General features: G+C 42.2%; 10 protein-coding genes and 1 long non-coding RNA gene across 58 annotated transcripts in view; 4 read left to right on the forward strand and 7 right to left on the reverse strand.

Annotated features, from left to right (window-relative positions):
• Window positions 1-8,902: 8,902 nt before the first annotated feature.
• Window positions 8,903-35,620, forward strand: LOC307028039 (uncharacterized protein). Its single transcript, XM_079662761.1, has 5 exons — window positions 8,903-9,077; window positions 33,238-33,306; window positions 33,482-33,649; window positions 33,819-33,914; window positions 34,833-35,620. Exons 2-5 carry the CDS (start codon window positions 33,295-33,297, stop codon window positions 35,091-35,093), a joined length of 537 nt encoding a protein of 178 aa, XP_079518887.1. The 5' UTR covers window positions 8,903-9,077; window positions 33,238-33,294; the 3' UTR covers window positions 35,094-35,620.
• Window positions 35,621-45,203: 9,583 nt separating this feature from the next.
• On the reverse strand, window positions 45,204-99,617 carry ftcdnl1 (formiminotransferase cyclodeaminase N-terminal like 1). Of its 5 annotated transcripts, none has more exons than XM_079662757.1 (6): window positions 99,481-99,617; window positions 97,897-98,018; window positions 95,811-95,906; window positions 95,234-95,389; window positions 92,494-92,682; window positions 45,204-45,662 (listed from the first exon to the last, which is right to left on the reverse strand). In XM_079662757.1, the coding sequence occupies exons 2-6, from the start codon at window positions 98,009-98,011 to the stop codon at window positions 45,226-45,228; spliced, it is 993 nt and encodes a 330-aa protein (XP_079518883.1). In that variant the 5' UTR covers window positions 98,012-98,018; window positions 99,481-99,617; the 3' UTR covers window positions 45,204-45,225. The 5 variants fall into 5 exon arrangements, with proteins under 5 accessions (XP_079518883.1, XP_079518882.1, XP_079518881.1 ...); XM_079662756.1 differs by lacking the exon at window positions 99,481-99,617 and adding an exon at window positions 98,724-98,855; XM_079662755.1 differs by lacking the exon at window positions 99,481-99,617 and adding an exon at window positions 98,626-98,749.
• Window positions 59,004-62,722, reverse strand: LOC307028035 (E3 SUMO-protein ligase ZBED1-like). The gene is made up of 2 exons (XM_079662753.1): window positions 59,847-62,722; window positions 59,004-59,738 (listed from the first exon to the last, which is right to left on the reverse strand). The coding sequence occupies exons 1-2, from the start codon at window positions 60,586-60,588 to the stop codon at window positions 59,371-59,373; spliced, it is 1,110 nt and encodes a 369-aa protein (XP_079518879.1). The 5' UTR covers window positions 60,589-62,722; the 3' UTR covers window positions 59,004-59,370.
• On the forward strand, window positions 99,611-104,150 carry cUnh2orf69 (chromosome Un C2orf69 homolog; the record flags this gene model as incomplete). Its single annotated transcript, XM_079662760.1, has 3 exons — window positions 99,611-99,853; window positions 101,986-102,224; window positions 102,409-104,150. 3 exons carry the CDS (start codon window positions 99,611-99,613, stop codon window positions 102,884-102,886), a joined length of 960 nt encoding a protein of 319 aa, XP_079518886.1. The 3' UTR covers window positions 102,887-104,150.
• Window positions 103,972-114,717, reverse strand: stk17b (serine/threonine kinase 17b (apoptosis-inducing)). The gene is made up of 7 exons (XM_079662754.1): window positions 114,143-114,717; window positions 111,340-111,552; window positions 109,131-109,269; window positions 107,634-107,760; window positions 107,322-107,370; window positions 106,867-107,046; window positions 103,972-106,387 (listed from the first exon to the last, which is right to left on the reverse strand). The coding sequence occupies exons 1-7, from the start codon at window positions 114,265-114,267 to the stop codon at window positions 106,156-106,158; spliced, it is 1,065 nt and encodes a 354-aa protein (XP_079518880.1). The 5' UTR covers window positions 114,268-114,717; the 3' UTR covers window positions 103,972-106,155.
• A 799-nt stretch (window positions 114,718-115,516) lies between these two features.
• On the reverse strand, window positions 115,517-201,509 carry hecw2a (HECT, C2 and WW domain containing E3 ubiquitin protein ligase 2a). Of its 4 annotated transcripts, none has more exons than XM_079663709.1 (30): window positions 200,957-201,508; window positions 175,218-175,916; window positions 169,997-170,104; window positions 169,579-169,673; window positions 169,004-169,058; window positions 168,335-168,504; window positions 167,032-167,171; window positions 164,668-164,768; window positions 163,730-164,577; window positions 156,198-156,483; window positions 155,958-156,050; window positions 153,117-153,267; window positions 152,541-152,647; window positions 152,091-152,215; window positions 151,378-151,563; window positions 150,389-150,523; window positions 139,542-139,617; window positions 139,314-139,410; window positions 138,883-138,966; window positions 138,247-138,329; window positions 136,963-137,083; window positions 131,759-131,872; window positions 126,307-126,459; window positions 124,562-124,660; window positions 123,050-123,179; window positions 122,533-122,679; window positions 121,700-121,814; window positions 120,531-120,616; window positions 119,685-119,797; window positions 115,517-119,094 (listed from the first exon to the last, which is right to left on the reverse strand). In XM_079663709.1, the coding sequence occupies exons 2-30, from the start codon at window positions 175,594-175,596 to the stop codon at window positions 118,983-118,985; spliced, it is 4,509 nt and encodes a 1,502-aa protein (XP_079519835.1). In that variant the 5' UTR covers window positions 175,597-175,916; window positions 200,957-201,508; the 3' UTR covers window positions 115,517-118,982. The 4 variants fall into 4 exon arrangements, with proteins under 4 accessions (XP_079519835.1, XP_079519834.1, XP_079519837.1 ...); XM_079663708.1 differs by having other exon boundaries at window positions 139,515-139,617; XM_079663711.1 differs by lacking the exon at window positions 150,389-150,523 and having other exon boundaries at window positions 200,957-201,509.
• Window positions 146,958-224,289, forward strand: LOC307028569 (uncharacterized protein). 2 transcript variants are annotated; one of them, XM_079663712.1, is made up of 4 exons: window positions 146,995-147,058; window positions 152,526-152,671; window positions 168,348-168,451; window positions 216,725-224,289. In XM_079663712.1, the coding sequence occupies exon 4, from the start codon at window positions 216,826-216,828 to the stop codon at window positions 217,951-217,953; it is 1,128 nt and encodes a 375-aa protein (XP_079519838.1). In that variant the 5' UTR covers window positions 146,995-147,058; window positions 152,526-152,671; window positions 168,348-168,451; window positions 216,725-216,825; the 3' UTR covers window positions 217,954-224,289. The 2 variants fall into 2 exon arrangements, 1 of the variants encoding a protein (XP_079519838.1); XR_013805037.1 differs by lacking the exon at window positions 152,526-152,671 and having other exon boundaries at window positions 146,958-147,058.
• Window positions 224,290-235,397: 11,108 nt separating this feature from the next.
• On the forward strand, window positions 235,398-236,831 carry LOC307025832. The gene is made up of 2 exons (XR_013804289.1): window positions 235,398-236,018; window positions 236,321-236,831. It is a non-coding gene; the product is annotated as an uncharacterized lncRNA (long non-coding RNA).
• A 2,588-nt stretch (window positions 236,832-239,419) lies between these two features.
• Window positions 239,420-257,655, reverse strand: pgap1 (post-GPI attachment to proteins inositol deacylase 1). Of its 2 annotated transcripts, XM_079663444.1 has the most exons (27): window positions 257,346-257,485; window positions 256,580-256,660; window positions 255,934-256,087; window positions 252,280-252,455; window positions 251,639-251,810; window positions 251,027-251,187; window positions 249,532-249,584; window positions 249,365-249,431; window positions 248,871-248,976; window positions 248,595-248,653; window positions 248,409-248,492; window positions 247,935-247,978; window positions 247,713-247,764; window positions 247,560-247,637; window positions 247,352-247,427; window positions 246,992-247,065; window positions 246,858-246,909; window positions 246,710-246,776; window positions 246,521-246,626; window positions 246,365-246,403; window positions 246,077-246,261; window positions 244,611-244,841; window positions 243,899-244,034; window positions 243,739-243,789; window positions 243,400-243,611; window positions 242,567-242,671; window positions 239,420-242,444 (listed from the first exon to the last, which is right to left on the reverse strand). In XM_079663444.1, the coding sequence occupies exons 4-27, from the start codon at window positions 252,412-252,414 to the stop codon at window positions 242,306-242,308; spliced, it is 2,484 nt and encodes an 827-aa protein (XP_079519570.1). In that variant the 5' UTR covers window positions 252,415-252,455; window positions 255,934-256,087; window positions 256,580-256,660; window positions 257,346-257,485; the 3' UTR covers window positions 239,420-242,305. The 2 variants fall into 2 exon arrangements, with proteins under 2 accessions (XP_079519570.1, XP_079519569.1); XM_079663443.1 differs by lacking the exon at window positions 256,580-256,660 and having other exon boundaries at window positions 257,346-257,655.
• A 582-nt stretch (window positions 257,656-258,237) lies between these two features.
• On the reverse strand, window positions 258,238-267,797 carry maip1 (matrix AAA peptidase interacting protein 1). The gene is made up of 5 exons (XM_079663447.1): window positions 267,076-267,797; window positions 264,699-264,770; window positions 263,837-263,963; window positions 258,929-259,079; window positions 258,238-258,839 (listed from the first exon to the last, which is right to left on the reverse strand). Exons 1-5 carry the CDS (start codon window positions 267,370-267,372, stop codon window positions 258,761-258,763), a joined length of 726 nt encoding a protein of 241 aa, XP_079519573.1. The 5' UTR covers window positions 267,373-267,797; the 3' UTR covers window positions 258,238-258,760.
• Window positions 267,798-269,597: 1,800 nt separating this feature from the next.
• The window catches only part of lrrfip1a (leucine rich repeat (in FLII) interacting protein 1a), an 84,458-nt gene continuing 65,697 nt past the window's right edge, over window positions 269,598-288,358 (reverse strand). For 10 of the 39 annotated variants that reach the window (XM_079664475.1, XM_079664497.1, XM_079664464.1 and 7 more), the window contains 13 exons: window positions 288,080-288,139; window positions 287,169-287,252; window positions 285,961-286,038; window positions 285,401-285,538; window positions 284,957-284,983; window positions 284,536-284,661; window positions 283,731-283,802; window positions 282,121-282,291; window positions 281,162-281,254; window positions 280,849-280,941; window positions 280,567-280,659; window positions 280,199-280,343; window positions 275,432-278,863 (listed from right to left, as the gene is read on the reverse strand). In XM_079664475.1, coding sequence (XP_079520601.1) covers window positions 276,072-278,863; window positions 280,199-280,343; window positions 280,567-280,659; window positions 280,849-280,941; window positions 281,162-281,254; window positions 282,121-282,291; window positions 283,731-283,802; window positions 284,536-284,661; window positions 284,957-284,983; window positions 285,401-285,538; window positions 285,961-286,038; window positions 287,169-287,252; window positions 288,080-288,139 — 3,972 coding nt within the window. In that variant the 3' untranslated portion in view covers window positions 275,432-276,071. Of the gene's footprint in view, window positions 270,490-271,005; window positions 271,111-271,190; window positions 271,271-271,353; window positions 271,475-274,926; window positions 274,977-275,431; window positions 278,864-280,198; window positions 280,344-280,566; window positions 280,660-280,848; window positions 280,942-281,161; window positions 281,255-282,120; window positions 282,292-283,730; window positions 283,803-284,535; window positions 284,662-284,956; window positions 284,984-285,400; window positions 285,539-285,960; window positions 286,039-287,168; window positions 287,253-288,079; window positions 288,140-288,358 lie in introns of those variants that run through there. The other 29 variants (XM_079664476.1, XM_079664480.1, XM_079664483.1 and 26 more) reach the window with 13 other exon arrangements.

The following is a 288,358-nucleotide window of genomic DNA, read 5'->3' on the forward strand; positions in this document are numbered from 1 at the left end:
AGAAGGTCAGGATGCTCTCTATGGTGCACCTGTAGAAGGTCAGGATCCTCTCTATGGTGCACCTGTAGAAGGTCAGGGCCCTCTCTATGGTGCACCTGTAGAAGGTCAGGATGCTCTCTATGGTGCACCTGTAGAGGGTCAGTATGCTCTCTATGGTGCACCTGTAGAAGGTCAGGGCCCTCTCTATGGTGCACCTGTAGAAGGTCAGGATGCTCTCTATGGTGCACCTGTAGAAGGTCAGGATCCTCTCTATGGTGCACCTGTAGAAGTTGCAGAGTATCCTGGAGTCCATGTTGAACCTACTCAGCCTGCGGCGGAAGAAGAGCCGCTGTCAAGCTTTTTTGGTGATGGTTTTTGTGTCAGGTCCTCAGTGATGAGTCCATTTCAGGTCCTCAGTGAAGAGTCCATGTCCGGTCCTCAGTGATGAGTCCATGTCAGGTCCTCAGTGATGTGGAAACCAAGGAACCTGAAGCTGCTGACTCTCTCCACCGTAGTCCCATTGATGGCGACGGGGGGGGGTGTCCCTCTCTCTGCTGCTTCCTGTAATCCACAATCAGCTCCTTTGTTTTGCTGACGTTGAGATGGAGGTTGTTCTCCTGGCACCAAGATGTCAGTTTCCCGACCCCCTCTCTGTACGCCGTACACTGACCGTGTCTTCCAACACTCCAGCAGAGGCACAGGGACTCGAGCTGAGGTATTGGTGTGTGCACCCCCCCCCCCCTGCTGCCAGTCTTTATGCTAAAGTGTTACTGTTTTATTTATTTGCATCGTAGCTGTGCATTGAGATCTCTCATTTAGAAATTCTGAATTATTGAGTCATAAAGAGAGGGAGATATGCAAACAAATACAGATTAAACTAGAAGGGCCCTCAGACAGAGGACGCATACCTCGCCAAGGACAACCGCCATATCCACAAATGATAACCAAAGTGAAAAAGCATGTGCGTATTTGCCGAGGAATTTGGATACACTCCAACAAATATTAGGATCTTCTTTGTACCATTCAATACACTGACACCTAGTCTCTGCTGCTTCCTGTAATCCACAATCAGCTCAACATAGAAACATGCCGGACTTGCATATGTTGGGCAATTTGCACAATTAGCATGAGTTGCGTTCATTAGCATTAATGGAACGATAGCCTATGCAGATCATTTTGGAGTGGTTTTAGGGGTTATTGAGGATGCTGATTCCATTTATGACAGTTTAGGGATAACATATTGCAATTTGAACCAGAAAGCAACCATATTTGTACTCTTGGTTGGCTGATTTTGACTAGAATGAGCATTGTTGCGACCATTGGATATATAGAGGACAAGATGAACATTATTACTACTACTGAGGACAATTATTTTAAGCCATTTCTTTCATTATTGTCCTCATATGCTATAATGCTGATTGAGACAACTTATGCTAATTGTGCAAATTGTCGAACATATGCAAGTTAGCATCCAGCACTTTCTATTTGCTGTACAGAGCCGGCCCGACCCATTAAGCGACATAAGCGGCCGCTTAGGGCCCCGCAGCCACTAAGGGGCCCCCTAGCAAAAAAAAGAAAAAAAAATTTAATTTAAAAAATAAATAAATCTCAGTACACCGTCGCCGTGATAAGTATGTTTAATTCATTGTGTTAATATGCCTAGATTGCCTACTCTCAAAGTAATGTATTATATTATTGAGTCAATAATATAATACATTAACCGTGCTTTACCTGAACCTCATCATGACACAAGAGAGGACGGCAGGATTGTAATTTCCCGTGTTCAGTGAATGCAACAGAGGCAAGACACCAGACCAGCCAGAGAGTTGAATGGAAATAAACATCTGTCTTATTGGCTGACAGGTACCTATCATGTGAGCTGTGACAATGTTTAAAATAAACTGTCAGTCGGACTCAAGAGATTTTGAAGATGGACATAAGAAAACATTTTCTTAAAAAATACGACAATTTTAAAGTGGTGGCTCACACAACAACCCCAGAGCAATCACTTGAGCCAGGTAAACAAGGTATGTAAATGTCAGTAAACTTCCAAGTAATGCGAACATGTAAGCAAAGCATAAATTACAGCTACGTTGACGTTACTTTGAATCGCGGGGGTAAGCTAAACCGTTAGCAAGCAGCTATAGCTAGCCAGATATATTAAATAAACACTTTGTCATATAATCTAAATGTAATGTTTTTTAGCGTTATCTGGTGATTTCAAAGAAAGCTCTCTGGGAAATGTTGACTTACTGTTCGACATGAAGCTAGAAGCTACCTTACAGTACACATTTGATCCGGAGTCCTGTCAGTTAAAGTGTTTCACAGTTAGCTTAGCTAAGCATCAACCTAGCACTGAAATATATGGATGTTATGTGACAGTATTTCTGAGAAAAAGTCAGCTGAAATGGTGGCATAGTTGCCACTGCTTTACATGTCAACAGCATTTTTGAATGTATTTGCAGCAGTAAATGTGGCTGTTTGGCCACTGACGTTGCCATAACAACACTGGAATTTAAATGTGCAACCTCTTTTTGTGACAGATTTTTGCAAGAAATTATAATTCTTCTGAATGATATTCCTATTGACAGCTAGTTTCTATGTGAACATTATATGATGGACAGCCAGAGAGAATAAATGAAAAAGAGTTATGAAATACTATATGACAAGTGATAGTGATTTGTAAGATATCCATAAAGAAAAATCTGTTTACAGTTCTGTTTCATATGGGTGTTGAGATATGTATCCATAGATCTCTTAATGTTTCTCTCAAAGTGCACCAGATTGATGCTTTTAAATTCAATATTTAAAAAAAATCTTCCCGGGGGAGCATGCCCCCCGACCCCCCTAGAGGAGGTGAGGACCCCCTTAGACGATGTTAGGTCCACGGTGTTTACATGCTTATTTATACAATATGTGAGCTTATGCTAACATCATAAGACAAAAGTTGGTTCCGTGTTGTGTGTAGTGAGAACGCGCTAGAGTGAGGGGGCCCCCAAGCCAAAGCTTGCTTAGGGCCCCCAAAAGTCTAGGGCCGGCCCTGTTGCTGTACTATACATTTCTAACATAACACTTTGTATACTCAACATTTCTGGGTTCACAATAGGACTCTGAGCTGGCAACTAGACTAACATAAGAGCACATTATCGATAAAAGCCTCTATCAGAGCATTTACTTAGTAATGTCCTCAGAGCGCTGTTAATATTCTCTACATCAGTGTTACAGTCAAACAGTTTGACATGTGCTGCACTTCTCAATCACAGTGACTTCAGCGCAGAGGAAAACAAAGCTGGAGTGTGTGTCCGTTTCAGAGAGGAAAGCTCTCCAGTGTAAATAGTGTAATTACACGTCTTCCTTTTGGGTGGTGAGGGGGGGGGGGGGGGGGGGGGGGGTAAATTGGTATAATCAAAGCAGCAGTTCAGCCCCTGGCATTGGCGTTGGAATGAATTAGGACAGGACCTCACTGAGATTGTGCCCCCTGGGTATTTAATGAATACATACTTCTGCCCCAAATCACTTCCTGCTGATATACAGGCGAGCCGGTATGTATCGCCCGCACTGGGGAAAGATTCCTGCAGGAAATGTGGCTTTAACAGGGCTGCTGGTACACGCTCTGAACATCAGGCTGCTAGCACAGGCAACACACTGAGAACAGGAGAACAAACAACTCTGAGCAACAAACTACTTTAGTTTTGAGTAGTTTTTAACTTAGCATAACTTGCCATCAGTGCAGTTAAAGAGCCATGACATTTTTTTTCTTGAATGCATTGCTTCATCTCATATCGCAAACGCACTTTTAAAATGTACTTTGTACTCGGTAAAATGATTTGATCATGGATTGTTTTTAGTCTAATGTTGGTAGTAATTTCAAGGTATGATAACTTCAGAGAGTTGTTAGGTAATTTTTAGGTCAAACTATTAAATATAGCTCTTAAAAGCTGACAAAATTGCTTCTGCATTCAAAATCTTTGTTAGAAAAAGAAGAAGTCTGTTTCAATGACATCCATGTAAATTCTAGCTTTTTCTATGGGCTCAGAACAGTCTCATAATACACAAACACACAGGGGCGGACTGGCCATTGGGAATACCGGGAGTTTCCCCGGTGGGCCGGTGCTGTGTGTGGGCCGGAGGGCCAAAAAAAAAAGTATTAAAACATTGTTTTTTAAAAAACAAAGATTTAAAAATAATATTTTTTTTTTTTTGCCTAAATCCTACCGGCCCACATTTGTAAGTGTTCCGGCCACTCCCTTTTTTTTTGTTGCTTACCTAAATCCTACCGGCCCACATTTGTAGGTGTTCCGGCCCATTGTTTTGGGTGCAGTCACTTTTTGCCTCCACTTGCTGTTCAAATAAATGTTGAAAGAAAAAGTAAATCTCTTTACAGTTCTGTTTCATATGGGTGTTGAAGAAGAATTTGGAGGGATGAAACCCTCTTTAATGGTCACACATGCAGAGCACACAGCACACACAGTGAAATGTGTTCTCTGCTTTTAACCCATCCTAGTACCAGGAGTCTAGAGAAGTGGGCAGCTATTGTACAGCGCCCGGGGAGCAATGGGAGCGAGGGGGGAAGGGGGATGTCCGGTGCCTTTCTCAAGGGCACCACGGCAGGGCAGGAGGTGAACTGGGACCTCTCCAAGTAGAAGTCCACACTCCAAATGGAGTCTGGTCGGGGACTTGAGCCGGCGACCCTACGGCTCACAGTCCAAGCCCCTACTGACTGCCATAGATTTAGTCCCTAATTTTGCTCTCAAAGTGCACCAGATTGATGAATTTAACTTCAACATTTAAAAAAAAATCTTCCCGGGGGAGCTTGGCCCCGGACCCCCCTAGAGGTGGTGAGGTCCACCACCTGCCCATACCCCCTGTTAAATTGTCTCACCCACATTGAGGATGCTTCCTAGGCCCATGTTTTATTCCATGTGTCAAGTCAGGCAAATTGGGTCAAAATGTTATGTGTATCAATGATCTGTTAACATTAAAATCACAAAATATATGCTGTAACTATTTTTGCTCTAGGCAACTCAAGGGCTCAGGTAATGTGATTACTATATGAATAATTCTCCAAAATAACATAAAATGTATAGGGTTTTTTGTTAAGTACCATACTTTCTTCGCCGGCCGGCCGATACATGCCGCGCATTAAGTGGGCCTGTCTATCAATTAATCCCCGGGCCACTTTTTCCCCCCAGTCCGCCCCTGCACACACATCCACACTTGTGTTTTTCAATGCACACACAAATGTGTTCCGTTTCACATGTAAATAAAATCAAAATACAGAAAAAAGTTTATGTATTTTTGATCCTCACATATTTGTTTTCCGTTTAAAACCGCTGCACCTGCAAACACAAACCGCTTTCTGTACATGGATCGCTGTGCATTCGTGTGTGGGTTTTTTGAGACTCCCCTGACGGTCAGCCGATTCGTACATGTAATTTCTCTCATCTATAGCCAATCAGATGTCTCCTCCAGTCTAAGCCAATCACATGAGCACGCCCCCAGGAGGGTATGATTTCTTGCGTTCATGACGTAGCACTTCTTGTACGCATTTTGCGCAGTCCGGAGCTGACAGGTCCATGGAGCCTGACTGCAGGCGCTAATCTCAGGACCAGAGGACCGTAGTATAGTCGTCTTTATTTTTACGTTATTATTATTCAAAGATAAATAAGGTGTGTGTGATATGAGATGGCAGAGAGGTTTCAGCTCCGATTATTAAATCAAAGAGGCTTAATGTTTTCGATTATATTATTTCACTATAGCTATATGGACGGTGTCAAGGTCCAATGTTGACTAAATTAATCGATAGCGTGAGTAACTAAATACAAGATGTCTTATAATAATAATAATAATAATAATAATAATAATAATAGTTATATAAAATATTGTATTTGCGTGCATTTCTTGTTCGGAAAGTGGCGCTGTACTGAGAGTGGCGATTTTTATTTAGTAATTATATAATAAAGGGGTAGGGAACCTTTTTCCTCTCTTTTATTTTGTAATTATATAATAAAGGGGTAGGGAACCTTTTTCCTCTCTTTTATTTTGTAATTATATAATAAAGGGGTAGGGAACCTTTTTCCTCTCAAGGGCCATTTCAATTTTTTCAACATCCTCAGAGGGCCGTACAAATTATTGACCTCTGCTTAAAAATACTAAAATCACAGCCCATTCATTTGGCCTTTCTTTCATGCTGTGCAAAGAAAAAGTAACCTCTTAATCCAGATATCTTACCATGACTCACGCATGCATTCACGTGGACGGTTGTGGCATGACCACCGAAACAGAAAGATATGGACACAAGATGTGTGCAACTGCATTTAGTTTCCTATCCATGTGAAAATGATTTAAGTGTGATTAAAAGTTGAAGTTAAAAGCATCAACCTGCTGCACTTTGAGGACAACATTAAGAGACCTACAGTATAGATACATCTCTCAAGACCCATATGAAACAGAATTGTAAGCAGATTTATTCTTCTTTATGGATATTTTAAAAATCACTCCCCTTTGAAACTCTATTCTTGTTTATTAATAACAACTTTTTTTTACTGTCATATAGTATTTTATACCTGTTTACTTTATTCTCTTATTTTTTTTATAACTAATGATCATATACAGATGTACCTTTACCTCACTAGTTGGAGACAAAACTTCTTATATTCGTTAGCATAGCTAGCTAACCAGATGCTAATAACAACAAAGTTATTGACTGTATGATCAGTATGACAGATGAACAGATCGCCACTGGGCTTTCAACTAAAGACACAGCCACGCAAAAACTGCGGCATGTGAACGGCTCCTTTTGGGTAGGCCTACTGCAATTTGTGGAGTGCTGGAGCCGCGTTCCGGTGCTCTCCGTCAGCACCACACCCGTGTCAGACGAGGCATATACCACGTGAGGACCAACACACTCTCACTCCATAATCGTCCAGGAGCGACGTTTGGTCAGGGTCCCGTGGCGTGCAGTTGTGACGCTCCTAGGCTCCTTCAGCTTCATAAAGGGACGCAAATAGCTTTCAACTGATTGCAATGTATTCCCATCTGCGGCGGGATTTGACGCTCATGGAAGCACGGTATTCGTTTGTATCGGCTGCCCTTAAAGGCAATATGAGCGTCCATTCCCATTGGCGAACGGAGAATTGTACACCCGGAAGTAAGTATTCCCCTTACTGTCGATTGATTTTACAGTGATATCTGCACTACTCATCGACTAAAAAACACCAGATTATCCTTGTTAATTACACAACATTGATTGGTTTAAATTTTGTACAATGCTTTTGTATTTTTCCCCTTAGATTCGGAGAAACAAAAAATTTTTCGGCGTAAAGGATGGCTTTTGCCCACCCCCCCCCCATCGCCCCAAACATAAGCGCACGCTGATGCGCTCAAACACGCACGGACATACACAACCACTCAGAAGTGCCACATGTATAGGCTATCAACAACAGCCTGCCCTGGCCTCAGACCACCACAGCCTGACAACGGCACAGCGACCTAAGAAGAGGATTAAACCTGTTTCCTTGATGTTTGTCTCTGGGGGATGGGCCGGTAGGCCTACATAGACCAGTTGCTATAATATAGCGTTTGATCTTGGCGTTGGGGGTCTCAATAGCGCCATAGAGTCCCCTATTGGTTGGGGCCCTTGGGGGAACTGTTGGACCACCGCCGGGCACAGCCAAATCCAGCCTCTCCTCCTGGCTGGCTGGAGAAGAAGGTTGCACAGCCACGGCCACGGATAGAGCTTCACTTGTGGAGCTAGATGGCAATGATGGTGGTGAGGCAGGTGAGCTATCGTTAGCCTTTGGCTCCGGCTGCCGCTGCAGGTCAACATTGCTAACGTTAGCGCTCGATTTTGAGGAAGATGTATGACAAAAAAAAAACTGTCTGTTTAGCTGATACATCTCCTTGTTCTCTAATTTTTCTGATTCTGTTAATTTGAGAAAATGTATGAAGCACGGTTTGGTGCCTCGGATTAGCTTCTGATTTGACACCCCAACACACACAATGCGCCAGTCAGGTCAGCAGAGCAGCTCGCCTTTATCCTCCATTTTTTACAAACAGGCTTGGGCTACCAAGCTTTGTCAGCAAATGACAAACTTGGACGGGTGGTCAGAGAACTCAGCCAAGCTGAGGGAGGAGGACGGGGCTGTCTCCAGAGAAGATAAGTGGACGCACCATACTGTCTCTACCATGCCATGAGTTAATCCTGAGGATATGCACAACCAGTGCTCCATTCTGAGAATGCTCACATTTAGGGTTTTGGTCTTACAAATGTTCACCTGAAAGTAATGGGGTTACAGTAGGCTTCATCCTCTAGGAACGACAAACGTCTCTATAGCCGCGTTCAGACCGCAGTACTTTTCCCACTTTAGTTCCGATATAGTTCCGAAAGGTCACGTTCACACCAAAAAGAGCCGGAACTAAAATGTGTTCATCAGAACCTTTTTACCCCCTTTTCCGTCCCTGGTATGAGCAGGGACTTCCCTGGGAGAAAAAGGTTCCTATGTCTGATGGGCTGGGCGGAATGCAAACCACCCCCCGTAAAACTCCCAAAAAGTTTTGTGAAGCCGCCATTTTATTATCCTTGCATTAGCATTATTAGCATTAGCATTAGCCCAGCACACAAACGCAGAGACTAACTTATGGCAACACAAAAGAAAACATGGGAGCAGTGGAGATGAGGAGGTGTCGGCATTCTGGCGATTTACTTGGAAGGCTTCAGTAGAAGCTGCTGGGAGTCCCAGCAGCTTCTACTGAAGCCAGTCCCCAACTCCGGGGACTTCCGGCCGGGAACTCCGGGTGGCAGTATACGCCGTGAAGTTGTTTGCGGCCTGCCAGTAAACCCAAAGCAGAAGAAGAAGAAGTGACGACAGCAGCTTCATTTGCCTAATCCTCCCTCAGGGACTTATTCCGGTGTGAACGCGATCTGTGAAATAAAGAGTTATCATGAACTAAGTTCTCATGAATCTTTGTGGGAAAAGTACTGCGGTGTGAACGTGCCTTATGACATTTCTTGGCAACCCTCCAATGGTGAATATTTCAGTCCGACTAAAGAAGGGGACTGCTGCCTGGCCGAAAGGACAGGTTCAATACCAGTACAGGTATGTGCAGCATAATACAAAACACACATCTGCAATAACATCTGTCACTATCTAAAAACCAAAATGACTAATAATTCATAAAATAATGTAATAACTTGGAGTGTGCAGATAAGCTAAATAATAAATGATACAATAATCATATACTGTAGCTGAAATAACCCTAAGCAAGCAGTTAACAAAAACCTTACAACCTGTAGCATCCAGGTAGCTGATTAAAACAATATCCAATGTGTAAAACAAAAAAATAACAATATAACTAATTAAGTGTGTAAATAACATAACCGTCTCAGAGGTTTATATGACTATTGTACACACAGACATTTTATGCACCTTTCTCTTCTTTCATTCCATAAATTGTCTGTGGATGAGATATTTTTAGCAGAAGGCTATTTTGTTATGCGTCCTTGATACTGGAAAGGTTTTAACTCCCAGTAATGCTGTTACCATTCTGTCGTTCCCTCTGATCTGCTTCTGTAGCAACAACAGTTGAGTTTGAGCTTTCATTTATTCAGGGAATGATTCAGCTCTTTCTCCACCTGCAGAACGTTCTTATCAGGAATAAACCATAGAGGAGGTCGATATTAATGTTGATAGTTCAAGAGTAGATTTATCAATACATAAAAATGTGTGTTCTAAAGGGTATTTTTCAATTCCACAGAATATCAACATTATTTGTTACGCAAACATGTTTTATCATTACATTTGGAACTCACAATAAACCAGTGTGATGATGACCATCAACTGACCAATCATTTTGAATGACGAATCTCTACAAGTGAATAACTCCAATATGCAAAGAAAATTGAAGGTTGCCATGATCGAAAACATTTATACAATCAGTCAAAAGGACAGCGTTATGAAAAAAGGCTCCACTAAAGTTTTCCTTCACAGCCCAAAGATATCCTGAATTCTTCAGTGTTGAATATCCACAACAAACAGGCAGCCATGTAGCACACAAATCCTACAGAATAAGGCCGGTAAACACTACTTCCCCAGAAATTCCAAGAATATTTTACTTACGCAAGCCAACTCTAAATAAATTCAAATGTTCTCAACGTTTGTTGGATTTCCAAAAATGTTAGTGATAACAATGCACATTAGGCTATTGTCTTTAACCTTGTTGTGTAAATGTGTATTTGCTTAAGTTGACAAAAAGATACAGCAGACAGTTGTATAATTTACAATACATTTACAATAAAGAATAATATACGTACTCGCCTTTATCTGACATGGCGGCGCGACCAGTCGCAGCGGCTTTAGGACTCAAGTCTAGTGCCTTTTTAATGTTATTTCATGTTTATTTGTATATCTTTTTTTCACAAGCCTTCCGTGCAATACAAGGGGAATCGTGCAATTTAATTTATTATTTATTTATGTACATATTACCTATCATGTCTATTTAAGTCCCATTGTGAGACTGACCGTTGAGCGGCCCGACCAAGCAAGGAGGCAGAGGCAGAACGTCCAAAAATATAACCCGACGTGGGCATTTATTAAAACAATGTGCACAAAGTTCACACAGCCTCAATTCTGCTGCTGTTCACGCGAGCCCAGCCTGCAGCCACCAGGATCTCTCACCCACTCCCCAGCCCCCTAACAGACAGAGAAACAGAGCCTAAATACACACACAACCTAATCAACCAATTAGACACAGGTGGGGGGGGAGCAATTAGACACAGGTGAGGGAGGAGGAGACAACAACGGGCACCAGGTGCACACAATCAGCAACAACATATATGGGGAACAGGGAAGTTGTCGTCAAACACAGTACAATGACTAAATAAACACGTTAACGAGAGCTCCAGTAACGGCGTCTCGTTACACCCATGTATTGTTTTTATGGTGTCTTGCTGTTTTTATATTGTCTTGTTGTTTTTATATTGTCTTGTTGTTGCGTGTTGGCACCTTGAGTTCATTGCAATTTCGTTGTACTTGTACAATGACAAAATTAAAGATCTATCTATCTATTTATCTATCTAATTTATATTTGTTTTTTCACATTGTTGTAAATAAAGCACAGGTGTTACTAATCAAATTAACAAAACAAAAAAAACACTAGCATCACCGACAATTCCTAGAGACTACAAGTGACCCATTTTATATTATATACTCATTTCAAAACTATTGATTTCTGCAAATCTATTGACTTCTGTACAATGTCTTCTGAAAAAGCCCATTAGCCACTACTTACCCATGTTTTCCTGACCAGTATGGACAATTAGCCCTCCCTGTCCAAGCCTTTCTTTAACCTTTAGGCTACAGCTGACCCCTTTTATGCGGCTGCACAATGCCATCATCCAGCCTCCCAATCGAAAGCATTAGATAATCTGCTTCAATGCACCAAACACTGAAGAGATGCACCCACAGAAAATGGTTATCCCCTTGCCCTAAGCTACTATTCATCCACTCCCAACCAAGTCTCACGATATTTTGTGTTATAGTCACGACATTTAATCTATTGATTCGTCTTCACCAACATAATTTCCCCTTTTTTTCATGTCACACAGAACGATTTTAAAAGCAATGTATTTCTATTAGTAGTATGTTTCGTGCCTGCCCTGCACCACGTCTTTTTGTCCGGTCTGGTCTTGGAAGACCAGAAGCTGTGTGGTTCATAAAAACATGTTCTTACTCAATATCAAGCCACGATTATTGTTTTTATTTTAAATCGTATAATGTTTGACTTTTTTTGCCGTCCGCGACGAAAATAAATGGGGCTCAGAGCCTCAGAATACTGAAATCTTTTCTTCCTTCTAATTTGTTATTCTTTTCTAAATAACACACTGCTATTTACTCAACAATAACACCCAATTATCTTTGTTTTTATTTATTTGTTTGATTCTATAATCTCTGGCTTTTTTGCCGTTCCTCAGGAACTGAATTTCAAAATAAAGTTACCGGAAACAGACGTAGGCCTATAAGGGACATTTCGAGCATCATTGCGATACACACCATGGATGTGAGTAGCACTTGAAATGTTTTAGCTCTATGAAATCTGATGTACTTATATGATTCTGTTTTCTTCAAGTCTGTATTTTGTCGGTCGAACGCACTTATTGTAAGTCGCTTTGGATAAAAGCGTCAGCTCAATGCAATAGTAGTTATGTTCATCCCGCTTCCATCACATTAGTATGCATAAAAAGTGAGGTCACACCTCTCCCTACTTATGCTAATGAGCTAAGTCCCGCCTCCCCTTTGATCGAGGTGTGAGATCTCAAGTAGGTGTGATATCCCAAGTAGGTGTGAGATCCGTCGATAGGAGGGGGGTGATGTGTATTCACCGGTGTGAAAAGCCCCCACTGTTGCGCCTTATGGTGTAAAATAAAAAAAAATTCAATCACATTAGTATGCATAAAAAGTGACAGGTGGGCCCGCCCCAAGTGTGTGTGTGTGTGTGTGTGTTTGTGTGTGTGTGGGTGTGGGGACCTTCACTGATGTCCTCCCAAGGAGGTGTGTGTGTGTGTGTGTGTGTGTGTGTGTGTGTGTGTGTGTGTGTGTGTGTGTGTGTGTGTGTGTGTGTGGGGACCTTCACTCCTGAGCTATAGGTGCCTCTCTTAACACCCCATGGCCCTGCAGTCGGCCAGAGGCTGTAAAAGTCCTGGAAAGCAGGCAGGCACCTCGTTTGAGAGATGACTGTGTGTGTATTAGAGAGCCTGAGGAGACACATTTTTACCGCCCATGCTTGACTGTTTATCTGTGCACTTTCAACTGTATACAATACAACACAAAAATGCCCAGTGCTGCTAAGAAATAAGTTCAGAAAGCTCTGAAAGCTCTAACAAAAGTAACTCTCCAGGATTTCAGAGTATGCGGATTCGGTCCGATCAGAACAAAGAAAGCACCTTTTGCCTTCCTACTGTCACACTTTCCTCTTACTATGGCCAGTGTCTGTAAAGGTGTGGGGGGGGGGGAACTGTCTCCCCCTTCCTGCCATCTCTCTCTGTTTCTGCTGATGTGTAAAATATACAAAATAACGTTTTATATACTTACTCTCTTGTTAAAAAGGCGATGAAGTTTGCAGCGTAAGCCAGCCATCAGTGTTCTAGTTTTAAGGCTTTGCATACCTCAAAGTGTGTCTAAAAGTATCTTGGCAAGAGAAAAAAAAAAGCCAAAATTCGCCTAGGCCATTAAAAAGAAACCGAATTGCTGCTAAGAAATAAGTTCAGAAAGCTATGACTCCAGTGGAACACTGTTAGAGTCCAAAGTAACTCTCAATGTATTCAGACAGAGTATGCAGATTGGGGCTGATCAGAACAAAGAAAGCACCTTTTGCCTTCCTAGTCAAAAAGTTTTGATTAAGTTAGTTGACACACACTCCCTTACTGTCACACTTTCCTCTTACTATGGCTTTCAGGCCTTTTGGTGTGTGTGTGTGTGTGTGTGTGTGTGTGTGTGTGTGTGTGTGTGTGTGTGTGTGTGTGTGTGTGTGTGTGTGTGTGTGAGCCTGGCCCTGCCCCCCTCCTAAAAGTATCTTGGCAAGAGAAAAAAGCCAAAATCCACCTAGGCCATTAAAAAGAAACCGAATTCCACGTTTTACAAATGAACAGACAAGAATGCAGACTTGACTACTTGGCAGTTGATTAAAGCAGATTTGTCCGTTTTCATCTCTCAAAGATTTGGGTCCTGTTCAACACTGGGTACAGAAATATATTCAATATACAGTCATTTGTACGTAAAGATTTTTTAAGTTGTAAGCACTTAGAAATATGCATTTGATTGCATTTAAAGTGGCTGCACAAATTTGTAATGGATGTAGAATAAAGACGACATTAGCATTTAAATTGGCTCCCTATAAGACGCGCTTTCTCTATGAAATTATGTCTGGTTCTGAGTAGTGTTCTCCCTTTCACAATAAAAGCCCAAACACAATACTTTCTGAATCACTGCAGGAAGTAATGTGCTAAAATGCAAATACAAATAGCTTACAGTAGCTCCCAATTAGTTGAACAATTGGAAAACCGCAAGGACTGTGGAAACACCTACTGGCAAAGGATTGTGGATGCAAATTATGCAAAGAGGAAGAAAAAACATTCTATCTAAAGCTATATAACACAATCTAGGTATTGACAGTATGAGTACAACAAAAACAGTATGCATGTTGATGCAAACGACGATGTTCAGTAAATGATCAATCAAAATCGAAGGATCCAATGTATTTTTAAATGGAGCAGGAATAGAACTAGTCTCCCAGTTGAAGTATCTTGAACAGGGAGTGTCATATTGGAATCGCACTTGACTTTTTAAGAAACATATCCAGAAAGTATCCAATACCATTAAATTCAACTTGCAACATTTTAAACAAATTAGACCTTTTCTTAACTGTCAATGTTTTCAGTGTTTTCGGTGTTTCTGTGTGTCAGTGTTTCAGTGTTTTTGTGTTTTTGTGTTTCTGTGTTTCTGTGTTTTCTGTGTTTTTGTGTTTCTGTGTTTTCTGTGTTTCTGTGCTTCTGTGGTTCTGTGTTTCTGTGTTTTCTGTGTTTCTGTGTTTTTGTGTTTCTGTGTTTCTGTGTTTTTGTGTTTCTGTGTTTTCTGTGTTTTTGTGTTTTTGTGTTTCTGTGTTTCTGTGTTTTCTGTGTTTCTGTGTTTTCTGTGTTTCTGTGTTTTTGTGTTTCTGTGTTACTATGTTTCTGTGTTTTTGTGTTTCTGTGTTTCTGTGGTTCTGTGTCTCGGTGTGTCGGTGTTTCAGTGTTTTTGTGTTTTTTCTGTTTTTGTGTTTCTGTGTTTCTGTATTTTCTGTATTTCTGTGTTTTTGTGTTTCTGTGTTTCTGTGTTTCTGTGTCTCTGTGGTTCTGTGTCTCGGTGTTTCGGTGTTTCTGTGTTTCTGTGGTTCTGTGTCTCTGTGTTTCGGTGTTTGTCTGTGTTGGTGTTTCAGTGTTTCTGTGTTTTTTCAGTGTTTCAGTGGTTTCAGTGTTTTCTGTGTTTCTGTGTTTCTGTGTTTCCATGTTTCTGTGTTTCTGTGGGGGTATAATACGCACGTTTCAATACACATGTATCATACATCTTCACTGTTACCCTCCCCTTGTTGTAATGAAGACAACAGTGCATGTGAAGGACTGTAATACACATGTATCAGACACGCTCCCCTTGCTATAATGAAGACAACAGTTTTTAAAATGTAAAAAACACTTTTTTTTTCTTTTTTTTTAAATGTCCTATTTACATTTAAATTGTTCACACACAAAATCAATAGTTATACTGATTGTAACATCCCCAGGACCGTCTCCAGCATAGAATCCCCCAGATTACTGGAAATATCATGATGGAGTTTTTTCACTTCAGTCAAAATATTCATGTGTATGCTGTTTTTGACACAAAAATGCATTACATCTACAAACAGAGCATACAATGAGAGCACATGATACACTTTTGATGTTTGTTTCATTTCTTCGGTAATGTTACAGAATATTTCGGAAAATGAAGATTCCAGGACCACTTTAAATGTTTTGTTTACAATCGTTTCCCAATGACCAGGAATAGTACTGCCAGAACGAACGATATCCAAAATGTCTTCTAGTTTACAAACTTCAGCCATTCTGTTTACACGGGGATCACTATTCACTCTGTTTTCAATCGTCCTCATCACCACACTTATTAAAAGGGTATTGACTACATTCTGATCAATATATACCGAGCATTTTGCATAGTAGTTCCCCATTTTTATTTTACTTTAAAGAAAAAGTCAATGTATCGAAAAAGAAAAAATCCCTGGCTTCAACCAACCGCAGGTTATTAGTCTTCTTCTTCTCCATCCAACTCGGCATGGATCTTTTCAAGTCTCTCCTTGAGGCGTCTACAATTTTTGAGATTGCGCAGAAAAGCCTCCGAAGCGCCTTGGATCCTCCAATTATCCGTGAAAATTTCTTTATCAATAAGAGTCTGGTCGATCTCAGTAATGAAGTCGGTGAGCCTTTTCATTAACGCGTTGTAATTGTTTCTGAAGAAAAAATCGGGCATGTCATTCAGACAATCGTGTTGCCTCTGGCCGGGGTGACTGACTCGGCATCCGTTGCATATTTCTTCTCTGTACCGATGTATCACCCCCTCCACAATATCAACCAACACTGATTTTACTGTGTCCATAAACAGAGACGTCTTGGCCCAAGGAGCAAAATAAGCAGCAGTAGTATTGCAAGATTCGGGTGTCCAGAATGGTGGTGATGATGGTAGTCCAGGAGTTTCTTCCTGGCTGCAACTCGCGGGGGGAGACTTGTTTTTTCTCAGATCCATAGCTAGTTTTCAAACTGTCGTCTTAGTGGGGTCCTTAGTTTTAGATGCTTTGCTGAGTGGAGGAAGGGACTTATTGCGTTGAGTGGGGGGAGTCATCTGTAGAATTGAGAGTTTTTTCACCAGTATAATGTCCCTCGCTGTTTGAGTCTTTTTTTTAAAAGTTATTTTTCATCTATCATTTTCAACCAAACAGCAAGAGGTCAAATTTAAGAATAAGTAATAGTTTGTCACGATTTTACGGGGAATAGTCAGAGCGCAATGTCACACCTTAAAGACAGCTTGAACTGGATAAATGGTTAGTCTTCAAACATACCGTACGTTCTGCATGTTAGTATATATGGCCAATTGGTTTAGACCCTACTGCCCTAGACGCATGCTCTCAATAGGGAAGTCACGCTTTGGGAAGAGGTGTTTCATTTCACAGATCCACCTTGATTCTTGTTGTGCTGGCTGAAGGAAGAGGGACGGGGGAGGAAAATTCAGAGGATGAAGAAGCAGAAAAATAACTTGTTTTGTAAAACGGGCAGCACGTCAGTTTCAAGGAAAAGATGACACCGTGTTTATGCATGACATGCAAAATATCTTGAAGCCCTACAACCACAAAAAAAAAAAAAAAAGGTACAAGTATATTGTGTTAAAAATATGGCAAAAAGTCGTAATATTGTATAATGTATTGTTTAATCGAAACAGTGTTAAAATCCCAAACTTGCCTTTTAGAGTCGCAGTCTTTTCCAAAAATTCTGTTTTGTTAAGAGCTACCAAAAACATAGTACACATCGCAATTATTCCCAAAACAAACTGGGAATGGGGACATCGATAACATATTTTAATGTTTAATTTTCTTCAGGGCTACCGTAGTGCACATTGATGAACACTTTAAAAAAAAAAATAATGCCTACAAGTGTAAATGAGCCGGATTTTAGCTTTGAGCTAATTTCCATCTATAGTCCCGTCACATACAGCATATAAGAACATGACATTTATATATACAGCAAAAATAAAATACATGACATGATATGCAGAAAGAGCATGAGCAGCATACAAGCATTTACCACATGGCAGTAAAATGTAGCAGCTATGATATATAAAGTGCAAGATAAGATAAAAAGTGCTACATAAAAGTGCAAGAGGAGATACCCCTGTGTTAAAGTGAATTTATTTAGCGGTGATTACACGTCTGTTTGTTGCTCAACCATTCTTTAAGTTGACCTTTAAAACTATTGAGAGTGGGACAATCCCGTATCTCAGTTGGGGGGCTATTCCACAATGAGCTGCCTTTAATGGAGAGGACATTTTGTCCAAAGGTGGTCCGTCTGTGGTGGACTTCACAGTCTCCTCTGGTTTCTGACCTAGTGCTGCGTCCAGTGTGTTTTCTGTGGATGAATTCCCCCAAGGGGAGGGGGGCCAGCCCATGTAAATATATATTTTTTTAAAACACATACTTTTAAAAGACATAAAATTGTCAAAAACTCAAGAAATTGTGATTTTCAAGGATGGTACAGTGGTGGTATGACTGTGGCTTTCTGTCAAACACCTGGATAGCTCTCTTGAACAGCTGTTCTATGGGTTTCAGGTGTGTGTGGCACAAGCAAACGACCAGTTTGTAAAACAGTATTCAATGTGGGATAGAATCATACAGTGGAGGTATGACTTTGCAGCATTGACAGTTAAGAAAAGGTCTAATTTGTTTAAAATGTTGCAAGTTGAATTTAATGGTATTGGATACTTTCTGGATATGTTTCTTAAAAAGTCAAGTGCGATTCCAATTTGACACTCCCTGTTCAATATACTTCAATTGGGAGACTAGTTCTATTTCTGCTCCATTTAAAAATACATTGGATCCTTCGATTTTGATTGATCGTTTACTGAACATCGTCGTTTGCATCAACATGCATACTGTTTTTGTTGTACTCATACTGTCAATATGTAGATTGTGTTATATAGCTTTAGATAGAATGTTTTTTCTTCCTCTTTGCATAATTTGCATCCACAATCCTTTGCCAGTAGGTGTTTCCACAGTCCTTGCGGTTTTCCAATTGTTCAACTAATTGGGAGCTACTGTAAGCTATTTGTATTTGCATTTTAGCACATTACTTCCTGCAGTGATTCAGAAAGTATTGTGTTTGGGCTTTTTATTGTGAAAGGGAGAACACTACTCAGAACCAGACATAATTTCATAGAGAAAGCAAGTCTTATAGGGAGCCAATTAAAATGCTAATGTCTTCTTTATTCTACATCCATTACAAATTTGTGCAGCCACTTTAAATGCAATCAAATGTATATTTCTAAGTGCTTACAACTTAAAAAATCTTTACGTACAAATTACTGTATATTGAATATATTTCTGTACCCAGTGTTGAACAGGACCCAAACCTTTGAGAGATGAAAAAGGACAAATCTGCTTTAATCAACTGCCAAGTAGTCAAGTCTGCATTTGTGTCTGTTCATTTGTAAAACGTGGAATTCGGTTTCTTTTTAATGTCCTAGGTGGATTTTGGCTTTTTTCTCTTGCCAAGATACTTTTAGACACACTTTGAGGTATGCAAAACCTTAAAACTAGAACACTGATGGCTGGCTTACGCTGCAAACTTCATCACCTTTTAACAAGAGAGTAAGTATATAAAACGTTATTTTGTATATTTTACACATCAGCAGAAACAGAGAGAGATGGCAGGAAGGGGGGGGAGACAGTCTCCCCCACCTTTACAGACACTGTGTTTTAGAGAGAACCCCTCCCCCCTCTGTCTAGTGATAAGATGGCAGGAAGGGGGGAGGAGGGGGCAGGGCCAGGCTCACACACACACACACACACACACACACACACACACACACACACACACACACACACACACACACACACACACACACACACACACACACACACAAACACACACACACACACACACACACACACACACACACACACACACACACAAACTTCATCACCTTTTAACAAGAGAGTAAGTATATAAAACGTTAGTTTGTGTATTTTACACATCAGCAGAAACAGAGAGAGATGGCATTGAAAATATGTACATACACATTACAAACATGTAGATAGTAGACAAAAACTAAAAAGAATTTCCCAGCCTTTCTGTGTTCTGATCAGCTCTGAATCCGCATATTTTGGTCTGGATATATTCACACCCCAGAGTCTCCTCTCAACCCCCTCCTACCTGCTTTTTCTATACTTTTACAGCCTCAGCCGACTGCAGGACCTTGGGTGTTAAGAGACAGGAGTCTTCATCGCCATGTGAAGACATCCGTGACTGATTCACACACACACACACACACACACACACACACACACACACACACACACACACACACACACACACACACACACACACACACACACACACACACACACACACACACACACACACACACACACACACACACACACACACACACACACACACACACACACACACACACACACATACACCTCCTTGGGATGACATCAGTGAAGGTCCCCACACCCACACACACACAAACAAACAAACACACACACACACTTGGGGGCGGGCCCACCTGTCACTTTTTATGCATACTAATGTGATTGAAACATTTTTTATTATACACCATAAGGCGCAACAGTGGGGGCTTTTCACACCTGTGAATACACATCAGCCCCCTCCTATCGACGGATCTCACACCTACTTGGGATATCACACCTACTTGAGATCTCACACCTCGATCAAAGGGGAGACGGGACTTAGCTAATTTGTATAAGTAGGGAGAGGTGTGACCTGTCACAGCACCTGTCACTTTTTATGCATACTAATTAGACGAAAGCGGGATGAATATTACTACTCCTAGCGCCGCCACTGCTCCAGATTAACAGCAGCATGAGAATAACCTGCCGAAAGTGCCGATGCTCCATGGCGGAGGCTCCGGTAGAAATTGCCGGGATTTGCGTTTTTACCCCCTTAATGTCTGACCAATGGTTGAACAGCATTTCCATGCAAATGACTTGTGTTTAAAGTTTATAGTCGTTTGAGGTTTGCCTTGTGAACGCAAACCGAACCATCTGAAAAATGAAACAATGTAACAAACTGTGGTCTGGTGCGCACCAGAGAAGCGGACTGTGAATGTATAAACTTGTTTCGGCAAATTCAGATTATAAAAATACAACGTTGAAGCTTGTAACGTAATAATTAGAAGTGGAGAACGCAGTAACTTGACGTCATAGCAGGCATAACAACTGCCGGTGTTTCTCGTGAGTGTTTTCCCCGGGAAACAAACACAATACACACAGAGGCAAAAATACACAAACACACACACACACGTACACACACACACACACACACACTCGCGAGCTCCCCCCAGACCAGTAATCCAAACAAAAATATTTTTCCCTCCGTTACTACTTTGATAATTTGCTCCGATAATAATCAATCAGATCGATGGATATCCACCAAATCCAAATTTGGAGATGACAGCTTTGTAAATACCGGAGTTAATAACTGGAACTTTTCACAGAGAGTGTGTTAAAAAAAAGTGTGCTTACTTCAGTCAAACACCAGACAACATTCAGCTTGTCAAACAAGAGCGTATTGAGCAGGAAAAAAGGAGAGATGGAATGATGGAGCAACTGCGCTGTCATATGTGTGGGCTGGACCTTTATAGTTTAATTTACAGGAAATGAGTGAGCAGAGGGTAGAGTTGTCCATTCTTGTTCTGTTTTCTGTCACTATCTTCCTCCCCATGCTGACCCTCTCAGACTTTCAGTTGCGCGCTACTAAAGAGACGCGTTACCATGGAAACCAAACAATGGAGTAGCTGTATTGAAGTCCGAGTGGAAACAGTAACATTTGGAGCGTTATGTTAGAATGAAACAGGTCGTGACTCGCAAATCCGATTTAGTCAGAAATCTGGAGAAATACGACCCCGGGAGGAAATCGGGAGTCTCCCGCGAAAATCAGGAGGGTTGGCCAGTATGTCGCATACACACGCACTTTTTGCCCCCCCACTTCTGAAATGAATCCGGCACTGCTGCCTGCAATGCCTTGGTAACTGCATGCAAATTAGCGCATTTTAATTAAGCCTAGTTAACGCCTCATTTGCATATCAATGTGGCGATTGTGATGACGTTATTAGATACACATTTTACTGTATTCGCTTTAAGTGTGTCCCCTTAAGTACAGTACATTAGCCTGTATGTCCATGATAAAGTGGCTTAGCTAAACCTTGAGCTAACTTATCCATTAGCTAGTACCAGGGCTCTCAAGTTTTGAACAGAGTTCAGCGTGAGATTTTGGCAGCGGTGTTTGGTACTCCAACTTCTGGCTCCCCTCAAAGTTCCCATGAAGCCCTCTGTATCGCGAATGTCAACGGGGGGGGGGAGGGGGTGCTAGTGGAGTGCACGCGTCTCAAACAAGCCTAGTTTGTTTATAAAATTGCGGCGCAACTTGGTGGGCGGTACCCTGGGAAGAAATCTCTGGGTGAGAAAATCTCTGCGTGAGAAATACAAGGTGTGGAGTGTGAGCAAAAGTGCACACACTCAATTTACACATTTAAGCCCTTGGCTTAGTAGAAAGTCCATCATTGTATGACAAACATATGTTCAAGCTCTCCGTTTGTTTTTGTTTTTTACAGTCCCTGAATGTATGTTGTGTGTGTGAGTGCTCTACTTCTTGCTGCATATGTGGCCAGAAGAAACGGTCTCGAATATGCATTATTTCAGGCTAAACATGTTTAGTACATTTACCTATAAAGTGCAATGTTACAGTCTGGAACTCTTTTCATACATTTGTTTTTGACCTCCTTTGTCACACATAGTTTCAACATAGTCCGTTGCTACCTTGTTAACAGTTCTGCCTGTGCAGCATGTCCAAGTGAACTACACTCCTTTAAAACAGGTGAGTGAGATATGATTGACTGTAACAGTGTCATGTAATGATATATTGTGTGAAAACACAGCCCATAAATGTATCTCATGTCAACAATCACTTTGAATGTGACCTCTGCCGTCCATTTTCCTTTTTATGTGTTCTTTGAGTGTAATGTATGTGCATTTACTCAGTTCAATTGTGTGCAATGTCACTACCCTCATATCCATAGTACTGCTGAAAGTGGTATGGCGGTACAGTGTGTGTCCATGGCACCTTTAAGTTTGTATGCAGAGGTGGTGCTTTTATGTTGTAGCAGGCTGGTGAGCCAAGCCTATCATATGTGAAGACCTTTGGTCGTCTGCATTGTCGTCGATGCCCTTGAAGCTCCTTACTACTGGGGTCACTTTGAGCAGGTGATGGGACAGCATTCTCCACAGGTAGATCCTCAACGTAGCTGTCATTCTCCACAGGTAGATCCTCAACGCAGCTGTTTTCAACGTAGCTGTCATTCTCCACAGGTAGATCCTCAACATAGCTGTCCTCAACGTAGCTGTCCTCCCCCTCCGGCAAGTACCCAACTTCGTGTGCCATTTCTTGTTCTTTCTCTGGCTCAGCTGACAGGTTTTCCTCAGAGTGTATGCATTCAAGCTCCACAGGTGTACTAGTGCACGCAGGATTCACTGTCTCAGGTGGGCATGGATTTGATTGCTGCTTAAGTGGTGCTAGATAATACTCATCATCCTCTTCCTCCTCCCCTGTTTGCTCCGCTTCCTAATTTCTCTCCACACTCTTTCTCTTTGCACGTGGCTGTACTTGAGTTTCCAGCGGCAGGTTGTCACATGGGAGGAGAAGATTACGATGTAAAACCCTTGATCTCCCTGTCCCTCTCTCAGGTCTGAGTTCATAAACAGGGATATCTTGACTCACTTGACGCACAACTGTGTGAATAGCATCTTCCCAGTGATTTCTCAGTTTGCCAGGACCACCGTGAGGTGTCATGTTCCTGATTAATACACGATCACCAGGCTGTAATACTGAGCTTCTCACCTTACTGCCATAATGTGTCTTGCTTCTCATAGCAGCTTTGTGAGCATTTTCTCTTGTGATATCGTATGCCTCCTCCATGCCCTGCCTCCATTTTTCCATGTAACGATGATGATTACTGTCCCCTTGCTCCACGGTCAAGTCGAACAGCATATCAACTGGCAACCGTGGAGAGCGTCCGTACAACAGGTTGAAGGGTGAGAAACCTGTTACATCACTACGAGTACAGTTGTAGGAGTAAATCAGTTTATTTAGTGAGTCTTTCCAGTTAGTCTTTTGTCTCTCTGTGAGGGTCTTTAACATCTGGAGTAATGTTCGGTTAAACCGCTCGACCTGTCCGTTTCCTTGTGGGTGGTAGGGAGTGGTTCTCGACCCAGCAACTCCACAGTACTTTTTCAATTGTGTGAACAATTGGTTTTCAAATTCACCACCCTGATCATGGTGTATTCTTGTCGGAAAGCCGAATCTCAGCACATAGTCGTTAAAGATTTTTTCTGCAACTGTTTTTCCTGATTTGGAAGTCGTGGCGTAGGCCTGGGCAAAACGTGTAAAGTGGTCAACAATTACAAGAATATATTCATAACCACCCTTACATTTGTCAAGGTGCAAGAAATCAATTGAGACAAGCTCAAACGGTTGAGTGGTGACAATGTTCGTCAGTGGCGCTCTTGTCTGACGGCTTGGTTTCTTGTGCTTGAGGCACACACATCTCCTCATGACATAATCTTCGATTTCTCGTTGCATGTAGGGCCAGTAAAACCGGTCCCGTACCAAAGATGTAGTCCTGTCTGCACCTTGATGGCCCATTTCATCATGGAGCTCCTTTAATACTGTACTTTTGTGCTTTTCTGGAAGCACAAGCTGTGTTCTGTTTGAAGTTTTCCTGTACAACACTCCACTCTCATTCATCTCCAACTTGTCCCACTCTCTTAGCAGACATAAGATTTGTGAACTGAGTTGTTTGAGTTCTGAGCCTGATGGCTTCTTTTCTGCCAGCTTGTACTGAATCACTGCTCCAACATTGGGATCATTTATTTGGTCATGTTTGATCTGTCCTATTGTCAATGGAATGATGGATGCGTCAAGAGTTAATGCTGCACAACTTAATGAGACACCCATGGACCATGACACACTGGATTCATCCTGGTTCTCCACTGCTTGTGTAGCTGCTCCAATCACATCATATGACATTTCCTCTGTACACTCATCCATGAATACTTCCACGTCCAAAGGCATTCTGGACAGACTGTCAGCATCAATGTTTTCCTTACCAGGACGGTATTTAATTATGAAATGGAAGTCTGCCAGTTCTGCTACCCATCGACAACCTGTTGCATTCAGTTTGGCAGTGGACAGTACATATGTAAGTGGGTTATTGTCACTGTAGACGGTGAAGAATGGTGCATAGTATAGGTAATCACGGAATTTTTCTGTGATTGCCCATTTGAGGGCAAGAAACTCTAATTTGCCTGAGTGTAGATTGTAATTTTTCTCTGCTGTTGTTAAAGTACGTGAACCATAAGCAATCACACAAAGCTTTCCATTTTGCTTTTGGTACAATACTGCCCCCAATCCCTGGTTGGAAGCATCGGTATGGAGGACAAATGGCTGTGAAAACTCTGAGAAACCTAGAACAGGAGGCTGCGAGAGACAGTCTATCAACTGTTCCAATATTAACTGATGCATGTCAGTCCATTTGATGGGTGTGTTGGATGAAACTCCTCTACTGTTTCTTTTTGTTTTCGTTTTTTTCAGCATTTCAGTTTCTGTAGGTGCTTTAAGCAGGTCATACAAGGGACAGGCAATACGTGAAAAATCTTTGATATACTGCCTGTAATAACTTAATAGTCCCATTATTGCTCTTAACTCACCGATAGTTCCTGGGTGTTTGTTTTTCAGGGCCGTTACTGCAGCAGTATCGGCAGGGTCCACTCTATTTCCCTCAGCAGACACAATTCTTCCAAGGTAACGTACTTGTGTTTTAAACAGGTCACACTTTCTGGGCTTTAGTTTTATCCCATGCTCCCTCAGCCGTTGCAGCACCCTTCTGACAGCATTGATATGATCCTCAAATGTCCTGCTAAACACAAGAACATCATCAAGATATGGCACACATATTTCATCCCTTAAGCCCTCCAAGCACTCTTCCATGCAGCGCTGGAATGCTGCAGGGGCATTCATAAGTCCAAACGGGATTCGTACCCACTCATAAAGGCCCCAGGGGGTCACAAAGGCTGTTAGGTGTCTACTGTCTTTGGCCATGAAACCCTGGTGGTATGCCTTACCCTGGTCCAGCAGTGAAAAGAGTGTGTTTCCTCCCAGGTTATCCATAATGTCCTGTACTCTGGGGATGGGATGGCGATCTGAGTGGGTTTTCCTGTTGAGCTCCCTGTAGTCAATACATAAACGTAGAGTTCCGTCCTTTTTTCTTACGCAGACGATTGGAGAGGAGTAGGAAGACATGGACTTTTCAACCCACCCTTGTGCTATCAAGTCTAGTAAGTAATCTTTCATCTCCTTGTATAAGGGTTTTGGAACAGAGCGGTAGGCTCTTGACACTGGCTCAGCATCTTGTAGTGAAATCTTCATTTGCAAGTTTTCCACACAGCCTATGTCGTCATCAGACTTGGAAAATGAGTCTGATTCTTCTCTTAGCATCTGACTGACTATTTGTCTCTGGTGTTCATCAAGGTGAGTCAAATCCACAGGAGGATCCCACTGCTCATGCACAGGGGGGCTTTCACTGGAGATCTGGGCGTTGACATGGTGGATTGATGCAGCAGGTTTTTGGTCTGTTTTAAATATGTTTGCAGGATATACTGATCTGACTGACTGTACAGTTCCAATAATAGTTCTTGCTGCCATCGTAATGTCATGATTTGTTGTGTTTTGCACACTAACAATAATTCTTGGGACTGTATCTGCCTTCATGGACACAAGAGTATCACAAAACTCTAATCCTTCAGGCCATTGTGGGTTCTCATTTGGCTCAAAAACCAGAGTTTTATCCTCTTTGAAAAATGGAGCCTGTACTCGACACTCGAGTTGAATGGAGTTACGTTTAGGCACACTAACTCTCTCATTTGCTGTTCTTACGTTATAGTCACATGTCTGTCCTACACTCACAGCATTAATAAAGGCTTTTGCTTTGTTTTTTCGAAGATAAGGAAAGGCAATTTTTACTGCCTGTACAAGCTTCTCTTTATCCCCATGTCTTTTCTGGCCTGGCTGACTGGCTATCACAAGGTGCTCAATGACATTAAAGCCAATAATGGGACACTGCTGTTGGTTACCTTTTAGCACTAGCATGGGTATTAGCAACTCGGTATCACTTGCAGTAGGTTTAAAGGACACTTCAAGCCAACCAACATATGGCATTTCTGTACCATTGGCCGCTTCAATTTGTAAAGAGTCTATAGGGTCAATTAGCTCTGCTACATCTCTTAGCGGTACATCAGTTAGATGGCTTTCTTTCCATACCTCATCTATAGCACAAATTTGTGAGCCTGTATCCCAGAGGGCCTGAGTTTTCTGTTCGTGTAGGAAACACCTGATGAGGCACTTTTTCCCTACTAACTCTCTCACAGTAGCTGTTTTTTCTTTTGCAATATTTTGTTTGTGCTTGGATTTGTCATGTGACTGTGTCGCTTTCTTAATACTTGAACATGTGTATGTCTTACAATGCCTTTTGTGTGCAGGCCAATGGTTCTCCTGACATTCTTTAGAACAATACAGTGTAATTTTGCAAGTTGAACAGTATTGTAGTTCCCTACTCTTTTTCTCTTCATTGCAATTTGCACAAGATTGGGACTTATCTGTGTGGCCGGTTGCTGCATGTCCCATGGGAGCAACCCCTCTTAGTTTAAAGGGCTCCGCCTAGTGGGTCCCTCTACCCTCTGTGCCTTACAACCTGCTCTGAAATGTTCACTGCTTCCACACCTAAAGCAATGCTGACAGTACTCTTCGCCTGCATGAGTACAGGAAACACACCTAGGTCGGGGGCGTGGTGCTGGGTAGTATCGCTGCGGTGCATACCCTTGTTGAAACTGAGCCGTTTCTCTTACTCGTGCCGGGTGGAATGCCGGTCGGTACTCCTGCACTGCTGCTGGTGGCTGCTGGTGGTACACGCTGTTGGCATTGAATTCAGCCCTATAGGGAGAGGGTTGTTGGGGTGAAAACACAGGATAAGGGGCGGAAATATTAGCTGGTTCTCTGCTTGGTGAGGGATGCTGTGGGGGTGCAGATGTGGCCGTTTGGATCGTTTCTCTGATTTGGGAGACCTCAGCTCTCAGGGCTTGCAACAGCACCATGTCAGAGCGCATTCCTTTGATTTCTGACAGCAGATCAGTGGGCAGAGTAACTGTGTTTTGCTGGCTGGTGCTTTTCATTTCCACCGGAACTTCAGTGGACTTGACTGTATTCACATTTGTTACTCGTGATGGGGCAGCAAGTTTCTTTTTATCCTGTCTCTCTTTTTCATTGGTGTACGCAATGTTCACTTTCTCCAGCAGCAGCTCATCCGAAGTACTTATACTTATCTGTCATTCTGTAGACCAGTCAGGACAGTATGCATGAAGAGACTCTGGACTAGTGCTGGGTCATATTTTAGGTTTGACTCGGCTTCTTGAGAAGCAAACAGGATTTTCTGTCTCATGTCCATAGTTCTAATCAGGAAGTTTTGAGGCGTTTCTTTACTACTCTGAACCTCAGAGGTGAGTTGTTTGTATAACTCTGTGGCACCTTTCTCCTGGTAATGAGACCTGAGAATTCGGCGAAGGGCAGGCAGTGTAAGGTTTTCCTTCCCTTCAAGGTAACTCCGTAACTGCAGGCCTGGTGTGATGGCACGGATTACAGCATCAATGATCTCTGACTCTGGGTAGCCCTTACTAAAGCCATTTTCAATTTGTCTGGCCAGACTAGAAAATGTGAGCCTATCTTTTTGTCCTGGCTCGCCTATTTGACCTGCGATCTTAAGATCTTTGCGCCACATAGAACTACTGGGGAGTACTTGGGCCAGATTTCTTTTTGGGGGGCTGAACCCGGCAGGGTGGTTCATGCTTGTGTTCATTAGGTCATGCATTGCATTTTCTTTTTCTTGTAATGACAACCTTAGTGCCTCTACCTCCTTCTGGAGATCTTCCCTTTTGACACTGTCATGTACATTTGTTGTAATTTTGGCTTTGTCTATGATATCCTGCACATTAAGAAGTTCGGACATGCCTTCATCCTCTAGCTCGGCCATTTCTTCACATTCATTATGCTCTGTGACATGAGAAATTAATTGACTGCGAGATTTACCAGTCACATGCACATTATCCGGTCCTGAAATCTCCAGTTCATTGCACACTTTAATCAGTTGTTCTACAGTCAGTGTATACAATGCACCTGTAATGTCCAGCTGCAGCTTCTCCAATTCAGCCTCCATTGTATCAGAGAAGTGGGCAGAAATAGCAAATGAGGGTTTATCTTACTTAATTAGGTTTTTTTGCTGCTCCCTAGTGGTGACTTTTCACACTTCAGGATGCAGGTTACCAACGTTGTCTGAAAACGACCTCGACTGCCTTTCCAAGCTCCTTTCTCCGATGACTGGGTTGTTTAAGGGGATGATTGATCAGAGGATTCCACTAACAACTCAGGGATGGTCCTCAAATCAAATCTCCCAGCAGCGCCTCCAAATGTTATGCCCCTAATATGGGGAAAATATAAGACAAAGGAAACAGAGACGATGTTAGCTTGCTTCAAGTCTTATGTATTATGCACCCGCGGCAAGCAACACGCGCCCTCTGCTGGACAGACCCGGAAGGTCATCAACCATGACTTATATCTATTACACGGCCACTGTCGTGGACATAGCCGTGGGAACATGTTTCAAATGGGGGGTGCTGTGGGAATGACACCAGGGCTGGTTCTGACCAATTTGCTGCCCTAGGCAAGATTTTAGCTGGCAATGAAAAACCTCTACAAAAGACCAATACACTACAAAAAGAGAAAGTTATTGACATGGTGGCTTATATACATTTATATTGTATATTGTATGTGTATGAACATGTTTTAATTGGCGGGTGGACGTCACATCCTCTAGGGGGGTCCGGGGGTATGTCCCCCCGGGAAGATTTGTTTAAACATTTTAAAGTAAAATGCTTCAATCTGGTGCACTTTGAGCACACAATTACAGAGAACTGATCTAGGGGTACAACTGTTTAGTTGTACCCCTAGTTGTACCCATCTGAAAAATATCGGTTTACATTTTATTAATCAAATGAATATGTGAACATAACCAATAACTTACCATAGCCAATAACAAATACATGTAACTTATTTTTTTTTGTGGTTCATTCATATCTTATTTTACCAGTTAACATTTATTTATTTAATTTATTTATGCATTTTTTAAAATCTTTCCAGTTTTAAACGATTTTTTTTGGTTTACTGTCCTATAGTATGCATTGAAATGATTTCAAACCTGTTTATATTTATCCCAATAATCATAAAGGAGTGCGTTGGAAATATTTGTTTACATAAATTGTGATCGAACCGTTTGAGACCCACTGAGATAACTTCTTAGACTAAAGTGAACTATCTAAACACTCAGAGTCCTTTACCTCACTGAGCCTCTCAGTCTGACAAGAGAGCTCTCCCTCCACATTATTGTAGAAACAGCTTCTTTTATCCGTTAGCGCAGCAGAAGCTAACAACAATCCCCACCCTGTCTCTCTCTCTCTCTCTGTAATCTGCGGGCGCCTGATAAGCCAACATCCCCCACTTTCATCGCTTACATCGCCCATCGTACAGGCAGTGTTGGGCAAGTTACTTTTAAAAAGTAACTAGTAATAGTTACAGCTCTCAAAAAAGTTACTTTATTAGTTACTAAATTATAAAAGTAACTAGTAACGAGTTACTTTACTTTAAAAATAATAACAATAAAAATACAAGTTTTTGTGTTGTTCTGTGGCACAGTAAGAGAAAATACAACTCCCCATCATTGTAGCAATTATCATTATGAGTGGAACAATAAAACACAAAAGAGATGTGCTGTGCAGCGCTGCCGCTGCTCTCGCTGATACTTGCATCTGCCATTGTGTGTGTGTGTGTGTGTGTGTGTGTGTGTGTGTGTGTGTGTGTGTGTGTGTGTGTGTGTGTGTGTGTGTGTGTGTGTGTGTGTGTGTGTGTGTGTGTGTGTGTTGGTGGTGGGCGTTGCCGTGTATGTGTGTGTGTTAGCAAGTGTTTGTGCGTCTGTGTATTATCCCCATAAGGCAAGACCCGCCCAACTCTGTCTCTGATTGGTTACCCTGAAATGTTACCCCGCGTTAACCAATCATCACTCCTCTCTGGTGACTTTCGTTTTTCCATGGTACTGTGAGAGGACATCACTGTATTGGCCTGTAAGTTACATCCGCAGGGAGATTCGGTTCAGATGGATCACATAATGTAACGCAGTAACGCACCCATTTCAATCACAGTAACTATAACGACGTTACTGAATGGGAATAGGTAACTAGTAACGTTAATAGTTACCGCAAAAGGTAGTTGAGTTACAGTAACGCGTTAGTTTGTAACGCGTTATTCCCAACACTGGAAGGGACTGGGAAGGCATGAATCAAGCAAAGCACATAGATCCATAGATCTCTTAATGTTGCTCTCAAAGTGCACCAGATTGATGCTTTTAACTTCAATATTTAAAAAAAAATCTTCCCAGGGGAGCATGCCCCGGACCCCCTTAGAGGAAGTGAGGACCCTCCTAGAAGAGGTGAGGATCCCCCTTGAGGGTGTTAGGTCCACTCCCCACTTATAAAAATAGCACTTTACCACTGCACCCTCTCTAATCTCAGATGCACCCTGAGTCATTTTGTTCTGGAACCGGGCCTGTGTATGTAGATAGTATAAGAAATGTGCAGAATATGACAGTTTAATGGTGGAGGTATACACACATATTGATAGATGTCTTGTAATGCACTGTTGAGGAACCAGCGATCCAAGTTTTTAATTCATTGCATAACACAGTAGTTACAGTATGTATATGATATGTCAATAAACCTTGAAAAGGGATGTAGAATTACAAAGAAACAATGAGCTGGGTATATATTAAAGCTGCCCATTATGGACACAAGCGATTTTCACCCATTTATTAATTAAATGTTTTAAAAGTGATAACACCAATGTGTTTCCTATCCCTTAAACCTCCAGGGATGTAATACTGGCAACTTCTAATTGTGGGAAAAACGTCTTTTAAAACTACAATTCCCAGTAGAGACGTGCCAGTAGAGCCTCGCAGCAGCGCAACAGTGGCATTCTAGGATTACTAACTAACACTAACTCTAACCCCTAGATTCTACCGGGTCCGTCTGCGGCGCGTTACGGCAGCGCCACGGTTTTGGTCCGGCCTCCTCCGGCGTCATACCCATACCGGGCGTGTTTCAGAAGCATTTCAGAAGCAGAGCCTCTTGCCTGCCGGCTTGCAGTTTTTGTGGATTTGGGCATATTTTCTGGACAGGCTACTTTGTGCAGACAAAGTTAATAATAATTGTAATATCCCAGTTATAAACGACATGAATCAAAGATGTGTTGCTGTATTTTAGTGGTAAAAAAATGCATTCATCAGCATAATTATTCTATATATAATTTACACAGTGCCAATCAGGAGAACGCTAGCATTTCTCATCATACTTGAAAGACTACGGAGGGATAGGGTCTGCAAAATTAATTTGTGTGTGTGTATATGCTATATGCTCTGACCGTTCCACTTCCTGCCTGCCCGACCTTACGTTACGGCTGCGCCACGTCAAAAATAGGATTCATCCTAATTTTAGAGGAGCCCTGCGCCAAGGAGCTTCTGGGACGCTTCTGAGCCCTAACGCGCCGTCGCCGCGTGTGGTGGAATAGCACCCATTGACTAGAGTGGCCGCAATCGCCGTGAGCACCGCGCCGCAGACGGACCCGGTGGAATCTAGGGGTAACGGCCCCTACACACGGCGGCGTGCGTTGCCGCTTCAATGCTTCTGCCCATTCACTTTGAATGGGGTGGTGTCACGATTCGCCGAACTGCATTGTAGGAGAATTGCACAGGGGAAAATAACGTATCTATGCCACAATTTTAGATGCGGATTTTGTTAATACGTTTTAATACGTTTGCGCTGTGGACCAACACTATACATTGACGGGGAAGGGGGTAGCAATAAAGATAACACCATTGAACAGTTACAGAACATAACAGAAATAATATCGATAGCAGCGTCCCTAGCAACCACCTTGGTAACAATGAAAACGTTGTATGGACACAATTTCCTGAAGTAATCTTCTTAATAACTAGCAAACAAAAAATCATGTACATCCACTGCACACATAATCTGAAATAACAACTCATATTTCTCGCATAAAATGACATCAAAACGCATTTTAATGGCCAAACTAACTTTAAAATAGGCATTTTCCACCGAGAATAAAACGAAGTTCGGCCATGTTTTTTTTTTCTGCAGGGAGAAATTTGAAGTTCACGTGACATACGCCAGCCATTGGAATGAATGGTGAAAAAAAAACGTAGGGATCCTACAATTTCAGAGGCATTTTTGTAGAAATACTACGTCCTACGTTGTGGACCAACGTAGTTATTACACGTTTTTTTGTGAGACTGGGTTGGAATATCCTGCCCCGGACACACAAGCACGCGGTTTGATTGGCTAGAGCTTGGACTGGCATATGATTCGATTGGCTGACGCCTCCGTCGAGGCGTCAAAAGTAGAACATTGCTCTATTTTTGCAGCAAGCACCGCGAGAGAAGCTACGCTTTGCTCCCACAATGCAGTTCGGCAAATCGTGACGTCACCCCATTCAAAGTGTATGGGCAGAAGCGTTGAAGCTTCAACGCACACCGTTACGGCCCCTACACACGGCGGCGTGCGTTGACGCATCTGCCCATTCACTTTGAATGGGGTGACTTCACGCTTAGCCGAACTGCTGTCTTTGATACAAGGGCAGAGTTACTTAAACATTATAACATTATTATTCCCTTGATTTAAAAGTTAATGCATACTACCTTTGCCCTGTGGCGCAATGAGATCATCAATGATGAGCTACCTGTTGGAGAGATCCTGGAACGCTGGCCTGCCTTGAAAATGGAGTCACAGGTGAAAATATTTTATTTATTACAACTATATAATTATTTTTTTGTGTGCCTTTGTCACTTATAACTTTGAAATGTTTACTCAAGATTTAGCATGTTATGTTTCTGTTTATCTCTGCTGCCTTCAGTCCACATATACATTGTACTGTGAATTAAATAGTCATTTTATATTTTGGCAGATTTGTGCAGAGTTTCACAGGATAACAAACCTCAACCTGAAGAACCACTTCTATGCGGAGTTGGATAGACATGTCCCCCGTCTTCGGAGCCTGTTCAGGAAGAAGGTGGCAAGCAAAGGGAAGGTAGCTGAAGTTCTGGATCAGCTATTCGCCTCGTATGACCTCCAGGTGAGTCGGTTATGCCTCTTGGTGTTTTATTCTCATACTAGAGTGGATTATCTTTGTCAAAATGTTAATCTCTTCAGTCATGGAAGAGCCCTTTCTTGTGATATCAATTGTTGTGTGGCTATACTGTTTAGCATCCAAAGTAAAACAAAGAGATGTTCTCACACTCAAGGAGCAAGGTGACGTCCATGTCCGACATGCTGCTGTCCTCCATGCTCTGCCTGCATATCTGCATGAAGATGACTCCACGTTTCTGAGGCTGTGGCATGTAAGTCAGCATAATAACTGTTTGGAATGTATGTGACAGATCATCAAAAAATATAGTTTATCTTGTTACATTGTGTCAGGAGCTCTATCACAGGAAGACAATTATTTGAATTTTTATAGTGAAAAAATTATAATAAATGATAGATTTAATAATAATAATTTCAATTTCTATAGCGCCTTTCACGAAACCAAGGACGCTTAACATTTAGTTCTGGTGTCATCAAAGCTTGATTCTGTCACTGAGGTGTTGTTAATCAAACATTATCTCTTGTGTTGCTCACATCCCATTCAGGTTCTAGTTCCAAGATTTGAATATTGCCATAAGAATTGTAATTATTGTAAGGTACAAAATGGACATGTTGAATATAATCTCCCTTTACTTCAACACTTCAGAAGTGTTGAATATGATTTCTACTTTAGGATTTATTTGAAATCAAGCTCTAGGTTTCAGTGTAAAAAATGGGGTCACGAGATTTAATAAAATACACAATCAAGAGAGGGCTTTCTTTCCTGCAGCATCAGTGTTCAATACAAAATAATCTAGTGTTCCCCATCTTTTTTTGTATGTGTAGTAGGGAGAGATTATACTGTAAATATATATTCAGTTGCCAGTTTATTAGGTACAACTAGCTAATAGTAACAGTCAAATACAGTGATAAAATAAATCCTACCCTTATGAAGGTTATCAATGTTTTTTTGTTGAAAGCATTTATGTCAACTGATTGGTTATTTCGGAGGCTGACGTTTCTGGTGCTGTAACATTATATTGTGCAATGCTAATAGACGTTTCCTTAAACCCACATTATGCACAAAACATTAGGTTATTTGATGTGATTATGTCACTGATGTATTTTTCAGAAAACACATCTCTGAGATACCCAAGGCAATTTGGGTAACGTTTATCTGTTCTCGTCATCAGGTGGAGCAGTCTGATGATCCAGGCACAGAGGACATCGCGGTCGGACTTCTCATGATCAGTGCCAGGTCAACAGATACCACGCTCTTGTGCCCAGAGAGGATCGCTGTTGTCATTGAGGGTAACGGAGTTATCGAATTCCCCACACTGGCTGACTCATTCATCCTGCTTTTTGCACTGACCTTTGCCCTGCATCTGAGCTACCCAAAAGACTTGGCCAACACTTTCGACTTCACCCAGAAAGTGTTGATGGGCCTGGATTAGGGGACCTTGAAGACCTTGAAGCCCAGGGTATTGAGCCTGAAAAAGCTTTTGGTAGTTTAATCCTACCAACAAAGTTGCACTTTAATAATCGCGCACACACACACACACACACACACACACACACACACACACACACACACACACACACACACACACACACACACACACACACACACACACACACACACACACACACACACACACACACACACACACACACACACACACACACACACACACACACACACACACACACACACAGTTCTCCTCTGTTTACACCCTGCTGCTTTACATCTGAGTTCTGTTGTGTTCATTGACAGATGTGTTACTGTTCAGCTTCAAGTTGAAGGACTGTTTGTAGATGTTGTTTTATACTTTTATATGTATTGGGTCTTTATGGTCCATGTGTTAAATTAATACGCAGAACTGTTCCTGAACATTTTGTTCACTCATAAGTGATGGTTAAAATACACACAGATATTTCTCAAGGTCCTAGCACTGTTTTTAAGGTGTTTTTTTATTATTTAAAAGAGTTAATATAAATATATATATATAAATATAAAACCCTATATATCTTAATAAAACAGTGATTTGCATTTAAATTGTCAGTGTTAAAGTGCTTTTTAATGTTTACTCAAAATGTTAACTTAGGGATTTTGAGTTATTGTTATCTGAAAATATTTATATGTAATCGGTTTCAAAAAATGTTTTAAGTACTCTACATTCAATTCATTGAATTTGTATTGTGCTAAAATGCATTGTTCTTTTAGTGGAAATGGAATGTTGGCGATTTGCCAAAGCTGTTCAAACTATCAATAAATGCATTTTTTCTTTATATATATATGGTGTGTTTGGAGATAATTCATTACACTATTATAAAACGGACAAGTCAAATCAAGCAATCTGATTGGTTCTTAGCCGTGATATACTGAGCGTATACCACGGGTAGAATTCTAAGTTACTTTTCACAACAAGTCAGTATCCCTCCGCGTCTGAGAAAAACAGTATACCGTTGGGCTGGAAAGCAAGGCAGTTTGCTTTTCATACTGGAACAAGAAAGCAGCGGAGAAGTAACGGGGCAGAAGCCCTCCTTTTTGACGCAGCGGTCCAGACATAGACATCAAACGGCAAAACATATTCAGTGTGCAGTTCCTTTGGCATTAGGGCAGGGATATCTAGATACTTTTGAAGGTTTAACATAATCAATTGTGCTACTTTTAAAGCAAGCAACGATGTTTTCAAATCTGTAATCAAAGAGGTCCGCAAAAACGCTATCGACCAATCAGATTGCTTGATTTGACTTGTCAGTTTTATAAATATATTAAAATGTCTTCCGTTACGAAACAAACTTACAAAGCATAAAATGGAAACATTTAAGATTAACTTCGACCTCCGGGGGGGTCTTACTATAGTATGGAGGAGTGGATTGAGCAGTGCCTATCTCCAGAAAAAAAAGCACCTAAACTACTACATGCAGAGCTACGTCAAGAGCAGGTAGACCAACTGGAAAAGTACCACCATTCAAAAGCTTTCTGATGCGGGTCTTGAAACAAAGCAGAGAAATTATGAGCGTTAGTGGCCACAGGTGCGAAAGCTCTCTCCAGAGCTACTGGAAGCCCAATCTCAGGGACCGGAGAAAGTGGAGCAATATTCTCGCCACGCCAAGCAACAGCCTCGAACAACCTCAACCTATACAAGTGACCACGTAAGCCATGCTACTGGGTTATGGCTAGAAAGGATCCGTCTAGTGTAAATATGACGTCACGTTCTCGTTGTAACTCTCGTTGTAATCGGAGCGGCTCGGAAACACATCTACAGCAGTAACATGATGCAACATACACATTAATGCAGCAGCAATATTAATAGAGAAACATCAGACATAATAGTAAAACACTGCAAGGGAACATTTTATTGCACCAGGAGCTATCTTGGGACTCTTACTGCGACAACGTTGACTTGCCTGTGAATACAAAATAAACCATGGTGTTGGTGATCTACAGTGTTGTCATTCTTCTTTGAACACCAACAAGACCGCTAACACCCTATTTCAACAATCACACTCCCTGTCATTGACATATTTAATAGATAGTTTAGCTTCTCACCATCATTTGCTGTGGCCAACTGATGTTAACGATCGTAACTGAAAGGCTGCCTGCCAAACGTAAACATTCAGCCACGTGACATTCAGCCAAACTCTCGCGAGAGTTTTACACAAGACGGATCCTTTCTAGCCATAACCATGCTACTGATGCTGGAAAGTTTTTCAGTGGATGCACAATAAACGGCAACATACACATTAATGTAAATAAACAGCCAAATAATGGATCAACGCTCTCTGTCTAATATGTTCGCTTGTTGTTAGTGTTGTTGCATAGCAACCACCTTGCACTATGTTTTGTGCAGAAGGCAATGGAGGGACTATTTTATTTTGAACATCATTATTTACTTATGAAAACTATTTAAATTAGAGTGTGTATTTTTCTTTCATATTGCCACACTTGGTAACCATTTTATAAAAGCAATAGCTCACTTCAGGCCGTGATATATGCTCATTATATCACAGCTAAGGGGGTTGTTGACCCTCCGCTTCGCGTCGGGCCGAACCACGCCCCTTAGCTGTGATATAATGAGCATATACCACGGCCTGTCATGAGCTATTGCTTAATTATACATTATTATTATATTCTATTTAGCCCAACAATATAGTTAATTTCAATCAATAGCTTGAGTCAAATAAACAACCCAGTGTATGGTTTATATTTAACCCAGTGATATAGTTCATTTCAATCACTTGCTTGGGTCAAATAAACAACCCAGTGTACGGTTTATATTTAACCCAGTGATATAGTTAATTTCAATCACTAGCTTGGGTCAAATAAACAACCCAGCACATGGGTTAAAATGATCCAGCCCAGCACATGGGTTAAGACAACCCAGCGCGTGTTCTGTCCTATAGTGACTCAGCAGCTGGTTTATGATTGGGTTATTTTTTAACCCAGTAGTTTTAAGAGTGTAAAGTCTACGTGTGGGAAACCCTGCTATCTTACCAGTTCTTATGCAACTCGCAAATATCTCTCTCTTCTCTCTTTTCTATCGCTCTCTTCTCTCTATTCTCTCTCTCTTCTCTCTTCTCTCTTTTCTCTCTCTCTCTCTCTCTCTCTCGCTCTCTCTCTCTCTCTCTCTCTCTCTCTCTCTCTCTCTCAATGTTGGTGCGCAAATGCGCCTTTTTTTAAATGATCCGTTGCTCTTTTTTGGCGGGGGGTGCGCATGCGCACCTGCGCACCAGTTATGTGCAGCCCTGCTTATAGGCCTAAGTCTGTTTCCAGTGACTTTATTTTGAAATTCAGTTTCTGAGGAATGGCAAAAAAGCCAGAGATTATAGAATCAAATAAATAAATAAAAACAAGGATAATTGTGTGTTATTGTTGAGTAAATAACAGTGTGTTATATTTAGAAAAGAATAACAAATTAGAATGAAAAAAAGAATTAAAAAAAGACGGATTTCAGTATTCTGAGGCTCTGAGCACCATTTATTTTCCTCGCGGACAGCAAAAAAAACGTCAGACATTATACGGTTTAAAATAAAAACAATAATCGTGGCTTGATATTGAGTAAGAAAATGTTTTTATGAACCACACAGCTTCCGGTCTTCCAAGACCCGAACGGACAAAAAGACGTGCTGCAGGCACGAAACATACTACCAATAAAAATACATTGCTTTTAAAATCGTTCTGTGTGACACGAAAAAAAAGGGGGAAATCGTGTTGGTGAACACGAATCAATAGATTAAATGTAGCGAATATAACACGAAATGCCGTGAGACTGGGTTGGGAGTGGATGTATAGTAGCTTAGGGCAAGGGGGTTGCCACTCCTGTTTAAAGGCCTTTTCTACATTGAGGTCAGATACTTGTGAGACGTCCTCTTGAATGTATCTTCATTATGTTGAGGTCATGAATGAGGTTATAGCTTTCATAGTGATAACAGAGACAAGATAAAGAGATTTAACAAACCCTAATTGTTCAAAGTAATTGTCATTGCAGTGTAGCAAGTACAATAATGTGACAGGTCAGATTCTGTTTTCAAATATTTAACCATCAGGGAAAGGGACTTTTTCTTTGTTCATTGTAATTCACAGCCGTCACGTTATCTTATCTCTACATTTAGCCACTTCTCCTGTTAGCTCTTCCTGTTTGAGCTAAGCTGCAGCACCAGGAGCTTTCTGATCTGAAGTCTTTTGAAATGGTAAATCAACCTCCATGGAATTTATCAAGTACATTTAGGAAGATTGGTTAGATGATTCAGAGACTACTTCTTAAGATGCTGTGTGACATTATGCTGTGGAACAATGTTTAAAAGAACATGAAAGGAAGAGGATTATTTAAACCCACAACATTAACAAATCAACGCCACACAGGAATTGAAGTTGCTGCTGTCATTAAAAGGGCTTTGATGAGACATACAGAGGATTAGCAGTATTATCATTAGTATGATATGATCAGATTATCGATGGTGTAGTTTGGCCTTGACAGTTATTCAAACACTCGAGCAATAGTATTCAGTAAGTAAGTGTTAAAACATGCTTTAATTTCTCGGAGAAGAACATCGAACATAGATCAGTGGCTGGAGCTGGCGGCCCATATGGAGTCACCGCTGCCAAGAACCTCGGTTTAGCTCCCGAGCCAGAGGAAAATGTCAGGCCGTGAGTTACTACACATACCCTCTATCCCCCTCTTCCCACACTGTATCTCTGATGAAGGCACTCTTTTGCCCAAAGATTTCTTTAAATAAATATATACTGTATACATCAACATAAGTCTCTGTGTCTGTCTTTACGTTTTCTTAACATTCGGTTATCCAATCTTCGTCACACTTGATGGTTGTATTGTGTGAGTTCTTGAGATCTACAGGACATATTTATCAAGATTGTGTTATGTACACATTGTGAAGTGTATTAAGGGGTCTCAAATTTGAAACCTACTGCATGCTGGGTAACGTTTGCTTTCCGTTACTCACTACAACATATCAACCGTTACACAGGCAAAAAAGCATGCTAGGTTTGCTCTCTATCGATGTTCATGCCAAAATTATTATCATAAATGTTTGTTGAATCCTTGAACAGCTGCAGTATCCTTTCTGACAGGGATGAGTCCAGGCATTTCTGTAACTTTCTGAAACCAACATTCACACACACTTCCCAGGGGGGTTGGCCAGTAGTGCCAATTTGAGGAGGGTAGCTACTTTTAGTGGCTCTCTTTTTTCAGTTTTCGCACAACTATTTCCGGCATTTCTCAAAAGACCAACACTAGAGTGAAACAGTAATAATACCCCTCTGAAAATGTGTGGCATGTCCCTTATATTTAAACGGTGTTGCGTCTAACTGACGCAACACCGTTTGTAAGGAATAAACACTTCTGACGTTGAACAAACTTTGAACAAACTAGTTATTTTCCAGTGTAACCCGGCCAACAGTTTGAACATGACACTGACAATACATTGAGCAATATAATTAATAGGGAAAGAATGTCTGTCTGTATACTGTATATGTATGTTCGAGTTTCTCCACAACCTTTCATCTGATAGACTTCTTACTTTACTTGGTATTGCTCAGGACCAATGGGTCTTCTTTGCAAGCAGATTATTACAACCCATATGTTTCAAGGCTGCAACCTGGTCTTAGTAATAATGACGGGAGAGAAGGAGTTGTGTGTAATATTTAAAAGTGCAACAAATGTATTTGTTTGTATGAGACCAATGGATGGGTCCAACAAAAATAAAACTTCCACCAAGGGGACTAAGGTTGATGACCAGTATGAAAACAAATGTCAACATGGTATTTTTTAGGTACAAAGCTATTGTTACTTTATTAATACCTAACATCATGTAAGGTAGTTACGACGTCCCAAACTTTTGTAAACTCAAACCACGCTATTTCCCTAAATCTAACCAAGTATTGCCTAATATTACCCAGTGGGCCTTTGTATATATTCTTAACTGTATTCAGCTGAAAATGATATGTTAAAATATATTCAGGTAACCTTCCAGTAGATTTCAGTTTTAGAGAAAAGACAACTAAAGGGACTGAATGTTAGCATTCCACGCTCCACATCATAAGACACGTGTGTAATTACCTAATTAAATGAGACAGTTTGGCTCTTTGGTGAAACATTGACCTCAGTCTGACCTCTGGTCGCAATGTCTGAACCCTGGTCTAATGACACAGCTTTGTCTTGTGGTAGAAGACATGCTGATCTGTTCTGTGTCTTATTGACTTCTGACGCTTGATCAAATTACAATGAACTGACCTGATCTGACCAGACTGAAAGAAAGCTACTGGGGTGAATTTGTCTTTAGTAGCCTGGATCCGATGGAATTCAGCTGAATACAAGTACTTTATTTCCCCCAGTGTAAAGGATCAAATCCTCTCTCATGTCCATTTTTCCCTCCAAGCAATATGAAGCCAAAAGCTTTCAGAAACCAAAAGGACTTTATAAATGTTTTATTCAGGTCTTGTCAGCCTGTGCCATCTTAGCCTACTTTCCTCAGTACTTTGGGGGAAGCGCAGTTACTTGTTGCCAGTCCTTGATATCTCCTAGTCATACATTATACATGGAGCTATACTGCATAGTGCATGAATACAATATGGCATCAGTTCATCAGCACAATTTGGAACCTTTTGAAGCATCTGAAAGAAAACAATCTCAATGTATGTGTTCAAGAGGGAGCATATGAGCAATAGAAATCAGGTCTACGTGGTCGTAGTGATTTGTAATGGGTTCAATCAACGGCTAACACACAGGCACGTGCACACACAAAACCATCAGCCGGATATTTAAGCGTGCATATCAGAGCAGTGCGTCCTTACCCTGTCGGAGGCTGTGAGTATCCACAGAGACAGATGGAGAGATCACCGGAGGAGCAGAGCACAGTGGAGAGCTACACAATCTGGGTCAGTGTTGCTGGAAGCATCCTTATGATGAAGAAGGTAGCCACAGAGGTGCAGACGTCACAGGCCCACATGGATGCTAGCATCCAGCCACGGTCGCATCCTCTGTCTGTCGTTTTGATCCTGGTGCAATGAATTCTACTGAGACTGGAGCAAATCCACAATGTTCTCACATCCACACACCAGAGCTCCCTGCTAGCAGAAATAAGCTGGTCTGCATGAAGCATCAGCGCCACAGAGAAAGAATCTCCTCCTCCGCTCACTGCCTCTGCCTACTTCACTGCTTTATCGCTCTATTTCTGTCTTCCTCTGATGCTCACCCATATTTCCACTTCACTGCTCTCTCTCCCTCTTCCACTCTCTCTCTCCCTAATTCTCAACTGTCTCCAAGTGCTCGCTCAGCCTTTGCCCAGAGGATGTTGAACATGTGTTCAGGGTGGGGGTTTGGGACTGCTGCCTTCATAGGTGGCACGCTTACTTCCCACACTGCCAGGTTAGGTAGGATGGCACTGTGAGCTTACATTTTAGGCACCTAACTAGCAGTCAGTTAGATCCAGTGTGGTCTCTATTTCTGGTAAACAGGCTATTTCTGAATCAAAGATCTGAGGAGTGGAAGACGGGATTAATGGCTGTGATTAACTGTCATGCTTGATTGGTGTAAATCTGCTGGACAGCAAAGTAAGGAAGGGATGAAGTAGTGGATGTCTGTATGTGACATGATAAAATCACTGTCAGATTACTAAAGAGCCCTGCAGGAATGTCGGAGGGGGGAAACAAACCTCACAGGCTCAGAAAGGATCTGCAGCACGAGTGTTTTTGTTGCTGCTGAACACCGCTCCCTCTTTCCAGACAGGCGAGACACATTTCTTCACATTATACGACAGAGGCAGAGGGAGAAGAGGAGATGTGGGAGGCAGAGTGTGTAGGAGAAAAATTGACAAACGTAGAGAGGGGAGAATGGGGGGTGGGGCTGAGAAAGCTGCAGAAAGGAAAAGAAAAGGAGGGAGAGGGAGAAAAGAGAGCTTTGAAATATTTATAGAGCTGAAGACTGATGTAAAGAAATAAGCTCCTCTATTTCTGTGCTGTGACACACGGTCGCATCTTGTATGGGAGGCTGTCAAGCTGAGTCATATCACAGGGATCCTGCTTCTGCAGCGAGGACGCACAAACTGCAGCACAGGCAGGAACAGTCATGTGTTTATCGAAGCGGATTGCACACAAAGAAATACATTCAGGCTCCAGTGGGAAAGTGTTCCTTAAACGGATATCAACTGAGTGAGCTGCTGAGAGAAAGTGCTCTTCATCAGGAAAATGATGACCTTGTGACAATCATAAAAGCCATTAGACTGACCAACGAGTTTGTTAGGGAGGAAGGAGATGAAGACGGGGAGGGGATATTTGGGAGATATGAATTTCGCTGGTTTTATTTATAGTCCCCTTTTTCCTGGGAAGTGAGGCGTTTCCAAATCAAACGCTTTTCACTGAAAGCTAATGGAAGTCAAATAGTCTTTGTACCCAAGATTTAATTTTGCTTGCAAATTTAAAAACATGCGTGCATGTGAGAGTATATGTGTGTGTGTGTTTGTGGAGACCGGGATACCTTTGGGTTTATGCTGTGACCTACATTAGGCCTTGATGCTCCCAAGCCTGGCAGGCCGAGTGTGTGTGTGTGTGTGTGTGTGTGTGTGTGTGTGTGTGTGTGTGTGTGTGTGTGTGTGTGTGTGTGTGTGTGTGTGTGTGTAGGTATGTATGTATATATCAGATATGAAGCTGCATTGTGTGGCTTGCGTTGCTTGTGTGACTGAGCCTCAACTGGATGACATAAAGAGAGGTGAATGTTCACAGTAAGAGAGATTATCCAAAGAACACAAATATTGGTGAAGACTGCATGGCTCGTGCCTCAAAGGGCGAGTTTTCATGTTACTTCAAATACAAAAAGATGTAACATCACAACATATTGAAATGATAGTAGATTCAGACATTGAAGCTAAAGCAGGATATCTTTACTGGAAGATGTTATGACTCATACTACCTCGGTTTGTGCGTAAAGCTTAACTGATTAGCACCCACACTCTGCATATAGATTAGGCAGTTATTGGCTCAAGAATCACTAATATCCTGTGCATATATGGCTTAAATTAAACATCATCTTTAAGTGTTTTTTTTCCCTTTAAAAACGTACTCCGACCCTGCTTTTGTATCACATCCGTATAGCTCATTATTATTGCCTAATGATTCAAATCCATACCTCCTTACTGCATGATGTGCTGCTATTCAATGCATTGTGCTGGCCTTATGTAAGAAATTAGTGGATTCATCTCGCTCCAGTTCATTCCTGACCTGTCCTCTGGCGTAATTCGCCTTCACGATATTAATGGTTCATCACATGCATCACACACTGCATATATATATATATATATATATATATATATATATATATATATATATATATATATATATATATATTGACAAGCTGCTTTATTTAAACTATAATAATATACAATACAAAATTAAACAGTTCCAAACGCTGGATGCCTCTTGAAGATTCAGTTCATGACTTGTGATAAAAATAGCTGTTTTATGCACAGATGGTGACTTCCATAGATTCATGCATTGTAAGGTTGATGGTGAACATCATGGTAAGAGTCATCAGCAGAGACTCATCAGTAAACACAAGTGTCCTATTTGCTCCAAACAGGAAATGCCAAACACATTCAAATTCCACTCTGGAGGATGACATGCTGGGATGTATGGCTTTTGGTCTTGGTTTGGTAGAAACTAAACAAAAACCCAAATCTCCTCAACTGCAAGAGTCAGATTAGAATGGCACTGATCAGTAGGTGTGTTTAGAGGATGACACAATATTCTCCATAGTGGCAATAAGACACTCCGAGGAATGTCTGATAAGCCTTCTGAAGACACAGTGTTAGCTGACAGATGATAAAATCAGCTATGAACAATTGGCTAGAAACAGATATTTAGCTTTTTCTGTGTGAGATCAAAGATTGATTAAACAATAACTAAGAATTTGAGAGGTAAATCTGCCACCATTACATTAAACTGCAAACATGCATCAACGGGAAGCTTGACAGGGTTAGCAATGGTAACATAGGGGGCGGGGCTTAACAAATTAATATGACATAAAACAAAGAAGCATGAGGATTCCTGTTTTTGGCAATTATTTATTTTCACATTCTGATCCTGTGCTGCTCTTTCCAGAACTCAGCAATCCCTTGTGACAGAGCTAACTCTGCCAGGCCCCTGCACTCGTGGGGGGTAAACCCCACCAGCGCTGTGTTCTTTGTTCCAATCCCCTGCCTCCCTGCCAGCTCTGCCACTCTTGCAGTGATCAGAGAAGCTGGAGCATGGCAGTAGGGCTGGCCCTGGATGCTGAAACTCGGCCATGGTTCCCCTGCAGTCATGTTGCTTGGGTAACGCCCTTTCACGCTTTCCACATTACATGCGATTTCCACAGCGCCATCATGTGGCAGCGCCAGCACCTGCACCCCCGGCAGCCCCCCGGTGGTCGACTCCCTCATGGCTGTGGCGATGCTGCGTCCTAAGGCTAAGTCCTGGGTGTCAATAGTGACGTTGCAGTTAATAACATATGGGCTGGCTCCAACACCTGCAGGATCACAGAAACAAGATAACATTTTCATACTGAATATTGTTCCAAGTTAACCTTTTGCCTCATTTCCACAGCATGGTGTTGGATCGACTCGCATACGTTTGGTACCAGGTTATTTAACCCAGTCTCACAAAAAAACGTGAAATAGCTACGTTGGTCCACAGGGCAAGACGTAATATCTTCACAAATAATCGTCTCAAACCGTGACACTGATAAAAAAAAAAAAAGTCCCATTAATTTCTAATGACCAGTGTCCATGTCACGTGATCGCAAACTTTCCCAGCATGAGAAAAAAAAACATGGCGGTGACCCGACTTATTTTTTGTGGAAAATCCTAAATCATAGGATAGTTTGGTCATTAAAATGCTTTTTGATTCGATTTCTAGCGAGAATGTATTACTATGTGTACTTTTAAAATCTACGTCAAGGGGATGTGTAGGATCTATTGTTTGATAGATATTATGAAGATTATTTGAGGTCTCGCCAGGAGAACGTGAATATACTACGTATTTTAACGATAGGGCGGTGGTGGCGAAGTCAATAGGGACTTGGCTTGGGAACCGAAAGGTCCCCGAAAGACCAAGTGCTGCCGAGGTGTCCCTGACCAAGGCACCATTTCCTACACTGCTGCCCGGGCACCGTACATAATGGCAGCCCACTCCTCCGAACACTATAAAACCCCAGTGTCAGTAGCCTCTGAATTTCTATCCACCAGGGCCTGCAATGAATTTGCCTCCTAACGAAAATCAGATAAGCATTCAGTGCCTCTGTGTCAGGTACAGCAAATGTGTTGTCCCTTTGTCCACTTAAAATCAATTCAAACATCATGACATTCCATTTGATAAATGATAAAGACCTGGAGGACATTATTCAACATCTGAAATCCTCCTCCTGCTGCCTTGATATTATACCTACAGGCTTTTTTCAAAACTGTTTTTCATTGCTTGGCCTCAGATCTACTTCACATACTAAACAAGTTTCTCCACTCGGGTGTTTTTCCACAGGCCCTGAAAACTGCAGTCATTAAACCGCTCTTAAAAAAGCATAATCTAGATCAGGGGTGCCCACACTTTTTCAGCAAGGGAGCTACTTTTAAAATGACCAAGCCCAAATGATCAACGACCTAAGTTATCCTATCTATGTAGATGACACCCAAATTTATATAAAAATGTCACCAGGAGACTATTCTCCAATTATAACACTGAGTAAGTGCATTGAGCACATCAATGACTGGATGAGTAGGAACTTTCTACAATTGAACATAAAGAAAACTGAGATTATTGTTTTTGGAGCAAAGGAGGAACAAATAAAAGTAATCGCAGAGCTTCAGTCGGCAGACTTCAAAACAACAAATAAAGCACGAAATCTAGGTGTAATCATGGACTCTGACCTGAATTTTCACAGTCACATTACAACAATTATTAAGTCTGCATACTATCACCCTAAGAACATATCTAGGATTAAAAGACTAATGTCACAGCAGGATTTGGAAAAACTTGTCCATGCTTTTATCTTCAGTAGACTCGACTACTGTAATGGTGTCTTCACAGGTCTCACTAAAAAATCTATTGGAAAGCTGCAGCTGATTCAGAACGCCGCTGCTTGAGTCCTCACTAAGACTAAGAAAGTGGATCACATCACTCCTGTTCTGAAGTCTTTACACTGGCTTCCTGTCTGTCAAATAATTGATTTTAAAGTACTGCTGCTGGCTTGTAAAGCGCTGAATAGTTTAGGACCAGATTATATTAACGATCTCCTGCAAAACTATGAAGCATCCAGGAGTCTCAGGTCCTCTGGGACGGGTCTGTTCTCTGTTCCAATTTATTCATGTATTCTATACCTGTTTATTTTATTATCTTTGCCTGTTTTTAAATGCCATTTTATAATCTGTTTCTGCTGTATTTGTTCTTAAATGTCTTTTATTTTATTTTGTAAAGCACTTGAATTGCCACCGTTCTATCTCACACAGGCTCCGCCTCTACTGGACTCTATGGGTACAGTGGGTGGAGCCCCGATGGATAAACGCCCTGTCGTCCTACAACATCGACCCACCACACTGCCCCTGACCGGCCTTTAGTTAACAGCCACCGCACCCCAACTTCCTATCATCCGGTTGTGACCGTGGAGAAGTCGGGGCCGCAGCTTACTTGGCTGGGTAGAGCCTAATTGGTCTGAATAAGCCCAGAGCTTCACCCTGCAGGTGCCAGTGCAAGTGACTATACACCAGAGGTGGGACCAAGTCATTGTTTTGCAAGTCTGAGTCAAGTCTCAAGTCTTTGCGCTCAAGTCCAAGTCAAGTCTCAAGTCAGGATGGGTAAGTTCAAGTCAAGTCCAAGTCCTAAACTTTGACAAAACGAGTCTTAAACAAGTCATTATGTGCTTTTCAACAAATGTAATGACATCCATCAACAGAATAATACTTAATAATCAAACTGCTCTTTATTAGTCACATTAATCATTTAATAATCCATTTTCTCTCTGCTGGTAAAGTAACGTATTTTTTTCAATTTTAAGAGGGATCAGTAAGGTAAGGCTACTGTGATGGTTTGATTCAGAAGGAGTTTAATGTATAAGATCCCTGATGTTGAGGTGACCAGAATGTTTATTTCCACTGTGTACAACATGCAGGCCCGGTTTCAGAACAAAATGACTCAGGGTGCATCCGAGATTAGAGAGGGTGCAGTGGTAAAGTGCTATTTTTATAAGTGGGGAGTGGACCTAACACCCTCTAGGGGGGTCCTCACCTCCTCTAGGAGGCTCCTCACCTCCTCTATGGAGGGTCTGGGGGCATGCTCCCCTGGGAAGATTTATTTTTAAATATTGAAGTTAAAAGCATCAATCTGGTGCACTTTGAGAGCAAAATGAAGAGATCTATGGATCTATGTGCTCTTTGCTTGATTCATGCCTTCCCAGTCCCTTATCACGTACAAGAGCATGGCGCCAGTTGTTGTAGCCAGTTGTGGTGAAGGCATATGACTTACTTGAACCAAAATGTCTACATGCATAGCAGAAGATGACATCTTTTTTACATAAATATTCCAGCCAATCTATGTTTTGAAACCATGAGCTGCAAAATGAGCGCCTTACCCCACTGTACAGGCGAGTTGAGTACTTTTTTAAATATACCTGGGCAGGCTCTGTTTTTCCGAGGTCCTCTGGCACTTGCGGGTCGCTGAGGGGTGGCGGTGTTTGGGGCAACGAAGACCGCTGCGGCTGCTTCGCCTCCATGGGCGAGGCAAAGCCGGCGAGTCGGGCGTTAGTGTCCACGACAGTGGCCGCGGGTAACGTAATGTCCCCATGATCTGAACTGTTTTTACCTGCAGTAGATGCAGTGTTACTGCTGGCGATAAGGGCTGGTTGTTTTAACCATTTTCTGATGTCCATCATTGACTGCTGTGTAAGCACCTTGCAGATGATGAACGCGCAGCGGCACAGGTCACGCACACCTGACATAATAACTTACCGTTTAAATTGACCAAATAAATGAAGCAGACAATTTTATGTAACCACAATTACAATTTATTTCAACTAAATTCTTCTTCTTATTATTATTATTATATATTTAATATTTTTGACTTTTCATTTTTTTCACTTTTCATTTTTCAAATGAGGGTGCATAACGACTCAACTGAGGGTGCAATGCACCCTTATGCACCCCCGTAGAACCGGGCCTGACAACATGTTATAAGGGACCCACAATCTATGGGATTATGGGATAACGTGCAGCGAGGCGGTCTCTATGGGGAAAAGAACACCTTTGAATATAGGACTTTTTATTGTAACCGAGTATTCCTACACTCTGGTCCTTTTACTCAAGTACAAGATCTGAACTTCTCCCACCTCTGACAATAAATCCTGAGTGGTTACCAAAAAAAAACCTGCACTGAAGATTATTTTCATTTTACAAATCCTGCACTCAGCTTTGCTTTCTCCAATATCATTGAAATGCAGCCAGATGCTGCTTATTTTTTTCGGTTTTCGCAAATTTCTTGACTTTTTCCGACGCGCTTGCATTTAAATCCGTCTCCCCGTCACTCTGTGCAGCTGGCCTGTACCACTACACCTGCTGTGCCCCCCACCCTTCTTTCACATAATGGTATGATCCTAGTGTGTCCTCTCATATGATATTCCGCATGGTGGCCCAGCTAAATAAAGACCCGCCCCTGCCTGCATGGTTTCTCAGCAAGAGTAGGAGCGGCTGGAGATTCTGCTCTCCCCGACGGGAGTTTGCTCTTCTAGCGGCATCTCGTGATCGGCGTGTTGGAGACCCCTGAATTAAATTATCAAGTCACCTCAAGTCAGAAGGCTCAAGTCCAAGTCAAGTCCTGAGTCATTGGTGTTCAAGTACAAGTGCATTATGTCCATGGGGGTCAGATACAGCTTACTGACCCACATTCTCCCTCCTTTCACCAGTCCTGTGTTGCCCCAGCAAGCACAGACGATGAAAAGGAGCCAGACATGTCCAAGAGACAAAACCTTATGAAGGGGCCTGGCGTAGACCAATACGCCGCCGTGCATATGTCCCCCACACTCACGCCGTTGAACAAGGCTGTTGACACAGCCATACCACGTGTAGAGTGTGCATGGACCCTAGTGGGGAAGGCTAAGGGTCTTCCAGCTCTGTATGGGGCTTACTGCGCACCATGTTTCCCGGGTCCCTAAGGAGCATGGGAAAACACGAGTGCATTATGTCCAGGGGGGTCAGATACAGCTTACTGACCCACATCCTCCCTCCCTTCACCAGTCCTGTGTTGCCCCGGAAAGCACAGACGATGAAAAGGAGCCAGACATGTCCAAGAGATCACTTCCGGGCTATCCTGTGTGCTTCCTGTGTGCTTGTTCTGCTGCTGATAGCTTATATTATCTTAAATTAAATCGATCGTTTTTACAATTCTTGATCACGGCAGCTACCTGACGTTATAATCACACGTTACTACAGCTTAAGCACTCACAACTATCCTTCTCTTAGCGACTGTAACTCCACAGTTGCTTACACTTCTTTCGGTTTTGCTAACGGTAGCTACTTTAGCTTGATAGCTAACCATGGCTACTTCCCCTCCCTCCCTTCCTCCTTTACTGGTACCGGTAGGCCTGCATGTGTTACATTTAGTACAGTTGCTAGGTTGGAGGTGGGAATCATAGCCATAGAAGCCCGGCTCCGCATTTTAGAAAGTAACTCAGCTACATTAAAACCCATGGCAAGAGGTAGCTCCTATTAGCCGTCCCCCGGCAACTCCCGAGCAGCTAGGGGACTGGGTGACTGTTCAGAAGGGGCATAACGTGAAACCCGCAGGTCCCCAAAAACCCGTTCACTTATCTAACAGATTTTCTCAACTCAGCGAGACACCCGCTGAGAAGCCAACTCTGGTTATTGGTAGCTCTATTATGAGACACGTGAATTTAGAGACGGAAGCCTCTACAGTCACATGCATTCCGGGGGCCAGAGCGGGCGACGTTAAGGCGCATCTTAAACTGCTGGCTAAAAATAAACGTAAATACAGTAAGATTGTTATTCACGTCGGTGGTAATGATGTTCGTTTACGCCAATCAGAATGCACCAAAGTTAATGTGGCGTCGGTGTGTAGTTAAAACAATGTCGGACACCTTAATTTTCTCTGGTCCCCTCCCCAATCTGATCAATGACGACATGTATAGCCGCATGTCATCATTTCAGCGCTGGTTGTCTGGGTGGTGCCCAGCAAACAATGTGGGCTTCGTAAATAATTGGACAGCCTTCTGGGGAAAACCTGGTCTGATTAAGAGAGACGTCATTCATCCTACTTTGGAAGGTGCAGATCTCATTTCAGCAAACATTTCAGAGCTTTGTGGACTTAATCCATGACAAACTGGAGTTGAGACCAGGAGGCGGAGTCGCAGTCTTACACGCTTCTCTGCGCTCTCTCCAATAAAATACCCAATATTAACGGTGTTTGTGTCTGCCCAAGGACAATTTCAGGTAAAACCTAATAGAGGTGTCCCACATAATAACTTAATAAAAGTAAATGTAACAACTACTACAGTGCAACAAAACAGGAAGATTAAATGTGGACTCTTAAATATAAGATCTCTAGCATCTAAAGCAATATTGGTAAATTATTTAATATCAGATTATAATATTGATATATGCTGTCTCCCTGAAACTTGGTTGAGACATGGAGAATATGTCAGCATAAATGAAGCCACTCCAACCAGCCATATCAATACTCATATTGCCCGAGGCACAGGCCGAGGAGGTGGAGTTGCAGCCATCTTTGACTCAAGTTTACTTATCAATACTAAACCAAAATTATATGATACCTCCTTTGAAAGTCTTGTTATGAGTCTTACGCATCCGACCTGGAAAACTTTGCAGCCAATCTTATTTGTTACAGTGTACCGTGCACCAGGTCCTTATTCAGAATTCTTATCAGAATTCTCTGAGTTTTTATCAGCTTTGGTAATTAAAACAGATTAAGTAATTATCGTAGGTGACTTTAATATTCATGTTGACGACGATAAAAATAGCCTTACTGTTGCATTTAACTCTATATTAGATTCTGTTGGTTTCTGTCAGAGTGTAAATAAACCAACCCACTGCTATAATCACACTCTCGACCTTGTTCTGACTTATGGTATTGAAATTGAGCAACTATTAGTCGAACCGCATAATCCTGCTTTATCCGACCACCTTTTGGTAACTTTTGAAGTACTGTTACTAGACTACAAAGCATTAGTCAAAAGCTCCTGCAGCAGAAACCTATCTGTTAGTGCTATAGCCAAATTTAAGGAAGAGATTCCACCAATACTTAACTCGATAGCATGTCTGCATGTAAGGGAGGAAACTTATACAAAATGTACACCACCCCAAATTGATCATGTTGTTGATAGTGCTACAGATGCGCTGCGAATAAAATTGGACTCTGTTGCTCCTTTGAAAAAGAAGAAAATAAAATAACATAGATTAGCTCCATGGCATAATGCCAAAACCCGCAAAATAAAGCAAAAGTCGAGACAACTTGAAAGGATATGGCGTTCCACTAAACTTGAAGAATCTCGTTTAATTTGGCATATTCCTCTCAATGAATATAAGAAAGCACTGCGTAAAGCGAGAGCAGCCTACTACTCTTCATAAGAATAAGAATAATGCAAGATTTTTTTTCAGCACTGTAGCCAGGCTGACAGAGAGCCACAGCTTGATTGAGCCTTCTATTCCCATAGCACTCAGTAGCAAAGATTTTATGTGCTTTTTTAATGATAAAATTGTTACTCTTAGAAACAAAATCAATGACCTCTTGCCTTTGACCAGTATAGTGTTATCAACAGCTCCCGGAAAAGTAAGTTCTAACATTACACTAGATAGTAAACTAGAATGCTTTTCAGCCATAAACCTTGAACAATTAAATTCAATGATTCTTTCTTCTAAACCAACTACATTTGTCCAAGGCCCAAAATGTATCCAATAGACACTATCGCGGGCCAGCGACTTTTATATAGCCCAGAAGGGGGGGGGGGGGGTGCTAGTGGAGCACGCTCAGGTACTGCGGACCACATAAAGCTTAGCAGACTCTTCACGCTAACAAAGGATCACTTATAGGCAGGGTTGGGAGGGTTACTTTGTAAATGTAATCAGTTACTGAATACAGAATACATGCTCTGAAAGTAATCAGAATACAGTTACGTGTCTTAAAAAAGCGTAAAAAAACGTATTCAGATTACTTTTAGACTACTTTTGGAATACTTTCTTTTTCCATAACAGATGGGTATGTTTTGGTGAACAGGAACCACTTGTTTTACTGTTTTAATGGCTTATCAAGAACTCAAACACAACATCTTGGTGTCATTATGGACAGCTCCCTCTCATGAAAACCCACATGAAAAACATCACTGCATTCTTTGTACTGCCTTAAAACCTTTCCTTGGAATATGTTATGAATTGTAAGGTGTCCTTGGGTGCTTTGAAAGGCGCCCCTAAATAGAATGAATTATCATTATTATTTATTATCTGAAACGATGTAATAACTTTTAAAACTTTTTCCAGTCACTTGCCCCATGCATTCAGCAGCAGCAGGCCATTCACTTTGATTTGATCCCGTTATGAAATGTCATCATTTCGACAATAAATAAATGCTACATAAACGTTATCTTGCACATTTTATCTAACCATCTCCGTTTCTAACTTTCAAAATATTTTAAAAGAGAGCTCTCTCTCATCTGCGTGCGGGGGCGGGGCCTCACAGACACGCTGCATCTCTCTCTCGCTCACAGACATGCTGCAGCGCTGTGCAGTGTGCACACAGTTCTGCCGGTATGAATATTACATTTTGTGAGGAAACTTTTCCACCAATAATTCCAATAAGTATTCCAAAATGTATTCACTTCAGGTTTAAGAAAGTAACTGTAATCAGATTACTCGTTTTTCAAATGTAAGCTGAATATAGTTAGCCTACTACTTGATTTTTGTATTCTGATTACGTAACGCCGTTACATGTATTCCGTTACAACCCAACCCTGCTTCTAGGCTACTGTCCCACAGCTCCTGCCTCTCTTACCTCATTCACACCAACCCAACTCCGGTTCAAGCTCCGTGCTAGAGCTTTTCAGGTTCAGAACCGGTTCTTCAGTTTAGCTCCGGCTCTTTTCACACTGCCCAGAGTCCGACTGGTGCTGCGTCATTGCGTCATCGTTTGCGTCATGACGTAACCGTTTGTGTGCCTGCTTCATAAAGCCAAACCGTGGAAACCCCTCACAGCTGACACCAACAACAACAACAACAATGGCCGATTGCGCTCCAGCTTCCTCTGTACCTCTTCAGAAGACCAGATTCCCAGTAGGTAGCTGGTCTCTTCAGTGGACCACTGCTGCTTGTTAAGTTTCTCAATCGTTGTGTACAAACTGGATAAAACGCCGGCTTTTTGTTGTTGTTCAGGAGTTGATCCCACCCCTGCCCCTGCCCCCGCCTCGACGTAAGCGCGACGTATGTGGTGCTTTTGCTCTGGCCGGGCAATTTTTGTGGTGCTCGAAATGAACCGGATTCCGGAGCTAAGAGGCTGCTCCGCTGCGGTGTGAAGAGGAAAACCCGGTGCTTTTCAAGCTCCAGCTCCGAACCGGCCCTGAAACACCGTTGGTGTGGATGGGGTATCTGTTGGACTCTGTCGCAGCGGGGCTACTGCTGTGGTGCGGAGCGCACAAAGCAGACTCTTCACAACAAAGGATCACTTCTTCTTCAAGGCAGGGAAGGTTTCGCAGTACACAGTCTACTGTCCCGCAGCTGCTGCCTCTCTGTTGGACTCCTGTACTGTACCTTACTCACGAGGCGTTGTAAAAGAAAAAATGGGTGGGGGGCGAACTCCGCCAACGCCACAGTCACCCCCGTCGTGCGGGCCGGATGAGAATGTCTGGCGGGCCGGATGTGGCCCGCGGGCCGCCAGTTGGTGGTCACTGTTCTAAACCATCAACGTGTATATTAGACCCAATTCCAACTAAGCTGTTAAAGAAAGTTTTTCGATTAATTAGCACTTATTTATTAAATATTATGAATATGTCTTTATTATCAGGCTATGTTACACAATAATTTAAAGTAGCAGTAAGAAAACCTCTTCTTAAAAAGCACAACCTCGATCCAGAGGTTTTAGCCAACTATAGACCTATTTCTAATCTTCCGTTCCTCTCAAAAATTCTTGAAAAAAGCAGTCACAAAACAGTTGTGTGATTACTTAAAAAACAATGATTTATTTGAAGATTTTCAGTCTGGCTTTAGAACACATCATAGCACAGAGACAGCTCTGGTTGAAGTCACAAATGACCTTCTAACAGTCTCAGACAAGGGACTTGTCTCTATTCTTGTTTTGCAAGATCTCAGTGCTGCATTTGATACTATCGACCATGTTGCAAAGACTAGAGCACTTAGTTGGCATAAAGGGAACTGCTTTAGGCTGGTTTAGGTCCTATTAGTCTGAACGCTCTCAGTTTGTAAGTGTCAACGATGAATCTTCCATGCAAACCAAAGTTAGCCATGGAGTGCCACAGGGCTCAGTGCTTGGACCTATTTTGTTCACACTATATATGCTTCCGCTAGGCAATATTATAAGGAATCATTCTGTAAATTTCCACTGTTATGCGGATGATACTCAACTATATTTATCATTCAAGCCTGATGAAATTAATCACCTAAATAAAATTCAATACTGCCTCAAGGACTTAAAAACGTGGATGACCTTAAACTTTTTGATGTTAAACACAGCTAAAACTGAAGTTATTGTACTTGGCCTGAAGAATCTACGAAACAAACTATCTAAAGATATACTACACTGAACAAAAATATAAACGCAACACTTTTGTTTTTGCTCCCATTTTTCATGAGATGAACTCAAAGATCTAAAACATTTTCTACATACACAAAATAACCATTTCTCAAATATTGTTCACAAATCTGAAAAAATCTGTGATAGTAAGCACTTCTCCTTTGCCGAGATAATCCATCCCACCTCACAGGTGCGGCATATCAAGATGCTGATTAGACAGCATGATCATTGCACAGGTGTGCCTTAGGCTGGCCACAATAAAAGGCCACTCTGAAACGTGCATTTTTGCTTTATTGGGGGGGTCTGGGGGGGTCCGAAAACTAGTCAGTATCTGGTGTGAGGGTTAGGATTAGGGTTAGGGTTAGGGTAATGTTGTGAATCGAGTTTATTATCAGGGTGTACCAAGAAGTCAGTTAATTCGCTTCAGCTGATTCAAAATGCTGCAGCTCGTGTACTAACCAGAGTTAGGAAAAGGGATCACATTACTCCTGTTCTGGCTGCCTTACACTGGCTTCCTATAGAACACAGGATAGAATTTAAAGTTCTTCTTCTCGCCTACAAAGCCCTTAATGGGCAGGTGCCATCTTACCTTAAAGAACTCATTATACCCTACTGTCCTACTAGGGCACTGCGTTCCAAGAATGCAGGGTTGTTGGTTGTTCCTAGAGTCTCTAAAAGTACAATGGGAGCCAGAGCCTTTTCTCATCAAGCTCCACATTTGTGGAATCAGCTTCCAGTTTGTGTTCGGGCGGTAGACACCCTATCCGTTTTTAAGAGTACGCTTAAGACCTTCCTTTTTGATAAAGCTTATAGTGATATAATAAAATAATCGAATAAGAGTGCATTGACGTAGATACGTTATGACTCTTCACCCATACATTTTAGTTCTTATTCTTTCACTTAAATCCTAAAAACTTAGATCTTATATTTAAAACTTTATCCAAACCTTTCCCCTCTCTGACCTCTCGAGGTTCTATTAGAGGGTAACAGGTTGCAGAGAGGCCTTTTCCGGCCGAGGAGTGTGGAACATATATAGTCACAGAGCTACTCCTTACCTCTCACCAATTCCAATTCAGGTTCCAGTGGGGACCTTTCTCCCTGCGTGTGCCTCTCCACCTCCGTTTCTTACTTCTTACTTGCTACCCTTTTCCCTCAACCTATCCTAAGGGAGTGGATGTACGTAGACACGTTAGTCTAGCTACCCCACCTCACTGGAGGGCAACCCCCAGTATCGAGGGTTGCCCTCCAGTGAAGGGGGGGATGGTCACCAGACACCTGCCCTCTTTCTCGATGGGGGCGTACACCTCTCCTTCGATGGGGGCGTACACCTCGCTCTCAATGGGGGCGTACACTGAACGTACGTGGAGACAGGGAGTAGCCAAACGGTAGTCTGTTGTACTCATAGGCTATCCCCTGGAAGGCAAAACGCAAATACTTTCTGTGCTTTGGAGCAATTTTGAGATGAAAGTAAGCATCCTTCAGGTCGATGGTTTGTGAACCAATCGCCCGGCTGCACCAGTTACAGTAATTGTTTTATGGTTAACATATGGAACTTTTTGCAGGCAATGTACTGATTCAGGATGCGAAGATCCAGAATGGATCTGAATTATCCTGTCTTCTTGGAAACCAGAAAGTACATGGAGTAGAGCCCCTTTTCTCTGTCCTGAGAGTGCACGACAGACACAGCCACTTAAAATAAAAAAAACAATAAGACATACGTGCTACTCTTGGCCCACAGAGGGCCATGTCTTTCCAGCTCATCTCTATCTGTCTCTCTGTCTGCATCTGTGCGCTCATGGAGCCTCCTGCATCTCCCCCCTTCTTATTGACCCTATTCTATCCCAGGTGTGAAATCCTCATCTCTCTCATCATCTGAGAGCTCCAAATCTGAATCTCCCTTAACTATCTTCTTCAGTTAGTTTCAGTTCCGTCTCCTGCAACGATATTGAGTCATTAAGTCCATGAAGATGGTCCTGACGTCCACTAGAATGGACATTTATAAAAGAGCTGTTAATTCAAAACACCATATCCCGGCGTGCATTGTGGCTAAAACATCCTATTACCGAGCTTCAACGATAGCTGAGCATTATGGGTAGTTAAATGTTTTCGGCTATCCACATCTCTGAAAAATAAATGTGTCTCTCCGAATCGAAAGGGAAAAACACAAAACCATTCTAGACAATTTAAACCAACTAATGTCGTGTAAGTAACACGTTTTAGTTTTAGAGTAATGCAGATATACCAGTCAAATAATTTGCCAATAATCTGTCTTTTTTTTTGAGGGGGGGGGGGGGGGTAATAATGTAACCAGATGAGTTGTTACAGCGCCCAGTATCATTTTACACACATTTGTATCATACAGATGCAGGACTTGCGCATGCCTGTATAACCTACAAGTACGCACGCATTAATTTATGCAGCCAACTCCCCAACCAAATGCATAACCAGCCGCTTAATGCACAGTGCAGATTCGGTACTGAATAAAAAATAAGCATTAATTCACAAACTAAATCAGGAGACTTTTAAAGTTTTACGTTTACATCAAAGTATTAGTATTAGTGTATGAAACACATGACTTCAAAAACAGTTATGTGCAGAAACATTGTATGCGATAGTCCACATTCTCTTCCCTTCCCTCTCACACACGGCAAGTGCAGCAGCAGTCCTCGTCTCTGTAATTAGCTCAGTCTTTAGTCCAAAAGTAACAAAGTAGTGTTTGACTAAATACTCTAAATCTCCACCTTCCATAACTGCACTTGCTAATGTTGCTAATTGCAAACGGCGGTGATGACAGTACGAAGTTGATGCGATTTGATTGGAGTGAAGCCAGAGGGCGGGTGGCTTCCCTTGGCATGGCCCTGACTAATCACAGGCTGTGGCAGGGGCATGACGGTAGCCTCATCTGAGTGGTCAATCCATCCATTTTTTTTCACCAAGGGAAGCCAATTTCGGCTGGCCTCCTCTCGCAACAGTGAGTGCAATATACTGTTTCACCATAACATCTAGAGGGGCGCTGTTTCCCTCTTTGTAAAGTAATCAATGAGAATGGGGGAGAGATGGCAGCAACACACTAGGAGTTTCGCAACTACCAATATTTACTAGTCGACATATTTTTAAAAATAGCAGTCGACTAGTCGACTAGTCGTTACGTCATAATAAAGACTAACAAAGAGAGGTGTAAAACTGTATTTTATATTGGAACTCATACAGTTAAATTAAACACTGCATTTTAATTTGTGTTACATGGCTGAGTAAATAACAAACAGTAACTGGACTCACCAAAATCTACAGCAAAATACTCTGTTTACATAAATGCCAAGTAAATCCAGTGCACAACAGCGCATTGCGCAACATTTTACTCGCTGTCCTCCACGATAACGTCCACCTTTCCAGATTTTTGGTTTGCGTTGAGGAACACCAACGCATCAACATGTGAGGGAAGGAGGCTTGACCGCTGTCGGGTGACAGTGTTGCCTGCCAGGGAAAAAAACCCTCTCACTCGGGGTGCTTGTGGCTGGAATAGCCAGGTAGCTCCTCGAAAGCTTGGCTAAACGGGGGAATCGGTGTGCGTTTTCTGCCCACCACTCCAGTGGGTTATCCATTGTGGGGATATGCGGTGTCCGCTGGCAGTAATCCCGTAGCTCATCATCAGCATCACTGTTGACCCGTTTTTTCTTGCTGCTGCTCTCGAAATTAGCTTCAAACAGCTGTTCAAAGTCACTCTCCAGTCTCGCCTTTTTGCAACTTGCTTCCGCCAGCTCAACTCCAATGTTGTCTGCGATCTCCTCTTCACCTACAACAAAAATGAACCACATTAAGGATAAACACATTGTTTTACAATTTGGCCGGTTTAAGTAGGACTTTTTTGTGAAACAATTATCGCTAGTTCAACTCTATTTACCTGTAGCTCCCGGCTGTTCCACCTCTCCGTCTTCACGCACTAATTGAGTCAGGCGCGCCTGGGCTTCCTCTCTGACATCGTCTGGAAGGAACTTCAGATGCTTAAATCGTGGATCTAGCATGCATGAAGTGATCGGGATGGATTCTGCCAGCAGGCGAGACAACAGCTTGAAGCGGGTGATGAGCTCTTTCCTCACGGTATTCTTGAAGGAACAAATAGCTGCCAGATCGGACTCATTTGCACTTAGCGTGTTGTTTGCCATGTTCAGTAGGACGGGGTAGATGAAGGACAGCCCGACGTGATTTTCTCCGCACATGATAGTTGTCGCCTTTGCTAGAGGCCTGAGCACCGGGATCAGCTGTTCCACCAGTTCCCACTGGCACTTTCTCATGGCGAGGGATCTTCGGATGCCAACTTTTGTCACTGTCTCATCCGCAAGGACGGCCTGCACCGGGAGTCTCTGCTCATACAGTCGCTCGAGCATGGTGAACGTTGAATTCCAGCGGGTCGCACAGTCGTTTTGGAGTTTGTGTACTTTTACTCCAAGCTGTTCTTGACGTTTCTTCAAAGCACAAACTGCTACTGAGGAGTGACGAAAATGACTGACAACACGCCTGGCAGCATCTGTGGTCTTGGCGATTTCTGGTAAGTGCAACCCTGCTTTTATTGCTAGTCGAATGGTGTGTCCGGCGCATGCAAGGTGGTGGGGAAACTGCTCGCAGAGCTCCATTGCCAGGTTCATGCTGCTTGCATTGTCATGAATAGTGCAAAACACAACTAAGTCCCACTACTCAATTGTTTCTTTGAGCCTCTGGGCTATATTCACAGCGGTGTGTCTCTCTGGCATGATAGTGGTTCGCAGCACTCTGGATTTTAACTCCCAGGTGTCTGTGATGTAGTGGGCAGTTATGGTGATGTATGGATCCATGGTGCAAGATGTCCACAGATCAGTGGTTAGTGAGACACTTTTATCTTTCATCTCATTGACAATCCTCGCTTTCACAGTGTTGTACTGATGCATGATGTTGCTCCAAAGTGTAGCTTGTGACGGGATCTTATAGCCTGGTTCGAAAAACTTCATAATGTCCCTGAAGCCTTCTCCGGAAAGGGCAGAAAGTGGTCGAACATCCTTGACGACAAAGTTGATAAGCAAGTCTGTTATCTGCTGTCTTCTTTTGTCCGTAACGGGGTGCTTGGAAAAATCAATAATGCTCGTCTGTCTCTGTCCAGTGCTGACGGCGGTCCGTTGCTCACTGGTGCTAGCATTACTGCTAGTGTTAGCTGTCGGCAGCGGGTGTTTCATTTTAAGATGGTTGCGCATAGCAGATGTATTTTTGTTGTACTTCAGTACAGCTGTACACAACTGACACTTCACTGTGGAGTTGGTTACATCTTCGTTGAAGTACTGCCATACATATGAATGTCGGACGTTTTTTGGAGCATTTTGCAGCACCTCGTTTACCTCCATTTTGTTCACGACTAGTTGACTAGGGCCTACAGCGCCGACTAGTGGTAAAGGTAGTCGACTAGTCGATTAGTTGGTGAAACCCCTACAACACACAGCACAGAAGAATTACCGAAACTAAACTAAGTGTTTTTTTTATTTATTAAAATTATAACTAAAGTCCGAAAAAACAGGGGAAGCCTGGCTTCCCTTGGCCTCCAGGAGAAAACGCCACTGATGGACGCAGGTCAATAGAAATGAATAGGGGGAAAGACGTATTACATTACGTTACATGTAATTTGTTCGACGCTTTTATCCAAAGCGACTTACATACATTCAGTACTGTGGACAATCCCCACCGGAGCAATTTGGGGTGAAGTGTCTTGCCCAGGGACACAACGACATGCTGACTGCAGTGTGACCCAAACTTGCTATCCCCTGATTCGAAGTCCAGCACACTAACCACTGAGCCACCGTCTCCACGTATCTCACAATTTCAGGAATCTGCACAGAGCAACTTCACGTTCTCCTGGTGAGACCTCAAATAATCTTCGTAATATCTATCAAACTATAGATCCTACACATCCACTGGACGTAGATTCTAAAAGTACACTATACACTTCTCGCTACAAATCTAATCAAAAAGCACTTTAATGGCAAAACTATCCTACAATTTAGGATTTTCCACAAAAAATGTATCGGGTGTCCACCATATTATTTTTCTTCTCACGCTGGTAGGGTTTACGATCACGTGACATGGACACCGGTCATTAGAAATAAATAGGAACAAATATTGTATCCATTTCACGTCTTGAGAGGGTTATTTGTGAACATAGTACGTCTTGTCCTGTGGCCCAACGTAGCTATTTCACGTTTTTTTGTGAGACTGGGTTGGATTCTTAGCCCTTCTTCCACCTTGTGACTTTGGAAGGGATTCTAACCTGACTGAGGTGTGTATCACCTTCAAAGCATCATTAGATGAATCCTTTTAAAAGCAACCAAACCATGGAGTACCTGCACTAAATTGTACAGCATACTTGTGCAGACATTTAAAAAAAATCTGCAATAAAAGAATATTACAGATTTTGGCGTTATATGGTGGATTAAATAATACCGGGTGCGTGACAATTCCCTCCGACCCCCGGTGGTCTCTTGTGTTTACACATGCCACAGCTCTCAGGTATGCTGGACCCAGACCTTAGTCCTGTGCTACTTTACTGCTCAGGTTTTTGGTTTGCACAGTGGTTTCGAGTAGCTGATTAACTCATATTTTTGTGTTTGGATGGATTTCATGAACACCAAGTACTATGCATAATTTTTGACTAAAACATTTAAATTCATTTTAAAAAGTGGATTTGAGTAGGGCCAAGCGTAGCAAGTAGAGTTGAGCAGAGTCGTACATGCAGTAGAAATCCATCTCTACTTTCCCTTCAGTAAGTGTCCTGAAAATCAGCATGAAATCAGCATTTAACCTATACTTTTGCAAAAAAACAACAACAGATGAATTAGGAAATAATTATAAAAGGAAGAGATTAAGTCCTTATCCAGTGATGATCAACCTTGACTTAAAATAATTTACTTTATACTGCTCTGTTGCATTAGAAGTCTATTGAGGCAGCAGTTCGTGGAGAATTTGGGATTTATGTAAGTCATATAAAGGAGTTCTCTCTCTTACCCGTAAACTAGTTGAAGCTCTGCTTCCCCCTAAGGGACTGTCACAGTTCATGTCTGAAGAAGATACACAACTGTCTTTTAAACACCTTTGAAGTTACATTTTAATATCTTAATAATGACACCAACAGCTGTTTATAAAGGATAAGTGAGTCTTGGAAAACTCAGATGCCATATTAAGTGTCGGCGCCAGGGGGGCGCTAAGGGGTGCTGAAGCACCCCCCAGGATAGCCATAGCACCCCCTAAGCACCCCGTAGTAATCAGCAGCGAACCGCTTCGACACGTGTATTTCGGTGTATTCACGCCATTAATTTTGGTTATTCTACAGTATTGTTGTTTTATAGTTATTTAGTGGGAATGCTGTTAACAGCATTACAACTAACTATTCTTCTACGCAAGAAAAGTTTATTATTATTATTCCGCCGCCTTGTTTTGGCCCTCTTCTCCTCCCGTATTGAACATCGCAGAAACTCTGTTCAAACATCAAAATGTTCAGCTCGGTCGGGAATCGATTGCTATTACTTCTCTCATTCATAACTTTCATAATTCCAGAGATACATCCCATAATACATCACATTTTTAACCATTGAAGTCAATGGAGAAATTCTTCAACTTCAACAAATCTTCATGCGACTTCAACTGCTAACTGTTCATTCATACTTTCACTCAGAAACCTCATTCCAACTTTAAAATGTTACACATCTTTCTCACATTATTCGTGTAAAACAACTTTTAAATCTGATTCTTACTTTTAGAGATATTAAACATTGTTCAGACCTTGTTTTAGAGGTTTCATTAACTAGAGTGTGTGATGTCACAGCTAGAGGGTAAGAAATCTTGAAATGTGCCTTGATAATTTTTCATGATAAACGTAGGAAAACATCTCGTAGCTTGAAAAATGACAAATAATTTAGCAAAAATAATTAAACAAAGTGCCTCTTGAGGGCATGAAGTGACAAAAACGTTCAACATGTCTCCATTAAAGCCCATTGTAATTTCAGGCAGATATTTCCTCACAGCAGCAACCACACACCTTTAGTTAAACTGCCAAAAAGGCCACATTATTAACCCTTAAAGTACACAAAAATTAGACTTCAGATACTCAACTTCCTTGACATGCTTCACGTTTTGAAATTTCACAGATATCTGTTATTGTTCTTCCACAAAACGTTCACATGTAAGAGGTTCATCTCTCATTCAGAACAATGAAGCCTTTGAAGTCTAGGCACCTCGTCAGCTCAACTATAAACACCTGTGCAATGTAACACGATGATGTCATCACTCCAACTGACATGCTCAGAGCAGCAGACTTCAGATAAAGGTTAATGGTCCTGCCCTCAACAGCTCTACGTCAATTATGAGCTGTGTCCCAATCTCATTGCTGGGTCCTCCTGAGGACCCAGCCTCCTGAGGACCCAGCCTCGAAGTCCGCGGAGGACCCAGCTTGGGTCCTCCGCGGACTGCGAAATGAGACGGTCTACGGAGCATGTCCTTGTACGTCACCACTCGCCATAAAACATGATGTCGCTATAACTCCTATGAAAATGTTAAAAAAGAGCTCAAACTTCAAATGTGTGCTAACAGTCCAGCCGTGAAGACATCTACGAGACAGTTTTCAGATTTTTTCAAATGCCGTTGCCATGGCAACACAATGCTCGCCATGAAACACGGTTTTCTCATAACTTCAATGAAAATACTCCAAACAGCCTAGAACTTCACAGGTTTGGTAACGATGCAGCCATCAACGCATCTAAGAGTAGTATGGGGTGTCATCAAATGCCGTTGCCATGGCGACGGACCACTCGCCATGAAACATGATGTCGCTATAAGTCCAATGGACACGGTCCAATCGTCCCCCAATCTTCACTTGTATATCACCGGTCCATGCCTCAACAGCTCTACGCCAAATCTGAGATCTCACCATATGCCGTTTCCATGGAAACGCATCCCTCGCCATAAAACATGATGTCGCTATAACTCCTATGCAAATGTTCAAAAAGTGCTCAAACTTCAAAAGTGTGCTAACAGTACAGCTGTGAAGACATCTACGGGACAGTTTTGAGATTTCTTCAAATGCCGTTGCCATGGCAACACAATGCTCGCCTTGAAACACGGTTTTCTCATAACTTCAGTGAAAATACTCCAAACAGCCCAAAACTTCACAGGTTTGGTAACAATGCAGCCATCAACGCATCTAAGCGTATTATGGGGTGTCATCAAATGCCGTTGCCATGGCGACATATCATTCGCCATCAAGTTAGAAGTTTGCGGTTCAAATATTCTGCTGCTATTCCAAGCCTTTTCACTTTCTTTTCTTTTCTCATCACACATTCAAGCCCCCAGTGTTCATGTATAATTTCAATCTAAATTATTCACTTTTTTTCTAACACATTACATTTCAACATAGCAGTTTAGCGTCAGATTTTCAGCATAAAGCATTCCCACTTGCAATTTCTTCAGGAATTGCATTCTCTAGTTTGTTAATGTAACCCAATTTGTGTTCTTTGAAATTGAAAAGGATATCGCATTGTGTTTGTTACTTTCGTTGCAGTTCTATTATGTCTTAAGTGTAATTTGGCTTGGCTTCCTATTTATGGACATGCTTTTATTTTGAAGGAGAGGTAGCGCTGTTGACAGGAAGTTTTTGTTGCTTTGGAAACAACGTGACGGAGATTAACAGAGAAAAGTAATATCTACACATATAAAGACGGAGAAAGTAAACGATAACGTTTATGGTTAAGTGTTAGCACCCCCCGAAGAGGCACAAGCTCTTACGTTGATATTGGAGATTTCAATCAATTCAATTTGAAAACAAAAAAACGAATATCCGAATAACGAAATTGAAACCCGAATAGTACTCCAACGAACAAATATTTGGATATTCGGGTACAGCCCTAGCGCGCACCGGTGGCTAGCCAATCTAACGGATATAAGGAGCTTTTTCAACAACAAGAGGCACGTTCACACAGCAATACTTTTCCCACTTTAGTTCCGATATAGTTCCGAAATGTCGCGTTCACACCAAAAAGAGCTTGAACTAAAATGAGTTCATCAGAACCTTTTTTACCCCCTTTTCCGTCCCTGCTAGAGAGCAGGTACTTTCGTGGGAGAAAAAGGTTCCTATGTCTGATTGACTGGGCGGATTGCAAGCCACGCCCCGTAAAACTCCAAAAATGCTTTGTGAAGCCGCCATTTTATTATCCTCGCATTAGCATTATTAGCATTAACCCAGTGCACCGACGCAGAGAGACTAACTTATGGCAACACAAAAGAAAACATGAGCGGTGGGGTGGAGTGATGAGGAGGTGTCAGCGTTCTGGAGATTTACTCGGAAGGCTTCCAGCAGCTTCTACTGAAGCCAGTCCCAATCTCCTGGGACTTCCGGCCGGGGACTTCGGGTGGCAGTATATGCCGTGAAGTTGTTTGCGGCCTGCCAGTAAACCAAAAGCAGAAGAAGAAGAAGAAGTGACATCAGCAGCTTCATTTGCCTAATCCTCCCTCAGGGACTTATGTGTGAACGTATGTGTGAATGTAGTTCATGAGAACTAAAGAGTTCTCATGAACTAAGTTCTCATGAACCTTTGTGGGAAAAGTACTGCAGTGTGAATGCGCCTAATGTGGAGGGAGAACTCTCTCCTGTCAGACTGAGAGTCTCCAACCCAGTCTCACAAAAAAACGTGTAATAACTACGTTGGTCCAAAACTTGGGACGTAGTAATTCTACAAAAACGCCTCTGAAATTGTAGGATCCCTACGTTTTTTTTCACCATTCATTCCAATGGCTGGCGTCTATGTCACGTGATCTTCAAATTTCTCCCTGCAGAAAACAAAAACATGGCCGACCTTCGTTTTATTCTCGGTGGAAAATGCCTATTTTAAGGTTAGTTTGGCCATTAAAATGTGTTTTGATGTCGTTTGATGCGAGAAATATGAGTTGTTATTTCAGATTATGTGTGCAGTGGATGTACATGATCTTTAGTTTGCTAGTTATTACGAAGATTACTTCAGGAAATTGTGTCCATTCAACGTTTTCATTGTTACCAAGGTGGTTGCTCGGGACGCTGCTATCGATATTATTTCTGTTATGTTGTGCAACTGTTTAATGGTGTTATCTTTATTGCTACCCCCTTCCCCGTCAATTTATAGTGTTGGTCCACAGCGCAAACGTATTAGTTTAACTAAATCTGCATCTAAAATTGTGGCATAGATACGTTATTTTACCCTGGGCAATTCTCCATTTACTCAACAATAACACTTAATTATCCTTGTGTTTATTTATTTGTTTGATTAATAAACACAAGTCGGAGTCCGTCAGGACCGAGGGTCGGAGCAGCTCATTTGCTTTAGAGAATATTACACCCGGAAGTAAGTATTCTCTCCGCTTTGCTTGACAAACCCTGTGATAGTCCTCAAGCTCTATGATTTGGATGTTTGAGTGTGCTCCGAGGCTTACGCCGAGCGTCGAACAGCACTTGAAATGGGATGGAACCACGGCAGACTGTCCAAAACTGGATTTGAACGGGTCCACCCCGTCCCCGTCCCCAGAACTACACATGCTGGCTATTGTGTTTCGCAACATGTTCTCTATGGCACATCTCTGCTGGGAATTGTAGTTTTAAAAAGACGTTTTCGTATTTCCCATAATAAGAAGTTGCCAATGTTAAACTGTGTTTATTTGTAAATCATTTAGTATAATAACACAAATTCTGTGTTTTATATTTAATAATTCTGTGTTCTTTATTTATTGAATGTTCAATACCTGACAAAGTCGGAGATTAAAAACCTGGGTCGCAGGTTCCTCAACAGTGCATTACAAGACACCTATCAATATGTGTGTATACCTCCACCATTAAACTGTCATATTCTGCACATTTCTTATAGTATCTAGATACATCTTATAAGAGTATAATAAATATGTATAATATCAGTTAAAATAAGTGCTTCAACATAGTTAACATTGCTGGAGGTATACACACATATTGATAGATGTCTTGTAATGCACTGTTGAGGAACCTGCGACCCAAGTTTTTCATTCATTGCATACAGATGTAGCACTGAATTTCGGACTCCAGCTTACAGCTTCCTGCCTACTACCTGCCAAAGACCAGTATAGAGGAATGTTAAGCCCTCCCACTATTTTCCAAGAGGGCGTTGCCAGATTTTCAATTTCAGGTTTTAACCAGGAGATGGCGCTTCATTCACAAATAAAGAAAGACAAGTTTCATGGACTTTCAGTTGTGTTTTGAAGAGCATTTGAACACATCAATATTTATAATCAACTAAAGTATATATAATCTTGTAATTCAATAATATATAGTCTTTATATATTAAATAATCATAATGTAAATGTTTACATTACACTTCTTTATTTGTTATGCTCATACTTTAACCTTTACAATCGTTTGCTTTAATATGCAGTATATTTTTGTGTTTGCTTCCTCCTGCTCCCTTTCGGACACATACTGTATGATTTATTATTATTATTAATATGAAGATATTATTAAGATAAGATAAGATGTTACTTTATTGATTGAACATTTTAGTTTAGAATGTGCTGTCCCACGGTAATTCAGAAGGCTCACAGGTCACATTCCGACCATTATTTAAAACAATAGGTGCTTTCACACCTTCTACAGTTTGATTTGTATAGAGGGAGCTCTGTCAGTTTTCGAATTACCCATTTGCTTTCGGGGAGCCCTATTTTTCAGAGCACATCCTGCTACTAAATATGTCACACGCGCGCTCTGTTGACTGGCGCAGCAGCGCGGATGCGATCAATTGCTATAAAAACACTCTTCTACTAATACAGACGGTGTCACTATGCCGGCGAGGTGGCCGTTGTTGAAGCCTCTTCAGGCTCCGCATCGGCAGGCCTCTCCCTCGGTGTGGAGCTGTCAAGCTCGACCCTAACGCCGCTTACAGCCGGCCAACTAAAAGTTGTTTTCCGTTCACGTTGTCATTTTTAGACTCCTTCGCTTCTTTGCTTGTGAATCCAAAAGCTGTGACGCTTGGCTGTTTTCGTTTTGCCATATTTTTTTATTACACAGCCAGAGTTAAAAAAATATCAATATGAACATTTCAAATACCGCGCCGGCATCACCACCATAACCATAGCAACGTAAGTAAGAATGCAGCGCCGCCACGTACAGATGGCAACACCCAGACATATTCACAAATATAAAACAAATATTCAGAAACTGTAATGAACAATAACTTATTTATTTCAAGAACTGTTATTTACAGAAACTCAACATTTCTAATCTGTGTGACACAAATATGCACGATTGATTTGGGCTCCCCCAAGCCAAGCTCCCCCTAGCTCCCCCCCATTTCGAACAGTGTCTGTGGCTGAATGGCCAGCGATTAGGTGCGGCGCATTTATCATAGGTGATCAGAGCTAACTGCCTGCCGTCAGATTTCATTTAAAAAACAGATCTGATTTTAAGACTATTTCTGCGCTCATCAAGAATGATAAGAATAAGAATAATGCATATTGAACTGGTTTCATTAATTAGTGAGTTTATTTAACACTAGAACCGCCAATCGGGTCAATTTGTGTGATGTGTGATGTGTGTGTGCAATGTCACTTTTTTTCAATAAAATATTAAAGTCTCCCAGTCCGTGACTTTTCCTGAAAGTGTGTTATGTAGCACCCTATGTTGTTAAAAATTGCATTCTAATAGCGGGATTTGACGGGTTTAGGTAGGCCTATACAAAAACCTCTGGCGGTTCTAGTGTTAAGGTAATTAGGTACAGTAGAAGCCCTTTTTTATCAGTAACGAATTTAGCAGTTGAACATAAAAGTCAACTAACTAAGGGTCACTTGCAATTATAGTGTTGTGTCTAACTGTAAGCTTGTCACTCAGAGTAACCTACCGTTAATTTAGCTGCTGGAGAAGAAAGATCAAGGGGGGAGGGGGGAGAGAGCTGTGGTTGATGGGCCATTAGTTGTGTAAATACACAGCTGAGAGCTGCCGTTTCATTCAGACTGTTTAAAAAACTGTAACAACGGACTATTTCTCTTAGCGGATGCATGTCAATTTAAATCAATACATACAACTATTTTTTAAATCAATACATACAACAATTTTTTAAATCAATAAAAACATTTTCTAAATCCATAAAAGCATTTCAATTAATATTGGGAGTCATGTCGTTACCTTGTTGAGAATGTGGCCGTTTAATAAGCGGGATAATTTGCAGCGACTTGTTCCTTATGGGGAAAATAACACCCGTCATGTGTGTGTAGAGGTGTGTGTGGTTAAAACACTTTCATGAAGTGAAGGAATTTCCTTCTATAAAACAGCTGTGGGCAGCAGTGAGTGTCACGGACATGAATTCATAGATCAAGGCAGACTGGTGCACACACTCTCCTGTCAATCAATCAATCAATCAATGTTTATTTATATAGCCCAATATCACAAATGTTACATTTGTCTCAGTGGACTTCACAGTTTGTACAGAATATCAGTATGACAATACGACACCCTCTGTCCTTAGACCCTCACATCGTACAAGGAAAAACTTCCAGAGAAAACCCACAATTTAAAGGGAAAAATGGGAGAAACCTCAGGGAGAGCAACAGAGGAGGGATCCCTCTGTTGCAATAGATGCCGTGTGTAAATTGAAAAGATAATACATTTGCAACATAGGTCCTGCCAGGCGACACGCCCGTTCTAAGCCGTGTCCAACACTCCTCACATCCCAAGCATCCCCGAAAAGTGTATTATGTTGTTACATCTCAGATGTTATGTTTCAGTTGTGCTCCGTCTATGTTCAGTGATGCAAACTTGTCACCTTTCGGCGAAATTCGCCGTTTTGAATCCAAAATAAGTCGTTTGTGTGATTCATGTAGATCTGCAATACAAATATTTTTGGGGTATGGGGGGGGCTGGGACCCGGAGTAATCTGCGGCCGTGAGCTGTTATGTGCCATCATGACACGCATGGTGTTCTTTTTTTATATATTATAATGAAGTACGAGCTGTGTGCTCGAGTCTTCCTGACTGTCGGCTCTGCTCATGGATGTATAATAAGGCTCTGCTGCTCCGAGATGATGGTCTAGCTTCAGCAGCTACATTACCTACGGGTGCGTTCGTTAATATTAACTGTGCGTCTGGAGTCACTGTGGCACAGACTGGACCGCTGGTGAACAGCTGTTAGAACGGGCCGTTCAGGTGTTCAGAGCAGAGCTCCCTGTCGGAGCGGCAGAGCGTGATGTGAACTGAAAAGTTTTTCTGTGGCAATATTATTTAAGGAATCGTTGAGCTAGCTAGCTAGCATACATTGTCACTATCTGCTAACGTTAGCTTTAGCCTTCTATTTCTAATAGTTTTTTTCATAGGCTATAAACAGAGGTGGTATAAGTATATATATATTGTACTTGAGTAAAAGTAGAAGTACTCAGATCTTGTACTTGAGTAAAAGTAGAAGTACTCAGGCCTTGTACTTGAATAAAAGTAGAAGTACTCAGATCTTGTACTTGAGTAAAAGTAGAAGCACACAGATCTTGTACTTGAGTAAAAGTAGAAGCACACAGATCTTGTACAAGAGTAAAAGTAGAAGTACTCAGGTCTTGTACTTGAGTAAAAGTAGAAGTACTCAGATCTTGTACTTGAGTAAAAGTAATAGTCCCAGAGTGTAGGAATACTCTGTTACAGTAAAAGTCCTGCATTCAAAATGTTCCTCAAGTAAAAGTAGAAAAGTATTATCATCAAAATATAGTGAAAGTAGCAACAGTAAAAGTAGTCATTGTGCAGATTGGTCCATTTCAGAATAATAGATATGATATGTTTTATAATGATTGATCATGAAAGTGTTCTCAAAGCTGCTAAAGGTGCAGCTAGTTTGAATGACTTTGTATACTGCAGGGTAGCTTGTGGATTTACTCCAAGTGGAACTAAAGTCTGATTTAACACTTGATTATATTTCACTTAATTAATCCAGATCTGTGAAGTAACTAAAGGTATTAAATACATGTAGTGGAGTCAAAGTACACCATGTACCTCTGTAGTGGAGTAGAACAACAAAGTAGCAAAACATTGAAATACTTAAATAAAGTACAAGTATCTCAAAATTGTGCCCAAGTATAGTACTTGTTGAGTTTATGAACTTAGTTACTTTACACCATGTGGCTATAAAGATAGAAAGACTAAGCCTTGCACAGAGGCACGAAAATACATTTTCAAAATGCTCAAAAATGCTGCCAAAATTATAAACTGACTGCTACACAATTTAAAATAAATGCTTTTTATATATTTCTATTAGATGTGACTCTTTGGCGTTTCTGTTATTATTAACACTGCTGCTTTAGTTGTTCTGACTGCTAAAATCCTCTGTCATTCCGTGGGGTGGGGGAGCCCGGGGCTCGGATCCTTGTCACCTTTTTCATACCTGATGAGTTTGCATCCCTGTATGTTAAAAAGCCTCAGTCACCTTAATTCATGTAATAAAAACATCTGAGGTCAGTAACATTCAAAGCTAAATGTGCAATACCAAGTTCAGCTATGTTACTATTTATAATGTTATTGTTGTTACATCAGAAGATGTATATATTCAAATGATTTCTTAACTTACAGTAGGCTATTTTTTACAATGTGTGTTGGAAGGATTTATTAAATTACAATGAATATTGTCATTGTTGAAGGCCTTTAGAGAAGGGTGAACTATAAGCCTGAATTACATAACATTTTATACCTAAAAACATAAAAGCCACAATAAATAAATCACAATTATTGTAGTTATTTTTACCTCCCGTATTGCTTTCAACCCACCAGCTTTTATGGTGTTGTTACGTCACTAACTGTAAGCTTGTCACATACAGTCTACGGTCACTCAGAGTAACCTTCTGTTAATTTAGCTGCTGGAGAAGAAAGATCAGGGGGGGAGGGGGGCCGAGAGCTGTGGTTGATGGGCCATTAGTTGTGTAAATACACAGCTGAGAGCTGCCGTTTCATTCAGACTGTTTAAAAAACTGTAATAACAGACTATTTTTCTTAGCGGATGCATGTCAATTTAAATCAATACATACAACTATTTTTTAAATCAATAAAAACATTTTCTAAATCCATAAAAGCATTTCAATTAATATTGGGAGTCATGTCGTTACTTGGTTGAGAATGTGGCCATGTAATAAGCGGGATAATTTGCAGCGACTTGTTCCTTATGGGGAAAATAACACCCTTCATCCAGATGAGGATCCCTCCGCTACACTTTGGGATCCTGATCGACCGACGAAGCTCCATTAAAATATACATATTTTTGGTGAATTACTGAGATTAGGCACGTTAATAACGTTTTAATGAAGTTGAATACAGTATATTCATATGTGTCAGTGATTTCATGTCAATTCGGCGAACATAAACATAAATGATCGTGGTGAAGATGATGATTAAATTAGGATTACAAATCGAGAGCCGGGCTGCATTTCCTCCCGTTCGTTTTTTTCGAATAACAAAATTATTTTGTTAAATAACAACATGGTGATGTTTTGTAAATGATTACATGTCTCTTATTTAGCACAGTAGTATGATATCCGTGACCTATGGATCTTAACAAAGTACCGCTGTACATCCAGCATACTGTATCTCACTTTATTTCACATGAGCTCCAGTGTGGAACCCCACTGCACACCCTGGTGGATCAATGATCCATTGCAGCTGGCTTCATCATAATTACATTTATCTATCACGGGGGCGGTCTCAAGTCAAGCTGGAGGTTTTCCCTTGAGCGAGGGCAGATCACATACCAATCACGGCCCTCGCGTTTCAAACTGTCTGAAATGAATCGCTACATCTGTAACTACACCGTTTGTGTATATGATATGTCAATAAACCTTAGGAAATCTTGAAATCTTGAAAGGGATGTGCAAAATAGTCATTATATACAGTCTTTAATTAACTATTAGTAGAGAATAACGAGTAATGAATGTACTTTATAGGGATCTTATTAATATCTAATAATAAAAATAATGAAATTCAATAACATGCTTTATATCAGCTGTGCACCGTTTTGGTGTAAATATAGCCTATCTACCAATTGGATCAAATATAAAAGTCAGCCGAATTAGTGTTGATACTGCAAAGAGATGTATTGTGTGAAAAGAAATGTAAGATGTTGTTTAATTGCTGATATATTTATGATCCACGTCACGTTTTCAGTTTTGGCGGCAGTTCCTCATGTTTGTCTAGAAGTCTTCTCATCAGGGCTCTATAAATAGAGAACTACGGCAGATATGTAATATTTAATGCAGCCGAACCATGTATTACAATGCTGTTATGTGATGACTTTCAAAGAGAAAAGCAAGCACACTCTGAATAAAGTATTTTTTTTTTTTTTTTAAATGTTTTCGGTCTGTTTCCGGTATTTGTTAATGACGATGTGATGTGAGATGTGAGACTGGAATTGCACAGGGGGAAATAACGTATCTATGCCACAATTTTAGATGTGGATTTTGTTAAACTAATACGTTTGCGCTGTGGACCAACACTATACATTGACGGGGAAGGGGGTAGCAATAAAGATAACACAATTAAACAGTTACACAACATAACAGAAATAATATCGATAGCAGCGTCCCTAGCAACCACCTTGGTAACAATGAAAACGTTGTATGAACACAATTTCCTGAAGTAATATTCATAATAACTAGCAAACTAAAGATAATTTACATCCACTACACACATAATCTGAAATAACAACTCATATTTCTCGCATCAAATGAAATCAAAACGCATTTTAATGGCCAAACTAACTTTAAAATAGGCATTTCCACCGACAATAAAACGAAGGTCGGTGTACAGTAGGAGCCATATGTTAAAATGTATAGTCTGATATTTTTTAATATTATTATCCTTTGTTGTTAGTACTATTATATCATTTATTGGAACCAGCCGTGGGAAATTAACGGCATAGACGACTGCAGCTGTTCGTGATTACGAGACGTTATAGCCGACGGCAGCTGCTGGTGATTGGGGTCTGAGAAGGAGAAAGAAGCACCGAGCAACATAGTTTTTTGACCTGAGAGAATATGTGTTTTTATTTGATACCTCTTTGTGGAAGTAAAAAAACAAACTATCCTGAGACGTATTTTGTCCGAGTCAAGCTTATTTGCTATCTGTGAGCCGAATTTTGGATTACTGGAACTACAGTCGGCCATGTTTTTTTTTTCTGCAGGGAGAAATTTGAAGATCACGTGACATAGACGCCAGTCATTGGAAATGAATGGTGAAAAAAAACGTAGGGATCCTACAATTTCAGAGGCGTTTTTGTAGAAATACTACGTCCCAAGTTGTGGACCAACGTAGTTATTACATGTTTAGATGTGAGACTCGTTTGGGATCTCAGTTAACCTCAGCTCAGGTGAAGTAAAGGACTCCCTCAGTGTTTAGATAGTTAACTTTAGTTTAACTTTAGACAAAGCCGTCTAAAGCTTTGTTGTTTATTGATATCAGACAATGATACTACAGATTATTCAATTATTAATTAAATGTTTCGTCTTGTTATTGCATTCATTTGTATAGTACTGTATCATGTCTGTATCACCTTTTGTTTCATTTGTATTTTCTTTAGTTTTACACGCTCGAAAAAAATAAATAAAACTAAAAGTCTAGACATCTCAGTGGGTCTCAAACGGTTTGGTCACGATTTATGTAAATAAGTATTTCCGAGGCACACGTTTATATGATCAGTTATGAAATTCTATATGACAGTAAAACAAGAATACAGTTTAAAAGGAGAGTGATTTGTAAAATATCCATGAAGAAAAAGAAAATCTGTTTACAGTTCTGTTTCATATGGGTGTTGAGAGATGTATCCATAGATCTCTTAATGTTGCTCTCAAAGTGCACCAGATCAACCCTGTCTCCTAAAAAAGACATTCCCACAGAACTAAACTGCATTCTCAATTACGTTTAGCTAGAAACGTATTTTCTCCCACGTTACGTTAGTTATGAACGTATCTCAAATACGTTTATTTTCTACATATCTTCTAGAAACATATTTTCTCCCACGTTACGTTAGTTATTAACGTATCTTAAATACGTTTATTTTCTACATATCTTTGCCATTTATTTTCTTGCTTATAATAATGATAATAGTCATTTATAAATATCATTTTAGAGCAAACATTTGAAATCTACGGAGCCCCTAAAGGGACAGGGGAAAAAAGAAAAGAAAAAACAGAGAGAGAAAAAAAAAAAGTCAGGATAACGGGTTTGTATCTCGTGCGCACGTGAATGTTTCGCGTGCGCACGAGATAGTATCTTAAAAAAAGTCAGGAAAACGGTTTAAGGGACATAAAAAAAATATATGAGAGAAAAAATAAAGTCAGGAAAACAGGTTCCTTTCTCGTGCGCACGCGAAACTAATCCGTTATCCTGACTTTATTTTTGAATCCACTTCCTATTAACCAGTGCGCCAAGGAGGAAGTGGAGCACACAGTAGACCAACATTTCAATTGAAATAACAGTGGAAAGGTATATTTTAATCTCTGACTTCCTTATAAGGAGATTACGGTCCTGCTTGCACGTCGTCACCGTTACATTCTCTCAGAACGGCATATTCCGGTCGTATTTTCAGGTAGCTCATCCAAGTCCAACCCATAAACAATGGCAGGGGAGGTGGACATATTCACGTTCCTGAAAAGGCGAAATATACCCGATAATATTGTCAATCAACTGAAAGATGACAAGGTAAGTTATTCTGCAGTTTACATGTTGCATGCACTTACAGCTAAATGTACCATTACAATGTTTTTAGCCTATAGGCCAATTCGTTCCTCATTTAGCTAACTTGCTAGTATGATAACGTTGTTTACATTTCTTCTGCTTTCTCCAGATCGACATTAACGTCATAAATGTCATAACTGATGAGGAGTTGGGGAAATATATTGAGAGATATGGTGACCGACTTGCACTCCGAGCCTTTTGTCGGCAAATAACGGGGACAAACGAAACAACTGTTAAGTCGGGAGAACGAACAACAGTTAAGTCATCTCTCATGGAGAAAATAAGAGTCAGACTACAGGGAAAAGGGGAAAAGGCAGACCCTGATGTCGGCCCTGGTGTTGGAAATAAACATGCTTCCAAAGACTCGCAGAGGGTGGAAATAGGATGACTCAACTTTCAAAAAGGGAAATATTACCAGGTCCGTACAAGACAGGGAGGTGGGACGCGGCACATGTCAGTCCAGAAAACAATGACCATGGAGGAGCTACTGGATATTGGCAAAGCCTTGTTTTTTCCAAATGGGAAGTCTGCCAAAGGACCGCTGAAAGACTTCAAGTTTGACGTTCGTGATTTTAGTCACTGCCCAGTACCCCTTGAAAACACAGTGCAACAGCTTTACGATCAAACCAAACTACGAATGCTGCGCATCTACACCTGCTCCAAGGAAAAGGATAAAGAAGTTTCTCCTAAGGATGCCACAATAATGCTCTCTGACTCCGACACATCTTCGGACTTCGAGCCCACAGACCATAGGCCAATCAAGATGTGCTATTTTTGTCTTTTTCCACTTTTGTATCCAGTCAAAAACGTATTGTTGTGGAAGTCTTTAGACATAATTGTACTAAACGGGTGAAAACGTTTGTTTGGAATGTGAAACTTCAATTAAAGACATACAAGTAATATATAGCATATGTGTAGGTGCACTGTTTAACTCTAAACTACGGAGCCCCTAAAGCAGGGGTCTCAGACTCAATTTACCTGGGGGCCGCTGGACGTAGAGTCTGGGCAAGTCTGGGCCGCTTCAAGTATTCCGCAAAACATTTATTAAAAAATATAACATTAACAGTTCTTCAACATCTTCTTAACATGAACTGTTCTTCGCAACATAACTATGTACAGTTGCTCTTTCTTGCCTACTCCTTGCTGGTAGAGAGCTGGCAGCGCTTCCTCTCACACAGCTGAGCCACATTTGGTTTGAGGGAGGAAGCAGTTGAAACCCTCAGTATGGCTTGAAGATGTGCATCAGTAAGTCTGGACCTGTACTTTGACTTATTGAAGTTCATGGTGGAGAAGAGCTGTTCACACATATATGTGCTCCCAAAAAGGCACATGGTCCGCTTGAACATCCTGGAAATCTCAGGAAAGGAGGGGGGCAATTCTCTCATGAACTGTCCAAGCTTGTCTGCTTTCCCATTCACTTCCCTGAACTTGGCTTTGAGCTCAGAATTGCACTGCAGGTCGATGAGCTCCATTTGAAGCACACCAGGGGCATTTTCCACATCAAAGGAGAAGGGGTCTGCAAACATTTGGAAAGTGGCTCTGTGTGTCTTGAAGTCTGCAAACCACTGATCGAATTCCTCCTGTAGCTTCACAATGGCATCAATATACTTCTCACCACTGAATGCTGTGCCCCTGTCCATGAGAGCCTTGCATGCTGGGAAATGGCAGAGGTTTTTCTGAGGGAGCTGGGCTTTCCATAACATCAGTTTTGTAGAGAATGCTCTGACATTGTCATATGCTGCACTAACAAGCTGGCCCTGGCCCTGCAACTTCTTATTCAGAGCATTCAGCTCCTGCGTGATGTCAACAAGAAAAGCTAAGTCTATGAGCCATTTGGGATCACTCAGCTCGGGAACAGCCATCCCACCCTTCTCCAGCATGAATACTTTCAGTTCTGTTCTCAACTCAAGAAACCTCTTCAGGACGTTTCCCCTGCTGAGCCAACGTACCTCTGTGAAGTAGAGCACATCCTCATATTCTGACTCAATTTCCTCCAAAAAAGCACGGAACTGGCAGTGCTTTAAGCCCCTGGATCTGATATGGTTGATGCATTTCACAACGACAGACATCACATTGTCAAACTTCAAGCATTTGCTGCAAAGGGCCTGCTGATGGATAATGCAGTGCAGAGCAATAGCGTCCTCCACACCCTCCTCCTCCAGTTTTCTTTGAACAAGTGCCACCAGCCCGTTTTTTCTCCCTGTCATTGATGGCGCTCCGTCCGTCGTAATTCCAACAAACCTCTTCCATGGAGGACCGATATCCGCAATGGCATCACACAGTTGCTGAAATATCTCCTGAGCGGTGGTCTGGCCATGCATTGGTTTCACTGTAAGCAACTCCTCTGTCACTTCAAAATTGTCATCAACACCACGGACATACATTGCGAGCTGAGCGGTGTCAGTGATGTCTGTGCTCTCATCAAGAGCCACAGAGTATGCACGGAAAAGTTTGGCTTTGTGGCACAGCTGATCATATTTGTCACTTGATAAGTCAGAAATGCGCTCTGCCACTGTGTTAGCTGACAGGCTGATGTTGTTGAACTGACCCTTCTTTTCCAGACAGACTATACTTGCAGCCTGCAACATGCATTTTTTTACAAACTCGCCTTCCGTAAACGGCTTTCCCGCTCTAGCAATCATCTCACTCACCACCTAGCTAGCTTCGACTGCTAAATCGGCCTCATTGCTTCCTTTCTTGAAGAGATTTTGTTGCTTCCATAGAATTTTTTTTGGCTCTGACTTTTTTCTCTCTCTCATCTCCCAGGTATTTATCATACTCTGCATGTTTAGTTGAGTAGTGACGTTTGACGTTATACTCCTTGTATACAGCGATTTTCTCTGTGCATATAAGGCACGTTGCGTTTCCCCTGTACTCAACAAAAAAATATTCAGTCTCCCACTTCTCCTGAAATGTTCTGTGGTCATCATCGATTTTTCTTTTCCCTGAAAGTTTTGATGAAGACATGGCGATATCTTTTGCTTCCACTCTGTGTCACTTTTGGATCACTCTGGATTGATTCCGCTGCGCGCATTTGATTGACGTGTGGCGGAGTTCCCTCGGAGGGGGGAGGGGCGAGGGAACTCCGCGCAGCAGTTCCCTGCCAGCAGCAGCAGCAGCGGGATAAATAAAATTGAAATATAAAGCGCAAACGTAAACGCGCGGGCCAGATTAACACTATTACAATATATCAACGAAGGGGCCATGACGTGGCCCGCGGGCCTGGAGTCTGAGACACCTGCCCTAAAGGGACATGAAAAAAAAAAAAAAAAACAGAGAGAGAAAAAAAAAAGTCAGGATAACGGGTTAGTATCTCGTGCGCACGAGAGTGACCACAGGCCGTTTTAACCACACACACCTCTACACACACACCGAACTGCCCGATTACTCCCCCTTTTATTAGTTTTATGGAGGAGATCGCCGGTCATCAGGACGCATGATGGGCGGACTGGGACTAAAAATCAGCCCGGGAATCTCACCCTGCCCAGCCAACGTAAACTGTCAACGAGGGGGTGGGGGGGGGGCCGTCCGCCACTGGCTCTGTGTGTGTGTTCTGAGTGTTTGTTTCCCTATAAAAAAGCTGCGGGGGAAGCAGGTACTCTGCGAGTCACGGACATTAATTCATAGATTAAAGCAGACTGGTTTACAAACTCTCCTGTTTTGAAAAAATAAAGTCAGGAAAACGGATTTGTTTCTCGTGCGCACGAGAAACAAATCCGTTTTCCTGACTTTATTTTTTTGGAGAAAGTTACCGATGCACCAAGGAGGAAGTAGAACACACATTAGACAACCATTTCATTGCAGACTGTTATGTTTACGTGGGGAAATGACAGAGCATACATTATTTGAGATAGACTATATTTTGAAGTCAGACTTAATTTTATGGACATTTCGGCCAGGGGTGTAGAGCTATTGGTTTAAGCACCGGATTGGCAAAACAGGAGAGTTTGTAAACCAGTCTGCTTTGATCTATGAATTAATGTCCGTGACTCGCAGAGTACCTGCTTCCCCCGCAGCTTTTTTATAGGGAAACAAACACTCAGAACACACACACAGAGCCAGTGGCGGACTGCCCCCCCCCCAACCCCCCGTTGACAGTTTACGTCGGCTGGGCAGGGTGGGATTCCCGGGCTGATTTTTAGTCCCAGTCCGCCGATCATGCGTCCTGATGACCGGCGATCTCCTCCATAAAACTAATAAAAGGGGGAGTAATCGGGCAGTTCGGTGTGTGTGTAGAGGTGTGTGTGGTTAAAACGGCCTGTGGTCACTCTTTATAGCTGTTCAATGAAGGTAAACACAGAAGGCGGTGCGTAAAAGCTCTTTGAGCGCTGGTGCTGCTCTTCTCTGAGTTACACGTCCCGCTGCCTCCTGGAGTGACCACACACCCCTGGCCGAAATGTCCTTAAAGTGAAGTCTGAGTACGAAATATATCTCAAATAATGCACTGTCATTTCCCCACGTAAACATAACAGTCTCGCAATGAAATGGTTGTGTCCTGTGCGCTTCACTTCCTCCTTGGCGCACCGGTAACTTTCTCCCCCAAAAAAAGTCAGGATAACGGGTTAGTATCTCGTGCGCACAAGATACTAACTCGTGCGCACGAGAAAGTATCTCGTGCGCACGAAATACTAACCCGTTATCCTAACTTTTTTTTTTCTCTCTCTGTTTTTTTTTTTTTTTTTCATGTCCCTTTAGGGGCTAAGTAAGGGGCTCCGTAGAAATCGACAATCGGGCTCGATACATCATTAAATTAAAATCAGTAGGCGAGGCTGTAATTTCGCCAGCTGTTACTCTCATGAGCGAGGCAGAAAATAATAGTTTTAACATGCCAAAAAGCTGCTGTGTCGTTTATTGCACCTCAAACATTAAAACAAATCCAGAGTTACGTCTTTCTCTACTTCCTCTAAGAAGAAAGGAAAGTAAAAGAAGATCTCTGTGGCTTCAGGCTTGATTGCCGTTCAAATGACAGCGTTGGTTTCCCCAAAAGTGGGCGGGGCTGTGAAGTGACGTAGATTTTACTCTCATCTATTATTCACAACCATTCTATTTATTAATAATAATAACGTAAATTACATGCCAGTGTTTTATCTTTTTATTTATTTGTTTTTATCTTAAATCGTATAATGTCTGACTTTGTTTGCCGTCTGTGAGGAAACGAAATAGGGCTCAGAGCCTCAGAATACTGAAATCTGTATTTTTTTATATCTTTTTTACCTTCTAATTTGTTATTCTTTTCTAAATAACACACTGTTATTTACTCAACAATAACACACAATTATCCTTGTTTTTATTTATTAGTTTGATACTATAATCTTGAGCTTTTTAGCATGCTTTTTAGCATGCTTTTTAGCCGTAAATAAAGTCACCGGAAACAGACGGGACATTTCGAGCGATACACACCACAAACCCCAAATGTTTTAGCCGCAATGCACGCTGGGATGTGGTGTTAATGCGATATGATATCCGGGAAAAAAAATCAGAGTTTAGGATGGCCGAAGACACTACACTACCCATAATCCCCAGCTATCGTTTGGGACTACAGTCCCGTTGACAAACCCCGTGATTAATCTTCAAGCTCTGGGATTGGATATTGGAGTGGCAGTGCGCCAAGGTTATGCCGAGCGTCAAGCTCTTTGAAATGGAACGAAACCACGGAAGACTATCCAAAACTGGACTCGAACGCCCCCCCAGATCTACACATGCTGGCTATTGTGTTTCGCAAAATGTTCTCTATGGCACGTTTCTACTGGGAATTGTAGTTTTAAAAGACGTTTTTGTTTTTCCCAAATTTAGAAGTTGACAGTATTAAACTGTGTACAGCCCTGGAGGTTTAGGCGATAGGAAACAAATTGGTGTGTAAACATGTAATTACTAAATGGGTGAAAATCGCTTGTATCCATAATGGGCAGCATTAATATATACCCCACATGACAGCTCATTATGACTTTGTAATTCTACTCCACTACAATTCAGAGGTTAACCTGGTATTTTTACTCCACTACATTTATTTTAGTTACTTTGCAGAGTCTGATTAATGATGTGAAATATAAACAACCCTTAAATCAGACTTTAGTTACACCTGAGTAAAATTCAGGGAAGGTGATTGTCAAGTGCCAACAATCAGGAGAGATATTTGACAGTTGGTGCTTGAGAAGACTAAACATTTATCTGCAGATCTCTATAAAGTGTATTAATTACTCGTTATTCTCTACTAATAGTTAATTAAAAACTGTATATTATTGCTATTTTGCACATCCCTTTCAAGATTTCAAGATGTTCTAAGGTTTATTGACATATCATATACACAACTACGGTGTAGTTATGCAATGAATGAAAAACTTGGGTCACAGGTTCCTCAACAGTGCATTACAAGACATCTATCAATATGTGTGTGTACCTCCACCATTAATCTTTCAAATTCTGCACATTTCTTATACTATCTACATACATAAGAGTATAATTAATGTGTATAATATCAGTCAAAATAAGTGCTTCAACATAGTTAACATTGCCGGAAAGCAATATATTAGACGTTAAGTACTTTGTCAGGCTTAATATTTATCTTTAGCTTTTTTCTTATTTAAAAGAAGACCTTAACCTAAAGTATTCTTTAATGTGTTAATAAAGGTTAATTAGTTTGTCTGTTTTGCACATCCTCATATTAATATCTTTGTACATCCAGCACTAAACTGTTTTATTGTAGAGATCACTTGCAGTATCTTCTTGATGTTTTATATTCTATATTTCTATCATTGACCTTCTACTTTCCCCCTATGAAAGTATGTACTCTTAATATTTTTTTAATCAAATAACATTATTCAACAAAAATAACATTATTCAACACAAATAATTCAATATTGTGCTTTAACCACTAGGAGGCGCACACAAGGTACACACAGCATACTAATAATAACTTTGTATTATTAGTGTAGGACACTTATGTATGTATAACATCTTAAGATGTGTAGTTTTATTCATGTATTTACATAATTTTACAAGATATTGCTATACTATTTCTCATGTTTTACTTCTACACATTAATATCTGATTTGTAAAACATCACAGACAGAAAGGTATATCCTTAATTTAATGGTAAGCTATTGAAATTGTGATTCCATAGATTTGTCTCCCATCACCTGACTATTCTCTCAACTCAGTATTTGTATTCTTATATTCAAAGAAAATCTTCCTAAGCTAAATGGACTATTCGGCTGCAGTCGAATAGTCCGTTTAGCTTAGGAAGATTTTCGGAGTGAAATTACCCGGAAGTCCCTCAGTGGCAGCTACCATAAGTGCCGTTCGAATTCTCTAGATGATAGGAAAGGAGGTTTCAAACTTCCTTTATAACCGCCATTTTTAGCTTAGGAACCACTGGACCTCCCTAACCAAAATGAGAGGAGAAAATGCTGCCCCACAATGCATTGCAGCCGTGTGGGGTATGTTTGTTTGCGGAAGCGAAATGCTTGATGGGAAACGACTCGCTTGTATCTCGAGCTGAGCGCTCATTGGTGGTTTTTACCCCGTGCTGCTCATGAAACTCTCCAATTTGCGCCGCAAAAGTTTGTTGTTGTTTTTTGTCAGTTTTACGTCGCCACTTCCATTCCCATTTTTCATCATTGTTCCACAATGTTTATCATCATGAAATTAATATCTATAGGCCTATATTTTTATACTAATCTTGCAATGCTTACCATTTTCATAATTTATATATCTTAGCATATTCATACACACTGTTCATACTGTTCACAGGCTGCTGTGTATATCTAGTGTATTCATAACCCTCACTGTTTATTCATCATTCACTTCATTCTATATTGTATTCTGTAGATTGTGTACATTACTTTTCACTTTACTGCTTGTTGCACTCCTGGTTGGAAGCTAAACTGCATTTCGTTCTCTCAGTACCTCTAATATGTGCAATAACAATAAAGTTGAATCTAATCTTGAGCAGGAACAAATGTATTTACTTAGTACATATCTGACATTAACGATTACGACACATTTGTGCATTCTTTATAAATGCAAACTGAGTCAAGCGGAATCCGGAGGTGGCGGTATGCACCTTAAAGTTGTTTGCAATCCGCCAAAAAAACGAGAGAAGAAGAAGAAGAAGAAGAAGAAGCCGACTCCGAGCTGTCCGACTTCAGGCGAGCTTTTTGAGAGCTCCCCCGGCTGCGATCGGCTATTCTCGTCTACTTTCGAGGAGAGCCGCAGCTCGTCTCAACCAAGCCTATCAGCTAAGACCACAGACCCAGACTCATCCGACGCCACTCCACCTCCACCTAAGCAACAGCGGCTGGATTTTAACCGAGGGACTGCTCGCAAGGGAAAAGTTGATAAAGCCATTGCACGGTATGTTGTAGAACACATGCAGGCTATTTCTGCTATTTCTATTGCTATTTCTTGATCAACAGATTGTATTATTCTCCAATGCAATAACAGCACTGAAATGAAGGCTATAAGGGCATTCATGGGAGCCCTTTTTTTATGTAACTAATGCGTCAGTAAAGTAACTGAGTGACTTTTGAAATGAAGTAACTAGTAATGGTAACTAGTTACTGGTTTTCAGCAACTAGCAACACTGCTCGCGAGTAACAGCTGGCGAAATTACAGCCTCGCCTACTGATTTTAATTTAACCATATATCGAGCCCGATTGTCGATTTCAAATGTGTGCTCTAAAATGATATTTATAAATGACTATTATCATTATTATAAGCAAGACAATAAATGGCAAAGATATGTAGAAAATAAACGTATTTAAAGGACACCTATCATGCTATATTTAAATGATATATTGTAGGGCCATACCTATCTACATTGAGCAACACTTTTGTTTTTGCTCCCATTTTTCATGAGATGAACTCAAAGATCTAAAACATTTTCTATATACACAAAATAACCATTTCTCTCAAATATTGTTCACAAATCTGAAAAGATCTGTGACAGTGAGCACTTTTCCTTTGCCGAGATAATCCATCCCACCTCACAGGTGTGGCATATCAAGATGCTGATTAGACAGCATGATTATTGCACAGGTGTGCCTTAGGCTGGCCACAATAAAAGGCCACTCTGAAACGTGCAGTTTTGCTTTATTGCGGGGGTCTGGGGGGGTCCGAAAACCCTAGGGTTAAACCCTAACCCTAACCCTAACATGTCACCCATTGAGCATGTTTGGGATGCTCTGCAGCTTAGACAGCATTCCCTCTCGCCTTCTCAGAGATGTTTTTAATTCAGTTGGAGCAAGTATTTTATTACTAATAAATAACTTTCTTGGCTCAGGATGTGTCCCACCTGCCTTCAAACATGCCGTGGTAAAGCCACTACTTAAAAAGAAAAATCTCGACCCTTCCATTCTCGCAAATTTTAGGCCCATCTCCCAGCTACCTTTTTTATCCAAAGTTCTGGAGCGAGTAGTCTATGCCCAGCTGCAGTCTTTTTTAACCACGCATGGAATCCATGAAAAGTTTCAGTCTGGCTTTAAACCCATGCACAGCACTGAAACAGCCCTTTTAAGAGTTTTTAATGATCTGCTCCTAGACGCCGACTCAGGTAGCCCAGCTGTCCTGGTGCTGTTAGACCTGACAGCTGCCTTTGACACTGTAAATAAAACCTGATTTGATGCTCTGGATCGACGTATACGACAGCGTGTTTCAGTTCCTGCCAATATCCAGCAACTTCGCACAGCCATTGAAGAGGAGTGGACCAACATTCCACAGGCCACAATCAACAACCTGATCAACTCTATGCGAAGGAGATGTGTTGCACTGCTTGAGGCAAATGGTGGTCACACCAGATACTGACTGGTTTTCGGACCCCCCCAGACCCTGAGGCTGTGCGAAGTTGCTAGATATTGGCAGGAACTGGAACACGCTGTCGTATACGTCAATCCAGAGCATCCCAAACATGCTCAATGGGTGACATGTTAGGGTTAGGGTTAGGGTTTAACCCTAGGGTTTTCGGACCCCCCCAGACCCCCCAAATAAAGCAAAACTGCACGTTTCAGAGTGGCCTTTTATTGTGGCCAGTCTAAGGCACACCTGTGCAATAATCATGCTGTCTAATCAGCATCTTGATATGCCACACCTGTGAGGTGGGATGGATTATATCGGCAAAGGAGAAGTGCTCACTATTACAGATTTTTTCAGATTTGTGAACAATATTTGAGAGAAATGGTTATTTTGTGTATATAGAAAATGTTTTAGATCTTTGAGTTCATCTCATGAAAAATGGGAGCAAAAACAAAAGTGTTGCATTTATATTTTTGTTCAGTGTACTGTGTATATAAGGTATATTTATACGTTTCTGTTTTCAAAATACCAAACAGATCATGCATTTTAGCCATGCCTCAATTCGCTCTATTTGCTGTTCTCCAGCCCTGTTTTTGCAGGGGGCTGATTCTGTGAGCTGCAGCGGACCACGCCCCCCTGCAGGAGAGGGGAGCTTGCTCAGGTCATTTCCTCATATTCCAAAAAATTGAGGGAAAATTCATTATAGCGGTAGTGAATCACCCGGTGCTGTATGATCAGTCTCTGTTCATCTACCAGGATACAAACCGGAGAAGCCAGGCATGGAGGGAGGTGGCAGAAACAGTGGGTGAAACTGGTAGGTTTTTGCCTGTTTGGGGATTTTATATCCAGTGTACTTCGTTTTAACATTGCTATTGCTTTGTATGTCGGGGGAGGGAGATTCATGTGATTGGTTGTTGGTCGCGTTGCTCGCAAAAAATCCCCAATCTTCAGATACGCCCACCACCAAGCGTCAACGCACGCTGCTGAGTGGACGCTCCGTTACAGCAGCAGGAGCAAACGCTTGCCTCGGGGAGGGAGAAAAAGAGCCACAGCGGAGAATAAACAGAAGGGCAACCATGGTAACCATGCGTGGGAAGTCTTCTTCGCTGCTTTTGTGGCAGACTACAGCGCCACTTACGGCCCGTCCACACAGCGGCGCGCGCTGACGCTTGGCGTATCTGAAGCTTGGGGATTTTTTGCGAGCAACGCGACCAACAACCAATCACATGAATCTCCCGCCCCCGACATACAAAGCAATAGCAATGTTAAAGCGAAGTAAACTGGATATAAAATCCCCAAACAGGCGAGATGAACAGAGACATACACCGGGTGATTCACTACCGCTATAATGCATTTTTCCTCCATTTTTTGGAATATGAGGAAATGACCTGCGTAGTCTCTCCCAACATACACGGGGTTTGATTGGCTAGCGCTTGTACTTGTATGCAGATTTGCATAAACGGGATTTCATTGGCTGACGCTTCTGCTGAGGCGCCAAAAGTTGAACATTGCTCAACTTTTGAAGCGAGCAACGCCATCAACGCGTCGCGTCGCTTCCCAAAATGCAGTTCGGCAAAAAGTGACGACACCCCATTCAAAGTGAATGGTGAAGCGTCAACGCACGCCGCTGTGTGGACGGGCCGTTACAGGCCTGGCATATGTACTACAGCCTTTCCAGCGCTTTCGAGCGGCAATGGCCGGCCGTGGCCCAACACCCCATTCCCCTGATAGGTGGAGAGTTGGCCCAATAGCCGTAGCGCCACCGTCCTGACGTCATGACAGTGTTCAAATCTGGATCAGTTTTTATCAGATCTGTTGCAGCCCCTTTTTTAGAGATTTGGGTATGGAGGAAAATAGAGAGGGTTGTGTTTTCTGACACTTGGTGAGTTCCCTGGATGTGTATTATCTCGATGCCCAAGACAAATTTCTCCTAAAGGAGACAATAAAGCTCTATCTTATCTTATCTTAACACCGAGGACACATATTCATGTCAAAAATACTTACAAAAGTGCATTTTGCATGATAGGTCCACTTTGAGATACGTTCATAACTAACGTAACGTGGGAGAAAATACGTTTCTAGCTAAACGTAATTGAGAATGCAGTTTAGTTCTGTGGGAATGTAATTTTTAGTAGACAGGGTTGACCAGATTGATGCTTTTAACTTCAATATTTCAAAAAAAAGATCTTCCCGAGGGAGCATGCCCCCGGACCCCCCTATAGGAGGTTAGGTCCACTCCCCACTTGTAAAAATAGCACTTTACCCCTGCTTACACCTATATGCCGTGAGCCGATTATCGAGCCTCCATTGTAAGAGTCGCGGGTACACTGTGTATGTGCGAGTGTTGCAGTAGAAAATTCAACTGTAGCGCTGGTTCATTAATGGGAAACCCTAAATGTTTGAGCACTATGAAACGTCAAGCTACCCCACAGCACCCCACAGAGAAAATCTCTGGCGCCGTCACTAGCCATATTGTACGTTGAAAGAGATGGCCTGCTGTATTGATTCCTCAATTGTATAATGGCCGTAAAGCGACCCCTCCTTAGTGTGCAACTGTGACTACACGGTTTGAATTTGGAGAACAAAATCAGCAGTCCTCTCTCTGTGCAAAGATACATGATAAAGTTCAGCTGGAGCTAATGTGGAGCAGAACGTATACCTCAACTAAAGCTCAGCAAAGAACAGGCTGCAGAGACACAAAGAGTTTGAGACTTCCAAGAGTTCCCTTTGGATCTGGCTAACTCAGACTTCTAAAACCTGTTAGCCTCAACTGAACTTTAGAATGCCTTTTTACCAGACATGGCCCCTATAAGTTTGCAATGAAAAGCTTGTCCTTTTTCATTTTAACGCTGATTTACTTGACCATTAGATTTACAGTTGAAACGCTGTAAAAAAATAAATGAAGATGTAGCCTGTTGTCACACGCTGTGGTCACAGTGCGTCCTGCTGAAGAGCTCCGGGCTGGGGAACACCTTCACTGGGTAGATCACCTTCACCAGGACCCAGGGTGGAAAAAGTTGGGCTTTCTTATAAATAAATAACATTAAGAAATCATTTTATTATACATTCCTAAACAAAATCTTAAAGGTCACCTATCATGCATTTTTTAGGCCATAGCATAAGTCTCAGATATATAAAAAGATACAAAAAACATGTCTATGAAGTGTTTTGCTCAAAATACCAAAGAGATCACACATTACTAAAGTGCTGATTCGGGATATAAAGCTTTTAAAAAAAGGAAAAAGAGGGGCCGGAGCTTATGCCTGCTCATGCGGGACCCGGCAGATACTGTCTAAAATAAATGCTGCAGTGATGAAACGCCAAAACCACATCAAGGATTATTTCTGAAACAGTATGGAGCTCAAAGGCTTTCTCTCTTGTAGATTATACCACAAGGTGACTTTTTATTTCCTGCTTCTTTACATCCAGTAAAGGTTAGCTCTGAGTGTTAGCGATGCTAGCTAATTTAAACACAAATTTAAACACAAATTAGGATGGCAAATCTGGATCAGCTCGTTGTAGCCCCGTTTTGAGAGATTTGCGCACAGAGGAAAAGAGAGAGGGTTTTATTCGCTGACGCTGCGTGAGTTCCCTGACACACATAGTTATGTATAAAAGACATCAAAAAGTGCATTTTGCATGATAGGTCCCCTTTAAGACCGGGGGAAAAATTACATTAATTTGCATTTCGCACTGGTGGATTGAAACAAGGTTGTTAGTAAAGGTTCTAGGCAATTTATTGATAACTGCATTTAAACTCAAACAGGCTGTTCATCAGCTGATCAAAAGTTTAAGACCATAGCCTTAAAAAGTCAAAATCTGCGCAAAAATCTGGCTTTCACGTCATTTTCATTCAGGCATTCACACTGTCATGACCTCCTATACTTACGACCTGGTTACGATCCACCATTGCAAAATGGGAATTCTTGAAATGTTTCCCCCGGTCTTAAGATTTTGTTCAGGACTGTATTGCGATTTGTTTCGTTTTATTACGCTTTTAGTTTATTGATAAGCTGGCTTACTTAACATATATGTAATACATGGTATAATGCCCATGCCACAGAAACCAACCAATTAACCATACAACCTTAGGTTGGCTTGGAAAATAAAATGACAAACTAAATGTAATCATCATTCATTTCCGCTAAAGTTCTTTAAGAACGATTTTAGCATTTCTTGCTTACATTATCAAACTTATTGGGTTAATACAATTTGTTGAGTTGTATTGTTTACATATGTTTTATTGGTGGAGGTTGTATGGCTTATTAGAAGTGTCGAACACCTTATAGCAGAGGTGCCCAGTACGTCGACCGCGGTCGACCGGTCGACCGCGGGGGCAATGCTGGTAGATCGCGAGTCATTCATAAATAAAAAAAAATCCAGCTCCGTTAAAATAGACAAAACAGGTTTTGATCCCTCCTCCCTTGGCCTCCCTGCCACTTAATTCAGGAGTTGACTTGATTGACAGAAAAAGCGACCTCTTGCTTTCCAGTCTGTTAACCCAGAATGCAAAGCGATACAAAATCAGTCAAGTGCCGGGAGAGACAAACAACAAAATGAGTGCGGGAACGAGCAAAAAGCTAAAGACATACCACTTCCACACAGAATGAGAGGGAGAATCTTTTTTTGTGATGTCACATTCAAAGGTTATTTGCCTTATTTGTAAAGCAAGCATCGCTCTGCCAAAGAAAGGTAACGTGGAGAGGCATTATCGGAGTGTTCACAAGGCATATGACAGCGACTTCCCTCCGAGTAGCGAGTTGAGAAAGAGAAAGGTCATGTATTATTGCTACACAAACATTATCTCTTAGTCTTAGTGTCGCCAACTCGTTTCTAAAATGCAAAAAGACAAACAAATGCGTCTATGGTCGGTGTATTTTCTATCTTTCCAATCCAGAAGAGATCTCTCTCCCCCGTCTGTTTGCAAGGGGGCGGGGCAGTTTACACACACGCATCTGCTACATGCAGCAACACACGGAGGAGATGGTGGAGAGAAGCGCTCCAAGGTGTGGTTACATGTTACCCGTCTTGAGGTGGACAATGCTCGTCACCAAAAGTGTTTAGCATGTAAGGGCGGTAACACGAGCAATTTGTCTAAACATTTAGCAAAAGTGCACCACATTCAGACGGAGGAATGCACCGGGTTCGACTGTCTTTCTAGTAGCTCTGTAGCCCCATCCACGAGTCACGTTTCCACGTCAGGTGTTATGTATGCTAGCAGCAACACACAGAGTTAACTCAATTATACAAACATGGGTTAATGATTAGAGGTAACTGAGTTATTTATTTTGTTAAAGTTTCAGCTATTCTGTTTACAGTTCTGTCATCAGATTATTTAATAAGATTTGTTAAAACATTGTTGTTTCTTTTGATGTGAAATATTATTTATTTAATTAAAATAAAAAGCAATGTTAATTTTGTTCACAATTTGTTAAGTTAATTTAATAATATATGTATTTTTGAATCAAGTATTGATCTTTATTGTCTTCATTGTTAGTTTCCACATGCCTAAAACAACCTCAAACTAAATCTAAAAGTTGATGGCTAAATAAGAGCGTTTGAGAAATTGTGCAAGGCACACAGTAATAGTCCGAATAGTCGATTAATCGTTTCATTAATCTATAGATTAATCGATAATCAAATGAGTCGTTTGTTGCAGCCCTATTGTAGTTAACCCATGTAAAAATAAAACGTGTTATTCAGCAACCCTTGCAATTTGGGATTTTATTTTTGGTTGGTAGACCTCGGTTAGCTGGTCATTTCAAAAGTAGCTCACCAGCCAAAAAAGTGTGGGCACCCCTGCCTTATAGTATCCCGATGATCTTCTCTGGTATTCACCATCTAAGATGTCCCTCCTTTCACAACGCTTGGCGCTTGCAGCTAGATATTTCTCTGGGTTTGGGCTGAACCAACGCTTTTTTACGACAGAGAAAGTTATCCTTACTTTCTTTACAGGCTCAAACACTCACCAACAGTTCTCGCCCGTTAAGCTAACCCGTTCTTCAGCTCAGACTCACCTGTGAGTCCGAAGCGTCCCTGTGGCTGCGGCCCTATGTCGGGCCACACTGTCTGCATGTCTGGCTTCTTCTTGAACCAGCCCATCTCCTTCCTCCTCTGTGCCAGCCCCCGCTGAAGGGGGGAGTCTGCCCAGCCAAACAGGAAAGCACTGGTGCCCTGGACCCTCTCTGTGAGACCCTGAGCCACAGCTGAGCCCCGCAACAGAACAAACAAGTGAGTTAAACAGCAAATGAAGCACACGGCATGACATGCCAACCATTTCCGAAAAACATGCGAGAGAAGACCGAGTGACAGACAAAAGACACCTGAGGGCTGAGATGCAGCCAGAGGGAAATATGTGGACACATGGACTTCTCATAACGTGCAGGCATAAATAGACTGCATGTTAGTCAGATTCCAATTATTATTCTGTCACCACACCACACAGAGTGCACACGTTAGCATGCCGGCACACATGCTGGTTTACAGCTTATTATCAGTAAGACACATGGCTGCTAAGTTAGCTGGTAAACCGTGAAAGTAGTGAACAACACGGGAAGATGTCACACCATCAGCCACTACACACATCACTGTACACACTATGGATGAGCTCATTACAGTATACAGAACATAGTTTATGATAGTACAAGATAAGGTAGATACAGTCCCCTCCAAAGCTATTAGAACAGCAAGGCTTGCTTTATTTTAGCTGTACACTGAAAACAATTGGGTTTGACATCAAAAGATGAATATGAGACAAAGGTCATTATTTCAGCTTTTAATTCCAGGTATTTACATCTAGATCTGTTAAACAACTGAGAAGATAGCACCTTTTCTTTAAACCCACCCATTTTTAAAGTGAGCAAAAGTATAGGAACAGAGACTTAAAATAAATGTAGTTGCAAATACTTTGCTTGCAATAACTGCATCAAGCCTGCATCGCCAAACTTTTGCATTCTCCTTTTGTGATGCTCTTCCAGGCTTTCCCCGCAGCCTCTTTCAGTTGCTGTTTGTTTCGGGGGGTTTCTCCCTTCAGTCTCCTCTTCAGCAGGTAAAATGCACGCTCAACAGGGTTTCAGTCTGGAGATTGACTTGGCCAGACCTTCCACTTCTTTTCCCTTATAAACTCCTTGGTTGTTTTTGCAGTGTGTTTTTGGTCGTTGTCTTGCTGCATGATGAAGGATCTCCTGATCAGTTTGGTTGCATCTCTCTTTAAATTGGCAGACAAAATGTTTCTGTAGACTTCTGAGTTCATTTAGCTGCTGCCATCATGTGTTACATCATCAATGAAGATCAATGAGCCCGTCCAGAAGAAGCAATGCAAGCTTCTAGCGTTGGCCTTTCCATCACTTTGGTAAAGGTTCATCTTTGTCTCATCAGACCATAACACGTTGTCCCAGAACTGTTGAGCCTCGTCTCTGAGCTTCTTGGCAAATTCAAATCTGGCCTTGCTATTCTTATTGCTAATGAGTGCTTTGCATCTTCTGGTGTAGCCTCTGTACTTTTGTTCCCAAAGTCTTCTGATTGTGATATCTTCGCTCCTGCTCTCTGGAGGTTGTTGGTGATGTTTCTTTACAGTTCTCACAATGTTTCTGTCATCAGCTGCTGATGTTTTCCTTTGTCGACCAGTTTGAAGTCTGATGCTAAGTACACCAGTGGTTTCTTTCTACTTGATGACATTCTAAATGGTTGTACTGGCTATGGCCAATGTTTGTGCAACGGCCCTGATGGATTTTCCATCTTCCCTCAGTTTCAAAATTGCTTGCTTTTCTCCCGTAGGCAGCTCTCTAGTCTTCATGTTACACCGTTGTAACTGAAAATGCAGTCTGCACAGGCAAACCCCAAAGCTCAAACAGAGTAGACATGCAGGGCTATTTATTGTTTGAATAATCAATGTAGCAGGACACACCTGGGCAATAAAAACTTGGTGGGTTTAAACAAAAGGTGCTATCTTCTCAGTTGTTTAATAGATCTAAATGTACATACCTGGGATTAAAAGCTGAAGTAATGACCTTTTGTCTCATTCATCTTTTGAGGTCAAACCTAATTGTTTTCAGTGTACAGCAAAAATAAAGCAATTGGCCTCACTGTTCCAATAGTTTTGGAGGGGACTGTATTTTGTTAATTTAATGGTTTAATGGTCACACATGCAGAGCACACAGCACACACAGTGACATTTGTTCTCTGCATTTAACCCACTCTGCATGTGTGACCATTAAAGAGCGTTTCATCCCTCCGATTCTATTCTATATTCTATTCTATCCTAGTACTAGCAGCTATTGTACAGCGCCCGGGGAGCAATGGGAGTGGGGGGTGGGGGGATGTCCGGTGCCTTGTTCAAGAGCACAACGGCAGGACAGGAGGTGAACTGGGACCTCTCCAAGTAGCAGTCCACACTCCATATTTAGGTCTGTTTGGGGACTTGAACCGGCGACCATACGGCTCACAGTCCAAGCCCCTACTGACTGAGCCACTGCCGCACTCATGGCACTTTCCAGTGGAGTGTTTTATGTCTTGAAACAAAAGGTGAAAATAACTTAAACTTGTGATAACCACAGATTTTATTTCAGGCATTTAACCAAAAACACATTATAACAACCATTGACTTGGACACGAGGAAACCGGACGTTGGAAAATGCTAACTCATTCGGACTCATTCCTGCACCACTCTAGAAAGGATAAACTGAACTCACAGGAACAAATATCCTGGTGCACTCACACACATTGGTACACATGCACAATGACATAATGGACTCTCACCCCAGGCCTCTTCAGCGCAGTGCTCCACTCCTACCTCCTCCCCCAGGGGGTACATGGGTATCAGGTCGACGGCACCCATACACGGGTGCCCCCCCGAGTGATCACGCATGTCTATGAGCCCACAGGCCTTCTCACATGCAGCGAGCACCGCCTCTCCTTCAGAAAAAAACATTACATGACATCAAACCATGTCCATTTTTAATTGTGTCCTTCAGCAGAACAATCTGAAAAAAACTGAATTCAATGAGATAGAAATTAAATGTTTAATTGAAATAATTTGTCTTTAGGACTTAACCCCTGAGAGCTTTGTTTGCATTGTCAGAAATGCATGTTAGGAATAAGCATTCAATGAGATAAACCTTTCACTGTGATTTTTGACAGAACATTTTCATCCTCACTTTTTTGTGTTTAAATCCCTGACAAAGCTTATTAAAGGATTGCAGAGCAGGGGACGGGGACTGATCCCAGCTGAAGAAGCACTGCTGCAGCAAGTAGTTGCCTCTACTCTACCCTGAAAAGAATCCGATGAGTGTGAAAACATGACGTATCACCACAACTGTAAAGGTTTAATACTTACTGATAGAGTCGATGCTGGCCACAATGGTGATGACAGAACGGTTGTAGTCATGGTCATTAAAGATATTCAGCACCGTGGTCCCCTCTCGTCTAACACCTGATGTGTAAATGTAAAAACGCAAAAAAGTTAAATGATGTTTGGTAAGGTTGAATACTACAGAGAGAATAGTAAAGAAGATGAATCTCCAAACTTAGGGTAGCTGGTTTATAACTGCTTTAAGCCTATACTTTGGATTACCACGTGGCTTGAGAATAAAGTTTGGAGTAATTACTTTATTCGCAGCATATGACCAAATTGCTGGTACTAATTATCCTCAGAGTTATTTATAATAATATTAACAAAAGACGAGGTTTGGTGACATTATGAAGTTGCAACACAATGGGATCATGGGATTTGTTGTTGTCAACAACAACATCATTATTAGGCTTGTTTTCACCGGAGTACTTTTCGCCATACTTTCTTCCCGTTTAGTTCCGCTATTACCCCTTATTTTGCGTTCACACCAAAAAGAGTACTTAATGCCGGGAACTTTTACCCCCATTTTTAGTGCCTGCTAGAGAGGTGGTACTATCCTGGGGGGAAAAAAGTAACAATTTCTATTGGCTGGACGAATTGCAAACAACGCCCCGTAAAACTCTGAAAAGTTTTGTGAAGCCGCCATTGTATTTGCTGGAATTAGCATTATTAGCATTAGCCCCGCGCACCAACGGAGAGAGACTAACCTATGGCAACACAAAAAAAACATGGGAGCGGTGGAGATGAGGAGGTGTCGGCGTTCTGGCGATTTACTCGGAAGGCTTCAGTAGAAGGGACGCTTAAACGGGGCTACCCCGCTGCAGTGGAAATGTGCCATTAGTGCCGGGGCACTAAGTGCCGGCACTAAGTACGGCAAAGTACTTGGTGTGAAAGCGGCTATTGCTGTTATAAAGCTTTCTCCTTATAAAGGATTCCTTCAGTGATCATTATTTAGGAGATTGATACCAGAAAACTAATCCTCAGATATCTCATGATCACCAAAATAAGTGTTTCTCTGATGCAGCATGGCCAAAAAAAGATGTACAAGAGAGGTTGCAAACAGAGTGTGACTAATGTCTTCTCATCTTACGTCTCTGATAACAAAAAAATCCAGATATTCAGGAAGATTTTACTGGGGGCCGTATTGTCTGTATAACTCTCCTCATCTCCAAAACATACAGAGAAGGTGATTTAAACAGTTAAAAAGCAGTTTCCCAGCAGTTTAAAAAAGGTGGTTTCTCGGAAGCTGTTTAGCCAGCTCCAGCTAACATTGCTCTGCTTGGTTCTCTGAGAACTTAATATCCAGATGTCTGATGACTAAATCCTCCACTCAGTTAAAATATAAAGTGTATCATAACAATATGACTGTAAACTGACAAATACCAGTCCCTTGTGCGAGAGATGCCAGGAGAATGAAGGGCTCCTCATCCTCCTGGATCGGCAGCCTTCCAAAGGGTCGACCATCACTTCCTCCTTCAGCGCATCACTATACCACAGGACTCTCTGACTCCCCCCTGAGCTATCTATTCCATTCTATTGGGAGGTTCAAGGTCCCAGACACACCCTGTCACCTGTGGTGTCATCATCCTTAAACATTTGCCTTGAGGAAATAGAGGTTTGGATGAAAGAAAACTTCCTGCAGCTCAATAGCTCCAAAACAGAGGCTATTTTAATTTTGACCAACCACTCATCCCCAATAACCCATATTGTCTTTTCTGGCAAAAACATACTCTTTTCCTCATCAGTTACCATCCTGGGTGTATGGCCATCTGACCTTTGACACCCACATCAAACATCTGTGCAAAACCTCCTTCTACCACCCCAGGAACATTGCAAAACTCCCCGAAGTGAGGCTCTGACGCTAACAGTTCACGAGCGTGCTCTACCAACCCCCCCAATGTTTATGTATGAGTGTTATGCCCTGCTGTAGCACTTTGGGATTGCTTTTAGCTATGAAATGTGCTTTAAAAATAAAATGTATTATTATTATTATGAAAAAGTCCATTTCTGACCGCCTCACATTATACCTTTAAATGTAAGGCAGGCGGGGTACAAATAGAATTGTCCTTACCTTCAGTGTTGAATAAGGCTGCCTTGGCCACAGTCTCCACCAGGTCTTTGCTGCGAGCCTCAGACACGTTGAGGAGACACGCCACCAGTCTGTTGCCCAGAGAACAGGCCGCCATGCTGCAGCTGCTCAGAGGGGATGGGGAAAAGAAGGGCAAGGACCAGACTCAAGTTAACACAGGCTGAAGAACAGCCGCCCATTCAATATTTCACTTACACCCGAACAAAGCAAAGATAATATCGAATGTTAAAGTCGACTTCTTGAAAATTAGTCTTTGCTTCTACAGCATTACTTGTTCTGGTATCATGATCTAATGGTAGCTTTTGCTATCAAACTTTGCACAGACTCTACTGTGTATCTACAGTTACTGTCACTTTGATAACTGCTCTCAATTTGGCATAATTTAGCATTCAAGCAATATTCCATAATTGTCTTTTGTGGCCATTGTGGCCAAATTAAAACAAATGTATGGACTTACCAGCACCTTTAAATTTGTCACCATAAGTCAATAACGTTTGTATTTGGTCTACTGTATCTGTTCAGTTTTGGCAATAAAGTCATTTACCAAATGTTTGTCAACCATAAACTGCTGAATTGAACACTCAGTTCTTGAAATCTCCAGAAAATTGCCTCAGTGCTGAAAGTTTGTTTCCTACAGTTACAACACATGTTCAAAGTCCATGCTGAAATAAGCTAACTCACTACATCTGCAATTTAAAAATATAAATGTACCAAAATAATCCTTCCATGGAGTTTGTGATACCTGCGTTACATTGAATAGTCTTTCATCATTTACATGGTCAGTGCATTAAAACAAACAGAGAACTAACTTTAGTGCAGCTGCTGCCAGAGTCGATGCACGACTATTTTGAACATGCAGACTTCAGTGCAAGATGATTCACTACTGTTTCCAACCTAATGGGTTGGACAATGCAATTTTGCACCATGATGTCACTGTCAATAAACCCTAATGGTTTTTTCTTTGTTCGATTGTGTGAATTATTGTGTATTGTTTGATATATGCATACGTTTATGTTTATACCGTTAAGAATATTGTTCATATGGATGTCTTTCTAATTTTATTAGAGGAATGTTATGCTTGCATTGTCTTACTTTCTTTTTTTTTATAAATGGATCCCGAAAGACATTAATAAATGATGATAGAGTATGTTGTTTCCTGCTGTTGCTTGAAATGTTTTATGTAATATTTATGTTTATATTTGTTTCTATGTATTCAATGATAGCCTTCGACTGACTGAATGGTCTGGTGTTGTTGACTGAATAGTCAAAACGGAAGTCGATAGGAGTATATGATCTCGACACACTAAGCTATCTTTGAAATCAGGAAAAAAAAAAAGACATGCGCAGAAGTGCTAGCGGTTTGCTGGCAGTTAGCTCCGTTCTTATTATACATCCATGGTTAGCTCTGGCTTTGCTGGCTGTCTGATAAACAGCGCCTCTGCGTGGACAAAACTACCCATTACTGTCAGAATTAAGTATAGTATAGGGAGATTCTGGAACTGCAAAGGACTGCCAGCGGATATAGAATAGCGTGAAATTATAAGCATTTCGGCTACAGCTACTTACAGGCATCTTGTTTTGACGTTAGCAGCAGATAACGAGATGCTAACAGTGACAGTTATCTGTTAGCTAGCTGACAGCCGCACCATGGAATGACTGCAGAGAGGACAACAAATCCGATTCTTATTTAGAGTCCATGCTAGCGTTGACAGTTAGGTTCACTCTATTATCTGTGGCAAAAACGATGTCCTCTGTATCAACCATGACATCCTCTGAACCCCCGGGGAGCCCGGAGCAGAGGCTCCAGAAGCTATTGGCGGTACCCGGAGCCGAGCCGAGCCGAGTGAACGATCTGCTCCTGCTCCGGCCCGAAGCTGCCACTGAGCCGGGGGAGGGGAGAGGCAACAGCCATGTGGTGTTTTTTCACGGGGATATCCAAGTGAGTGGAATGGAGGTTAGACACATATTATAAGCAGTGTGATGCCAGAACGGTGATGGTTGGCCGAAATGAGTGATTTTAGTCACTTATTTTTTATTTAGCGATATAGGAGTTACATACACGTACAGTGTCACATATACACAGAAGACAATAAGGAGCATTTACAAGTATCCAAGACAAATAACAAAATATACATGGAGGTGTGTGTGTGTTTGATGAAGACTGCATGGCTCCTGCCTCAAAGGACGAGTTTTCATGTTACTTCAAATGCAAAAAAATGTAAGAAACATATTGAAATGATAGTAGATTCAGACATTGAAGCCAAAGCAGGATATCTTTACTGGAAGATGTTATGACTCATACTACCTCGGTTTGTGCGTAAAAATTGAACAGATTAGCACCCACACTCTGCATATAGATTAGGCAGTTATTGGCTCAAGAATCACTAATATCCTGTGCATATATGGCTTAAATTAAACATAATCTTCAAGTTTTTATTTTCCTGTTTGCGTGTGAGAGTAATAAATGACACAATTATAATTAAAATGAAATGAGTAACAATATAATAGTCATATATCCTAGGAGGGGGGGCATTTAAATAGTAGCATGACCTTAAAGAAGTAGAAAGGGGTGGTGGCTGAAATCGGATTGAGGATTATGATTTAAATGTATCAATGAATGGGTTCCCGATTGCATCAAAATCAGTGGTTTGTTTTTTCCAATGAATCCATAAGCAGGTTTTTCCAAATTGTGATATTGCTTTTGTGTCGTGATTTACAATTCATGAGGATAGTTTGTTTTGCAATGATTGGGGCTATGGACAGAATTCTACTTGATGTAATGTTGAAGTTCACATTTGAAATGTCTCCTAGTAAACAAAGGGATGGGAAAAGGCGGATGTGGCAGTCCAGCAAAAGAGAGAGGTTGTCAGTGATGTTATGCCAGAATTGCTTAACTGGTGTGCATTCCCATGTGGCATGCATGCAGGTGTCTGTGGTGTTGAGTTCATAATATTTCTTATCACTAAATCAACAACAAACAGAGAAGTTGCAGGCAATGTTTTCAGAATTGTGAAAATGCATTTGCCAACCCGATCAAACAGCTCCAGCTTTTCAAATAGTATATTTTATTATAACGGTTTTCAACACAACACAATCAGTCAAAATGGTCAACGTTGGGGACACTCGGTTTTGACTGGAAAGTATGAATATGTGGAATGTGTGAACTAGTAAAACTGTAGTAGTATGATACTGTGCAAAATGGTGATACCCAATCAAGTAAAAGCAAAGTACTTTGAATGTGTACTTTAGTGCAGTGTTGAGTACATACATGTAGTTACATTCCAGCACTCCACCCACTAACGTTTGAATCCTGGACTTGAGTTTATGAAGCCACACAATAACAATGGGCTGATTTACTCAGAAATATGTATTTGATTTGATTTAGTTATTATTATAGTATATTATTTAAGATACAATTGATGTCCTGGTGTATTTCTTTCATGTGCTGCTATATGGCTCACTGATGCTGAAATATGTGTTTCTAGGTAATGGCATGCATTTTTCTGATGTGAAAACCTTGCACACATCATGTGACTCCTTATCGGTGTCATGAAAGCTTATCATCAGATTGAGTCCTGTGTTTACCTACAATTGTTGGTTATTCACACAACTAACATGACATGTTCATCTGAAATGCAGGTGTTATGTCCTCTTCTTGACTCCATGGGTTCATTGTGTTGTACTTATTTGGATTCATTTATTTATTATTCACCAGCTGACTGACTTATTCAAGAAATTGCCTTTTACTTTCAACAGAAGGTCAATTACCCGCTCTTACTGTAATACCAAGTGAAACAGCAACAGGGCTAACTTGACAGTCTCCTTCCATGTGGAGGCTGGCCTCCTCCATTTCCAAACTCAACTCATAGAAACTTGCTTTGGAGATTCCTGCTGTTTAGGTAATGGCACTATTTAGTTCTTGCAGAGCTGTGGACTCTGAGCTCATGTGAGGCTGCCAGTGTGACGAAGGCAGTGGTCCCTTTCGTGTCAGACACAGTGCAGAGCATGATGCTGTATCAGACATGTGATGTGTTTCAGTGTGTAGAGCCTCTCTCTGTGTGTTGTGTGCAGAACTTCCAGGAGGAGATGTCCCTGCAGCCTGACGGGGCCCCGTGGCTCTCCTGGAGTCTGGAGCAGGTAGCCCTCACTCTGGGCCGCCGCTTCCCCGACCGACACGTCTGGGTGGTGCGGGCCTCACGCATGCACCTCCACAAGTTCAGCTGCTATGTGAACTTCGTGGACAGCAACATGTTCGGGGCCCCCGAGCACGGGCCCTACTCTGCTGACTGTGGATCCTTCCGTCACCTCAGGTCTGTTTGTCTTCATAATCTTCTGTTCTCCCATCAGATCCGGCCCTGGGTCCAAATGTCACTGTATGCATGTATTTGTGACCATTAAAGAGGCTTTCATCCTGTCTCTCTGACATGCTCCACACTACAGGTTACTGCAGGCTGAGAGTGTTGTGCTGAGTCAGCTCTGTTTGTGATGTTGCAGGGCCCTGCTGAGTCACGGCATGCAGCGAGCCAACCTGCCAGACCCGCTGCAGCCACAGGGGGGGGCTGACGGCGTCCCCTCAGGGTTCTCCCTCACACTGGTGGGATTCAGCAAAGGATGCGTGGTGCTCAACCAGGTTGCGTACGAGCTGGCGGGGGCCCGTGCTGACCCCGATATGTCCCACTTTGTGAAGAGCGTCTCTGACATGTACTGGCTGGACGGGGGGCACCCGGGGGGCAGTGAGACCTGGGTGACCAACAAGCGGGTGCTGAAGGAGCTGGCTTCCAGCAGGGTGTCCCTTCACGCCCACGTCACCCCCTACGAGGTGTGTGACCCCATGCGGGACTGGGTGGGCCGCGAGCACGCACTCTTCATCAAAACCCTGGAAGAGTTTGGGGCCTGTCCCAGCAAGAAGCTGCACTTTGAGGGCGAGCCCCCCTCCATCCAGAGCCACTTCAGGGTCATCCAGGAGTTCTGAGTTTGCTTTAGCTTGTGAGAGTCGTATTAGCTGCTCCTGGCACCTGCTGCTGTTTGTCCTTTCTTCTGTTGAACCCCCCAACCAAGAATTCACATCTGATTTGGAGTAGAGTTTGGTTCCAACATGAATGATTGTTGTTGTTTATGAGGAATGTTATCTTCTCAGGTGTACAGGAAGTGTCATTTTGACACTTTTATTGTAGAGATTCTTGACTTCCGTTTAAATGCTGGGCCTTACTTGGTCAACTAGTTTGAGAAAGTTATGTTGTCTGTCCTGTAGTTTGATGCATACGATGTATTCTTCACCAATAATCATATTTTTGTTTAAAAATGACATTCCAGTTACTTTCTGTTCTGGAGCTTTCCCTCACCTCTCATGATCATTCAGCAAGCTTTAAAGTCCATCTGCTGATGACCGTGTGCATGTAGACAAGGAATGTTGTCAACTGTTGTCTTTGACAAGGAGCTCCATGAAGCAGTATTCTTAGAGTCTTGTCTTTCACAAGCCGGCTCTTTAATGAAAAACTTTTGAATTGTACGTGTTTTATTTGAATTATAAACAGAGCAGGTTCACATGCTGTCTATTTGATGGATCTTATCCTCACAAAATACCAAACTATCTTATCAATGATGATGTTTTTCATGGCTAAACAAACTGTTATATCATAGCCATAAGCTTTGTATTTAAATCAAATAGGTTTGAATGTATATGTACAATGTTTTCCAGTGGATATGACCTCTGTAAGCTTCTTTGCACTACGCTGACTACTCATTCAGCTGAATGTCACTTCAGATCATTCCATTGTGTTCACTACTTACAATGTGGATACAATGCATGCAAGAAGATACCATTATCTTTGAAGTTATTGACCAACCAAAGTAACTTCTTATTAATCCTCTGCTTGCTAATTGGTATTCACTGACACCATGATATTGTGTCCTGGTTGCTAATATATATATATATAAGATGTTAGTCACTATTGAACACCACAGATGGTGTAGCTTCATACAGGGCAGTTCCAGCAGGGGGCAGCAGTGAGGTGGAAGTATGGTTGACTCGAGGCAAGAAACAGAGAGACAGTCAGATATGTTCTACAACCTTTAATGAGCGATTCAGTTTGCTTTGTGATGCCTACATATTAGCCTGCAGTTGATCAGAATAGAAAACAATAAGGATTATGTCTTTTTTTTGTCATTTCAGATGCAATCAGAATGCTCATACATAAAAGAACAAATATAAAATGCTAATAAACATCTGGAACATGTCTTTGTGGCTGGTTTTGAGTGTAACCCAGTGTCATTCAGCACACACACACACTTCCTGTTTCAAATCACTTTTTTCCAACTTGAGGTATTAGAAAAGTTTATATTTCAGATGAATTCAGATTCAAGCGTGTTTCCTGTTACAGTATCAGAAGAGCTCTGAATCTTGTATAAACTATCAGACGGAATGATTTCCCAGCTGTCTGGAATCTTCCACCTCTGTGAGGATCAAATACCCGTCCAGAGGAACATCTTTAACAGTGTGGTGTGTTCCAGTGTTTGAAGAATGACAGCATACAGATGACAGCATGGCTGTGGCTGGAGACACCCTCCCACACACACAGGCCATGGTACCAGCTGGTGACGACAACAAACAACAACAATGAGCTCTCATTGGCTTTGGCACCTCGGAACAGAGGAGGAATGTTTGAGTGGAGGAGCAGCTGCACCTTAGATCTCACATCTCTTTCTAAAACCCAAATCATCCCTACATACATCTTTACACTTAACATCACAACTTCATTAGGAATACCCCAAAACTATACACATATTTCCAGTCTTCCTCTTCCTCCTGACCTCTCGCTTTACTTCCTGGTTACCACCCTAACAATCTGTCCTTCACTTCCATCTTCCCAACTCACTGCAGTCAAACTATGTATTCTTTCATCACACTGGAAACAGCTCGTTTTAAATAACACCTTCATCATCCTCTCACACTTCCTAATAAGACACGTGAGCACATTATTTACATAAAAATATGAGTCCAGCACATAAATAATAATAGGCCTATAAGTATAACATTAAGAAAACAAAGTGAGCAGAAAGAGCAGCATGCCCTGAGATGAGTGCACAGGAACACATTGAGCGCTGGCTTCATGAAGGAAAGTGAATGGCTTGGAGGGGCTGAAGAACACAGCTTTAATAACGGCTGGCCTTTGGGCTCATCACTTGAATACGTGTGCTAATGAGGTAAGTGCTGAAGTGGCGTGTCTCCGGCTAACAGAGAGGAACTTGGCAGCTGAGGAAGTGATGTGAGTATGTGCGGGCGTGGTGTGTGAACGGCTGCATGACTCACTGCTCTCTCAGCCGCTACAGTTTGAACTTTCTATGTCAGGATAAACAGGAATGCTGAGTCATTATTGCTCATGATCAGCCCTTCTTTGAAGCAGTAAAAAAGTGTATTTCAAGTGGAAGCCGTTCAGGTCTTTGGGAGGGACCGATGCTATTGTTGGACTTAATAATAATAATGAGTTTGATCTACAAACCTGAGCTTCATTTCAACCCAAACATATGGAATGTAATGCATGCGTGTTATCCAGCCCCTCTGCTGGTTCTGTTTAAAGTCCAAGCAGCTTCAAAACAGTGTGTAGTCATCGACAGCAGCGTGTTTTAGGGACTTGAATCACATGTAACCAAAGTCAAAGGGCTTCCTATAATGCAGCGGTACATAAAGATAAGGTCAGCCTTCCCCTTTACGCTGGTGCTTATCTGAATATCACCTTTCTGCTGAAGCTGCAGTGACTAAGAACACTTTTCACTTCTCACTTTAAGGCAGAGCGCTATTAAATGCTTTCTGGAGAAAATAGATTTGAAAATGCACGACATAAGAGTTGCATAGATTTCCCTAGAAACAGTCCCCACTAGCCCCCATCAGCACAGGAGCAGCCAGACACTGACACAGAGGGGGCTGACAACAGCTAAATGATTATTAGGAAAGGTTTGAAATACTTAAGGTTAAACAAACAGCATTCATTGAAACCTTCTGTACAATTGTCACACTTTTTATCAGTGATGGATTAGTGATGGATCAGTGATGGATCTCAAGATGTAGCTGGTTATCTTTGGTCTGAAAGGTCCATCATGGAATTGAGCTATTAGTGAAATATAAACACAATTTAAGTACTTAGAATGGTGACAGACAGCTGGTTTTCTGGAGGTTTAAAATGATTTAAAAGCTCACAGGAAGAGGCCCCCGCCTGCATTCCTCCTTTTTCCACCTTTTACTTTTCAAAAGTCACCGTCTCCAGCGGCGGGCCTTTCCTCGTCGAAGCGAAACTTTTTAGCGTGCGAGTGGGGCGACTCCAGGAAGTTCTCCTTGTCCTCGGGGTCTTCGGCTGGGGCCCCCCACTTGGTGCCGCAGCTTCTCTCCCGAACAGAGCGGGTGGATGCAGGCTCGGGGCTCAGACACAGCTGCCACAGCCAGGGGTGGCTCATACACTCTGCAGCGGTGGGCCTGTCCCTGGGGGGGGACGACGACAAACAGTCACCTTCAGTACAGGGTTAGTTATTCAGTTAGTTATAGAAAACATTAAATGCCACTAAAGACATGACCAAGAGAAAGTAAAGAGAAATATTTTATGTTGTTTATGTTTGTATGTTTTCTCCACAACATGTAGCAGATCCATAGGAACAGAAAGACTTAGATGTGCTTTATTTACTTTCATTTGGTAGTGTTCATTTGTCAAAGCAAAGTCAATAAATCGGTTGTTAAAGGAGACGATGAGGAGAAAGCACCATGTAACACCAACACCTGCAGTATGTTCAAAGTGACACCAAGGGGCCGAAGGACCTGGAGAACCACGTTCAAGGTAGAGGGTATCTTTTTGCATTATTGGGCAAGAATCCCTTCATACCCTCTCAGTTTAACTTGGATGTTACCCTTGGGTATTTTTCCATCTTGTGGAAAATGCCCTCATCTTTGTGTCTGAGCTCACTCACTCGGGCGTTTTGACCAGCAGCTTGCGGATGAAGTCCACAGCGAGCTCGGACACTCTGGAGAAGGCCTCCATGCTGTAGTCCACGTTCACCTGTGACACGTTCAGGTACGTCTCTTGCTTGTCGTCACCGACAAACGGAGACTCGCCCGTCACCAGCATGTAGGTGATCACCCCCACACTCCTGAGGAACACATGGAGAAGAGTCAGAGCATGTGGAGGAGCTGTGGCTCATTCACTCTATAAAAAGTCCTATTTTTTCATAACTTTGGCCACCGTGAGAACAAAGGTGACTATTAAAATAATGATCCAACGTGTAAACAGCTATTAGCTTTAGCAGAGCTACTTAGAGGTGTGTGGTTTTATACTGTAATGGATAACCTTCATTTTAGTTTGAAGACATTTGGTTGAAAGATAAAACGATGGCATTTCATTAGTCACAAAGTGTCAGCCACTCACCACAGGTCGGTGGCTGTTGTGATGGGCTCATAGTTCAGGATCTCTGGAGCTGAATAAAGACATGAAGCAAAAAGTCTGACGTCATTCAATATTACAAGAATGTCTCCTGTTTGTAATATCTCGTTTCATTTCATAGCCGCTGTTGTTTTTGTCACCACTACTGACGTCTTATATTTCTGTTGTGTCTTTGTTGTTATTCAAAACAACAATTAAAGTCACAAAGGGCTGAATGAGTGAAATCTACATGGGAAAAAAAATAGTCCTCTGGAGGGCGCTCTTCCGGTCTAAGCGTGTTCACCATCATCAGCTTACCCACATACTCCGGCGTTCCCAGGATCTCTCTGAGCTCTCCGACCGCTCCCAGCCTGCGGGCCAGGCCGAAGTCTACGATCTTTATGTCGCCCGGAGGAGAGAGGCAGGTCAGCAAGATGTTCTGCGGCTGAGGGAGAACGAGGTGCAGAGGTGAACAGCATGCAGAGCAGCAGCCGGAGATAACACCGTCTTTACATAACAGAGTATAACTCTTTGAACCTGTACTCAGTAAAGTGTGTTTACCGTTCTGAACATTATTTATAGAAGTGCTGAGAACACACTGATCATATGACGCTGTGTCAACACTGAACATCAAGGAAAGCTAATTCCACATTCAGTATGAGCTTTATGAGTGGACAATATGACTGGAGAGATTTGTGATTGCTGCGATGTAGCCGCACTGCGATCGACCTATTGGGCGCCCCTGCTCTACAACCATTACTCCTGAAGACATTATCACTTCATTCGGTCACAACACTTTGAGTTGACAGATCTTTGACTTGTAGTGACAGTCATTTCATACGTCAAGAGTCTCCATGTACTTCCTAGAGTTTCATATTTGTATGGGTAGATTTGAAAACAAATGCATTAACCCTTATGACAAACGCAGAAACTTATGGTGCATCGTTATATTTTATATAATTTATTCCAGTAGCGCCTGATTAAAGTAAGCTGATGTTTTTTTATTTTGTTTATTAATCATGCTTAGATTCCTTATTTTTTTAAGTATGTAATTCAGCCTAATGGGTAAGAGTGTGAAGGACCAGCTGATATCTTCAAATTGTTTAATATCGAGTCAGAAAAAATAAAGAAACAGAAATGCAGGCTCCACACATGAAGCATGTGAAGCCCTGGGCAGCTGCTGCGTGTTCAGGTGAGCTGCCATGTAAAGCCTCAGTACAGATCACAGGGTGCAGTGACGTTGCCTTCTTTACAGAATCACTTATCTCTTTTTAATCCTATTTCTATATCCTTTCTTTTTTGTGATGTCTTTTAATTGCTTTTTTTTCATTATTTTCTTGAAATCTGATTTCCTTTTTTTTTAATCTTTCATCATAGTTTGTCTTGTCTCTACCATGTGTCTCCGTGTCTAACCTTTGTTTTGTGTCGCTGTTGTAAGCTTCACTGTTTGAATTTCTCTTGTTATTTGGCCTTTATTCCATCTTGTGCTTTGCTTTGTCAGTCAACGCACTTTGTAAACTGAAGCTGCTTCACAAAGACCATCACAATGCCTTAATAATGTCAAAATGATGTTACAGTGTGCGGTTGGGCTTTGCCCTGCGCAAGGCTTCTTGTTCACTTCTAATCCCAGCTCTGGGCACAGAAACAGGAAGATGGGCTTTAGAGTCCACAGCTTCTCTAAAAAACAATACACAGCCGAGCACTTAAGAGGGAAGTCTGTGGTGAAGCGTGTGAAAATAGTTTCCCTACGCTCCAGCTACAGTGCGCGCGTGTGCGTGCGTGCGTGAGTGAGTGAGTGAGTGAGTGTGTGCAGACCTTCAGGTCCAGGTGCACCAGGCTGCTCTGGTGCAGGTGATGGACCCCCTCCAGAGTCTGTCTGATGAGTCTGGTGATCTGGGCCTCTGGCAGCAGCTCCTCAGACATACAGTGGTCAAATATCTCTCCACCGGCCGCACTTCAACACACAGGTACACACATCACACACTCTAGCATCATGTCCGAGGAGCGTAAACACCAGGCAGGTTTGTTACATTCAATGTTGTTTGTAACATGCCTCAGTTGAATACCCAATTCTTATCTACGGTATGTAACTAAAGGAAACATACCTTTCACTCCATCAGAAAACACAATGCAATAGTTTTTGAATATTCATTTTTAAATGTGGATTTGTTACGGCAGAACTGTCTCTAGTAAGGAACGAAAAAGACACCCGAAGAAGAAAACAAGAAAGGAAAGAGGTTAAAAGACTCAGAGCTTGGCGACAGATAAATCAGCCGAAGACAGACAGGAAGTAAACACTAAGGGGAACAGCAGAAGACAGACAGGATGTAAACACTAAAGGGAACAGCAGAAGAAGACAGACAGGAAGTAAACACTAAGGGGAACAGCAGAAGAAGACAGACAGGAAGTAAACACTAAAGGGCACAGCAGAAGAAGACAGACAGGAAGTAAACACTAAGGGGAACAGAAGAAGAAGACAGACAGGAAGTAAACACTAAAGGGAACAGAAGAAGAAGACAGACAGGAAGTAAACACTAAGGGGAACAGATGAAGAAGACAGACAGGAAGTAAACACTAAAGGGAACAGCAGAAGAAGACAGACAGGAAGTAAACACTAAGGAGAACAGAAGAAGAAGACAGACCGGAAGTAAACACTAAAGGGAACAGCAGAAGAAGACAGACAGGAAGTAAACACTAAGGGGAACAGAAGAAGACAGACAGGAAGTAAACACTAAGGGGAACAGAAGAAGAAGGCAGACAGGAAGTAAAGGGAACACGGTAGCAAGTCGGCATGTAATAAGCGGGATAAAGTGCAGTGAGCCGGTCAACAATGACAAAAGAACCCCTTCAGGGTGATTCGGGAGCCTGAAAGGGTTCTTTCTGCTACAGTGACCGGCTCACTGCACTTTATGCTTACTAGTATGTGATGCACTTTACACAGGAGAAACAGGAATATACAGTTTTCATGGGGTGCAGGGAGGCCTGGTTTCAGAGTTTTATTGAGTCAAAAGGCCACCTCCTTCCTGCTGACTCGCTGTAGGTAAGAGAGCTGAAGTTGACAGTAAGCCCTACAATGTTACACCGAGTACAAGGTCCACCTGATTTGATTACATTTCCGGTTATTCAACTTTCTAATTTGGTATTTTCTTAGCCCTCATTGAGCTGCCCAGGCGTCTAGAACAAACAAAGTGAATGGTTGGAGCCGCCTCTGCTCAGGAAGGGATTACAGTGTCTCCAACAACAAGTATTAAGGTGTGGTTAGAAAATCTGAGCAATTCACTTATAAAACAACCTTTTTGCATTCTCATTTACAATTTGCAACTCTCTTCTAGTTTCCTTTTGATGGTACAATGAAAACCGGATATATGACATGCCATAAGAAGCCCTGGAGTTCTGCTGCTCCAGTTCTATGTCTACGATTCTTTCTGTGTGATCTGAAAAGGTGAAAAACATTGTTCTGCAAGGATAGTTGGATACGCTTACTTCCTTCATTACTTTTCATCTTTTAAAACAACAGTTTGGTGAATTATTTCCCAAAAAGAGTATAACAATAACAAACACTAAGAAATGATCCTGAAAGCAAAAGGAACTACCTTCCAAAACCCCCAACTCGTTTCACAGATTAAATCTTTTGATTTTGAGAGGAACAAGAAAACCCTGTGTTCATCTGGTTTGAGGTCATAGACAAAGGAGAGGAAAAATAATAAAGCTTTGGTGAAGGTCAAGAGGTCAGGCCCTGATGCCTATGAGGATGTTTATTCAGGTCTACCAGAGCTGGAGTTTCAGCTCAAACTGAACAGTCATTTGAGCTAACATGGCTTTCGTCTCAAAACAAATAAGTCCTGATGAACCTGTTAGTGACTATGAGCATTACATAAACAATATGAGTGAGCGTGGCAGCTCCTTAGGACTGAGCACGATCATGCTGTTTGCTTGTTGTTGGTAGGAAGATGTATCCAGGGTCAGACTGATCTGATGTACCATACATTTCGTTTAAGTATCACTGGTTGTGTAGTGAACTCACTATTCCAGCATGAGGACGATGTCGTGGTCTGTCTCGTGCGCCGCGTGCAGGTTGACCACGCGGGCGTTGTTGCGGGCGGTCTCCAGAACCGCCATCTCGTGGATGACCTCGGCCCGGCAGTCACGACCTCGCCTCCTCTTCCGGAGGAACTTGGCAGCAAACACTTTCCCTGTGGCCTTCTCCACACATCGCTTCACCACCGCAAACTTTCCCCTGGGAAGCAGAAAGTGGACGTATGTTAAGTTATCAAAGTTATTATATTTTTATTTTGTAATGGTTTATGGCAGCATAGCGGTTTAATCCTGCACAAAACTATTTTTAGAAATTTCAAGCTGGGTTAGGCCCACAAACTGATGGTGTTCAGGGTTAATGACATACAGCCTTTTGTATCTAACACACATCATCAGTGAAGATGTGCTACATGCTAGGGACAGATTTCAAAATAAGAACAAAAAGAGGGGCAAATCTAAAGAGCTGAGTGGAAAATATTCAGACTTAAGGTTTCTATGAGTTAAGCCCCATTATGCAACCGAGTCATATTCCGTTAGACTCTCCCTTACCAGTAAATGCCACACCTGTCAAACGTCATGCCTTCTGTCATTAACTTATAACCACTGATGTTCTCACAAGTATTTCCTCTTGCCAATAAACAACTGTTTATAGATTTTTTTTAAATACTCCTCATGAAAGGTACCTTTTTTGAAATTGGGGAAGATGGCCCCCAGGAAACATCTGCTTATCATGTGGTTATGGCTTATATTCCAATGGACTGCATTTATATAGCCCTTTATCCAGTCTTTACGTCCACTTAAACCACTCACAGTTGTTAAGCTGTGTTTCTGGCCCACTGATGCATGCCCTGTGTTCAGCCCCTGCATCAAACACTCTTAACCTACCAGATGCTATGCTAACCAGCTGGTGGGCTGCAGACTTTGACGTTTGGCACTGCTTCAATAACAGAGCCTTTTTTTTCAATCAGGGCTCTTTCTAAAAGGAGCGTACTAATGTTAAGGAGGGCATCTGAGAACCCCCCCCATAGTAGTAAACAATCAGCAAGAGTGATTTCATTCTGTTTCTGTCTTTCAAGCACTACAGCTGACTCTTCTCACATAAAATAATCATTTCAGACAATGTTCATAAAGAAAATACTAATGATGCAAGTTAAAAAAACTCCATAAATACATATCAACAGATGTATCTTAAAGGTTGCAGCCTAACAAAGAAATATACAAACATGTTTTGTGACATTTTTCACTGATAAAGATCAGTGTTTATTACATTACATTACATGTCACTTGTTAGACGCTTTTATCCAAAGCGACTTCCATACTCAATACTGTGGGCAATCCCCACAGGAGCACTTTGGGGTGAAGTGTCTCAGGGACACAACGACATGCTGACTGCAGTGGGGTTTGAACCTGTGCTCCCCTGATCCCAACACCAATGCACTACCCACTGCACCACATGCCTCCGCTTATTAAAGCCAATGTTGTTCACTTTCCTTCAAAAAGGTCAAAGCAGAAATAGAACAGCCCTCATAATGTTCTTAAAAGTATTGTACATCAGAACTTCCTGTTTTGTCGAATTACAAACACATACATGTAAGTGGCTGTACCATTTCTTCTTTCTAAAGTTTAGTTTCCACATGTGCTCGTTTTCTTCCCCCTGTGTTGTAATAAGAATGATCAAGTATGCTGCATGACACATTACTTTAAACACACCACAGAGATCTTAGGATATGATCATCCACCGTCAGCTGTTGCCATGGCAAACACAAAGTGCATAACACACAATGAATAACACACAGTGCCGTACACACAGTGCCGTACCCATGACAAAGGTATACTGTAGCACGATGAAGTCAGGTCCCCTGGCACGGCAAGGCGCGTATGTACAGTGGTTAAGCTTACAGTCCAGAGTCCAACATCAGCTGAAGTCTGTGCATTGAATGACTTGATCTGTGCAAGCCATGCATGCACATACAGACATTATATTATTATAAGTGGTTAGAGAAAGGACAGGTTATTCTCTACCAAAACAGTATTTTGTTCAGGATTCTGTTAAAGGTTTCTGTTGTTCATGTGAAATGTAGCAGTTGTAGCTTTGTTACTCTCATGTTGGATGCTGTGTTAATCTGTAGTGACAATGTAACCTAGTTTGGTGACCCAGTTTAGTCTGAACACTCAGTTGCAATAATACAGAAAAGGAGTGTCATTTGAAACGATGTCACAACACATTGTATCGTGTGATAGTGGCAGAAGGGTCGATACATGATTCACTTTGGAATACTTTCAGAATCAGAATCTAAATACTTTTTCTATCCAGAGGGAAATTGGATTGTGTGACAATTGCTCAAATTAAGTATTAAATAAAGAAAATGAAATAAAGATATTTATAAAAAAAAAATAAGAAGTTAAAGAAAAATGAATTACCAGTGAGATCAACCATTGTAAATGTATGACAGTGTCCAACTGTTGTTAATGTTGCATTACAGAGGCTTTCCTCAGCACGGTCCTTATACATGTTATTGTAATGCGGTCTGGACTGTGGTTATGAGCTAACAGTCCATTTGTAATGAAAACTGTCCTGTTAACGATATGTTTACAGTGAGACACACGTTTAAAACACCATACCACATTTAAAATCCCAAATATTCCCATTCATAGATCCCGTCCGTAAGAAATCTTAGTAATAGTGCCTAACGTAACCACTTTTCCCGTCCTGCAGTCAGCGTTCTACCCAGAGGAGAGCCTCTGAGCCCCCCCAGAGACCCTCACAGTCCCGGGACAGCAGTCACACTCACCTTCCGAGCTCTCCGGTGAATTCATACACACTCTCCATGGGCTCCGTGCTGATGGGGGTCTGACACTCGCAGAGCAGCCCCGCCGCCGCCGGCCCGCTGCGACTGTCCAGCCGCCTCCGAGACATCTCTGCTGCTCAGGGATCAGCCCCGCTGCCTGCCAGCTGCCCGGCTGCTGGGACCACGGTGAACGCTTACAGAATGAGACTAACTAACCTGAGAGGCTATCTAACGTTTACACTGCCAGCTCTACATCAGTCACATGTTAATGTTAACTAAACCGGTTACTATGCTAGTTTAGTTTAGCTACTTTACCGATCCGGCTAGCTCAACTGTCGCTAACTAAGTTAGCTCGACGGTCAATGTCGCGGCTTCTAAAGTAAGTTAAACCAATTTCCCCAAGCTCAACTAAAGAGGAACGGCTAGTCTCTAAAAGCTTTAGCTACGACTGTATCCGGTGGTTAAATTATCCGAAGTGCCGCTGCAGGCTACAGAGGAAAGGGTTAGTTCGTATATCTGGAGAGTTTTCGATCATTTTCACATCCTTCTGTTTGACACTGTGTGGACACGTCACTGCCTGGCGCATGCGCATTATTGTTGTGTTTGAAAAGGGGGTCGAGTTTATTTGAAACGTGAATTCAAAAGCTGTAACCTGTAAACATTGACTCCATAATTATGGTCATACGTTTGACTTTCTGAGTCACACATTTTTCAAAGTAATCAAAAGTTCAACTTCTACTAGGGTTTGGGTTATTTTATTATAACTTTAAAATTCAATAAAAGTCATCATTTTTAGCGGCTCTACATTATTCTTTTAATTGTTTTTTTAGCCTAGCCTACAAAGTCATACTTAGTAGTTTACGTTTTTAACTCACCAGTGTTTTTATTTGTTTTAATGTTTAACATGTTCTTAACATTGAACAAGTGGTGGTTTTAGTCAGAAATGAACTTCCATGCGTATGGAGCCCCTGTCACTGAGAGTAGGCCTACACTCAACTCAATACAGAGCCCATAAAGAGACCAACGTTCTTATGCATTATGCAATTACAAATGTATCAAGTATGTATATAGGGATAGTTTTACATTTTGATTATATTTATTTCTCCCCAAATAGTGTTTTTTATTTTGTTGAATGTATTCAACTTTTCTATTTCTCTTGTTTTCACATAAATCAGAAGAAAAGGTTAAAACTTTAGGTTAAGGAGAGTATTATTTCATCAAGGAGGGGTAGTATAGTGGCAACACAATAATGAAGGGTTTCCTTTTGTGAAAGAGTTTTAGAATGTACTATAAAGATAATATACAGTATGTAGTTATGTTACTAATTCAGATGATGCAAAACTCTTGTAAAGATAAATAAGGCTCATACATAATTAATCAAAATGTTCCATTTGTTCTCTTTTTATTACAATCATTGGGGTGAAATGGAGACACACATACAGGAGCTTTGCATAGAGTGGAATTCTGAAACCGGAGCCATGTCCTCTCAGAAATGTAGTATTAGAGACAAGAGAGGTGCAACTTCATTTGGATGTGAAGCGATCCATTTGACCAGTGTTCTGCAGCAGAAAAGCCTCCTTATGGAAAACTGACCGAGTGAATGTATAATCCTAACGTGAAGCGGTGTTGGCATGCCACACTGCACCTCCAACATGAGACGATGCTCTGTAAGGACTGTGGGACGTGATGGGTAGACAGAATTAGAGAGCAGGTTCTAATGGTTGACTTTGCAAGCCCCAAACCTTTGGTACATTCGGTGCAAAATATATATTTATACAGACAACAGGACAGACATACATATACATTTATATACAAGGAGACAAACAGGACCGCACACATGGTACACGAACATGTGCTCTCACATTTCACAAAATCAAAACAGCCCTATTGATTCATCACCAAGCAATGAACCATAACGTCAACCTATTACTAAGATAGGCAGACACACACATGTGAAAGTTACTTTCTGAAACATGCTGCCAAGATACTCGCCAATACACTGTCATAGAGAAAACAAACTATCCCATTTGCACATTGTCCATTCCCAGAGCTAAATCTAAGTGATTAAAGCATTTCCCACCCCTTGTTCCCATGAGCTCCACACTCAAGCTATGACAGTGCCAGGTGAGCATAAGGCCGCATGCCTCAAATGAGCGCCACAACCAGAGCAACGCCCCTCAACCTACTCCCTCACCCCTTTTTCTGAACGGACAGCAATATCCTCATGCAAAAAAAGCTAGTAAGGATAGTGTGTTGCACTATTTCAGCATGCAATATCGAGCTATAACACAACGCCACCTAGGGGTTTCTGCCCCAGCGTAGCTCACAGAGCTCACTGGGAAGATCCCGCATGCAGTATTGGACTGGGAGGGGGGGGCTGGGATTCTAAAGTCTGCCTCCACATCTCCATTGAACGTGGGGCTCTCTAGCACTATTCCAGCCCCTGTGGTGTAGCTCCAACAGGACTCTGTACAGTAGATGTATCTTGCATGCACCCCATAGAAAACGAGTGTGTGTGTGTGTGTGTGTGTGTGTGTGTGTGTGTGTGTGTGTGTGTGTGTGTGTGTGTGTGTGTGTGTGTGTGTGTGTGTGTGTGTGTGTGTGTGTGTGTGTGTGTGTGAGTGAGTGAGTGAGTGAGTGCATGTAAGAAAGTGCGTTAGAGTAAAATGACCGTGCACTTCAGAGTTAGAGAAATGTTTTATCGCATGCTTTTCAACTATTGCCTGGCATGGATTTATGTATCAAAAGTTTAATATTCATGTTGCTGATGACATCACCATCACAGGTCAGGTGATTCAGAGTGGAGGGAAACACTGGGTCTTCAGTGTAAAGATGCTTTAGTAATCACAGCACACCTGCTGCCCCCTTGTGTTTGTTTTAGGAATTTAAACCGCAGCTTCTCAGAGGGACAGTTCACCCTAAATAAAAAGTGCATGTCTCTTTTCTGCAGTGCTATATATACATCAATATTGTTTTGTTGTGAGTTATTAAGTGTTTGAAATATGTCTGAGTTCTATCCAATATAATAAAACTAGATAGCATTGTCTGGTGGTGCTCAAGGTAGAAGGTGCCAAACAAGTGGCTCTACTCTTACCTCTGTGTGTAGATTGAGTTGGTGGATGTAGTTTAGTGTAAAGGATATAGTTCCCACCTCAAACTGCTCACAACAAGGTGTGTGTATTATCATGACTTACAGGATTGTGAGTTCGTACATTAGTGTTGAGATTTTTGGATGTGTTTTTTGGTGCATTGAGCACCACAAGCTGAATACTTTCTGGTTATATAGTTCTTGCACCACAACAATCCAGATTCCAAAATAGTACAACAGGTAAGAGGAAAAAAACATGTGGTTTTGATTTTGGGATGAACCTTTAAGTTACATTTGATTTAGTCATGAACTGTCCCTTTAGGTTTGACCATCTTTGATTTGTGAGACACATGGATCTGGTAACATTTTTACAAGGAAATCAAATATCTTCCCTTATGAAATTTCACTTAATGGTCAGGAAAACCCAAGAGGCACTAAAAAGATCCCACACTGCACCTTGACCGGAACCTGGGTGATGCCAGGCTCCTGTCTTTCAGCTGACAAGGCGTAATCCGGTGCCAACATCGAGTGAATCGCGTTCTCTTCCCCCATACTTCCAACTTTCCACTTTCTGTGAGGCCGAATCCTCTTCAGGGGCTGAACAGAGTTGCTTGAGGTTCAATACATTCAGTCTTATTTGGTACATTCATCACTTTCACAGAGGAGGCAGAAGGATTTCATCAGTGAGGAGGACTCTGTGTGTCACACATATGAGCAGACGTCCCCTGTCCTTGTGTGAAAGTGGATCTATTGCTCATGATAAATGTGTGAAAGACAGGAAGGTAATGTTTATGTGTAGTGGAGTGAGTGCCCTCTGTTACACTATAAGAACTTGCACCCACAGCATCAGAGCTAATGCATGAGTGTGTGATACTGGAGGCCTTGTTTAGAATATGCAGAAATAGAGCCTCAGATATACGTCTTCACATCTCGTTTCAGAGCTCTGATGTCGCAGTGTTGAAGGTAACCGTCATCCTCACAGCAGCTCAATGACTCAGAAGAGCTGGTGACTCTAGTCCAACTTATAACAAGTTGATTTTCAGTCTCAGGACAATTGCTCTATGCACGTTGTCTAGGTTTTTGTGTGTGTGTGTGTGTGTGTGTGTGTGTGTATGTGTGTGTGTGTGTGTGTGTGTGTGTGTGTGTGTGTACACTAGTGTGTCCCCTGCTCTCAGACGGGCATGGAGGACCAGCCAACATCCAGCTCAAGGTCTAAAATGTCACATCTTTCCATGCTGATAAAAAAAAATCCTGGGGGAGACACTCGTATGCACAATCAATTAAAAAATATAATGTTGGTGTGTGATCGTTGTGCAAAGGTGATTAGTGTGTGTGTGTATTATTGTTCATAACGCTGCAGCCTCAGTGCAGAGAGGACACAGTTTAGAGGTCCGGAGAGGGGGGGGGGGCTCAGGCTCAGGGGGTTTCAGCAGCTGTCTCTGAGGTGCAGGTTAGAAGAGGAGGAGGAGGTGCTAGAAATCCAGTAAACAAGGCCATCAACTGAAGAGATAAAGCACACGTGATCAAAGGTGAGCATGAAAACAAGAAGCCGTACAGAGCAGCTCTGCAGTCCTCTCTCCACTAACTCTGGGGGAGAGAAAGGGGGAGGATCGCAAGAAGACTGAGTGCTGAGTGAGACAGGACCATAACAGCAGAGTTGTCCACGGGGGGTGGGGGTGGGGGGGTTAGTTGCCATTTGAGGATTAGTTTTATTTGTCTCTCGTCTGGAGGAAGGTAGATTTCCAGATGGTTCTCTCACTCCAGCCCGAAGGTGCTGGTCTCCTCCACCGCAGTGACCAGCTTCTCATAGAGCATGGAGAAGGACGGGTAAGGGGGGAGGTCCAGACGATTAAAGCAAGTGTGAGCCCTGTGGAGACACACACAAATTGCTATTAAATAGTTGTATTATGCTGTATTTAAATATATAAAACTCATTGTTAACAGTCTTTTATGAATGTTTATTAATGTAACTTTATTTGCATTTCAGAAAACATAGGTCCATTTTTTCAAAGCTCCATCAGGTGCTAAGCCAAGTAGAAGATGATTAATCTAAATCTTTAACAAAATGTATACGTCAATAATACATTGTATAATAAAGATTAGTAAATGCACTACTACTTCTGCTTATTCTACTAGTAAGAATGGCTTATTAAGGTGATACGTTTTCTTTTCTTTAGAAACTAGTCCATCATTTTACAGTTCACAGTATTCAGTATAACAGGTCATTCCATCACAAGCTCATCTGTGTCCAAGACACACTCAAATTGAAGAGTTAAACTGTGCATTTCTACCCTTCACACTATGCTGGCACTGGGGTGCTGTGACATAACTCAAAACTTAAAATGTATATTTAATTTGCTAAGGCAAAAAATAAAAAACATACAGAAGCCTCCACCTCTTGTAAAGTGTATCCTTTCCATGCAGTCCCTAAAGGCTACATCCCATCAGACATCGTACCTGGGTAAGGAGGTGATCTTCCCCCACTTCTCCACACAGAACCTGCGGGGGCCATTACTGCCACGCAGAGAGGCGAAGCCCTCGTAGGGAATACTGGAGGTGCCTGTCACAAACTGGAAGAAAGCCATCAAACTCACACAGAGTATGAAAGGAGCGTCCTAAACATTGTTATTATTTATGAATGAAAATGGATATGACTTTGTTTATTAGTTCTATATATTATGAGTTCAGACACGCAGTCCTACCTAAACGCACAATATGTCATGTGTTACCACTAGGGGTCTCTCAATCAACAATAACACAGACAGTTTAGTGTGTGAGGATGTGAGGTCATCTTCATTCAGGAGGCTGCCCTGGACAATGTGATTAAAACTGGTACAGAGACTAGTCAAGCAGTTTTACATGAACAATGTGTGTTTCTCTAACGCTGTTACACCCTAATGTTTGCTGTTCACAGACAACAGACCGCCACCGCACTGACACAGGCTGAAGGGGATCGGACACCACTGCAGGAGATTCAATGAAACACACTGCTACCCTGATTACATTACAGATGACTTTAGCTCTGAAACCTGTTGCGGACATTTAACAAAATATATGATATAGGGTTAATTGTTTTAATGCATCTTAATGCAGAGAAGTTGCATATATCACATTTAAACTGAGAATGTTCAATTTTCAATGAAAAGATTGCATGCCTCAGTTCTAGTGAAATATAATCCAGATTCAAGTCTCACTAACAGCTTTGTGCAGCCTCAAGTTAAACCTGGTCACATTCTGAAGTACAGAGCTGTCCGAGCAGCCTGCAGGCCACTCCAGCTTCCACATGGGACCCCCCCATGGTACCTGCAGCAGCCTCAGCCTCTGCTCATTGTTGAACCTCTCCACAGCTGCCCAGAACCAGCGAATCACAATGTGGTTGTCATGGTAACCTGTGGGGAGACAGATGATGATGGTGCATGAGTCAGATGAATTAATAAGGCCTCTATCCCCTGTTCCTCTCACTGTCCCTGCTTTGTGATTTGTCAATGGGCTCTGCTGTTTAATGTTTAATGTGCGTCTCAGTCGATGGCTCTATTAAAAGACTCTCACTCTGAGTTCCCCCCCCCCCGTCTCCTGCTGCAGGCCAGAACCTGAGGAAGCCTTTAATGTGATCTCTGCTAAATGCTTGGGACTGGCACTGGCATGCTTGTGCTGTACACAATAAAATAACAATAAATAAAAAGCAATTACAGTCAAGCCTGGTACAGCTGTTAAATATATAATGAAAGGTTTTCTCATTTCATTCTCCATAATCACTTTTTATTGTATAGTTAAAATAAACGATATTGAGGTCTAGCTTATATCTTCTGATTAAGGGCAACTGCCGCCCCATGTACGGGGGCTTCAACCTGTGCTGACTCAGGTTTGAACCCTAGACCAGGCATCCCACATGGGACACATCAAATCTGTGCTAAGGAGGGCTGTCCACTAAGATGAGAAGATTTTGCGACTATTGGTAGTTTTAATCGACAGATCTGTGTAACTGAGTCTCAAAGCATCCTGCTAAAGTATATTGTGTGTTTACTAGAATTGCAGCTCACTTCTATTTTGAACCCTAACCCCTGTATCATGATGGGAATTCATGCCAATGCCCTATTTATCACAGTCCCAAACATCCATCCTCATGTTAGTGCAATCTATGATAAAGGTTTTAACACTTTTCCATATCAGTTTATATATCCATATCCGTTATTTATATTTAAACAGTATATAGTATATGCATGTATACTTTTCTTCTTCTTTTTTTTTACGCAAATTAAATATAATTTAAAGGACTGAATTTGAGGATCAGGATGCAGTATAACATATTAATCAGTACTACATCAATACTTACATACTACTGAATGGGTCTTCCATTCTATAATCAATTGTGATGTTTTTTCAGGATGATTTTTGAGTTTCATGACTTTGTAAGTGTTCTCATATTGCTGTCAGTGTGCCATGAAAGTCTTGCCCTCTGCCCCCCCACATACCTCCTCTGTACTCCGTGTTGTTCCTCCAGTCTGCCAGGTCAATCTCTGCAGTGCCGGCTATCACCAGCTCCAGCTCCCTAGCATCGAACACGGACACCAGACGCACATCCACCACCTGCCCAGCAGATCAGCACAGGGTTAACTTAAGGAGCACTCACTTCATTCATCTGAGCTTTAGCAGCTGACACAGATGGCAGTAGGATCATTAGGGAAGAGAGTTCACCACACAGCACATTTGCGAAACAAATGTGTTAGGATGTAGAATTGCGTTGTGATTCTCCTTTGAAACAGCAGAGGGTGCTTTAACCGATTGGTATTGATCAACAATCCTGCCATTCAGTCTATTGTAGTTAGTTTGTATGGAAGCTGAGAGGCAGGTGAGACATTTCTTGTGGTCTGATCTTTAAGTCTGGAAGCTGGAAAATCCTGACCCGGTTCTTTATCAACCCCAACCGGGAATCTAAATTAAGTGAGTCTCACAAATCCCAATGGAGGGAGTGTGGATCTGTGATTTGTGTTTGCCTTGCCCACAGGTAAAGCCTTTTCGGAGAGATGTTTTACATATATATACTGTGGAAATATCTCTAAAGGTCTCAATAAAGGCAGTAGCTTTTGAGGATTATTATTTCCGCAAGTAAAACAAAATATATGAATAGGTCGGGGAAAATAAGTTTGCCCAATGAAAAAAAAAAAGAACAGCTAACCCAAATGTCTTCTCGTACTTCCTTCTCATGGGTCTGTAATAATGTGCTAGAGGAACATCGTACTAACTGCCCCCTTTATTCGGGATCATAGCCTCACTTCACCTGAAACAGCGAGATGCAGAGCTGTACCTCATAGAAGCCTCGGACCAGGCTCTCCGTCTGCTGGGCCACTCCTCGCTCGATACGCCACTTCACCATCCGCTCGATGTACTCCTTCTTGTTCTTCTCCGACACGGGGATCCCCGCCCCGCCCGGCTTCAGCTCTCTCTCTGTGATCTGCACAATCACATGCTCACTTCAGTCTCAAATGCAGATGTGTTTTCAGCAGGCAGCTGTCACACATTGAACAAGTCTCATCTAAAAAAAATACTTGAAAATGCTGGAGAGAATGTGGTGAAGAGAAGGCAAACCCTAATCATATATTTGATCATAGAAAGGTACTGTAGCTTCCGGGAAACACACACACTCACACACACACACACACACACACACACACACACACACACACACACACACACACACACACACACACACACACACACACACACACACACACACACACACACACACACACACACACACACACACACACACACACACACACACACACACACACACACACACACACACACACACACACACACACCTGTCCAAAGACCTCCTCATTAACAGTGAAGGTGAGGTCCAGCATGTCTTCGATGTCGTTATCCTTCATCCACTGCAGGCTCTGGTGGAACTCCTCATCCAGGAACTCCAGGTCACTGAGTTCACAGGGGCTGAAGGAGGAAGGAGCAGAGGTCACACAGAGGTCACACAGGGGCAGCATAAACTATGTCTGATTTGAAGCAGGGAGGTCAAATGTTAATATAGGATGTGTCAGGATACAGCCCTCAGGGTGTTCTGTGTCAGATATAAAGGATGTGAGGTGTCTAACAAGACACACAGATAATAAATAACAGAAGAAGGCAAAAACAGCTTAGAGGATTTACATCATGTCTCTCTGTTTCTCCACTGCTGAACCAGCTCCTTTATTACTGGTCCTTTTTCAGACTGATTTATTATAACATTATTGGCTGCTGACTCCTCTCCTCTCTTCACCTGCTTGTGATGTAACAGGCCAAAAACAAGCCTTAAAGCCTTAGCTAGCAGCACATTCTGCCTTTCCTCAAGGCTCTCAAGCTGACATCCATGGAAAAGTGTGTCTCATTTTAATCAAGCATCTACAGATTCATTCCATACTCGATATGTTATGATCCACGGAAATAGTGAGATGAGATGGATACATCGCTGGTTTGTTTTCTTTGCTGCTATCATGACTGGAGGGACAATAGAGTTAGTTGAATTTTTCATTTGTATTAGGTGCAGGGGACACACACACTTGGACCAAATCTACACTTTACTGAGTGATATTTAAACACTTGACATTTACATTTCCAAATTCTTACAGCATATCAGAAATGCAATCACACAGCATGCTGTCAGTAATGCTCGTGTTTCAGGACGTGTTTTGGGGGAATTAAAGGCTGGAAATGATATGAACTTGGGAAGAGTGTCAGTGCTCTGGAGATATAATAGATGTATTGACAGGACATTCTGAGGCTTAATAACATCACTATGTTTGTTCAAGGTAAACAAGTTGACACTTTTCCCATCATGCATTGAGGTGATGTAGACAGTTTGTTTGGTATTGCTGTTGAGACACCAATTAGCTATTTACAGCAGTTTTCTCATCTCATATTTCATTACATACCTGTACAGTATGTAACACAAAACATGATTTTTACATTGCAACAAATAAAAGAGAATCCAGACATCTCATGCACCGCTCTCTGCACACTTCTTTGTAAAGCAGCATGCAATATTGGATGCATTATAATTTACTGTATGCTGGTATCAGAATTGTAAATACAAATTTGTTTGCTGAATGCTTGTCTGTATAGTATAGGTTAAGCAGCCTTATTGTTACAGAAGCATCTGTCCTGAGTGCATGCGCTTGGCAGGGTCTGAGCTTATTTGGACAAAGCTATTAAGAAAGATGCTGCTGCCAGCTGGCTCAAACTGGGGGGGGGGGGGGGGGGGGGGGGGGGGTCTGATTGGAAGTGCTGCTGTAGGCTGCTCTGAGGGAGTGGGTTATGGGGAAGTAGGTTGAGGGACTTACATGCGGAGAAGCCCCTTATAGAAGGGTCGTGTGAAGAAGGCATCCAGCAAGTACTGATGGACCAGCGCCAGGCCCAGGATCCGCCCACTGAAGCGGAACCTACACACACACACACACACACACACACACACACACACACACACACACACACACACACACACACACGCAGGTGAACACACACACACACACACACACACACACACACACACACACACACACACACACACACACGAAACAGGTGACACATGACGTGAGCGTCAGGGCTGCATTAACTAATCGCTCCGAGCTGCACCCTCTGTCATAGTATTACACCAGAAAACATACTTTAGGTCTGTCTATATCTTTTATGACTTCACCACTCGAAAACAAACACAATTGTCAAGTTTAATCAACTGATTGTCGATATTAACCTTTTTTTATTATTATCAGTGGGTGCCTCCCTTTGTGTGTGGCTAGTGGAGGAACACATGATTTTGTGAAAGTGAAATATAGTTTTTCTTCAAGGCTGAGAAATCAATAAATATGGATTGAAGCAGAATATTATGTTAGTTAAAACATGTTGTGAATTTTGGAAATGTTCACATCTATCATTTTTCAATAAATGTTGAGATTTGGACTTCATAAGGCTCTGTTTTTTTTCACAATGTCAAATACAGACACCACTGGAATCGTATTGTACTTACAGTATAAAATAACAGAATTAGAATTAGTTACCTTTATCTGAGACTGTGTTTAAATACCAGCCTTAAACAATACAAATAAATGTAATAAAAATAAGGAGCAGAGCAGTATTTGATGTTGATGTAGCATTTGAATTGAAGTGTTTTGAACTAAGCCTCACAGTGTTGGGTCTCAGTAAAATGATTTCAGACGTGTGTTCTGTAGGCGTGCTCTGAGCAGATGGAGGGGTTTACTCCATGTAACGCAGCAGATTGGTTTTAAATCTTCTTTCTGCGGATATATAAATGCTATGGAAGTCATTTTGCTTGTGTGTTTCATGTAGTATTTAACCGGCTTTAGTGAAATTTGAAGTTCAATCTCCAACTGAGGATGCATAAGATGGTGTGCATTGTTTCAATAAATACCCCCCCCCCCCCCGAACAATGAATACAGTACAGAGATCAGCAGGGATGGTGCTTCTCCTTTCTTTCTCTAACCTTAGACAAGCTATCTCCCAGAAAACATGAGTAATGAGCTAATTCATGGAATGAGTGCCACTAGGTGTGACCACTGTGACAAAGAACTGCTGCAGACTTTATGTTGCTACATCTGCTCTCTTCTTCATCCAGCGATCACATTAGGGTGTTCCTGTCTGCACATTAATCTCTCCATCCAATCACTGTCACTGAGGATTCATTGACTGGTAAGCCACACATTTCTGATCCACATTTCCCCACACCAGTCCAACAAAAGACTGCTATTTTTGGACTTGCAGGAGATACGATGGACCCTTTACATTTGGCACAGCAGCAATCTAACATCCGGACACATACATTATAATAATAATAATATAATAGATTTAATTTGTTAGCGCTTTTACAGGTGCTCAAAGACGCTTTACAGATAATAGTGAAGAAAAAAAAAGAAAAGAGAAGAAAGGAACAACAAATAAATATATAGTTAAAGTTAAAGTCAAATAATACAAAAACAATCACACCAGATTGAAGAGGTGAGTTTTTGTGAGTTAAAAAACATTACATTAGGCAGACTTGTAATCTAGAAACATAAACATGTAGAAGGCTCACCACTCATGGTGGTTGTCTACAAAGGCCGACATGGGGCTGATCTGGACGGTGTACGTGTCGTTGGCCGAGTATTCAAACAGGCCGTAGTACGGGTTGAACAGTTCTCTGGACACCAGGAAGAAGAACTCTCTGGAAGGTCCGCTGTAGTCCAGCCTGCAGTCAGCATACATGAAATACACAAACAGAACATGTTAGTAGGAAAAGACAAGAGTCAGCTTCCGTCAACATTCCATCACAAGGGGTGGTTTAGGCGCAGTGTTGATCCTCAGATCAAGGGGCGCTGGTAGTGACGAATCTCCCCTCTCCATTAACCCGAGTCCTTTGAGTCTTACACCTGGTGACGTACAAATGAAATCTATAACTTGCTTCACTCGCTACTCTCCTTATAACATGTCAAATCACATTACAATGTACCCCAGTCCGTCTGCCTAGCCTTTAGCAAGTAGGATAGCTGCCAGAAGTTATCCTTTGGCTCAGGGGACGCAGATCAGTGAAACTTCCTTCAGACTAGTGCGGACTCAGAGCCGTAACCATAGCAGATCCAGAGATCCAGAGATCCAGACTCATCATGCACGAGTCAACAGCAGACTCAGATTCGGAGAGCGGACTGGATGAGTAGAATACTCCACACAGCGCGAAACAGCAAACAGTTTCGGACTCCTCATGGTTTTCAGACTCAGTGAGTGTCAGCTCTGTTTATGATAACGTAGATGCATACTGTGCACAGATAATTTGACGACTTCACCCAGTCAAGTGTAAGAAGCCAAATACTGCAATAAACAAGCATTAAGACACAAACGTTGTTAGATCATGTTTATGTAGCGGAGGTTAATCGTGAAATGCAAATCTCAAGTGGCAAATTCAAAATGACAAATACACAAACAGTGGACTGCCGCCCTCACCAGAGTTGGGTGTAACGCGTTACTTTTATAATTCAGTAATCATACTACAGTTACTACTCAGCCACTACAATCTTAGACAATCTCAGTTTCCGGTTGCTTGAAGTGCGTGAAGTGCGCTGCTCCGCTGCGCACCGCGTCACAGCTGCTCCGTCCGTCTTGTGTTTTGTTTTTGTTTGTGGGCTAATTATTGTCTAAACGTTATTTGTCTGTATGACACATCATTTTTGAGCGACCATGCTTTTGATCCTGTGGATTACTTTTGCCTTCTGCGGACCATGTCTGGCCATACAACTTTTCAAAACACACCTGAGCCACAACACGAACAGGTACGGCGAGGAGCTCCTTCGCTGACTGTGTTCACGAGCTGCAACTCAGCCACCCCGATGCACCGGCAATAGTGCTCGGGGACATGAACCAATGTCTCCTAGAGACTGTGTTACCTGGGTTCCAACAGTATGTTAAGGATCACACCAGAAAAGACAATATCCTGGACAAATGCTTCGTAAATGTTAAAGGAGCCTACAGTATGTGACTAAATGTAGACCACCAATACTGAACTCTGATCATAATGTTGTGAATATGATACCAGTGTATAAGACCAAACTGAAGAGAAGTAAACCGGAAAAGAAAGTAATAAGGACATGGACAAATGAAAGTAGGGAACAGTTGAAAGCCTGTTTTGATTGGACAGATGGGACATTTTTCAGGAAGGTTCACTATAACTACTGTTACCAATGACTATATTATCTTCTGTGTAGAACTAGTTGTTCCCACTAAAGAAATACAAATATATCCAAATAATAAATCTTATGTGACTTTACCCGTTTTGAGTCACTGGATAATTCTGCAAAGTGCACTGAAATGCTCGAAACCATAATACCTGCTTCCTCTGACAAAATTACCATCAGTGTCGAAGAGGTCAGAAGAACATTTCAGTGCACCAACACCAAGAAAGCGGCTGGGCCAGATGGGTGCAGCGGTTTTCTGCTGAAGAACTTTGCTACTGAGCTGGCTCCAGTGTGGCAACCCATCTTTCAGGCTTCTATTGACACGCACACCATCCCTCTGTCATGGAAAACTTCACACATCAAACCGCTTCCCAAAATTCCATGCCCAAAAGAACATAAGGACTACAGACCAATAGCGCTCACCTCAGTGATTATGAAATCACTGGAAAGAATTCTGCTCCGATTTCTTATCAGTACAACACAAGACAAACTGGATCCATACCAATTTGCCTATAAACAAGGGTGCGGCACGGAAGATGCTGTGGCCACTCTGGTTCACATCATCACTAAACATTTAGATAAATGCAACATCTATGCAAGAGCCCTCTTCCTAGACTTCTCATAAGCATTCAACACAATACAAGCAGACATCTTGGTGTCAAAAATGGCCAAAATGTAAGTAAATCCATACCTTATTTACTGGTATGCTGCTTTCCTCACTAGTAGAGAGCAACTTGTGAAGGTTAATAAAACCCTGTCATCTGCCATCACAACCAATGTAGGGGCCCCCTAGAGCTGTGTGAGTTCAGCTGTGCTCTTTACTCTCTCTGATGATTGTCGTACCAACACACCAAATCAAGTCATCATTAAGTACTCTGATGATACTGCAATAATATCTCTGCTCAGTAACACAGACGACCCTGAGCTGCACCAACAGGCTGTAAATCAGGTGGTTGAGTGGACTGATAACAATGCTCTTGAGATCAACACCAAGAAAACTGAGGAAATCATTTTTGGCTCACCATCTGACTCCCATAAAGTCCCCATTGTCATCCATACAGAGGAAATCAAGCAGGGAGTTTCATACAAATACTTGGGTGTAATGATTGACTATCTGCTGTCATGGAAGGATCACATTGAATATCTGGGCAAAAGGACAAAACAAAGAATTTATTTTCTCCGCCGTCTTAGGTCTTTTGGGGCGAGCAGAGAAATTCTTCTGTTGTTCTTTACATCTGTGATCATGTCTATTCTGCAGTACTGCAATACTACCTGGTACAAATGTTTGTCAGCAGCTTTAAAATCAAAACTGCTCCACCTGTTAAAAATCTTCTCAAAGATTGTTGATCAACCCTGTCAGAGACTCTATGACTCAGCCTATCATAACAACCTAGTGAAGCTGTCCAACAACATCATCTCTGACCCAAACCATGTTCTGAACAGTGAATATGAACTGCTACCATCTCGCTTTCTTTTCTTGATTGCCCTCTCACGGGTGAACAGTTCAATGTCCCGCTTCATTGTAGGGTTTCTGCCATGTCTCTACCACTTTAGTTTGACCATCTCTATTACTAAGTTATGGAAAACTAAATAAATAAGTAATTAGATACCTTACCGTTACTGCGCTCATAAAGAATGATAAGAATAAGAATAATGCGTCTTGAACTGGTTTCATTAATTATTGTCTTTACGTTTCACAGACTGTTAGCTTGTTGTGGTAGGCTGGTAGCCTACTTTATTAAAGAGCATATAAAAAGAAAAACTTGTGTCAGGCTATGTCTTCCTTAATGCAATAGTAATTGGGGGTGCAAGTGGATTCTCGCAGAGGCAAAACTGTGGCGCGCACACGGTGCGTCGCAGTCTGCGTGATCTGCCTGTAGGGAGGGGCGGGCCGGCCCTGCGAGTAAAGTAACGAGTAAAGTAACGAGTTACTTTATGTCGAGAGTAACAAAGTAGTGTAATATATTAAGTAATATGTAATATATTACTTTTTTTTAGTAACAACCCCATCTCTGGCCCTCACTAGTAGCTCTAAAATTTGAATTGATTTGAAGTTGGAGACTATGTGCTCCTGTTTCACCGGTAAGATTTATACGCTCTTGGTGACTCATGACTCAAAGGACTCGTATGATCCGGATTTCTTCAATGTCAGACTCAGAATACCTTGAATCCGTAAAAGGATCCGGATCTCTAACTGTTACATACTGTCTGATATATGTAATATGTAATGTAAAGCACTTTGAGCACTCGGAAAAACGCTCTAATAAATGTAATGAATTATTATTATTTTGTCAGACATTTTACAGTTTTCTGTAAAATGTTCTGTTTTATGGAGAAGAGCAGTAGGTGGTGTCAATTCTCTGGTGGGAACTCTATTGCACCATTGCAGAAGAAGAGGATTCAACAACATAACACAAGCTGAAGAGATTTTAAAGTATTATTCTACGACATGAACTAGGTCAGTAATTACCACACAGTATGTCTGAAGTTTTTATGCTTCATTTATGTGTCATAAAAGCTGTGATTACTAAAAGGGACCAATCATCATCCCGTCGAACATTAGCTACCTTTAGCTAAGCATTGGTGAAGCACACCACCGTGATGTAGTGAGTTTGCAGCCTAACATCAGCAATTTACTTGAAGCAATTGCATTTATGCTTTAATTATTTTTAAAACTGGTGTTGACATGTGGAGATGTATTTGCTTAACAAAATGTTTATATATTATGGGTTTGCCACAGATCTGTTTTTCTGCAATATAACAAAATGTAAGAGAAACATGTGATTGCTTTTGTCCAGGGGCTCCTTGCTATGCTAACTTGCAGGTCTGGGTATTTATGAAGCTACTTGTTTTACTAGACGGGTATTGAATAATCCGGTTGTTTCTTGTGTTTGTGTGTATTGTTAAGGATGCCATATGTGGCCTGTGTGTAAAGTGTTGTTAATATATTATGTGGAAAAGTAGCGACTGTTGTTGAAGCAGCTAATGAGAATCTTAACTAAACCTATACACACACACACACACACACACACACACACACACACACACACACACACACACACACACACACACACATACACACACACACACACACACACACACACACACACACACACACACACACACACACACACACACACACACACACACACACACACGTCCCTGAAAACCTTCAAAGACCATATACATTTTAAGAAATACGTCATCATTGCACCGCTCTTTTGAAAGAGCACTCATCAGACCATAAACGGTCCACAACAATGTAGAACACTGGATCGACCTTTGTGTTAGTTACAGCAGATCTGCGGCACATTGAAGTTGCATGATCATCAACGTCATCATTAGTTTGCTGAATCTGTTTCAATCACACTTTGCTGCATTTTCCTTTTATCCATACACAAAGTTTTCCACTTTGAATCAAAACAGATACAGCAGGGTATTTTTCTCCTGCAATGATACTGTACACAACAGTTAGAGTGAAATCTAGAGAACTGGGGGTTGTTTCAGCAAAGATACACCCCCACAATCATCAGCACATGCTATTGCATCAAGAAAAGGATACTAGGTTATACAATAAACTGATACACAGGATATATTATCAGTCATTTGAAACACGATGATGCTGCCAATCATCTCTGCCATGAGCATGTTTTCTTTAGTTTTCAGTAAATTTATGTTTAAACATTTGCTCCAGTTAGGACTGTTACTTATCTGGGCTGAGCTAAGTTGAAATATAGCTGGATCAATTTCTGTTACAAATAGTCACCCACACTGTCTGACAAATGAAAATGAAAATAATTTTGAAGAAGTCATCTCTCTCACCCGTCCTCGCCCACAAAGCTGACGTAGAGTTTGCTCCGCTGCAGGTCTTTGCGGGAATAACACATTATCTGGTTAAAGGCATCCTCCAGAAGGTGGTCCCGCCGTATTATGAGCCTGAGAGCACACACACACACACACGCACGCACGCACGCACGCACGCACGCACGCACGCACGCAAGCACGCACGCACGCACGCACGCACACACACACACACACACACACACACACACACACACACACACACACACACACACACACACACACACACACACATCAATATTAGACTGTACACTCTAAAAACGAATTCAGGCGACCTTTCAACTCCACTTAATTAAATGCGTGATTGCAAGATAAAAATGTGAGTTAATTGATTTAGATAAACATTTTAAGTTGCAAACATTAATTTATAAGTTGTGTTGACGTAATAATGTTGGTTATTACATCAACTTAATATTGTGTGTAATTTGAACTCTGATTTCTGCGTTAATTGACTTAAAACAAAATTCAAGTTGTAGCAAGTAATGCAATTGGCTTGATAACTTAATTGTTCTACACCGTGAGTTAAGGATGTCAAGTCCACTCCCACTTTACATGCCTGGACAAGTTCCGACAGTTAAGACAAAATAAAAAATACTAATGTATACAAAGGACATTTTAATGTGAGTGTCATCTTTTGTCGTTCAAATACAGTAGATAGCCTTGTAGTTGCACTGTATAGGCAAATTGCTGTTTGACCAAAATTAGCAGCCTTTGAACTGTGAAAAGTTATGTGAGAGGATACAAAGTAGTAGAGGCTACTGTGAGAGTAAAAATACTTTGGTTACTATTGTGATATCGCTTTTTATTAAAAATGAATCTCGGTGAAGCAGGTCAAGGACATACTTCTTGAGGTAGGATTGTTATTTAGAGTTGTCATTGAAATGCAAGTTGTTGGCAGTCACCCATTCAGAACATATTAATTTAGGTCATTTCTCTTTTTTTCCTTTTTCAAAAATAGCACAATACAATTGAAGTACGCAGAGAACTATAGCCATCCGCTGCCTTGTCGTGTACCTTGGAGAAAAGGAAGAGGACCTTTTCAAGGAGTTTAGCGACGTAATTAAACATCTTGAAATAAAATAAAATCCACGGGCACATTGTAACACTGTAAACACAGGACAAAAGCACTGCCAGTGCCTGTCTCTGTCAGTTACATTTTGAAGCATATTGCACTTTTGGCCACACCCCAATCAATAATATCTTCGCAACGTTCAGCATGGATAGGTGTTGACAGCAATGGCATGGGAAAAGGATTGTGTACAATTTGAAAAGTCGCTTCCGCTCTTCACTTAACCAGTTCAAATATTGTATGGAACCTGCAAAAAATATGAGAAGATACACTAAAACTTGCACGGTTGTGATTGATAAAATCTGTCCACATGCATTTAAGCACTGGGCAAAGTTCTCAAAAGCACCTCTGTGTGTCTTCAGGACCACATTGCCATGATGACACACACATGCAGACTCAATAGGTGAAAACAATACCAGCGTTACTTCAGCAGCTGGTAATAATGGCTCTGAATTAGCTAAGAGTGACAGTTTAGAAAGTATGCAGTTACCTAATTCATTATCTCTTATGCGCTAACCTATTATTCAATGTGCTTCAAAAGGACATGAATATCGCCATCATCAGTGACCGGTCCACCCCAGGATCTGACCATACGATGGCAACCATCGTGGCGGAGGGAAACAAATGAATGATCAAGCATTCTGCGTTAAATGTGTTCATAGTGTTTCAAATAATGACTGTCGGCAGTGTAAACATCTTTGTTACATCTTTTGTAAAATTAATGTGTGTGATCTGCAGATTGGTGGCCATTGAGAGTTTATTACTGTAGTTTTACAAAAACTTTAATGATTTTACATATTTGACACTGGTTTTAAATATGCAAAGGCCTCTAACTTCGTTGTGATGGCAGCATTTATTTGCTGTGTCCCCATTTCCGATGGTAATATGGCTAATGTGTTTATTTATTATTTGTGGGGCAATTTAAATTTGTGTAATTTATCTTTTTTTCAAGATTTAAATGAAGCTCAGCGCAAGTTCTTTCAGGAAGACTGGGTGGTGTATATACATCCACAGCTGCTTATAATCAGCTCATCACAGGCGTTCTCTTTAACCTATTACATTCACCTCATTCTCCAGCTGCCAATCAACTTGCTGCAGTCAAACTATAAAATGGTTCTCCTCTCTCCTGCAGTCAGCTGTGATTTTAGGTGTTCATGCACCTTATCATATGGCATGTGTCAATAAATGTTAAAACAAAATGAATTCTCTCCTGATTGAAACATCATGTGTTGAAATAAACAACTGCAGTTGAAAATAAAAAGTGAATCGCCTAATATTTTTGTTGTGGAATTAATTTCTTTCTTTAAAAGGCAAAAACATGAAAAAGCTAAGAAAAAAAATATTGAATACAATATATTTGGAGCAACTTAATTTATAAATGGTTGTCAACTTAAAAAAACGTGTGTTCACAATGATGGTAATTAAGTACATACAACTTAAAATTCCTTTTAAATATACGGTAAAACAAGTTGGAACAACTTAATTTGTGGAGTAATCAACTTAAAAACTTGTATCCCGAATGAGGGTAATTAAGTACATACAACGGTAACACTTTATTTTGATAGTCCATAGTTAACAGTCTATAAGTCATCAGTTGACATTTAGTAGCATGTCAACAGTGCATCAGTTGACATGTGTCAGTTGACATTCAACAGCACCGTTCAAACCGACAAGTAACTAAGCATTAGTTGATGATCAACAGATAAGCAACTAAAGTTCAGTTGACTATTACATTAAGCATTAGTTGATGATCAACAGATAAGCGACTAAGGTTCAGTTGACTATTAGATTAAGCATTAGTTGATGATCAACAGATAAGCAACTAAGGTTCAGTTGACTATTACATTAAGCATTAGTTGATGATCAACAGATAAGCAACTTTAGAGTTTAGTTGACTTGATCGTCAACTAATCTAGAGTTGACTATTAGTATACTTTTAGTAGGTTCTCCACTAAGCGTTTGTAGGCATGTGTTAGGACTATCCAATTGAAGTGAAAAACAGTTGAGAACAGTAGAAAGTCTATAACCTATCAACAGAACACATACTTTCATCCACTAATGATATGCAACAGACAAAAGCTAAATGTTTTGCACAACTGATCACGAACACTGGATAACTGAAGTCAATACCAGGCTATAAATCACAGTAGAACAAACACTATACACAGCATATCAGAGAAAGAAAGCTTTTTTATTTTAATAATATACGACAAGTAAAAACTGAACAGTTGTGAACCACATTCAATCCTACTAAAGGACATCTAAACATAATTATTAACAGGTCGCCAAAAAACTTCCCCAAAGTAGCTTTCCAAAATGAAAAAACTCCCCCCCTACAACAACAACAACAACAACAACAACAACAACAACAACAACAACAACAACAACGCTCAACCCACATTCAGAATTACCTGGCAGAAAAGGGGATGAGCTGTTGCTTTGTATAGTGTTTGTTCTACTGTGCTTTATAGCCTGGTATTGACTTCAGTTATCCAGTGTTCGTGATCAGTTGTGCAAAACATTTCGCTTTATTCCCATGTCTGTTGCATATAATTAGTGGATGAATGTATGTGTTCTGTTGATAGGTTATAGACTTTCTACTGTTCTCAACTGTTTTTCACTTTAATTGGATAGTCCTAACACATGCCTACAAATGCTTAGTGGAGAACCTACTAAAAGTATACTAATAGTCAACTCTAGATTAGTTGACGATCAACAGATAGTCAACTAAACTCTAAAGTTGCTTATCTGTTGATCATCAACTAATGCTTAATGTAATAGTCAACTAAACTTTAAAGTAGCATATATGTTGATCATCAACTAATGCTTAATGTAATAGTCAACTAAACTCTAAAGTTGCTTATCTGTTGATCATCAACTAATGCTTACTGTAATAGACTGAACTTTAGTTGCTTATCTGTTGATCATCAACCAATGGTTAATGTATATTCTACTGGCAGTTAGTTGAATGCATGTTACTTGTCTGTTGAAACAGTGTTGTTGAATGTCAACTGATGACTTATAGAGTGTTAACTATGGACTATCAAAATAAAGTGTTACCCATACAACTTAAAATTCCTTTTAAATCATGTGGTAAAAGTAGTCGGAACAACTTAATCTTTTGAGTAATCAACTTCAAAACGTGTGTTTATGCTACCAAATATGAAGTAAGTGGTAATTAAAAACACCTTTGATTGTAGAGGAAAAGCCTTCTCCCCTAACTCAAATAACTTAGTTGCTTTAAGACAATTTCATTAGAAGTTGTCTTAACTCAATAAACATCGATGCAAACTGTTGCGTTGATTTTCTTTGTTGAGCCAAGGCATTTGTTTTTAGAGTGTATGTGAATAATGTCTTGTTGTGTAGAAGTTCAAAACCCAGAGATATCCACTTTAATATCATAAAGAAAAAGAGAAAGGCAGGACATCTACAAACTGTATTTGAGAGGCTGAAAACTACATTATTTTAACATTTTGGCTTGGAATATTACTTCAACAGATATTTTTTTGTCAGTTTGGATTTTAAATGCAATTGTTTTAGCACTAAAATGTACTAAAGTAAATGACTTTAGTACTTAAGTAATGCAGCGGATTACTACACATCTGGTTCTCTGGTGAGTCTTTGTGTCAGCAGGAAGATGTATGTGTGACAATAAATAAAGTGTGTGTTCATGTCACCCAGTGCCACACAGTAGCAAGCTGATGTAATATTAAAATGGTTGGTCTCACGATGGAGCTCTATGGCACAGAGGATGAAGATATATCAGAATATAGACAGCATTAAAAATGTGTGATATTTCCAGACTCATCCTCTAACGCTGAAGAGCCCTAATTAGATGTCATCCATCTTTATTTTTAAGATATTTATAGACTGGTTGATGGACCTCGATTATTTTTTAGCAGAAAGACAGATTGTTTTTCTTTTCAGAGAAAGAAATCCCTACTTAATACTTTATTACAACATGTTTCAGTATAGATTCAACTGCAGACAGAGAAATACGCACTTATCTTTCTCCTGCCTGTTATCCTGTATTCTATATAAATCAGTGCTAAATCAGACAATCCATACTTGACTACCTTTGGAGTTTGAAACCTACTTGACTTTTCCCGGTCCCTGTCCATAACCCTTGGTCTCCAGCTTTCGATAGAAGTTCCTCAGTTTAGCCTCAAAATCTCGCTTGTAGGGAGCGGGAGCACGGGCATTGGCTCGTTGGGTGCCTGAGATATAAGAGGGGTTGGGGAGGCAGGAAAAAAAGAAAAAGGCAGAGAAATGGACAATGTTAATGTGGTTGACAGACAAAAAAAAAAAGGGGGGGGTGGGGGGGGGAGGGAATTGGAAAACCGATAAAAAGAGATTGAGATAAATTGACCCAAAGCAGAAATTGGCTTAAGCCTGAATGAGAGAGGAGAAATCTGGAGTTGAATTCAGAATCTGAACATGACAGCACATTACCCAGGTTGATCCTGGTTATTGTTATTTTGTATCAGCCTGTTGTCCTCAACACAACAACACACAGAGGCACATCTCTCCATGAGTCTGCTCATAGGTAGGCTCAGTGTGGGAAGACAGTCACAGATAAACAATGACAGGAATTGTGTTTTTGGGTGTGTATGTCCACTACTACTATTTCACCCAAATAACTATAAATATATAAAATACATGGCTACTTGGTATGCACAAATGTGAAATAAGCTGACGTGTATTGTAGAAATTCAACCAAAAATCACTGAACAGAAAAAATGAAAAATATATAGGCATTTGATTAGCGAATTATAATTCTTTAGTTTTTGCTTTTCTTGGAAATTATAACGACAGCTTCTTAAAATGTATATGGTCTTTGAAGATATTCAGGGACGTGTGTGTGTGTGTGTGTGTGTGTGTGTGTGTGTGTGTGTGTGTGTGTGTATAGGTTTATATTAGTTAAGATTCTCATTAGCTGCTTCAACAACAGTCGCTACTTTTCCACATAATATATTAACAGCACTTTACACACAGGCCACAGAGGATATGGCATCCTTAACAATACACACAAAAACAAGAAACAACCGGATTATTCAATACCCGTCTAGTAAAACAAGTAGCTTCATTTTAAATTAAAAAAATAAACTTAGATATAGTTCTGTACATCATTCAAGATTTACTCTACTGCATATTGAATCATTGAAAAAAGGACATGTGCGTTTATGTTTAAAGTAGTCTTTTGTATGTTATGTTTTATATCAACCTGTATTATATATGAAATTGCATCTTCTATTTGAAAAGCCAAGGTAAACCGAACCTCATGGTGGAAGGTGTAACATTTAATAAAAAGAGAGAATTTAATAAAGGCCAGACAGGGAGCATCATGCCAATAAACCTGAGCGGACAGAGTGAAACTCACCGGGGGAGCTCTGAGGAGACGAGAGGCAGTAACTCTGGTGAAGCAGCGGAGGAATGTATGACATCACCTCCTCCTCAAATAAGCTGAAAGAGAGAGAGACACACCCAGAACACAGTCAGACTTCTGAGAACTACACGGCATTAACACAGGTGGATCAAATGAGACTGTACGGCTAGGTTTAAAAATATATAAATGGTATGTTTTAAATTGATCTTCAATCAAATGAATGATGATATTTGGATTTATAAACCCCCTGATCAATCTTTTAATATACGCCTTCTCTCGTGGGTGGTTGATGCTTTTTAGTCTTGCATGGTATCAAGATCCACATGAGGCACAAGTAATCTGCTGACAAAAAATAAGCCAAGATCAGCTCCTAAAGGCAGATGTCTGGTTGCATTTTGGATTAAGGAACAGCTGTACTATATGTATACGTATATAAAGCTATACTGTATGTAAGATGTGCATATGGTTTTTCATGTTTGGGGTATAATTACCAGAAAGGAATGGATATTGAATCATATTGTTTCTGGGAATCAGTGGCGATACCCAACCCCTGTTGTTCTGGGAGTGAGCTGCTTGTGACCAATAGTAAGTCCCCTAGAGCCACACACTGACACACAGGTACAGCCTCACCTGAGCAGCATGACCAGGTCAGCATCGCTGGAGAGACGAGCCAGCCCTGTCACCCCCTCACTGCGAATAAACTGCACCTTCTCCCTGCACACACACACACACACAGACACACAGACACAGACACACACACACACACACACACACACACACACACACACACACACACACACACACACACACACACACACACACACACACACACACACACACACACACACACACACACACACACACACACACACACACACACACACACACACACACACATACATATCAGGGGGTAAACTGACACAGTCCATTAGGATGAAAGGTTACCTGCGTGTTCAGTTTGACTGATGATGATAATGGAGGTGTTGGGTGTAAGCGAAAGAGAGAGAGAGAGAGAGAAAGGAAGGAATGAGAAAGAAGGAGAGGAAGAGTGAGCGTCCTACTTGAGCGAGTTATTCCTGGCCAGCTCGGGTTGCCTTTCCTGCAGAATCTCAACAATGTTGGGTTGCCGTAGAAACCCCACAATCTTGTCGTTGTAGGCTGGAGGAACAGGAAGAATGTGCATTTATCTCTGACTCTAGCGTGTGTTTGGAACTTTATGCTTTGCTTATATTGCATGCATCATGTGATCCTGCCTGACCTACCCACAGGCACCACATCGTGGTACTGACTTCGACTGGAGCCACTGAAGGTGCTGGACGGCCGCGGCATGACGGGGGGGTTGGTTTGACGGGAGTCGTCCACCACCTTTGACAAAAGGAAGCACATTAGTTCAGCTCGCATCCTAGTTCTATAAACCAGCGGATATCTGAACATTCTCTGTTAACTCATTAACTATATATGTCTTATGTTATTGCAAACCATTTTCTGTAGTATTCGACATGCATAAATGTACATGTCATCAAGCTGCCATTGCGTTCATTTCAGTAATGTATAAAAAAAACAGCTGTAAATATATTTAATCACAGTATTAAATATAGGATGTCTGCTGTGTAAACACTAGAAAGACAAACGTAGAAGAAAAAGTAGGTGTTCCTTAATTTGTTAAAGGTACCATATCCTCCTGGGACCCAGCCCATTGAAAATGTCCACTGTAGTGGACATTTTGTTAACATACATCTACTTTCACTCTTTGGAGCTACTCTATTAATCCCTGATGTACTGTACAGAGGACATCCTGGTCTTTCCAGTGATATGTCATTGGTTAAAATTGCATGCTGGGAAGTTCCTCTTTCTTTTCATCCAAAATGGCTGGCATACCAAAAACAAAATGTTATAGAAGCAGGAGGAGAAGTCAAATATTGTTGAATAATTGTAATTTTTACCATGAAAATCATACATGTTCTTGTTTATTAACATGAGAGGAACTATATAATTAGTTCTGAAAGAAATTAAATAATTCAAGTTTTCAAATAACAGCCCTTTTATAAATGTCCATTCAAGTGGACGTCAGGACCATCTTCATGGACTTCATGACTCACACTTATATGATATACATCATATGACTCAATATTGTTGCAGGAGAAGGAACTGAAGCAGACATTTTCTGTACCAGATAGTTCAGGCAGATTAAGATTTTGAGCTCTCATATGATGAGAGAGATGAGGATTTCACACCTGGGATAGAAGAGGGTCAAGAAGAAGGGGGGGAAAGATGCAGGAGGCTCCATGAGCACACAGATGCAGACAGAGAGACAGATAGGGACGAGCTGGAAAGACATGGCCCTCTGTGGGCCAAGAGTAGCACGTATGTCTTATTGTTGTTTTCATTTTAAGTGGAGCCATGAAAAATGAGAATTGCCTCAGGAAGGCCAGCTTTGTTTCTATGAGCATGGTCAAATGGAGACCACGTCCATACAACTAGTCAAGATGATCCCACAGCCCGTGCCGAATGGAGTCAATGAGGTACTTTTCCCACTACATTGACTACAAAGTCTTTTAAGATCTGGATAGATTCACCAAAAACCAAACTAGTTTTTTAGTGACCAAATAAACAGCAATGTTCAGATCAATTACTTATTCATGTTTTAAATAAAGGTGAATGTATTATTGTATTAATATCACTCTATAACCATAATACGTTACATAGTCTATCTCAGAGGTGCCCAGTACGTCGACCGCGGTCGACCGGTCGACCGCGGGGGCAATGCTGGTAGATCGCGAGTCATTCATAAATAAAAAAAAATCCAGCTCCGTTAAAATAGACAAAACAGGTTTTGATCCCTCCTCCCTTGGCCTCCCTGCCACTTAATTCAGGAGTTGACTTGATTGACAGAAAAAGCGACCTCTTGCTTTCCAGTCTGTTAACCCAGAATGCAAAGCGATACAAAATCAGTCAAGTGCCGGGAGAGACAAACAACAAAATGAGTGCGGGAACGAGCAAAAAGCTAAAGACATACCACTTCCACACAGAATGAGAGGGAGAATCTTTTTTTGTGATGTCACATTCAAAGGTTATTTGCCTTATTTGTAAAGCAAGCGTCGCTCTGCCAAAGAAAGGTAACGTGGAGAGGCATTATCGGAGTGTTCACAAGGCATATGACAGCGACTTCCCTCCGAGTAGCGAGTTGAGAAAGAGAAAGGTCATGTATTATTGCTACACAAACATTATCTCTTAGTCTTAGTGTCGCCAACTCGTTTCTAAAATGCAAAAAGACAAACAAATGCGTCTATGGTCGGTGTATTTTCTATCTTTCCAATCCAGAAGAGATCTCTCTCCCCCGTCTGTTTGCAAGGGGGCGGGGCAGTTTACACACACGCATCTGCTACATGCAGCAACACACGGAGGAGATGGTGGAGAGAAGCGCTCCAAGGTGTGGTTACATGTTACCCGTCTTGAGGTGGACAATGCTCGTCACCAAAAGTGTTTAGCATGTAAGGGCGGTAACACGAGCAATTTGTCTAAACATTTAGCAAAAGTGCACCACATTCAGACGGAGGAATGCACCGGGTTCGACTGTCTTTCTAGTAGCTCTGTAGCCCCATCCACGAGTCACGTTTCCACGTCAGGTGTTATGTATGCTAGCAGCAACACACAGAGTTAACTCAATTATACAAACATGGGTTAATGATTAGAGGTAACTGAGTTATTTATTTTGTTAAAGTTTCAGCTATTCTGTTTACAGTTCTGTCATCAGATTATTTAATAAGATTTGTTAAAACATTGTTGTTTCTTTTGATGTGAAATATTATTTATTTAATTAAAATAAAAAGCAATGTTAATTTTGTTCACAATTTGTTAAGTTAATTTAATAATATATGTATTTTTGAATCAAGTATTGATCTTTATTGTCTTCATTGTTAGTTTCCACATGCCTAAAACAACCTCAAACTAAATCTAAAAGTTGATGGCTAAATAAGAGCGTTTGAGAAATTGTGCAAGGCACACAGTAATAGTCCGAATAGTCGATTAATCGTTTCATTAATCTATAGATTAATCGATAATCAAATGAGTCGTTTGTTGCAGCCCTATTGTAGTTATCCCATGTAAAAATAAAACGTGTTATTCAGCAACCCTTGCAATTTGGGATTTTATTTTTGGTTGGTAGACCTCGGTTAGCTGGTCATTTCAAAAGTAGCTCACCAGCCAAAAAAGTGTGGGCACCCCTGGTCTATCTGTTCATTTTGGCTGTCTTTTCAAACTAATATGGTCCCGACGTCCTCTACAGTGGACATACTGTAACATTTTAAAATAAAATAAAATAAAAAAAGTCTAAATTGCAAGATGTTTTTTTTACCCTAAATAGGTAGGAAATCACAAAAAAAAGGATATTGGAAGACACTTTTTTCCTCGGGTCCCAGGAGGATATTATGTAACAATTGATACGCTCCCCGACATTCTCAGTTGTCTATAACAATGGGGACTGATTTGTATGTGAAAGTGTTGGGATGTTTTGCCGCTAAAATCAAGAGGATTTAGCGTTTATTTGCACTCTTGAGTCTTTTGCGTCTGTTCAGCTCCACTGCATAACGGCGTGTAGCACACGTAGCAAAATGCTGTCTTGAGTGGATGATCTTCTCCTGGCCTGATTTCACTGTTCAATAAGCTAGCTTGCGTGCTGAGTTGAAGCTAGTTGGCTAACTTTAGCTTACTGGCTCGCTAACATCTAACTCCTATGGCGCATTTTCACTTCAGCGCGGAGCGCGGTTTAAGTGTGCCGTTTTTGGTTGCGTTTTCGTGTCGTCTGTGAGGAAAAGAAATGGGGCTCAGAGCCTCAGAATACTGAAATCTGTATTTTTTAAATCTTTTTTTCCTTCTAATTTGTTATTCTTTTCTAAATAACACACTGTTATTTACTCACCAATAACACACAATTATCCTTGTTTTTATTTATTTGTTTAATTCTATAATCTCGGGCTTTTTTGGCGTCCCTCAGGAACTGAATTTCAAAATAAAAATAACCGGAAACAGACGTAGGCCTATAAGGGACATTTCGAGCATCATTGCGATACATAGCCACTGAAAGGATTACCCAAGATCCTCAGCTATGGTTTAAGCTCGCTGATTGGATGTTTTAGCCGCAATGCATGTAGGGATATGGTGTTAATGCAATATAAAATCCGAAAAACATTTCTGAGTTTAGGATGGCCGAAGACACTACACTACCGATAATCCCCAGCTATCGTTTAGGATTACTGTCCCTGTGATTATTCTTCAAGCTCCGGGATTGGATGTTGGAGTGGCAGTGCGCAAAGGTTACGCCGAGCGTCAAACAGCTGTTTGAAATGGAACGAAACCACGCCAGATTATCCAAAACTGGAATCGAACGCCCTCCCAGAACTACACATGCTGGCTATTGTGTTTCGCAAAATGTTCTATGTGACGTCTCTACGTTTTCCCCACAATTAGAAGTTGCCAGTATTAAACACATTGGTGTTATCAAATGTAAAACATATAATTAATAAATGGGTGAAAATTGCTTGTGTCCATAATGCGCAGCATTAATATATACCCACATGACAGCTCATTGTTACTTTGTAATTCTACTCCACTACAATTCAGAGGTTAACCTGGCATTTTTACTCCACTACATTTATTTGAGTTACTTTGTAGATTCTGATTAATGATGTGAAATATAAACGACCCTTAAATCCGACTTTAGTTACACCTGAGTAAAATTCAGGAAAAGGTGATTGTCAAGTGCCAACAATCAGGAGAGACATTTGATAGTTGGTGATTGAGAAGACTAAACATTTATCTGCAATTGACATGAATGGAAACGAGTAATAAAGTATATTCGTTACTCGTTATTCTCTACTAATAGTTAATTAAAAACTGTATAATGGCTATTTTGCACATCCCTTTCAAGATTTCAAGATTTTCTAAGGTTTATTGACATACCATATACACAACTACAGCGCAGTTATGCAATGAATGAAAAACTTGGGTCAAAGGTTCCTCAACAGTGCATTACAAGACATCTATCAATGTGTGTATACGTCCACCATTAAACTGTCATATTCTGCAAATTTCTTATTCTATCTACAAACATAAGAGTATAATTAATGTGTATAATATCAGTTAAAGTAAGTGTTTCAACATAGTTAACATTGCAGGAAAGCAATATATTAGACGTTAAGTACTTTGTCAGGCTTAATATTTATCTTTAGCTTTTTTCTTATTTGAAAGAAGACCTTAACCTAAAGTATTCTTTAATGTGTTAAAGGTTAATTAGCTTTTCTGTTTTGCACATCCTCATATTAAAATCTTTGTACATCCAGCACTAAACTGTTTTATTGTAGAGATCACTTACAGTATCTCCTTGATTTTTTATATTCTATATTTCTATCATTGACCTTCTACTTTCCCCCTAAGAAAGTATGTACTCTTAATATTTTTTTCATCAAATATAACACCCAAAAAATAAATAATTCAATAACGTGCTTTAATCACTAGGCGGTGCACACAAGGTACACACAGCCATAATAACTTTGTATTATTAGTGTAGGACACTTATGTATGTTCAACATCTGAAGATGTGTAGTTTTATTCATGTTTTCCCATAATTTTACAGCATATTGCTATACTATTTCAGACTCAGTATTTACATTCTTATATTAAAAGAAAATCGGTAATATCTTTAAAAACTACAAGTCCTTTTATAATAATAGTATTTCTATAGCGCTTTTCTTGAACCTAAAGACGCTTTACATTTGGGAGGGAGGGTAGACAAACAAAACAAAAACAAAACCAAAAAGAAACAAAGAAACAAAACAAAACAGAAAAGCAGTCAGGAGGAAGTTGGTTGAGAGGGGAGGGGGGGCTTATGGATACAGAGTTGAAGAGGTGGGTTTTGAGGCGGGACTGGAACAGGGTGAGGAACTCAGACTCACGGAGGTCTTGGGGGAGGGAGTTCCAGAGCTTCGGGGCTGCCACAGAGAAGGCTCTATCCCCGAAGCTCCGGAGTTTGGCCTTGGGGATGGGAAGCAAACCGGCTGAGATGGATCTGAGGGACCGGGGTGGTTGGTAGAGGATGAGGAGGTCAGTGAGTAGGGGGGGGGGGGGGCAGATGGTGGAGGGCTTTGTAAGTTTTATATCAGCCGTGCACCGTTTTGGTGTAAATATAACCTATCTACGAATTGGATCAAATGTAAAAGTCAGCCAAATGAGTGTTGATACTGCAAAGAGACGTTTTGTTTTAAGAGAAATTGAAGATGTTGTTTAATGTTGATATATTTATGATCCACATCAAGTATTCAGTTTCGGCGGCATTTCTTCCAGTTTTTCCAAAGGTCTTCTCATCAGGGCTCTATAAATAGAGAACTACGGCAGATCTGTAATATGTAATGCAGCCGAACCGTGTATTACAATGCCGTTATGTGATGACTTCCAAAGAGAAAAGCAAAAACACTCGGAATAAAGTATTATTTTATGTTTAAAGAATAGTTTTTCGGATTTCATATTGCATTAACACCATATCTATGGAGCTATTTCAGGGTCATAAGTTTTGATCATTCAAAAAAATACAATTTATTTGAAAGTCCAAGTTTTCATCCTGAACTTTGAAAAATACAATGTTGTATTCAAAACAAAAAAAAGTATTTGAAATAATTTTCAGGTTGAATATTATTTTGATTTAGTTCAGCAATTATGTTTTAATAAAATATTTATTTTCATATTTCACTTTTATACATATTTTGATATTTGAATACTTGTTCTTTTCAGTTTCAGATTTTACGTTTTCAGATTCAAAACAATTTTTTTTTCAGTTTCAAATCTTTTTTTTTCAGGTTTCAATCTTTTTTTCGCCTTCAGATTGTTTTTCACTTTCAGATCTTTTTTTCTCGCTTTCAGATCTTTTTTTTTCGCTTTCAGACTTTTGACCCTGATATTGCTTCGGAGGGCGGGGCTTACCAAAGAGTAGTTTGGCACCCTGAGTGACAGCCCTCCCTCTGTCATGATGCCTTCATGGATGTTAGGTAGCGCAAGAAATACAACTACACACTTTCTATACACAATACTCCCGTGATTGGTGGTAAACAAAACTGATACCAGCATCAACATTCCGTTAAGCGAGCTGTTGAGCATCGTAGTTGGCAACAATCAAGGTATAAGAGCAATAAACTATGCTAGAATCTGAAATCACGTATCCGCAATCAAGCGTTTTCCTTCCCCACTTCCACGTAGCTCCATGAACGCAGCATAGTATTGGCTTGGTTTTTGCGATCAGAATCAGAATACCTTTATCAGTCCCACACAGTGGCGTTTTCTCCTGGAGGCCAAGGGAAGCCAGACTTCCCCTGTTTTTTCGGATTGTAATTATAATTTTAATAAATAAATAAAAACACTTCGTTTAGTTTCGGAAATTCTTTGTTGTGTGTTGCTGCCGGCCCGTCTCTCCCCCATTCTCATTGAGTATTTTACAAAGAGTGAAATAGCGCCCCTCTAGATGTTATGGTGAAACAGTAGATTGCACTCTCTGTTGCGAGAGGAGGCCAGCCGAAATTTGCTTCCCTGGAAAAAATGGAGGGATTGACCAATCAGATGAGGCTCACGTCATGCCCCTGCCAACCTGTGATTGGTCAGGGCCATGCGGCTGGCTTCCCTTGCCTCACAATCCAATCAAATCGCATCAACTTAGTGGTGCAGTGACGCGTCCCAAAAAGCGGAAGTAAACTGCGCCCGGTTTCCCTCGACAAGATAGCAATGGGATTTCTCCATAGGATTTTGGAAAATAGCTCGAAAAAAGGTCAGTGGAAAACGAACCTGTTAGGTAAATGCACGTTTTTTTCAGTCGGATAATATCCACATGTCTACCCTACTTTTATCATTTTCGAATCATAAATCTAATATAGAAAAAATAGCGTCACTGCACCACTCTCACCGCCGTTAGAAAGTAGCAAGCAACTGCAAGTGCAATTATGGAGGGTGGAGATTCGGAGTATTTAATCAAAAATAATTGAACTAAACTTCCGCTGCAGCAGCAACAACAAATACAATCTGATGACAGGCCAATGCCCAAACTGGAGCTGTGTACAGCGAGGAACAAAGGAGCGAACCGGACGTAAAACGTTAAAGGTCTCCTGATTTAGTTTGTGAATGAATGCTTATTAGAGTTTCGGCTGGAGAGTGCGTGCGGACCTGTCGGTCAGATAACAGGCGTGTGTAAGTCCTGCATCTGTATGATACAAATGTGTGTAAAATGATACCGGGCGCAGTAATCACTCATCTGGTTACGTTATTACATTGATTGTTGCCAACTACGATGCTCAACAGCTCACTTAACGGAACTTTGACGCTGGTCTCAGTTTTCTAACATCCATGAAGGCAACATGACGGAGGGAGGCCTGTAACTCAGGATGCCAAACTACTCTTTGGTAAGCCCCGCCCCCCGAAGCAATATCAGGGTCAAAAGTCTGAAAGCGAAAAAAAAAGATCTGAAAGCGAAAAAAAAAGATCTGAAAGTGAAAAATGATCTGAAGGTGAAAAGCAATGTGAAACCTGAAAAAACAAAATTTGAAACTGAAAAATAATTGTTTTGAATATGAAAACGAAAAATCTGTGCTGAAAAAAATAAGGATTCAAATATCAAAATATGTATAAAAGTGAAATCTGAAAATAAATACATTATTCAAAAAAATTGCTGAACTGAATCAAGTAATATTCAACCTGAAAAATTATTTCAAATACTTTTTTTTATTTTGAATACATCATTGTATTTTTCAAAGTTCAGGATAAAAACTTGAACTTTCAAATAAATTGTATTTTTTTGAATGATCAAAACTTATGACCCTGAAATAGCTCCATACATATCCCTATGGACTGTTCCAGTCCCACCATTGCGGCTAAAACATCCAATCAGCGAGCTTAAACCATAGCTGAGGATCTTGGGTAATCAGTTCAGTGGCTGTGTATCGCAATGATGCTACGTCTGTTTCCTGTTATTTTTATTTTGAAATTCAGTTCCTGACGGATGCCAAAAAAGCCAGATATTATAGAATTAAACAAATAAATAAAAACAAGAATAATTGTGTGTTATTGGTGAGTAAATAACAGTGTGTTATTTAGAAAAGAATTGAAAAAAAATATTTAAAAAAATACATATTTCAGTATTCTGAGGCTCTGAGCCCCATTTCTTTTCCTCACAGACGACAAAAAAAGTCCGACATTATATGATTTAAAATAAAAACAATAATTGTGGCTTGATATTGAGTAAGAACATGTTTTTATGAACCACACAGCTTCCGGTTTTCCAAGACCTGAACGGATAAAAAAGACGTGGTGCAGGCACGAAACATACTACCAATAGAAATACATTGCTTTTAAAATCATTCTGTGTGACACGAAAAAAAGGGGAAATCGTGTTGGTGAACAAGAATCAATAGATTAAATGTTGTGACTATAACACGAAATGCCGTGAGACTGGGTTGGAGTATGCTAAACTAGAGAGAGAGAATCGCTGGCAAGGGGGCTACAACTACAACAAAATGAACATAATTGACCGTGATTTAATTGTAATACACATACCGGTTAGTAAAAACCATGAATTCATGCTTTGACAAGTCTGCAGACAGACGGTAGGCGAAAAACCTTTTAAAATGCGTGTTTTCTGAATGGAGATCGGCTAAGCTAACGCAGTATATGCTCTGAACGTCCACACTCACAACAGCGACCTACAGACATAAATAAACCAGCGACTGTATTCGCCATGACACAGACAGTCTGTGGTTTGTACTTGTTTAACTTTTGCCTAGTTTCTGAACAGATACAGTATGAGGAGCTGTGAGCTCTGAGTGCTAACAGCTAATGGCTGATGTTGTTTTCCAGTGGTTCGCATTGAAGATGGCGTCACGGCTCCGCCTACACTGCGTTACTATAGCTACTCCCCCAGCTACTAAACTGTAATGGAAACGCAGCATAAAGTGAGCCTGGCCTACCAAGGCCTAACTATACCGTACTAAGCTGAGTGAGGCCCTGCAATGGAAATGCACCATAAGAGGTTAAGTTAGCAGGCTAGCTTGCCAAATTACTTCCCCAGCTAAATTGAATTATAAACAGTCCATTACATGTCAGTTGTTAGACGCTTTTATCCAAAGGGAATAACATACATTCAGTACTGTGGCTAATCCCCACAGGAGCAATCTGGGGTGAAGTGTCTTTCCCAGGGACACAACGACATGCTGACTGCAGGGGGGGTGGAACTGGTGCTCCCCTGATCAGAAGATCAACGCACTAGCCCACTGAGCCACAGTCTCTCTTTACAATGTTAAGGTGTATAGTTAATGAATGCTTTTTACTAGCAAAGACCGATGCAACACAGGGACGGCTAACTAGCTGTAAGCCAAGCTAAGGTCAAGGTTAAGGTTGCAAACTGCAAGCTAGTTAGTATCTCGGAGCCAATGGACGAAATACATTATTGGAACATTACAGAAAGTAACGTTATTCCATTTATAATATCATGAAAAGGGTTTTATGAAAGTTACATTTAGTACCTTTAAACAGTTACATTTGTATTTTCCCGTAGTAAAAAGGTTATTGAGAGTCACCTTTTTCAAATATTCCCTACTGTGTAAGTATGCACTGATTTTTTACAGGACACCTATCCAAAATCCAAAAGTCTTTAAGAGGAAAACTGAACCTAGTAACGTGAAGTTTCTAAACATTTAAGAGACAAGAATGATATTGTCAATGGCCCCCAGTCTACACAATCATACTAAGCGAATCACAGTGATGCTGTTTGTAGAGCTTTAGAAGATGAGCGGAGCAACCTTTAATTCTGGGATTACAGTATTAAATCTTTAAGGACTATGTTGCAGGAATCACGATTTAAGAGTTTGACTATAATAAACAGCTGTTTCAAATTAATGCCATTCGTTTCTATTTTCTATCTGACTTTAATTGAAATCCGCCCTGCTGTCCTTGCTTCACGGTTCCCCCTCAGGGAATGGCAGGATAACTTCCCTGCCAACAAAAGTAGGAACTCACAAAATACTTTCTCCTTCAAAGTGGCCTCTACAAACATTGCAGTGTCTCCCCAGCATTAAGTTGACTCCAGGTGACTGGTGGTGCAGTCTCTCACCTCCCCAGCACTGTGGCTGCGCTGGCGGCTCAGGTGCTGGCGGTGGGCCAACAGCCCAGTGGAGCGAGAACTCTGGAGGGGGAGCCGGGGGTCAATGAAGGTCGTAGAGCGACAGTTGTGGTCCACAAAGAAGGCCTGAGGATTGAGATGTCATGCATGGATAGACTTAACACATCTTTATATGCAGAATCAATAACAACAACAAATCAGCAGTAACTATATTGGACAATGAGTGGACACACATGTAGGGTGTGGTGTAGTAATACATGGAATTAAGATACGTAATTATGAAAATGTTGGGAGGCGTGTGGCGCAGTGGGTTATTGCGTTTGTGTTCGGATCAGGGTTGAAACGCCACTGCAGTCAGCATGTCGTTGTGTCCCTGAGACACTTCACCCCAAATGACTCCTGTGGGGATTGCCCACAGTATTGAGTATGTAAGTCGCTTTGGATAAAAGCGTCTAACAAGTGACATGTCATGTAATGAAACAAAAAAAGCTTTTCTCTCACAGATCCAGATTGTTGATACATTTAATACAAATGGGGATATGTACAATTATAATTTCAAATACATTTTAAAATAAACTATAATACACTATCATGCTCATGTGCACATTTAACAAAACTTCACAAAAGAAGTCTCACACTGGGCCTTTATTAGGTGGAAATGTGGCCATTATTTTGGAGATAAAGCAGAATAAAGGGGCAGTATCACATTACAGAGTAAGTTATTGCAAAAAAATATCAACGTGAAAACAGTTGATAGGCAATGAGCACATTAGGTAACGATTCAAAGTAGCGGAAATAATTTAAATTAGGTGACTTTAATATTGTGTTACTTGGATTAGGTTACTGAATTTAAATGTTTTTTTTCTTTTTTTAAAGATAATTAATAAATGAGCTTCATGGTTGAGTTATCTCAGGTCAAAAAGCCAAGGTGTGGGGTCACAACCCCCCCCCCCACAAACATACGACACACACTCACACACCTTCCCAGTTTGGTCGTGCTTCATCTCCCAGCCCCGGGGGAGCTCCAGCTGCTTGTTGGAGAACATGTTGAGGAAGGTGACAAGGTCACGGTTGTGCTGGTAGCGTTCAAAGTAGTGAGCGTCCCGGCGCACCTTGCTGATCATGTGCTTCAGGCAGGTGTTGCTCGTAAACATGCGGTAGGCACTCTGAGCAGAGAGGGCAGAGGGGGGGCATCAGAGACAAGAGGACAGATTTGAGGTCTTTTCACTTCAATCACTCAAAATGCAAGACAATGTGGATAATATTATTTTAACACTAGTTGTTGTTTTTTTTTGGACGAAATGTCCTGAAACCAGTGAATTGAAAATCATTCAAAGTAAACGCTTGACATAACAGTCTTATATATAATGTGTTGGATCAGTGCTGCATACAGCATGATGTTAACAATATGCAAATGAAATCATTAAGATGTGAAATAGTGAAAAATTGAAACGGTATTATAGCAAATTATTCATTAAATGATGGATTAATTAGTTTTTTTTTGTTTTTTAAACTACATTATGAATCCCATTGTCTATACATGGTCTATGCCCCATAAAACGTGAACCCAATCTATCTGCAGGGCTAGGTACAATGTGAAAACAGGGAAAATTACGAGTTAGGGTGACTTCAGTGTGTGTGCTTGTATATTGGGTCTGTGTGAGGGGTGGGGGGTCACAGATGTGGAACTGACAGGGTTAGAATGCAGCACGGTGAAGAAATCGGGGCTGCACAGGAACTTGGCACTGGGGGACTGGAGCAGCAGGGAGAGCCGCGAGCGGCCGCTGGAGTGAGCCACTGCACTTTCTCGCCGGTATTCTGCAAAACAAATCAACACACACTGGTCAAACTTGTAAACCGGAGCAATCTTTTTATGAATATCACAGATTTGCTCATTTTTTGTCCAGCATTCTTTGTCAGGGATGTTAAAGAAACACACCCACAGACTAATGCTACTCTGAGACATTTGTTTACATATGTATATCATATAAAACCAATTCTGTGCATGGCTTACCGTAGTATTTCAAGAGATGAATCAATTACAAGAGGTGAGTCATTTAATTGGGCCATAATGAGTGTAGCGTTCTTGTGTAAATAACCTCTGATGTTTCTGTTTGTGTGTTTAAAGTCTAATGAAACCCACCCGTAATGGAGTGAGGCATCAATTCACTCTCTGGTTCAGGAGGCAGGTCCACCGGGCTCTCCTCTGGCCGGTCGCTGTTGGTGATGGTCCTCCTGATGCTCTGGTACCTGTGGTGCACAGCAAACATAAAGGTACTGCTGGGAAAAGACAGTTTTCCCCTATTCTAGCATAAAAAGCCAAAGGAGGTAACACAATTGTGATTTAGCATATGGCGCATTGATAAAAGCCCTTGCCTCTGCAGTATTACAAATCGGGGTCCAACAGGGTCACAAGCCATGAGAGCAAAAAGCACACCTATAAGTACCGCTTATAGCCAAAGGTGACGCCAAAGAGAACTAAATGCAGTTTATTTTTCAGTCAAATCGAAGTGTGAGACACAGGCTTTTTTAAAGAAGAGAGATGAATCCAAAAGTTGCTGGTGTTTCCCTAGTGGAAGAGGTTATATATGCCTTTTTAGTTACATTAGTTAGATAATAATGAACCCCCTGGTTAAGTGAGATATTGAACATCTGAAAATAGGGTTTACATTTACAAACACAATGGTTATGGCACCAAAGTGCTCTTCACAAAGCCAACCTGCGGTTGAGTTGCTCCATCTGCTGGATAGAGTTGGAGCGGGTGAGGCCCTGTGGCGCCGGGGGTCCGGTCGGACGCTGCCATGTAGTGGTTCTGTTTACGTGATCCACAAAGAAGATCCTACCATGGCTGTCAATCCGAGCCTCCCAGTCTGGGAGGATAATCATAATAATAAGCTTTTTTTTAAAAAAATGTTCATACTAGCCAACAACTAAAGACAACATCAACAGGTGAATTTAATGCATATACTACCTCAGGCTGTTATGAGCCCTGTTATCTTAAAATCATCTGTGGTCAGAGAACTTTTATAATTCACATATTTATTGACATACTACAGCAGGGCTTCTCAAACTCCGGAGCAAGGTCCGGATCCGGACCGAACTGCAAATCAATCCGGACCGAACCCTGTGTCCCATTATAAAAAATAAATATCATACCAATTAAAAAAATAAAAACTTTTGGATTCTGATGTAAATTAATGTATATGTTCTTGTGTCTGATGCGTTGTGAGAATGAACGTGCATAAATATTTACTTGTGTGCGCGAGCGTGACACGCATTGCAGACCGCAACGGTCAACTGCAAGTTGACCTAGACTTTCTAATGCTTCTAATGCCTTTTGCCGAGGTTCAAGGTATTGGCTACAGACAAACAGTGACATGTCTCCTACTAGTCCAAGCCACCATACTGTATGTATGAATTGAATTGAGTGTGTGTGTGTGTGTGTGTGTGTGTGTGTGTGTGTGTGTGTGTGTGTGTGTGTGTGTGTGTGTGTGTGTGTGTGTGTGTGTGTGTGTGTGTGTGTGTGTGTGTGTGTGTGTGTGTGTGTGTGTGTGTGTGTGTGTGTGTGTGTGTGTGTGTGTGTGTGTGTGTGTGTGTGTGTGTGTGTGTGTGTGTGTGTGTGTGTATATATACAGGGGCGCCGTTTGCCGACAGGCAAGGCAGGCAAGTCCTTGGACCAGAAGGGGGCCCCCAAAGAACGTAGATTAAGAAGGTCCACAGCAACGACAACATGAAACACACTTTAATTTACTGCAACGACATATCGGGAAACCCCAAGGCCCCATGCATAGCGCGCCGTAAGAAACTGCTTCTCGCAGCGTCCACACGGCGGTGTGCGTTGCAGCTTGCCAGCGGGCGTGTCTTGAGGGGGGGGGAGACTTTACTGGCATTGATCCGGACCAGTGACCTTGTATAAAATTCACAAGTGGACCTTTAATAAAAAAGTTTGAGTACCCCTGTACTACAGTATGTGCATTCTGGTTAGCATTGAAAACGCTAAGAGATATGCTAATGGCTCAGACAAATGCTAACATAAGAATGCTAACATCTTCAAAATTACAATGCTAATATGCTGTTTAGCAATTTTTATTTTTGTCCTGTAGTACCATGTCATATGAACACAATTTTTGGGGAGCTGGGGGAATGAAGACTTTTAACAGTAACAAAGCGATATAAAATAATAAAGCTTCTTTGAGATTAAAGTCACACATTTAAGAAAACAATTGTTGAACACAAAACGGACTATTTGATTTTCTTGAGTTGTACTACTTTAATCCAAAAAAAAAAAAAGGTTCTTGTTAATTCACAAATGTTAGAGTTTTTTTACGGAAAATACCACTCATTCTATAACACATAGGTTTGAGCAAGCTCTCTGATTGGTCAATAGGCGTGTTTGATTCCACGATCAAACAACGATCAAATAGAGCGTGCCTAATCACAAAGTATCCAGTGGCCTACACACGACACTAGCCTACCGAAACTACTTCCATGAGCCTACATCGTGTGGTTTCCATAGCGACGTTTACCTACGCTACGCGTTACACAAACCATTGCGTCAGAAGCACCTGCATACAGCGGCTGGCGGAGGCTGGGTTGGAGGCCAGAGAAATCATGTCCGTTAGCGGACATAAAAACAAGTCATCGCTTCGCAGCTCCTGGGCTCCATCTCTAGACAACAGAAAGATGTGGAGCAACGCGCTTTTTGCCGGTCCGGGACACGCCATGAAACGGCCACTGGAGGAAAGCTCTTCCTATAACGTAGTCCTACCCGTGAACACCACAGCACCACCTGCAAAAAAGTCTGGCATGGAGTTCATGGAGAGCTGTTTCAGGAATGCACTTTTAATGGCAGCATGAACATCCACCTTCATTCCGAACCCAAAATGTTTCAGCACCATGGACAGCCTGATTTGATTTGTTCCGCTAATCCCACACAGTGATTACTCATATATTTAAATAGCCTAATTCAAGAATTGTTTTCAATAAATTGTTTTCAATAAATTGGTTAATAATATATTATTTACTATAATTATATCAATAACTGTAAGCGGGGTAGCAGGAGTGTTTGATCGGCTATCGTTACCATGGGAACTACTTTCTAGGAACTACTTTCTGACGGAGATTAAATCAAGCAGAAAGCGTGTGTTTGGGAGCAAATTAGCCCACATTATGAAATTATTTTACGATATTGTTGATTACAATGATAGTTTGTGTAATAGAATCGCAATCATACACTTGAGGCCGTTCTTGAACGTCATTATTGGTACTCCAGTACAGGTGTACGGACCTCGGCGCTTGCCGCAGTACTGTCGTACCAATAATGACGTTCAAGAACGGCCTCTCGTGTATGATTGCTTAATTAACACATTTGCTATGAGACTGTAATACTTATTTTGGTAATTTTGGATTCATTTACGGTAGTTTTAGTTAGAATCATTAGCAGGACATGGACTCAACCAAAAATAAAAACACAGACGCATTATCACAAAGACACACCGCCACACACAGGCTGTTACATGTACATTTACAATAGACAGCGCATGCAGACACACACACTCACTGGGAGGCAGAGGCTCGTCCACACGTTGGTATCGGTGGATGTCATGACGCACAGAAGGAAGTGAACGTACAGGATGGCCATTAACGTGAGAGCCTGAACACAGAAAACACACAAAAGACAAAATACTTTTATTTTTAATATAAGGAAAAGAAGCATGAAACACCTTTTGAGCTGTTAAATCCAGCCATGACCCGAATAAATGACCCTTCTCTTAAGATGAAGTCATCTATAGTTGATTACCTTCCTCTCCATCTGTTTCTGTGGAGTCAGCAGAGCCCGCCTCCTTGCAAGGTTTAGTCTCCTCCCCTTCCTGTGTTTCGGCCACGCCCCCTGCAGCCTGAAGGCTCAGCCTCCTCACACTGAGCTCCTCCCCCACCTGCTCGCTGACTGGGGGGGGCTCTCCTGCAGCCTCAGATGGAGCGACCTGCCCACCCCCTTCATCATCCACAGCTTGATTTGTAGGAGGGGTTCCCGAAACCACGTCTCCCCCCGGATCTATGGCCGTCTCCGCTCCTTCCTCCGCTTCCTACAAACATACAATGTTAAAATGTGTAAAAACAAAACACAACAAAACCCTCAAAGAGGAGAGTTTATAAAAAAGTCTCGTCACCCAGGACTGGGTTTCATATTGGTCAGTCTCATACACATTAATATGCAAAGCATTCAGAGCCACTACTACAAAGTATCTGTGAATTACAGAGAGTCAGTCAACCCAACAGCAGCTCACAACATGAGGCAGCATCTGCTCCATCACCAAGGCAAATAAAAGGAAGTGAAAAACGACAAATGTAAATGTACATGTGTTGGTGTGAGTGCTTAAAGCTCACCTATTGTGCTATATTTGAACAATATATTATAGGGCTATATCTATACAAAACATGTCTCTGAAGTGTTTTGCTCAAAATACCAAACAGATTTTAGCATGCCTCATATGCCTCTATTTCAGCCCTGTTACTAAAGTGCTGATTCTGGGTCTGGCCCTTTAACCTGTTAAGCCCCAAGCCTGTTTTTCAGGTGTCGGGCTCGAAAATGACATGCCCAGAACAAATGATTCTAACTGTCAGGGTTGGGGAAAAATAGGACCCAAATGCAGATTGAGGAGGAAGCAGGTTTCAAAAGGAAACAAAAGGCGAGCTTTATTTAACAAAAGCTGAACAAAAACAAGAATCCAAGAACAGGTACGAGGTAGCATCCAAACAAAGGTGACTGTGACCAACATAAAAGGGGACATGAACGACAAACAATGAACCAACACTGAACACAGGAAGATACAAGACTAAATACAGGGAGGGGTAATCACGAGACGAGAAACAGACGGGCAGGGGAGGAGAAACACAAGGGCAACAGGTGAACACAATCAGACAATTAGACACACCAGGGACACTAACGACAGGGAGGACAGAACAGCAAAAATAACCCCAAAACTAGACACACACAAACTCAAACCCTGACAATAACTTCACTTCTAAAAGGGTTAAATTAATAATCTTTTTTCTCAAAGCAATGATAAACCTGTGAGTTGGATGGAGAAAAGTCAGAATCAATATAGATGTTTTTATTTATTTTAAAGTAAATTCAGATTGAACATAGTAAAACATTTTTAATTATAGTGTCCGTCCAAAAAATAAACCATTCCTTATAGTGAAAACCATCCTTGAATGATGGGTTAGTAGACTAAAAGCTATAGGAATCCAAACTATAACATATAATAAGTACCCTGTATCAAGATTGATACAAAACAAGTTAAATTTGACCTTTTTAGAGAGGTTTAGAAAAAAACCCCACTTCTGAGGTCATTTGGGTGTATTTGCCATATCTCTGGAACCCATCGGTCGATTTTGGTGATTGACACCACTTTTGAACCGTTAGAGCCAATAGAATCGAGGGGAGGTTCATAAATCCATCTAAACACTACCATTGGTGAATGATGTGCAGCCAGCATGCCCAAAACCGGAAGCTCTCATACACTCTCGTAGCTCTCATAGCAGCTATACTGTATTTGAAAACTCTGTTTTTGACATAAATGTTATGATGGATTATCAGTAATCATTTCAACATGACACAGACACATTGGATTAACCTTCAGCAGCGATTTTATGCGTTTTAATGCCCTTGAACACAGCTTTTGATCAGAAAACAGCAACTGTAAAATGTGTTTGCCGTTTTGGCCAAGTTGTGTGTTGTCTGGTTTCGCCTTCGCTGCCGCGAGTTTTGGTCGCACAGTGATGATACCTATACCATTGGAATATGTGGAATCTCAGCTTTCATGTGATATATTGTATGTGCAGAATCAATGAAGTATAACATATTTCTACCGTGAGTTATGTGCTAAGTCTGTTAGCACTCTTTCGCTTAGTGCTAATTCAGAGGCTTGGCGTTAGAGTTGTGTTTTGTTTCGGTAAAAATTGTTCCTATCGTCAGTTATTTGAGTTTATTACCGTTAAGTGGGTATGACACATTCATAGTTTGTTAAATGTTAAGAAGCCCTCAGATGCTGGTTCTTGCAAGATGTTGCGTTTAGCCCCTGGTACCGGGGCATGGGGCTTAACAGGTAAATAGGCGCTTTCACACCGGAGTATTTAGTTCATGAGAACTTTTCCCCCCGAGCAGGTACTTCCCTGGGGAGAAAAAAGTTCAAATTTCTGATTGGCTGGGCGAATTGCAAACCGCGCCCCGTAAAACTCTGAAAAGTTTTGTGAAGCCGCCATTGTATTGGCATTAGCATTATTAGCATTAGCATTAGCCCAGCGCACCAACGGAGAGAGACTAACTTATGGCAACACAAAAAAAAACACGGGAGCGGTGGAGACGAGGAGGTATTGGAGTTCTGGCGATTTACTCGGAAGGCTTCAGCTTCTACCAGTGTTTCCACCAGACCAGGGCTGAGAGGGCGTCCACCCCGAGAGCGGGGGGGGGGTATCTGAATTTTGACTTGAGCCGTCCCTTATAGATACTGTCTTTTTACGTTAGTGAGCCGGATCATTTGGCTCACCACGGAGCCTCAGTTTCGCCGCTGCGAGGCTCTGGTGCTCGCAGCTCACGCGCGTGCCCCACTAGCACCGCTCATCGCTTCCAAATCACGCACGTTCCATGTTGTCCTGTAGCAGGCACCGCCGATGTCGGGGGAAACGATCTTCAATACTCCGAAAAGACACCAGACTCCTTTGCCCCTCGATAAAAACTCTTGATCTTCTCTCCAATTATTAATATTTTTGGATAAGGGCGTCAAATGACGGCAAGACGCCCCCCTGGCGGAAACGCTGGCTTCTACTGAAGCCAGTCCCCAACTCCGGGGACCTCCGGCCGGGGACTTCGGGTGGCAGTATACGCCGTGAAGTTGTTTGCGGCCTGACAGTAAACCCAAAGCAGAAGAAGAAGAAGTGACGTCAGCGGCTTCATTTGCGTAATCTTCCCTCAGGGACTTATTCCGGTGTGAACACGATCTGCTCTTAGTTCCATGGGGGAACTAAGTGCTGGGAACTAAGTGCTGGGAACTAAGTACGACAAAGTACTTGGTGTGAAAGCGGCTAATGTAACCGAGCTGCTGTGGCCATGCCCCTTTGGAGCTGCTGCTGGCCACGCCCCTTTGGAGCGTCCCCATGCAAGCAGTGAGCTCTGTGAAGAGAAGGCTGTCTACCCTTCAGAAACTCAGCTAAACTCTGCTGTGATTAACCCTCTGGAGTCTAACGCAGCGTCCAATTGGGCTGGTTTGGGTTGCATTGGGCTGGTAAAATTGGGCTTGGGCTGGTGGACAGAATTTGGGCTGGTTTCCATGAGTTGGGCTGGTTCAGAAAAACACAACTGGCATTACGTGTCTGTGTTGCAGTCTACCAAATTTGGTCAAACCTATTATTTTTGGTATTCGAGCGGTCCATTTCTTTAATCTTATGTTCAGTGCTGCCAACTCAATTGGCCTTGAGGGGGGGGGGGGTTGGCAGGGAAACGGGGTTTAGGGGGAGTGGCTGTACCCGTAGGATAGAAAAGGGGGAAGTGACGATTTTTGTATTTTGGTATCGTTCGTCTTCCTTTTAGTCAATCTTGGGCAGATTGTCACAGTATCATTTTATTCCATGTGTCAAGCCAGGCAAATTGGGTCCAAATGTTATTGCATCAATGATCTGTTAACATTAAAATCACTAAATATATGATGTAATTATTTTTGCTGTAGGCAGCTCAAGGGCTCAGGTAATGTGATTATTATATGAATAATGGTCCAAAATAACATTAAATGCATAGGGTTTTTTGTTAAGTAACATACTTTCGTCGCCGGCCGGCCGATACATGCCGCGCATTAAGTGAGCCTGTCTGTCAATGAATCCCTGGGCCACTTTTTCCCCCCAGTCCGCTCCTGGGCGGGACGTTTCCAGGAGTTCAACGTAAAGCCAGCCCACATTTGAGTAATGTTGTCATGACCTCAGCAAATCTGGATCAGCTCTGTTGGTGCTCCGCTTTTAGAGATGTGGGTAAGGAGGAAAAGAGAAAGCGTTTTATTTTCTGACACTTTTTGAGTCTCCTTACACACTAAATACATATATTTATTAATGCTGTCAAAATTATCGCATTAACGGCGGTAATACATTTTTTGAATGAATTGCGTTCAAATATTTAACGCATTTAACGCATGTGCAGAATGGCCCGCCCCATTACACCCATACCAAGAAAAGGCTTAGCCCCACCATGAAAAATGATGTTAAAGTAAGTAAAATAAAGTCCGCCAACTCGCGCCGAGAATTGCACAGACAGCAGTTAGTAAGATTGATTTCAGTAGCCACTTGTCTGGAAATACCGATGACTAGAAACGGTTTTGAAAACTTTTGTCACGTAGTGATCGTCTTCTGAATAGAACATCTTTGATAATATCTTCTGGCAAATCAGATTCAAGATAACGTCGACTTTCCTGAAGTACTCCCCCGTTGATAGAAATCAACATGTAATGAATTAAGACCCCACGGTTTGATGATTGATAGGGCTGTCTTTCATTTTGACACACAGATTTTTTTAATAATAAACATACATACTGTATGTGAAATGGATATATCCGCCTTCTTTCATTTATCTTTCCATTCCCACAACAATATACATAAAGAAATGGCATATTTTGGACATAGTTTGAATGGTGATTAATCATGATTAATTAATTTTTAAGCTGTGATTAATCTGATTAAAAATTGTAATCGTTTGACAGCCCTAATATTTATGTATAAAAGACATCAAAAAGTGCATTTTGCATAATAGGTGACCTTTACAGGAAACAATCGCTGGGAATTTCTCAAAAAATCCCATGAAAAATGAATGCAGATTGCTGTTTCCCACTCATGCTTTCTTTATATAAACTCTGCTGATAGAAGCCAAGCCGGTCAGAATTCACTCCAAATGACTTACTGCTTGAGAATATTTATTTAATTGCACAATATTTCCTTTTCAGCCACTAGGGGTCTTTAAATGAAAACAATCACAAAAGACCGGAGTTTGACAAAGTCGTAAAGTAATGTGGGTTCATGGGAGTTTATCAATGGAGTGAGATTCTCCTGCTTGGCAATTCGTTATTATTCATTGTTCAGGAGGATTCCACCAGGGGAAGGATTATACACTAAGCATTCCTCCATACACACGCCCCACTGATAAAGACGGTTAAATATTTAGGATTACAATAATCATGATCTATTGCATGCTGCACATTAACAATGTGTTTGTCTGATGTAGCGCAGCTGAAATAGGAGGTAGAAATAGCTATATAACATTGCAAGCAGACCAGGGATGCCAATAATGTTGGATCTGCATGGTGTCTCTGATAACATCAAGACATTCAGGAAGGTTCTACTGGGAGACCAATTATTTGCCAAAGTCTCCTCCTCTCCAAACCGATGAAAACCATGAATAAAGCAGTTCCAAGTGAACAATTAATCTTTCTCTAATTCAATTTGGGCTGACCCTAACATTAGCTGAGCTTCTTTTTTTCTGATGATTGAGGGTCTCAATGTTGTTTATAGGCATTTTAATCGGAAAATGTTACATGTACTGTAAACCCCCTGTGTTGAAGACGGAGTGATGGTGCTACAGCAGAGTGTTATGGTGCATTGTACACATACACAGGGCTAGGACCCTGGAGAGAGTCAGCACAGAGTGGGGGGGAAGCAGGGGTCTGTGGCTACACATAACTGAGCTATACCATGAAATCTGACGATTGAACGGAGAGTCGACTGTTGACTTGATAAGAGAAGATAAGATAAGATTTACTTTATTGATCCAAATTTGTGAAATGTTTTCGTCACAGCAGCATGTTAAAACAAGGCATTGCACATTATGCGAAAATGAAAAAAGAGTAAAAAAAAAAATCATAAAATATAAACATCTCAAAATAGCAAATAAAACTGAACCGAAAAATTAAATCTAAACATAATGAAAGTGAAAAATACAACTTTATAGACTATTTGTCAGCTAAACATTATAGAGCAGGGGTCGGCAACAGGCGGATCCGGACCCAGACGCCGACCTATACGGACCCGGACCTATAATCAATACATTAATAGGGGATTTCAATTTTAACGGTGCGATTCTATTTTAACCGCTGCCGACAGGGGGCGAAAGAGACGAGTGAGCGATACAGGGAGAGAAACACAGAAGAAGAGATGAGAGCGCGGCAGAGAGAAGCGGAGAGGAGAGTGAGTGAAGAGAATAATTAGCGATACAGGGAGAGAAGACGGAGAGGAAGGTGAACAGGCGTGTTAGCGGCAGACAGGGAGAGACAAATAATTACGCATGGCGCTCTCCAAGAAGAGGAAAGTGGACAGTGAGAACAGAGCTTTTAACCCTGAGTGGACGGACTCATTCATGTTCATCCTGCCCACTGGGAGCACAGAGCCAGTGTGTCTCATTTGTTCAGAGACCGTGGTGCTCATTAAAAGTGCCAAAACGTCACTATGAGACAAAACACAAAGTGTTTGACCAAACATTCCCTCTCAAGTCAGAACTGAGGTCACAAAAAATAAGCAGTCTCAGAGCCCAATATGATCAGTCGACCAGGATCTAAATTAAAACTAAATATGGTTCCAGGGCAGGCTAACCGAGGCTAACCAATGAGCACCTGCATGTGTATATGAGAATGGCCCTGACACCATTTCAGCCCAGATTCAAACTCCTGGCAGGACAAGCTCGAGCTCAATTCTCGCACTGAATTAAAAAAAAGTGAGTGAGGGTCTGCAATATAAGAGGGAAAGAAAGAGAAACTTTAAAACTGTTCAATTGTTATGATGTTTAAAGACTGATATTGTTCTATAATCGTCTGAAACTGTTAAGTCATGATGTGAAATGGTTAACAAAGAAAAAGGGAAACTCAAGCTGCTGCTACACTTTATTGTATTTATCTAAAATCAAGCACTTTTAAGATGCACATATTTTCAAAAGCTATTTTATTTATTTTCTCTATTTTATTTTTTAAATGAGAGGAACATTACACATATCCAAAGTATTTACTGTATATCTGTATAGTTCAATGTTCATTTACAATAAATATTGTTGTTTATGAACTGTACTTTCTTTATTTGATTGGCAGTCAGTTGTTGATTACACGCAGACGTTGATAAAGCTACAGGCTACTTCAATATATATCACACTAATTCATAAAGCAACTTAGACATTTTGATGTTCCGGACCTTTGCATGGGGAGATTTTCTCTAACTGGACCTCGTTGAATTTTAGTTGAATACCCCTGCTATAGAGGGTCAAATTACAGCTAACCAAATGTAAAAGTAGGATAAGGACTATGAACTCACCACGGCAGTTTTGGCTGTGATTGGACAGCTCTCTGATGATGACAAGGCTGTCTGCGGGGCTGTTGCCATGGAGCAGGTGTCCATATCTGAGGAGGGGTCCTCGCCAGGGCCCCTCCCCTCCTCGTGCCCTTCACCCTCTAGCACAGCATTGTGGGACACGGCCTCTGTAAAAGGGGCCTCGTCCACTTCGGAGAAGACGTCAGGCTCCAACACATCCTCCAAGTCCAGCCCCATCTCCAGGGCCCCCTCTGCCTCAGGGGGCAGGGCTTCTGCTCCACCCGCCCCCCCAGGCTCCTCCACCAGCGCTGCAGGCTCCAGCTGATGCTGCTCCTGCTGGAACTCAGGAAAAGGGTCATCTTCATCGGGGCCGCTGACATCTGGAGGATCTCCATTCATCAGCAGCGGGGACAGCGGCATGGGAAAGATGTCGTTGGCCCCGGACCGATCATCGTCCTCGTCTGAGTCGATGTGCAACATGGCGCTGAGTCTTGTGTGAGTGGGGAAGCTAGAGCGAAGTTTAGGTGAGGCTGCACCCAGGGGTCTTTCACCGGGGCCTTTGGGGGCCTCGATGGCAGCCAGGCCCTCACTGAGAGACCTCTGGAGCATTTCATGGCACGACAGGCTTTCATGCTCCACAAATCTGCTCTCAGCTCCCACAAGAGGCAGTTCCTTTTCTGGGTAGGCGGTGGCCCCACCTTCCCACATGATTTGGGAGCCCTGGGAGCCGGTAGGAGAAGGGACCGAAGATAAGATTCCTTGAAGATGATGGGGCAGGTCTTCATCATCGGATGGAGTCCCTGGAGCTCCATTCAAGGATGAAATGTCGATGATAGACTCGGGGGAGGCCCCTGCATTAGGCACAAGAAATTCTATTTATCATGTTTCAATTTCAGAAAAATATACTCAGAAGAACAAATACAATTTAAAGACAGATTTACCATCAGGACCAGTCGATGTAGGTTCCACTTTGAACTGCAAATTGCCGCTTACGTGTTCAGTAGGCAGGCGGCGACACAGAGGGAAACTCACAGGCTGGACCCTGGACCGCAGGGAGACGGAAACACATCAGAATCAGGTTTAATGCCAAGTAGGTTTAGACATACAGTAGAAGGAATCTGCCTTGGTGTATATGATGCATATATGATGCATACATAAACACAGTTATGTTAAGATAAATTCTATGAAAAATATTCCAACACCATGCAACACGTTCTCACTCCCAACCCGTCACATATTGACGGACGGTCAGGGCCCCTCCCCATCACTCTATTACGTACAGGGTACCCCTTGGATGTCAGTTTTCAACGTGCAGGGCGTCCCATTGACCTTCATAGGTCTCCCATAGCGTTGATAATATACGCCATGAGAACTGCCGCCGAAACTGAATATGTGACGTGGATCATAAATATATCAGCAATTAAACAAAATATTGAATTTTTCTTCACAATATACGTCTCCTTGCAGTATCAACACTAATTCGGCTGACTTTTATATTTGATCCAATCGGTATATTGGTATATGTACAGTACACCATAACGGTGCACAGCTGATAGAAAGGGACATCTGGTGGTTAAAGCATGTTATTGAAATGTATTATTTTTATTTTTAGATATAAATAGGAGACACAGACAGACAAACTAATAAGGCTTTATTTAAACATTAAAGAATCTTTTAGGTTAAAGTCTTATTTCGAATAAGAAAAAAGCTTTCGGGGTATTCATATTAAGCCTGACAAAGTACTAATACATATGTATTATACTCTTATAAGATGTATGTAGATAGTATAAGAAATGTGCAGAATATGACAGTTTAATGGTGGAGGTATAGACACATATTGATAGATGTCTTGTAATGCACTGTTGAGGAACCTGCGACCCAAGTTGTTCATCTCCGACCTTGTCAGGTATTGAATATTCAATAAATAAAGAACACAGAATTATTAAATATAAAACACAGAATTTGTGTGATTATACTAAATGATTTACAAATAAACACCACTGCATATTTACAACTGTTACATATGCTGATGTAATGCAAATGTTCCCAACTTGGGATCAATAAAGTATATCTTATCTCTTTCGACTCCACTTCGAGCGATAGAATTACTAACAAAGCACTTAATAAAGGACTGGCTTATCTAAAGCCAGTTGAGTAGCACTTGAAATGTTTTAGCTCTATGAAACCTGATGTACTTATATGATTCTGTTTTCTTCAAGTTTGTATCTTGTTGGTCAAACGCAATTATTGTAAGTCGCTTTGGATAAAAGCGTCAACTAAATGCAATGTAATGTAAGATGATCGATGGCTATGCCATATTTGTCTCTGAACCTTGACAAGTGCATGTTTCAGGCTTATCAATTAACAACAGGAGGAGTCACAGACATAAGACCAGCTGTTAAATAAAGCTATTCTGACCTTAGCTGTCATGTGGGTATATATTAATTGCTGGGCAAAAGCAATTTTCACCCATTTATTAATTATATCTTTTAAGTTTGAGTGTTTCCTATGCAAGTCAATGGGACGCTCTGCCCGTTGAAAACTGACTTTCAAGGGGTGCCCTGTCCGTAATAGAGTGACGGGGAGGGGCCCTGACCGTCCGTCAATATGTGACGGGTTGGGAGTGAGAACGTGTTGCACCATGATATCTGTGACGTTTAAATTTACTACAAGGATTTTCCAACTACTTATAAACAGTCTCAATGTAATACTGATGCACCTTTTCGACCTACTGAAGAAAAAGGGACCCTCAAAGATACTTGATAACTTGGGCAAGATACTTTATACCGTATGATATGAATTTTTTATGTTTTGCAATACCGTTGAAAATGTGTTGAAGGGCGCTCGAGCGGTGCGCACCGCGGAAATGCATGCTGTGAAGTAAGGATGTGATTTTTTTACATTTTCAAACAGTTATGTTGTTGTTATGTTGTTATGTGGTGCGCAAAGTTTTCACAATAATATGGTTCACTTTTTGCAGTTGTGTCATGCATTCTGATTCCTTCACCACATAAGACTCATGAGGGCCCCCACTGATCAGGTGTTTTTTTTGTGGGGTAAAAATATATAAATGTAAATACATTTCTAATCATTGAAAAATAAATAAACACTGTGATACCGTTATAATTTGGAAAAATACCGTGATAGGAGTTTTTTGTCATACCGCCCAGCCCTAGTTTGAATAAAACCCTCAGAATAATATCGGGAATAATAATATAGATACCTTTCACAGGGGGCCAATTCCAAGATTAGAAAGGATTCTTAAATATCCTGTGTGAACTTTTTTCTGTATGTTTTTCACCTACCCGGGAATTTTTTCGATGAGCCTCTGCACAGGGATGGTGAGCTGACCGAGGAAGCGTTTGATGATCGGTCGACTTTTTGCAAACTTATCCTTCACCTCGATGTACAGGATGTCAGTCATTAGTGCGACAAACGTGTACTTCTGCAGAGGCACACACATACAGTCTGTCATGAGGGTTCCACACATTTTTACCAATGGATTTTTTAAACTTAATAAAGTCCCTAATATCCCACTACATTTTCATCACTTGATGTCAGTACTTAAAAATAAGTAAGCATAAATAGCAATCAAAAGGAGAAATAATGAGGCTCCCATCCTAGTGTGCTATGCACTGAGACAGGTATCATATGAAAAAATGTAGCATAGAATAACACATACACCAACAGTGGACACAAATTCACAAATGTCAAAGAATGCACATGCATAGTGGAATTTGCAGAGCTTGCTAGGATACGAAAGGTCATTGTTATTACCGTGAGCGGTGTTGGGGCTACAAAGAAACGTGTTACAGATAACAGATTACATTTGTCTGTAATGCGTTACTATTGATCCAGCAGTAATTACATTACAGTTACTAAACGCACAATTATTTCGTTACTTGCGTTAATTTAAGGTCTTCAAATATATGCATAACGGGAGGACAGAATAATAAATCAAATGTCTCTTTTTGCTTGCGCTACACTCAGAGTTCATTGATGAGGAGACGGAGCAGGAATGTCTCATAGCAGAGAAACAGGCCTGTAGCAGCTACAGTGGAGGAAATGTTGACCACGGTGGAATCGGCATCTTTCAGAAACATTGAGCAATATATAATAATGGGGGGACGGCCGTCATTAGAGAGGAAAACTTTTGCAAGCTACCTGGACCAGTTATATGATGGAAACTGAGCTAAAGGAAACATGATGTTCAAACACAGAGCAGAAACAGAGGTCTGTGTTCAGGACTGTCCTTATCAGATAAGGATTGGTGCTGATCTGGGATCAATTAGGTTTAATTTTATATTGTTATCAATCTTTTGATTTATGGTGCATCTGAAGTGATGTTACAGAGTAATTCAAAACTAATGTAACTGGTAGTGTAACTAGTTACTTTCAGCAGGGAGTACCTAAGTAAAGTAAAAAAAAGTAACGCATTACACATTGCAATTTACTTTCAAAAAAAGTAATGCATTACTTTTTTTAGTAACTACCCAACACTGACCATGAGTGACGACTTTGCATAGCTCATTTTCTGTAAATCAGGAAATATGCTAGCTAGCCAACAACAGGGGAATGATGAAATGTTGTGCAGTGTAACAGCGTCACCTCTCCGTGCCAGGTGGGGTTGGTGGTGTTAGCGATGATGGCTGATCGTCGCTCCTGTCCGTGGTGGCTGAAGATAGGGAAGACGCTCCTCTTCCCTGGGTGGATGGACATCTTCAGGTAAGGGTCCGGATTGAAAAACATTCCTTTCTTCAGGCCATTGGCACGAAGATCTAAAACAAAGCATTAGTGACAGAAGGGTTCAAAACTATCAAATCTGATAGTTATAATGTTTGTGGCATATTTTTCATGTTGTATTACATTAACATTACAATTAATTTAACGGATGCTTTTATCCAACAACGATTAACCTTCTGAGCCACAAACCCCCTGATGCAGTCCCCCCTCCCTCAGTCTCTTGTCTGAGAACATAAACACCATAAACACAGAGTTGATTCTCTGTCTTTCTCTCTTCTTGGAAAGCCCCTCTTTAAATTCCCAGACCCCTGTTTCCTGAACACAGCTTTTAAAGTTAACTTTAGCTTTCCCTGAAAGGACAATAAGACACACATGAGGAGGAGATGACATGGCTCAGCTGAAACCAAAAGTCTTCCTGTTGTTTCTGAGGGTTCCTTTTGATCTGTTATTGAGAATGATTACATAACAAAACGTAACTCTGCATGTTATAAAATCAGTACAAATGGCTTCCAACATGTGAACCTTTCAACTCACCTGTCAAAGTAAAGCTAATCAGTTTCCGTGGATGTTCGATGCCCACCTGCTCCGCCTGAGAGAGAACAAACAGTGTCACACTCTATACACAAGGAAAAGAAACACACAGAGACAATCCACATGTGTTTTCTTCTACATGCAAATGACTCTAAACCCTACTACAGGACAAAGCTTGCCAGAGAGAATTAAATACAGAAGTGCTCATTGAAACACATATGGTTATACAAAGTATGAAAACAATGACTTGCATGTCTTCCTGTCTTCCATTATCTACAGATTAGGATTACTTGACAAAACAGCTGACCATTTATAACAATAATACTATAGAATACTTTACAGATCTTAAAATAATCCTAATTTAGTTCAGTTAAGGGATTTAATAGTCCACTAGCGTAATTTAACCCTGATAGAGCAAAGACAAAGACACACACACACACACACACACACACACACACACACACACACACACACACACACACACACACACACACACACACACACACACACACACACACACACACACACACACACACACACACACACACACACACACACACACACACACACACACACACCAGGACTGCAGGGTTCTTCACAGTTATGCAGGGGGTGGTGGCTCTCAGGGCTCCGCTCACACCGTGGTAGTATTTGAAACAGATCTTAGTCTCAGCTGCAGAGGAAGCAGCAAAGTGTTATAGGGAGATGTGGAATTTGAACTATATTTATTAAGTAAGATAATGCAACTTGACAATAAGTGATTATAAAATGCTATATACAAAAAAATATATAAAATACTATAAAAGCAGATTGTAACGCATTATGAGTATCTTTATTATGCATTATAGACATAGGTGATATAGAAGTGATACTATTTACCTTTTTTCAGAAAAACATTAACATTATGATTATTAAATATCTTAAGAGTAAAGAAAAATATATTCACAAGGAATAGAATGAAACTGTTCTCCAGTATGAGAGCCTACTGTAACTTACGCTCCATAAAGTAAGGCCCGGGCTCCAGCCTCCAGACGATCTGGCCCTTCTGGGTGCCGTTGACCCCTCGGTTCTTACAGTCCCACACGTTGGATGGACTGGTTTCATCTGGAGAGCAGGAGAGTTGTTTGTCATACGTCTTAATGCTGGGGTTAGTCTAATCATGCTGTGTTGACATCCCCCTGATTCCAAACCCAAACCATGTTAATCACAACAAACAACAGATAATCTGGACCCTACTCTTGTGAAGAAAAACTGCAGCAAAGTATGTTAATCTGCAGACTCTGTCTTCCAAAACACACATTTGCCTTTAATCAGTGAAATCCATTCCAAATATAGCCTCCCTACAACCTCTACGCAGAAGGACAAACACAAACTTCCTCTGACTTAAAAACAAGGAGGGGGAATTCCGCTGTACGTAGCACTTTCACACACAGATTAATGAAGCTCGCAACTCAGCTGACTGCTGGAGAGGAGTGTGTGCATGAGCGAAGTGGAGTGGAGGAAGGGAGGGCAAGTTGCTTATCATTGAATGTCTGCTTAGTAAAGGAAAGTGGTAGCCCCTCTGGGTATAAGACTCTGGAGCAGGTAATGAAGTCCTGGCGGCCCTCTGATCGATGCAGGTGACCTGACTCCCTGCCATGCATCTTCTCTCTACACTTTCTCCCATACTGCATTCTTACCTAAAGGGAAGCTTGTAGACAATATTATTAACGTGCGACATGTAAATCGTCAAAAATGGTGTATTCGCTGTTAGCTTACGACCTCCACGAGTGAGTTATCAAAAATGTTCTTCTCAATTTAGCATCATATTGGATAGGGGCTGAACTTGTCCTGGATTGGAATTTTTCCAATCATTCCCCTAGGAGGAGTTCGCAAAAATGTGCTTAAAATGCATGAAAAAAGCAGATTCTTCAAAATGGCCAACTTCCTGGGGGGCGGGGCTAATGGAATGTATATACAAATATGTCCGCAATTCCATGAGGAATGTCTGTGCCAAAATTAATGAAGTTCTGAGAAACTATATGTGACTACCACACAATAGGGGGCGCTAGTGAGCAGTTTTTTTTTAAAATTACGTTTTTTTTTTACATTCTCGAAAAGGGCGTGGGCTCTGATGTGTGTCCCAAGTTTTGCGTCCGAAGCTTATTTTATGCTATCGCAATTTTAAAAAAATGTATAGGCCACGCCCACATTCTGAATTTATTACGACACTTTAAATCTGAGTTCATAGTCACCCCGAGAGTATGTGTTAAAAAAAAAAAGAAAAGATTAGTCCATCCGCTCTTGAGTTATAAATTGGTGGTGTTTTTGGCGCTCCCTATAGTCCAACATGAAAATGCTTTTGTGTGCCTATTCCCCAAGACAGTCTAAACCTATCTACCAAAATCTGTGATGTTTGGATACATTGTTGATGAGTTATGAGCATTTATTTCTAAGCCCCGCCTTTTTGCGAGAACGTTTTGATTGACGGCGGCAATATTTATCGTCCTAACATGCTCATTTTCTACGGTAATGTGTCTGACCCTCCACCGATGCTGTATACGAAGTTTGGTGTTGAAAAAACTGAAAATTGAAGTGGATATTTAACTGTTTTAACATTATGCTAATTTAGAAGAAAAAAAATGTGGGCGGAGCTTAGGGTTCCAAGAGGATTATTTGTAGAGCAGGTCCACCCGGATATGTGTGCGAAATTTCAGGTCATTCGGAGTTACGGTGTGACTATGTAAACTTATTCCGAAATGGGATTTTCATAGGTGGCGCAAGCAAGCAGGTTCAATCATTTGAACCCTTTGACTCCAGAATGTTGCAATTTTTACGGGTCCTGGCGTCCGTGCAATTTTATACAACTTTTTAAGCGTCCTAAAGGCCTCAAAAACAGGAAACGCCAGCACTATAATAAAAATTAAAACTGCGGTCGCACTTGTGCGCGCAGTGATGAGCGGGCCCTCGCGTCCGTGCGCCTGTCGGGGAGGTTAGCTGGTCGTCCCGGCGTCAAGCAGACGCGCGCGAGTCCTCGGAAATGAGCCGTTTGTCATTTCTCTAATTTTCGCGTCCCAGGTCCTCCGGCATCGACCCGGAAACGGATGTTGGCGCGCCGTCTCGAAGAAAAACACATTTCTCTAAAGGCTCGTCGAGGATCGATATTCGAGGAGGCTGTCTGGAGGTGCCGTAAGCGAGGATACACTGATTTAGAGGAGAGAGGAGTCTCTCTGGAGGAGCTATAACCGAGGGTGCAATGAGGTAGAGGAGAGAGGAGAGAGGAGTCTCTCTGGAGGAGCTATAACCGAGGGTGCAATGATGTAGAGGAGAGAGGAGAGAGGAGTCTCTCTGGAGGAGCTATAACCGAGGGATGTATCCTCCGGAGTCGATTTCAGCCAACAGTGATGTTTAAAAGAGGCGCGACGCATGGCTGGACTTATGTCAACGAAGCACAGCTCTGCAAGCTGTTCCCATTGTGATTATAAGTTATTTGAGATGATAAAATGTGCATCAGACTTTCTGCCCTTTACCGTTTGTTTACTCACTAATTACGTCTCCCCTGGATGTTAGGCTATTTCTTTTTTTAATACAATTGCTTTCATAACGTTGTTATGTGAGGTCTTCAGAAAAGTAACACATGTTTTGGCGAACTATCATGAACTGCATTACTTTAAATCAGTATCACATGATCCTGTGTGTTGTACTGTAGGTTTGTCTGACCTCTGGGAAGTCAAAGACAGCCAATGCATTCAGAAATCCATTATCCTTTACGAACACAATACATCATGCTGAGCAGCTCACAGTCGGTATTATAGCAGTAATGATCTGGTGTACAGACAGTAGAGCTTTTACTTTATCCTATCATTTATCTTTTAAAGGTCCCATGTCATGGCCATTTCTACCGATCATAATTCCATTGTTGAGGTCTACTAGAATAGATTTACATTGTTCAATGTTCCAAACTCACATTGGTTTCTCATACAGCATCTCTGTATAGCATGTGTATTCACTCTCTGTCCTAAACGGTTTGTTGGAGCTCCTGCCCCCCCTCCCTCCCTGTGAGCCCAGTGGCCGTCTGCGAGACAGCGAGACCCAGCGAAACCCAGCCCTAACACACAAACACCCGCAGCCTGGCTGGGAGTTTGTGTGTGTGCTCACACACCGACTCACAGCCTCGCCGCGTCCCGCCATCTCAGGGAGGAGAAATCAGCAGAGCTGCAGCTGAGAAAAGATTGAGTGTGTGTGTGTGGCTCCACGGACGTAACATAACGGCTCCACGGATTGGTCCATTTGGACCAATGGGTCCATATGGGTATGGGCACGTCACTGTACCCAGGAAGAAAACAAGAAATCCCCAACGAGGCATTCTGGGGCAGCATAGACAGGTCTTTTCTGTGTTAGAGTTTTACTCGCTACAGGGTGTACTTTGAGGGTTTGTGACTCTGCAGACCGTTTATTATGCAGAAAAACCTTCATAACACACAAGGGGACGGGTAATAACCGGAAAAGCATGACATGGGACCTTTAAGATATGTATCTATTGTGACAGAGAAAAGGAACACTTATTTGAGTGCAATAATGAAAGGGATCAGTTCGTCGGCTGCTTCTGCATACTCAATCATTGTAAGAAAAAATAAATGTCTTCAAATGAATACTTGTATTTGTGAGGGCAGCAGCAGCGGCTGTCTGCAGGAGGGTCAGGAGGCTGGATTCCAGTGTAGTCAGGATTATCAGCTGATAGCGATGCCACGTGAAACTCCTATGACATCATCTTCAATTAAACACTTTTTAGTAGTTTTACGTTGACACAAAGATTGCAGGGACTATTGTTGTTAGCTTAACGATTAAAATTGTCAGGCTGTGTACAACACTGAAAAAATTGAAATGTTGACTTTAATGAAATTATTATCAAAAGATTAAACATAATTGTTTTAAATTAGTTGAAAGCAAATATAATGTTAAAATAATTTTAGGTTCAACTTTATATTATTGAACTAATCTTACACAATTATGTTTAATCTGTTTGCATAATACATTTAATTAAAGTCAATCAGTGGTCTGCAGTGTTTTGACTCCACCTTCTAGTATCGGCTCAGAACCCGGTACTACAAAAAGTACCAGGTACTGAGTGGGGTTCAGAAGAGCATGCAGTGGAAATGTGGCATTAGAGTATGGAGAGTACACCAAAGATAGGAAAGGAATACTGAATGCTAGACTAAGTTACAAAAGCTGGTGGAACACAGAAGTAAAAGATTCTTAATAACAAATATGCTGATCGTACGCTGTTGTACTCTGTATTACTTTTCACCACGATGCACTGATCCGCATGACAGTTAGAGACTGATAGCCTCCATCAGCACACAGGTCAATGTATTTCCCCCTGTCAAATTCCTGTCTCTAAGCAGGGTAAGCATACATTATTGGAGACCACCCATTCCCCTCACAGAAGTGCAGGCGTTGTGATGGTGTGTATGCTATGTATACCAAGGCAGAGCGCTTACATGTTGACTCAGCCTCCAGTCGAAAGTGTGGAGTCTCAGCAGCTCCTGTTGCAGTATTGACTTGGAGTTGGAAGCTCTACACAAGACTAACCCCGGCCATTCTAAGCTCAACAATATACCATCATCAGATGAACAGCTCTGAGGACAGGCAGGGTACTTCCTATATATTAAATAATAACAGAACAGTTCTCATGACAACTGAGTTAACTGACTCTGACTCAAGACTTTGCGTGATTTCCAACGTCGGGATAGTTTGACAAATAACTGGTTTCTGCTAGAATTTTCTAAATCCTTCAATTCCTAAGGGAATAATTGCAGGATTTGATATGCCCAACATTTATATTTTACAAAGGGTCTCTAAGATCTTTATTATGGACCATCTCACACTGTGCACAGATCAGCGTAAGACTAGAAACATTAACTTCTCAAGATTACCAACCAATTTAAAACCAATTAAAGTCCCAGAATATAAAGACCAAATTATATGCATAACTGCATACTTTGCATACTTATTATTATGACTTTATATGAATACGCATAGATTTCATTTATCATATTTTTAGTACATATTTGCATTATATGCTATTTGCTATTGGAAGCCTGTGACTCGACCCAAACCTGTCCTCAGGAGTTGAGGCTGCTCGTATTTGTCTTGAAAAACTTGAGGTTTGTCCTGGAGTTTCCCCAGGACTGTTAACTGTAGCTCTACTGAAACTAGAGACAGATAATTGTCTCACCAATGTGATACAGCCCGATCCAGTCGGTAGCATCCACTTCCTCCTTGATGTCCCAAGAGATGACCAGATTCTGGCCCCGGTTCAGCGTGTGCTCCACAGTGGAGGCTGTGAGGGAGGACCGGCTGTGGGACGTCACCAGGTCCGTGTCACTGTTGGCCCGCGGAAGCCCGATAGGATTGCTGATGACAGAGACGTTATCTCCGCCAGCCCCCCCTCTCTCCGCCAGAGTCCTCAGGTTGTCCGGGCTGAGCGTGTGCCTCAGGTGGGGGCTGCGCCTCCGTGGAGCTGACAAGTGTTCACGGCCCCCAACTGCTAGGTTGGGTGGGTTATGGGAGCGGGTCCTGGGGGGCAGGACCGCAGTGGCAAGGGAAGGACGCATGTTTTGCGAGTGGGAAGAAGACAACTACAAGAAGACAAGAAACTGTTGATGAGACGCCCGACCAGAGGCTGAGATCAGTCGGAGCTTCTTATTGATCAGGCTGGTAGTCAAGGTGATAATGCATCTTACTGATTCGTCCCTGTTGACTTTAGTTAATCTCTCATGTCTAAACAGGGTGAGTCGGTTTGAAGAGGCGTCCATGTCCTGGACACATAAGCTGCTGGTAGCATTCCTCCTGGTCCTTGCATCATAACAACAATGTTGAAGATATCCAGCACACAGTCACAATCTTATTTCATCTTATCCAATGGCAATGGAACCTAAAGAAGGACAAGAGACAGAAAACTGTTAGCTACTAAGTTGCTCTTGCACAACAAAGCAATGATTGCAGGCAGTTGCATAAAAAAATGAATGAACAAGCATTATTTACCTGGGGTATGTTGACTATCAAAAAACCTGTCACCAACACATATAACCCAAAATAACCATTTCCCTCTATCCTTTATTGTATGACAGGCCTTTTAATGGAGGAAGACGTGGATTGAACTGTTCCCCCCCCCTTTTTTTATTAATCTCTATGACTTCATTTAATGTATATTGCTTACTAGTCACAGAATGTTAAGGATTAAACACTATGCACTACTTACTTCTTTGAAAGATTTATGAAATACTTAATAAGACAAACAGAACTCCCCACGTGAAGAAGAGTAGACTGACATAATTTAATTTGAAATCCATTATCTCTGGAAAAAAGACATCTTAAAATCATCCTATTCACACTCACACACACACACGCACACGCGCACGCGCACGCGCACACGCACACGCACACGCACACGCACACGCACACGCACACGCACACGCACACGCACACACACACACACACACACACACACACACACACACCATGTATACATTACTTCAGGGGACATTACATTGACTTATCCTAACCTTAACCTGTTAAGCCCCAAGCCTGTCTTTCAGGTCTCAGGCTCGAAAATGACATTCCCAGAACAAATCACAATAACTTCTCTTCTAAAAGGGGTACATTAATAATCTTTTTTCTCAAAGCAATGATAAACCTGTGAGTTGGATGTAGAAAAGTCAGAATCAATATAGATGTTTTTTTATTTTAAAGTAAATTCAGATTGAACATAGTAAAAAACTGTAAATGATAGTGTCCGTCCAGAAATAAACCATTACTTATTGTGAAAACCACCATTGAATGATGGGATAGTAGACTAAAAGCTTTAGGAATCCAAACTATAACATATAATAAGTACCCTGTATCAAGATTGATGCAAAACAAGTGACATTTTACCTTTTTAGAGAGGTTTAGCAAAAAAAGAAAACACCTCTGGGGTCATTTGGGTGGAAATGGGTGTATTTGCCGTTTCTCTGGAACCCATTGGACAATTTTGATGATTGACATCTTTTTTAAACCGTTAGAGCTAAAAGCATCGAAGGGGAATTTCCACATACACACACACGTTACCATTGAGAAGTGAGAGCTATGCGCACGCAGTTTGCCTAAAGCGAAACCTGTCTCACGCTCTGAAATCTGAAAACTGAAAAATAGGTTTATTGCTGATGGATTATCAGAAATCATTTCAAAGTGACACAGACACATTGGATTAACCCAGTGGTTCTCAAACTTTTTCTCTCCGGTCCCACCTTTGGAGAAAAAAAAAGTCTGGCCCCCCCAACACAAATAGTCACGTAATGGGCCAGGTTAACATTTATTAAAATACATCAATATGAACGTTAGCATTACTTTCAAACATAAAAATGGCTAAACTTGGCTAGAACAGTGATAATAAAACAATGCTCCATAAGTCTGTGTGGTCAACAAAAAAAAAACATAATAGAATTGTGCAATCCCTTTGCTAGAACAATAAATTATATTATATAAATTATAATTCTTTTCGGGAAAAATGAAAAGAAAGAAAATGCTGATATTTGGCAAAAAAGTGTGTCTTATCACAGCATTAGTGGCTGCAATGAGCCTGTGTTGCACAGCACATTTCTTCAAAACAAGGTACCAGGCTCAGTGGTGGCGCCAGAGATTTCTTTTGGGGGTGCTGTGGGGTAGCTTGACGTTTCATAGAGCGTGCTCAAACATTTAGGGTTTCGCCGGTCGCTACAGTGGAATTTTCTACTGCAACAATCCCCACGCAAATACACAGTGTACCCACGACTGTGACAATGAAGGCTCGATAATCAGCTCACGGCATATAAGCAGGGGTAAAGTGCTATTTTTATAGGTGGTGTGTGGACCTCACCTCCTCTAGCGGGGTACGGGGGCATGCTCCCCCGGGAAGATTTGTTTTTTAAATATTGAAGTTGAAAGCATCAATCTGGTCCACTTTGAGAGCAACATGAAGAGATCTATTGATAGATCTCTCAACACCCATATGAAACATAACTGTAAACAGATTTACTTTTTCTTTATAGATATTTTATAAATCACTCCCCTTTTAAACTTTATTCTTTTGTTACTGTCATATAGTATTTCATACCTGTTTTTCATTTATTCTCTTATTTTTTTATAACTATAATGATCATATAAACGTGTGCCTCGGAAATAATTGTTTACATTAATCGTGATCAAACCGACCCACTGAGATAACTTAGACTAAAGTTAACTATCTAAACACTCAGTGAGTCCTTTAGCTCACCTGAGCCTCTCATTCTGACAGGAGAGGATTCTCTTCCACCTTGTTGTGGAAAAGCTCCTTATATCCATTAGCGTAGCTCGCTAGCACCAGAAGCTAATAACAACGATTTTTTTTTCATAACCATTTTTCCTCCTGGTCTCTCGCGCCCCCCACTTTTAGAAACACTGGATTAACCTATGGATTAACCTTCAATAGCGTTTTAATCGTTGTAATGCCATTGAAGACAACTTTTGATCAGAAAACAACAAAGGTAAGACATATTGCAGTGTTTGCTACCTAATGCTACGTGGTGTGATGTATGTGTTAGCTTCTCATGTCGCGAGTTCGAATCGGTCAGTAATGATACTAATACCTGTAGAATCTGTGGAATCTCAGCTTGCTAATCGATAACTTGTTTGTGCAGATACGATAAGTAATAAGGTTATTATAACGTGAGTTATGTGCTAAGTGTGTTAGCATTTTTTCCCTCAGGGCTAATTCAGAGCCTTTGTTATTACCCTAATGTTTCGTATTGATAACATTTTTTAATATTGTCTGATAGCTGAGTTTCTTCCCGTTAAGTGGGTATGACACATTAATAGGTTTTTAAATGTTAAGAAGCCGTCAGACGCTGTTTCTTTCAGATGTTGCGATTTCCCCCCCCGCCCGCGGGGGAATGGGGCTTAACAGGTTAACCATAACCAACACATACCTAACCCTAACCCCTTACCCTAACCCTAACCCTAACCATAACCCTGACCAAGTCTCCACCCTAAAATGAATGATTCCCCTAGGTAGGCGAGTCCCCAGATATGACTGTGTAAACAGATGTAGGTCCCCACAAGGATAGTAATGCTAAGCCACACACACATACACACAATATCACACACACACTACAGCTCGGTTTCTTAGGTTTCTGTCAGAATAAGCTTAGTAAAAACTGAGAAAGGAGACAGGCAGCTGTATCTGCCTCCCAGGAAGCTCTTCAATCAGAAAGCGTCACTTTAGGAACTGTCTGTGGAATCTCAAACAGAGCCATTTTGTGTTTATGGGAAGGTTGGCATGTGACATCGGAATCTAGCCAAAATCAGCTGGTATTAAGGCCCGGACACACCAGGCTGATTTTGGCCGTTGATAGATGTCTGGCCGTCGATGAGCGTCCTGTCGCCCTACTCCGATTGGTGTGTCCCACACGTCATGTCTTCTCGGCCGTGGCAACGCCCTCCACCGCCGAATCGGTAGGCTGTCGGTAAAAGTCCGTTGGCAAAAGAAATCACTCTGATTGGCTGTTCAGCTTAGCGAATCAGTGCATGAGAAGCGAAACGGAAGTGAGGGACCCAAACAAACTATTAAGAAGGCAAATCTGAGATTTCATTTAACTCCAGCTCTCGACACAGGTTCGGGAAAGCCCCATGAGCTTCTCGCTGTAGAGTGAAAATGGAACGCACACGCTATTTGTTGTTTGTTTATATCATTTATATGTTCTCTCGGTGTATCACACAGTATGTCTTCCGGTTGTTGCCTCTTTTGAATGACGAACACACACTACCGCTGCCTGCTGTTAAGGAGAGTTATTGCCACTCACGCATACGCAGTTCGTACGTGCTACTTGGCCGTCGGCTGAAGTCTTTGCGGTGTGTTGTGTTCCAGTGTGACTGTTGGCCAAGACGCAGGAGACGTGAGGTGATACAACAGTCGGGTCAGTCGGGAAGTGTTCTTTGGTGTCGGTTTGGTGTGTCAGGGCCTTTAGACGGTCTGATGAGAAGAGTTTATTCCCGGCGCAGAATAGGTTTGGTTATATTCATCTAATGTGTCTGGTGCAGTCACTTGAAGACCATAGAGTATTTGCTGTAGTCTGAGTTTAGCCCTGATATATTTGGCCTTTTAAATTCCTATACGTCCCAAAAGCTGAGCCGTTCAGTTTTCCTTCCTCTGCCTGAGTATGAGTATGTATCACATTATTTAATAAAGACTTTTGGATTGTGACGTTATGATATAAACAAAACCGAAAACCCAAGCTAGCTGTCACTTCAGTTCAAACGACTGAACAGAACTGTCACTGACAGTTTATGCCCCCTTTCTTGCCCCACTAAATCAATACATGGAGTATAAAGTTACCCCCCAAAAGCCAGTTAGCTTAGCTTAGCATAATGAGTGGAAATGTGGGATAACTGTTCGTCTGGCCCTGCCCAAAGGTCAATAAAACGAATCAGACATCTGTGAAGCTCACACTTTTCTGTACCTCCTTAATATAATCTGAAACAAATCAAAATGTTTAAACAAATGTATCTTGGTGCAGGGACTTTCTACAGCATATACTTTTAACATTTTTATATTCTGTTATTTTACAACAGAATGTATCTGTTGATCCAATTTAAAATCCTGATCAATCAGTACATTTGTTACAGTGGGTTTCATATATGTGACCAGAGAATCAAGCACAAGTGGGCCTTGGGTCCACCACTGGGTCCACCACTGGGTCCGCCACTGGGTCCGCCACTGGGTCCACCACTGGGTCCGTCACTGGGGCCACCACTGGGTCCAAACATTATCACTTCTGTCTTATTTCATAAAAAACAAAAAAAGGCCATCCATTCTCTGATGTCCTGCAGGCAATCAGACAGGCATACAATGTATGTGTTGAGGTTTACTTTTGTTCTTACTCCAAGTGTTTATTGTACAGCTGAAGATTAACGGGTAAAGATTATTATATGATTTTCTTCTTAAAATCTGTCCTTATGTACGTGGGCTCCCATGTTTTAAAAATCGTATTTGATTTATATTTTCTATGTGCACCATTGTGCTTCCCTCCATTGCACTCTCTAACATCTTTGCCTGCATCATCATCGAAAATGTTGGTAAAACTGCTATTGTGGATGTTCCCTCTGGTCAGTTTTGTGTGTGAGTGTGAGCATGACTGGAAATTATTCCTCAGGAAAAGGTTGGAGATAATTTAACCTGTTAAGCACTGAGCCTGTTTTTCAGGTCTCAGGCTCGAAAATGACATTTCCAGAACAAATGACCATAACTACACTTCTAAAAGGGGAACATTAATAAAAACAATTCTCAAAGTAATGATAAACCTGTGAGTTGGATGTAGGAAAGTCAGAATCAATATAGATGTTTTTTATTTTAAAGAAAATTCAGATTGAACATAGTAAAAAACTGTAAATTATAGTGTCCGTCCAGAAATTCTTTTTTGCTTATAGTGAAAACTACCCTTGGATGATGGTAAGGTAGACTAAAAGCTTTAGGAATCCAGAGTACAACATATAATAAGTACCCTGTATCAAGACTGATGCAAAACAAGTGACATTCGACCTTTTTAGAGAGGTTTAGCAAAAAAATCTCCACCTCTGAGGTGATTTGGGTGGAAATGGCCGTATTTACCGTTTCTCTGGAACCCATTGGTCGATTTTGGTGATTGACATCTCTTTTTGACCGTTAGAGCCAATAGAATCAAAGGGGAATTTCCACATACACACACACCTTACCATTGAGAAATAAGAGCTATGCACACGCAATTTTGCATGAGAATGAACCTATCTCTCTCTCTGACATCTGGAAACGGAAAAGCAGGTTTATTGCTTATGGATTATCAGAAATTATTTCAAAGTGACACAGACACATTGGATTAACCTATGGATTAACCTTCAGCAGCGTTTTTATCGTTTTAATGCCATTGAAGACCACTTTTGACCAGATAACGACACAGGTAAGCCATTTTGCAATTTTTAGCTACTTAGCGCCACATGTTTTGACGTCTGTTCTTGTTAATATCTTTGCGAGTTTGTATCATGCAGTGATAATGTAGGTACCGATCGATTCTGTGTCTTCTCACAATGCTAATCGATGGGTTGGACGTGCAGCTATGATAAGTAATAAGGGTGTTATGAGCAGTCTTAGGGGTAACGCGTTGCAAAAGTAATGGAGTTACAGTAATATATTACTTTTTGCTGTAACGAAGTAATGGAACGCATTACTAATGGCATTTGGGTAATATATTAACGCAGTTACAACACATTTTAACCCAAAATTAAATGGTGTTTTGTTTTTTAACCTGTTAAGCCCGAGAGACCCCGGTACCGGGGCCCTCCTGCAACATCTTGCAGGAAACAGTGTCTGAGGGCATGTTCATTTAATAAACTATGAATGTTTTATATCCATGTAACGGGAAGAAACTCATCTAACTGATACATTTTAATTTTCTTTTCAAAAAATAACCCACAATGCTAACGCTGAGCCTCTGAATTAGCAACGAGCGAAAAATGCTAACAGATGACTGCACCAAAATTCACTCACAAAACCTTATTATTTATCTTTGCTGCACATTCAACCCATCGTTTCACATCGTGAGGGGACACAGAATCGAGGGGTAGCCTTCATTATCACTCAATTATACGAACTCTCGGAGACAATAACAAGAACAGACATCAAAACATGTGGGTCTAGGTAGCTAAAAACGCTAACATGGCTCACCTGTGTCGTAGTATGGTCAAAAGTGGTCTTCAATGGCATTAAAACGATAAAAAACGCTGCTGAAGTTAATCCATAGGTTAATCCAATGTGTCTGTGTCCCCTTGAAATGATTTCTGATAATCCATGAGCAATAAACCTACTTTTCGGTTTTGAGATGTCAGACCTAGAGACAGCTTCACTCTCATGCAAAACTGTGTGCACGAAACCCCTACCTTTTTGTTTTACCATGTGTGCGAGTGGGGAGATTCCCCTTCGATTCTATTGGCTCTAACGGTCAGAAAGAGATGTCAATCACCAAAATCGACCAATGGATTCCAGAGAAACGGTAAAACCCCCATTTCCACCCAAATCACCTCAGAGGTGGAGTTTTTTTTGCTAAACTTCTCTAAAAAGGTCAAATGTCCCTTTTTTTGCATCAATCTTGATACAGGGTACTTATTATGTGTTGTACTTTGGATTCCTAAAGCTTTTAGTCTACCTTACCATCATCCAAGGGTAGTTTTCATTATAAGTAAAAAAGAATATTTGGACGGACACTATAATTTGAAGTTTTTTTACTATGTTCAATCTGAATCTATATCTATCTATCTATCTATATTGATTCTGACTCTTCTACATCCAACTCACAGGTTTATCATTACTTTGAGAAAAAAGATTATAAATGTACCCCTTTTAGAAGTGAAGTTATTGTCATTTGTTCTGGGAATGTCATTTTCGAGCCTGAGACCTGAAAAACAGGCTCAGGGCTAAACTGGTTAAGAACGTAATAACATAGCGAGACATTCCGACACCAGAGAAAAATTGTGCGGGTAGATTAGTAAACCTGGTGTTTACCCTTCAGGCTTCACGTCGGGATCTTCGGGGGTGCATAGGCATGCATTGCACCCCCAGTTCAATGTTATGCACCCTCTATTCAAAAAAGGGAACGGAGCGAAAAATACAAACAACAAATGTTGTCAGGTGCGCGTGACCTGCTCCGCTGCGCGTGCATCATTTCCAAAGTGCTTCCACAGCAGTGACACACATCTGTGGATAATCATTTATACGAAAATGGTTAAAGCAACCATCACTAAACGCCAGCAACACTGCATCTACTGCAGACAGTAGCAACAGGTCAGATGGGGACATCACGTTACCCTCCGTTGTGGACACTAGCTTACTCCCGCCTGACTCGCCTGACTCGCCGCCCTCGCCCCCGGAGCAGCAGTCTTCATCGCCCCAAACTACGCCGCCCCTCTGCGGCCCGCAGGTGCCAGGATACCACGGCAAAACAGAGCCTGCCCAGGTATATCTAAACAAGTACCCGCCTGTACAGTGGGGTAAGGCGGTCATTGTGCAGCTTGTGGTATAAAAATAGACAATGGCTAGAATATTCATGTGGAAATAGTGCCATATTCTGCCATGCCTGTAGAAATGTTGGGTCAAAAATAATGCATACAATAGCACAGATGCCTTCACCACGAATGGCTACAAAAAGATCTCATATCCCAAGCTTATCAACAAGCTAATGTTGCAGCTGAAATGTTCTCCAGGTCACAAAGTCAACCTCACATGATGATGTGATACCAGTTTTCAAGAACAGTAAATATTCTCTTCCCAGAGTATATGATGGGACCAGTGGCGGCCGGCCCATAGGGGCGCTAGGGGCGCCGCCCCACCTCTTCCCACATACAAAAAAATAATAATAAAAATATATATATTTCAAAAATATATATATTTTATATATTTGTTTTTTAATGAACAAGGTAAATATCATACAATTGGTATCAGTAAAATGTATAATCTACAATAAAATCTTGTTTAGAATTGTGTGACGATGTCTAAAGTTACTGATAAGTCATATGTTTCCTGCCTGGCCTTGCCCTTGGCATTAGTTTATCATTACGGGGCGCTGACCCCGAGCCAAACAGCAGCAACCAGCACTTTGCAAAAGTCTCAATAGTAAACTGTGCCGCCGAAACATAATTTCAGCCAATCAGCGCCCTCAAATATTTTGGTCACGAGAGCGCTCACGTTGGCGCCCACGTTGCTTACGTGCGTTGACGTGAGTTGTTTTTTAGACTCGTGAGGAACTGGGGTAGTATCTATAGTAACGCAGTGTAGGCGGAGCCGTGACGTCATCTTCGATGAGCTCCCCAGAAAAACAACACAGCCATTAGCTCTTAGCACTCAGAGCTCACAGCTCTTCATATCTGTTCAGAAACTAGACAAAAGTTAAACAAGTACAAACCACATACTGTCTGTGTCATGGCGAATACAGTCGCTGGTTTATTTATGTCTGTATAGGCCGTTGTTGTGAGTGTGGACGGTCGGAGCATTTACAACGTTAGCTTAGCCAAATCTCCATTAGAAAACACGCATTTTAAAAGGTTTTTCGCCTGCCGTCTGTCTGCAGACTTGTCAAAGCCTTAATTCATGGTTTTTACTATCCGGTATCAGTATGTTGTTACTTCGGCATCATTTTGAAACATGTATTACAATTAAATCACGGTCAAATATATTCATCTTGTTGTAGTTGTAGCCCCCTTGACAGCGATTCTCTCTCTAGTTTAGACTGCGGTCAAGCCAGCCTCCACTCGGAAAAACCTAGTCAAGCCAGCCCTCACGTGATATTGCGGTGCGCGAATATCCTATGCATTACGGTAGAGTCAAAAAAAATCCTCCCTCTGTGTTTAGATGAGAATAAAACAAAAACTGTCCAGTATCAAAGACTCATTTCACTTCAGGGTGATAGCAGGACATCCCATCTAGTCACTCAGAAAATATCAGGACATTCTGATGTAGAGTTTCAAAATGAAAGACCTTTGAAATCTCTATTGTATGAGTTATCATCCATGTTTTAGATGAGAATAAAACAAAAACTGTCCAGTATCATAGATCCATCTCACTCCAGGGTGATAGCAGGACACCCCATGTCGTCACTCAGAAAAAATCAGGACATTCTGATGTACAGTTTCAAAATAAAAGACCTTTGGGGACAGGGATGATGGCTCATATATGAGACTTCAAAGGTCTTTTATTTTGAAACTCTACATCAGAATGTCCTGATTTTTTCTGAGTTACTAGATGGGATGTCCTGCTATCACCCTGAAGTGAAATGAGTCTTTGATACTGGACAGTTTTTGTTTTATTCTCATCTAAACACAGAGGGATGATTTTTTTTTTTTACTCTACCGTAATGCATAGGATATTCGCGCACCGCAATATCACGTGAGGGCTGGCTTGGCTAGGTTTTCCCGAGTGGAGGCTGGCTTGACCGCAGTTAGTTTAGCATACTCAGCCCGACTCAGCCTGGTTGTTCCTGGCCCTAGAACCACGATTTTATGGGGCCATTACATCACCAGAAGTCCCAATTTAAGGGGTAATTTCTCCCAAAACAATGTTTTTTACTCACAATATCAACAGCCCCACCAAAAATATTTTCCACCAGCCGCCACTGGATGGGACCAAGGTGATGATGTAGTACATGGTTTTAATAATACTTTTGCTTTTCAATATTTGCCATTTCAAACCATGAGCTGGTTCAAATCATATTTGCCTTGATTTACAATATGTTCTCATTTGTTTTATCAGTACAGTTTTTAAGCTTTTGTGCTTTTCCTTGCCATAATCCACTTTGGACTATATGAAATATTTCAGGATTGCACTTTTAACTCACTTGAAATGCTCTCACTTGCTTGGTTTACAAGGCCATAATCTGTTCATTGGGGACCATAACATCGATGCTATTTTTCATTGCTGTTGCCGACAACTATTGCTCCAGCAACCTTCATTATGGTCCTTGACACTGGTCTGTACTGTATTAACAACGTGTCACATGTTAAGAATTTACAATCAGAATCGAGTATTCAACTAAGCCGTGTAATAAAAGTTGTTAGTAGCCTTAAGGGCCTACACAGTTGTTATGCTATACCACATTACCCTTCACTGGATATATAATGAGCTGCACTAAACTACATTTTAGCATTTAAAATACCTAGCCATTCTTTTGCGGTTATTTTAGTGAAAGTAACTCAAAAGTCATATAAAAGTACTGTAACTCATTACATTTCAGAGACAGTAATATTGTAATGTAACTTATTACTTTAAAAAGACAGTAATAAGTAATATGTAATATATTACATTTTGGAAGTAACTTGCCCAACACTGCTTATGAGTGAGTTTCTGTGCAGTAATGCGTTAGCATTTTTTCGCTCGTGGCTAATTCAGAGGCAGAGCGTTAGCTTTGTGGAGGTTTTTTTGATAAAAAAATATTATCAGTTAGCTGAGTTTCTTCCCGTTACATGGATATAAAACATTCATAGTTTATTGAATATTAAGATGCCCTCAGACGCTGGTTCCTGAAGATGACGCGTTTTTCCCCCTGGTATCGGGGGGGGCGGTGTAGAAGAGGTTAAAAAGCGATTCATATGCAGTAACTTGATGACAAATGGTTTGATATACAGTATATATTGCTCCTCAGCTTCTGAATCAATTCAATTTGCATTTTGAACTGACTGATCAGAAATGATGATGAGGTCTCTCTCTGTGCTGATGTGTGTGGGTCGGCTGTGTTCTCCGGATAACGCAGGCCTTTTTATTGAAATAAGATCTGCTGCATTTCACATGGGGGAAAGCATGGACCCTGACTCGACAAGATTACCAGAGTGTGGCTCAATCGCACGCACGCACGCACGCACGCACGCACGCACGCACGCACGCACGCACGCACGCACGCACGCACACACACACACACACACACACACACACACACACACACACACACACACACACACACACCACACACACACACCACACACACAGCATGGGGGATTTATGACAGAATAAAACCTGCAGGAATATGTCAATCCTGCTCACGTGTGCTCGTGGCCTCACACACAGTCAGCAGCAGCAGCAGCAGGGGCAGGTTCCATCAACAGGCAGGAGCTTAGCAGCTGAAGGAGAAACTAAAATAAGTGTAACTGTTGAATTATGTAAGTGTTCCAGTGGTCCCATGTTTGCCAGGCATTGTCTCATTCTGTGGAATGAGAGCATCCCACTCCAAGCAGAGGACGATGACTCTGTCTGCCAGCTCCACGCTGCACACACCAAAACAGAACCTCAGGGGGGGGGACTCGACCCGCTCCACTGCTTTTTCTTCTAAAAGACTGCCATTTCACATTATAATCCCAATTCCAATGCTCTGCACATCTTTGACTTGATGACGGATTAGTGATTGATTCTCAGGAAATGGAAGTAGATAAACAAGGTGTAACTTATACTGTTTGAGTAACCAGAAATCAAACTGTGATATGATGCAAAGAGTCATGTGATCACCGTTCTGCAAATAATAAAAATAGCCCTAAAATAGAGCTGCAACTAAAACATTTTTATTTTAGATTAATATTACATTTCTTTTTTGTACTAGTTTAAGTGATAATTTGGTCTATAACATTTTCAAAAACAGTTCAGAATGTCGTTCCCAGTTGCAATCCAAACCCAAAGATATTCACTTAATTATTATAAAAATAAACAAGAAGAGCAGGAAATCTTAGACCGAGTCCAGGGCTGGCTCTAAAATAGGTTAAAAATATATACAGTATATATATATCTAAATCAGGGTTAGCCAACACGGTGCGCGCGGGCACTTAGTCGCCCGCAGGGGCAACGTGAGTCGCCCGCCGGGCATGTTCTAGAAATAGCTCGCCAAGCAAATCCAAAATGTGTAAAATACACAAAACAAAAAAGGAAATGTAATTAAAAGAATCTACCCTATGCATAAACGAAACCTCAATCATAGCGAACTCTATCTACTTACTACAACTCTATCTAGCTAACCACTTCATAAGGAGTTTGACCTGGATTTTCCTTCTTGCAGAATCTACACAACACATCAGCCCCATTGAACAGCCTAGTCGTGCCAGCCTATACAGCAAATGAGGGGCATAGTTTTACTCTGTGTGTGTTGCAACTTGCATATTTATTTAATGCACTTGACCTACACACACACACATGGCGTAATTTCCACTGGGGACAGGGGGGACATGTCCCCCCCACTTTGCGACCCTCTACCACACAAAACAACACATGTAAATAAACCAATTTGTGTTCTTTGAAATTGAAAAGGATATTGCATTGTGTTTGTTACTTTCGTTGCAGTTGTATATCTTAAGTGTAATTTGGCATGTTTTTATTTTGAAGGCGAGTTTACGATGTTGACAGGAAGTTGTTGTTGCTATGGAAACAAGAAAAGTTTCACAGCGGGCGGACTTGTCATAGAGTCCGCGATAATAAAACCCACCCATTTAGAGGGAAGATATGATTGGTCAACTGAATTGTCATTTGACATTACTCTCTCGTTCAGTTACTAGCTGGACCTCTATAAATTCAGCTGGACGTCCAACAGCTCCTGTCTTCACCTCGCAGAGACGACCTTCTTTCATTTAACCCTTCACATTCTAACAGAAACTGATTAGGCAGATTCGAAGGATTTATTTCTATGGAAATGTTATTTTAAATACAATTAAATCAAGTTATTTTGGTAAAACTAATGAAAAATATTTTTAAAAAAAATATTTTTAAAAAAAATATTACTTTATAAATATAATATAAAACTTTATATTAATGCCTAAGAATTTGGAATGGGATTTCATAAAAGCTCCTGTAGGTGTAATGTGTAGGTGGCCCAATACTTTTGTCTATATAGTGTAGCTTAGACAATGCTAAAATTAGAGAACTTTTTGAATGATTGGTTGATTATTTACAAAGTTAGCGATTTCATTCCTTTGATTCCTAAACTTTGGTACATGTTCCCCTGTAGCTACGCAAGAACCATGCTAAAATCCTTACAATATCAATTTAGATTTCAGAATTCATTTCATTTCTGAAAATCTAAATGAAAAACAAATAGTCTTCATTTCATTGCACGTCACAGTTATTGATTTAGAGAAGATTTAGTAACTCAGCAAATGAGCGGATTTTTTAAATGGCTTCAAGCTCCAGACTTAAAAGTTAGTTTGGTTTGGTATAAAGTAGTTTATGGTTGAAAAGTGTTTGAGCCTCTGCACCGTCTGCATGTCGTAATTTTGCTGCAGATCTAGTCACTTTGTGTCACATCACTGTTCTGAGAATAATAACACATCTGCAGTAGAGCATCTGATGGAGCCTGGAAGAATGTTCTGGAATGTTGTGGTCTTATATCTTGTCAAAAACTTTTCTTCAGAGAAAGATCTTTCAGCAAGGGGCCTTTTAGATGTCTAGGTATCTGGGAGTATGGCATTATGTGTGACAGCTCTTTGCTTATGAATGCACAGAGGGTGACACATATCTGTCTTGTTTAGCGTCCCATGTGTGACAGACAGGCACCATCGTAGAAATACAGCTGCACCCCCCCTATACCTCGGGCCAACAAGAGAAGACACACACACACACACACACACACACACACACACACACACACACACACACACACACACACACACACACACACACCAGGATGACGTGCTTAGACAGACACCTAAAAAATATTATTATTAGTTAATAATATCAAAGAGAATAATCAAAATTCCTTTTGACCCGTGTTTTGGCCAAACGCTTACGTGTCGAGAGCTGTAGGTGAAGTGATGTCAGTTAAGGTATTCCTCCTTCTAGTGTGTGTGTGTGTGTGTGTGTGTGTGTGTGTGTGTGTGTGTGTGTGTGTGTGTGTGTGTGTGTGTGTGTGTGTGTGTGCGTGCGTGCGTGCGTGCGTGCGTGCGTGCGTGCGTGCGTGCGTGCGTGCGTGCGTGCGTGCGTGTGTGTGTGTGTGTGTGTGTGCGTGTGTGTGTGTGTGTGTCAGCACAGGGGCCTCTCGGTGCCCCTGTGGAGGTGACTGCTGCACTTTACATCCTGACAGAACGGGCACCTTGGGAGCTGGCACACACTGAGGTCTTATTGTGCCTCACCGACACAGACACATAATGTGAGGAACACAACACAGAACCAAAAAGAAGCATACTAAATGAAACTCACACACACACACACACACACACACACACACACACACACACACACACACACGCTCCTCCATGCTTATACAAACTGTGTCTCTGACTCAGAAGATGAAAATACATTTCCTTCACAAACTACCTCCCCACTGAGCTCCAACCTAAAGATGGGTGAAGATGGGGGGCCTTCTGAGGGAACACAGGCAACATGTCAGCAGAGCAGCCCTGTCCCCCTCTAAACACACCGCCTGACAGCACACATCTTGATGAGTCACTCCTCCTGAGGTATCCCTCAATGACAGGCCTCGTCCAGTCCAAAATTCCATTTACGCCTGAAGACTGATTGATATCGCCCTCTCCAGGGTTTGGAACTCTGGGATTTCTATAAATAGAAAAGTGGGTTGGGTATGCATTTATGAAAGGCATAAAACTGTATGTAAAAAACTAGAAGGATCTGCTATATGCTGGAGGTATTCTTCTTAAACCCATATAGAAGCGGTCTTAATTAGAGCAATGGCTGTGTCATCACATTTTAATAAAAAAAATATGAAGAATATTTCCATTTGAATACTTAGGTCGTTGCAATGCAACATTGCGTCTGCGTCTCCACGGCCATGTTTGCTGATTAAGGCAAAGAAACCCCCCAGAAATGTCCATTAATTAATGTCCATAAAGAACATGAGCTGAGCTAAGATACGGGAAAAGATAATATATGCTCAACTGTCAGACAGAAGTTAGAAGACTGGATGTTAAAGGGTTAATGATGGGTTGATTACCACGACATTTCAAAAAATGCATCGTTAGGCCTCTAGGGGAAACGACAAATTGGGGTTCAGCTCATAAAAAGCTTTTTGGGGTGTTCCCTCTCCTGTAGTGTTATAGAGTGGCGAAGTCCCTCCCCTTCCGTAGCATGGTCAACAGTGTGTGAGTATGTGTGAATGTGAGTATCCCTGAGCAGGTGGCACTTTGTATGGCAGCCTATGTATGGATGTGTGTGAATTAGAGATGTTAAAATTCACCGATTCGCATCGGTGCACCGGCATAAACGTTCAAGATGCGAGTGCACCGGTTGAAAGAGTGCACATCGGCTACAGTTTGGGTTGAACTCGCGATGCATCGATTGCGTAGCATCTTTGCATCGGTAAAAAAAGGATTCATTCATATAATATCCCCTCATCCTGTCAGCACTCAGCAGAGACAATCTTTGATCTTTGCTTCGCACTACGGAGGCCGAGAGTCTCAGTAATCAACACACACGGAAGTCGAAGAGAAAGAGAAACACAGCGCACCGAAAAATATCTACAAATCAAACGTTTGGCAACACTTCGGATTGTTCAAGAAAGATGGGCAACTTGAAAAATCGCTCGCAAATTGTAAACGATGCCGTGCCGCTTTAAAGTACACAAGTAGTACGAGGAACTTAGCGAGGCACATAAAGAGGCGACATGGGGGCTGCGTCTGAAAAGAGAAACCTGAAAGTTAGACATATGAGTTCAATCACTCAGTGAGGTGTTCTGTCAGAGAGAGGTGTTTAGTTTACAGCAGCCTGTGACTGCCAATAATAGTTGAAATGTCTTCCTTACTGTAAGCAGTTATGAAATACCTGTTTGTGAAAGGTTATTTGTATTCTTTATTGTTCATATATACTGCTTTCTGCTCACTGGTGAGTTAGCCTATGAATGAGTGCTAAGCACATCAGACTGGCAGTTGTATGGGCATTGCACTATGGTAGTTGTTATTTGCACATTGTTAATCCTGGGCAATGCATCCTTAAATTGTTTAACTGTGAGGTGTAATAAAATTGTACTGTACTCTGGAGAGTTTTTTAAGGTAAAAAAGGTAAAAAAACAAACAGCATGATGGGATGCGCAGTACTAGTTGAGAGAACCAAATATGTAAAGCACTTTTTTGTTAATTTATGATTTGCTGCATATAAGGAATACAACAAAATCCTCTGTTGTACCATATTGAATTGTATAATTATTTTTGCATCGTGTTGAATCACATCATATCGCCCCGTATCGCATAATGTTGAATCAAATCGTATTGAACTGTATCGCAACAGGGGTGAATCGTATGTATCGCATGGCCTGGTGTTTCAAATGTATCGTTAATGTATCGTATCGTGGCAACATATCGAGATGCGCATCACATCGGCCTCAGTGATGGAGATGCACATCCCTATTGTGAATGATGACTTGTTTATTTATAAGAAATGTGACTAGTCACAAAGACTGGAAATGCACTATAAATGCACTCCATTTAAATCAAATGTCCATTTACCATGCTGGCTCAAACGAGATTTGTCAATACTACTCGGACAATAACTGGAAAGCAGATCGCTTCCCATACCAAAATCGTGTCACCTGCCTTCAGATTCTGCATTCATGTGCGGTTAACTTTCCACAAAGATTATTAAAGACCTGCACAAGAAGCCAACAGTGACATCACTGCGGGTTGACACAGCCCCCCCTCCCATATTAACTCCTGACCCATCGCTAAATATATCTAAGCCTGAAGTCCGTGCAGCCACCTGACTCAAAGAGAACCCGTCTTTTTATTCAATTATTGTTTTAATCTTTTTTCTAACCGCATCCCAACACAGTTAAAATCCACAAAGCTCAAGCAGTACCAAATCCCTCGCTAAAACAGAATGGATGATATAGTATTAAAGTGGCATTTGTATCCTTGAGATGTTTTGATACAATGCCTTGTTATACTTATTCCCCATATCTTATTTTGACAGTTTTAGGTGACTTTTTAGCTAAGTATTGTATTACTTACAAAGATAAGCCAAAAAAACAAACAGCCACATTTTCAGCAGAACATTCTAAAACATGATTGACATGCCTTTTCCCTCAGGAAACTTTGACACCTCGAAGCAGGGAAATCATAGGTGTAAAATGATGGCTGATATCCATTGATCTGTTTCAGTTTTAGTGTCCTGGTATTGTTCATGCTGGCACAAGACAGGTTATATGTGTTTGATTCCTGCAAAGAAAAGCTCAAATGCATTTAGGGAAACAGGACTGCTTCATAAGGTAGAATATGCACATTTCCTCATTAACATTTCTAAACCACTGCAGCTGTGTCACATATTTGTTGAGTTGTGTATTATTATGATTCCAACCATTTTTGGACCTAAAGAAATCTATAATTTTAATAATGGTAACAGTCAAAGTAACGGTTTGTTTATTCTCTGGTAATTTCTGCCAGAAGCCTCCTCTTTTGCTCTCCCTGAGGTTTCTCCCATTTTCCCCTTTAAACTGTGGGGGTTTTTTCTCCGGAAGTTTTTCCTTGTACGATGTGAGGGTCTAAGGACAGAGGGTGTCGTTTTCTCATACTGATATTCTGCAAAAACTGTGCTGCTGTATTTGCTGTAAAGTGTCTTTACTGTAGGGTATTTTCATTATATGTACAGCACTGTGGCTCGACCAAAAATTGTTTAAAAATGTGCTATATAAATAAAACTTGATTTGAACAGATTTGAGTCATGCGGATCTGAAGTTACAAGAGAAACAAGCCGAGCAAGCGTTAGTGATAGCAGTGTAGTGCCAGAGAAACTGTTCTTCAAAAATCAGAGCCATCGAAGCTGCTTGGCTATTTTATCTGATAACAGAAGATCAAGGACTTTTTTGGTCTTAATTATCTTCAGAGGTCTCCCCCTCTCCAAAAATGGACCAGCTGATCAAAACCGGTATTAAAGGTGGGGTAGGTAATTTTGGAGAAACCCGCTTGAGTGCGCTAAAATGTGAAAATACACAGCCGGAAGAAATATGCCACTTCCTTACAGAGCCCCCCCTCCAACACACACGAACGCGCACATGACCAATGAGGGCACGAGATAAGTTTGTGCACAGATGGAAGGCTGACAGACAGGTAGGCCATCCAGTTATTTTAGCCGGGCCGGCTAAAATGATTGGTCGTGCTTTTTACACTACTACGGCTTCCACAGATGACATTTTTGTATGAATTTTTTGTCAAAGCACTTAAGATATTCATTGCTATCGGGATGCTAAGAGCATTCCATGGAATATAACAAAAAGCGTATCTCGAGCCGAACACACTCCCAGATCGGCCTATGTTGACGTTATGTCAAGTCCCCTGTGTCGGCTTTTTCCAACGCAAGAGGGGGGCGGCCGATTTGCTACCGTCATTTCTCGTTTGGAATATGAGGAAATGAACTGCAGTCTGGCTCTCCCAGCTTGCACGCGGTTTGATTGGCTAGTGCTTGTACCATCAGATTTGAATAAACGGGATTTGATCGGCTGACGCTTCAAAAGTTGAACATTGCTCAACTTTTGAATCCTGAAAATCCTGAAAATCCTGGAAATCTTCGCTTTGCTTCCCTACAATGCAGTTCGGCGAAAAGCGAGGCAAAGTGACGTCAGCCCCATTCAAAGTCAATGGGCAGAGAAGCGTTGGAAGATTTTTTTAAAGCTGCTGTGTGGACGTAACGTTAGCGTACATTTTCAACTTTCCGGGATGTCCATAGGCTTCTATATGGCTCCCTAAACGTATGTTGTAGACGACTTGAGATCACGAGTGAATGCTCTCCGCAGATCAATTCTCACAGCATTTATCAAACCTTTTCTTACTCGATATCAAGCCACACTTATTGTTTTTAATTCTTTATTTTAATTGAATAATGTAAGACTTTTGTTGCCGTCAGTTATGGGGAGAGAAGGGGCTCAGAATACTGACATCTGTATTGTTTCATCGTTTTTTCCTTCTAATTTTGTATTCTTTTCTAAACCACACACTGTTATTTACTCAGCAATAACACATAATTATCCTTGTTTTTATTTATTTGTTTGATTAATAAACACAAGTTGGAGTCCGTCCGGACCGAGGGTCGGAGCAGCTCATAGTAGTTGCTTTAGAGAATTTTACAACCTGAAGTAAGTATTCTCTCCGCTTCGCTTGACAAACCCTGTGATAGTCCTCAAGCCCTGTGATTGGATGTTTGAGTGTGCGCCGAGGGTTGCGCAGTGGCGGAGCCAAGACATTTTCAGTGGGGCGGCCAGGATGGAACCAGTGATCATTTTGGGGTGGCATTGAAATCACTATTATATGAACATAAAAATACATCTCACTTTAAAATAAGGGGTTATTTAAGGCACCTACAACACACCTCTACATTATTTGGGATTAAGCTAGTGGTGGAATAGATCAAATAATATTCAGTATATCTAACTATTTTTTTCGTATTCCCGCAGGCAAAGTATCAACGAAGCTTACATTATACAAATGTAATGCAATATACAGACTGTTTAGCTTATGGTGATCAGCAGCCCTATGAGCTCATTTTCTCAGTGTATCATCAGGAATACAAAGACACACACACATCATTTAAATAAGAGTTTTTTAATTAAATGATAGCTTAAAAATAAACATCTTAAAGTAAATAACAATAAACAATAGCCCTTAACCCTGTAAGGCCTCCGGTTGTAATTTTACAACATTACTTGAAGCTATCCTAAAAAAGTCAGTAAATGTTTTTTTTTTTTAAAAGACTACATTTACATAGTCAAAAGGTCCTTTTGTTCAGCCTCACAATGCTATTGGGTAGTACATGTGTTATAGGTCCTGCCCTCTGGCCATACACGCTAGGAATTTTGGGCCCCATGGAAATATATCACATTGGGCCCCACCACCAGGCCCAGGCCACGCCAACCGAGCACAATTGCTGTAACCACACCTTCAGAACCGAACCCACTCATTTATGCTTTAAATAACTCTACCTGTGCAGTCTTGCATCTATCTTGTAGTCCAATACTAACTCCACAATATTTACTGACACTGAGCTGTGAAAATATAACACTTATGGCGGGACAGGGCTGCTAAGTCTAGAGATTGATCTGTTGGTCCTGGCACCAGGGGTAGGGACAACTGATTTAGTATGAATAGCTGCTAAAAATGTACCTGCATTTACTAAATGTCAGCTAAAAGAGCAGTGAAATGAAAAACCTGTATAGATATTAACAGTACTTAATGTCAGCTTGGTAAAACAAAACATAACAATTATTATTTATAATGGACTACGCGTAGCTAACAGACACATTTCCACCACTCATAGACCACACCCATCTTTTCTTTGAAAAACTGGGTGACATACTGTCGCCCTTTAGTCCCTCTCTCTTGTATTTCTCTCCTTTCTTTTCTCTTTTGAAAGCCTGACTTTGTGAGTCGTTGAGACATCGTACACACGTAAGTACTAGCAAAGTGCCGGCGGTGCTGCACCGCGTTTTGGAGGCAGGACCAAACAATTACATGTAAATAGAGGGGGTGTACAGAGGCTTTGGATAATTAACTTTTGGAAGAAAAGAAGTTAAATGAATCGTAAGTTTACTGAGTACATTATCAATATAACAGTATATTAATGTTAATTATTGGTGAATGATGAAAGGTTACTAAACATTTTTTTCTTAATGTTCTAAAATAGTTTGGGCCCCCGTGGTGAGGGTGTTTGGGGTGGCCAATAGGGTGGCCAGGATTCACCTGGGGTTACTCCGAGCGTCGAACAGCACTTTGAAATGGGATGGAACCACGGCAGACTGTCCAAAACTGGATTTGAATGGGTCCAGCCCGTCCCCCCCTCCCCCCCGTCCCCTGAACTACACATGCTGGCTATTGTGTGTTTCACAACATGTTTAACTTCTAGGGCACGTCTCTGGGAATTGTAGTTTTAAAAGACGTTTTCATATTTCCCATAGTAAGAAGTTGCCAGTATTAAACTGTGTACATCCCTGGAGGTTTAGGGGATAGGAAACACTCCCATTTAAAACATATAATTAATAAATGGGTGAAAATTGCTTGTGCCCATAATGGGCAGCACTAATATATATCCACATGACACCCAAGGTCAGTAGAGCTTTATTTAACAGCTGGTCTTATGTCTGTGACCCCTCCTGTTGTTAATTGATAAGCCTGAAACATGCACTTGTCAAGGTTCAGAGGCACATTTTGCAAATATGGCAGTACCCATCGATCATCTTAAGATAAGATACTTTATTGATCCCAAGTTGGAAACATTTGCGTTACTTCAGCATGTGTAACAGTTGTAAATATGCAGTGGTGTTTATTTGTAAATCATTTAGTATAATCACACAAATTCTGTGTTTTATATTTAATAATTCTTTGTTCTTTATTTATTGAATGTTCAATACCTGACAAGGTCGGAGATGAAAAACTTGGGTCGCAGGTTCCTCAACAGTGCATTACAAGACATCTATCAATATGTGTGTATAACTCCACCATTAAACTGTCATATTCTGCAAATGTCTTATACTATCTACATACATCTTATAAGAGTATAATACATATGTATAAACATACAGTAGTTAACATTGCAGGAAAGCAATATATTACTACTTTGTCAGGCTTAATATTTATACCCCCAAAGCTTTTTTCATCTTCAAAATAAGACCTTAACCTAAAGTATTCTTTGATGTTTGAATAAAGCCTTATTAGTTTGTCTGTCTGTGTCTCCTATTAATATCTAATAATAAAAATAATACATTTCAATAACGTGCTTTAACCACCATGTGTCCCTTTCTATCAGCTGTGCACCGTTATGGTGTGAATATACCAATATACTGATTGGATCAAATATAAAAGTCAGACGAATTAGTAGTGATACTGCAAGGAGACGTATTTTGTGAAGAGAAATTGAAGATTTTGTTTAATTGCTGATATATTTATGATCCACGTCACATATTCAGTTTCAGCAGCAGTTGTTCCTGTTTGTCTAAAAGTCTTCTCATCGGGGCTCTATAAATAGCGAACTACAGCAGATATGTAATATTTAATGCAGCTGAACCGTGTATTACAATGCCGTTATGTGATGACCTCCAAAGAAAAAAGCAAGCAAACTCGGAATAAAGTATTATTTTATTTTTAAAAATACGTTTACATTTAGGGAGCTATATAGAAGCCTATGGACATCCCGGAAAGTTGAAAATGTACGCTAAGGGACGCCCCCCTTGCGTTGGAAAAAGCCGACACCGCCGCCCCCCCTCTTGCGTTGGAAAAAGCTGACACAGGGGACTTGGCATAACGTCAACATAGGCCGACCTGGGAGTGAGGATGTGTTGGTTTCTCAAACTTACCTACCCCACCTTTAACTCTTAATAAATCAGTGTCACGTTTAATGCAAAACTGCATAATCAGTGTTTCTGTTTTTTAAGGTGAAGAGACATGTGGAAAATGTAGCTCCCAATAAAGACTTCCTTATTAATGACCAATGAGGGACTCCTGACCGGGAAAATCTAATGCAAGATCCCACAGTATACTTCACAATAAATCTCCATCATTTGTTGTTCCTGTGTTGTACAGACGCCTAGTGGCAGAAATGTACATATTGTGAAATTGAAGGCCTGACAGGTGTTTTCTGAACTCTACTCATGGGAAAAGTTGGCTGGAGATTTAAAATGCTAAATCTTGCCAAACTCTATGTACTCGTGCTCTAACAGTTGTAACAAGATTAGCAAGGAGATGTCATTAAAGATCAGTTTGTAAACATGGCCTCCCCAAAGGACTATAAAAGGACATCCTCATTTAATTTTCCTCAGCAGTCCAACACATCAACCGTCTCCTCATCTGAAGTCAACCTCAGGTCAACTAAAGGACATCTGCTCTTCATATTAAGAGAGCTTATGATGGATTCTCAAATTGACCCTTAACTCTGCTTTAATCTGCTGCTCTGATCACCATCGTGTGGAACGAAGTACAGCTGCTACTCAGTTCTTTATTGATTTAAATGCGCAATAGTTTATGCATTAATAGATTCATCTTTTGGTCTATAAAATGTGGGAAAACAGTGAGAAATGCCCCTCCCAAATTCTCAAAGTCCATTTAAACTTTTAATGGACTTTGAAGGAGGCCGGAGGTTCCCCACCCCTGATTTAAAGTAGCCTAATGTCTATACATTTCTTGTTTTGTCAGTCAAAACCCCAGATCCATTCACTATGTATAATATAAAACAGAGAAAAGCAGGAAACATGTAAGAGGCGGTAAAACAGCATCTACAAAAGATGTTAAGAAAAAATGACTATATGAATGAATTTGTTTACAATAGTATAGGCGTTTTTTATTAGGTATTATTGGATTAGAAGATGAATTGATGCTCCTCTAGTTCTGAGTTTTGATGAGTGGTGGCACTGGGGAGAGACCTGTCATTGGTCACCCGCTTCAAAACATGCTGCACATGAGCAGACATGCTTGTTCTATGGAACGTCTGTTCATGTGTACAGCCATACTTCTAAAACACATATTAAATGGTGTCAAAACAGGATTTCTTCATCCTCTAACCATTACGTTTAATATGTAGGTGTAGCATACCTTTTGTACCTTGAGGGCATTTTGGATGTTCTTACTTATTCTCACCCTCGGCTCTGTCAGTAACATCTACCACTGAGAAGCTTCGCTGATACTCCTCAGCTACATCCCCTTACATCATGCTACATCTGGACAGGTTGTCCCCTTGTAAAATTCTGTCAAGTGAGGATTTTTTTTGATGATCTGCATTCTAACAATCCAACACAACTCTATTTCTGCTTGCTCCAGTTGGTCTCAGATTACAGGTTTGCCTAATGTATCACAGTTTGAGAAAGATGTGCCGTTTTGCAGATTTCAGTCCAATCCTTCAAGATACACAAAGTAGAATTATGCAGACACTGTAGGCCATATGAAGGAAGACAGAGTAGCACAAAAATAATGTCATTATTTATACATGACAGTGTGTTAGCCTACATGTGTGCCCTAATGTAAACACAGCACTCTGCACCGTCGGCATCTCCACACCTCAGAGTTAGAGAGACGTGAAGGTAACCCCCTCTTACAGCAACATCACGTCAGCAAAATCGCGTTACATAACCAATAGTCTCCAACTTTAATCATTCCGAATCACTGTGGCTGCGAGGCCGCCACTCTGCGCACATGCAGGCCGTGCGGGACAGCACCAATATGGAGGTGTCACCGCTCACTATTGGATTACTGTGGGAATTCCCTACGTCATTTTCTTTTTATGCATCTCCTTCGCAAGACGCATGCATGACACATACAAATTCGCTCAATTGTCCCCATCAGTGCAAAACCACAACAACAGCAGCAGAACAGGATACGCACGAGACGACGCTGCAGCGGTTTAATGACAGATTAGACTCCTTTGAGCAACATCCCCATCATGGTTATCACCATCGCTGCTGAAAGACACCTACACGCTGCCTCCATTCCTGACGGCGCACTGCTGGCGGAGCTTACCTTTGGCGCAGAGGTGCGGGATGGAGGAGAGGACAGCCGTGCCACCGACACCTGCTCGCTGCTTTCTGCGCGGGGATATCTGAGCACAGTTTAGGTCGTTATCCCTGCAGTCCAAATGAGGCGGGACGGGCGGGGTGCCGCGTTAGGTCCCCCCTCCCTCTCAGATCCCGAGCCAGGGCAGCGTTGGGCTCCGAGTCACCTATGGAGACGGTTTCCCTGTAAAACGCTGCGGCGCTGCGGAGATCCTCGGCCCTGCACGGTGGCAGCTTCCAGAGGTGTGCGCAGGTCCTGCAGACAGTAGCCTCCCCCTCCTGCAGACAGCAGCTTCCTGCACTCTGCGTGCTTCAGCCGTGTCGCTCACGCGCACCTCTCCCTCAGACTCTCCATCCCTGCATCGCAATGCAGCTGCATTCCCGGCCGCCTCCTCCCAGCAGACGGTCTGGATGTGATGGGCTGAGCATGTACCGCTGTCAGTCCCTGCCGGAGGATGGCGTCGTGTGAGGATGTTTGCGGCGGAGCGCTCTTATTCGCTGGGGGGCGCGGAGGGATTTATTCACACGAATGTCGTGGCTGAGTAACTGAGATGTAGTTTTTCAGCGCATTTCATATACTAAAACACACACAGTGCATATCAATGTGGACTGGGAGGTGACAGGAGACCAGAGAGAGAGAGAGGGGGGGGGGGGGGGGGAGAAAGAGAGAGACCTGAATAACTCCACTGGTTCATAATTTAATTTACAGCAGTGTTAAGCCACCGAGCTATACAGGACTGTCTCAGAAAATTAGAATATTGTGATAAAGTTCTTTATTTTCTGTAATGCAATTAAAAAAACAAAAATGTCATACATTCTGGATTCATTACAAATCAACTGAAATATTGCAAGCCTTTTATTATTTTAATATTGCTGATTATGGCATACAGCTTAAGAAAACTCAAAAATCCTATCTCAAAAAATTAGAATAGTTCCTCAGACCAAGTAAAAAAAAAAGATTTATAACAGCAAAACACAATCAAACATTTGAAAATGTCCATTAATGCACTCAGTACTTGGTTGGGAATCCTTTTGCACGGATTACTGCATCAATGCGGCGTTGCATGGAGGCAATCAGCCTGTGGCATTGCTGAGGTGTTATGGATGCCCAGGATGCTTCAATAGCGGCCTTTAGCTCATTAGCATTGTTGGGTCTGGTGTCTTTCAGCTTCTTCTTCACAATACCCCACATATTCTCTATGGGGTTCAGGTCAGGGGAATTTGCAGGCCAATCGAGGACAGTAATGCCATGGTCAGTACACCAGTTACTGGTGGTTTTGGCACTGTGGGCAGGTGCCAGATCATGCTGGAAAATGAATTCCTCATCTCCATAGAGCTTTTCAGCAGACGGAAGCATGTAGTGCTCTAAAATCTCTTGGTACACAGCTGCATTTACTCTGGGCTTGATGAAACACAGTGGAGCAACACCAGCAGCTGACATAGCTCCCCCAAACCATCGCTGACTGTGGGAACTTCACACTGGATTTCAAGCAACTTGGATTTTGCTCCTCTCCAGCCTTTCTCCAGACTCTGGCGCCTTGACTTCCAAATGAAATACAAAACTTGCTTTCGTCTGAAAAGAGGACTTTGGACCACTGTGCAACTGTCCAGTGCTTCTTTTCCTTAGCCCAAGTCAGACGCCTCTTCCGTTGTCTTGAGTTCAGAAGTGGCTTGACCATGGGAATACGGCTATTGTAGCCCATTTCCCGGACACGTCTGTGAACAGTGACTTTTGATACCTGGACTCCAGCTTCAGTCCACTGTCTTTGAAGCTCCCCCAAATTCTGGAAGCGACTCTTCTTCACAATGCTGTTAAGGCTGCGGTCATCTCTCTTGGTTGTGCAGCGTTTCCTGCCACATTTCCCCCTTCCAACAGACTTTTTGTGGATGTGCTTTGAAACTGCACTCTGTGAACAGCTTGCTCTTTGAGAAATTTCTTTTTGTGTCTTACCCTCCTGATGGAGGGTGTCAATGACGGTCCTCTGGACAGCAGTCAGATCAGCAGTCTTCCCCATACTTGTGATTTAGTTTACTGAACCAAGCTGAGTGTTTTTCAAGGCTCAGGAAACCCTTGCAGGTGTTTCGAGTTAATTAGACGATTCAAGTGATTCGTTGAACACCCTACTAGTATACTTTTTCATGATATTATAATATTTAGAGATAGGATATTTGAGTTTTCTTAAGCTGTATGCCATAATCAGCAATATTAAAATAATAAAAGGCTTGCAATATTTCAGTTGATTTGTAATGAATCCAGAATGTATGACATTTTTGTTTTTTTAATTGCATTACAGAAAATAAAGAACTTTATCACAATATTCTAATTTTCTGAGACAGTCCTGTATATGTCAGTGGTTTCAGAGCTAGTTGTAGATGAGCATATGTTTACAAAACACATCATTAATGTGTGAAGGGGGGGGGGGGCTCTGCAATTCAACACATCTGAATACTCCTCCACCTCTCCATCTGTCCTCAGTGGTCATGCGCAGGTAGGGGGATTAAAGGTGGTACATCTACTGTGTCATGTATGTATACTAGGGATCGATTGATATGGCTTTTTCAAGGCTGATGTGATACCGATACAGATTATTAGTAATCAAGGAGACCGATAACCGATATTTGGAACCGATACATTTGCAGTAAATTCAGAAAATCTTGGTGTCAAAATGTAGAATAACACAAACTCCAAACGTTGTTGAAATGCCTTTAAGCATATGTTTAATTAACTTTTCAACCTCTTAAAATAAGAAGTGCAAGGAGCTTTCATTGAAGCTAGTTTCTCTCATGAACTGATAGAACTCATTTTGATTTGTGAGACATGTGTATATGTTTTTGTAACATGTTTATATTGTTTAGATTTAAGTTGCTGGCTTCGCTGGCTATGCATCAATCTAACAAAGTGCATTATTCGGGCATTTTCAGTGTAACTGGGAAACTGATATAATTGGATCAGAAAATCGTGGTGTTTTTGCAACTTCAGCATAGAGCATTGGGAAGTTTATTGAACTTCGGCTTTCAACTAACTTACCTTCGAAACAGATGTATGGCTCTGCCACTCACCGCTGCTGCTTCTGCCTGTGGCTCCATCTCACTTTGGTTCAATTAAATCCTTGCGTCCCTCACTTGCGTCGTTTCCCTGCGTTTAGTCCCCCCCACCAGGGAAGCATGGAGAGACGCAAGGAAACCATGAGAAGCAGGGGAATGAGTTTTAAGAGCAATGGGACGTCCTTTCCTCCGGAGCGTCACGTGAAGCAACGTCCGTTTGTGATGACAGCTGTTCGTCTGACAGCAGCTCTGTCCCCGTTATTTTCACAAACACCCCCGCCACACATTTACCTATATCACAAACATTTGTATCATCTGTTGTAGACCCCAATAAATAAAATAAAATAAGAACTCATTCTCAAAAAAGATAAACGCCATTCTTAAAATGTATAGACAAACAATAGTTTGATTAATATTGATTAGATTGCACAATATAAATAAAATAATTGAGAGAAGACAAAGAGATAGGCCTACAGTATGTTAACTATCAAAACCCAGTTAGATTAACATTCATTGGTGTAATAGTCCTTTGTGCTATATGACCGCAGGTCATGGAGAGTAATAAGGTATCCGTAGACCTTTGTATGAAGTATCTTTATTACTTAACAGGTCTACAGCCATGATACATAGATGCGAGCTTGCATACACACAGTATCACTCCGCAGCCGCACCCCATCAGTAACGTCCTGATGGTATATGCGCGGCACTATATACTACATCCTCCTTGCTTACAATGAAAGTTGCATATAACATTTGCTGTAGTAAACATTCTATAACGGTCTCAATATTAACATTGTTCACTTGTTAACATACGAATATATGAAATTATATTTTGTATGAACATTAACATGTCAACTTAGAATCAGTGTATATCAACACTCCAACATCCTCATATAAACATGAATGCTGTATATAAACAACACACCTTACTTTTTTTTTTTTTTAGCAAATAGACTAAGGATTTTAACGTATAAACTCTGTCTTAGCACAACCTTTAGCCTGAGCTAATTACAGTAGGAACTCTTTGTATATCTCAGGTGTTCGAATAAGTCGGCCACATCTGGTTCTTCTTGTGCTCTGCGGTGATGACATTTCACATTCAACAGTCTCTGATGTGTATGCATCTGGCGTGCATAGTTGATTGTCTTCAGGTAAGTCAAGTTCTGTGTCCATTTGGGCGTTGTGTGGTGTTTTCCTCAGATGTCTCCTGTTGTGCCTGTAGTGCTGACCTGAAGATGTGACAACATCATAAGAACGTGGCTCACCTCTCTGTGCAGTGACCAAAGCTGGACGTCAACCCTGTTCAGTTTCCATGTGAACAGTACTTCCTGGTTGCAGCTCAGGAAGCGGCCTCGTTCCTCTGTCATAACACTGCTGCTGCCTCCTCTGTAGATTCTCGAGAGTCGATTGAGCATCCTTAGGCATAGCAGGCTGAAGCACCACGGTGGAGCTCGGTAAGGTGCTCCTTAGCACTCTCCCCATGAGCATTTGTGCGGGTGAGTATTGCATGCCTGTTACAGGTGTGTTTCTCAGGATGAGCAGGGCAAGATGAGAGTCTGTATTCGTTAGTTGTGCTTTTTTAAGAACATGCTTAACAGTTTGTACGGTCCTTTCAGCCAGACCATTGGACTGTGCATAGCCTGGGCTGGAATGAGTGAGTTTTATGCCCCATGATTCTGCAAAGTTCCTCATTTCTTGACTCGCGAATGGGACATGGTCACACACTATCTCTTTTGGTATTCCTATCCTGGAGAAGACTGATTTCATTTTCTTATTGACAGTATGTAATGTCTTGTCATTAATGTTAAGCACCTCAGGATATTTTGACAGGTAGTCGACCATCAATAGGAATGATTGCCCTTTTATTTCAAAGATGTCAGCCCCTATTTTGAGCCAAGGAAGCTCAGGAATGTTGTGTGAGATCAGAGGCTCCCTCTGGTTTCTGGCCTGCTGACATGTCCCACACCTCTCGACCATTTGTTCTATCTCTCTTGACATACCTGGCCAGTACCAGTGCCTTCTGGCAAGTGCTTTTGTCCGCTGCCTTCCTTGATGAGCCACATGTAATGTTTTCAGCATGTCACTTCTCATTGAGCTCGGGAGGATTATCCTGTCACCTGCAAACATGATTTCATCTATTACTGACAGAGTATGTCTGATAGGCCAGTATTGAACCAGTTTAGTGTGTACTTATTTTCTGTGTCGTGGCCAGCCCTGTCTGTGTGTTTCCTGCAGCAGCTGTAGTATTTCATCATTAGCTGTTCCACTTTTGAGCTTTTGCAGTATCTCAGTGCTCAAAGCATCTGTTGGCTCCAGAGCATAGACAACTTTCTCATCTGTGATGTCATCAACCGTTGAATGTTCATCATGTGTGACAGCTCGTGAGAGTGTGTCTGCAATCAGTAGGTCTTTACCTGGTGTGTAGATGACATTCAAGTCATATCGCTGCAGCTGGAGGAGCATCCGTTGGAGTCTGGAAGGAGCTGCTCCAAGCGGCTTTCTCAGAATGCTTTCCAGAGGTTTGTGGTCTGACTGCACATCCACTTTCAATCCGTACACGTACTGATGGAACCTCTTAACAGAGAAGACCATTGCTAACAGTTCCTTTTCTATTTGAGCATAGTTATTTTCTGTTGGTGTTAGTGCTCTTGATGCATAGGCAATTGGGTGGCCCTCGTGCATTAGACATGCTCCCAAACCATCTTTGGATGCATCTGCCTGTATGATGAGCTGTTTCTTTGGGTCAAAATAACTGAGTAGAGGAGCTGTAATGAGAGCATCTTTCAGTTTTTTGACTGCTTCATCATGTTCGTGCTGCCACAGCCACACACTGTCTTTTCTCAACAACTATCTCAGTGGTGCTGATATGGTGGCCTCACCTGGGATGTACTGAGCTAGGTATTTCACCATGCCCAGCAATCGATGTAGTCCTGTTTTGTCAGTTGGTGTTGGCATGCCTGTGATAGCCTTGATCTTAGCGTTGTCTGCTTTAACACCCTCTGAAATGACAGTATGGCCCATGTAGTTGACACTGCTCACCTTGTACTGTATCTTGTCTTTGTTGAACTTCACATTAGCCTCCTTAGCTCTGGCTATCACTTTCTCTAATATCTCATCGTGTTCTTTCTCTGACGATGCAGCAATTATCATGTCGTCTGCAATGATGTGGATCCCTTGGATATCCCCAAAAATGTTGTTGTTGCGTTGCTGGAAAACCTCACTTGCTGACTTGATCCCAAATGGAAGACGTTTAAAGCGGTATCTCCCCCATGGTGTGTTAAATGTGCACAGTAGGGATGACTCTTTATCTAGCTTTATTTGCCAATATCCATCTTTTTCATACAACACTGTGAAAAGTTTCTTACCAGCTAGTTTGCACAGAACTTTATCGGTCGTTGGAATGGAGTAGTGCTGCCTGAGTATAGCTTTGTTTAAGTCACTGGGATCCAAGCAAACCCGTAACTTTTTTCTGTCTTTCTTTTCTGTGATCACCAGGCTATCAACCCATGGTGTAGGCTCAGTTACCTGTACAATAACATCAGCTTGTAACAAGTCATCGAGAGTGTCTCTCAGTCTGTCCATTACTGCCAGTGGTATTTTCCTACAGCCATGTATGACAGGTGTGGCCTTGGGGTCAGTGTGGATGTGATATTCTCCAGCAAACTCACCTAAACCCTAAAAGACAGTTGGGTGCTGAGCTATAAGCTCCTCTTTTGTTGTGGGATGTTTCACTTCTATTGAGTCAATGTCCACTCTTTTCACCAGGCGCAGTTCTTCACATGCCTCGTTTCCTAATATGGGAATGGATGAGCGCCTGGAAACATAAAATGTCAGACTTGCCTGTGTTTTGGGAGTTGAGCATTTGAGTGTCATCACCCCTTCCGGTTTCAATATCTTCCCTCCATATGCCACCAGCACTGTCTTTGTAGACTGTAGTTTGAGGTGTGTTCTTCTTTCACGTCTGGCTTTTCGGGTCATCGCTGTGAATACTTTCAGCGGCAGGACGTTGGCCTCTGCTTCTGTGTCCAACTTAAACTTCACACACATGCAGTCAACATTTACATTAGAATGCCACGACTTGTCAGCTTTAGACTTTAGCTGATCAGTGTTCACTGTCCCAATATATACTGTAGGGTGTCTATTTCCGGAGAAACATCATGTAGCCTTGTGATGTTGGGCTTTAGCTGACCTACACATTTTTGCATAGTGATTCTGTTTTCCACAATTATGGCAGGATACTCCGTATGCTGGACACCCACTTGGCTGGTGTGATTTACCACATTGTTTGCATGTTTCATGTCTTTGTCCCATGTCTTGTGTACGTTGTATAGGCGGTGTGCGTGTCTTTTGTCCTTGTCGACTATTCTTGTGCACTGCAAGTACAGACATCTCCTGGGCTGCTGCATTCATAGCTAGCATTTTAACTTTGGCCGTCTCAGCAGCTCTGCATTGTCTATGGCCCTTTTTAATGTGAGATTAGGTTCTCTTAAAAGTCTCTCTTTTAGTCTCTGGTCATTCATACTAAACACAATCTTGCCTCTGATCATGTCATTTTGTGTGGTATAACATTCACAATCCTTGCTCTTTTGCTTGAGCTCTGTCACATATTTCTCAATCGTGGTGTTACCTGACATAGGATGTGCCCAAAACTGATGTCTCTCAAACACTGTGTTCTTCTTAGGCAGACAATAGGCTCTGAATGCTGCTAGAATATCATTAACAGTCTGTTCATCTTCTTCTTCACCTTCATCTTCACCATGTACAATGTCTAGCATGTTGTAAACTTCAAGAGCCTCCTCTCCTAGTGCATGCAGCAGTATGGCCACTTTAATCTTCCTGTCCTTACCGTCTGCACCACTCGCGGTCATGTAGATTTGGAAGCGTTGTTCCCATCGTCGCCAGTTTTCTCCCAAGTTGCCAGTGAGTACCAGTGGAGATGGTAATTCGAATCGATCCATCTCTCTTTTTTCTTTCTTCCAAAAAAATTGCGACTCCTGCTCTCTTGGGACCGCACCTGTTAGCTAGGCTTTAGGCTAACAAAACTTTCATCTGTTTACCTCCGGCAAAGTGACGAACTGGACCGACTTCTGACACCATGTAATAGTCCTTTATGCTATATACTGTAGTTGTCCGCAGGTCATGGAGAGTAATAAGGTATCCGTAGACCTTTGTATGAGGTATCTTTATTACTTAACAGGTCTACAGCCATGATACATAGATGCGTCCTAGATGCGGGCTTGCATACACACAGTATCACTCCGCAGCCGCAACCCATCAGTAACGTCCTGATGGTATATGTGCGCGGCACTATACTACAATTGGATTGCACACTTTGTTTGTTTGTGTGGATATGTAGCAAATTAACATTTTAAATCAACCCACTCTCTTCAGTCTGCGTACAAATGACACGACTTTACACATTGGAAATGCGTGCAATAGATACGCAGAAGTCCGATTTTGGTGCATATGATACGCTAACCCTGGGGTCGGCAACCTGCAGCCCAAGGGCCGCATGCGGCCCTTTAAGCCCTCTGCTCTGGCTCCCTTGAGCTTAGACAAAAATAAGAAGTAAATAAAATAAAAGTATTTGTAGGACTATTTATATTTTCTTGCATGGTTGAAAATGTTTCGTATCTTGCATTTTGAGGTGATACTGTGACACATAAATAAAAAACAAAACGGTTTTAATTAGGTGAACTAAAATATGCGTCACATCCTGCCACGGTCCCGCGCTAGCGCCTTTTCTTGCAGGCGAATAACCTCACCCCCTGCTCCAAAAGTACCGGAGGAACACAGGATTTAATTCTGCGTGGACAGAGTTATATGCTCTGCTGCGATGCTGGTTTACCGGTATGTTTGATATATGTAGAGAGAAGTTGTCAAAGGTGCTGCAGCCTTTACGTATCGAGGAACAACACGGGAGAGGAAGACAGCTGACGATCTTCAGTCATAATTCAATGGGGTATGTAATTTATTTCAGAAAACACTTTTTGTTATATTCCATGGAGTGCTCTTAACGCCCCGATAGCAATGAATATATTAAATGCTTTGACAATAAATACATAAACAAATTAATCTGTGGAAGCCGTAGCACTGTAAAAAGCACGACCAATATTTTTAGCCGGCCCCGGCTAAAATAACTGGATGGCCTACCTGCCTATCAGCCTTCCATCTGTGCACAAACTTATCTCGTGCCCTCATTGGTCATCTAGGAAGAGGCAGATTTTTTTTCCGGTTGTGTATTTTCAAATTCTGGTGCACTCAAGCTGGTTTCTCCATTCTTACCTACCCTACCTTTAACTCTTTTTAGGGTGCAGCTATATGTTTTATTTATTTCAAAGTGGGCCCATTTTAATTATATTTGTTTTCCTTCAAATGTGCAGAGGACTCCCCAAGTGCTGTGTTTAATTTATTTTAAAGTAGGCCTGTGTATTATTTTTAATTCTCCTTATAGGAGTTCTTTGTTTCTTATTAGAGGTTAACAGTTTTATATAATGTAATAAATAGCCTAATAAATGGAAAAAAACTGTAGTTTTTATAAGCTATCAAGCTATGAAATATGTTTTGCGGCTCCAGACAAAAAAAATTGGGGAAAAATGAGCAAAATGGCTCTTTTGGTCAAAAAGGTTGCAACCATGTGCAACCATTCACATTGAGATCTAATGCAGAGTTTTGCGTGCATATGATACGCCACGTTTTGTCCGTCGGGTCTTGGAAGGCCGAAAGCTGTGTGGTTCATAAAAACATGTTCTTACTCAATACAAAGCCACGATTATTGTTTTTATTTTAAATCGTATAATGTCGTACTTCTTTTGCCTTCTGTGAGGAAAAGAAATAGGGCTCAGAGCTTCAGAATAATGAAATCTGTATTTTTTTTAATCTTTTTTTCCTTCTAATTTGTTATTCTTTTTGAAATAACACACTGTTATTTACTCAACAATAACACACAATTATCCTTGTTTTATTTATTCGTTTAATTCTATAATCTTGGGCTTTTTAGCATGCTTTTTAGCCGTAAATAAAGTCACCGCAAACAGACGTAGACGGTAAACTGATTACCCAAGATCCTCAGATTGAAGCTCGGGATGTTTTAGCCGCAATGCACGTTGGGATATGGTGTTAATACGATATGATATCCGAAAAAAGAATCAGAGTTTAGGATGGCCGAAGACACTACACTACCCATAATCCCCAGTTATCGTTTGGGACTACAGTCCCGTTGACAAACCCCGTGATTAATCGTCAAGCTCTGGGATTTATAAAACATCACAGAGCAGTGCGCCAAGGTTATGCCGAGCGTCAAACTCTTTGAAATGGAACGAAACCACGGCAGACTATTCAAAACTGGACTCGAACGCCCCCCCAGAACTACACATGCTGGCTATTGTGTTTCGCAACATGTTCTCTATGGCACGTCTCGACTGGGAATTGTAGTTTTAAAAGACGTTTTCGTTGTTCCCAAAATTAGAAGTTGACAGTATTAAACTGTGTACAGCCCTGCGGTTTAGGCGATAGGAAACACATTGGTGTGTACACATTTAAAACATGTAATTACTAAATGGGTGAAAATCATTTTTATCCATAATGGGCAGCATTAATATATACCCACATGACAGCTCATTGTTACTTTGTAGTTCTACTACACTACAATTCAGAGTTTAACCTGGTATTTTTACTCCACTACATTTATTTTAGTTACTTTGCAGATTCTGATTAATGATGTGAAATATAAACAACCCTTAAAGCAGACTTTAGTTACACCTGAGTAAAATTCAGGGAAGGTGATTGTCAAGTGCCAACAATCAGGAGAGACATTTGATAGTTGGTGCTTGAGAAGACTAAACATTTATCTGCAGATCTCTATAAAGTATATTCATTACTCGTTATTCTCTACTAATAGTTAATTAAAGACTGCAATGAATGAAAAACTTAGGTCAAAGGTTCCTCAACAGTGCATTACAAGACATCTATCAATATGTGTGTATACCTCCACCATTAAACTGTCAAATTCTGCACATTTCTTATACTATCTACATACATAAGAGTATAATTAATGTGTCTAATATCAGTTAAAATAAGTGCTTCAACATAGTTAACATTGCAGGAAAGCAAAATATTAGACGTTAAGTACTTTGTCAGGCTTAATATTTATCTGTAGATAGATACCTCCAAAGCTTTTTTCTTATTTGAAAGAAGACCTTAACCTAAAGTATTCTTTAATGTGTTAATAAAGGTTAATACATTTTTCTGTTTTGCACATCCTCATATTAATATCTTTGTACATCCAGCACTAAACTGTTTTATTGTAGAGATCACTCACAGTATCTTCTCGATTTTTTATATTCTATATTTCTATCATTGACCTTCTACTTTCCCCTTATGAAAGTATGTACTCTTAATATTTTTTTCATCAAATAACATTATTCAACACAAATAATTCAATAGCGTGCTTTAACCACTAGGCGGTTCACAAAGGGTACACACAGCATACTAATAATAACTTTGTATTATTAGTGTAGGACACTTATGTATAGATAACATCTTAAGATTTGTAGTTTTATTCATGTTTTTACATAATTTTACTGGATATTGCTATAGGCCTACTATCTCTCATGTTTTACTTTTAACATTAATATCTGATTTATAAAACATCACAGACAGAAAGGTATATCCGTCATTTAATGGTAAGCTATTGCAATTGTGATTCCATAGATGTGTCTCCCATCACCCAAATCCCCTGACTATTCTTTCAACTCAGTATTTACATTCTTATATTCAAAGAAAATCAGTAATATCCTTAAAAACTACAAGTCCTTTTCTATCAGCTGTGCACCGTTATGGTCTAAATATAACCTATCTACCAATTGGATCAAATATAAAAGTCAGCCGAATTAGTATTGATATTGCAAGGAGACGTATTGTTTGAAAAGAAATGGAAGATGTTGTTTAATTGCTGATATATTTATGATCCATGTCACGTTTTCAGTTTTGTCGGCAGTTCTTCCTGTTTGTCTAGTCTTCTAATCAGGGCTCTATAAATAAAGAACTACGGCAGATATGTAATATTTAATGCAGCCGAACCGTGTATTACAATGCCGTTATGTAATGACTTCCAAAGAGAAAAGCAAGCACACTCGGAATAAAGTATTATTTTATTTTTTAAAATGTTTTTCGGATTTCATATCGCATTAACACCATATACTAACATGCATTGCGGCTAAACAATCCAATCACCGAGCTTCTAGCTGAGGATCTTGGTTAATCAGTTCAGTGGGTTTGTGTTGTGTATCGCGATGATGCTCGAAATGTCCCTTATAGGCCTACATCTGTTTCCGGTGACTTTATTTTGAAATTCAGTTCCTGAGAAACGGCTAAAAAGCCCGAGATTATAGAATTAAATGAATAAATAAAAACAAGGATAATTGTGTGTTATTGTTGAGTAAATAACAGTGTGTTATTCAGAAAAGAATAACAAATTAGAAGAAAAAAAATATTTTTAAAAAATCCAGATTTCATTATTCTGAGGCTCCGAGCCCCATTTCTTTTACTCACAGACGGCAAAAAAAGTCAGACATTATACAATTTAAAATAAAAACAATAATTGTGCCTTGATATTGAGTAAGAACATGTTGTTATGAACCGCACAGCTTCCGGTCTACCAAGACCCGAAGGACAAAACGTGGCGTATCATATGCACGCAAAACTCGGCATTAGATCTCAATTGGAATGGTTAGCGTATCATATGCACGCAAAATCGGACTTCTGCGTATCTATTGCACGCATTTCCAATGTGTAAAGTCATGTCATTTGTACGCAGACTGAAGAGAGTGGGTTGTTTTAAATATACTTAATGACTGACTGAATGGAAATGACAATAAATGAAAACGGAAACAAAAAAAGCGATCATGAAAATGTTTGCAATAAATGAATAAAATAATTTTTTACCACTTTGTTGTTCAGATATATCACATATTTGTAACTAAATGATACATTAGTGGAAACAAAACACAGTATAAACTGAGGAGTGACTCCCGTGAGGTTCATGTGTTTTCTTCACTCCGCTGGTAAACTGCTCTCATGTCAAGAACATAGAGGTCAAGAAGCATCAGATCAGTGCATGGGCTGCATCGTCCAATCAGTGAGCGATACACAGTAAGGGGGTGGGGCGAGTGGCTGAGGATTTCACCGGAGGATGGTCTGCTAGTTCCTCGATTATCGCTCCTCCGTTATCGATCCTCGATCCTCGATCCTCTGGCACAAATAAGGCCACTGGGACGCTACTCAAGATGGCGCAGACAAATCAACTTCCGGTGATACCGAGACACATGCAGGAGCGAGGACATGAAAAATAAGAGAAGTGAAACGCAGCCTGCGTCTCACTTCGTTTATTTTTTTTTTCTTCGCTCCTGCATGTGTTGATGCCCCTTCCCTTTTGGCCAGTTTTAGCTTTTTGTTGCAGGGTATTTATGTAGGCTGAAGTTAGCTGTAGGCCTATAGGCTGCTGCCTACATTGTCTTTGTGGTGATATCAGCAGAAAGCGAGTTGTAATCTCCTTCACCTATTTCATGCCCCTTGAAAGCCTTAATGAAATAACAAAACATACCTCATAAATGAATTAATTCACAAGCAAAAACAAACTGTTTTGCAATATTACATTCGAGTTTGAAGACTGCATGACTTAAATCCCCTTCTGGAGTCTTCTGCATGTCAAATGAATGGGCCTAATGTGAAGTCAAATGTTAGTCATGAGGGTCAGAACATACCAGGCCTCCTGTCATAGAATGAAATAATCCTTTCATACATTCACTTGTCCGTTAACATTATTATTGCCTCGGTCAGGTCAAATATATTTTAACCGGCGTTGGTGATTAATAGTTTGACAAAGAACACCACAACTCTTCTTCTTTATTCTTTCTAGAGGTTTATTGGCAATAGGCACAGTATTGGGGCATTACTGTCACCAACTGGTAAAGAGTTTGGATTAGATGGCCGAGCCTTTACAATATAAAAAAAATAGTATATTTAACATATCTGTATCTGCCATAGACTGTATATATAGGTATCTGCCCTTTCATTCTCTTTTAATCATTTGAATTCTGTATTATGTATGTTCTATAAAAATGCCTGGTCTATTTCTCTCAATGGCCTTCTCTATCCACTGCATTCATCACTAATCATTTTTACTATTTTGAGATTAAACTAAATGCTACTCATATGTTTAAGCTGAGTGTTGAAAGCTAAAACTGTTGAAAGCATGTGTAGGTACATATGCCTGTAAGCGTTCACAATACACTTCCTTTCCTTCCTCATTCTTCTTTTGTAATGTGTGGGACAAAAGTCTGCAGCAGCATATAGCCAAGAATAGGCTATTCAAAATGACACTTAACTAAATGGTCTTTAGTCGTTATTATAGGAAGACAGATTGTAGTGGCAATTTCTTGTGTTACTTTATATGGTAAAGCCAAATGATTATATTATGCTTAGAAATTGTATTGGAGCAACTCGACCTGTTGAACCACAAGGGAGCATCCCGCCAAGGTCGTACCTGAAGAATGCGGCCCTCCCTAAGGGAGGATTGTAAGACAATAGTTTTCTGTAGTTGTCTTATCTTTTACTTCCTGCACAGCAATCAGTCCTCTATAAAACACACACACACATTATACCCTGTGTGCACTCCTGCAGACTAATATATACTCTGAGACATGTACCTTCGAGGCTTCGAATAAAGATCTTAAAAGACAACGCTGCCTGCTTTCACCAGTTTATTATTGATTACTCTCATTGTACATCTTTACAGTATTGACGAGTTTAAAATATCCACGACAAATTGGTGTCAGAAGAGTGGGATCTCTGAAAGCTCCATCGGGGACACCTACAGACGCTGGTGGTTGGCCGCCGGGATCCTCGGATTCTCCTCTACCTCGACAGAAAACGTACGGGACGAGAGGACCAGCGCCGGGGTGAAACCGATTGACTTCACAAGATCCAATGAACTCAAAAGGCCTTCAATGTTCGGCGAGATGTACAATTTCTAATTGTTTAAAAGTAAAACGTAATTAACCTCCACGACATTTATTAAGCGGGTTGCTCAAAAGTAGGATATTTGGTATATCCGTAGGATATTTGGTATATCCGTCGTAAAAGGTTTTACGATCAGTTTTTGTGTGATTTGTACTGAGGAACAAATATCACATCACCGACGGGTGAAAAATAGTGTTTTGGTAACACGGGGTGTTTTGGTAACACTTAAAGACTTTCTCCATGGGGACAAAGCAAAGTAAGGGGGCAGAGCCTCCTGAGGGCCCAATTGTAGATGTCATGCGAGCAAAATATGGTGAAAGCAGTCTGTCTAAATTAAATATATGGACGGAAATGTTCGGATTTCCAAAGGGAGGATCTTTGAGTAAATAAAAAATCAAAGACCTAAAGGACAAATTACAAGAGTGTGAAGATGGAATGAGAAAGAAGAGTATAATTAAAGTAAAAGAGTTGGAAAAGATAGAAAGTCACAGAAAGTGGTTAAAATACTGGGAGGGTGAAGCAGAATGCCGTGAAAGGAGGCAGTTGGCCTCGGCAATAAAGAAAATAAAGGTGGATGATGAAAGTGAAGGAAAAAGGGAAAATAAATGTTGTCCGAAATCACAACAGCCATTCCACCAGACATCCACTTCTCTGTATCCGTCTCTTACAGGTACGAGGGACCCTCTCCTCGACCACGGATTTCCGTTCCACCCTCAGGCCCATCCACCTCCCCCGTCGTATCGAGACCCAAACCATCTGGACGCCGGTGCCATGGGTGGGGATCCAGCAGAGGCAGTTCCACCTGTTTGGGCATCTCCATCTAAACCACCCAAAACGGGGACACAACTCAGCCCGAACACCTTAAAAAAAATCATAGAGAAAGAAGAAAAACGCCAAGACGCCGCAAGAAGGAGAGTTGCTAGAGAAAAAGCTAACAACTCTAAAATATACAAACAGCACCTCCGGGACTATGACCAAACCAACAATGACGACAGCGAGGAAGACGTTTCGACAGCGGAGGAGAAAGAGAAGGGGATTATGCAGCATTCTTTCCCTATGGTCCAGGTAGCGGGACACGATGGACCGTCTGTCGTGTATCGCCCTTGGACCATCAGAGACATGAAGGACATGATGAATGACCACCTTCCTGACATTCAACAAGACGGAGAAAGATTCTCCACAGCCCTTCTCCTTTTCTGCCAACAGTTCTCTCCCACCATGCCTGAGATAAAGACATTGCTGGCATTAAAAATAGGCCCAACTCATGCCAGCCATTTCACTGGTCTGATGAACGGTCACCAACACCAGATGAATACAGAATGGCTCCACCGAAATAATGAGGGATACCGCAACGCAATTGCCATCCTCTGCGCAGCAATTAAAGCAAAATTCCCCGCAAAGGTTGATATGGAAAAAATCACCGCCTGCAAACAAAATCCTGATGAATCGGTAAATGACTATTACCACCGCCTGCACCTTGTTTTTAATGCAAACAGCGGCATCCAAGAACCTGATGGCTACCCAGTTGGGGTTGTAGGAGTTTGGGAAACCCATCTCAGCAACGCTTTTCTCAACGGCCTGTCCTCTGCTATCTCTACATATGTGCGAGCCTCCTGCATTGGCGTTATGGACGGTGCCCGTCTGGAAGAAATCCGCCGACATGCCATACATGCCGAGAAGCGCCTCTCAGAAGAAAAAGCTAATGACGACAAGAAACGCCGCAACCGAAAAGACAAGGCCCAACTGACCATGGTCCAAGCCGTTACAACCGCCTGGTCACACCAACCCCAAGGAGACGGCCGTGGCAGGGGGGGGCCAAAGAGGCAGGGCAGGTGTCCGGGGCCGTGGAGGTTTCAGAGGAAAAGGCAGAGGACGAGGAGGCAACTACACTGGCAATAATGGTGCTTGTTTCCACTGCGGTGAAATGGGTCACTTTGTCGCTGAATGTCCGAAGAACACCCAAAAGAAAGACACTCAATCTGCTCAAAACAATGACAATTCTTCAAACTGACATCATCTGCGGGAGGAGGTGGAGGAAGAGGAGGGAATTCGGTCGAGTGAGACGGGACCTCTGCCTGCAGCATCAAAACAGGGAAGTGCCACACACACACACATCGTGCAAGCTATTGATACATTAGAAAAATTAGAAAACATGCCTGTGGTTAAAGAGGGTACATATTTGAAATATGACACTGAAACAGCATTTAAGAAATTTCCCACACTAACTCTGGCTATCATGGGTGTTGATGTTACATTTTTGGTTGATTCTGGGGCTACACATTCTGTGGTAAAACTGGCAGATTTGCCAAATTGTAAATTTAGTGGTAGATTTATCCACTCAATAGGAGCTGCTGGTGTGACAGTAAAGGAGAAGTTTTCTGTACCAATTCAGTGTAGAGATAACGGTGATGCCAGCCATCCATTTCCCACATCAGTAAAACACAGTTTTCTTCTGTCATCTGTCTGCCCTATAAATTTATTGGGCAGAGATCTGATCCTCCGGTTTGGCCTTGATCTCATTTCTACAAATGAGGGTCTAAAGGTCAGACGACCATCTCCTATGATGGTCCAAAAACTCGCATTTGACGAAGAATTGTTGTATGTGTATCAGTGGCTGGCAACATTTACTGATTCTCAGAAACTGTTGCGTTTGGGCCTCCTCACTGGCTGTGTTTATGGAAGCTCCTCATTTGCATTGCACTGCTAGTGTTTCTGATGATAAATGCAAATACTATGATGAACAGTTTCTGTTGGAATGTGTGAATGATGAAATCATGCTTAAAACGATGTATTGGAGCTCGCTGCGCAGCGCTATTTCTGTCACACTCACACCCGCACAACACCAGCTGTATCAAATCCCAGGGGCGGTCCCACACATTTCACTAGCAAGGGGCCCCCCTGATAAATGGAGGGATTTGGGTCCATTCGTTAAAGATTGGGAATCTATTACTGATTGGACAGCCACACACACACCTCAGATCATGTACTCTATGTCACATGATGTGTTTAAGTACGATTTCAACTGTAATGTACACGCGCTGCGTACTCTGGCTCTGATTGGGGATGATTCTGTTAACCCTGTGCCAGGCCCAGGGGAGCCTGTGTTTTCAGGTTATTCTCATATTTCTGAGCTTCCTGCCGCGCTAAAAGATGTGCCTCCGACACTCTGGGCAGCTCACAAATATGATGTTGGTCTAATCCGTTCTGCCGAACCTATTGTTATCACCCCAAAGTCTACCTACCGCCCAAACCAACCCCAGTACCCATTAAAGCGTGAAGCTGTTGATGGCATCCGGACAGTTTTTACCTCTCTGCTTAAACAAGTGGTCATTGTTCCATGTAATGATTCTCCGGTACGCACTCCAGTGTTTCCTGTTAAAAAGATCTGGGACAAACCTCCTGACGAATGGAGATTTGTGCAGGATTTACGAGCTGTAAATGAAGCCGTACATGCACGTGCGCCGCTCGTTCCAAATCCTTATCTCATTCTCTCTCAGGTTCCAGCCTCTGCAGCTTTTTTCACTGTTGTAGACCTCTCAAATGCATTTTTCAGTGTCCCTGTACACAAAGACAGTCAATTTTGGTTCGCATTTGAATATGAGGGTAAGCCATACACATTCACACGTTTGTGTCAAGGCTACTGCGAATCTCCCACTGTGTACAACCAAGCATTATGTACAAGTTTGGCCTCTCTACAAGTTTCCAAAGGCACCGCTCCCATACAATATGTTGATGACCTCATGATTTGCGCACCCACAGCAGAACAGTGTGAAGCTGATACCATCTCCTTGTTACAACACCTCGCAGCTGAGGGCCACAAGGCCAGTTTGTCTAAACTTCAGTATGTGCAAAAGACAGTTACATTTCTGGGTCACATCATTTCAGGAGAGGGAAAAACACTTTCAGATAAGCGTATTGCATCATTGGCTGCTCTGTCAAAACCTGTCACTAAGCGACAGATGATGTCATTTTTGGGTATGTGTTCATACTGCAGGTCATTCATTCCTAACTATTCTCCGCTCGAACAGCCACTCCGTACAATCACGCATGTCACCAGTTTGAAACCTGCGGATCGCCTTATATGGACGCCGGAAGCCGACGAAGCCTTCATTAACATGAAGCTGGCTCTCCAATCCCCGCCGACGCTAGGTCTGCCTGATCCTACCAAGCCTTTTACACAGGCAGTAGATGAACGCGATGGGTGTATGACCTCAGTTCTCCTTCAAGATCATGGGGGAAAACAGAGGCCTGTTGCCTATTTTTCCTCCAAGCTGGACACTGTAGCTGCTGGCCTGCCTAAATGTCTCCGTGCAGTTGCTGCAGCTGAAAAAGCTCTCAACTCTTCATGTGACATTGTAGGTTATGCACCTTTAACACTGTTGGTTCCACATGCTGTTTCTCTCATCCTCTGTGAACAGAGAACATCACACCTCTCTGCTGCACGTTATCTTAGGTATCACACATGCCTGTTAGACATGCCTAATGTTGAAGTCAAACGCTGTACCACTCTGAATCCAGCATCTCTTATGCCTCTCCAAAAAGACGGTGACGAACACGACTGTGTTGCCGAGCTTCTTATTGTATGTACTCCCATACCTGACTTAAAAGATGTACCCCTGACCAACCCTGACCTTGTTTTGTATGTTGATGGGTCCGCCTCTCGCGACCCTGTGGGCACTAATCGGGTGGGTTTCTCTGTTGTTTCAGATTCTGCTGTCCTCTGTTCCGGACCGCTCCCATGCCACCTCTCAGCACAAGCTGCAGAGCTCATGGCACTGACTGAGGCCTGCACTTTGGCAAAAGGCAAATCTGTAAATCTGACTCACGTTATGCCTTCGGGGTAGTACACGATTTTGGGGCTATCTGGAAGTGTAGACAATTCCTGAAATCTGACGGTAAGCCAGTGCTTAACCATGTCCTAGTTGCAGGCTTATTGGACGCCATTCTGCTCCCGTCTGAGGTCGCAGTATGTAAATGTACTGCACACACCAGCAACACCGACCCCGTTTCATTAGGAAATGCTGCTGCTGACTCAGCTGCAAAGGCAGCCGCCCTGATTCCTCTCGCACCACACGCACACTCGTTTGTTAACATCCCTGTTTCCTCCATCACTGACAATATGTCGTCACTAACTGCCATGCAGCAGTTAGCTCCACCAACAGAAAAAGCACAGTGGAAAACTGCTGGTGCTACCTTTGACCCCACCTCCAGCATCTGGGTTGGTCCAAATTCCAATCCATGTCTCCCGAGGCATTTTTTCTCACATTTTGCTAAATTGACACATGGGTTGGATCATGTGTCAAAAGGGGGGATGTTAGAGGCTATCAATCAACATTGGTTCACAAGGGGATTCACAGTAACAGCTCAAAAGCATTGTGAAGCATGCTTAATTTGCATTACGCAAAATTCTGGTAGACCGGTAAAGGTTACAGGAACAGGTGCACACCCACCCCCAACTAGACCATTTGAGCACCTAATGCTGGATTTCATCGAACTTAGTCCATCCGAGGGTAAGAAACACTGTCTTGTAATGGTTGACATGTGGTCCAAATGGGTTGAAGCATTTCCGGTAAACGCACAGACAGCAAATGCTGTGGCTAAAGCTTTACTAAGAGAAATTATTCCTAGATGGGGGATACCAAGCAAGATCTCTAGCGACAATGGTTCACATTTTGCTAATGAGGTCATTGCACAGATAGGAGAATACCTTGGCATGGACATCAGAAAGCATTGTGCTTACCATCCACAGAGTGGTGGTGCGGTGGAAAGAGAGAACGGTACAATCAAAAACAAGCTAGCAAAATGCTGTGCAGACACAGGTTTATCCTGGACACAAGCCCTGCCCATTGTGCTGATGTACATGAGGATGCGGAAACGAACACGGAGTCAACTCAGCCCGTTTGAGATCCTTTTTGCAGCTCCTCCACAGATTGGGATCAAGGCGCCAGGATGTCCTCTCCCCTCCACAACTTTGTGTGAGGATGCTATGTTGTCATATTGTGTTAACCTGTCATCCAATTTAGCAGATATCAGACGCCAGGTAGCGGCAGCTCTACCTACCCCTGCTACTGGTCCACTCCACCGTATCCAACCAGGCGACTTCGTGCTGGTCAAGGACTTCCGGAGAAAGAGCTGGAGATCCAGCCGTTGGCAAGGTCCCTACCAGGTGCTTCTCGTCACCCAGACAGCGGTCAAGGTCGCCGAGAGAGCCACATGGGTCCACGCCAGCCACTGCAAAGCTGTCATCGCCGCCCCAGTCTAGCCGGTCCAGTAGAAACAGACGACAACAAGTGACGTGCCAAGTCACCACCAGCACCACACACGCAGCACATACACCCTAGTACCACACACAAGACTCATGGGCGACGGCCAGCTGTGCTTTTTCATATGCCTCTGGTTCCTCGTCTGTGCCGTCATGGTGTGGGGTTTAATTGACATGGTCATGAAGGCACAGGCTCAGTCAGACTAGACACATCCACGAAGCAGACGACGACACCAACATAAACTGTTTGCCTGATCGCTGGCGAGTGATTGAAGATGGAACCCCTCGGACAAGAATTGGCTAACGCCCACCTGGAAAGACGACAACGCAACCGTGAGCAATGCAGAAACTGTTGGAGGGTCTGGACTCTAGTAGAGTGGATCCTTTGCATATTCCTTATGGGTTTTGTGTTTGCCATAATCCTATACTTCATGTATCCATGGTTAGTACACAACCCTCTAATCAAAGTCAAAGTAGCAAAAAGGTATGTTGGGGAATCCGGGAGAACCGTATGGTCAAAGGGGCTTATCAAAGCAGGGATTGGTAACATTACTCTGGGAGAAGAGGAAAATAGCACATTGCAGTTAGACCCGTGTAACTACTTCCCTTGCCCCAACCCTAGGAAGCTGGGGCGGGCAGACGGCTACATCTGCTATGTAATAGATGGCAGTTACACTAGCACCATGTGAGCACATGGCGAACGCCACACTGCGCGCAATAAACTCCACCGAGATGATGACTAACTCCTTCGAATTGTACGACCCGGTGGCACGCGTTCACCCCAGCCGTCTAGAAAACCTTACCCATAGTCTCTGCATTAGTAGAAGGAAAAACCGCATAGGCTTACACCTTGGCACAACCACGGGTTGTACTCGTATCATAAAAAACACATGCGCCGCTGAAAAATTCAATCTCAAAGACTGTCTAGTAAAAGGATTTCCCGATAGAATCAATTCGTCCCAGGCATTCCCTAATGTCACGCATACCTCTCTTCTCCTAGCATGGCCTACCGATGCTGGGGCAGGGGCTCCGAAAGACTATGTGTGGCTGTGCGGAAACAAGTTGTATCAAGTCTTAGCACCCTTTTGGACGGGCACGTGCACCTTAGTGGATTTGACTCCAGCAATCACCGTTCTCGACTCATTGATGCATACCACACACCACTATCCAGAATTCAGACATCCCGACCACCATAGGGCTAAGAGGGCTTCAATGACATCTCACGGCGAGAAGGGTTTCAGCGGGGCGTTCCCCTGGTGGGGCTCCGTGAATAACGCTCATAATATAGACAAAATACACACACGATTGGAAAACCTCACTTTCGAAGTTACTCAAGGTTTTCAGGCACTGAATCCGTTTATGGTAGCAACTAGAAATATGCTAATGCAACATCAATTTGCTCTAGATATCCTGTTTGCCTCAAGGGGGGGGCCTATGTCACGTTATTGGAGACTCTTGTTGCACATACATTCCAGACATATCAGAGAACATGACACCATACAACACCTTAACGCACTTTTGGCAGACATGAAGGCTGACGATGTGGACTACGACCCTATAGGCTGGGACTGGTGGTCCTGGCTCACATCGGGAGGGTGGGAAGGTTGGCTGGCCAGAATAGTCACGCCACTCCTCACCATCATAGCTTTGCTCCTCTGTTGTACATGCTGTGTAGTTCCCCTCATGAAGAAATGTTTTTCTAGTATGATCTCCTCTGCATTTGTACAATACACCGCTCTACCTCAAACCATTGACAAAGTTACGACCAACCCAGATTCAGCCCCCACTGATTCCGACACTGAAGAGTCAGACACTGAACTGTAAAATTGTGTGTAAAATTGCCATTCCCTCTTTTCAGTATTCTTTTGCTTTCTACATACGGAGTCTGTCCTCCACAAAAACAGCCACTTTCCATGATATGTTTATGATGTGTTTACTTAAACCAGCGATGGAATGTATTCATTGATGTGTTATATCAGTATATCCTGTCATTTGTTTTATTTTCTTGATTGATCAAATATGATCAAAAGCGGGGAATGTAGTGGCAATTTCTTATGTTACTTTATATGGTATAGCCAAATGATTATATTATGCTTAGAAATTGTATTGGAGCAACTCGACCTGTTGAACCACAAGGGAGCATCCCGCCAAGGTCGTACCTGAAGAATGCGGCCCTCCCTAAGGGAGGATTGTAAGATAATAGTTTTCTGTAGTTGTCTTATCTTTTACTTCCTGCACAGCAATCAGTCCTCTATAAAACACACACACACATTATACCCTGTGTGCACTCCTGCAGACTAATATATACTCTGTGAGACATGTACCTTCGAGGCTTCGAATAAAGATCTTAAAAGACAACGCTGCCTGCTTTCACCAGTTTATTATTGATTACTCTCATTGTACATCTTTACAGTATTGACGATTTTAAAATATCCACGACAAGATCAATGTCTTTTTTATTTTTGAACGTGGAATAAAAATAACACAAACGATGGCGGAAACAAACTATAATTTACTGGATTTCTAAAATTACATTTTTTTTTTTATTCAACAACGATTCCGAACAAAAGGCTGAAATTTGACACAAATTATCGCGATATGGTACGAAAGGAATGACTGCCATCCAGTGGAACAATTGAAAATAAAGAAAGTGACCTTTGTTTCACTAAGTTCAAATATGAAACAAAATTATACGATATTATCTCAGATAAATATGTCTCTCCTTTCAAAGAGATCCGGTCCGGTCAGTCTTACTAATTTTTGAAGATGGTGGTAGAGATATCTGCCTTTAAACTCACTTTGACATTACTTTGTGCTGTTTTGGCATTATTTTATTTAGGGAACGTATGCATTCCCTTTGAATCTGGTGTGGATACCTCGAGCAGATCTGATGGAGGAGGGATTAAAGAGAGGGGCCCGGTCCTGGATAGACTAAAGCGGTGAAGACCTCAATGTCCAGCCTGGCCTTCATCTTCCTCCGGGTCAACCAATTACATTACACCTGAATTGTAGTGGAGTAGAAATACAAAGTCGCAGTAAATGGCAATACTCAAGTAAAGTACAATTATCTCAAAATTATAAAAGAATTGTACAGCAGTTGAATACATGTAGCCTACTATAGTTACTTCCCACCTCTGTATACAGCACTGTGGTAAAAACTCATCAGTTTGCTGAAAAACTTGCTATACAGATACAGCGTGGGAGGCGGGGCCTCGTTCATTCCTAGGAGAGTTGCTCATTGGCGCATGAAGACAAAATGGCCCAACTTTTGAGAGAGCAAAACGTCACGAAAGCATTCATATAATCATATCATCCGTTCTTCCATGGGTAAAGGTAAAACTCATGTAGTACTGAAAACGTCACATGAACGTGCCGGGCGGCGCGGTCCCGTGGGTTTGATCCGCGTTCATAATGCAGAGGAAAATAACTCAGAATAACGTTATTAGCACATCTTACAACTTGAGAACCAAATGTTTTTAATAAGGGCTAAACAAATGTTCATACTGGTTAGTTTAAAAAAAATGTATACGATTCACAGATGTCTCTTTCCCAGTGGCGGAGCACGGACATTTTCAGTGGGGTGGCCAGGATGGAACCAGTGATCATTTTGGGGTGGCATTGAAATCACTATTACAGTGGGGCAAAAAAGTATTTAGTCAGCCACCAATTGTGCAAGTTCTCCCACTTAAAAAGATGAGAGAGGCCTGTAACTTTCATCCTAGGTATACCTCAACTATGAGAGACAAAATGAAAAAAAATAATCCAGAAAATCACATTGATTTTTAAAGAATTTATTTGCAAATTATGGTGGAAATTAAGTATTTGGTCACCTACAAACAAACAAGATTTGTCTCTCACAGACCTGTAACTTCTTCTTTAAGAGCCTCCTCTTTCCTCCACTTGTTAACTGTATTAATGGCACCTGTTTGAACTCGTTATCAGTATAAAAGACACCTGTCCACAACCTCAAACAGTCACACTCTAAACTCCACTATGGCCAAGACCAAAGAGCTGTCAAAGGACACCAGAAACAAAATTGTAGACCTGCACCAGGCTGGGAAGACTACATCTGCAATAGGTAAGCAGCTTGGTGTGAAGAAATCAACTGTGGGAGCAATTATTAGAAAATGGAAGACATACAAGACCACTGATAATCTCCCTCGATCTGGGGCTCCAAGCAAGATCTCACCCTGTGGGGTCAAAATGATCACAAGAACGGTGAGCAAAAATCCCAGAACCACACGGGGGGACCTAGTCAATGACCTGCAGAGAGCTGGGACCAAAGTATCAAAGGCTACCATCAGTAACAAACTACGCCGCCAGGGACTCAAATCCTGCAGTGCCAGACGTGTCCCCCTGCTTAAGCCAGTACATGTTCAGGCCCGTCTGAAGTTTGCTAGAGAGCATTTAGATGATCCAGAAGAGGATTGGGAGAATGTCATATAGTCAGATGAAACCAAAATATAACTTTTTGGTAAAAACTCAACTAGACGTGTTTGGAGGAGAAAGAATGCTGAGTTGCATCCAAAGAACACCATACCTACTCATCGAAATGAGATGTTAGCTTTTTGTTTTGATATATATATTATATATTGTATTCCAGTCTCCCTTCAGATATGTTAAGTGGCATGTCATTCAACACAATGCTGCTCACCTCCTTCAGTTGGGAGAAAAGCTGGTTCAGGTTCAGCATTATGGGGGGACAGGGCTGCTGAGCCTAAAGATGGATCTGTTGGTCCTGGCACCAGGGGGATGGACAACTGATTTAGTATGAATAGCTGATAAACATGTACCTGCATTTGCTAAATGTCAGCTAAAAGAGCAGTGAAATTAAAAACCTCTGCATTTTCTGTGAAGATATTAACAGTACTGTAACGTCCACCCGGACGTGTCGGAATGACGAGTGAAGCGTTCTCAAGTTAAACAGGTTTATTAACAACCAACGGCTCTCATCCGTCCTTTCTCACTCTCTCTCCTCTCGCGCCAACCTCTCACTCTCCTGCACGCGCCCACACAGACACACACACACCAAACCCTCTGCTCCCCAACCCCGCCCCTACCTGCTCTCCTCACAGAAGCCTGACACAAACAGTTAACAGAACACTTGAACAATAAATGCAGATCGCTACATTGCCCCCCCCTTACTAAGTCCCTCGCCCCGAGGGAATGCATAAAAAGTCTCTGAGGTGGCCCGGGGCTCTTCTTGGTCTCTGAGGCCGCCTTGGAGTGAACACAGGCGGCTGCGCTTGCCGGCTTGGAACATCCTGTCCCGGAACAGGGGGTGAGTTTGGGGGTGGGGGTGAATGTGGGGGGTCAGCAGGGGACACAGTCAGTGAATCGGGGGAAGTGACTGTCTGGTTTCTCCTAGACGATGCTGGGGGTCTAGGCCGCGGATGTGCATCGCCTCTGTATGGGGCCAGCCGGTCCCTGTGGAGGGCCACCCGTCTCCCTCTAGGCGGCAGCTGGACCCTATAGACCACCTCTCCCAGCTTTTCCAGCACCTCACAAGGGCCCACCCAGTGACAGTCCAACTTAGGGCACCGGCCCTTCTTTCTTCTTGGACTATACACCCACACCAGGTCCCCGGCCTTGAAGTCCCCCCCTCTAGCCCTCGTGTCATAGTTTCTTTTCTGTCTCATGCCCGCCTTCTGCAGCTGATCGCGGGCAAAGGCATGTGCTGACTCCATTCTATCCTGGAGCCTCCTGGCATATTCCGGTCCCGGAGGAACCACTGGTGTGTCGGGGGGTCGGCCAAAAGCCATTTCTGCTGGTGTCCGCAGCTCTCGCCCCAGCATGAGCAGGGCCGGTGTGCATGAGGTGGACTCCTGCACAGCCGATCTGTAGGCCCAAAGAACAAGAGGGAGGTGCATGTCCCAATCACGCTGATGCTCCGCGGTGAGGATAGCGAGTTGTTTTCCCAGAGTCCTATTGAACCGTTCGACCAGTCCGTCACTCTGCGGGTGCAGAGGAGTAGTCCGCGTCTTTTGCATGCCCAGCCGGTCACACATAGCGGCGAACACCCTCGACTCAAAGTTTCTTCCTTGGTCGCTGTGAATGACCTCGGCCGCTCCAAATCTGGCAAACATGCCCTCCACCAGGGCACCTGCAACGGTCACCGCCTCCTGGTCTGGTATAGCATACGCCTCTGGCCATTTTGTAAAATAGTCCATGGCGGCCAGGACGTAACGGTTCCCCTTCTCTGTGCACGGGAATGGGCCCATTATGTCCACCGCCACCCTCTCCATCGGGGCCCCCACCGCTAGCTGCTGAAGCTGGGCACGTGACTGATCAGTGGGACCTTTGTACGCCGTACAAAGGTCGCAGCGGCGGCAGAAGTCCTCAACATCTCTCCTGAGCTGGCCCCAGTAACAGCTTTGGCGGAGTCGACGCAAGGTTTTGGAGACCCCAAAGTGTCCTGCCCCAGTAGTTCCATGGGAGGCCTTAAGCACTTCTTCCCTCAGCGCCCTGGGGACCACCACCTGCCACCTCTCCTCCCCCGTTGCAGGCTCTTTCCAGGCTCTCTGCAGCACTCCATCCTTCGTCCGGAGAGCCTCAAACTTTGCAACCAGTCCTTTGGTGGCAAGCGAGCACCCAGCAACTTCATTCCACAGTGGCTTTTGTCCTGACTCCACCCACCTCAGCACTGGCTGTAGGTCAGCATCCTCTTCCTGCCGCGCTCTCCATTCGGGTGAGTCGATGATCCGTGCACCTCTGCAGACCGGCTCGGCTGGTTTATGCCTGTGGTCTCGCTCCTCCTCTGCACAGAGCTCCTTTTCTTGGTCCTCTCTCTTTTCACAGTACCGACAGCCGCTGGGAGCACAGGGGCGCCGGGACAGGGCGTCAGCGTTGGTATGGCGAACCCCCGCCCTGTGCTCCACTGTGAAGACGTACGGCGCCAGTCCTTCTAGCCAGCGTGCAATCTGTCCCTCGGGCTCCTTGAAGGACATCAGCCACTGGAGGGCTGCGTGGTCAGTCCTCACTGTGAAGGACAGGCCACACAGGTAGTACCTGAAATGGCTGATTGCTCTCACAATTGCCAGCAACTCTCTGCGTGTCACACAATAGCGCCGTTCAGCTTTGTTGAAGGTTTTGCTGAAATACGCCACCACTTTTTCCCCCCCAGGCCCCACCTGGCTCAACACCGCCCCCATCCCGACGTCACTGGCGTCCGTATCCAGGACGAACGGTAGGCTGAGGTCTGGGGGAGTGAGGATGGGAGACTCCGTCAAGGCCTTCTTTAAAGAGCTGAAGGCCAGCTCACACTCTGGAGTCCAAGCAAAATCACAGTCTTTCTGTTGCAGGCGGAACAGGGGTGCAGCTATGCAAGAGAAGCCACGCACGAACCGCCTGTAGTACGACGCTAACCCAATGAAGCTCTTCAGCTCCCGCAGATTGATGGGGGCTGGCCAGTCCTTTACTGCCCGCACCTTCTCCTCCAGCGTGCTGATGCCCTCTCCTCCGACTCGGTGCCCCAGGAACTCCAACTCTCTCCTCAAGAAACAGCACTTGTCGGGGTGGAGCTTCACCCCGCTGCTGCTATCCTCTGTAGAACCCGCCGCAGGGCTCCTAAAGCCGCCTGGAAGGAGCTACCATGGACCAGGATATCGTCCAGGTAGACCAGGCACTCCTGTCGGGGAACGTCAGCGAGCACCCTTTCCATCAACCGCTCAAACGTGGCCGGAGCGTTGCACAGGCCGAAGGAGAGGACTCGAAACTGCCACAGCCCCCTCCCAGTGCAAAAAGCTGTCTTTGGTCTGGCTTCTGGGCTGAGGGGAACTTGCCAATACCCGCTGCGCAGGTCTAAAGAGGAGAACCAGGATGAGCCAGACACCAAGTCCAAACACTCATCTATGCGGGGCAGCGGGTATGAGTCTTTCTTGGTCACACTGTTCAGCGGTCTGTAGTCCACACAAAACCTCATCTTTGAACTCTTCTTCTTATTGACCATCACAACCCCCGAGGCCCAGGGGCTGTCAGAGGGCTCAATAATGCCAGCTGACAGCATCTCATCAATAGCGCTGTCTGCTGCTGTCTGATGGGCCAGGGGAAGGCGGCGGGGGCGTGTCTTGAGGGGCCGTGCGTCGCCCGTGTCGATATCGTGCTGCACCAGGTGTGTCAGGCCCACTTCCTCTTCTGTCAGAGCAAAAATGTCCTTAAACTCCCACAGCACTTGCCACAGTTCCTCCCGCTGCTCGGGTTTTAAGTCATCACAGCTGCGTTTCCACACCTCCTTCACTGCCGCCCGTCTGTCCCCCTTTAGAGCTGCAGATTGTTGTTCCGGGGCCGGGGGCCGTACATCAACTGGAGTACGGGGTGTGGGGTTGGGGCTGGGGTTAGCATTGATGACAGGGGGCATGGCTGCAGGGGGGGGGGTTTGGGGTGGGGGAAGTGTTTCAGTCACTCTTGATGTAGGTGGGTGTGGTGTCGTGGCAAGTGTGGGGTGCACCATTTCAACTGTGGGACCCCCTGGAAAGGCCAGCGTGTTCCTCCCCAGGTCTAGCACACAGCGTGCAACCCGCAGAAAGTCAAGTCCTAATATGCAGGAGTCCTGTACTGCCGCAACCCACACCTTAACAGACACTGACAGCCCCCCCACCTGTATAACCACCACCCCTCTCCCAAGCATAGGGGCTAGCTCACCGGTTACTGTTCGCAGTTTCACCAGAGTGGGTGTCAACCGTGTCCCCGCTGGGACCACGTCCGGTCTCATCAGTGTCGCTGTGGAGCCGGTGTCAACAAGGGCCGTCCATGGGGCCCCTGCCAGGGTGACGGGGACATGGCAGAAATCCCCCGCGTGAGTCCAGCCCACCACCCTCACAGACTCTGCGATGTCGTTTGCTTCTGGGGGAAGCGGAGCCCCGCTCCCCCCTCCGTGCAGCTGGGCTCTGTCCACTGGAGACCAGGCAGGATGGGACCCAACGGCGGGGGTCTGTGACGTCCCATTTACACAGACCCGGGGGCGTTTCCCTGAATATCAGCATTCATGGGGCACCTTGTGCTAATATGGCCGACCTGGCCGCACCCCCAACACACCAGAGGACCCCGACGAGGACGGTTGCTGCCCTGCGGCGATTGCAGTGCCATAGCACGGATTAGCTCAGTCAACTCAGCCGCCCATGCTGGTTTCTCTTGTCCTGGCTCCTCCTGTCTCACCGTTCTCACAACCGGGCCGCCTCCCGTGTGCGTGCTCTCTGCCGCCCCTCCTACAACCTCTCTCTCCAACGCCAGCTCCAGTGCTTCCTGCAGAGAGCGGGGATGTGCCAGTTGTGTCTGGACGCGCAGCTCCCTGGGGGTTATGGCCCGGATAAACTGGTCCCTAGCCAGCTCGCTCTGCACCTCAGGGGACATGTGGCTGTATGCCCTTCTCGCCAGGGTTTCAATGTCATTAGCCAATATGCGGAGCGGCTCACCCGGCTGTCTCTGTCTGCTTGACAGCTCCGAACGCAGCACCCCAGGCTGGCTGCATTGTCCAAACCGCCGCTTCAGAGCCCCAACCAAGGCCCCATAGTCAGTTCTTTCAGCCGGGCTGAGCAGTAGCAAACAGGATAAAGCTTCATCTGTAATACACAGGGCCAGCTGGAGCGCCTTATTGTCCTCAGACCAGCCCACAGCCCGTGATAACAGTTCAAATTGGGCATGGAAGGCTTCCCAGTCGGCTTTACCGTTGTATTTCGGTGTTTTAACTTGGAGCCGGGCGCCGCCATCATTGTTTACAACCGGCGCCGCGCCACTCCCGGGGGAGGTCCCTGCGCCGACGTGCCGCTTCCCGCCGGCTGAGTCGAAACCGGCAGCAGCATTTAATTCACGCCATAAATTGTCTTCTGAGCCACGCCATAAGCCATCCATCTCCTCCTTGACTTTCGGACGAGCTCCGGTCCGGTTCATCTGTGCTTCCATTATTTACCGGCCGATGAAGCAGAGCTAACGTTAGCCGAGTCAGTGCTAGCTGCGGCTACCGGCGATTAGCGGATAAAACTCTGTTTTTTGTTGTTGTTTTTTTTACTTCTGACACCAATGTAACGTCCACCCGGACGTGTCGGAATGACGAGTGAAGCGTTCTCAAGTTAAACAGGTTTATTAACAACCAACGGCTCTCATCCGTCCTTTCTCACTCTCTCTCCTCTCGCGCCAACCTCTCACTCTCCTGCACGCGCCCACACAGACACACACACACCAAACCCTCTGCTCCCCAACCCCGCCCCTACCTGCTCTCCTCACAGAAGCCTGACACAAACAGTTAACAGAACACTTGAACAATAAATGCAGATCGCTACAGTACTTAAAACCCTCTGGAGTCGGTGGACGCAAATATATGTAAATTATGCGCATAATTTACATAAATTAACCATATATTTTCGATTACAAGGAGTAGAAATATGATTCAGACATCCGCGGAATTGCTGAAAGTGTAGCTTTCCAGCGGTATCTCCTGTGAGACTGTAACCAGGGCACAGCAGGCAATATGGCCGCTCAAAGCAGCTTGACTTTACACTGTGTGGGATTGGTGATTGGGATTGGTGATCGTGGTCCGTCAAGGCAATCTCGGCCGGCAGCCATCATGTTCTGAAATGACCAATGGACATTGAGAAATCACTAAGGACTAACTAAAAAACACCAACTAAAAAAAAACACCAACTAAAAAAAAACATAAATCACGTGTCTACCATCAGTTTACGTCTGTGAGGAGAAAGAGAGAGACAGAAAATGGCTTAAAACTTTACAGTCGCCGACTTCGCTCGAGATTTTATTCGCTAGCAGCAGTGAAGATAGAGCCTCAGAACCTGAAGTCTTCGACTCTTCTGAAGTAGAAGAATACAAAGACAACAACAAAGATCCATTTGGACATGGGTAAGTCAGTGTAAATATTACAGTAATAGTGTACTGGCAATGTGTGGGGAATACCGCGAAAAGTAACAATAGGTTTATTGATATATTTTTTATCGATAGTCATGAACTTTTTCTTGGGAAAAAATAGACTCTCCATTAGCAAACGTTTACTCTGTGTTAACGTTATTTTGGTGTGTAAAAGTGAGATTACATGTGTAGATGATTAAATTAATCATTTATTCGTCCCACAACGGAGACATTCACAGTGGCTATCGACATGTTTTTGCTATTGATTATTGTATCATACTGTTCTGTAGGCTGTCATAGATTTATTTATATGTGTTCCTGTGATTATTTTATCATACTGTTCTGTACAGATGAGACTTTGTCATAGATTTATTTATATGTGTGCCTGTGATTATTTTACCGTCCTGTACAGATGAGACTTTGTAATCAGGAGCCAGAACATCCATCTGTGCCGGCCCCCCGGTCAAGATCTACCGTGGCTCAAGGGCCTTCACTAGAGCCATCGCCACCAAGGACCAGCAGACCAGCATCACTACAGCTGCCTCCACCTCCATCTGCGGCTGCCACCAGGTCAAGATACACCTCAGCACAAAGGCTCCACCACAGCCATCACCTTCAACCAGCAAGGAGGTCTCGTGGAGGTCTCGTATAGCACTTGTACACCTCACCTACACAGCAGCCCATGCACCATCACCCCCATCTTCACAGCAGCCAGACCCACTGTTTTGGAAGACATACAAAGACCTTGACACTGTGTTGACATTTATAATGACGAGTTGGTTGAAAGTTCTGATGTTCAACATTGTAAATAGTGAGATTTTCCAGTTTCTTATATTTATATAAATAGTTAGTTGAAAAAAACCTATTTATAATAAATTGTTGATTGAATAAAAAGTTTGAATGCTCAATTTGTATTTCTACACATCACATGAACCTTGGTATGTAATATTAAGTCATTAGTCAGTCCTAATGTATCTCAGTCCCTGCTGTGGTGAAAGTCGAGTGATAAACACCTGTTTTACTCAAAATTCGAATTTATTTATTTTCATTTTAGACATGAATTACACATTTATATACAGTGTAATTCAAATATTTCAATACTTTTGTGATCCTAAGACTTTGGTAACCAAATCTAAAACACCAAAACAATTCGATCACATGAGTAAATTTGTGTTTTCACAAGAGTTGACGATTTTCCGAAAATCAGATGTCAAATTTTAAGCTTTTGAGCTACTTATCTTAGCTACTTAGCATCTCTGCTTGCCTAGCAGACATCTCTCGGTGGATGTCTGCTCATCACCTCAAGCTCAACCTTGACAAGACTGAACTGCTCTTCCTTCCGGGAAAAGATTGTCCCACTCTTGACCTAACAATCAACATCGGCACCTCTGTTGTTTCCCCGACTCAGACTGCAAGGAATCTGGGTGTGACCCTAGATAACAAACTGTCCTTCACTGCAAACATCGCTGCTACAACCCGCTGCTGCAGATACACGCTTTACAACATCAGGAGGATACGTCCCCAGCTGACCCAGACATCAGCGCAGATTCTGGTCCAGGCTCTCGTCATCTCACGCCTAGACTACTGCAACTCCCTCCTGGCTGGTCTACCTGCATGTGCCATCCGACCTCTGCAGCTCATCCAGAATGCAGCGGCTCGTCTGGTCTTCAACCTTCCCAAATTCTCCCACACCACGCCGCTCCTCCGCTCCCTTCACTGGCTTCCAGTAACTGCTAGAATCCACTTCAAGACGCTGGTACTTGCGTACCATGCTGCGAATGGATCTGGCCCTTCCTATGAAACCTGAATGTACTTATATGATTCTGTTTTCTTAAAGGTTGTATCTTCCTGGTCGAATGCACTTATTGTAAGTCGCTTTGGATAAAAGCGTCAGCTAAATGCAATGTAATGTAACTTATCTCATCACACAGTGCTCTAAGGTGAGTAATTTGCATATATAGCAATACCAGAGATTGTCCTGAACATTTTGATATTGAACACATGGGGTGCCATGTTAGAAGAAATACATTTAAAAGGTGATTTAAGAAAACATCTAAAAATCGAGAAAATACCCTTAGACTCCAGAGGGTTAATGTCAGCTTAGTAAAAAAAAACAACATAAAAATGATTATTTACAATGGACTATGCTTAGCTAACAGACTAATTTCCACGTCTCATGGACCACACTCAACTTTTCTCTTGAAATACTGGGTGACATACTCAGGGGCGCCGTAAGGGGGTGAAAGGTTAGGACGATTCTAAGGGCCCATGACTAGCAGGGGGCCCCAAAATGTTTAGAACATTAAGAAAAAAAATGTAAGTACCCTTTCATCAATAATTAACATTAATATAACGTTATATTGCGTAGTAGGCTACTCACTAAACTTACGATTCATTTAACTTATTTTCTTCCTAAAGTTAATTATCCAAAGCCTCTGTACACCCCCCTCTATTTACATGTAATGGTTTGGTCCTAAGACTCCTGCCTCCAAACGCAGCACTTTTCTAGCAGAGTGAAAGCATGTGAGGAGGGATGCGGTGGGTGTGGGCCATGAGTGGTGGAATTTAGTCTGTTAGCTAAGCGTAGTCCATTGTAAATTGTAATGTTTTTTTTTACTAAGCTGACATTAAGTAGGCTACTGTTAATATCTTCACAGAAAATTCAGAGGTTTTTCATTTCACTGCTCTTTTAGCTGACATTAAATGCAGGTACATGTTTATCAGTTATTCATACTAAATCAGTTGTCCCTCCCCCTGGTGCCAGGACCAACAGATCCATCTTCAGGCTCAGCAGCCCTGTCCCCTTATAAGGCTGAACCTGAACCAGCTTTTCTCCCAACTGAAGGAGGTGAGCAGCATTGTGTTGCCACTTAACATATCTGAAGGGAGACTGGAATACAACACATATATATATATCAAAACAAAAAGCTAACATCTAATTTAAATTATACATTTCAAACACAGTATTTTCCCACATAGCCACTGATCTATATAAGACAAAAAACTGCTTTTAGTCTATTTAGGATGTTTGAAGCGTTGAGTGATCAGTCTGTATTAGGTAAATAAAATGTTAATCACCAACATTTTGGTTATGATATTAATACTAATATTAAATAATATATTATCATATGTGTCATGTACACTCTACAGAGCCAGGGCCCTCTTCAGTTTTGTCAGGAAGGTGTGTGGAAGTGGAGGAAGAGGTGAAGGACAGTGACAGTGCCAGTGGCAGTACCAGTGTAGATGATGAGGATGAAGGCTCCAGTGAAGACAAGAGAAGGTGTACAGAAAGGGACAGACAAAGTGAGGAAAAGGACAGACAAAGTGAGGAAGCTGTAAAAAAAAGACTGAGAAAAGGTAATAGGCTCTGATTTGGCACCACCATAAGGCCTTTTCATTTCCATTTCCGTTGTATTCCACTTTAATACCTGCATATTTTGTAGTTGGTATGTATATTTAATTTTAAAATCTGCTGCTTATGTTATTTTTTGTGTTATAGCATTTTATAAATGATTTTGTTGGTGGTAATGTTCACTTTATTTTAATTTAAGAGGTCATGTATATTTAAGTTATATGTATTTGGATTTATGCATTCATGTTGAGAATGTTCCATTCATAAATGTTATTGTTAGGCATGTACACCATAAAAGATGACAATTGATATTTATTGTCAGGAATGTTAGTGTTATATCAAATAGTGAATTCTACTGCAGCAGAATGTTGCACGTCTGCACAGTGTTATATTTTCACAGCTCAGTGTCAGTAAATATTGTTCGGTTAGTATTGGACTACAAGATAGATGCAAGCCTGTACAGGTGGAGTTATTTAAAGCATAAATGAGTGGGTTGGGTTCTGGAGGTGTGGTTAGCAATTTTGCTTGGTTGGCGTGGCCTGGGCCTGGTGATGGGGGGGCCCAATTTGATATCTTTTCACGGAGCCCAAAATCCCTGGCGGCACCCCTGGACATACTGTCGCCCTTTAGTCCCTCTCTTTTCTTTCTCTCCTTTCTTTTCTTTTTGAAAGCCTGACTTTTTGAGTGGTTGAGACATGGCACACACGTAAGTACTAGCATCCCTGCTTACATGCTCTCACTCTCTGCTAGAAAGTGCCGTTTGGAGGCAGAGGCGGGACCAAACCATTACATGTAAATAGAAGGGGGTGTATAAAGGCTTTGGATAATTAACTTTTGGAAGAAAATAAGTTAAATGAATTGTAAGTTTAGTGAGTACATTATCAATATAACGTTATATTAATGTTAATTATTGATGAATGATGAAAGGTTACTCAAACATTTTTTTCTTAATGTTCTAAAATAGTTTGGGCCGCCGTGGTGAGGGTGTTTGGGGTGGCCAGGATTCAGCTGGGGGTGGCCACGGCCAACCCCCAGCCACCCCCAGCTCCGCCACTGCTCTTTCCCAATGTTAGTCAATGGGAAAAAGTCTTTCTGGGCCCAGGGACCTCACAGAAATTGTAGTACTGCCGTTTGGCCACAACGAGTATTTTCCTCAGAGTCCGGAGCACTTCCTGGGGACACACCCCCAAGACGAGCTCATTTAGATATCGGGTGTTTCTCAATGTCGAGGACGCTTCCTTGTTAGGACATGTCTTCCGAGTCAGGTCAAGAATCCTTAGCCTCGGAAAACAAAGAATGGTGGAACAGGCTACAGGTGTGCAGGTGTGCGTCATGTGCGTGGCCCTGCCTTAAATGGAGCGCGATTTCCAGCAAATATTTGGGAAATTGGTCCGTGCGCAAAGCATTGTGGGGATTTTAAGACCGCGGAGGATACACATGTGCAGCCTCGAAATTTCCCGCAACGAAGGATTCAGTCCACGGTAGAATTCCAAGGATCCTTTACATTGGAACAGTTCTGCGGCGGGACTCGATGACGTATCATCCTTTAAATAGTGGCTCTGGAGGAGCCTTCCTCGACATTGAGAAACACCCATCTTCTCCTCTGTTACATGTTGAAGGCGGGAAGAATTCGCCAAGATTATTGGTCGCAGAATGTTGGAGCTGGTATTGACCAATCACCTGCTAGCATTCACAGTCTCCCCTGAAGGAGTGTGTTCGGGTTTCACATGGCGTTGTTTCAATGCATGTGGAATGAAAACTAAAAGGATTCAAATGTAAAATTGTGGTTCACTTTCACAGGTGTGTTCACTTACTGCGCCTGGTTACACTTCATTGTGGGCGCCTACTGTTTGATTGACATCTCACTCACTTCATTGTTAGGGCAGGACTATTTAACATCTTTATTATTCTAAGCAGCTCCACTTAATGTATAATAGAAATGTAAGGCTCTTTCAATAACATTTCTTTACTAACAACAACAATACTAATACCGTAGTAACAAGACAACAATTATATATTTTTTGTTTTATTGTAACAACAATAGTGCCAGAAATTGCAGTTTGACCATTTACAATGACATCAGATTAAAAATCTGAGAAATATAAAAACATCAAAGCAGTCACTTTTGACACAATAATGCTTAAACCTGAGAAGAACATTCTCTCACACCAAAGCCTCAACACAAAAAAGAAACCTTCCCTCAGATATGGTACATTTTCACTTCCTTCATCATGCCAGGTTATTATTAAGGTCAGAGGACACTTTATTGTGCACAACAAGGACGAGCTGGCAGGAGGTTACAAGTCACTGTAGGCAGAAGCTGAATAAAGAAACATGATAGGGTTACTGGACTTTAAAGCACTTAGAAACTGTAGTAACAGAACAATATTACTTTGACTCCCATAGTACTAGATAAACCATCAGCTAGGTTACTTGGTAAAGAAAAATGACTGATTCATCATTGGCTGTCATTATCGTGTGTATGTGTTATTGTAGTATTGTACTAAAGTCTTATATCAGGATGTTTGTGCTGAGAACACCAGAGCATGTTTACGTCTGATTCCACACTGGAATACATTTCATAAGGGAAATTGTATCCGTTCAAATGTTCTGTTCTAAAAAGGGATTTGGTTTGACTGAGTCATTCTTTTCAGTAATTTAAACTGTGATTTGACAGAAAGCCGCGCCAAATCTCGGTCTGAACTTGGTCTGTAGGAAATGTTTTTTTAAACATACTGTATGTTGTATAATGTAGATTTTATTGACAAGATGATAAAGTAACAAGATGCCTGCCTGAGGTATCATACTGTAAAGACTTATTGGACAATCATTTACTCTTTACTTCCTTTTCATAAATCAAGAGAATAACTGACAAATTGACACATTTTCAGTGAAAATAAAGTTAAAGAAAGGAATTTAATTGTGAAAATAACTGACAAATTGACCATTTGTCAGTGACAATAAGGTTAAAAAAGGATCTTGTGAGTAAGCAAGATTATTTTCTTCTATTGGAATATAAAAAAGACAATGCCAGATTGATAGTATGTCAGTTTAGAATCAAGACCCTCATGTGAAACATCATGTCACAGTGAACACCGATATAATCACATTTATATTGATATAAAAACACATCTAATCTCAACTCATTTCTTCTAGTAGTGTATACCACCAATTTACAAAGAGGCCGACCATGTGCGTTTCAAAGCACTAAAATTGCACCAAACAGACACATGCACAGAAACGCTGACCACTTACGCCACCAGTAATCAATTCATAGACACGCAAAGACATTCTGTGCAGGGACATTCTCATCGGGGACAGAAGCGGTGTCTCTGCAGAGAATGCTGACTCATGACTGTGCTTACTGCAGGGGCAAGAGGGATTGGTCCCTGATGAAGTTATCTTTAGTTTTATAGAGCCACACAAATGTGAAATCATACTGCCATATTGAAGTGATGTTTTAGTGAGTAAACACATTCACTGTAGAACTGTATCATTTCACTAAGACACTGCTGCTGAGGCCTGACGATGGGACAGACGCATTCAGCAGCAGGAAGGCACAGCAGCTGCTCAGCAAGATGAGAGCTGAGCAGCAGCAGTAGACACTACAGGAAATCACTTTCAGCTGCTTTACATGTGTTCTTTCAGACTAGTGGGAAGAAAACATCCAAAAAATACACTTTTTTGACTAACTTTGTCCATTTGTTTCTGTAGATTTCTCCTAAATTACCCAAAATGTTGCTTAAGATAATGCCTTGTTTATATTTAAACAAAGCAAATGTCTTCATGTAGGTGATCATCTGTAGAGGTTAAAGGTAAAGGTACTGTGTAAATGTAGGCGCTGGAAATGTACAATACAATATCTTAAAAACTGTTTCTTAAAAATACGTTATTTCTCATGCTCTGATCTACATACACCAAATGTCATAGTGTCATTCCTGTCTTTATGGTCAAGGTCAAAATGGATTATTTGATGTAATTTGCACATTTGAAAAAATAAAATGTCCCTATTATGGACATGTTAAAATGTCAAACCTATTCACCTGTAGTGTCTCCCTTAAAACAAAGCAGAAATACACAATGCCTGAACACAGAGGCATTACATACACAATGTGAAATCCAGTGCCATAGAGTTCACTGTTGCAATGGCTGACCATAGTCCTTCATTACCATCATCGCACACACATACACCATCCTGCTAACAAATTGAACATTGAAAATAGTCCCCAACAAATGCACTATTTTCACCATGATGCTTTATGTTTCCTTTAAACTACAGTGGGCAGCTTTTGAAAGAAATAATCAAGCCTTTAATGATTTCATCAGGAGGGAGCAATGGGCTTGAGGTTGAATATTAAACTGGTTGTTGACAATAATAAAGAATAACTCTAGCCTCTTAATTGCTCCTAAAAATCGTCAAAAATAATTCCAAGTGTTCTTACACATTAAGTAAAAGCATTTAAAAACAGAAGATAGAAACAGACAGGTAGTTTTGTGATTCGGAAAAAGGTATTTCAAACAAAATAAAAAAAGTAAGACAAAAAGGTGGTGTTTCCTTGGTCTTTAGTTTTCACCTGTACACCTGCCACTGGGAGAGTGGATTACAGTAACCATGACATACAACTCACTTCTCTCAGTAACCCCCAAGTGCAGTTTGAAGCTCCAATCATAATGTACATCAGCTGCAATACTGAACAGACATCCCATAATCCTCCAATGGACATAAATCCAAGGCTTAGAGGAAGTAAGTAAGCTGCTTTTTAAACTTCATCAAAAACAACATACAGCTTCAGCTGCATCGTATCAAAACACCAAGGACCATATCATGATTTTACATCAATATAATCTCAGTGACGCACCGTCTGCATTTAACCATGTGACTGTGTGTGTCTGACATAAACACTCAATAAAAAGGAATTATTTGTCCCAGCCCCAGTTGATAATTTGTCTTTTTAGAATCTTTATCTCCCAATTCCCCTATTAACTCCCAGCCTAATCCTAATTTGTGCAAGTGTGGCACTTCAAAACAGACTGCAGACGGTCTCACACGGAGGTCTCCGGATCAAGCCCTGCAGCAGTGCCAATGACATGTTTACACAAAGAGTCACATCAGAACCTGCACATGCACCAAAGCCTTCTCCAGTGCACAACTTCCATTGGCTGTCATTGTTCTGCACCAGAGAGGTGGATATGGGGGGGATGTAAACTTGATTACTTTGGATTTTCCTATGGAGCGCGTACACAGGTTAGGTGGCAGTGCTAGGACAGTCGTTAGGTAAAGAGAACACAAGTCATCGCTAAGCAGTAGGCAGTGAAGCAGTGTACAGTGTAGGGCCCACAGTGAACTATGCCACTGTAGACCGTGGAAACCACACAAACACAACAACGTATTTGAACAGTAACACCCTGTTGAGATTCTCTAGTATAAGTAGCTTCACTGGTAGTGGAGTTAGTGCTCCTTGAAGGCAGAGCTATAGAAATACAGAGTAAGGCAAACTTGGTTTCAGGTCAATCCTTCGTTTGGAGCCATATTTGCACCAAATGCTCCAAGGTCATTACATCCTCCCATTCTAAAACATTGAGTAATTTCCATGAGGCTTTTAGTGCCAACATCGAGCGGACAGTTCCCCAAGCTATGTATGTCTATGGCTCTGCTCCATGGCAGCTAGATAGAGTGCATGTTTCCAGAACAGATTGGTCCGGAGCAGCGGCAGGGAGGCGGGCTGTAATCCAGAGAAAGGCTTGTTATGGTGGAGATGTGGACTGAAAGCAGACAGATACCGTCAGAGCAGAACACACGAGGCCAGAGGGACCAGCGCCGCCAACAGGAAGTAGCTGACTCTGTAGAGGTGGAGTGGAGAGAAGGTCACCATGGCGATGGACATAGGGAGCGGGATGCAGGATGTCAGAGGCAGGAGTTTACTGAAAGAGATGAAGAAAAATATGTTTCTATTTCCCCAAATGTTTCTCTCTTAAATGTGTGAATCTACTTTGTTTAGGTTTATAATGTCTCTGAGTGAATGTGTTGGTGACAATGTGCTTACCTGTTGCTGAGTTTTAAAGTGTTGCAGTTTATAAGCAGCATGTACACAATAATTAGAGGCGCCGAGAGCGGCCAACAAGGGTCAGGGTCCAACTGGGGGGAATACCTGCAGGGGATCACAACACACATTCGCTTTTCATTCACCATGTACACAACCACGACACTGTGTCAAACAACAATTATTACTGTGTGCAATTGAGCATACGCTTGCTATAAAAGTTACTGGAAAATAATCACTTCAATTAAGTGATATTGGTATCAGCCATATCATGCACATGACTGTGAAATACACTTAAAACTAAGGACATCAATCATGAAAGCGAAGCAGTAAGTCGCTTGTTCGGAGAGTCCTCTTTTCAGCTCTGTTCCACAGACAGATCACAGGTCAGATTAGACACACAGCACCTCTGGAGCGGGTAAAGATTCAACAGCTGCTCTCATAAAAAAAGTGAAAGATCCAGTAATGAGGCAGCTTGCAAAACAATGTGCCAATATATGTCTGTAAATGTAGGGGAGTGGAGAAAACACTAGAGAAAGACAAATGCTGTTTGGCGATTAGTGTGGTCTGAGTCAGGGCACAGGAAGTGATAGGATAGGACATACTACTTCCCTTATAGACTGGGCCCAATTTAGCGCTGCTGCAGGTGTGATTGTGGCTGGAAATTGGTGGGGTCGTTCAATCTTATTATGTTGACATTTGTATTTTTCTTAAACAGATACATAGCACTTATTAGCACTCTTAATGATGCAGTTGCAATTAGCAGACATTCTAATAAACACAGCCGTGGTGACCCCACCAGCAGGCGCTTTGTCTCTCACACTCATTTACATTACCTCAGGTTGCGGATCCAGTGGATGAGTGAGGGTGCGATAAGCATGACAGGCAGCGTGAAGAGCGCCGACAGGCAGAGGTGAAGCTGTAAGTCATCCCGCACCTCCTGCAGGGCGCACTCAGACAGCAGGGGGGCGCCATTACATTCTGTAGACCTGCTCTGAGAGTCTCCCTCCACCGAGCCGTTCTCTGCTTCCTTGTGCTGCCGGGGGGCCTGGACAGATGGTGGGAAACACTATGACAACATCCAATTGGAATAGCTGCTAAATCCTGCCTCTGCATTCACATCCAATGCAACCTCAAACTGCACCAAAGTGACCATCTGGTGCTGGAAATCTCACCAGATTTAACATGTGACTCAAGGATCTTTCTGTCATCTGAAGCCTCAGCACCTGCAAACGGAGACAGTCGGGGGAGCAGAGTCAATGTTGTCGTTTATCGGTTTAATAATGAATGCTACTGTGTATAAAGACATCTGTATGACCATGTGCTGAGACTCACTCTGTAAAGATGGAGCAGAAAGGCAGCAAAGATAGACAACGCCCCGCAGGATACCCCCCCCATAACAGTTAGACTCAGAGTGATGAGGAGCAGGGTCCGCCGTGGCAGAGTGCCGCAGTCTCTAGAGACGGATGGTCTGCAAAGAAGAGGAGGTTTACGGTTATGAGCTTGGATTTGAATATGGATATGAATCTGGATTTTTGAACTAAATATTTCTAAAGTCTGAAATGTGCCAGAAATCTCCACTCTAGCACCAGGCGTTACATTGGGTTTGGTCATGTATCTTTTGTAGCTTGATTTATATGACATTCCTTAAAACATGAAACATATTGACAGTTTGTTTCTGACTTATGAGAGTTACTCTAACAAGTCAAGCAAATACACCAAGAATATGAAATATGGCTTTATCTAATGTTTACATTTCAAACTTTCAGAAATGCATGCAAATGAGCTCATATTTAAAATGATAATGCATCCTTTCCATCAGGGCATTCACACATTTCTCAATAACGCAAAACAAAACCTTAAATATGGCAAAATAAATGGAAAAGATAAACACTCCTGATTAAGCTTGAAATACAGATCAGACACACAAGGTCAAGCTGAGTGTAAGCTTCCTATTTCCCATGCAGAAACATGCATACTGAAATGCTTACAGACCATCCAAATAGTTTGAATTCACATATCTTGATGTTTAAATGTCCAACCCTACCTGTGCAGTGGAGCCAGTATTAGAGAGATCAGCCTCACGATGAGACGCAGCAGTGCACTTCCCCAGAACGCCACAGCGGCCCCCCAGATGTAAAACAGAGGGGACAGGGGGTGGGGCCATTCTTCAACTGGTACCCCACCCTCATGGAATGTCATGTCAGGTGTGGTTGAGGGGAGGGCATCCATGGGGGGGAGGTAGAGAACTGACCAGACTTCTTGAAACCAGCTACAGCTGATCGGAGGGGGGAGAAGCAAGTACCTTGAGTAAGTCATATTTACTTTTTTATAGTATTTCAATGTTTTATTACTTTGTACTTCTACCCCACTACAATTCAGAGGTAAATGGTGCACTTTTACTCCACTACATTTATTTTGTACCTTTAGTTACTTTGCAGATCTGGATGAACGATGTGAAATATAATCAAGTCTTAGATCAGACTTTAGTTCCACCCAGTGGCGTTTTTATATGTACAGAAGTGGTGGCACGAACAACTTAGATGTATATATAAGCTTCTGGTGCTTTTTTAAACACGTAAACAAATAGCTGCAGACACTTATCACCGACGTCACAATATCAATCAATCCAGCAGAGCAATAGCCTATAGGCAAAACACAGAATATCAACAAAAGATATGACATCAAATGAACTTACCAAAGCTGAAGTAGACGGTCCACTTCATTCATTTTCTTTCCCTTTTACTGATTTGAATCGCTATACGCTGCTCTCTCTCGTCTCCTCTTCACATCTACACTTTTCGCGGCACACATACCGATCAGCTCTCTGAGTTATGAGATGATGTTTGGTGGGTATGGCAGGCAGCACAGTGCCCCTACGGTGATTATTTTTTTGAGCATGCGCTGTGTAGTTTTTACAGCAACCACTCATTTTAACGGCAGAGAGGGGCTTGCCCCACATCGCTCAACACGGCTCAATAGGCACACTGTAGACACTAATTACAAGAACGCAGACTAAAACCGCAATGTACAGACGAATCAGATGACTAAACATGATCTTAAAATATATTTTAACATTTTTTCTTTTTGCATATTTGGGGAATTATGATTTGCATTACTTTCTGCTGACACTAGGTGGGGCTGTGCCAGCCTGCCCATAATGACGAGTTGCCACTGGTTCCACCTGGAGTAAATCCACAAGCTACCCTGCAGTATACAAAGTCATTCAAACTAGCTGCACCTTTACCAGCTTTGAGAACACTTTGAAGATCAGTCATTACAAAACATATCATATATATTATTCTGAAATGGACCAATCTGCATAATGACTACTCTTGGTACTTTAACTATATTTTGATGTAAATACTTTTCTACTTTTACTTGAGTAAGATTTTGATTGCAGGATTTTTGTAACGGAGAATTCCTATACTCTGGTACTTCTACTTTTACTTAAGTACCAGATCTGAGTACCCATCTCCCATCTCCACTTAAATGCAACTTTCAAAGCCTCACCTCATTAACATGTGCAGAATATAAACGGGCAGATTGACTTGATGGGGCTGTAGGCCTTTGCCCACCGCCTGGCTCATGTCTGCAGAGCGCCTGGACTTCAGGATGGAGCACAGCTGCCTCCTACAGGCCAGGAGCAGGGTAACAGCTGTGTACACAGGCACCATAGGACCACAGAACCGCAGTATCTGCAAAATAAGAGAGAACAGATTCGATCAGACCTGGGGGAACAATAAATGTAGAAGTGGTCTAAATGCAACAAACTGAAAATAAAATACTAGAAAGTTCTACCTGTCCCAACACCCGGGGTAATGAATTCCTTACTGATACCTGAGGGGGAGAACCATATATTTCACATCATGTTCTAACCTTCTTATCGGTGATTAGAGAAAACATTTGCCATGATGAATGGTGGTCTGAGTACTTCCCACGCCTGAGGAGTAATACCTTATATTGGCAGTTGGGGGCAGTGTGAAGCAGAAGGAAGACACCTGAGCTGTTGTCTGGACGACTTGTGTGTAGCATCCCTGAGATCTCAGTCACTGACGGCACACTGGCATACAGACAACATCAAGTGTCAGAATCAGTGAATATGACGTGTGAGTGCCAGCATAAGGAGCTCAGAGACACACTGACCTGGCGGTGGTTAAAGAGTCCTCTCCAAACCACGGGACATGTATTCTGTATACGTTGGGCAGTCTATCTGCAGGCACATGTAAAATGGTCATTATTACATGTGAAGATGGGCCAATGTTTTTGCCTATGTTTCAAAACAAGAACGTACCTTTGTGTACTTTGCACTGGCTTGCCACATTAATCCTCAGAGCCTGATAGACCTAAAGACACAGAGGGTTTAGAATGCAGTTAGACAGGAAGAGCAGTGATAGAGGCCGCGAGCATCAGCGAACACAGATCTACCTGGTGGAAGTGCTGCAGCTGGATGATGTGAAGAAGTCCAGATGAGTTGACAGAAACATCGCTGGCAGTCAGACCTGGAACAACCAACAGTTACTGAAAGTAATGTGTCTTTTCCCTCCTAGTATATATCTATCCATCTATCCAAGAACATCTGCATCAATAGACGACGGGGTTCATTTCTAAATCTGCCTCGATTGCACATTGTCAAATTTTGCTTTCATCCATACACCAACTTTTCCACCTCAGCCAAACATGAGTTATATTTAAAGATTTTGTTCAAAATTCCCCTCTAGTTTTGTATGCTAAATTTGAAAAAGCAAAACACCAGTAGGTGGAAATGAACCTAGAAACATTACTCACCAAAGGACAGGACATGTGGTGCTGGGACAGACAGAGTCTGAAATTCTTGTCTCTGCCACTCACACTCCACTGTAAACTGTGGACCAGACACACTTTGTTTAAATTAAACAATTAGTCATCATTCTAAAGCAGGTTGTTACAGAGTTTTTATTCTGTCTGTTGTGGCTACTGTTGCTGGGCTGTCTCAGGCCTCATAGCATGAATGTACCTGTTTGCCATTGAGGTTGGAGGCAGAAACAAGCAGATGAGTAACTGAAGACAAGTTGCTGAGACTCAGAACGAGGACCTGAGGAGGAGAACAGTAACCATGAGTAACCAACACCAGCTCAGACTGGAAGGTGTCTCTTCAGAGGACAGTTACCTTGTAGGGTGGCAGGAGCTCAGTTCCTGTGGACAGATCCACTGTATGCACACTGTCAAATATAAAAGAGCAAAAATGAAACATTTTGGATCTGCTGTAATATAACCACAAATGACATCATATGATCTGTTCGTTGTAATGAAGTGCAGAACAAATAGGACAGTTAAACTATCCAGATGCTGATGGAGAATATGAGAGATAACACTATTATCAGATTCTCACCATGAAGAAGCGTTCACACAGCCGTACACCCAGCTACTCATCTCCTGTTGGACAACAACAATAATCACACTCAGAATTAGTACAGATGACTTGGGAAGCCCATTTCCACAAATGTATTTTGTGGAAAAGACATATTCAAGCATAAACAAGAGTCATCTATAAAAGTTCATACCTGGCTGTAAAAGAAAAAAGATTAGATGAAATCATAGCCGTGTGTGATTCATTATTTTAGATACTAAGTCATTGTTTTGCAATACTAAGTCCTCTTTTTGGCAAAGCAAGTAATTATTTGATGATATGAAGTGTTTAGGGGGGAGCATGTGTGAGTGAGTTAAATACAGAGGGGAGGCCAGCATTAGCCCAGCATTAGCCCAGCATTAGCCCAGCATTAGCCCAGCATTAGCCCAGCATTAGCCCAGCATTAGCCCAGCATTAGCCCAGCATTAGCCCAGCATTAGCCCAGCCAACTCTCACCAGGTTGTTGCTCCGGCAGTAGAAATGGCTGTAGGCTTTCCTGCGGCTCGACAGGGCAAACAGAAAGTATTTGACTTGTCCTTCCTGTAGACACAGAACAACAATGAAGACAACCAGCCTATTCATTTTCTGACAGTATCAGGGCTTTTGTTTTCTCAAATATATATAAATAACAACGTCTGATACCTTTGGTGTGCTGTAAGCCAGACGCAGTGTGTTAACTTCACTCCATGCTTCAGGAAAATCTGGAAAAAAAGACAAAAATAAGTGATTCTTGAATGATGCCACTCAGTCAAATCTTCATTCATTCACTTTGCTTTATAGAGAAAATGAATGCATACTGTATGCAGAAATATGGTTCTAAAAGCACATGGACATGAATGTGCTGTAAACACTAGACTTCTGAAGAGTACTGGCACGTCTGTTTCCTGGGCTCTCCAGGGTGAGGTGTGTCCCTCTAACCTGAGATGGAGACGGAGGTTACTTGAGTTTCTTCCAGCATCCTGACAGGGTGTCTGATGAAGTGATGGCTCAGGACAGCCATTTTCTTCTCTGGGTTTACTGAGAACTAATAAGAACAAACACGTCAGCTTGGAGACAGATGGGAAGAAGCATTCTTATCAAAAATAAATATAATGTCTCTAGTACAGTACAGTCTCCTCTCTTCTGTGAGGTCAATGAAATCCAACATTCAATGTTCTCTGCCATTGTTTATATTTGTGACTTTGTTATACTGTTCTCCCGTTAACTTCCAGAAACATACTAAGCTTGCTCAACTTCTCTCTCTCTACACATACACGTATCCCACTCTTTCTCAGCCTAAAAAATGGGATAGGCTGTCCTTGTCTGCATTATGCTACTATTACAGTATTTACAGTAAAACATCGGCAAAATTGTTACTCGGCAGACAATTTTTGAATCGATGCATCCCTAGTATTAAGGTTTCCTGTACCAACCTGTCTGGTTTCAGGATCGATGAGGTCGAATAATGCCCTGACAGTAGCAAGAACAAGCTCTTTGCACCTGGAACATAAGGGCATATATACTTATATCATCTGCATACTATTTCAATATAGTTCTAAAGAAATGCAAAGTCTAGCAAACATAAGGTCATGTCTTTTACCAAACGATGGACAGGTGGTCAGTAGACACCCAGGTCCTGGGAACTGCAGTTGCCTTGAAAAAAACAAGATGACATGAAACATCAGAGTGAAACAAGATCAAAACAGTAGTATTTGAGTTATTGTCTCATAGGGGCTCATAAGGCAGAAAAGAACACCTCTGAAGCAGGAACTACATTTCGACCCAGTCACTTCACCTGCAGATGCTTACTCATCATTTTGAAACACTTACTCATTCATTCGTGAGATTGTATCATTATACTTACTTATTGCATATTTTTTCATCACAAGGCTCTAACTTTTTTAACATCAGTTATGGAATTAATCTGACCAAACTTTTCTATGGATGTTGGTTAAAGGTTTTCTGCATGTAAACGGTCTGCAAAGTCACAAACCCTCAAAGTAAACCCTGTAGCGAGTAAAACTCTAATACAGAAAAGACCTGTCTGTGCTGCCCCAGAACGCCTCGTTGGAGATGTCTCTTTTTCTTGCTGGGTACAGTGACGTGCCCATACCCAAATGGACCCATTGGTCCAAATGGACCAATCCGTAGAGCCATTACGTTACTACGTCCGCGGAGCCGTTACGTTAAGTCCGTGGATTGGTCCATTGCTTCCTCAAACACACACACACACACACTCAATCTTTTCTCAGCTGCAGCTCCGCCGATTTCTCCTCCCTGAGACGGCAGGACGCGGCGAGGCTGTGAGTCGATGTGTGAGCACACACACACAAACTCCCAGCCAGGCTGCGGGTGTGTGTGTGTGTGTTCGGGCTGGGTCTCGCTGTCTCGCAGACGGCCACTGGGCTCACAGGGAGGGGGGGGCAGGAGCTCCAACAAGCCGTTTAGGACAGAGAGTGAATACACATGCTATACAGAGATGCTGTATGAGAAACCAATGTGAGTTTGGAACATTGGACAATGTAAATCTATTCTAGTAGACCTCAACAATGAAATTATGATCAGTAGAAATGGCCATGACATGGGACCTTTAACAAAGGCAAACATGCTTGTTTTTAGCCTTTTGCTATAGAAGCAGTTAAGAGGAGTGAAGAGTCAGCTGTCAATGAAGGTTTAATCAAATCTTTGCTTTTTTTTTAATTTAATTTCTTTAATCAGGGTCTGTTTAATTCTGTTCTGCAGAGAGCATTCTCTCCACCGGCACACTGGTACTGGGTTCACAGGCTACAGGCCATCATTAATGAGGACGTAGCAGGCCGAGAAAATATGATCTCCATAACCAGAGTTGGTCCTGGCAGCTGCCTGCTTGTGGCAACGATGAGAGCAGCTCGAAAACCCTTTAAAAATGTCAAATTGTGCTTAGATGGAATTATTTTTACTGGACATTATGTCTTGAGATCAAGTAAAGTAAAACGTAGTAAAGATTTGAAATTGTCGGACTTCAACAGATTATCCTGGTAGGGTAAATAGCGGCTGACGAAACACTGCTCTGGACAGACAGACAGAACACATCATATCATTATAACAGCACTTACCACCAGTGACAACTTATTGGGGTCTCCTGGGGGACAAGGGAGGGATGTGAGGCCGGAGCGGACCTGGTAGTCACGGTAACCACCCCCAACAGACAAAACTGTGACGTTCCTGAGCTTTTTGGCCTGGTTCACCCACTTCTGTCTCACTGCAGAGTAGAAATCTACATAGAGCAGGGACAAAGACACGTTTAGTTATCCTCATTTTGATATTTCATAGCACACAAATGGTATTGAAAGGTTCTGAAAATGTTTACAAATCCAAATAAGTCACTCTCAAATGTAGAGTACGAATCCGACAGCTTGCATTTGAATCTTGACTAAGTTTCCAGATAAGGTAGAGTCAAAGCTGTGATAGAATGATTGTTTTTTATATTATTAACAGCTGAAGGGAAGCCATTGTTAAGCACTCAACCCTAGTACTTGGTTGGCTGTTTTTGATGGTAAGTAAAGAGTTCAGTTTAAGGTCCAATGTCATACAAATGCAGCTTTTCATACCAGCTGAACCACACAGTGCTCCTTTGGATAAAGCTACTCAGATAATCAGTTTAAGCAGCAGTCGTTGTGTTGCAGTGAAAGCACGGGACGACTGCAGACAGCCTGAGTGGTCCTCACCCAGCAGGTAGGGGTCCAGGGCCAGAACTGGAGCCAGGTGGGGGGAGGCCTGTGTGATGATGAGGCTCACCAGATTGGTGTTGAAGCGGGGCAGGGTGAACAGCGCCCGGGCCACCACCCCCCCCATGGAGTGACCAACGAGAACCACACTCTGAGGGGGGGTCTTCAGGTGCTGGCAGGCAAAGAAAAGGAGAATACTGAGTGTTGAAACTTGAGGTTTATGTAATTACTAGAATCACTTTACTAAAACTCCGGGTCTAGGCTTGTTATTAAATAGTAGTGTTAGAAAGGTTCAGTATTTCCATTCGATAGTGCAGTAGACAACAACTCTATATCCATTCCTTATGTCCTGTTTGTTTAAGCTGTGACTTCTGTTCCTCTGAAGGGTCACTTTGTATTTGGATCTTTAGACTTCATAAATTAAGTGTTTTCGGACAGGTGTGTTTTCTTTCTAATGCTTCTTTTAATTGGCCTCATGCCATGTTTTTTTTACTACTGTGATATGTGCTAGTCAGATGGGTTGATTATAAAGTTGAAATGTAAAGTGTGATGAAAGGAGATATGTACCCTCACACAAGCACTGTCTGTCACTAAGTAAGTGACCCTGTGTGACGACGACTAGGTGATATTTGAGGCCTGACCTTGTATAGCCTGAGGATGGCTTTAATGCTCTCGTGCAGGAAGTGTGTCTGCCTCAACAAACTGCCGCCGTAAAGGGCCACCAGCTCCTCGTTGAAGTCAACGGTGAACACGTTGAAGTGGAGACCTCCCTCCATGTCCTCAGCCTTCCTCAGGGCCACAGAGCCCAGGGAGCGAGCTTTAGAGAGAAGAACACATTGATGGTGTCAAACGCTGCAACCAGGCTGAGACTTTTACAGACATGTCAAGTAACCATCACACTATGCTCAGCCTAAACGGTTCAACCATTTGTTCCCCTATTACCTGTACAGCTATTTATTCATGTCATTAGTTTAGTTGTGAGTTGCAGAGTGTTGGCGATATCTACTCTCCAGGGGCGGACTGGCCACCGAGACGTATCCCGATGGGCCGGTACTGAAGTGGGCCGGTCGGACGATGTGGGCCGGTTTGATAAGTCACTAGCCCCTGTCGTCGTCAACAATTTACTAGCGGTATTTACTTGCGGTACTGAGGTGGGCCGGCGGTACCGAAGTGGGCCGGTCGAGAGTCCCGGGACGATTTGTAGTCCCAGTCTGCCCCTGGCTGCTGTGCTCTTAGTGTTTTGTCTCCCTGTTCCTGCCTGTTGGCGTCAGCTGATAGAGGTGTTATGATTCTATCTTGTTATGCACAATGTTGATTATTCTCTCTGAACTAGCTAAACACATGGGTCTGGGGTAGAGTTCTTCAGAATTGACGTGGCAACTCTACCGTGAAGTCAGAACCTCTGGCTCTTGGACTTGTTTTGTGAACTCTCCAGCCAAAGCACCTAAATAAACCATCAGTGTTTGCCATCAAAACTCCAGCTCTCCCCGTGTCTCCTTTGAGTCGGTGACTCCTCCTGCATTGCTACACAGAAGTTTCCCACACAATTATTATTATTATGATGACTTGTTGGCGGATGAAGGTTAGCAGAGAGAAACGTTCTCAGATGTTTTGATTGTGGACGGCTGTGCCTTTAGATTTCATCAGAATAGGACTTTAGTGATTCCATGTTACAGCAGGATGTACAAAAGACCCTGCATGAGTTCAAACATGACCTAGAAAATAAATATAAAACTGTAAATATATACAAATATCAACAGTAAAAACATATATCTCTATAGAGTATCTCTATCGAATACATAATATAAATATAGAGGATAAGTTAGTACTATTATACTTATACAATGTACAAAAGATAAACATGGGATACTAAAGATACTACTTATCATAGGCGGCGCGTGAGGCTCAGGTTTGGGAAGGCTAAATAACTTTTTTTTACCTGACGGTACCCGCCTCCGGCATCTATAGAAAAGAGAGCGACTCAGTGAAAGCACCGCCTGCTGATCAATCAGAGCTCAGTGTGCGGAGTTTAAATCTCTCAGGTCATATTACAGGAGAAAGGAAATACAGTTTGAACTGCCGTATGCAGAGAAGACGCCAACGTGTCGCACTTATCATTCATATCACACTGATATCACATCATCAATCAGATCATCGATCTCACAACGATATCACAATATTTCCTTATCTGAGTCAGCTTCTCGAGCCGTATCTGGCCGTGCAACACTTACATTGTCACATATACTCAAGCGTCTTTGAGTCGTGAAAAGCGCTATATAAATAAAATGCATTATTATTATTATTATTATTATTATATACTGTATTCAGTCGTATTATTTTAAGCAACACATTAAGTTGACGAAACACTCAACTCAAATGTAATTAAAGTCAGATCCCCTCGTGTCTTAGATGGGGCAGTGATATCATAAAACTGTTGTACGCTTTCAAACACTCGGTAGTTTATTTTTTAACGAGTTGTTCTGTATTCACCTTGCAGGTGCAACTATGTGGCTTGTATCCTGTATTATATGTTTAAGTCATGGATGTTTAAAGTTCATATTTGTTTAATATTAGTTTACTTTTCATTAATGAAGTATGATGCTGCGCTGTCAGTACACTTGTCCCTGTTTGTGATTGGTCAAATGTAGCTAACCCCGCCCCTTTCACGTGAATGCGCTCTCAACTGGAGAGAGAAACGGCTTGATTTACCCAGTTGATAACCAGCGTCGTAGGACCGCTTAGCGAGATCTCGTTTGTTAGGGTTAGTTAAGATAACTCAAACATATCCAGGGTCTGTTGAACTGGCTTCATAGTACAGGGCACAGGTGGTTGCATCGCAGCGCTAATGTCAAAGACACACACATTATATATTTTTTTTACCAGGATGCAGTGACACAAATATTTGGGAAGGCTTAGCCTTCCCTAGAAACAGTACCCGCCGCCCCTGCTACTTATTCATGTGCACTTTTACATTGAAATTGAAATGTTATGAGGTAGGGTGAGAGAATACAATATATAAATGAATGAATTACTATATGCAGCAATGATTGTTATATGCTAAGTATGGTTTTATTTAGTTTGAATTGATTGATTATTGAAGAGTCATCACTTCCTAAGATCCTCAGCTTTGTGGGACCTCTTTACTGCCAATAAAGCTCGTTAGATACTAACCGTCTGGACTACTTCCCTGTACGAAGACACACCAAGCAACACCCTGATCTTACTGAAGACTGGTGCTCCATCAAGCTGTTTCACTTGTGAACTTAGGAAGCTTATCAAACCAACAGCTGTTGTTCCAAATACATTGGCTCAAAGACTCTTACTGTTAGGCAGAAATGTTGAAGAGCAGAGAGAGCATGGACCAGCAGCACAATGTGTTTGTTTTCACACAAATAAAGCGTGGGTGTTCCCCTCCTACACACAACTGATAGCAAGAGCACAGAGAGCATCACTAACTTATTATTCAGACAAAAGATTATGTCAACACAAGTTGATGGCTTCATTCCCCAAGAGGTTTTATTTCATATATAATATAATTCATTTATAATGTTCTAATTTGTAACAAATCTGATGAGTAGAGCAAAAGGACAATGGTTCACTTTATTGTCTTATGGCTTTCCTACCCTGTGTTCCTTAGAGCAATGTTTTGGTGCCAGATAAGAGGCTGCCCCGCTGCCGTGGGAACAGGAAGAACTGGTTCCTAATCAGGCACTAGCTCCGAACCGGCCCTGGAACTGGTTCGGTGGGAAAGGGGTGTACACCAATGTCCTCAAACTGGCAATAAATCATGAATTGAATTCTGATGCACAAAGTAATGGCTGGAGAATAATGACAGTAAGCATGTTATCAAAGTCTCTGTTGCGCAGTTATTTAGGAAACAAATGCAGTGTCCTGTGCTCTGACAAAAACACAACAATAATCCAACAACTCTTTTAGGAAACACCAAGGTGGAAAGGTTATCTATACTGCTTTACAATTATAAAAGAACCTTATCAAAACAAAAAGAAAACACAACACACTTTTGGGTGATTTAGTGTAAAAGCCAGTTGTTTAGGATGCAGAGATTCCAAAACCCACCCACCTGGGTTGCATAACTGTAAAATCCACCGTCTTAACCAAAGGAAAAGCTTGTGTGAGTTACATCGATATGAAGCATGAAGCTATGCTCAGGTCCTCCAACAGCCTCAGCCACTGACCTCCTTCTTCTGCATCTGAAAGCCTTTGCTCTCCAAAGCCAAAACCCTTGCCTTTTTTTTCTCACTCTCGTTGACCGCTCATTTATTTCCTGCACTTACCTTGTTTGTAGCTGCCTGCATTTCCAGGCAAGAAGAGCACAGGGGCCCCGGTGAGCTTGAGCGCTCGGGTCTCCTGGGCGTACACACCCTCTCCGTACAGGTAGAGGCCGTACGCTGGGTACAGTCTGGCCACGCGGCGAGGCAGAGACACACGCTGCCAACACAACACACACACACACAATCACACAGAGCAGGAGGGGAAGTCCCACACAGCTAACTGTGGGCAATAACCTTTGTCAGCTACTGTACACACAGCAGACTAAACCTCCCTGCTTTGCTGGCCAGCTGCAGGGTCTAAACTCTGCTTTTACGTGAGTAGTAATGGAACATTTCAGGGTTAGCTGACCCTTTATGTGTACAAGAGATGTCCAGACTATTATTACCATAGTATAAAGAACAAAACAAGAATCTTGAAGATAATGTGTGCGAGAGCACAAGCAATAGTTTCAGAATGCTTTTTTTCCTAAATGATTTATGAGTCAAAATAAGTGATCTCAGATGGAGTTTTCACACTGATGTCAGAGCAATGTATGCTTTTCACCTCAGCATTAGCCTACTTATTCAAACAATATGTACAACATATGAATAGCTTTCCCTCTGCCCCGTGATCATCACAAGCAGCCAACAGATGTGTACATGTATTTACCTCTCTTAGAACAAAGCCTACAGTCCTGTGTGGAGTCAAGTTTATGATTATAGCTTAGTTTGTCCCAGCTGTGCTGCACATCTGGACAGATGAACACATTGGGCAAAAAGCATTAGAAAGAGAGCTCCATTGTACTAATAAAACGAACAGTAGCTGACTTGAAGCCTGTTTTAAGCTTAAAGGCTCAGAGTGTAGGATCAGCAACTGATTTATGCTTTTAGAACATAGCTAATTGTGGCTAATCCAAATACCCAACAAGCTTCTAAGCAACCAGGCTGGTCTCTGCAACATGTAGCTTTCTATGTATATTGTTCACTTCTTCTGCATTACTAATCTTGCATTATTTTATTTCTAATCTGTTTCTTCTTACAGTATTTTTTATGTGTTATTGTTTTATGTCTAGGAGCCTGGGACTTAACATTTTCATTGCCATAACTACACTAGTTACTGTGCATGTGACAATGAATCTTGGAGTGTGTGTGTGTGTGTGTGTGTGTCCCATCGAGGAAATAGAAGGCATCACGGCACTACACCTGGCGTTTACTTGTTCTACTAGGTGACATTAGCATGGTTTAGGAAATAGCTTAAAGAAGCTCTACGTGAATCATTTTTATGCAAACACCATTTTCGCAGTATTGAAATGACAACATTTAGCAAGCTAGGGTTTATTTAGCCTTGGCCAGGAATGAGGCACACTTTGCTACTAGCTAATGTAAGGGGAACTCATGCTGGGAGTTGGGGGGATAATAATTGGCTGGCTACTCACCCGGTACTCCGGGTATTCAAACATGTAGGTCATGCTGCATCTGTTCTCCTCGAAGCCAGTCAGCAACTCTCGCAGGCCGACCGCCAGAAGCCCCAGAGCAAACCCGTAAAAGGCCACAGTGGCGAGTTTCATGGTTCAGTTGTGCCTCTGGGTTTCAGATACTACAGGTGTTTCACCTCCATCTTTTCATTTCCATTCTGTGGACTCCTCCTCACCGTAACACCACAGGCTGTCAGACCCACCGCTCACCTCACAACAGGAACCACACACTACAGAAATGCTAGTGATTGGCAGGTTTTTCGGCCAATGGGAGGAGAGATCTGTGAAAATAGACCAATGCAAGAGCAGAGAGCGAGTGACACAATTACACATAAGGAATTGCTACATTTAGCTGCTAAATTTATTTTCTTTCAGGCAATTTTCAGTTTCATTTTTACTTTTCTTTTAAGACGTATTTGTTGATTATATCATATTCATCTGCTTACAGTCCACATATTTATACAATAAGCAGTATTTTATTCCACTGTAGCCTACATTATTTTATTTTATATTCTGTTTCATCTTACATATACACAGTATATTGCTTATTCCTGAATTTTAATTGCACCATTGAGTCACATCCACTATTTGTTTTCACTTTTTACTGCATGTCTTAAGTATATCGTATGTTACAGTGTTGTGACAAATTATTTTTGTATTTCTAACAACTATGCTCTATCTTCTATGCTTTTACTACACCTTAGCTTCAAAAGATCAACATAAATAAAAAATACCTATTAACTGTAATTCTTCAAACACAATTGCGACAACTGGTACTATGCTCTGTCTAGATTTATATAAGATTTCTTTTTATGCAAAACATGTTTAAAATTTGAGTGGAATAAATGGCACATTTTTCATTTCTCAAATCTTTAATAAAACAATCAAAGGTCTGCTGCAGCTTTGTATACACAAGGTACATACAGTATATATACCTGTACATGTAGTGCATGCATATATATGTATGAATCAGTTGACTGTAATGGGTTGTGTTGAAAAAAAGAAAGACAATGTTTTATGGAAACAAATCTTCAAAAATAGAAAACAAGATGAGAGTTTTCAAGAACAAGCCCCTCCATATGATAACATCATAGTTTACATTTACTCATTGTTTGAAAATAACATCTACATGAATCTGGCCACACTCTTAAATATACAAAACCAGACAAGTTCTGATGTTTGGTGGGGGGGGGGGGTTGCCATGTGTCTTCTCTACAGTGAAGAGTGTCTGACTCCACCCTTGTCTCGGTGCTTCCCTCTGACAGCCCTGTGAGGAGAAGCAGCATCATTTGCTCTGTGCGATTCAAAAGTATAAAGGCAAATACTGAGGGGGTTAATGTCTTCAATCAGCAACACTGCGTCCAATCAAAAGCATCTTAATCCAAAAGCTTGGAGTGCTCTATCCTCGTAATAGTCCAGGCTGGAGCCACTCCTTTAGTGAACTCCCTTTGGAATCTGTCAGAAAGACAGAGCAGAAGTCAAAGTCACACAAGACAATTTCAACATTTCCATTTCCAAGTGGTTACACTCCGGGCAGGACTCACTCATAGTGTGCACTCAGGAGCCTCTTAGTTTCTGCTTCTCCCTCCTCACCGAGCGCCACCTGGAACACCCGCGTTCCCTCCATGGTGTCCTCAGGGAGACGCGCACTTGTCAGATACCAGAAACGCATCAGAATGCTGACAAATTTTCGCCCTGGAAAGAAAGAACGTACACCGATGATTAATGCATCATCTGGGCTTTTCCTTTTCCAATGGTTCAAGATGTACACACGTGTACATACATGTCACCCTGATATGTATGTACATGAATGCTGAACAGATTGTTAGGCTAATTTGTGATTGGTGATATTGGGCAACTTAAATAACATTTATTGGTAAAAAAAAGAAGGTGTTCCATACAAATGAATGCAGATCTTTACAGAATGTCTTTTTTTCACATTCAAAGCTTTTATTGAGATACATCATAAAATATCAATTTCACCCTAAAATAAGCCTTCTAGAATCTAGAATGAAGCAGACCATTTGCTCAGATGAAACATCTTGGGAACCTTTTTGTTTCAATAAATACTGAATTTGAACTCTGGAGTTACTGGTAAGGTTTGATTCAGCTTCAGACACAATGTAAAAAGAAATGTGAAAGAAAATAAAAAAAATATATTAGAATCCATCCATCTATCCATCTTCTCCCGCTTATCCGTGGTCGGGTCGCGGAGGTAGCAGTTCCAGCAGAGAGCCCCAAACTTTCTTTTCCCTGGCCACATCAACCAGCTCTGACTGGGGGATCCCAAGGCGCTCCCAGGCCAGAGAAGAGATATAATCCCTCCATCTGGTTCTAGGTCTACCCCTTGGTCTCTTCCCAGCTGGACGTGCCTGGAACACCTCCCTAGGGAGGCGCCCAGGTGGCATCCTAACTAGGTGCCCGAACCACCTCAACTGGCTCCTTTCGATGCGAAGGAGGAGCGGTTCAACTCCGAGTCCCTCCCGGATGACCGAACTTCTCACCTTATCCCTAAGGGAGACACCAGCCACCCTGCGGAGAAAACCCATCTCGGCCGCTTGTACCCGCGATCTCGTTCTTTCGGTCATGACCCATCCTTCATGACCATAGGGGAGGGTAGGAACCAAAATGGCCAGGTAGACAGAGAGCTTTGCCTTCTGGCTCAGCTCCCTTTTCGTCACAACGGTGCGGTAAAGAGACTGCAGTACCACTCCCGCTGCTCCGATTCTCCGACCCATCTCACGCTCCATTGTTCCCTCACTCGAGAACAAGACCCCGAGATACTTGAACTCCTTCACTTGGGGTAAGGACTCATTCCCTACTTGGAGTGGACAGTCCATCGGTTTCCTGCTGAGAACCATGGCCTCAGATTTGGAGGTGCTGATCCTCATCCCAGCCGCTTCACACTCGCTTGCGAACCGATCCAGTGAGTGCTGAAGGTCGCAGACCGATGAAGCCATCAGAACCACATCATCTGCAAACAGCAGTGGTGTAATCCTTAGCCCACCAAACTGCAGACCCCCTCCCCCACGACTACTGCCGAGGACCCGAACACAGCTCTCGCTTTGGGAGTACAGAGATTGGATGGCCCTGAGTAGAGACCCCCTCACCCCATACTCCCGCAGCACCTCCCACAGTGACTCCCTGGGAACCCGGTCGTACGCCTTCTCCAAGTCTACAAAACACATGTAGACTGGATGAGCGTACTCCCAGGCCCCATCCAGGATCCTTGCGAGAGTAAAAAGCTGATCCGTCGTTCCACGACCAGGACGGAATCCGCATTGTTCCTCCTCAATCGGAGGTTCGACAATCGGCCTGACCCTCCTTTCGAGTACCTTAGAGTAAACTTTCCCGGGGAGGCTGAGTAGTGTGATGCCTCTGTAATTGGCACACACCCTCTGATCCCCCTTTTTGAAAAGGGGAACCACCACCCCGGTCTGCCACTCCTTCGGTACTGTTTCCGACTTCAACGCAACGTTGATGAGACGTGTCAACCATGACAGTCCCTCAACACCCAGAGCCTTCAGCATTTCTGGGCGTATCTCATCCACCCCCGGGGCTTTGCCACTGTGAAGTTGTTTGACGACCTCAGTGACCTCCCCCCGGGAGATTGGTGTCGATCCCCCGTCATACTCCAGCTCTGCCTCTAACATAGAGGGCGGAGTTGTCGGGTTCAGGAGTTCCTCAAAGTGCTCCTTCCAACGCCCTAACACTCCATCAGTTGAGGTCAACAACGTCCCATCCTTACTGTACACAGCTTGGATGGTTCCCTGCTTCCCCCTCCTGAGGTGTCGGACAGTTTTCCAGAACAACTTTGGTGCCGCCCGAAAGTCTTTTTCCATGTCTTCTCCGAACTTCTCCCACACCCGCTGCTTTGCCTCGGCCACGGCTGAGGCTGCTGCCCTTCGGGCCTGTCGGTACCTTGCAACTGCCTCGGGAGTCCTCCGGGATAACAAATCCCTGAAGGCCTCCTTCTTCAGTCGGACGGCTTCCCTGACCACCGGTGTCCACCAGGAGGTTCGAGGGTTACCGCCCCTTGAGGCACCTAGGACCTTGAGGCCACAGCTCCCCGCCGCGGCTTCGGCAATAGAGGCTTTGAACACCGACCACTCTGGTTCAATGTCTCCAACCTCCACAGGAATTCCCGAAAAGCTCCGCCGGAGGTGTGAGTTGAAGGCATCCTGAACTTGGGCCTCCTCCAGACGTTCCCAGTTCACCCGAACTACACGTTTGGGCTTACCAGGTCTATCCAGAGGCTTCCCCCGCCACTCGACCCAACTCACCACCAGATGGTGATCAGTTGACAGCTCCGCCCCTCTCTTTACCCGAGTGTCCAAAACATACGGCCTCAGGTCCGATGATACGATAACAAAATCGATCATGGACCTTCTGCCTAGGGTGCTCTGGTACCACGTACACTTATGAGCATCCTTATGTTCGAACATGGTGTTTGTTATGGCCAATCCATGACTAGCACAGAAGTCCAGTAACAAACCACCACTCCGGTTCAGATCAGGGGGGCCGTTCCTCCCAATCACTCCCCTCCAAGTGTCTCCATCATTGCCCACATGTGCGTTGAAGTCTCCCAGCAAGATTAAAGAGTCCCCTTTGGGAGCCCCATACAGGACTCTTTCCAGGGTCTCCAAGAAGGCCGTATACTCTGAACTGCTGTTGGGTGCATAAGCACACACAACAGTCAGAGTTTTCCCCCCCATAACCCGCAGGCGTAGGGAGGCAACCCTCTCGTCCACTGGGGTAGACTCCAACAACGAAGCACCCAACCGGGGACTTGTGAGTATCCCCACACCCGCCTGGCGCCTCACACCTTGAGCAACTCCGGAGAAGAATAGAGTCCAACCCCTATCCAGAAGTAAGGTTCCAGAGCCGACGCTGTGCGTAGAGGTGAGCCCAACCAGATCCAACTGGTAACGCTCCACCTCCCGCACAAGCTCCGACTCCTTCCCCCCCAGAGAGGTGACGTTCCACGTCCCCAAAGCCAGCTTCTGTCGCCCGGGTCTGGTCCGTCGAGACCCTCTGCCTTCACTGCCACCCTTCTGGCAGCGCACCCGACCCCATCGCTGTTTCCCGTAGGTGATGGGCCCGCGGGACGGAGAAGCGGAGGTGTTGCCCACGTTGCCTTTTCGGGCTGTGCCCGGCCGGGCTCCGTGGCAAGCCCGGCCACCAGACGCTCGCCGACGAGTCCTCTTTCTGGGCCTGGCTCCAGAAGGGGACCCCGGGCTTCCTCCGGGCCGGGTATCCTCACTTCGTGTGTCGTCTTTCATGAGGTCTTGTGAACCAATCTTAGTCTGGCCCCTTGCCTGAGACCAATTTGCCATGGGAGACCCTACCAGGAACACAAGGTTCCAGACAACACAGCCCCCAGGTTCATCAGGGCACACAAACCTCTCTACCACGGTAAGGTGCTGGTTCTTCAGAGATATATTTCTATATATTAGAATGTTGATTTGAATTTAGAATTTAGAGAAGTCAAAGTTTTGAATACATCTTTTAACTATTCAATACAGCCCTACCAATTAAAAATCAGCAAAGACACCTGAACATTGCTTACATCTGCAATATAAGTCTGGCTTTTATCTGAATTTTTCTCTCCACAAATCCAATACAAAGAACGAAATCTACAATGTATCAGTCCGTCCCTTAATCCCATTAAATCTCCTGACACACCCGAGGCCTTTCTGCTGAGGATTCATCTAGAAGGAGAAGACTCACCAATGTGCCAAAACAGCGGACAATTTTTGTATTTCCAGAAGCAGGACAGTGGCCCTTTCTCAATGTCGAGTAAACCTGCTGCAGAGCCACTATTTCAAGTATTAATTTTATTTCAAACCATTATTTATCCAGATTGTCCCTTGAGATCATAGATCTCTTTTTCAAGGGAGACCTGCAAGTTTGCTACGTCATCGAGTGGCACCAAAGGACTGTTTAAATGCATGTTAAATGCCCAGCATTCAGCGCCACTCGATGACGTAGTATACTTGAAATAGTAGCTCTGCAGCATGTGTACTCGACATTGAGAAACGGCCTGTGTCTGCAAGATTCAATCTGAATAACCTACAGGAAGTGCGTTCATAGTAATGAAAGAACATGTCACCCAGAGCTCCTTGAAGAGATGGATTATTGGCACAGAGAAAAATAAATTATCAGGTGTTTTCTTTAATAATAATAATAATAATAATAATAATAATAATGATTTGTAAAGCACCTTTCATTGCTAAAAGCAATCCCAAGTTGCTACAGGAGGCATTTTAAAAAGAAACTAATCAAAGGCTTTTTTAAAAAGAAAGGTTTTTAGGCCTTCACAGACAATACTTGTTTATACAATAAATTAATTGTTGGTTTTCATGGGACTAATTGACAAGAAGAAGGAGCAGAAAGGTAGCACTCGGCCTTATCCTTTCAAAAGAGAGTGAGGAAGTAGACTTGCTGCTGACCGTCATCATCGTAGTAGATCCCCACGTCTCCGGGAGTGGTGTACATGATCTCCTCCGGCTCCACAGACAAAGCCTTCTTATAGTTGGATGGCATCAGGTTCAGCTTCTCCTCCAGCTTCCCAATCAGCTGCAGACACACAACGTTAGATAGGAATACTGCAAGCCTATCTTTCATTCAAGAAAATGTGTCTTGATTATGTTATAATATCTTTTTGTGTGATCAATTCATTTTAATCACATTTTTTTTTGTTATTCTTACTTACAACCACTCATAATAAACTGCATCTGAGCATTTCTGAAACTCTGAATGCGGTTCAAAGCAGGGCGGAAAGAAGAAAATGCCCTGGACCAGAGCCAGAAAAGGTTATGACAAATAAGTGATCAATGTTTGAGCTTCATGATCATATACAGGATCCTTACACAATCCACACTACCGTCACACAATCTAATGCAGAAACGCAGCGTCCACACGGCAGCGTGCGTTGAAGCTTGCCGGTGGGCGTGTCTGAAACTCGACCAACAACCAATCACATGCATCTCCCGCCCCGTACACACAAGGAAGTGGTTTGATTGGCTAGAGCTTGTACTGGCATATGATTCGATAGGCTGACGCTTCCGTCGAAGCTTCAAAAGTAGAACATTGCTGAACTTTTGAAGCGAGAAACGCGAAGCGACGGAACCACAATGCAGTTCGGCAAAGCGTGACGTCACCCCATTCAAAGTGAACGGGCAGAAGCGTTGAAGCTTCAATGTGGACGGGCCGTAAGAGTGCAGGCTTGTTGTATACGAATGCATGTAGTACAGAAGAGTGCATCAGACTCAGACATTGAGTAAGGAGAGGATCAGAACGTTTGAGACTCACGTCTTTAGCCACCAGTCCTTCCAGAGCATCCAGCTGGCACTTGGACAGCAGTCTGGAAACATGTGAGAAGGCCTGCAAGAGTAAACAAAGACATTTAGGAAATCAAAAGATGCTGAAAAACAGATTCATGCCTTCGCTCTGTGATCATGTGCTCTGTGAGGCCTTGAGAAACAGCCGCAATCATCACACAGATTTATAAAACACACTACCGACAGATAACTGGGAAACCACTTTGATACATATTGTTATTGAAAAAGAAAGCTGAAAGGTCCCATTTCATGGCCATTTCTACTGTTCATAATTCCACTGTTGAGCTCTACTAACATAGATGTACACTGTGCAATGTTCCAAACTCACATTGGTTTCTCATACAGCATCTCTGTATAGTATGTGTATTCACTCTCTTTCCTAAACGGCTTGTTGGAGCTCCTGCCCCCCCCCCTGTGAGCCCAGTGTGCTCTGATTGGTCGCGACTTGAGAGGCTCGTTGCTGCGAGGAGCAGACAGGCTTCCGTCTCGGCGATAAAGCTAGAACAAGCTAAACTCATCCTGAGCGATCACAAACACTCACAGCCGAAGTAAAAACAATAAGTGCGGCTTGATATTGAGTAAGAAAAATGTTTATAACGCTGTGAGCATGTGTCTGCGGAGAGCATTTCTCCGCCATCCCAACGTTTACCCATTTAAACAGTCGTGGTAGATACCTTGTTTGTTTTAAACATCATAAATACACAAACAACAATGAATACTTACAGGTTGTGTACCCGAATCTCCCGCTGGTCCAAACAAAGTAGGAACAGCATCGTCCTTTGTAGTGCCCTACGCTGTACATATCCGGCATGAATCGCTGAAAGGTTTGTGAAGCTTTGTTTCGTGAAAGGCTGGAAGAGGGTGTGGCCATAGCTCTGGGCATGGCTACTGGGTATCCCTACGTAGCGATACCCAGGAAGTAAAAGAGAAATTTCCAACGAGGCGTTCTGGGGCAGCATAGACAGGTATTTTCTGTGTTAGAGTTTTACTCCCTACAGGGTGTACTTTGAGGGTTTTTGACTGCATGCCGTTTACATGCATAAAAACCTTCATAACACACAAGGGGACGGGTAATAACCGGAAAAGCATGACATGGGACCTTTAAACTTACATTACATTTCATCTTTGGACTTGAACTAGCTGTGACTTTCTTGATACAAGCCTGGAACTCTTTAGTGTATGCAGTCTTTTTTTAAATGTGAACATCTAGGTTAATTTATTTTGCTTATGGTAAAGGCTTTCAAGCTGCATGTATTTTATGCAGAGGTGGGAGAAGTACTGAGATCTTGTAGAGCTCCACACACACACACACACACACACACACACACACACACACACACACACACACACACACACACACACACACACACACACACACACACACACACACACACACACACACACACACACACACACACACACACACACACACACACACACACACACACACACACACACACACACACACACACACACACACACACACACACACACACACACACACACACACACCTTTTCTCAGCAGCGGCTCTGCCGATTTCTCAGCCTGAACTCAGCCTGTGTGTGTGTGTGCTCAGGCTGAGTTCAGGCTGAGTTTCGCGGTGTCTCGCTGTCTCTCAGACCCCACGCAGCAACCAGGAAACGACACCAGTAAGCCAGCTCACACTGTCCGCACCTCGAGCAGCAGCGAGCCCCGCAAGGTCCCGCCAACACGGCACCCAGACCCCACGCAGCATTCTCATCTGTTTGTCATTACTGGTGTCATATTCTGGTTGCTAACAAACGCCATTGTAACACATAAATACACATCAGAGCACAGTGGGCTCATAGGGAGGGGGGGGGGGGCAGGATCTCCTACAAGGCGTGTAGGGCAGAGAGTGAATACACATGCTATACAGAGATGCTATATGAGAAACCAATGTGAGTTTGGAACATTGGACAATGTAAATCTATTCTAGTGACCTCAACAATGGATTGGATTATGATCAGTAGAAATGGCCATGACATGGGACCTTTAAAGGGTTCTCAAAGCTGGTAAAGGTGCAGCTAGTTTGAATGACTTTGTATACTGCAGGGTAGCTTGAATGTACTCCAGGTGGAACTAAAGTCTGATTTAACACTTGATTATATTTCACATCATTCATCCATATCTGTGAAGTAACTAAAGTAGTGGAGTAAAAGTACACAATTGTTCTCTCATTTGCAGTACAGAGTAGCATAACAGGGAAATACTGAGGTGCAGTACTTCAGTGAATGTACTTAGTTACGTCTACACCACACTGATTGTATAAAAGGAGAATCTCAAATGGATCTCATTACTTCAGCCCCATCTCTTCTCACGGGTGTACCTGCTTGGCTCCCTCTGAGAACTCTTCGATCCTGAACTCTTTATCAAAGTAGACTCGGATCAGGAAGTAGTACATCCGGGTTCGGACCCAGATGAAGGGGTTCGGGATGCCAAACACCACCACCTTCTGGTTCTGGTTCTGCTGCCCGCCGGCGGCCGAGCTGAACCGCTGCGCAGGAGGGGGGGGCAGCCGCGGTCTCCCACCACGGTTCAGGACGGGACTCTCATTCAAAAACAGACGAGTAATTTTCAGTGTTGATGAAACCCTGTGAAACCCTCTCAGCACGGGCAGCGCCATCTTTGTGCCCCCGGGAGCCTTCTTGTCCGTGGCCTTGCATCTTCCGATGAGGAACAAATTGCCAATATAAAAAATATAGACAATAATCCAATCCAAATTCTGATAATACCCTACGATGTTCACTATCTGCAGAACAAACACCTTGTTTTATGTATGTATTATGTGAGAGTTTGTTTTTGGAGTCAACTCTTTAGTCATGTTTGGTTTCTTTGGGGAAGAGTAACGATGTGACACCGTTTCCCTGCAGGAGCTGTTTACTTCCAGCAGCTGTGGGTTGCGGTCGAATAATCCAAAAATCAGCTCCTAACGTCTAACCCATCGTCTATTCCTTGACCTCTGAGTGAAACGTCATGGGGTTAAGGCATAGTGGATAGGAGAATTCAAAAGGACTTAGGAGAAGAGACTGCGGTACTTTAGAGAATCCGACTGCACTTTCACTATCCGACGTGTTTATAATGCGCCAGCGGACGTCATGAATGTGCGTCTGCTGCTGTGGGGAAACTATGGAAACTACAGTTTTCTATACAGCGGACTACAACATGGATGTGTAATAAGAACGAGGGACTACTGTAAACTCATCTAGAGACTCTGCACCGTGCTCTGATGCTGTTGTTTGATGCTTTATGAACGTGTACAACAGAGAAACATATTTTTCATGAACAAAGTTGGAATTGAAATAAAAAAAGTAAAGTGAAACTTATGCTTGTCACCCTCTCCCTCCGGTCCAGATTAATACATTGATGTGTGTAGTGAGTGTGGTAGAAATACACTGTATAATGGTACAGTTATTGAAGATGATGCCATGTTTATTGAAGATTTTACATTAGAAATATTCACCAAAATTATTCAAAAGCACATTCTTCCAAACTCTCTGATGTACTGTAGTATTACACACAGGAGACTATTGATGTGTGTAGTGAGTTTGGTAGAAATATACTGTATAATGGTAAAGTTATTGAAGATGATGCCATGTTTATTGAAGAGTTTACATTAATATTCCCCAAAATTATTCTCAACCATATTCTTCCAAACTCTCTGCTAACCAGTGGCGAGCCGTGAGCTAGGCCCTCTGACCCCCACCCCTTCCCTCGAAATGAAGAAAAAAAAAGAAGTTATGTCACGTACAGCCCAGGGTCGTTATGTCACTTCAGCGGAATATCAAAACAACGGCCCGGGGTGCAAAACGCATCAATGAAAGCGACCCTTTACCACACAAAACAACACCTGTGAACCAAATTTGTGTTCTTTGACATTGAAAATAATATTGCATTGTGTTTGTTACTCCGGTTGCAGTTGTATGTCTTAAGTGTAATTCGGCATGTTTTTATTTTGAAATCGAGTTCACGCTGTTGTCAAGAAGTTGTTGTTGCTATGGAAACAAGAAAAAAGTTTCACAGCGGGCGGACTTGTCATAAAGTCCGCGATAATAAAACCATAGATAAATAAAAAACATAGATATATAAACACTAATAGATTATATAGCAACACAAAAACAAATGCCCATAATAATGACAATAGATCATGTTTAATAATGCAATGAAAAAATATCAAAACCACAAATGATAAAAGTTGAAACTATAGAGTATATTGGTAAAACAGGAAGTGTTTCACGCGGTTCATGTTGCATGCGTCTTCGGCCATTTGCCAATCTTTATTACGCAGATGCTGCCCCCCCCTGACCAGAGGTGCTTCCGAGGCCCTTTGTAATGACTACAAATGGATCCGCCCAGTGAGTGGGAAACCATGAATCACAAGACATTCAAACCATCTTTTCAAAAATAAAATAAAGTTCATTTTAAAAAGTGTGATTTAGTTTTTCCGTGTCTATCATTACTGCCAGATTTTGATGCCTTTCATTGTTGTAAGTTTTTGTTGTTGTTGCAAACTATTTAAATGTTCCACTTAATGAGTTATATTTTATGTATAAACGGATAACTTGATATCTAGCAGTTTTTGGAAATGTGTCATAATATGTGAAACCTCTTGTTCTAACATTCAAATGCTCTCAAACTTATTTGTGACTTGAGAAAGTGAGCGAATATGTTTCCTTCACAGTGTCAGCGACACGCTGCTGTACTCTGACACTGTGTAAAGGAAAGGCAAAAAGCCTGAGTCAGCTCAGGGTTTCTCCCTACTTCCTGAGCTACTGCATTCTCAAAGGTCCACAATAAGAGGTTAGCTTCGCTCAAACAACCACAGTACAAAGGAGAAGTCCAGGACTTAAATGCACATGTGCTGATACCAATATGGTTTGAACCTTTATTGCACAAAGATTACAGTTCTTTATGTTTCCTTACTAACATTTGAAAGCTTTGTAAACAGTGAAGCAGTGTCTGTCTCCCCGATGTGTTCAGGGCCTCAAGGTAACCCCACCTTCAGCCCCCGGGTCACACTTCCTCACATAGTCTCAAAAGTGTGTGACGGAGGCCAAGCATTGAGCGGCTGTGAAGCAGAGAGGAGGGGGGGCTGGGTCTCACACACACCAGCAGTGTGCCTACACAAAGAACTAACAACTGAAACATATTTCTGAGCGTGGGGGTTATAAACATTTTCTTTTCAAACCGTTTCATCCATGTTATCACAATTGACGAACAGACCTAAACATTTACATCTTTAAAAATAGTTTGGCTTTGGATGCAAATGAGGAAAAATACACTTAAAGTTGCCCTTTCATTCACGACACACGCAAAGCACTCGTGTCTCTCCGCAGGCAGATCCTGGACACAGAGAGAGAGAGAGAGAGAGAGAGAGCAGCTTTAGTCTCTCGCTCCACTGGACATCATAGAGGGTCTGTCCAAGTCCTCATGCTCTGTGTGAGTGTGTGCAACACTACAAAGAGTTCTCATCACACACAAGACAGACAAAGAAATGGCACATAGCTGGTTGGTGTTTCTATTCTGGGAGTAAGATAACTAAGATTTGTTTTGGTTATTTTTCTTAAAGGTTGCTACCGGGCAGATGACAGGATGCAGGGTGACTCTTCTCCAACATGGAGGAGGTGGATGTGCTCTATGGAGTCTGTGCCATGCCACGAGTAGACTTCATCTTCTCCAGGCGTTTAGACAGGTGGCTGTTGTTGGACTCCACTTCATCCACCTTGTCCAGTGCTGAGCGCAGCTGTAAACACAGGGGGGGGGGATTATCATTTTTTGTTTTACAACTTTGATTACATGTTAAATATGTTGACGTGTTAAATGTTTTTACAGGGGGGATTTTGGATCTCTTTGTATCAGTTCATAAATCAGAAAATACTGTCAAACCGGCAAAGTATCTACTTTCTCCAAGTTTTAAGAAATAAAAAGCTCTATAAAACATGTTCTAAATGAAATATGCCAAGGCTGTGGTGTCTTTCAGGCCATCCATAGGAGCATTGAATTCAGGCAGCAGCTGATAGCTAGCAGACAAATAACTAGAGTGACCTTCAGGTAACAGAAGAGGGAGAGAACTCTGGAGACAGAGTTTGGTTGGTCCGGGCATGTGTAGAAACACGGTGGTGCATCTCAGCAGACTAAAGACTTTGGGGTGACTTTACACTAATGACAACACAGCTATGAATACTTGATTCTATTTCTGATAATATATCCCCCTTCATGCTAAATGCTCCACACTGGCCCCTTAAGAACTTCTCTGTACCTCTCTCTGGAGTTTCCTCTTCTCTGCCTTCAGCTCATCCTCCACCTTCTCTGCGTTCTCTGATGCTGACTTGTAGCGCGTCACCTGACCCTCCAGCCTGGTCACCTGGAGAAAAACATAAGCCTTGTTGGAGAGAATATTCATGTATCAGGTATGCTCCGAGGTCATCGTTCTTCTCAGCTTACATTCTGTTCTAAAGCGGTGACTTCCTGCTCTGCCTTCACCAGTTTGAACTTGAAGTCGCTTATTTGCCTGTTTGAATCTCCTGGAAGGATTAAAAAGATATGTATGAGTGGTTGGAGAGGAAATACATAGCAATATTGTGTTTTCATGCACATGTGTACTCACGCTGCAGCTCCATTATGTTTGGGTCGTTGCCGTTTTCAAGTATTTCTCCGTCCGGGCTCAGAGTGTTCTCGGTGCCATTCCTCGGGGTCTTCTGCTCCAGCTGGGCCTTCAGCTTCTTCACCTGCAGAGGAGACACACTCATCAGCTGATGCATGACACAAGACCCACACTTACCAGCTGTCAGTTTCTGAGTCTACAATATTGTCAACACTGTAATGCCGGCCACCACACCCCTTTTAGTTGGTCACTGGATCATACTATCATGTCATACTACTTTCTCTCAGGGTGTACATTTTGGTGTGCTTATGTACATCATCAGGACAGTGTATATGGGATCAAATCAACATAAACGCCATCTGTTTATGGCAATGAAGGAGCATGTGGTGCATTGATGTGTTGATGGACAACAAAGGTGCTCTATAGGGGCGTTCACACCAAGTTATTTTCCCACAATAGTTAATGAGAACTCAGTTCATGAGAACTCTTTTATTTCTGTTGAACTAAAGCAGATCACGTTCACACCGGAATAAGTCCCTGGGGGAGAATTAGGCAAATGAAGCCGCTGACGTCACTTCTTCTTCTTCTGCTTTGGGTTTACTGGCAGGCCGCAAAAAACTTCACAGCGTATACTGCCACCCCAAGTCCCCGGCCGGAAGTCCCCGGAGTTGGGGACTGGCTTCAGTAGAAGCTGCTGGGACTCCCAGCAGCTTCTACTGAAGCCTTCCGAGTAAATCGCAAGAAAGCCGACACCTCCTCATCTCCAATGCTCCCATATTTTCTTTTGTGTTGCCATAAGTTAGCCTCTCTGCGTTTGTGCGCTGGGCTAATGCTAATAAGAGGATAATAACATGGCGGCTTCACAAAACCTTTTGGGAGTTTTACGGGGCGTGGTTTGCATTCCGCCCAGCCAATCGGACATAGGAACCTTTTTCTCCCACGAAAGTCCCTGCTCTCTAGCAGGGACTGAAAAGGGGGTAAAAATGGTTCTGATGAACTAATTTAGTTCAGGGGGCTTTTTGGTGTGAACGCAAATATATCTGAGTTCTGATGAACTATTGTCGGAAAAGTACTCCGGTGTGAACGCGCCTTATGCCAGAAAGGAAACGGACATACACACCAAGTGTAAGTAGAATCAGTTCCTTGTTGGTTTTGAGCTCATTAGGCGCGTTCACACCGCAGTACTTTTCCCACTTTAGTTCATCAGAACTCTTTAGTTCTGATGAACTAAATACAGATCGCGTTCACACCGGAATAAGTCCCTGGGGGTGGATTAGGCAAATGAAGCCGCTGACGTCACTTCTTCTCCTGCTGCTTTGGGTTTACTGGCAAGCCGCAAACAACTTCACGGCGTATACTGCCGCCCAAAATCCCGGCCGGAAGTCCCCGGAGTTGGGGACTCCCAGCAGCTTCTCCTGAAGCCTTCCGTGTAAATTGCCAGAACGCCGACACCTCCTCATGTCCACCCCTCCCAAGTTTTCTTTTGTGTTGTCATAAGTTAGTCTCTCTCCGTTTCTGCGCTGGGCTAATGCTAATAATGCAATGCGAGGATAATAAAAACCTTTTGGAGTTTTACGGGGTGTGGTTTGCAATCAGACATAGGAACCTTTTTCTGCCACGAAAGTACCTGCTCTCTAGCAGGGACTGAACAGGGGGTAAAAAGTTTCTCATGCCGTGTTTACACCGCATACTTTGCAGTACTTAGTGCCGGCACTTAGTGCCCCGGCACTTATTCCCCCAGGGCACTAAGTACCAATCGCGTTCACACCGGAATGCTTTTCCCTGAGGGAAGATTACGCAAATGAGCCACTGACGTCACTTCGTCTTCTTCTGCTTAGGGTTTACTGGCAGGCTGTAAACAACTTCACGGCGTATACTGCCGCCCGGAGTCCCCGGCCCGAAGTCCCCGGCCCGAAGTCCCCGGCCCGAAGACCCCAGAGTTGGGGACTGGCTTCAGTAGAAGCTGCTGGGACTCCCAGCAGCTTCTACTGAAGCCAGTCTTCCGAGCCTTCAGAGTAAATCGCCAGAACGCTGACACCTCCTCATCTCCACCGCTCCCATGTTTTTTTTTGTGTTGCCAGAAGTTATTCTCTCTCCGTTGGTGCGCGGGGCTAATGCTAATAATGCTAATGCCACAAATACAACGGCGGCTTCACAAAACTTTTCAGGGTTTTACGGGCGTGTTTTGCAATTCGCCCAGCCAATCAGAACTGGGGCACTTTCCCCCCCAGGATAGTACTACCTCTCTAGCAGGCACTAAAAATGGGGGTAAAAGTTCCCGGCACTAAGTACTCTTTTTGGTGTGAACGCAAAATAAGGGGTAGCCTACTAACGGAACTAAAGGGGAAAAGTACGGGGAAAAGTACTCCGGTGTGAACGCGGCTATGAACTAATTTAGTTCCTGGGGCTTTTTGGCGTGAACGCAAGTATATCTGAGTTCTGGTGAACTATTGTGGGAAAAGTACTCCGGTGTGAACGCGGCTATTGGTGTGATTTGATTTGTTGGTAATGAGAACATTTATAAGAAGGCATTTGCAGATTTCACACTAAAAATCTATTTCACAAATAAATGTTATACTACGCATTTCAATGGGACCAAAATGTTGCCTCTGTCTCTGAACTATTTGTAGAGACTTTAATCTACTGTAGTTTTTCGGGTCCCCCAGGGGTCAGTACTGGGTCCACTCCTGTTATTCATCTTCCTCTTTCCCCTGGCTCCTGGTGAGCAGCATGTACTGCCAATCATTCTGTGAAGGTTGCTGCTCTTATCCTCATGTGTCTGCTTCCAAATGTCCCTTTTTTAGTTTTAACTGTTCAAGTATTTATTTGATGAATTGCAACATGTCCTTGGGTGTCCTGAAAGACGCTTACACATAAAATGTATTATTGTTATTATCAGTGGTGGAATGTAACTAAGTACATTAACTCAAATACTGTACTTAAGTAAAAAATTTAGGTACTTGTTATTTAATCAAGTATTTGTACATTATCCTACTTGATACTTTTACTCCACTACATTATGTAGGAACATGCTGAATTCTTTTCTCACCACATTTATTTAACCATAATAGTTACTTACTACTTTGCATATTTAGATCCTTAATACAAAATAAAAAACAACAAATGCATTATTTAATATTATTAAGTTACCCAGTAGTATATAAACTAATTTTAATAAACCCTTAACTAAATTCCTTTAACTTACTGCAAAACTGATGTGATGAACACATTCATTCATCAATAATTTAATATAAATGATGTTTAAATTGCCCATTCCCCATAATGAATACTTTTACTTTCGGTACTTAAAGTACACTGTGATGCTTATACATGCACTTTTACTTAAGTACATTTAGCATGTAAGACTTTTACTTGAATTTAGGTACTTTTACAATGTAGTATTGCTACTTGTTACTCTGGTTATTATGTGTTATTGTAGGTGGTCGGTTCGAAGTGGATCTTCTTCTTAGAGTGAGGGACTTGGTTTTTTGCTTCTGGTTTAAAAAAAAGCGTTCCCATTGAAACCAAGTTCAAACAGGAGAAACATGAAGAGCCACAGCGCTGCCACAGACCCACCTGCTCGATCATTTTCTCACGCTCATCCACCAGCTTCCTCAGGCGGATCTCTGCAACGGAACACATGTTGAAGATTTCATATCAAAACATGGATTACACATATTTTATTTAAAATGGAACATTAGTGTCACACAGCCAGACTACAACATCACTTCAGACCACAATATCAACTGTTAGGATCCATCTTCAGAAAACAAAGGAACTCAACATACCAGGGGTGGGAGGAGCCAAGGAGATGGTGGGGGGGGCTGGGTCGGGGTGAGAGGTTGATGCATGCAACAGTGCAGCATCCATGGGGGAGTGACAAAGCGAGTGTGTGGGGGGGGGGGGGGTTTAGCATGCACATACTGTGGAGTAGAAGATCAATGCAACAGCACACAGATGGCCACAGTCACACTATGAGCACATCATAAGATAAAATAAAAAATGGACATCCAAGTATAGTTACTAATATTTTTCATAATGTCAGTAAAGTCATTGTCCTACAAAATGCATAAAAATCACGTTTTAAATTGGTAAAAGCAGGGTATTTATTGGCATATCGGAAAGGGCATTCATCTTCTCCATTTAGTGCAACACATTGCAAACATATTTATGATACATTGTTCATTCATGTAGATGGAAATAGCTGTCTTAAAGTTGTATTAATCCCTAAGAACAGAACAGGGGAATACAGTTAAAGTGTGACCATCCAGAAGATACTTTCCTAAAATGACCAGCTGACATCTGTGTTTTTATTGTTCCCCTATGGAATGAAGACATTTTTGAGTTTCTGGAACAGTACCGGATGAAGTGATGTGTGATACAGGGGCACAGCAAAATGAACCATTAAACATAACAAGCAGCATGATAAATGTTAATAACTAAATAATGTTATCTGATGTATCAAGTGCAGTATTTAGCGACAGTAGATCTACGGTTACAAAGCAGTTTACAGTGTCACCTCCCCACATTTCTTTTGCACACATGACCACAAAGAAAACGTTGGTCTGTTTAATTAAAAATAAAACTTACAATATTTGTTTGGAAAAGAGACAAAATGCTGTAATGTTCTGCAAACATGTACTTTGTAAACAGCTAAGCAGAGACTACTATAGGGCAGATCCATGGTACATTTTCAGAATACATACCATCTACAGTATAAGCTAAGACATCTTGCACTCCTCTTTGACCTTGCCTTTGCTTTTCTTCCTCACATCCTTCCCTGCCTGCTGGGGCTCTGTATTGCTGCCCACTTGTTCTGAACCCTTTGGTAAATCAACATGTTCCCCCTGGACCTGCTTAATGGCTTCTAACCCTTCCTCTACAGGCAGGGACATCGCCTGGTGAACGTCCTCTGCAACACCCCCCACCTCTCCAACACTCTGAACCTTTGCTTCCTCTGCAATGCCCCTGGGCTCGTTTGCTACACTTACTTCCTCCTTTTCCCACAAATATTCCCCCTTTTCCAAAGCGCCATCCTCCTGAGCTGAACAGTTTTGTGGCGGAGTCTGGACGCCTGAGCTGCTGCTTTCATCTGGAACAACTTCGACTCCCTCCTCCACTTCTTCTTCCGGTTGGTGATTCCTAGGGAGACTTTCACCTTCAGCCGGCTCCAAATCCATGTCATCAAAATCAAAAGAATGACCTTCATCCTTTTCATCGTCCTCTTTCTCATTGCACACCTGCAGTGTTAGCTGAGATGGAATGTCTTCCATGGGTTCATGCAGTTGCTGTATCTTGCTTTGCTGATCATTTGGATTGTTATTATGTTCTGGATCTTCTGCCATGGTGAATTCTTCAGATCTGTGATCCTGCTCCATAATCGACCCATTTTCAGGAGCGTCTTTTGGAACATCTGGTGTATTTACTGTCTCAGTGGTATTGATCTCTGATTCAGGGGTCAGGTCAGCATTGGATTTGTCAACGTGAACCTCACACTGTGCTGTCTGGCTTTCTACATCATCCAGCTGTTCTGCTTGCACTACAGTCTCCAACAGACTCTGAACAGTGTCGATTGCATCCATGTTTGTTACAAATGATGGACTGCTTAGACTTTCTTTATTTTGGTCATGTAATGGGTCTGTTTGGACTAAACCTTCAGATTCGCTCAAGCCTCTGTTCAGCTCCTTCTCTGTTGTGTCTGCCGTTAGCTCTGCCTCATCATTACTGGGAAACAGGACACTGGGAGATGCTTGTGGTTTGTCTACTTCATTCTGTATTCCTGGGTCCTCATCATCTTTGATTGTCTCAGTTACGTCTTCTGGACCTCCATCAGAGACCTTGTCCTCGCTGGCCGAGTTCTCGCCTGCAGACAGCTCGAAGCCAGACGAGCTCCTGAGAGAGTCAGTAAAGCCATTGGTAGAAGATGGGGACACAGATGTTTTATCATTACTCTCAGCTTTGCTTGTGGGTTTAGATTCCTCAGCAGCCATGTCACCATTGATTGGATTGTGCGATCCAGCTTCGGCGTTTTCCTTGACGATGCTTTCAAACGTGTTTTCTGGGATATTAGGTGTGCATTCTGATTTCATCTCGTCAATAGGCCTAACCCTATTTTCCGAACTATTAACAATTTCTGACTCAGCCTGGATGAGACTGTCATTAGTTGAGATGTCACTTTTAGAGGCATCTACGCAGGAAGTGCACTCTTTGTTAAGATCATCGGGGCTCTCAGTACCAAGGTTGGTCTCTGGGACAGATCCCACTTCTTCTACTCTCTGTGTTTCTAAAGGTTGTTCCTGCTCTTCCTTGGAGATGGCATCTGTTCTGGATTGCTTGAGAGTTTCAACGTGAGAAAAGGTTTCAGCGGGTGCCACTGCCTCTGCTGCTTTTACGGTTTCCAAGCACTGTTCATCTTTAACATGATCCAGCCTCACTTCTGCAGGGGTTGTGACGTGAGAAAAGGTTTCAGTAGTTGCTTCTTCTACCTTCTCCATTTCTAAAGTGTGTTCCTTGTCACACTCATCTGTAACATGATCCCTTCTTGAATCTCTTTGAGTGTCATTGGGAGAAAGGGTTTCAACAGGTTCCACTTCTTCTACTTTTTGCCTGTCCTGCACATTCTTTACTTGATGCATCCCTGATTCTTCGAGGGCTTCAGCGACAGAACTAAGAATTTCAGGTTCTGCCGTTAGCTCATTATCTTTTGTAATCAATTCAATTTTCACCTCTGTTTTGTCCTTTTCTTTATTTGCTCCGTCCCTTTGTTGGTTCCCATCTTCTTGTGTCCCCCCTTTCTTTTTACCTTTCCTCTTCCTTTTCTTCTTTTTCCCTGGAGCAGCAGCGCCCTGAGGCTGAGAGTTACCTGATATCTCCTCAGTTTCTATGTGCTCTGCCTCTTCAGAGTTCTCCGGCTCTGGTTGAGCTTCTGTCTTTGACTCAGCTGGTATGGACTTCTCTGTCCCAACATCTTGTGCAACCTCTTGCTCAGGACATGATTCTGTATTTCTCAGATGACGTTCCTCAAAATCTTCCTGTTTGTTTTCTTGCTCTTTCAAAAGGTTGTTGGATGACTCTCTAATGTCATCACTGTGTGTGTCTACACTATTGATTTCGCTTCCTATCTCCCCTGAATCTAGGTTATTGGTCCATCCTAACTCTTTGCCCTCAGACATTACTGTTTCTGTGACACTTTCCTCAGAACTTGTGACAATGCCCTGAAGTTCAGGGCTAAAAATGATTATATCTTTGGACTCTGTGACCGACTGGTCATTAATGTCAACATTCAAGTCCTTCCTAAGGCCAGGTTCTTCAACACCATCTTCTTTTGTGGCATTCTGTTGTCTTTGTGTTGGCTGTTCCTCCCCAGATGCTTCCATAGTGCTCACACCAGAAACATTACAGAGTGCTTCAGAGCTAAAGAGATTCTCTTTGGCTTCCTCAAAATGTTCTTGTTGCTGCTCTGGATCCACCTCTTCCTCCTCGCTACTTCTCAACAGTGTCTCCTCTGTGTTGCCTGAGAGTTAATGAAGAGTGTACGGTGAAGTAAAACATTATTTTTGAAATGTAATCTTCATGAGGAAGTGCATGAGCAGAAGTCAATGTAAGGCAGAACGCCTGATTGATTCAAGAAGAGAAGCACAGAGCCAAGGTGGCCAAGAGGAGCGGAGAAGAGAAGAGGCAGGACGAACACCGAAATGAAGATCTTGATCCCCAGCACATCAATGCGACAAGAAAAGAAGTCTGAAGCCAACAGATCAGGGAATAGAGTACAGCAGATACATAAGTATGTTCCTTACATATACTTTTTGCTAAAAAGAGCTCTGATTTCGACCATCAGCCCTTTAGTCCTTGCAGAAATGACACACCTACACCACCTGCATTAACAGATGAGTTGTGATTCAGAAGAATATGCATTAGCTGAGAAAATAAGAAGGCGCAGCAGAAACGATTAAAAGCAAAGACATTAGTAATGATGACAAAACAGGGTGTTGCCAAGTTAGTGAGTGGAAGGTTAGTTTGTACAGGAAAGCATGAGGTCAGATAGATGATGCTTGAAGGGTACGTCTGGCAATTCTTTATAAATGTTTTCTTGATATACAGACTATATAAAGTTAAATAATCAATGAGTCCAAGGCCAATGGCTCCTTATAGAGACATACCAAGCACAATGATTTTCTAATACGGCCAGTCTCTGTAGTGTTTAGCAACTCAAATATACTCACACTGGACCTAATGGTACTATTTTTAGCTGCAGACTCATACACATTTGGTGCTCTACTAGGTATTTACATGTTCAGGAATGGCTCATTGATGGTTTTGAATATTTTAGGTAGGAGATATATCAGGCTGACACACAGTCCAGTAGGATCAAGTCGTTGCTGATCTGGTATTTACAATGACAAAAACAATGTCCGTTTAGTAGTTCAGAACTAACACTTTCTCAGCAGACTTCTTCCATGGTAGGTGGAAACACATCTCTATTGTTCTGAGCGATAGTGTAGCAATAGTTGAGATTACAAGTTTCAGAACAGAGTTGAATTTGGAGGTGAGATTCTCTTATCCGTCTTTTCTCAGGTTTATGTGAAGAAAGAAAAACACAGAATTTTACCAGACGTCTCCTTTCAGGACATAGCAAATGAGAGTTAAAGCACTTGACATTCCAGCAGCACAGCACTGTACCTGAAGAGCTCACTCGCAAGTATTCAGATATAAATGCTGGCAACTTGGTATTCATTGTTTCATTATTGTTTTTCATCACTTCTCTGAAAAGCATTTAGAAATGAAACTCTTCAGACAGTTTTGTGCCGTGCCATGCAGTGAGCAGTTTTTATTGGGTAGTGTGTTTTACCGAGCATGCTGTTCCCCTCTGTTGGGGGGGCCTGACAATCCTGAGCCAGGGGGGAAGCAGGGTCTGCACCGGGGGTCCCGTCAGCTTCTGTCTCAACAACTTCTCCATTGATGCTTAGATCAGGTCCCAATACTATACCATGTTTCTAGAAAAAACGAAAAGTCAAACATGACACACCTGCAGCCCGAGCGGAGTGACACCTTCAACACATCGGTACTTGTCATTCTTTTCTACCTTGAATGAACAACATTTACATTTAAACCTTTAGTTTCTGCAACAACAATTGCAAAATGTTTCAAAAGAGTTTTGAAATGTGCTTCCCAGAATGTGGACACATGAAGAGGAATAAGCCCTCTCACACGGAGTACCTTCAGAATGTCTTTCAGGTTCACCACCTCCTCTCTGAGCTCATCTCGCTCCATCCGGATTGCATCTGTGTATTCTTTCTGTCGCTCTAAGGCCTGAGCGGAGCGCCAGGTGGCAGAGTGTCAAAGAAAGTGAAGAAGGAAAAGTGCACAAGAGGTGGAAAGAAGTGAAAGTAAAAGCTGACATTAAGTTGAATGCAAAGGAAATTCTGAATTCATGTTGGCAGAAATAAATGCTGAGTGTGTCAAACATAGAGCTGCTACACCAGGGCTCATAGGCCGTACCCCAATCTTTTTATCCTTCCACTCCACTGTCTCCTGCAGGTCACATATTTCTCTATTCAAACCTTCCTGTTTGATATGCAGCTGACGGATGTCCTAAACAGCAGGGAAAGGAAATCAGGTTTCAGATGCAGAGAGAGAAAGCTGAAAAAGGATTCATGCATATACAGTGTGGGAAAAAGAGCATGCTGTGAAATGTTCCACGTGCAGCCGTTCTGCGGGACTAACGGAGTAAAAGACAGCCGTTCTCTTTTCTGTCTTTCTGAACCAATGGAAGGCTCCATTTCACTTGTCTTAGTGACACACAAATACTCACATTGAGTAGCTCTTCACTTTGTTTTAGCGTCTCTTTCATTTCATTGAACTGGAACTGGAGCACAGTGTGGGCATGTTTCTCTCGCTCACATTCCTGTGAGGAAGAAGAGAAGAGAATCCATCTGATACACAGAAACACATGAAGCCCTAAAACCTGACAGGGGAGATGTTGAATCACTGTCGAGTGTGCTGAGAGCTGCGTTATGATGTATAGGAAGCAGTAATTGTTTGATCCACAATGAGCTGAGTCAGCTGCATCTTGAGGGAGCTCTACTCTGCAGTAATTCCACTGGGGGAAAGTAACTAAGTACATTTACTTGAGTACTGTACTCGGCTACATATTTATGCTACTTTATATTTCTATTCCACTACATTTTACAAGCAAATATTGTACCTTTCTACTCACTACATTTATTAATGTGTTAGTTACTTTTGCAGGTAACATTTATTAATACGAAAATAAAAAACATGAATACACTTAAATGTACTGCTATGGATGGAGATTTCTGAATGCAGAGCTTTTACTTGTAACTGAGTATTTCTACGCTGCAGTATTATTACTTTGACTAAACTTTAGGATCCTAGTACTTCTTCCACACGTGTAATTCCATCAAAAATAACACTCCTGTATACTGAATCCTTGTACAGCTTCACCATATTAACGACACGGCAAAGGAGGTTTTGTTTTCAGGTTTGTCTGTCAGCAGGAATACTGAACACTGTCTGGCCATGTTTTCATGAAACTAGGAGGAAGAGAGAACCCTGGAAGAACATGTTAAAAGTGTGCAGCAGAACTGAATCACACACTATTTCTCACTGATGGTCAGGGTCTTGGTCAGGTCTGTGCTAGTTTCCATTGAGGAAGAAAGGAGGTATCCCACTATTTTCACATGTTCCTTATGTTAGAGAAAAGCAGGCTTATTTGTAGAACGTTGTCAGTTTTAAGCGTGCCTGCCGTACCTTGACTTTGTCCTCGAAGCCGCGGCGGGACTCAGACAGCAGCTCCTCCAGCTCCATGAGCGAGTCCTTCAGCGTGTCCACCTGATACATCAGGTTGTTCTTCTCATTGTCCAGCTGAGCGTTGGACACCATGGCCTTACGGTACTTCTCCTCCACTCCCACTAATGCATCCTAAAGACATATAGACAACAGGAGAATATTACACATGCTGGCCCTAAAATGGCCTTTTTCTCTTCCCTTCTTTGAGACCAACTTTTATGTCAAATATACAATTTAAAATAGGCTTTTTATTTACTGTTTTGCTTAGAGTTATAACAATTACAGAGTTGAATTTCCTGAAGTTAATTGTATTATCTTTAGTACAAATAAAATGTTGATGTATAACTTAGGTCAAGTTTATTTAAATATAGTTAGATCAAGAGGTTAATAGAATTTCTTTAATTGATTTCCATTGTTTTCAAAGTTCTAGCCCACCGTTGAGCACTGCCCGAAAGCAACAAATAGAACATGTAATAAGAGACGTACCTTTGATTTGAGTTAAAAACAAACAGAAAATGGAATTGCCTATAAGCTGTATACTTATCTGTATCTCACAACTGTCAACCACTCGTGAAGAAGTACAGGCAAACACAAACACACAACAAAAAAAAACACACATGAAAGACATGCAACATTCAGATGTAACATTGCCAGTTAAATCAACAGTTAGCAGCTCAAAGCACACGTTGAAATGTCTGCAGGGGGCCTGTAGCATTATGATGACCTACTCTCATATTGTTTGTTTTTCATTGATAAGAGTTTCCGCTAAAATACGTTGTCCTAAATGTGACTCAACAAAACCTACGAGTTTCTTACAACATGCTAGATCAAAGGTGGGGTAGGTAATTTTGGAGAAACCAGCTCGAGTGCGCTAGAATTTGAAAATACACAACCGGAAAAAATCTACCACTTCGTTACAGAGCCCCTCCTCCAACACACACGAACGCGAACATGACCAATGAGGGCACGAGATAAGTTTGTGCACAGATGGATGGCTGACAGGCAGGTAGGCAATCCAGTTATTTTAGCCGGGCCGGCTAAAATGATTGGTCGTGCTTTTTACAGTACTACGGCTTCCACAGATGATATTATTTTGTGGATTTTTTGTCAAAGCACTTAAGATATTCATTGCTATCGGGATGCTAAGAGCATTCCATGGAATATAACAAGTGTTTCTGAAATAAATTACATACCCCACCTTTAAGTGATTTCAGCATCTCTTCGTGCCATTTTGAGAGTATTAATGTTCTAATGATTATTGGGATCAAATCATGAATCCCAAGGATTTCGGCCAGGAAAATGGCGACATGAAGCTTTCCTATGGTCACAGTCCTATTGTAGAGCATGAATATTGCTCCTAAATTACCCCTTCACTAAAATACTATTTGTTTCAACTTCAAGAGCCTTCAGATTTTTTATTAAAATGTTGGTAGACGAAAAGGCCATGGGTCATATAACAGTAATTTGGTTGCACATATCACCGCACGTCTAAAATGATCAGTGGGAGTTAGGACATCAACGGCTCAGTTAATAGTGAGTGGGGTTGGGGTAGGGGTGTCACAGGCTGATACCTTGACTTCTTTCAGGTTCTGCATGTACTTGCTCTCCACATCTTGAATCTGATCCTTGAGTTCATGGATCTCCTGGTGTATTGCAGCAGTGAGCAAGGATGAGTGACAGCAGAGAGGAGGACAGAGTCCAGAGGGGTGCAGCAGAGAGGAGGACAGAGTCCAGAGGGGGGCAGCAGAGAGGAGGAAAGAATATCAGCACCAGTGTTTGCAGGCAGAATGGGAAAAGCATGACAGCTGGGAACTTTATGGAAGAACTTTTTACATCAGAGAAAATGAAAGTGAGTGTGTGTGAGTTGCATATCCCTTTCAATATGAAATTGAAACACCCAGTTTGGACACATGCCCCTTATGTCTTCTGGTCTGGGGGGAGACATTAATATTACTCTCTACAGTGGCAGTCTCAGTATCAGTTTGACAGTAAGAGCTGCAACTTACAATTATTACATAAGCAATGAATTTCCCCATTTACTTCACAATCCTTTAAAATGATGGTTTGGTTTATTAAATGGCAGAAAATAGTGAAAATGCCCCTCCCAGAAAAGTCTCGTTTTGTGAGTGTAAACCCTAAACTCTGACAACAGCAGAAACGTTTCTATTATCAAAACAGGACCACAATTCCAAATAGTGGAAGTCTTCAATAAGGTTTTAATTATGTTTGGTCCAATAAGGAATTAACAAATAAGTATTGTTCAACGTGAAACTGTTTGCAATGTTATTATAATATTTAATTTCCTATTTCCTATCTACACACAGTAGATGTATTGACATTTGTAAGCGTCATCTGGCCAGCTCTATTTGACTTTACCTTAATTTCCCGTATAGACGTCTCTGTATCTACGGTTATAGCCGTCTCACCACTTCCTCTGCGAGAGGAAGTCCCGCCTAACGAGGTGAGGGTGGCTGCTGTCAGGGCAGAAGCTGCTCGAGATCCCTGAAAAAGAGAAAATCTATCTCAAAATGACAGCAGCATCATAGATGCACTTGAGAAAAAACATATTAACTGTTTTTCCAAAGATTATAATCTCAGAATTCTAAAAATGTAATTTCACAAAATGAAGGAGCTTCTATTAGGATTGATCAGAATGATAAGAGCAAAAATAATCTAGAAAGAACATATACAATCCAAACACATTACAAGACCCCCCATCATTATTCTTCTTTATCTGATGTAATTTTATGTATCCTTAGTAAAAAAAAAACAAAGATAGTTTATGTGATCTACTCACCTTCTCAAGATAATCTCTGTCCTCCACCTGTGGAGACAAAAATAAGTCAGACAATGCTCCCTGCAGGGATACCATTCACCTGGACATCTCGTAAAATAAACCAAACAATACCTCTACATGTTCCAATCTGCTCTTTCACTTCGCATTTCCAGAAAAGACAAGTTCACTTGTATAAACAACACCATGCATTGTATTAGTACAGGAGGAGACAAAACTGTCAGATATCATCCAATCACCAAATGTCTGATTCTGACAGTGTTCCTTTCAACAAAAGATCATATGTTTCAAACACAGCTCATCTTCAGGTTGGCTCCCTGCCACAGCCACACAGTCAACACACAGATGAACCTGGGACACAGACACAATTAGCCCTCCTTGTTGGGCAAAGTGCACAAGGAGGGAACAAGGTTGCAGAAAAAGCAACGAAGCAGGAAGTCAGCTCACATCACGGCGGCGGCCTCCTGCGGGGGCAAAGCCACACACATCAGAAAGGTCAGGAATAGTGACATCATCCAGGTCTCGGGGGAGGCTGCTGCCGCCCGCTGCACTCCTCAGATAACTGGCCACAGAGCCGCAGTGGTCCTGCAAACGTCCACCAGGGGGCACAGAACAATAAATGCACATTTCCAAATTGTGGAAACCATGCCTCGTCTGAGTCAGTGTAACATCCTCAAAGAATAGTCAAATAAGGTCAGACAATTTGACACCAAAACTTCTTTATGTGCAAAGCTCTTTTGATAAGATATATTGTACATATTTCTTATAATATTATTGCCATTTTTATTGTAATTTTACCTACTTGTATAATTGTTTCATATTTGTTATGTATTTTTTCTACTTTATATTAATGTTTAAAATGTATACAGCACCATCACATGTTGCACTCAACTGATCTGTGTCTGTTTGTGGTACAGTATCTTTAAGCTGGTCATAGACCATGTGGTAACAAAGCACTGATGCCAAGTAAACTCTTGTTGCTACCAGGGTGTCGGGGGGGGCCTCACCACTGGGCTGGTGCGGGCTGACCCGGCCCTGGAGGAGACCCTGGAGCCGGAGCTGCGACAACTACTGTACTCTACAGGCTGAGAGAGAACACAGCGTTATGTTCCTGTGTACAGCCGTAGGAAACACACACACACGCATGCACATACCCCCACAGAACCAGAACCATGCTGCAGAGTACTGAACACCGTCCACTCAATGTCAAATCTACATACCATTTCATCAAGTCACTGAAAAATCAACACTCCACCCACAAAATATCCCTTTATCGATTACTCACCCCGAGTTACCTTGAAATTGGAAAAAAATGCAGCGTTATCTTCTGCGTTCACAGTGGAGTTATACAAAAAGAACACGTGGTGCTAAATTGATATAATAAAAGGTAATTATGATGGGGAAGTATTTATTTATATATATTTACTCCCATGCAGCAGCAACAAATAAATAAAATCCCGGAGTGCAAAGGGTGTTTACTTTATTCAATTATTAATGTAAATGTATTACATCAAGGGAAGAAAATTAGGCAGAAAAAAAAAAAAAAAAAAAAAAAAAAAAAACGTTTTTCTCCCAACGCAGCGCCCTTCCAGATCTGGCGCCCTAGGCGACCGCCTGGTTATATGCACTGTTCTTGTGACGGTTGACACTCCTCACACAAAACAACAAGGCCACGATCCTCAGAGAATCTTACGAGTGAGCAGGAGCTGCTGCCGCGCTACAACCCGCTGTCTTCCTACAGGGAGCTCTGCGCGCACACACACAGTGAGGGGTCATGCTGCACAGTGTGATCACACACTCTTACACAGGATACTCTCAAAGTGAGGGACATCAACACGCAGTGCATTTAAAATGTGAAAAAGCTCAGACCGCTTCATCATTACATCCTGTTCTTAATTAAAACAAGCTTAGTTTCATGTGTTCTTAAGCACGCTGGTGAGGGAATGCTAACTGCAAGTGTTATTTAACACTGTGTAAAAGTTATATGCTGGGAATAAATGGGACCAACCCTACGAAAGAGCTGCTGAGAGACGTAACTGAGTGACCTGTAGAACTGAACAGAGACGAGGTTCAGGTCTGAAAGGCTTGAAACGGGTTGTGATAACTCAAGTATGAAACATGATTCAAGTGATTTATTCTTCCCCCCCATAGAGAGGTGGAAGGTTAGCTAGCAGCCACAGAGCAGCAACAACTGTATTTCTCACTGTCTACAGACCTGGTAACCATTGTAAGTGGAGCCAGGGTTTCTGGCAGAGGACAGACCATTGTAGCTGTACAGGTCAGAGGAAGAGTAAGAAGTCTGAAATGAGGAAAGAGGAAGAAGCGAGCCAACAGAAGGAGGCAGAAGGGAGTGGGGAAAACAGACAGGAAGTTCAGAAACATATTTTTAAACATATCCAATTCTTAACAAAGTATAACAGATAGAATCGGAGGGACGAAACCCTCTTTAATGGTCACACATGCAGAGCACACAGCACACAGTGACATTTGGCCTCATTTAACCCATCCTAGTACTAGAAGCAGTGGGCAGCTATTGTACAGCTATGGGAGTGAGGGGGGAAGGGGGATATCCGGTGCCTTGCTCAAGGGTACCACGGCAGGGCCCAGGAAGTGAACTGGGACCTCTCCAAGTAGCAGTCTACACTCCATATTTAGGTCTGGTCGGGGACTTGAACCAGCGACCCTACGGCTCAGAGTCCAAGCCCCTACTGACTGAGCCACTGCCGGACACCATGTTCCCGACATTCTGTTGCCTTTAATAGAAAGCAAAGAAAAGGAATCCATATGCTTGACAAATGGCTGGACTGACAAAGAAAAGTTCTTTGCTAACAGTTAAACACAAAAGTATTCCAAAAGCAGTCACATTCCTGAGTCTCTTGGATATACAGCACACACACCACAGCAATGGGAAAACACATGCACCCAGATGTGTTCTTACCATGGATTGATGAGAAGATATTTAGAAGTGCACTACAGGCCTCAATAAATACGATACTTTAATCAAAACAATGAAAACGTTCCCAGGTCTTAAGCAGTTGAAGTGTTAATGAACAGGATTTCAGACAGTGTGCACCCAAAGCCATTATTGTTGTGAGAAACAAACAGTCTGAGTGCAGAGCCACCCACCGGCTGCAGGTCTAATCTGGAGCCCCGAGACCCCCGGGGGTCATCACTCAGTCTGGAGCTCTGCGGTTTGGGGGGGGGGTCACAGAAAGCATCAAACACCGACAACTCAAAAACTAAAAGGCCCTTCTTCATACATCTCACACAGAACATGCCGTTAAGTTATAATGTCATTACTTTCAATACTTCAGTAACATACAACATACATCTAGAATACAAATCTGACTGTCATGGTCTTTGTTTGTAATAATAGCTATAAAAGGGTAATAGTAAGTATGATTG

The sequence above is a fragment of the Notothenia rossii genome (assembly GCF_949606895.1).
Source record: "Notothenia rossii genome assembly, chromosome: 2".
Classification (NCBI taxonomy): Eukaryota; Metazoa; Chordata; class Actinopteri; order Perciformes; family Nototheniidae; genus Notothenia; species Notothenia rossii.

Excerpts from the sequence above, each read along its gene's own strand:
- LOC307028039 (XM_079662761.1), top strand. Across the intron at positions 33,650-33,818 it reads TCGCCTCGTATGACCTCCAG|GAGCAAGGTGACGTCCATGT; the intron begins GTGAGTCGGTTA and ends CTCACACTCAAG. Across the intron at positions 33,915-34,832 it reads CGTTTCTGAGGCTGTGGCAT|GTGGAGCAGTCTGATGATCC; the intron begins GTAAGTCAGCAT and ends TCTCGTCATCAG.
- LOC307028035 (XM_079662753.1), bottom strand. The coding sequence starts at position 60,588 with ATGAACCTGGCAATGGAGCTCTGCGAGCAGTTTCCCCACCACCTTGCA. Across the intron at positions 59,739-59,846 it reads GGAACAGCCGGGAGCTACAG|GTGAAGAGGAGATCGCAGAC; the intron begins GTAAATAGAGTT and ends TTTTTGTTGTAG.
- ftcdnl1 (XM_079662755.1), bottom strand. Across the intron at positions 95,907-97,896 it reads AGCCTTATTCAACACTGAAG|GTGTTAGACGAGAGGGGACC; the intron begins GTAAGGACAATT and ends TTTACACATCAG. Across the intron at positions 92,683-95,233 it reads CTGCGCTGAAGAGGCCTGGG|CTGTGGCTCAGGGTCTCACA; the intron begins GTGAGAGTCCAT and ends TGCGGGGCTCAG.
- stk17b (XM_079662754.1), bottom strand. The coding sequence starts at position 114,267 with ATGTCTCGGAGGCGGCTGGACAGTCGCAGCGGGCCGGCGGCGGCGGGG. Across the intron at positions 107,371-107,633 it reads GGGAACGCCGGAGTATGTGG|CTCCAGAGATCCTGAACTAT; the intron begins GTAAGCTGATGA and ends GTCTTTATTCAG. Across the intron at positions 106,388-106,866 it reads CTGCTGGTCAAAACGCCCGA|GGACAGGCCCACCGCTGCAG; the intron begins GTGAGTGAGCTC and ends GTCCCCCCCCAG.
- hecw2a (XM_079663708.1), bottom strand. The coding sequence starts at position 175,596 with ATGCGTCCTTCCCTTGCCACTGCGGTCCTGCCCCCCAGGACCCGCTCC. Across the intron at positions 168,505-169,003 it reads GATTAGCTTTACTTTGACAG|ATCTTCGTGCCAATGGCCTG; the intron begins GTGAGTTGAAAG and ends GCTTTGTTTTAG. Across the intron at positions 152,648-153,116 it reads ATGGAGCAACTCAACCGCAG|GTACCAGAGCATCAGGAGGA; the intron begins GTTGGCTTTGTG and ends TGTGCACCACAG.
- LOC307028569 (XM_079663712.1), top strand. The coding sequence starts at position 216,826 with ATGGGTGGGGATCCAGCAGAGGCAGTTCCACCTGTTTGGGCATCTCCA.
- pgap1 (XM_079663443.1), bottom strand. The coding sequence starts at position 257,477 with ATGAAACTCGCCACTGTGGCCTTTTACGGGTTTGCTCTGGGGCTTCTG. Across the intron at positions 247,428-247,559 it reads CCAACCTCAATGGCAAACAG|TTTACAGTGGAGTGTGAGTG; the intron begins GTACATTCATGC and ends TCTGGTCCACAG. Across the intron at positions 246,404-246,520 it reads CCCCCAACTGCCAATATAAG|GTATCAGTAAGGAATTCATT; the intron begins GTATTACTCCTC and ends TCTCCCCCTCAG.
- maip1 (XM_079663447.1), bottom strand. The coding sequence starts at position 267,372 with ATGGCGCTGCCCGTGCTGAGAGGGTTTCACAGGGTTTCATCAACACTG. Across the intron at positions 259,080-263,836 it reads GATCTACTACGATGATGACG|GGCGAAAATTTGTCAGCATT; the intron begins GTCAGCAGCAAG and ends CTTTCTTTCCAG. Across the intron at positions 258,840-258,928 it reads CTCCTGAGTGCACACTATGA|ATTCCAAAGGGAGTTCACTA; the intron begins GTGAGTCCTGCC and ends TCTTTCTGACAG.